This window comes from Pelodiscus sinensis, chromosome 2, assembly GCF_052426305.1.
Source record: "Pelodiscus sinensis isolate ZL-2025 chromosome 2, ASM5242630v1, whole genome shotgun sequence".
NCBI classification, from domain to species: Eukaryota; Metazoa; Chordata; order Testudines; family Trionychidae; genus Pelodiscus; species Pelodiscus sinensis.
In genome coordinates this window covers 233,155,574-233,443,931 of record NC_143053.1, presented here as the reverse complement: position 1 = coordinate 233,443,931, position 288,358 = coordinate 233,155,574, and the positions used below count along the sequence as shown (strand labels likewise).

The following is a 288,358-nucleotide window of genomic DNA, read 5'->3' as shown; positions in this document are numbered from 1 at the left end:
CCACCTTTCAGTGTTGCAGTCCACTTCTCATACTATTTCCCTAGTGGCTACTGCAGCCAGTGGTCTGGCCACCTCCACTTGGCCTCAGTACCTGCTTTGCCCTTGCCTCAAGGCTTCAGCCTACAAATGCTAGCAGCCTGCAGGAGCTCCTTCTAGCTTTCCTGGTCCATGCTAGAAGCACTGCTCGGTCTAGGGTGCTAGCTTCTTTCTGCCTGTCAAGCAACTAGTTCTCTCACCTTGAGCTCCAGAAAGTAACTGACCCTGCTCTGCCATTAGCTCTTCTTATATCTGCCTGCCAGACCCTGATTGGATGTTCCTCTTAGCCCCTCACTAAGGCTGTGTCTAGACTACATGCCTCTGTCGTCAGAGGCATGTAGATTAGACACATAGGCAAAGTCAAATGAAGCCGCGATTTAAATGATCGCGGCTTCATTTAAATTTACATGGCTGCCGCGCTGAGCCGACAAACAGCTGATCAGCTGTTTGTCCGCTCATCGCGCTAGTCTGGACGCTCCCCTGCCGACATCAAAGCCCTTTGTCGGCAGCCCCGTTATTCCTCGTGGGATGAGGTTTACCGGGGCTGCCGACAAAGGGCTTTGATGTCGGCAGGGGAGCATCCAGACTAGCGTGCTGAGCAGACAAACAGCTGATCAGCTGTTTGTCGGCTCAGCGCGGCAGCCATGTAAATTTAAATGAAGCTGCGATCATTTAAATCGTGGCTTCATTTGACTTTGCCAAACAAACAAATCTACATGGTTCTGTCGACGGAGCCATGTAGTTTAGATGTACCCTAACTGGCTGTTTCCTGTGCATCCTCCAAAGGGTTCTACTAACCCCATAGAGTCCAGTTTCGGGTGAATGCCTCACAGGCACTAATAAATAAAATAAAATAAAACATTTAGGTTGTTTTTTCTTTGCTTTCTTTATTTCTTTATACCTTAATCTTTCTTTCTTCCTCTCCTCCTCCTCTGCTCTTTCTTTCTCCTTTATTTAAAATCCCTTTTACTGTGTTTTCTTTGCACAATTGTTGCAAGTACAGGGCCAGTACAGAATTTTGGTATTCTAGGAAGTCCACAAGACTATTCAGAAAAGAAGTATAACACTCATAAAAAGTACAGCCCTTTAAAACAATCTTTACTGAGAATCAGACTTAGTCAGCCACTGAAGATCCACATCTGGAGGATATCCTTTGTCCACAGATTGCCTCCTCCCAGCTAGAAAGGACACGCCAGGAATCCACACAAGGGAAGGGGTTTGAGTGATGGGGAGGCAACCTGGAGGAATGGGTGTTCAAGTCCAGAGGAATATTCATTGTCCCCCATCCAATGCCATGGAGCTCAGAGACAGAAGTGGGTGTCTCTGGAGCAGTGTTTCTTAAACTTTTTGAGACCAAGGAACACCAAACAATATTTTTTTATGAGGATCACCAAGGATTTTTTGTTGAGGAAAAAAAAAGTCGGGAGGGAGGGAGTTGGGGGGGGGGAAGTTATTGAACAAAAAAAAAAGGTCACCTGCCCCTTTAAGGGTGGCCATTTGGAATTCTGTTGTTCTCCATCGCACACCTCTGACTGCCTAGCAGCACACTGGTATTCTGCGGAACACAGTTTAAGAAACGCTGCTCTGGAGCATCTACTAATTGTGAGTGCCCTGGCCACATTGTCAGGGAGGTGATAGGGTGAGCCAGCAGAGACAGTGCAACAGCACAGCGATGGCTGGCTATGATACCTTGGGATCCACAAGGTTTATGGACTGGACACACATCTGGTTCCACATTGAAGAGGGTAACCCCCCACTCCAAAATGGAACAATCAGGGAGAAAACCTCACAAAGAGATCCTTGCACAGATTCTCTCTCTGTGTCCTTTCCCACAAGTTTTCAAGTGGCAAGAGTCAGCTGGGACAAGCACTACTTTTAGCTCAATGATTTTAACAGACCGTTTTAGTCTGCTTTTCATGCAAATGTATTTACTTGTATATAGGTAAATATATCTGCAGAGTGCCAGCACAATATATCTGCACAGCATTACCAGGATGCTCATAACTGTTTTTTTCAGTCTTAGCCTATGAATTTAGTCCTGGCCTTTACTGGCTTTATTTGATAAATGGCCTCTTCCATAAATATTGCTTTCATAACATCAAGAATCTGGGACTTAACCCATCACATTGACTTCTTCATTCAGAAGAGGGCTATTTTACACTTACCAATAGCAAAAACAATGATTTTGTTGGTGGGGGTTAATTAAATTTTTCTCATATTTATGTTGTTGCCAATGTAGTGTGATCTTAAGGTAACTTCTAGAGTCAGTAAATTTTATGAAGGGTTCTCTAAGATAGTGTCAGGTTCATCCAGACCTTAGAATAGGCACAGTTTTGTGTAGTAGAAATCAAAATAAATATTTCTCTTCTTACTCATGATAATATAAATCCAGAATAAGTCTCTTGTAATAACTTAATTTCACAATAAAGTTACTCTGGAATTATGGTAACAAAATGAGGACAGATTCAGAGTCCACAGTCCTTGATTTTCTATCTCCAAGTGTGTTATTTTACATATTCATGTCTATATTAACCTCTGACTCTGTACTGTTGTTTTCGCTTTTAGCAAGTGCATTTGTATCTGTGTATATTTCTATACTCAATGCCAGAAGGTTCCAACATGGGAATGGTAGCTGGGACAAAATTCAAATATATCTTTTCAAATGTTTGAAAAGATCATCTCCTCATCTGTAAAATGGCAATATAACACTTCCCTCCCTTCTCTACCTCCATGATAAACTCATTAAAATGTGTGAGGTGCTCACACTCTATGACAACGGGGGCCAAATAAGTACCTTAGGTGAATAGATTGTGTATTTTTTATTTAGCTTTCCAGATCCTTCTGAGTTGGCGTTCAGTAGTAGGATGAATTCCATATCTGGTTTCACAAATATATTATTTGTTTTGTATATATTGTTAGCATCAGATTCCTCCTGTGTTATTTCCATTAGCTTTCTAGCTTTTTAGTAATCACTAAATTAATCAGAGCTGGTAGTGTGTCTACTTTTGTGTTTATTCAGCAGACAGCACCGTGGGATCCCAGTCCTGACTGCTGCTGCTGGATACAACAACAATATAAATAACAATATTAACTAATAATTAACAGGGATCCAATCCTGCCAAGAGTTACTGCTGTGGGAATATGTAACGCTATCACACACAGCACTTTTGAATGTATTTCCACATATAATCCTGTTTAGAACAGTTGGACTTCCTGAAGGAGTAAAAATGTACGGATAGGTCACTATATGCTACATCAAGCCATCAGTTTTTTACAACACTTTTTAGTGGTATGCGTCTATATACAGTAAAACTCCAATAGTCCGGCATCCAATAGTCTGGCATCAAAATGGCAAGAGCCTAGTGAGTGAGCTTCAGCAAAAAATGAGTCACAAGGTAACAGTGGCAGCCGCTGAACTGAGCAAAAAGGGTAAAAAAGGCTTAAAAAAACTAAAACATTACAGTATACTGTATACAGTATGTACAATAAAAAGGGTTAAGAACACTTTATATACAGTATATAATGTATACATAACCAGTTTATAGTATTTCCTGATAGTCCGGCATATCTGATAATCCGGCACCACCTAGGTCCCATAGGTTCCGGATTATCGGAAGTCTACTGTATTTGGTTTTCTGTCAAGTTGTACTGGCCAGCATAGCGATTTTTCTATAATGTCCCTGACCCCAAGAAGGAAGAGGAAATGCAGCCCTTCTTATAATAGGAGCAGCAAGACTTGCAGACAGGACCATCCCTAGGGGGGCTGTGGGTTTGGGACAGATCCCCACTCTGCCTTAAGCCCCACCCTGCCTCTTCCCACCACTGTTCTGCTCCCATTTCACCCCTTCTCCCAAGCTCCCACCCCTGCTCCAACCTTGCCCCATCAGGGGAGGAGTTTGGGAGAAGGGTTGGAACCATCCCTCACACTCACCTGCAGCAAGAAGCAGATCGATGAAGCTGGAAGCTGGAACATGGTAGCAGGTTGGGGCCGGGTTGCTTCACTTACCCCTGCCACTGCTGATTACAGGGGTGGGCCTAACTCCTGCTGCACATGCCAGAGCCCCCACTGGTCCCCCAAACCATGTTGCTCAGGTGAGGGAGTTCCAGATTGCTCAGCTCTGCTTGCTCCCAGCTGGGATGCTCTGATTCCTGCTACTGGGTGAATGCGAGGGCAATGCCGAGTCCCCAGTCCTGAGAAATGCAGTTGTGAGCCAGGGGAGCTCCACTTTCTGATGCTGTGCAGGGATAGGCCCAACCTCTGCTGCTGCCCCCATGTCCCCTGTAAGTCCCATGGGCTGCCCTGGGCCTCATGGACCCCTCCTCCCAGCAAAGTGAGGGGACCAGGGCAGTTGCCCTGAACTATCTTTTGGAGAAGCGACGAGGAGTCCTGTGGCACCTTATAGACTAACTGAAGTGTAGTGTGAAGATGCTCCTACACTTCAGTTAGTCTATAAGGTGCCACAGGACTCCTCGTCGCTTTTGCAGATTCAGACTAACACGGCTACCCCTCTGATACTATCTTTTGGAGAGTTTGCAGAGCAAGAGTGTGGGCATGTCAGACCCTTATTTTCCCTGCCAAGGCTCCCTCTAAGCTATGTAGTAACATGGCCCCACAGCTGCTTAATGAGGAAGAGAGAAGCATCACTCCCCTAGTCAGGCAGCTCCTTGCACGGCAGTCCTGAGTCCCTGACCAGGGCTCATTAAGCAGATGAGGGGCCATGCTACTGTGCAGCATTGAGGCAATTTTGGTGATAAGCAATTGGAGAAACTAAATTTATACAATATTACTGTATATAAAAGTGTACTGTATATAAAAGTGTACTTGTGATTTAGAACATTTTGAAATAAAGATGATAACACTATCTGAGGAAATACAGGTACTCAAGGCCCTACCAAATTCATGGTAATGAAAAATACATCATGGACCATGAAATCTGACTTTCCCCATGACATCTATTCTTCTGTATACTTTTATCCTATGAAGATAAGGGAAAACAGCCTCATGTGTTTTTATGAAAGGTTCTGAATGAGAGACGTTGAACAAAGCCTATATCTTCCTTTATTATGTTTTAGACTTTTAGGCTACATCTAAATGACAAAGATTTTTTGAAAGAGGCTATGCAAATTCTTCTTCTGATTGCATTTTCAAAGAGGATCTTTCAAAAATGAAAGTAGTCTGGACTCATTAAAAAAAAAAAAAAAAAAAAACCTTTTTTCGAAAAAAACGCTCTTCCTAAAAAAAGGTTTACACGTTTTTTTTCAAAAAAGAGCTTTTTTTCCCGAAAAAAAACACGTTAGGTCTACTTTCATTTTCGAAAGATCCTCTTTCAAAAATGTGATTGGAAGAAGATATGCAAATACCCATGGACTCTGCATCGCCTCTTTCGAAATTTTTTTTGTAGTTTAGATGTACCCTTAGATGTGTACTTTCACTTTTATTTCCTTTTAACCTTTTATAAATTTACTAGCCAATTAGCCTGTAATAAGACAGGATTTTCAGGTCTCTCCTCCATGTCGGTCTTCTCTCCTGAGCCTCCGGTCTCTCTCTCCCCTCCTCCTACTGCCTCCCACTCTGTCTCTCTCTCTCAGCTCTCCTCTGCCTCCTGCCTCTCTCTCTGTCTATCTCTTTATCTTCTCCTCCCCCTCCTGCCTCTCACTCGCTGGACCATGCTGCGTGGGGAGCGCAGAGCCCAAATGGTCTCCTGAGCCACTTGCTCCCACGCGGCAGCTTGGCTAAGCAGCGCAGAAGTCAGCCGAGCGCCACAGCGGGAGGTGAAGGGGGGCAGGGTGGTGATGTTCACAGCCAGAGGGGGGGCCTGGAGCTGCTGTCATGCCGCATGTCACCGCCTCACCCCCCTTCACCTCCCGCCGTGGTGCTCGGCTGACTTCTGCGCCGCTCAGCCAGGCCGCCGTGGGAGAGCAAGCGGCCGTTTGGGCTCCGCACTCCCCATGCAGCACGGGCCGCCCAGAGGGAACAGCCAGCATTTCAGGCAACAGCGCCGCCCAGAGGGAACAGCCAGCATTTCAGCGTTACAGACTCTCAGACTTTGGGCTAATATATATATATGATTCTTCTTACTAGGAATCACATAATCTGTCCTAGAGTTAATATATTTGGTTGTTTTTAACTATAAAGAAACTCAATGTTCCAATGAAAGGGTATATTTGCCCCCAATTAATATGCTAGTGAGTTTTGTGTCTTTAGAGAAGCAGACTAACTTTTTTATTTCTCTGAACTGTCCAGGAGAAGGATGGGCATGACAGAGCATGTGATTTTGGGAAAATTTAAGACTGGGAATGTGTTGGGGTCACTAGTAACTAAGGCTAGTGGAAACCAGAATATGATGGGTATGTTGCTAGCAGGTTGCTGGAGTCATCATCTGCTGGGCCAAGGCTGAAGCTATACAGATACACACCCAAGGTGCGACCTACATGGTGGTAGGCTGGCTGTGAGCATCCCAGCCTGGGGTCTACAGCACCAACACATTTTAAGGCACCCATGTCTACAGGGCAAGTGGTGACGCAACACCTCACTGATCTGAATTTCCTTGAATCCCATCACAGGGGCCTATCAGCTACAAAAGAACTACGGAAGAATGGGTGTATGTGCCCTCCAGTCCACATGGAGCTGGCTCCAGAAGTGCCCTGATCACAGGAAGAAGAAAGAAATGCTGCAGGCACCATTTAGTGTGCAGTAGGACTAAGTTGGGCAAGGGAGATGTTCTTCTTGGGACCTCAATTATCTGATATCATCAGCTCCCAGTTTCCCTGAACATTTTAAACTTTGGTAAATGACTTTACCACCTGGACTATGACTGGAGAGAACTAGCTGGGGGTTATTAGGAGCCTGTTTTAGAGGGAAGGGTACTCCTTGCCCACTCACCCTTTCAATTACTCCATCAGACAATATTTCTCAATTCCCCACATACACTTTTCTAGCTATTCTGAGCCAAGTTTTCAAATTCAGTGGGAGTTAGTGATGCATAGGTTAGCCTGATTTGGGGCTTTTGAAAATCCCATTAGATAGCCATCTGCATCTTAGTCGCCTAAATAGCTTTAAAAATATGACCCACTGATGTCCACTGGTGGCATCTGAAACTCTGGCTTTACCAATAAACTGATTGGCTAACTCCCACTTAGGGTGATGACAGATCACCAGCAGAAAGTGCGAGGCATTTGAGTGAATGTTGTCTTGAGGCAGGTATGAGATCTGGAGGAGGAAGCTGGAAGGAGATACAAAAACACTGGAACTGACATCTATTAAACAGAGGGACAGTTGAGAGCAAATTACAAAGCTAAAAGCAAAATGTGCTAGTCATCACTATGACCACTCAACTCTTTCTAACTACCCTTCATCTGTTTTTATCTTCTTAGAATGGAAACTCTCCACAGCAAGGACTGTACTTTCCCATAAGTCTGGATAGTACCTATTATGTTGTAGCACTTCTGGATTATTTCAGAGCGGCATTGTTCTTGTTATTGTAGAGTACTATTGTATGGATGTGACCACTGTATACCATATTTTTAGTGCAAGTTTTAGCACATGTGGCAATCCACATAATTATACCTCATTGTAAAATGTGGCAATTGTGAGACCTGATTCTGATTTGGCTATACTTTCTCCCTTTTTATCTCCATACCATATTCTGTTTTTCCTCTTTTGTGTGTCTGTCGGCAGAGGCATGTAGATTAGGCTACCAGGCATAGTAAAATGAAGCGGCAATTTAAATAATCACCGCTTCATTTAAATTTACATGGCTGCCGTGCTGAGCCGACAAACAGCTAATCAACTGTCGGCTCAGCACGATAGTCTGGACGCACGGGTGGCGACATCAAAAGTATGTAGTCTAGACTTACCCTAATCTTTCCATTCTTATTTTCTCTTTGCTTGCTATTCTGGGCCAGGTTTTCAAATGCAGTGGGAGTTAGTGATGCTTAGAAGGCCTGCTTAGGTGCTTTTGAAAATCCCTTTTCAAAATTCATCTAATATGTTAGAAAATCTGGTCGTCTGGTCAACTTTTTACATTTTCCCAGCCTCTCCAATTCTTTTCCTTGAACTTGCCTGTTTATTTCTGTTGCTCTTCCTCCTTTTGTTTTCTCCCAACCTCATATCGCTATTCCCCTCTCTCATGCCACAGTTTCCCTTCGCTTTCCATCTTTCTTCCTTATCTCTCTTTCACCTGCAGCCTCTCTTCTCCCCATAATTTGTCCTCTCCTGGATTAAGATTCCTGAGAATTTTCCACTATCAGATTACATGGACTCCTGGGCCCCAGTATTCAACTATGGCCACACTGGTTTTAAGAGGCTAAGTGATCAAGATGACAACTCCTCATGATTCTTGGGCTCCCTGGTGGCTGATCCAGCTCTTCCACATCAGCTAGAGCACATCAGCATGCTCAGATACTCCACCAGCATGGTATAAAATGATAGAATCCTAGAATGCCAGAACTGGAAGAGACATCAAGAGTTTGTCAAATCCAGGCCCCTGCACTCACAGCAGGACCAAGCACCATCTAGATCAAGGCTGGGCAATATGGTCCACCGGCTGGATGTGGTCTGCAGGACTTCAGGGAGCCTCAGAAAAGCAGCTGTGGGGCCCTGTTTGTCTTTGAACAGCTATGAACACAGGGGAGGGGAGAAGAGGCTTTGCATGTTACCCTAGCTCCTAGCACAATCCCATTGGCTAGTCTCTGCCCAATGGGAGCTGCCTATTTGAAGAACAGTTAATGTGTGAAGTACCCTTCCCTCTTCCCCCAGGCTTGCAGCTATTCCCAGATGTGCATGACCCATGTAGTCTGTGCTGGGGCATGGAAGGCAGGGAACCTACCTGAGAAACCTGCTGGGTTGCTGGCTGGGAGTTGCCCAGGTAAGTCTCCTAGGAAGCCTGTCTCTGGCACCCCAGCCTCTCTCTCTCCTCAAGCCTCTGCATCCCACCACCCCACACCTATACCCCACATAACCCAAATCCTCTGTCCCTTCTCTTGCACCCATCTCCCCTCCCAGATCCTGCCCCAGGTCACAACCTTCTCCTGGCCTAGGTCACAATCCAGTGCTTAACCACCCTGTCAGAAAGTTTTTCCTAATGTCCTACCTAAATCTTCCTTGCTTCAGTTTAAGCATGTTTCTTCTTGTTCTGTCATCAGAGGTTAAGGAGAATAGTTTTTCTCCCTCCTCTTTGTACCCCTTTAGGTACTTGAAAGCTGTTATGTCCCCCCTCAATATTCTCTTTTCTAAACTAAACAAGCCCAATTATTTCAGTCTTCCCTCATAGGTCATGCGTTCTGGGCCTTTAATCATTCTTGTTGCTCTTCCCTGCACCTTCTCCAATATTTTCAAACCTCTCTCAAAATGTGGTGCCCAGAACTGGACAAAATATTCCAACTAAGGCCTGATCAGTGCAGAGTAGAGAGGAAGAATTACTTCTCATTTCTTGCTCACAACACTTCTGTTAATGCATCCCAGAAATCATGTTTGCTTTTTTTGCACCAGCGTCACACTGTTCATTCCGGCTATGTCTTTTTTCAGAAGAAGCTTTTTTTGGAAGAGATCTTGTGAAAAAAACTTCTGAAAGAGAGTGTCCACACTGCAAAAGTGCATACAAAAAAAGCAATCTGCTTTTTTGAAAGAGAGCATCCAGACTGAATGGATGCTCTCTCGCATGTAAGCTGTGATTGCTATGGACGGAATGACCACTAGGGCACCTGTGCTTTTTCCTCATCTTCCGAAAGAACTCCCTCTTCCCCATCCACACACGCCTTTGTGCAAAAGAGCTCTTTTGCAAAAAGGTTTCTTCCTCATAGAATGAGGATTACTAATGCCAGAAAAACCCCTTTGTTCTTTCGATTTTTTTGCAGAAGAATGCAATTGCAGTGTGGACGTTCCTCAAGTTTTGTCAGGAAAACTACTGTTTTTCTGACAAAGCTCTGTAGTGTAGACATACCCTCATATTAAGCCTGTGATCCAGTATGACCTCTAGATCCCTTTCTACAGTATTCCTTCGTAGACAGTCACTTCCCATTTTGTATGTGTGAAACTCATTGTTCCTCCCTAAATGGAGTACTGTGAATCTGTCCTTAATGAACTTCACCCTATTTACCTCAGACCATTTCTCTAGTTTGTCCAGATCATTTTGAATTATGACCCTATCCTCCAAAGCACTTGCAACCCCTCTCATATAAAGAATGTTCCTCTTGTGTTCATGGATCAAAGCACTGCGGCAGCTTTCACAGTAGATCAAAGGATGGGGTTTTGTGGGTGCTCCACATAGTATTTTGGAGTGGGCTCTTCTGTTCCCCCAGTGTCCTACCATCTTCCTATTATATCGGACTGTGCACAAGGATCAAGTCTTGGCCTAGATATTTTTATTTGTGCAATGTTTAAATCTGCATTTATATAGTCATTTCAGTAAATATGCAATTAGATGATATTGCCATATGCCATACTGTTAGTCCATTCATGGCTGAAATATTTTAAATGGGGTCAATAACATTTTTTTTGAAAATATGACTTCCACAATAAACTCCATCTGCTCCAAAGAAGCTGCTTTATTCTACTGAGTGAATTAGCAGTGGTTTAGAAAGTGCCTAAGTAAGTAGTCGCCTGACAGATCATAATGGCTCCTTTTATCACTCTATGCCAACTCATACACTCCTTCAGAACAATTTGTCTTACTGTTCTTTTGTTTAGTTTTTAAAAACAGCCATGATGAAAGGAAACATAGAAAACACTGTTTATGGGGTAATGGCACCACAACAAAACACAAGCAATTTTCAGAAAAATAAAGTTCCTATTGTAAATGTTGCCAGAATCTTCTGTTAGCCTATGTTGCCATTTTCAGTGTAGCCCCAATTTATCAAACTCCAGTTAACCAAAAACCTTGATTAATTTAAGATCATGTTTCTCCACCCTCCTCCCAACAGTTCCACGGATGAAACACCCCTCTTCTTTGTTGCTGCAGCACTGAACTACACAGCATTGGCAATCACCACCTTTCCTCTCCTGCTGAGCCTTGGGAAAGCAGTTTAGTTCCCTTCTTTGTAATCATGACAACCTCAGTGATGCCAACCTCTGCCTTTACAGACACTGCAGGTGGAGTAAGAGTTTTTAAGATGTTTATTAACTCCCCTCAGCCCTGCCTCTTGCATTCACACTCCACAAGCATTCACACAACCAATGTCTGCAGGCATGGCTGTTCACAAAAAAACAAATTTAAAAAACACATGCACTGGAAAGGCTTTTGCCTTCATCCGACTAGGGAACAGGAGCAATTCAATGTGACCCATCACAACTATCCAGCACCACCTGGAGAGTGAGAAAAATGTTTTTGATCCATCACCAGAATTAAAATGTTCACAAAAATTCCTTGCTTAATGTTTGTAAAGCTGCGTCATCCCAGCTTTCTTGGTAGACTATGGACAGATGCATTTGTTGATGGCTTAGAATAGCAGAATCAAGGACAATAGAAAAAAGAAAGGGACAAGTAGATGGTTTTACGCACAGGAGCGATGTGCTCTTAAGGATCTAATACATTGGGAAAGTAAGCACCCACATTCTGAACAAGCTGGAGCTTTTGCACTGCTTTCACATTCACTGTGAAAATTCCAGTGATCAAATCTGGAGCAGATGAATGCATGGGTTATTGGGATTAGATCCCTTTCCAGAAGTAGGGAACAGTGTTTCCTCCTGTTAGCAAGCAGGAGATAGAATAAAACTTTTTTCATCGCTTCCAGTACCTAATCATATAGAATTAATGATGTCCTGGAAAGAAACTGGATCTTACTGGTGTTTTTGATGAAGAAGGGGGAATGGCTATTTTTTCAAACCATTTCAGGCAACATCATTTCAGTCTTGCTTGGGTACAGTTTGAGCCCAGGTATTCTCCATTGAAGATTTGGTCTCAAGTAGGCCCTGAAACATCTTTTGGTGGGACAAGTTCCATCTGAGTGAAATGAGAGTGTTGTCAGCCACTTTGTTGGCAGCAAAATTCAATGCCCCTCCAAACATTTTTTCTAGGGTCTCTCAAATCACTGTTTAAGATTTAGTCTTGCTGTACCATCATGTGGCCCCCACTTTCACATACTTAGCTTCCAAAGGTAGTTTAGAGAAAAAGGCAGCTCAGTTTAACCACAAATTAAACTGAAATTCACAACATGTAGGGAATCTTGTCTAAGGGTATGTCTTACACTGCAGCATTTTTCCAGAATAAAGGACTTTATTCCAGAAAATCAATACTTGCAATTGCATTATTTCAACAAAAAGTCAAAATAACTGAGGGCTTTTTCCAACAGCGGTAAAGCTCATTCTATGAGGAATAATGCTTTTTCTGAAAAAGCTTTTTCGGAAGAAGGTGTGTGTGGATGCAAAAGAGGGCGTTTTGTCAAAAAAAAAGAGGCTTCCAGAAAATAACACAGGTGCCCTGCTGGCCACTCTGTCCATATTAATCACAACTCTATAGTTTCTGTTTCCTGGAAGCTCTTAAAGCTGGTCCTAGGAGCTGCACCTCACCATGCAACTGACTCTGCCACACTTCTGTGCACCCATGGCCCATCCTCAAGCCCCCCCAAGAGTTCTCTGACCATTCCAGAGAGCATGCAGAGGGCTCTCAGGAGCCTGCCAGGGGCAGTAAAAGACATGCATTGTCCTGATCTGGGGTGGAGATCCTGGCCCTCCTGGAGGTATAGGGCAAGGAGGAGACCCTTCAGGATCTCTGCGCCAGACGGTGCAATGTGGACATATACGGCCAGATGGCCGAGGCCCTGGCCACAGGGGACCACCACCCCAGGAGTCTGGAGCAAGTGAGGAGCAAGGTAAAAGAGCTCCAGCAAGGCTATGCCAGGGCCAGGGAGCACAGCTCTCACTCCAGAGCAGAACGCCACTCCTGCCCATATTTTAATGAGCTCCACTGCATCCTGGGGAGCGGTGCAACCTCTTCCCCACCCCTGGTGATGGACTTGGGGCTGGAGACACCCGTCATCTCCTGCCCAGGGGTCCCAGCTTATAAGCAGGAGGAAGAGATGGCAAGCATGGTGACCATCACCCTGGAGCCAGTACCCCAGGATGTCTCCCAGCATCCTCCAAGTCCAAGGCGGGATCATCAGGTGAGTTCTTAGTTTTTAATCACACACAGGGTAGGGGTGGCAGGCACTGAAGGGCTGTGGTGTGATCGTCACTCGGCCTTCTCAGCCTGGTCCTCATGCTGCAGTCCATGCACATGGATGCATGTGCTGTGCCAGTCTGAGCCTCGCAGCCCCAAAGCACCCACAGGCTCCTGCTCACAGGCTCTGGGGAGGTCACACACTTCTGACCCCCAGAGGGGACACCCTCCCACCACCACCCACTGCTGAAAGAAGCCTGGGCACAAGGGCACACAGACACCTTCACACAGACTGAGGAGTGCTGCACATGGCACATGGGCATGACTGCACACTTAGGGCACCCCCTGCTCCCGGGGATAGCACTGCCAGGAACAGGTGTGTGTGCAGCCCCAAAGGAAGCCCAGGCTGCTCGAGTCCCCTCTCCCACTCATGGGATCCCAGTTTAGCCAGACACTTCCCTTGCCTGCTTGTCAGTGGGACATCACCTTCCTCTGACCCAAGAACCGTTGCTTTCAGCTCACTGATGAGGGCAAGGCATAAGGGACAGTGTCTCCAGTTATGACTGAGTACCTCTCTTCATTCTCCCCAGCCTTACCAGCTGGGACTGAGAGACGATCACCAACAGCCGAGCCAGCCGCCTGACCTCGGGGGAGCTGCAGGTGCCAGAGGGAGTATGTGTCTGTCCTCTGGGACATGCAGCAGACCCTGACCCAGAAGGTCCGGGATAATGTCCAACAGTGGGCCCAAATATGGTGCACCAAGCTGGTGCAGCAGGGCTGTAAGATCTGTGCCACCATCCAGAAGATGGTGACCCCCCTGCCATGCCTGCCCCTACTTCAGTCCCTTCCCCCCCACCACCTATACCTCTGTTCTCCTTGAACCCCTCCCCCCCCCACCTCTGAGGTTGCCATTGTTCCTGGACTCAAGGTGGAACTTCCAACCACACCATGCGCAACTGTCAGCCCCAGCTCTGAGCCCCTTTTCTCTCCCCCATCCAGGTTCTCAGCTCCCCTCATTACTTTTATTCTAAAAAATGAAAAAAACCACAAAGTGTACAGGGAAGTGGGGGGAAGGGGAAAGAAAGGGGTTGATGTGAGAAAGGCAGAAAGGGGCAAGGCAGAGGCTCCTAGTGGAAAGGCCCCGGGGAGAGTTACTAGGGTGCTTCAGAAAAACTCTCCCTCAGGGCCTCCCGGATGTGCATCGCCAGATGGCAGCTGTGCATGGCTGCTGGAAGGCCTGCGCCACCCTGCTGTCCTCTGCCTCCCACCCCAGAAGGAAGGCCTCCCCCTTGCTCTTCACAATGTTGTGGGTAACACAACAGGCCAAAACCACCTGGGGGTTGTTGTGCTCCCCCACCTCAAGGCGGGACAGGAGGCACCTGAACCTCATCTTCAAGTGACCACTGGCACCTTCAGCTTGGATGTGGGCCCTGCCCAGGTGGGCATTGAAACGTTCCCTGCTCGGTTCCACATGTCCGGTGTAGGGCTTCATCAGCCATGGCATGAGGGGGTAGGCCACGTCCCCCATGATGCACAGTGGCATCTGCACATCCCTGACACTGAAGTCACACTGCAGGAAGAATGTGCCAGCATACACCTTCTGGTAGAGGCTGCAGTTTCTAGAACTCTGCGGTGGTTGAACAAGGCCTGCAGGAGAATTGGGAAAAAAAGGAAAAGCCTTTCCTGTTAATGTACTGGGCTGTTCTAGGGCCTGGATGGGGATGTGGGTTCCATTTATGCTCCACCGCCTCCACAGTTGGGGAAGCCCAGGGCAGCAAACCCTGCCACAATGAGGTCCAGGTCTCCCAGGCAGATGGCCTGCACATCAGGATAGAGTTTATGGCCCTCACCACCTGCAGAAGGAGACAAACACTCAAAGCATAGAGTCAGAGAGGGTGCCTGATCCCTTGGGAGGTCCCTGCACCACCCTCCCTCCCCCCTCACAAACACCCCAAGAGACACCCCCTATGAGGCCACTCCCCCCTGCAGGGCTGTGTGATGGCAGGACTGCAGAACCCCCCGGGGATTGGGCTTCCACCCCCTGTACTGCAACCCCCCCCTTTCCCTAAGGTCCCCCTTTCCAGGACTCCCCCTCCTCTGCAGGGACTGCAGCCCAAGAGTGCCTTACCTCCATGAGGAAGGCCCCAATAGTGGACTTCCCCACGCCAAACTGGTTGCCCACAGACCAGTAACTATCTGGGGTGGCAAGCTTCCAGACAGTGATGGTGACCCACTTCTCCAGGCAGATGGTGGATCATATCTGGGTGTCCTGTTGACAGAGGCAGGGGCAATCCAGGCACACAGCTCCGTGAAGGTGGCCTTCCTCACGCAGAAGTTATGGAGCCACTGCTGGTCATCCCACCTCTCCATCACCAGCCAGTCCCACCAGTTGGAACTGGTGTCCAGCCTTTAGAACCTTCTCTCCATGTTGGAGTGTGGTTGCAAGGGCCTTGCTCCCACACACTGGAAGAAGGTCTCAATGATGAGCTCAGAGTTGAGCTCCTGCAGGACCATGAAGGCAGCATGGAAAAACTGCTGTAGAAACTGCAGCTTGGCAGTGTGAGGCCATTGCATGCCCACAGGCAGCTCCAGCTCCATGGCAAGGAGTGTTCTGTGGTGTCCAAAAACTAGGTAACCAGAACATACACCGCAAATGCTTTGCTGTCCCTTGGAGAGGTAGGCAAGTAAGCAGAAAACACTGAGAAATGACTGTCCAGGGGCATCCCTTTAAGCACGCATCTCAGCTAGCCTTAGGCAAGAGCACCCAGAAGCAACTGCTGACCTAATGCCCTGGCTGAACTGGATCTGGGTGGCCTAAAATGCAAGATATCATCCAGTTAGTGTGGACACTGTCATTTGAAATCACAAATGACTATTTCGTTGCACTTTGTATGGGGACACTTTCAAAATAAGCTTTTCCGGAAGATCTCGTCTGGGAAAGCTTATTCTGAAAGAAGCTTGCAGTCTAGGCATAGCCTAAGATTCCAATCTGAATTCCATCGCTATGATTCTCTAGCAGGTTAGACAATAATCTAACACTTTGCCAATGGAACACAAAGGGGAATCCTCAGGAAACTTGTTATACTGGCTTTATCTTTGCTTTGCACTGTTCTAGCACAAAGCAGCCAGAATCAACTGAAGGATGGGGTGGGCCTAGAGTTTGGCTATGTCTACACAGCAGCGTTATTTCAGAATAAGCTATTCGAGAAGAGATATTCCAGAATAGTTTATTTTGAAATAGCGCATTAACACACAAAATGCACTTCTGAATATAAGTTATAATGAGGAATGATGGAGAAAACAATCTCTCTTTTTCATTAGAATTAAAAAATAAACTTTGATGCTTTGCTCATTATTTTTATAATTAGGCATAAAACAGTCTCTTTTTATCCATAATTTAACAGCTCACCATGTTTATTTCCATAGAAGTCATTTTTTTCCTGCTAACTGTAGATAAGAAGTCAGTCATGTGACTTAAAGCTCTTTTTAAAAACATTAGTCATGGTAAGATGTAGTTGGAATCTTTTAAACTTCTGAGTATTCAGTTACTACATGATTGAGGTGCAAAATCGAAAATTCATGAGAAATATCAAAACCTTTTGTCAAAATGATGAAACCAAAATAGTGTGAAACTGTATTATCGTAGCCACAGTGAGATGAGAAATAGCAGCACTTCCAAAAATGCAAGTTTTTAAAAGGTTTAGCCAACAGTAGTCAATGCACATTACTTTTTATTAAGGCAAAATTATCTACAACAGTTTGGGAACTTAGCCTGAGATTATCTTCGAAGGGGAAAAAAAAAAAAGAGACATTATGCATTATTACTTTTGGTGTTTTAAATACATTTGACCACAGGCCATTGAAGCAGATGATAAGTTTTTTTTTTAACCATGTGCATGATTTTCCATGCATAGCAGCTAATGACTAGAAAACTATAAAAAGCAGAGTGGTCCAATAATAAAAGAAGCTATTTGTGTACTTTCCTACAGCAATGGCAAATGAACTTTTATTCCCCCCTTTACATTCGTATTGTAGAAGACTATTTTTATCTGCTTGATGGTGCTATGCAAGCAACCTTTATGTGAGACGCCATGCTAATGACTACAATATAGAGCTGGAGGGACTGCCCTCTGGAAGGGCCAGATGAGTTCAGTATCTCATCTACTCTAGTTCTCCTAATCCTCTTCACTTTCTAATCATTCTGAATTACATCCATTTTAGGTGAACTTGAGTGCACTGGTGACTAAAAACAGGGAAGCTAACCTCATTTCTTTGAATATTTTTGCCACAACTTGCAGCAGATTTTTTTTTTTTTTAAAGGTGGGCAAATGCTTTCTTGGGCCCAGGTGAATGGCAAGCAGAGATGAGATTGGGAGTTTTGAGTTTTGACATTTTTGTCATTAAAACATTGATATATTTTTCCTGGAAGTGTACTGAGAACCTTAGAAAGACATGTCTCTCCTTTCTAAGCTCCTAGAAGGGAAAAAAAGTAGTAAATCCATCAGAATAAAAATACAGAAGACTGTCCAGGACCCATTTCTTTTGTGATGCTCTGACTTTTCGTCTCCAGTAACCTCTCTGTATCTAGATTAGCCTCTCTGACTCTGCATTTTGAGTAGCATTTGTAAATCCTTTTGACTACTACCACATGCTACTTATCCATGCGAAAACTTATGTTACTGCCAAGTAGGACCCTCATCAGATTGGAATTGACTATAAGGCTCTGTAGTGAGCAGGGTTGGCTGCTCACTGACCCCAAGGAAGAAGGACCCCACTCTGAGCCTGAGTGGGCTGAGATGGAGCCTGCCCCTTTAAGTCCACAGAGGCCTAGGGGAGGGGCAAGCAGTATAAAAGCTGAACCTAGAAGCTCAGTAGGGGCCCAGCCACTGGAGGAAGCAGAGGCCTACCCTGAACTTTCACACCAGGAGGACCTGGCCAAGGGCAATGACTGGCCCAGGCATTGAGGAGATCCTTTTTTCCCTACCCCCCGAAACGTGGGCTATACAGAGTCTGCCTGGGAGCTGTAACCTATCAAGTTACTTGCCTATCATGCTAATATGGTTGTGTTAATTTAGATTAATTAAGTAATAGTTAAGAGCTGTAATGCAAGAAATGCAGTAAAGACTGGTCTATACAATGTACCCTGACTGCCCAGTGCCTCAGACTGACCCCAAGGAAGAAGGACCCCACTGGGGGGTGGCATAACTCCCTGGCCAGAGGGCTACACTCGGGAGAGTGGGAAGCAGGCATTGTAAAGTTGCTCTTAGCATTCCACCAGGTCCTTTGTGTTAGCTTGACTGATATCTGGGTTCAGGTATAATACACTAGGCCTTATGTCTGCCCATTGCAGTTTGTGAAGGCCCACTAATACTAGCACAGCAGCACTCAACTCCTTGGGGGAGGAAGAGATTTTGCCATTGACCCACCTGGGTTAAGGTCCATGCCCTTTCTTAGCTGGGGCCAGGACATATTTGTATATAAGGGTATGTCTACACTAGCTCCCTAGTTCGAATTAGGGAGGCTAATGTAGGCATTCAAAATTGCAAATGAAGCCCGGGATTTAAATATCCCAGGATTTATTTGCATCTTCCCATCCGGGCACCATTTTTAAATCCCCCTAGTTCGAACTCACTGCCCGCGGCTACACGTGGAAGTCAAATGTTAATTCAAGTTAACATTTGACTTCCACGTGTAGCTGCGGGCAGTGAGTTCGGACTAGGGGGATTTAAAAATGGTGCCCGGACGGGAAGATGCAAATAAATCCTGGGATATTTAAATCCCGGGCTTCGTTTGCAATTTTGAATGCCTACATTAGCCTCCCTAATTCGAACTAGGGGGCTAGTGTAGACATACCCTAAGAGTCTAGCAAGAGACCCTAAGAGTCTAGCAAGAGTCCCAAATTAGTGATCCTGCTGCATGTACCTGTCTGTGTGCATATGATGCTTGCCTTCCCCCACACAAATAACCACAAGCCTGTTGGGGCCATGCACTGACTGGGCTGTGTGGCAATCCAGATCCCATTAGGCATAGGAGCAGCATGGGTGCAGTACAGCTCAGCTCAGCCCAAGGTCTCTCTGGTGAATAGGGTTCCCCAGCAGTGCAATGATTCCTGCTCTAGCATATAACAAAATGGTTCAGCCTAGAAATGCACTTTCCAATGAGTGCCATGTCTGCATTGCAGCCAATTAGAGGGCAGGGTTGCACTTGAATGAAAGAACATACATAAGCTTGCTGTCCAGGTCAAGTAATATGCAGTTATATTTTATCCATGTTGTAACAGACCATTTGCAAGATCAGCAGAAGCTGAGGTTAGGAGATTTGCCTGGTTGAGTCATGGTCTCACCCAAATATCGGTCATAGCTTATTTACGGTTTCCTGGGACTGAAAAGGGGAACTTAGGTCTGGGAATTTTCATTACACAGTAGGATAGAAAAATTACCCTCAGACTCAGCAGATACATCATTATATAAAAGTCCCAAAATAATTGGTTCAGGCTGAGTTAAGTAATCAGGACACAGAATGTGACAGAAGACCACAAAGGCCCATGGCAACAAATTGATGTATATGATAATAAATTGAGAGCAATGATACATTGACCAGTAGGAAAAGAACACTTCAACATCAGAAACATCCCCTACTGAATGTGCAAACACGTTATCATCAGCGTCACATAGTATAAGAGTGGGACCTCAGCCAAGGGGCAATAATATGAGAAGATGTAGTCCTTAGAAGGTCCAGAATGATGGCCCCTGGTGATGGGGAAGGTGAAGATGATATGAAAGATGATGGACTAACACCTAAGATTGTTCTAGAAGGAATGATGTAAGTATATGGTATGGAAATATGGATGTACATTCCTTGTCTTATGAAACTGGAGTATTTGTGACTGTACTAAGTGTATTAATAAGCTGTAAATATACAAGAGTTTCTATAGTGTGAGTGTTGCAACCGTGCACATTCCAGTCATAAAATTATTGACTACTGGGCCTGATCCTGGAACAAAGAACCTGTCAACCCTAAAGGTGGGTAATTAGAATTTAAACATCATCTTAGATCAGGATACAGAGCCAGGTACAGACTGAGGGAGAGTCCAGAAGTTGCCCAGGGGAAGCAGAGGATAGTCTGGTGGACCTGATAAACCTGTGATGTGTGTCAGCATATTTTGAAGTGGATTCCCTGCTGACACCAGTGGCCACCAAGGCTGCCAATGCTAGGGCCCTGGGCCGGGACGCAGTGGAGTAGGGAGGGCCTGCGTCCCCTTCCCCCCCCCCCCCCCCCCGCCACCCGCTATACTGGCTGGCAGTCTCCCCCTCCCCACTTATGCTGAGAACTGTTTGCCTGCTCCGCCCTGAACCAGGGCCTGAGCTTAAAAACTGTTGGTGGGAACTATTTGCTTTTCTGCTCTGACCTGAACCAGGGTTGGGGTGTGTTGCTGTTTAGGTTAGTGTGGGCATTGTGGCCTGACCCGCCCTCAGGAGCCCAAGACTGAACGAGAACACTTACAGACTCTAAGACTGGGTAGGCAAGAGGCTGCCAGTGGGCCAGATCCGGCCTGCCAGGCCACTAGATCTGGACCACAGCTGTCTCGACGGGACCCTTAGGAAGAGAGCAGCTCATGCTTTAAACTGCAGATGCTCTCTGCTCTGGACTGCTGGAGAGAGAGGAGGGAGACTTCGCACATTGCTCTCGTCCCCCAGCAAAATCTTTCAGCAACCATTGGTCAGTTTCCAGTCAATATGAGCTGAGAAATTTTCCTGGGGGCAGAGGCAGTGTCTGAAGCCTTCTCCCTCCCTCCTACTCTGTAAGCTGAGCACTTGGGCAGCCACCTAGGAGAGATTCAACTGCTGCCCAACTAATTAACAAAGTGCCTACAGCCAGCAACGTGTGTTTCTACTGGTGGTGTACATCTGCACATGCCTCAATGCACATTACAAATTTATATCATACATGGATGGAAAAAACAGAGGGAACAGTATTAGGGGCCCACAAAGATGAAGGCATCTGGAGATGAAAACCTACTGCAAAGATTATGTCATCAGTATGGCTTCAGCTTGCTTGACCATGGAAGAAGAACAGCTAACAGATATGGGGTCCATCTATTGGCACCTAATTTGGATACAAACAGGATAACCTAGGGCATGTCTACACTGCCACCCTAGTTCGAACTAGGGTGGCTAATGTAGGCAATCGAAGTTGCAAATGAAGCCCAGGATTTAAATATCCTGGGCTTCATTTGCATCTTGCCAGGCGCCGCCATTTTTAAATCCCCGTTAGTGCGGACTCCGTGCCCGCAGCTACACGTGGCATGGAGTAGGTAGTTCGAATTAGGCTTTCTAATTCGAACTACCGTTACACCTCATTCCACAATCTGTTTCATACATACATAATGGGAAGTGAGTGTCTAGCAGGAGTATTGCAGAAAGAGATCTAGGGATCATAATGGACCATAAGTAGAACGAGAGTCAGTGTGACACTGTTTCAAAAAAAGTGTTGTGAGCAAGACACAAGGGCTGTGTCTAGACTGGCATGATTTTGCGCAAATACTTTTAATGGAAATGTTTTTCTGTTAAAAGTATTTGCACAAGAGAGTGTCTATACTGGCATGTGCCTTTCCGCAAAAGATTTGCTTTTGTGCAAAAGCATCCATGCCAGTGTAGATGCTCTCTTGTGCAAGAAAGCTCTGATGGCCATTTTAGGCATCAGGCTTTCTTGCATAAGAAATTAACTTGGCAGTCTACACTGGCCCTCTTGCACAAGAATACTTGCGCAAGAGGGCTAATCTCTGAGTGGGAGCGTCGGAATATTTGCGCAAGAACCACTCATTTTGTACAGTACAAAGTCAGTGTTCTTGCGCAAATACTCGTGGCCAGTGTAGACAGGCGGCAAGATTTTGCACAAAAGCGGCCACTTCTGCAAAATCTTGCCAGTCTAGACCCACCCAAGAAGTCATTCTTCTGCTCTACTCTGCACTGATTAACCATCAGTAGGAGTATTGTGGTGCCCAGAACTGGACACATTTCAAGAAAGGTGTGAAAAAATTGGAGCAGGTGCAGAGAAGAGCAACAAGAATGATTAACAGCCTAGAAAACATGACCTATGAGGGAAGACTGAAAGAACTGGGCTTGTTTAGTTTAGAAAAGAGAAGACCGAGAGGGGACATTATAGCAGTTTTCAAGTATCTAAAAGGGTGTTACAACTTGGGAGGGAGAAAACTTGTTCTCTTTGGCCTCTGAGGATGGGACAAGAAGCAATGGGCTTAAATTGCAGCAAGGGAGGTTTAGGTTGGACATTAGGAAAAACTTCCTGCCTGTCAGGGTGGTTAAACACTGGAATAAATTGCCTAAAGAGGTTGTGGAATCTCCATCACTGGACATGTTAACAGCAGGTTGGATAGATATCTATCAGGGATGGTCTCGATGGTGATTGGTTCTGCCATGAGGGCAGGGGACTGGACTTGATCTCTCGAGGTCCCTTCCAGTTCTAGTATCTATGATTCACTTGGACTGAAATTGAGATGGACATAAGACAGACTTGTTGAAAGTCTCTGGGTAAGGGCAAAAGGGGTAATAAGAAAGGTGATGTCATGATGGGAGAGGGTTTATTACAGACCACTTAATCAGGAAGAGGAAGTGGATGAGGCTTTTTTTAAACTGCTAACAATAACATCATCAAAAGCAGTGATGTGGGATTTAAATCTCCCAGACATCTGTTGAGAAAATAACACAGCAAGTCTCCTCACCTACAGACAATTCCCTAACCTGAAACAAATTCTTTCTAACAACCACACATCACACCCTAGACATACTCACCCAGGAACTTACCCCTGCAATAAACTCTGTTGCCAACTCTGTCCACACATTTATACAAGCAACATCATCACAGGACCAAATCATATAAGCCATCACATCAGAGGCTCATAACTGCACACCCACCAATGTGAATATGCCATCAAGAGCCAGCAATACCCCTCTGCCATATATGCTGGCCAAATTGGACAGTCGCTGCCACAAAGGATTAATGGACACAAATCAGATATTTGAAACAGTCACACACAGAAACCTGTTGGGGAACATTTTAACTTGCCCAGATACTCACTAATGGATCTAAAAGTGACCATTCTCTTAGGGTATGTCTACACAGCAGCGTTATTTTAGAACACCCAAATAGCATCAAAAGCTAAGTATCAGACACTTACACCCCACTCTATTAGCCTCATTTAGCATGAACACTTTTATTGACGGTTTTTTCCTCCTCCTATCTCCTTTTTTTTCCTGCTTTATATTTGACCCTCTTCGCCTCTTGCTCCATATTTGTCATTTGAAGAAGTGGGTTATGCCCACTACAGCTCATGATACTATCTATATTTTTGTTAGTCTCTAAGGGTATGTTTACACATCAAAGTTAATTCGAAATAACAGCCGTTATTTCAAATTAACTTTACTAGCATCTACACAGCCAAACCTCTATTTCAAAACAAATTTGAAGTAGTGGAGAACTTATTTTGAATTTGGTAAAATTCGTTCTACGAGGAATAATGCCAAATTCAAAATATCTAATTCAAAATAAGTGCTGTGTAGACACTTATTTCAAAATAGAGGGCCTCCAGCCTTCCCAGCACTGATGGCCACTCCAGCATCAAACAAGAACATTCCTTTCCCTCCCCGGAGCCCTTAAAGAAGTTGACTCAGGCCACAGTGCCTGTGCCAGCTCCAAGCCTGCTGGCCCAGAGCCAGCAATCACTACACCTGACACAGTGGCCCCAAAACAAGAGCCAGCAAGCCACTCTGCCACTCCCCAGGAGCAGTCTGCCAGCTCCCAGGAGCCTTCCAGGGCCCAGAGAAGGCAGGCACTTTCCTAGTCCAGGATGGAGATCAGGGAGGACCTTAGGTTGGGGAAGGGGGGAGGAGATGCCCCTCAACATCCATGATCTCCACACTAGATGGAGGAATGCACCCATTTATGGCAGGATAGCTGCCAGCCTGGCCACCAAAGGTCACATGAGAACCCAGGAGCAGGTTCACATGAAAATCAAGTTGGTCTGGCAAGACCCCCAACCCTGAGTCCTGAGCTTCCCCTCTCCCTTCTTCCCCCTTCCTCCACCCTCTTTCCTCCACTCTCCCACCTCCTTTCTCCAGCAGGGCTGGTGGTTTGTCCTGTTCCACTCCTCTGAATCACCTTATCACTTGGTTGTTTGCTCTTCTCCACTCCATGCTACTCCTCAACTCACTCTCCCCTTGTGCACTCCCCTAGAGAAGGTTTTTAAATAGGCCTTGTGGCAGTCTGATTCAGCTCACCTGGCCCTTAATTAATTTGCAGCCACCCTGTCTCAGCTCCCCTTTCCCCTTTTAGTAAGCCTTTTAACCTTCCCTGTCTCATTCACAAGAAAGTTGGTGGTAATTAGATAACTAAAATAGTGAATGCAGTGAAAATGGGGTGGGTTCAGAAGCTAAAATAGGGAAAGAATGAGCTAAAATTCTGTAAATAAGTTAGATGTCTTCAAGTTACCAGGGCCTGATGAAATATATCTTAGACTTCTCAAGGAGCTGACTAAGGAGATATTTGAGTCCTTAGGGATTATCTTTGAAAAGTCACAAAAACAGGAGAGATTCCAGAAAACTGGAAAGAGGCAAATATAGTGCCCATCTATAAACAAGAAAGTAAGGATAACCCAAGAAATTACTGACCAGTCAGGTTTACATCTGTACCCAGAAACATAATGAAGCAAATAATTAAGAAATCCATTTTGCAAACATCTGGAAGATAATAAGGTCATATAACATAGTCAGATGGATTTATCAAGAACAAATTGTGTCAAACCAACCTAATAGCGTTTCCTTGAGAGGATAACAAGCTTTGTGGATGGGGGAAATGGCAGATGTGATATATCTCAAAAAAGATGTGAACAAATCAAAAAAAGTCCAGAGAAGAGCAACAATAAAAGATTGCTTCCTTCAGGACATTTCAAAAATTAAGGTAAAATGGATTCAAGGGTAAGATGCAAGACGTCAATGTTCACACATACAGAGATGGACACCATACAAGAAGTTTCTTCCACATCTGCAGCTATCCCAGAGGAAGTCATGTTTGTGAGCAAGGAGAGTGCTTTCTCCCACTCACCAGCTGCACAGATCTACAGAGCAGGGCTGGAGTACTGGAAAAGCAATCTTTTCCATCAGACTTAATGGAATAGTTTTTGCACCAACTTTCATCCCATCTCCAAACACAAGATTAACACCACAATCCTTCTGGGATGGTGCAGCTCTCCACCTTTCCCTACATGGGCAGTGGAACAAATGCCACCATCTATCTAGCCTAAGTCAATGTTAACCAAGCAAGAAAAAAATAGACACTTATAATAGATTTTCTTTACTTTAGTTCATTGGATTTGGTGGGCAAGGGATGGTTTGTTACACAAATAACTTTTAAAGGAGACATTAACCTTTCAGAGTCTTTAATAACTATATGTAATTTAAGGATGGTGCATTCTTTCTCGCTATATTGATTCTGCTTCGTTTCTCTTCAGACTTCAGTTCCAGAATCCTTTTCTATGCTGATAGAAGAAACTCCTATGTTTCCATGGTATACATGTTAATTATTGTACATGTGCATGTTAATTATTGTATGGCACAAGGGAATTTAGGTAAGGTTACTAAATGTCACAACACTTATGTAAACAGTCTCTTCCCTTTTCATATCACACAGGAGAAAATCTATTTGTCATACCAAAAAAGGAATTATTATAAGGTCAGTGTTACGTTTTGTTTTAAAATTCAATGGAGAGTAAATAATTAACTACAAAAAGGCTGTGATGTTCCTTGTTTAGTCACATAAAACATATATCTGAATGGGGTGATTTATAATCATGGTCTTTTCAAAATGATTGTAATTTATAATGCTTGTATAATACAGAAGCAGTATTGGCTGCTCATTTACCATTGCCATGTTAGCACATCAGGGAATCCTATCATGTGTATAAGACACCAGGATGCTAAAATGGCAGAGAAATATTAAATGTTTAATTAAAGTTAGATGCCATAGCACTATGAAAAATCTAATGGAGAGTTTGCTAATAGGAAGCCTGGATGATATTCTGCTGTTGCTATCTTTTTATTTGCTGTGTTTGGTTAGGGGTTGTTTGAGCGGGGCAGCAAAGAGCTTTTAAAAAAAATCTCAGAAGTGGCATAAGGCAAAAACACAAGTAAAGATAAGAGCATATGACATAAGAATGGCCATCTAGCCAATTCCAGGTGCCCCAGAGAGAATGAACAGAGCAGTTAATTATCATGTAATCCATTCCCTATTGTTCATTCCAAGCTCCTGGCAAACAGAGGCCAGGGATACCATTGGATACCATCCCTATCCATCCTGACAAATACCCCTTGATGTATGTATCCTCCCTGATTTTGTCTACCTCTTTTTGAACCCTTTTATAGCCTTGGACCTCACAAAATCCTCTGGCAAAGAGTTCCACACTTCCTTATCTACTTTCTCTATACCAGTTATGATTTGATAGACCTAAATCATATCCTTCCAATCTGAAAAGTCCTAGTCCTAGTCTCCTCATACAGAAATGATTCCATGCCCATCATCATTTTTGTTGCCCTTTTCTGAACCTTCTGCACACACTATTCAAGATTAACGAGGAGTCCTGTGGCACCTTAAAGACTTCATCATCTTCGTTTTTACCCACAAAAGCTTATGCCCAAATAAATCTGTTAGGGTATGTCTACACTACCACCCTAGTTCAAACTAGGGTGGTAATGTAGGCAACCGGAGTTGCAAATGAAGCCCAGGATTTGAATTTCCCGGGCTTCATTTGCATAAAGCCGGGCGCCGTCATTTTTAAATGTCCGCTAGTGCGGACTCCGTGCCGCGTGGTTACACGCGGCACGGACTAGGTAGTTCGGACTAGGCTTCCTAGTCCGAACTACTGTTACTCCTTGTGAAACGAAACCTAGTCCGAACTACCTAGTCCATGCCGCATGTAGCCGCACAGCACGGAGTCTGCACTAGCGGACATTTAAAAATGGCAACTCCGGTTGCCTACATTACCACCCTAGTTTGAACTAGGGTGGTAGTGTAGACATACCCTTAGTCTTTAAGGTGCCACAGGATTCATTGTTGTTTTTTTACAAATACCGTCTAATATGGCTACCTTTCTGAGATTATTCAACATGTGTGCACACTGTGTATTTATATAGAGGCAATATGATATTTTTTGTCTTATTGTGTATACTTTTCTTTTGATTCCCAACATTTTGTTCACTTTTTTGACTGCCGCTGCACATTGAATGGATGTTTTTAGGGAATGACTCCGAGATCTGTTTCTTGAATGATAACAGCTATTTAGACTCTGACATTTTATATGTACAGTAGGGATTATGTTTTCCATTATACATTACTTTTCATTTATCAACATTAAATTTCATCTGCCATTTTGTTGCCTAGTTTCTCAGTTTTGTGATATCCCTTTCTAGCTCTTCACAGTCTGCCTGGGACTTATCCATCTTGAGTAATTTTGCATTATCTGCAAATTTTGCCACCTCACTGTTTATCCCCTTTTCCAGATCAGTACAGATCTCTGTGGAACACCACTATTTACCACTTCCCATTCTGAAAACTGACCATTTATACCTAACCTTTGTTTTCTATCTTTTAACCAGTTACCAATCCATGAGAAGACCTTCCCTCTTTTCCCGTGGCAGCTAACTTTGCTCAGGAGCCTTTGGTGAGGGAATTCTGAAAACAAAAGCTTTCTGAAAATCTAAGTACACTATATCCACTCGATACCCTTGTCCATATGCTTGTAAAGCCCCTAAAAGAATTTTAATAGATTGGTGGGGCATGATTTCACTTTACAAAAACCATGTTGACTCTTCCACAAAAAATTATGTTCATCTATATGTCTAACAATATTGTTCTTCAATAGTTTCAACCATTTTGCCTAGTACTGAAGTACAGAAATCATCTCTGTAGTCCTTTTTTAAAAAATTGGGATCACATTCATTATCTTCAGTACAGATAACTGATTTAAACAATCAGTTACACACTACAATTAGTAGTTCTGCAGCATTACATTTGAGTTCCTTCAGAACTCTTGGGTGAATACCATCTGGCACTGGCTGCTTATTATTGTTTATCAATTTGTTCCAAAACTTTCTCTAATGACACCCAGTAAGAGACATTTTCTCAGATTTGTTACATTAAAAAGAATGGCTTAGGTTTGGGAATCTCCCTCACAACCTCAGCCATGAATACCAATGCAAATAACTTATTTTAGTTTCTCCAGAATGGACTAATTGTCCTTTGGTACTCCTCTAACGCTAACATCTTGATCATCCAGTGACTCCGCTCGTTATCTAAAGGCTTTCTGCTTCCAATGTAGTTTAAACAAATTATTTTGTTATTACTTTTTGACTGTTTGGCTAGCTATTCTTAAAATTAGTTTTTAACCTTCCAGTTTATGCTCCTTTCTGTTTTCCTCATTATGATTTAATTTCCACTTTCTAAAACAACGCCTTTTTGCCTCTCATTGCTTCTTTTACTTCATTGTTTAGCCACGGTGGCACATTTTTTGTTTTCTTTTCATGTTTTTTAATTTGGGGTATACATTTAAGCTGACCTCTATTATGGTGTTTTATAAAGTCTCCATGTAGCTTGGAGGGATTTCATTTTTGGAACTGTATCTTTTAATTTCTGTTTAACTAACCTCATTTTTGTGTAGCTCCCCTTTGTGAAATTAAATGCTGCAGGGTTTTGCTGCTGTCATGTTTTTCCTGCCACAGAGATGTTAATTTTTATTATGCTCACTATTACCACATGGTCCAGCTATATTCACCTCTTGGACCAGATCCTATGCTCCCCTTAGGACTAAATCAAGAATTGCCTCTGCTCTTGTGGATTCCAGGACCAGCTGCTCTAAGAAGCAGTCAGTTAAGATGTCAAGAAATTTTATCTTTGTATCCCACCCTGAGGTGATATGTACCCAATCCATATGGGGATAGATGAAATCCCCCATTATTACAGAGTTTTTTATTTCAGTAGTGTCTCTAATCTCCCTTTGCATTTCACGGTCATTATCACCATCCTGGTCAGGTGATCCACAATGCTATATTCAATGGGAAATAACTCAGAATCCTAAAAATTATGTTCTCCTCTTTCATTATTCTCATCTTTGCAACATAGAAAGCGAATAAAAAAATCAGGGTAATCCTCAACCAGACTGGAAAACACGAGCATTTTCTAATTTCACCCACAGTGTGAGCTCCAACCACTCATGACAACAAAATGAATTGTTACTTTCTGGCATGCTTTGTCCACACTTCAATTGTCATCATTGTACTTCATATATAATATTCAGCGAAGGTGAATAGGGCAATTCCCACTTCTGAGGGCTATGGCTTCAACCTATCTGTATACTCACACTTACTGCCTACTTTTACATTATCATTACAATTATGCATAGATCTCCTGTAGACCTTTTTTAATTACCAGGTAACTTGAGGAAGTTATTACCTAATTTCTGTGGACACCAACCCAGGGTCACACTTATACTGATTTATTCAATGCAGCTATTGGATGAAGCAAGAAGGGAATGGAACTCTTTCACACAGGCACACACACATTCATACACTCAGACACGCATGTACTTACACATGCTACGAGTTGTGCAGAGAGAGCAGAAGAAGCCAAGCATGGTGGGCCCAGTGTGTCTGCCTGCAGTCACCAATCTGTGCCAGTAAGCTGATCGTACAGCCTATGGTCTGCATGCTCTCTTCTCTTCACTGCTCTGGATGATCTCTATCACGTACACTCAGTTCTTTGTTTATGTCCATCACCAAGAGGCCTGTCTAGATTTCATACTCTTCATGCATATTCATTTCTTCTTCTCATCTTTACTGCATCTCCATTTCTTGCCTTTTTCATGTACAAGTGAAGATTAGATCAGACCCAACCTAGCCCCTGGTTTCAGGCCTGTAGCCTTATGGCTGCTCTCAACAGAGGCACGGACATTACTCTATTCACACTCTCTCTCCACACACACACACACACACACACACACACACACACACACACACACACTCCCTTGTCACAGTATAGAATGTGACAGAGCTTAAAGATTGTAATTACAAAGCTTGAAAGACATTGCAGAACTTGAAACATTACATGAAAGTTATAGAAAATTACATGGTTTATAGTAACAGAATGACTGAACAGTACATGACTTAGAACAACTGAGAGTTACATGTCTTACACTAGCAGACAGTTACATAGAACAACTGAGATTCACATAGCAGAGAGTTACATATCAAGTCATGTGACTTATAATAACTGAAAGTTACAAGACTTACAATAGAAAAAGTTACATATCTTACATTATACTGGATTGGGTAGAGGATTTACACAAAGGCTATGTCTAGACTGCAAGCCTCTTTTGAAAGAGACTTTTTTGAAAGTACCTTTTGAAAAAGCGTCTTTCGAAAAAGAGCGTCTAGACTGCAAGCAGTACTTTCGAAAAAGCAAGCCACTTTTTTGAAAGAAAGCAGTGAGTGAGTCTGGATGCTCTCTTTCTAAAAAGCCCTGTTGGCATTCAAGAACGCCTTTTTTCGAAAGAGCACTTTCAAAAAAAGGCGTTCTTCCTCGTGCAATGAGGTTTACCTCCGTCGAAAGAAAAGCCGCATTCTTTCGATTTAATTTCGAAAGAACGCGGCTGCAGTCTAGACGCAGGTGACGTTTTTTCGAAAAAAGGCTACTTTTTTTCGAAAAAACCCCTGAGTCTGGACACAGCCAAAGGTAGTTAGCATTTGTTCCAGACTACAAACATTTGTGTTGACTAAGTAAATGCTCTCCTTAACATCACTACAAATCTAGAGCAGCACTATTGAGATGAAGTTATGCTGAATTAGGAATAGACTCTGGCCCATAAAACCCAAAAGGGCTGAAAAATGCATCAGACATTTTTTTTACTACCCTAATACTAATTAAACTGTTTCTGAAAACATTCAAATGATTTTACTAAACTATGCACATTGTAAAGAAATAGTGAGAGATGTTATCAATACTTCACAAAATGTGGGATTGTGTACATTGATCAAAGAATCACAGAATCATAGAATAATAGAACTCGAAGGGTACGGTACACAGCACCATTATTTTGGAATAACTGACGTTATTTTGAAATAATAAAGTGTGCATCTACACACAAGCAGTTATTTTGACATAATGTTGAAATAATGTTCAGCTGGAGGACTTACTTCGACTCCTGTACAAGGATTAAGGCAAGTCAGAGGAAGAATGCTCTATTTTGAAATAAGTGTTGTGTAATCACACCCAAATTCAAAATAAGCTATTGCTACTTAAGCTGCGCAATTAGAATCACTTAAGTTGTGTAACTTATTTCGAGTTTAGCTCTGTGTGTAAACATACCCGAAGGGAGCTCTAGAGGTCATCAAGTCCAGTCCTCTGTCCTCACGGCATGACCAAACACCATCTAGATAATCCCTGATAGCTATCTAGACAATCTGCTTTTAAATATCTCCAATAATGGAGACTCCATAACCTCCCAAGGCAATTTATTCCAGTGTTAACTCTTCCAGTGATCATGTTTTTCTATTGACACTCATTCAAACCTTAGTACAGCCAAACCCTTCATTGCATGCTTAAATCCATCCCTTTTCAAGAGTCCCCTTAAATATATGTTTCAATTTAAGCACATGCTTTAATGTTTCCCTGCACAGGAATGTTTTTGTTAATCAGGCCCTTGGAAAACCTATCAGAAGCTCTTGGTAAAGGCACATAAAGGGCAGGAATATTAATATTCCATACTATGTGGGATCAATCCTGCATCACTGCGGCCAACAGGAGTTGACTAGAGTGGGAGCTGGATGAGACTCTAAAAAAGGATATTTTATTTGCCACTCAACCTGGTAGATAGGGTTTCAAGCCCTTCCGACCAAAACTCTGGTAGGTTTCTTACAATATGCCTGGAAACTGGAACATACACAAATTACTAATGCTTTTTGTATGTTAATGTATTTTTGTATAATTATATCCTTCCAGGCATCTGCCTAAGAAAACAGCTGTCAATTTCATTTCTTTGTCAGGAAAGATGAGTCCAAGCCAAGTCCCTAGATCTGAAGAATCTCAGAGTTCAAAAGAGTTTGGATCCAGATTTCAATTCTGGAGCTTGAGACCCTCTCTCATTAACAAGCCCAGATTTCATTCTGAAAAAATACACTATTAGGGTATGTTTACACATCAAAGTTAATTTGAAATAACAGCTGTTATTTCGAATTAACTTTACTAGCGTCTACACGGCCAAACCACTATTTCGAAATAAATTCGAAATAGTGGAGCACTTATTTCAAATTTGGTAAACGTCATTCTACGAGGAATAATGCCAAATTCGAAATAGCTAATTCGAAATAAGTGCTGTGTAGACACTTATTTTGAAATAGGGGGCCTCCAGCCTTCCCAGGGTGCCCTGGTGGCCACTCCAGCCTCATACAAGAACATTCCTTTCCCTCCTCTCCCTCCCCAGGGCCCTTAAAGGAGTATACTGTGGCCACAATGCCTGTGCCAGCTCCAAGCCTGCCGGCCCAGAGCCAGCAGTCACTGCCCCTGATCCAGTGGCCCCAAAACATGAGCCAGCAAGCCACTGGCAGACAGCCCTCCACCATTCCCCAGGAGCAGTCTGCCAGTTCCCAGGAGCCTGCCAGGGCCCAGAGAAGGCAGGCAGGGTGGAGATCAGAGTGAACCTTACTCAGGTTTGGGGGGGATGCCCCCAATATCCATGATCTCTGCACTAGACAGAGGAATGCAGCCATCTATGGCAGCCTGGCCACCAAGGCCACATGCGAACCCAGGAGCAGGTTTGCATGAAAATCAAGTTGGTCCAGCAAGACCCTGAGCCCTGAGCTTCCCCTCTCCCTTGTTCCCCTTGCTACCCACTTCCACCTTCCTCCTCCCAGGTTTCCCCCTCCCCTCTCCCACCTCCTTTCTCCAGTCTCACCAGTTTTATCCCCCCCCCCCCCAGTTTTGTTAAATAAAGAGTTTGTGTTCATGAAAATACGTTTATCTTATTTGATGTCAGGAAGGGGGGGTTGGGAGGGTAAGTGGAATGATGAGAGGAAGGAATGAGGCACAAGCCCGCAGTGGGGCAGATCAGGGAGGTTCTTAGTGCTCCTCAGGGTGGAAGCTCTCTCGCAGGTTGTCCTGGATACTGACAGTCCCCCGATGGCCCTTCTGGATGGCAGCCTTCAGAAAGTGCAGCCAGGCTCGCAGCAACGCGTTCACGAGAAGCACCAGGGTGCCCAGGGGTCGCTCCGGCTCCATGTTGCAGAGTGCTGTGGTGTCCCGAGTGAAGGCAACCAGAGCACACAGAGACACAAATGCTTTGCTGTCCCTCACTGAGGTAGGCAAGCAAGCAGGGAAAGCTGAGAACTGGCTGTCCGGGGTGGGGAACCCTTTAAGCTCAAGACTCAGGCAGCATCCACACAAATAAACTTCCGACCTGATGCCCTGTTGGATCTGGTTCCGGCTGGCCTTCAATGCAATTCAGTGTCCACTCAGTGTGGACGTGCTATTTCGAAATAGCAAAATGCTATTAATAGCTAATAAGCTATTTTGAAATAACACTGTAGTGCAGACATACCCATACAGAATAACCAAAAAGAGGGCTTTGTTTTTAATCATGATTTAATGGTGGCTCCTTGAGTACTCAGTATTGAGGACCAGCATTATTAGAGGGCCCTCACTTTGTCATATTAATGAGTAGCTCTGCCTAAGGATGTTAAGTATCGACAATTGACTAATTGAATAGTCGATCAATTTTGCATCGACTATTTGAGTAGTCGATAGGGCCCTTCTGCCTTTGAAGTGTAGCAACAGCCCTGGAGATCAGCTGTTGAAAGCGCCGCTTGGAGCCCAGGGTCAGCTGGGGACTCGCCTGCTGATTCCTGGCTCCACACGGAGCTTTGAAACACCATGAGGAGCCTGATGCCTGGCTTTCTATGGTGTTTCAAAGCAGCAGTGCTGCATGGAGCTGGAGTGGGCAGGGGAGTTCCCAACTAATCCTGGGGTCCATGTGGTGCTGCTGCTTTTAAATGTCGCGTGCAATCTGGGGACACCCCCGCTGGTCCTGGGCTGCACACGGCATTTCAAAATGGCAGCACCGCGTAGAGCCCAGAGTCTGGCCCCAGGCTTCAAGTGGCACTGCTGCTTTGAAGTACTCACTTTTCTTCCCCCACCTCCATTGCTGCCTCTATCTGATAGAGGCAGTGAGGAAGGGGAGAGGAGCAACTAGTTGACTATCCTGTCGATTATCCCATAAGCATTTGCTTATTGGATAGTCGACTAGTTGACTAGTCCTTCACATCCCTAGCTGTGTCACCCCTGTCCTCTAATTTGGAATGCCTTCTACAATGCCATAGACTGCTCACAAACAGCATCTAGGTCACTCCCCGTTAGTGTGTTCTGCCACTACTCAGCAACATCTTGGCTCTTCCCACTCTTAAAAATTACCAAAGGGTGATTGCAACCCATTCCCAGTATTGGATCTTCCCCTACAAATGTAGGTCCTCTACTGCCCAGCCCTCTCCTGGAGAATGCCAGTACGGTAAGTTCATTAGTCTTTTAAGACAGTAGTGGGCAATAAGCCCCTTGAGACGGATGCATTTTGAGTGTCGTGGTTCATGCTGCTTTCCACAGCTCCCATTGGCCAGGAACAGCAATCCTCAGCAATGGGAGCTGCTAATGGCCATACTTATGGACATGCAGGTAAAAAAAGTATCTGGTGACCTACTAAGGGCTAACCTTGGCAAATCGTGTGCGGCCCACATGCCAGTTATAGCCTACCCCTGCTTTAGGGAGGTAACATGCACACTGCTTGTTACCAAAGATGGAGTTGCCCAGACACTTCAGCTTGATCACACTAGTTTAGATAAAACAATAAAGGGAGCTTATTAGCCACAAAGAGAAAATTTTGAAGTGAGTCCAAGTAATGAGACATAAAAGTCACAGAAGGTTATGAGAGAAATAAAAATAAAATGCTTACTGGTGCCTACATTAACACACTACATTAGATTCAAATCAGCGTTTTCTCACCACATGCTTTCAGCTATCTTACTAACCACATTTGTAACAACCGACCCTTCCCTCAGAGTCCAAGAGCTGCTTCCTTTCTCTCTTCAGGTGCAGTGAATGCAACGGGCAGTGAGAGAAAAGAGTGTCTTGCAGTGTCTGCTTCTTTTTTTTTATAGGTCTGTGCCCGCTTTGAGAAGCATTTCCAGTTGAGAGCAAGGAGACAAGTCGTTTATATGAAAGGAAACAGTTAAAATGTAGAATTTTTTGCCCCTGGCCCCTTTCCTGCCAAAGAATGGCCATTTGATAAGTAATGCTCCATCAGTCTTATTTAAACATAAGCTGAGAGGTCAGCTTATCCTTTGTCTCTTTGGAAATGGTTTGGCCAAGCCCAGACTTACGTGGAAAACATACTTTTGGTCATGATTTCAACTTCTGTTTGTAACTTCACAATGCTGCTAAGTGCATTTTGTAATGATGTCAACAAATTGTGTGTTTTGAAATGACTCCTCACAAGTTATAGTTTGTACAAACATTACTACAGTAGTATGAAGAGTGTTAACATAGGGGGTCTGCTCTATCATAGGGTATGTCTACACTATCCTCCTATTTCGAAATAGGAGGGTAATGTAGGCATACCGCAATTGCAAATGAAGCCTGGGATTTGAATTTCCCGGGCTTCATTTGCATAAGCAGGGCGCCGCCATTTTTAAATCCCCGCTCGTTCGAACCCCGTGCCGCGTGGTTACACGCGGCACGAACTAGGTAGTTCGAACTAGGCTTCCTAGTTCGAACTACCATTACTCCTCATTCCATGGAGTAACGGTAGTTCGAACTAGGAAGCCTAGTTCGAACTACCTAGTTCGTGCCGCGTGTAGCTGCGCGGCACGGGGTTCGAACGAGCGGGGATTTAAAAATGGCAGCGCCCCGCTTATGCAAATGAAGCCCAGGAAATTCAAATCACAGACTTCATTTGCAATTGCGGTATGCCTACATTACCCCGCTAGTTCGAACTAGCGGGGTAGTGTAGACATACCCATAGAGACTATCATCAAATCTCATTGCTGACCTATATGGCTCTGAGTGAATTAAGAAGGGGAAACAAGATTGGTAGGATTCGAGAGGGACTGAAATGAAGAGTTTGGTTGCAAAACAGTTATTTCTTTCATGACCTGAATCTTGGGCTGTGCAAACTTTGGTCTGATCTACATACAGAACTTGGACCACTTTAATTTAAATTGATTTTTAAACTGGTTTAGTTAAATAGGTGCAAAATGTATGAACATTCTGATTTCAGAGTAAGAGTGGCATAATCTTATTTTAGTTTATTTTTACAACATTGATTCTTTATGAATATAGCATTATGTTGGAATGTACTGCCCTTTTAGGGCCAGTCTGGAGCTTACAGCCAAAACTGCCAAGGTGCAATAAAGGAACATCCTGTCCTGCACTTGAGAAAAGGAAGTTATGTGGGAGAGAGGAGGCTAGAAGCCATATGTGCTACTATAGGCTTTATCTTATGAGCCTGACCTATTCCCAGAGACTGATTTTCTGGCTATAAATTTAGTTACTTTGACTCAAATCTCTGAGGTAAGGGCCTGAGGGGTTAAATGGCTTTGCCCCTTATTGCCTAAGAGAATGACAGAAAAACCTTCCTGCAACCTAGAACAACAAGAGAACTAGGAACTCTGCTGGCTAGGATTAGTTTGGAGGCCCTTTAAAGGGGGGCATTTTTTCCATTAATTTGGTTTGGGCCTCTCCATTTCTTGGACCCTGTACAAGTATGAACAAAATAAGTCTGTTTTAATCCACAAGCAGAATGTCTATACAGCTTTTTTTTGCACAAGGCTCACTAAATTGGCTTAAAAATGCATTTAACTTAAAACCATTGCAACTTTCTTATTGACATCAAGTCTTAATTTATAAACACTGCTCTGCATTACAAGAAAATGTATGGTGCACATGAACCAAGCAAAATATTTTATATATTACTTGGGAATTGTATGTAATTTATTGATGGCATTTCTGCATAGCCTTGAATGTGATACTTTGAGGATCTCTCTATAGCGCTGTACAGTGTTAATTCTTCAAAAAGAAATTGCCTAAGAGATCAGACCTCTTTCCTTGGTTATTTTTAAAAGGAAATATTTCTGGTTCTCTGTTTTTTTGCTGCTAAGTTACTGTTTTACCAGCACCGTGCCAGCCTGCTTCTTGCTTTCCAAGATCCTGGTTTTACTGAAAAGTTCCTCTAATTTCTAATCAACTTCTTATTTTCTCAGTGTTTTTATACAGAGTAAGAGCTGCTCCATCACTTCACTCCTTTGGATATTAATGAAGTGTCAAAAACACCATGTTGGAAGGCTGGATTACTCAGGGCATTGATACTTATATATATAGCATTTCACAATGTGGTTACATTTCAAATTCTGTCTGGATCGGAAATGGAGAACTGTTACCATTAGATGACTACATCATGGCCTATATGAAATCATGTCGTGGTCTTAGTCTAATTCCCAATAGAATTGGGATTCCACATCACATGAAACAACACCCAACTGACTGCAGTAACTGACACTTTTTATGACAATCTCAGTATTCACAAAGAAGTGAATGAACATGAAGAATAAACTAAGCCTTCATCACCACCCTCTCTATTCACGTAAAGGAACTGACACATAATCAGTATAGTGTTCGGAAGCCTGCACTATTGCTGTCTATATTGCCCGTGTTCCATATGTAAAGAAAATATTTAGTTCTTACTTAGCATCAGGTTGGTACCTTTCACAAACTCTAAAATGATGTGAAAAAATTGGAGACTTTGTTACATTAGTATTCAACCACTCAGTATAGATTTAAATAGACAAGTACAAACTACAGTCTGATATAAAGCCTCTTTCTGATTGCCAGTTGCGTTAATAACTATTACACTAACTGCCCATTATGCCTATTCATATATTTATCTTTCCATATATTGGGGAGTTAGTGTAATAGTTGTTAATCATTCTAGGTGTATAGTATAAGAAGAGCTAGTAGCAACACCTATCTTTAAGGTTGCCTGACACTCCTTTATAAGAACCTATTTTCATTTGCTTATATAACTTGTGAATCTTTAGAGTTTGAGCTGTACTCTCCCATGCCGGATGTCTGCATCTGCCTGAATGTGTCTGGCAAGTTTCAGTTAAAACGGTGTAATCATGTCCAAGAACAAAGTTAGTGAAAAATGTTACTTTTCCTATGTTTAAAAAAATGTCAGTCATTCATAATCTATATAGTTGTTTAACTATTGGGGACCTGGAAGCAAGAAGCAGCCTGGGATTATGGTGGCATAGCAGTAATTTAGCAGCAAACTGAAAGGCAGAAGCACTTTCTTAAAAAAAAACAAAAACAACAGGGCTACTTCTAGACTGGCATGATTTTCCGGAAATACTTTTAACGGACGCCCGCATCTTCTGCAACTCCGGACTCTTTCGCAGGCTGGAGGCGGGCACCTACTTCCCCAGGCGGGACTTGACTGTCGGGGATGTGCCGATGCCCATCTGCATCATCGGGGACGCGGCCTACCCCCTGATGCCCTGGCTAATGCGGCCCTACACGGGGCGGCCGGACCAGAACCGGGCCCGGTTCAATGACCGCCTCAACTGGGCCCAAAATCAGGTGGAGCTCACCTTCAGACGCTTAAAAGCCCGCTTCCATTGTTTGCTCACCCGTCTCGAGATGGGTGAGCGGAATGCAACGGAGGTACTGGCCGCATGATACGTGCTCCATAACATTGTGGAGCGGAGTAGGGAGGCCTTCCTCCCTGCATGGATGGCAGCCAAGGCACAGACGTTGGAACAGCCCCACACAGCTGCCATCCGCCAGGCCCACCAGGATGGGGTGCGCATCAGAGAGGCCCTGACGGACATGTTCGCACAAACCTCATAGTAGGGTTGCCTGGTTCTCCCCATACGACTCCCTCCCATCCCCTCTTTCCCCCCCCTTTCCTTACCTTCCCCCCAATTGTAAAGCATCGGTTCCAAGCACATCGGCCGTCATCGTGAATGTTTGTCGGGTGTGTCGGACATTGTTAGGGTTTTTCTTTTTAGTTTAGACTAGGGTTTAGGCCACCATCGCCTGTCCGAGCTGTCCTGAAAAACAGGAAGAGGATTCATGGTTCGTGCAGAAGGCTCAAGTCAGCGTACCCAATTCCAGTCATCTTCGAGGGATCTCCTGGCTGTTCCTCTCCCAAGGCCCGGAAGGACCAAAGGATTGAGGTTGCCAGCTTTGCCGTCGTCTTCCATCGAGGGATCTCCTGGCTGTTCCTCTCCCGAGGCCCGGAAGGACCCAAGGATTGAGGTTGCCAGCAACACTACAATCGTCCCCTGTGTCTAGACTATGTTACATATTCTTTTGTGTGCGTCTTTTAACCTTTCTTGCTTGTTTGTTATCTATGTTAATATATTCGTGGTTTAAATTTTACTTAAAAGTGTAGTATTTATTTATGCGCCACAAACCAGGGACAACCGGTGATAGATACAGAATTTGGTGTCCACATTTTATAATCCTCTTAAATTTAGTTGGCTAATTGGCATCTCAAATCATTTATTACAGTTACCTCAAGTAACACAATAACCAACACAGTTTTGTTTTCAACTGAAAATTTGTCAATTTTTATTTACAAGGGGGAGGGGGAGGAGGAGGAGACCTTCAACTGGGACGGGGAGGGGGAGGAGACCTTTAACTGGGACGGGGAGGGAGAGGAGCTACTCCTGGGAACTCACTGCCGGTGGAGACTGTGAGACTTTGGGCTAATCACTGGTGTTTGACAGGGAGCAAGGTGAATCCCCACACAGTGCCTGGGAGCACATCTGACAGAGGTGGTCTGGGCTCTCAGATCCCCATTGCGTGGGATATCTCCTAGACGGAACCAGAAGAGTGACTGGGGAGGGTGTCCCATCCTTGCAGAAAAACTCAGGCGGCCCTAAGGGCGGCCCGAGCACTTCCCCCCCCTTCTCCCTCCCACTATCCCTCACACACGTAGCCCAGGGACATGTGTGGCTGCAGTGGGGACTTACCTCGGGGAGCCAGCCAAGGCAGTGGGAGCAGGCGAGGGGCTCGATGGGGGGCCACATTCACAGGGCTGTGACGCTGCGGTTTACCCAAGAGCAGCTGGCTGTGCCTCACAGCCAGGCATGGGACAGTGTGCCGTTCTCCGTGCTGCACCCTTGGCGGAGGTGCGGGCTCTGGGTTGAGTCCCTTGGGCCCTGGCCGGTTCCAGCCAGCATCCACCCTCCCCCTTGGTCCCACCAAAATGTGTGTGAGCAGCTCAGTCCCAGGCGTGCCCTGCAGCTGCCTGCCACGGCCACGTGCCGCTCGGTCACCAGGCTGCACGTGGTTGCACGTGCTGCTTGCTGCCTAATGCTACACAGCCCATGCAGCTCACGTGGCCTGAGTGACATGCTCTCCCCCTCCCCCCCTCCGGGCATCTGGCTGCCCCCACCCCCCCACCCTTGTGAGTGCAAAGTGCAAGACTCACCAGTGGATCCTTCCCCAGCCTCGGAGGGGCTGCTGGAGGGGGCCTGCTGGGTGGCAATGCTGGCCTCCTCCTCCGACACACTGCTGTCTCCTTCCCCCGCCTCGGTGGTCTGGGTGACGGGGGGGGGGGCGCATGCAGGTGTCTACGGGCACGTCTGGGACTTGAGGGGCTGGCTGGCCAAGGATGGCATGCAGCCGGTTGTAGTGGGTGCAGGTGTCTGGTCCTGCCCGCCTGCCCTCGCTGGCCCGCACATAACCCAGGCACAGCTCCTTGACCTTAGCCCAGACCTGTTCAAGGTTCCGTGCTGGATGTCCGTGCTGGGCTAGCGCCTGGGCCATGAGGCCATAGATGTTGGTGTTGCGGCGTCGGGAACTAGTGTCATGGAGGCCCTCCTCCTCCTGCCAGAGGTCCAGGAGGGTCTCCAGCTCCCTGGGGGACCCACACATTTCTGTCATTTCCGGCCCCGTCATTTCCGGCCCCTGGGGGCCTCCTGCGCTGGGGGTGCAAGTGGCTCAGCACCCGGAGCTGCCATGGCTGGCTCAGATGGATGGTGGGCAGGGCAGGGGCGCCGTGGCAGACCTCAGGTCGGAGGTCTGAGGCACGCTCCTGCCATGTGCGCTCAGCAGCCTGCGACTGCCTTAAGAGCTCGGGTTACCAGGAAGTCCAGGGCTCCTACGGGGTCTCCTGGCGTCCAAACCGCTTTTTTAGCCTGCTTTTGCGCAAAAGCGTTTGCTAGCTGTCTACACTGGCCCTTTTGAGCAACAGTTTTTTGCAAAAGGACTTTTGCCCGAACGGGAGCGGCAAAGCTTTTCTGGATAAGCGGCTGATTTCACACAGTAGATCGTCAGTGCTTTTGCGGAAAATCAAGCGGCCAGTGTAGACAGCTGGCAAGTTTTTCTGGAAAAGCAGCTGATATTCCAGAAAAACTGGCCAGTCTAGACACAGCCCAGAAGACAGAGGTCTTATTCCTTAGACAATATCTCTTGATGTTTTGCAGCAAGAATGCAAAATTCGGCAGAGTGTGGCCTTAGTATTGGGGTATAACTTTTGCCATTCTTGTGAAAATCTGGCTAAATAATAGTTCTTTGAAAGATCACATGTTCTTACATGGTAGAGGATTGTTAAACTTGTCAGTGGAATTCTCCAGCAACATGTGTGTACTAAACATGCTCTATTAGAATACAACTGCTGCACGGACAACCACTATCCACTCTGCTATCCACAGAGTGACAGAGCATGCTCCATTCCATGGTTGCAGGGGATGAGCAGGACTTTCTCTGAAATTTATCCTCATAACATTCAGGGCCCACTGTAGTGCAGGGCACAAGAACTGAGATCAGCGAGTCGATTCCCTTCTGGCATGTCAGCAGTGTGGAAAAGAAGGAGGATGCAGCCTTATTGGAATGCAGTAGGGTAATGTAACATGGAGAGGACATGGAGAGGTTACCCTACTGTAACCTACTGTAACCCTTCAGAGCTGGGGCATCGGAAACCTTTTCTGTCATGCCTGGAAAAATATCAGGGAGAAGGACAAAGGCAGGATCCAGGGAGACAGATAGATGGGGCAGGAATCAGAGAAGGAGGATGATAGAAATATAGGAGCCCAGAGCATGAGAAGATAGGGGCCAGGAAAAGTAAGTGTCAGATATATGATTGAGGGTAATTATAGAGCGGAAACCAGAGAGACAGAGCAGAAGAGTTTAATACCAGAATGCTTTTCCCTATAGAACTGAGATATTTGCATCTCAATATCCCTCTACTATCAGCAACTGGTTTTAACACAAACTTCCCTTTAGTGGCTGGTCCCTATAAAGGATAAATTTTGGTTATTACTTCTATCTGTTACTTCATTAGCTGCAATAGCTTTGTGTGTCTAAGGCAAGGGTGGGCAATAATTTTTTGCAGGGGGCCACTTTGGAAATTTCTGAAGTGGCCCTGGGCTGCACAGGAAAGGGCGGGACATCAAACAGAAGGGGCAGGGCATCAAGCAAGAGGGGTGGGGCCAAGATATTTCTGGGTTCCCCACCCCCGACAATGATGGGTCTGAGGGTGAGAGATTGTCTTTGCCCCCCCACACACACACACATTTCCCCTAAGTGTCCATACCCCTGGCATGGGAGGAGACTTCCCGTGCTTCCCTGTCCCTAGGCCAAATAGGGCCTAGGGGTAGGAGAGCACGTGAAGCCTTCTCCACTCTCCCCCGCCCTGTGAACAGCGCACGGTGCTTCAAAGCGCCATGTGCTCCTGGCAGGGTAGGAGGAGGCTTCATGTGCTCCCCTGCCCTCACGCCAAGTAGGGCCTGAGGGCAGGGGGAGCGTGCAAAGCCTTCTCCGCTCTGCTCCCCCCCCTGCGAGCAGTGCACGGCACTTCAAAGCACCATGCACTCCTGGAAGGATGGGAGGGGGATAGGGGAGCAGCAGGGCCTCCCCAGGCCAGATCCACCCATTTGGAGGGCTGGATCCAGCCCACAGAGACCCTTTTGCCCACCCCTGGTCTAAGGGCATGTCTCTACTCTAATAAAAATCCCTCCACAGCAAGTCTCAGAGCCCAGGTCAGTTGACTCAGGCTCATGGGTCTCATGCTGTGGGCCTAAAAATTGCAATGTAGATGTTCAGATTCTATCTGGAATCTGGGCTCTGAGACCCTCCACCTTTGAGAAGTCCCAGATCCTGGGCTCCAAGCTCTGAGGGCTGCCTGGGGGGAGGTCGGACAGGGCAGTGCACTTTGGGTGGTACTAAGAGCTGGCTTCCCCCAGTTCCTGAAATTTTGCTAGCACAGAGCTGGTCCTCCCCATTGCCCAGGGGCCTAGCAAATCTGTAAGCACCCCTGGCCGCACCTGTAGCCATAGGTCTTTTATCACTAAAACAGGGGTGGGAAATCTAAAGCATTGGGGAGCACATGGAACTGGAGCACACAAAATCTATTACCCTGGGCTCCCTGCAAAGGCTCTGGTGTGTGAAGAGAATATGGGAAGAGTCTTTCTCCTTTTCAGTCAGCAGCCACATCAGTGGGGGGTTTGTTTTGGGGTTTTTTTGGGCTTCTCACTTGTGTGCAGCCCCCAATTGATTATTCTGTGCGTCAACAGCCCCTGACCATAAAATGTTCCCTACCCCAACCCTAAACAGCCCAAACTCTGCTCGTGGCTCAGGGAGGTCAGTAAGGTTCCATCTGGTGGAATTTCTTTCTTTCTTTCTTTCTTTCTTTCTTTCTTTCTTTCTTTCTTTCTTTCTTTCTTTCTTTCTTTCTTTCTTTCTTTCTTTCTTTCTTTCTTTCTTTAAAAAAATGCAGGAAACAGCAAAAACCACCATCTATATTAGAAGACTATTAAGGTTGCAAAGCCAAACACTTATAAATAAGGAAATGGGCCAGAATTACAGTGGCCAGTGCTGTGATCATTCCTAACTGAAAATGAAGTCAACAAGGACTGTATTTTTTTGGGGGGGGGGATACTATAAAAAGCCTTAAGTACTGTGATGCTAATTATTCTGGCAAGTCAGTTACTAGGTGTATGTCTCCTTTCCATTGTACATCCAGCTCTGAGGGAAATATATCTGTGGACTTAGTGTTTGAAAGCTTATGCTTGTGCATCCACACAGTAAACCTGGGGTTACAATTGCTGAACTGTGTCTCACAATCACACTGGCAAGTCTGTATTGTACTATGCAGACTTGAAAGTAAGACTTTCTCCTTCTGGAAACACCTATTATTTTCAGAGTCCCTAGCACTTTTGCTAGCTATACCCACTCTAGACCTTTGTTCAGGGTTTATTGTGGACTGTTCTACATCTGGTAGGGTTTTGGTTTAATATCTATAATCACCATTTAAAAAAAAGAATCATTTAGATAATTCTTTATTGGCCTATGACTTTAATGAAAAATCCACTAGAGAAAAAAGTACTTATCTTAAACATAGCTGCCGACTTCCAATATCTCATTTCTCTTTCACAATAATCCTGGTATTCAAGTAGGTATTGTATTTATCTTTTTATTGAGTTGAATTTCACTTCACTTTTCTTTATGGTCTTATCACATCGTTTACAAACACTTTATCTTTGTAACTGAAAATAAATGAAATTCTAGGCTTTCGATGAAATGCCAGGATGAAATGGATGGTCCAAAAATCTATATTTAGATGACTGACTCCTGTTTGTAGAAGACATGATAAATGTTTCATGCATATAAACTGAAGGATGATGGATTTAATGATCATACCCTAACTGGGGAATGCTATTTTGGAATAATTAAATGTTCCATCATTTGCAAGTCTAAATAGTCCATTGTTAGCTGGTGTTTCTGTCTGTCAACAACCCCTTCCACTTTCTGAGGGAAATTTATCATTAAAACAATTGATGTAACAGGAACATACCAGTATTGTGTATAGTTAATAACACATTTCATGGACACCTTATTTAGAGCCATCATTTAGAAAAATTTAATTTATGTACGGTTCTGGAGCACAAAGAAAATATAAGACAGCCACGTTCATTAAAGTGCTAGTAGTAGCTATCTCATTTTAGCTATTAAACTAGCATAGTGTTTGTCAATCCTACTGAAGTCCTTTTCAAAATGAAAAATATCTTGATTTTAATCAAGCAGCTATGTGTACCATATTAAACATTTATAATTAAAACAATAATGAATAACACAAGAAAATGTAAGATGTATGTTTTCATTGAATTATTAGAATTTTCTGGGTCCAGTGTAATGTTTTGAAAATTGAATACTGTCTAATGACTCATTCCTACAATTAGACTCAACAAGAGGATAATCCTTTCACTTTCATAAATCCAGTTGCTCAGCTGTGGCCTGACTTTTTTGCAGTGATTAAATTAAGTATTAGAACACTGGGGAAGTTCCAGAATACTAGAAGAAAGCTGATGTTGTGTCAATTTTTAAAAAGAGTAAATGAGATGACCTGGGTAATTATAGGCCTGTCATTCTGACATCGATCCCAGACAAGAAAACAGAGCAGCTAAAACAGAACTTAATTAATAAAGAATTAAAGGAGGGTAGTGTAATTAATGAAAATTAACATGGGTTATGGAAAATAGATTCTGTCAAACTAACCCGATACCTTTTCATGAGAATGCAAGTTTGGTTGATAAATGTAATAGTTTTCATATAATACATAATACTGTGGGAGGCATTTGACTTGGTACTGCACAACATTTTGATTAAAAAACTAGAATGATATCAAATTAACAAAACACACATGAAAGGATTAAAAACTGGCTAACTAATGGATCTCAAAATATAATTGTAATCAGGGAATTATCATAAAAACTGTATTTCCAATGGTGAGTCCAGCAGGGATCGGTTCTTGTCCCTATGCCATTTAACACTTTTATCAAAGACTGGGAAGAAAACATGCAATCATCTGTGATAAAGTTTGCATGTGACACAAAAACTGAGGGATGGTCAACAAAGAAGGGAGAGGCCACTGATTCAGAGGGATCTGGATCACTTAGTAAACTGTGTGCAAGCAAATAATAGGTGTTTTATTATGGCTAAATGTAATCTATATATGTATGAACAAAGACTGTATGCCATACTTACAGGGTGGGAGACTCTAATCTAGTGACTCTGAAAAAGTTTGGAAGCTATGGTGAGTAATCAGCTGAATGTGAGCTGCAAATGTAACACTATGGCAAAAAAAGCTAATGTGATCCTGGGATGCATAAATTGCAGAATCCCAGCTAGGACTAGAAAGGTCTGTACAAATACGTCTGTATTTGGCATGGGTCTGACCGCTATTGGAATAATGTGTCCAGTTCTGATGTCTACAGTTCAAGAAGGAGGTTGATAAATTGGAGAGGGTTCAGGGAAGAGTTATGGGAATGATTAAAGGATTAGAAAACATGACTTACAGTGAACTGTGACATTACCCAGGGTACAGTTTGGACTGTTGAACAGCTGGGCTGCCTTTAACACTACTTCGCTATGAGACAAACCACTCCTTCAAGTTCACACATAGCCTCTAACATGCAACATCACTCCCAGCTGAATTATCGGAGTGCTTCTAGCAGCTATTCCTGAATTATATCGCAGAGTGACACATCAAATTCTCAGTCCCAGGCTTATTCCCAGAAATATGCATCTTGTCCTACCCAACATTCTTCTAGAAAATGCAGGCTCATAGACAGTCCAACAATTCATTAACAGTAAGTAATATGCACAACCCCCTTATCTCAAATGGATGTTCCCAAGCACAGTGGCATAGATAAAACAATACAACAAATTTACTAAGAACAGAAAGATTTTAAGTGATTATAAGTAACGAGGCACGAAAGTCAGAATTGGTTACAAAGAAATAAAAGATAAAATGCATCTAATACCTAATTTAGCAAGCTAAGTGAATTTCAAGCAAAACAGTTTTTTCACCATATGTTTTATACAGATTGAACCTCTGGGATCTGGCACTCTCTGGTCCAGCAACATTGAACCATAGATGTTGCTGAACTAGAGATACCAAGCATCAGAGTTTGTGGTGGTTGAGAGCAGAGCCAGCCGGTGGGCCCGAGGAGGGAGAGGAGCCTGTGGGGCACCAGATGCTGCAGCCATCAGGGCAGAAAAGCCTACAGGACCCCACACAGCCCACAGCTGGCAGGGAGACAAGGCTAGAAGGGCTTCCAGAGCTTGTGAGACCGTGAGGCTACAAGGCTGCTGGAGTTCATGGGGCAACAAAGCTAGTAGGGCTACTGGAGCTCACAGGGCTGCGGAGCCACAGATCTGTCACAGCCAGGTGTCTGAGGCAGCAGTGCCTGGTGTCTGGGGAGAAGAACCATAGAGTGGCTGGTGCATCCCCTCCCAGGCCTCCTCTGGTCCAGCAAACTCCCTTGTCCAGGTGACGGACCAGGGAGGTCCAATCTGTGGCAATCTGGCTGGGTCTTTCAACCAGGATCTCTCTTCTAGTTGAATGATACTTGTTTTGTCTTTCAAGTGTGATTGATAAATGAATAAAGGTGAGGGGAGAGAGATAATTTTGGCTCTGTTTTTCATTTTTATAGCTCTTCCTTCACTTTGAGCATCATTTCCAGATGGAGTTAAGGCAACAGCCAGGCTGTTCACATGGGAACTCATACTGTTCCATCAACAAGATGTAAAATTTCACTCACACCTTCCTTCTTGCCAAACAATGGCAGCTTGACCAGGTGATGGATTGACACCTGGATTGGATTGATACCTGGCTGAGGCATCAGTTTTCTCTGAGAAAATGGCTTGTGTCTGCTTTTCCAAAAGTGCAGCATGTCTCAGTAGTCATATAATAGAATCTTATATATATACATATAATATTGCTACACACATTTTACCTGGACAATAATGATCAGCAAATTATGAGTTTTCAAATGACACCTCCTGTGGCATATTTTGTACAAAATGTATCATAGTGTTGTAAAAAGGATGAACATAGGGGTACCGACTATTACAGTGATAAACTCAAAGAGATCAATTTATTTAGCCTAACAAAGAAAATGTTAAAGGGTGATTTGATTACGGTCTGCAAGTATCTGTGTGGGGAATAAATATTTAAGAATGGGTTCTTCAGTCTAACAGAAAATGATATAACATGATCCAATGCCTGGAAGCTGAAGATAGACAAATTCAGACTGCAAATAAAGTATACATTTTTGACAGCAAGAGCGACTAATCATTGTAACAACTCACAAAGGGTCTGGGTAGATGCTCCATCATATCCAATTTTTAGATCAAGATTGGATTTTTCTTAAATATCTTCTATAAGAATTATTTGAGGAAAGTTCTATGGCCTGCTTTATACAATCACAGTGGTTCCTTTCTGGCTTTGGAATCCAAGAATCTATGAAGAAAGAAATCTAAGTAAGATCTACAGACTGAATCTGACCTCTTAATAATAATCATAGTTTCATATAAGATATGGCCAACTGCACACAGGACTCCAGATAGGAAGTACAGGAGCAGCTAACAGGGAGTTTGGAGAGGAAGTTCTCCAGGTAAAGGAGGAGTAAATACAGGACCCTTGTGGTAAGTGGCTGTCTGTCTGTAGTCTGTATTTGTGTGTGTGGGGGGGGGGGGCTACTTGCTGTGTGCTGAGCTTGTGTTTGTTTGTTTGTTTGTTTGTTTGTTTGAAGGAGCTTCTAAAAGGTTTGGAATCTAGAAAGCCTCTGTTAATTGGCTGAGCCTCAGTCAGAGGGAGGGGCTACCAGGGCTTTATAAGCTGTGAGTCAGCGACCAGGGAGCTTGTGAACAGGAGCAGCTAACAGGGAGTTTGGAGAGGGAGTTTAGAGGGGGAGGTTAGAGGGCACTAGTGACTTCTGACCTTCTTTAAACAGAACTTTTATAATAATCTATATTCCAGACATTTAATAAGAAGCCCAGTTTATACTTAAACTTATTCATAGGAAAAATGGAGACAGAAGCCCAGCAGCAGAGTGGGGATATCCTGTTTATTGCATCGAGTATAACGTGTATGATTACCTGCCCTGTGGGTGAATGGTGTATGTGTGCACCCATTGCAAGAACCCTCAGAGACCGAGTTCAGGCTTTGGAGGCCAGGCTGGCTGAACTGGAGGAACTAAGGGAGGTAGAGAGCTATGTTGATGGGACTTTCCGGGACACTGTAGTACTGTTCCACCCACCTCCAGTCTGAGAGCCCCAGTGTTCTTAAAGAGGATGAAAGTCTCAAGAGAACAGAGCATTCAGTGGGAACAGAGGGAAACCATTCCGTATTTGGGACCCTTCTTCCAGAGGATGTTGCGGTATCCTCTCGCACTGAGGATACCTCTGAGGGGGAGGGAACGCCAGTTGTTAGGAAGAGGCAGGTGTTAGTAGTGGGTGATTTGATCATTAGAAACATAGGGTGTGTCTAGACTGCAGGCTTCTTTCGAAAGAGCCTCTTTCGAAAGCATCTTTCGAAAGAGGCTCTTTCGAAAGAGCGCGTCTAGACTACAATGCGCGGATCGAAAGATCGATCCGCTATTTCGAAAAAGAGCGTCCAGACTGCCGGACGCTCTTTCGAAATTGAAAGCCACCCGGAACTGCTTCTGCCAGGGCATGGGGGCAGCATTTCCTTCCGGGTGCTGCCTGCCTGCCCTTTGCAGAGACGCGTGGTGAGAGGGACACTCCTGAACACCCGTTGCTCTGCTCCTGCAGCTGCCTTTGCTGTCCCTTGAGGAATTTGGCAAGGCATCGCAGTGCTGCTTTGGAGTGCTCAGCTTCCTGGGACACCCCAGCAGCTTTTTTCTTGTGAGGTTTTTCTGCTTGCAGACCCTTATTTGTGGCATGGAGCCAGAGCTGCCCCTGGGCAGGCGAGGGCCCCACACCACCATACTGCAGCTGTTGCTGCATCTTCGTGAGACAATCATGAGGCTCCTTCCCGAGCTGGACCCAGACCAGAGGGACGAGGGGTTCCCCCGTCCGGCAGCCACACTGCCCTTGCCTCCGACCTTTTTCGTTGACAGGCGTGTTTGGAGGTTTGACACCAGCTCTGACTGGTGGGACCGGCTCGTGATGGAGATCTGGGATGACCAAGACTGGCTACGGAACTTCCGCATGAGAAAGACCACTTTCCAGGAGCTGTGTACCTGGCTCGCCCCTGCTCTGCAACGGCAAGACACCCACCTGCGGCCCGCCATCCCCCTGGAAAAGAGGGTCGCCATTGCCCTCTGGAAGCTGGCAACCCCCGACAGCTACCGCTCCGTGGGACACCAATTTGGAGTGGGGAGATCTACTGTCGGGGCCGTCTTGATGGAGGTAAGTCATTGTCTGGGGACAGTCACAGTTTGGGGTGGGGGGAAGGGAGACTGTCAGGAAGGGCCAAGTGGAGTGGGAGTGGGAGTGGGAGGGAGCTCCTCCACTCACCCTGAATTGGGGGGGGGGGGTTCTGAGGAGGGGATTCCCGGGCTGTTTGTTTGAGAGGGAAGGTGGGCGGTGGGTTCTCCTCCTAAGACATAAGGCACCCCTTCTAACACTTTGTTGTCTGTCTCGTTCTGCAGGTGGTGAGGGCCATCAATTCGGAGCTGCTCAACAGGCTCATCTGTCTACTGGATCTGGACAGCGTCATGGCCGGCTTTGCTGCCCTCGGCTTCCCCAATTGCGGAGGAGTGCTCGATGGGACACACATTGCCATCCGTGCACCGCCCCATCGAGCAGCCCAATTCATAAACAGAAAGGGCTACTTTTCTATGGTCTTCCAGGCCCTGGTCGACCATCGTGGACAGTTTTCGGACATTTGTGTTGGGTGGTCAGGGCGGGCACACGATGCCCGCATCTTCAGGAACTCGTACCTGTACCGGAGGCTTCAGGCAGGAACTTTTTTCCCCCATCGCCAGTTTGTGGTTGGGGATGTGCACATGCTGGTGTGCATAGTGGCTGATGCCGCCTATCCCCTGATGCCGTGGCTGATGAAGCCCTACACCGGCCAGCTGGATGCGAGCAAGAAGCAGTTTAATGCTCGCCTTAACCGGGCTCGCAACCAGGTCGAATGTGCGTTTGGCCGTTTAAAGGGCAGATTCCGGTGCTTGCTCACATGCCTCGACATGGGGGAGACCAACATCCCCGAGGTGGTGGCCACGTGTTGCGTCCTCCATAACCTCGTGGAGAGGAAAGGGGAGGCCTTCCTACCAGGGTGGGGGAGAGCTGCTGATGCCCAGGAGAGGCTCTTTGCCCAGCCCCGGACAGCTGCCATCCGCCAGGCTCACAGTCTGCAGTTGGCATCCGGGAGGCCCTCCGGGACCAATTCTCCAGTGGAGGCCACTGAGTGCACTGAGGGGCTTCTGCCTGGGGACTGGGCCCTGGCCCCCAATAGAAGCTTCACTGCACAACCCATCTCCTGACCCAGTTTGGACACATCACTTACACCAGGGTGTGTTTCAAAATAAAATGTTCTCTTTACTTATTTATAATTTTGTACATATAATCAAACAATGTGGCAAAATAACAAAAATTTTCTTCATTTTTGTTGTTGCCAAACTATATACAATAAACAAACAGTGCCTTTAACCCTTTGTTTGTGCTTTAACTGGGGTGATGGGGGTGATTGAAACCTGGAGGGGGGAAGGGGATCAGGTTGAACGGGGCTTGGCAGATTTCCCTTTCCTGGCTGGGCCTCGTGTTTGGGGTGCTCCCCGGTTACGGGATCGGGTGATGCACCTGTCGGTTGGCTGGCTGCTGGGGGGCTCTTGGGACGTGGAAGCCTGGGGGAGAGGAGGGCCAGGGGGAGAGAGGGGCTGGGGAGCTGGGGGGGCTGGGGGAGAGGGAGGTCCAAGGGGGGAAAGGGCTGCTGTTGTGGAAGGGGGGTTTGGTGGGGTGGGGTCATGGGGTGCTGGAGGAGCAGGACCAGGCACAGCAGCAGGCAAGCCGCTGACCTCCCTCAGGGTGGCGTACAGCACCGTGCGCTGCAGGACCAGCTCATTCATGAGCCGATCACGCCACCGCTCCTCTGCCTCCGCCCTCTGTAGCAGGATGGCGTTCTGCTCCTGCACAGCCTCGACGTGCTGCCGGAGGATGTCGGCGTAGACACGCCTGTGTCTGCGGCTCCCATGTCTCCGAGGTGGAGATGGAGATGGAGATGGAGGTGGGGCTGGGGTGCTGCGGCCCTCTTCCACGGCTGGTCCGGCTGTGGAGGAAAAGAAGAAGACACAATCAGTCCTATAAACTGGACTCTGTAGCACTTACAATACTAACAGGATGGTTTATTAGGGGATGAGCTTTCCAGGGCCAGACCCACTTCCTCAGATCAGAGTAACACGGCTACATTTCTATCACAATCAGTCATGTGTGCAACAGCTGTCCAAAAGGGCATGCCCTCTCCCTTGAGACAGGGGAAGCAGACATTCTGAAGGTCACACTGTGTGTGTGTGTGTGTGTGTGTGTGTGTGTGTGTGTGACCTGGGCATCAGCATGAGCATGACAGGTTTCCCTTGTGCATCACCCACTGTGCACCCACCCACCTACCTCCCCCCCCCCCCCCCGGGTGTGACACAAACTCACTGTACTCACCTGCTGCTTCCTCTCCCGCGCCAGATGACGCCTGGGAGGCCTCAGAGGTCTGGGTGACTGGCTCCAGGGTGAGGGTCGCCGTCTCCTCGGTGTCCTCCTCCTCTGGGCCCATGTCCCCGTCTCCAGACTGCTGTAGCTCCCACTCTGGAGCGTCCACCACGGGGTCTGCCAGTCCGGACTGCACGAACCGCCGTGGTGTGCGTGCTTCTGCACTGCCACCCAGGATCTGGTCCAGCTCGGGGTAGTAGGGGCAGTAGTGGGGGGCTGCCCCAGAACGGGAGCTCTCCTCCCTGGCTTTGGCGTAGCCCTGCCGCAGCTCTTTTACCTTTGAGCGCACCTGGTCCTGGGTGCGGGGGTAGTGGCCCTTCTGGGCCAGGGCTTCAGCCATGCGGCCATAAATTTCGGCATTTCGCCGCCGGCTTTTGAGGGCCTGTAAGGCCTCCTCCTCTCCCCACAGCTCCAGCAGGCTCTTTATCTCTGCGCCGGACCAGGATGGTGCCCGGCGCTTGGAGCCCTTGGCTGGGTCCCCAGAAGGCTCGGAGGAAGGGCCAGGACGCTCTTGGGGCTGTGACATGCTGCAGCAAGGTCGCCGTGTGCTCTGGATCCTTGTCTGCAACAAGTGGCTGTGAGGGTGCGCCTGTCCCTTTAAGGAATGGCTGCAGCCAGGAACCACAGACGTGCAACCCATGGCCCAGATTGTCCACCAGGGCTTGTTCCTGGAGGCCAATAATTTCGAAAGAAAGGGCTCCCCCCCGTCCAGACTCACGTTCTTTCGACGGATCTCCCTCGAAAAAGGCGTTCTTCCTCGTGAAACGAGGTTTACCGCCGTCGAAAGAAAAGCCGCGTTCTTTCGATTTAATTTCGAAAGAACGCGGCTTGAGTCTGGACGCAGGGGAAGTTCTTTCGAAAAAAGGCTACTTTTTTCGAAAGAACCCCTGAGTGTGGACACAGCCATAGATAGTTGGGTTGGTTATGTCCGGGAGAACCGTATGGTCACTTGCCTGCCTGGTGCGAAGGTTGCGGATCTCTCGAGGCATCTAGATAGACTTATGTGTAGCGCTGGGGAGGAGCTGGTGGTCACGGTACATGTAGGTACGAATGACATAGGGAAGGGTAGGAGAGATGTCCTGGAGGCCAAATTTAGGTTGCTAGGAAAGAGACTGAAATCCAGGACCTCTATGGTGGCATACTTGGAAATGTTTCCAGTTCCACGCGCAGGGCCAGGTAGGCAGGCAGAGCTTCAGAGTCTCAATGCATGGATGAGACGATGGTGTAGGGAAGAAGGGTTTCAATTTATTAGGAACTGGGGACACTTTTGGGAGAGGGGGAGCCTATAAAGGAAGAATGGGCTCCACCTAAACCAGGGTGGAACCAGACTGCTAGCACTAAACATTAAAAAGGCCATAGAGCAGTTTTTAAACTGAGAGATGGGGGAAAGCCGATTTGGTGTGGAGATGCACATAAATCGGATGGAGACTTCTCTTAGAGGAGAATCCATTGATAGAGATTGTCTAAGCTGTAGTCAGAAAGGGTATGTCTACACTACCCCGCTAGTTCGAACTAGCGGGGTAATGTAGGCATACCGCACTTGCAAATGAAGCCCGGGATTTGAATTTCCAGGGCTTCATTTTCATAAGCGGGACGCCGCCATTTTTAAAACCCCGCTCGTTCGAACCCCGTGCAGCGCGGCTACACGGGGCACGAACTAGGTAGTTCGAACTAGGCTTCCTAGTTCGAACTACCGTTACTCCTCATTTCACGAGGAGTAACGGTAGTTCGAACTAGGAAGCCTAGTTCGAACTACCTAGTTTGTGCCCCGTGTAGCCGCGCTGCACAGGGTTCGAACAAGCGGGGTTTTAAAAATGGAGGCGCCCCACTTATGCAAATGAAGCCCGGGAAATTCAAATCCCGGGCTTCATTTGCAAGTGCGGTATGCCTACATTACCCTCCTAGTTCGAACTAGGAGGGTAGTGTAGACATACCCAAAGAGAGGAGGAGAGAGGACAAACCATGGACCAGAGCAGACAAACAACCGCATATAAAGGAATCCAGGGAAGGGCAGACAAATTAGCAGTGGTAAATTTTTAAAATGCTTCTACACAAATGCTAGGAGTCTGACTAATAAGATGGGTGAACTAGAGTACCTCGTATTAAAGGAGGAGATTGACATAATAGGCAACATTGAAATCTGGTGGAACTGTCCCAGATTGAAGTGTCATTAGAGGAGGTTTTGGAACAAATAGAAAAACTTAATGTTAACAAATCTCCGGGACCGGATGGCATTCATCCAAAGGTTCTAAAAGAACTCAAATGGGAAACTGCTGAGCTATTATCTGTGGTTTGTAACCTATCCTTTAAATCGGCTTCCGTACCTAATGACTGGAAGATAGCCAACATGACACCAATATTTAAAAAGGGCTCTAGAGGCGATCCTGGCAATTACAGACCGGCAAGTCTAACTTCAGTACCGGGCAAATTAGTTGAAACAATAGTAAAGAATCAAATTGTGAGGCACGTAAAAGAACATAATTTGTTGGACAAAAGTCTACATGGTTTCTGTAAAGGGAAATCCTGTCTTACTAATCTATTAGAGTTCTTTGAAGGGGTTAACAAACATGCAGACAAGGGGGATCCAGTAGATATAGTATACTTAGATTTTCAGAAAGCCTTTGACAAGGTCCCTCACCAAAGGCTCTTGTGTAAATTACATTGCCATGGGATAAGAGGGAAGGTCCTTTCATGGATTGAGAACTGGTTAAAAGACAGGAAACAAAGGGTAGGAATAAATGGTAAATTTTCAGAATGGAGAGAGGTAACTAGTGGTGGTGTCTCCCAAGGTTTAGTCCTGGGACCAATCCTTTTCAACTTATTCATAAATGATCTGAAGAAAGGGGTAAGCAGTGAGGTGGTAAAGTTTGCGGATGATACCAAACTGTTTAGGATAGTCAAGACAGAAGCAGACTGTGAGGGACTCCAAAAAGATCTCACCAAACTGAGTGATTGGGCATCAAAATGGCAAATGAAATTTAATGTGGATAAGTGTAAAGAAATGCACATTGGTGAAACAGTGAACCAACAGAACACCACTGGCCATCACCTACAGTCCCCAGCTAAAACCTCTCCAACGCATCATTAGTGATCTTCAACCCATCCTGGACAATGATCCCTCGCTTTCACAGGCCTTGGGAGGTAGGCCGGTCCTTGCCCACAGACAACCCGCCAACCTGAAGCATATTCTCACCAGCAACTACACACCGCACCATAATAACTCGAACTCAGGAACCAATCCTTGCAACAAACCTCGGTGCCAACTCTGCCCACATATATACACCAGCAACACCATCACAGGACCTAACCAGATCAGCCATACTGTCACTGGTACATTCTCCTGCACATCCACCAACTTAATATATGCCATCATGTGCCAACAATGCCCCACTGCTATATACATCGGCCAAACAGGACAGTCCCTACGTAAAAGAATCAATGGACACAAATCTGATATTAGGAATGGCAACATACAAAAACCTGTAGGGGAACACTTCAATCTTCCTGGACACACAATTGCAGATCTAAAAGTAGCCATCCTGCAGCAAAAAAACTTCAGGACCAGACTTCAAAGAGAAACTGCTGAGCTACAGTTCATCTTTAAGTTTGACACAATCAACTCTGGATTAAACAAAGACTGTGAATGGCTTGCTAACTACAAAAGCAGCTTCTGCTCTCTTGGAATTCACACCTCCAGATCAGCTGCTAGAAGTGGGCCTCATCCTCCTTGATTGGATCCACCTCATCATCTCCAGCCTGATCCTGGCCTGCATATTTATTCCTGCCTCTGGAAATTTCCACTACATGCATCTGACGAAGTGGGTCTTTGCCCACGAAAGCTTATGCTCCTACACTTCAGTTAGTCTATAAGGTGCCACAGGACTCCTCGTCGCTCTTACAGAATATGATATTATTAAATATCAGCTCCTTTTATATTTCTTGTTACTTGATATTACATAGTATAGATCTCAAAATGCTTTATAGAGCAGGTCAATACGCTTTACTCCATTTTACAGAAAGAGTAACTGAGATACAGAGATGCGATAGAACTTACCCAAGGTCAATTAGCAACCAGTGACATAGCTGCTTGACTATGTCCCCATCCAGTGCACTCATTACTAATTTAAACTGCCCCATGGACCATTTGCACTGCTTTGTTGGATATATAGAATCATTTACATACTCATAGGAAATAGTTTGATACACACTTTGCACCAGCCAATTAGTTATCCACAAAGTGAATCTCAACCTTCTAAAATTATTCATATTACTTGTGAATCCCACTAGTAAAATTAAATGGAAATCCAACAGTGTTCCATTGTGAAGGCTTCAGAAACAGAAGTGTCAGATTTGCAATAATTTGATCCGGTCAGTGGACAGGTTGTACTGAAAATATTCGCATAAATATAAAGCTGGATTGATGATCCAAATCTTGACAAACATGTTGTGGTATACTTGTTTAACATCCCAAACCCTTAAAAAAATGGAGAGAGCCTTTTAGGGCTTTTTCCCATGAGAGTTTCTTTCGTGTCAGGGATTTCTGGATCATTTTCTTAATCCTTGGGGTAGACAAGAAAGTCTCTGCAGATTCTTAAGAAGAGGAAGTGAGGAGTTTATCAGGCTCTAAGAAAATGCAGAGCATAAAAAAGTACTGCCAGGACTATTAAAACAACTGATGATCCAATGAGCCTTTTTGTAGTTTGGTTTTTAATTATCTTTTTCTTATTCCCAAAATATTTTGAAACACAGAGTTATTCTTGAAATCCCTATTTAATGCATGGCCAGAATTTATCAGCACTGTGTTATGCAGTTCACGGTGAAAGTGTTTTGATTTGTCCACAAATGTCCACAATATGAACATAGATCATTTGGGTTAGAGTAATTAGACATGTACAACATTATGTCTTCAATGCAGGAAGCACATCATTTCCTGTATTACCTGCTTTGCCATGAATCTGTATTCACTACCAACAGACTACACATAAGACGATGGTTAGGGATATATATTAATTGCCTTATGCATATGAGTAGAAGCACATGAGAGTCAAATGCACACCATTTGGCCCATATTCTAATTACACACAAAAGTGAAATGTTGGCCCCATTTAAATCTGTAAAAGTTTTGCCACAGACTTTAGTTTCACTCTAGATGAAATTCACTACACCTAGATAGGTGGAATGTAGAGGGGCTACAGAGGAGAAATCACCCACACTGAACCAGTGAGTGAGACCACTTTGCAGCACCATGCCAACTGCCCGTAGCTAAGGCCCTCATGCCAATATCCAGGGGTTTGGACCCAAGAGATCTATGTATATATGTGTCAAGCTGATTGAACCTGGGACCTCAGTGGCTAAAGCCACTACGATTCTCAATCCCTGGGTGACAGGAGAGGAATCACATGAGGATTACCTGTTGTGTTCCCTCCCTCTGGGGCATTTGGTATTGGTCGCTGTGGGCAGACTGCATACTGGGCTAGATGGACCTTTGGTCTGACCCAGTACAGCCGTTCTTATGTTCTTATGTTTTTCAGCCATGAACCTCTACTGCATAAGCTAAGAGGCTCTTAGCTAAGGCTTAGAGCAGACTTCACTCTCACTTCTTCATGCCTCTGGGTTACATGATTCCCTCGGTTGTGCCTCATAAGACCTCTCAACAGCTCATCCCAGATGAGCTCCCACTTGTAAAGCCAACAGACCCAGATTGTCTGCAGGTGGGATTCAAAGTGGCATGTCAGGGACTAAAGCCATGCCCTTCTACTGGATGAGCTTAAAGCCAACTGACTCTAAGCTAAGGCTATAGAGCAGACTTCACTCTCTCAGGGTATGTCTACACTACAAAGTTAGTTCGAACTAACTTTCATAGGCGCTACACGAGCGCTCCATTAGTTCGAATTTAATTCAAACTAACGGAGCGCTTAGTTCGAACTAGGTAATCCTCATTCCACGAGGATTAAGCCTAGTTCGAACTAGCTAGTTCAAATTAAGGGGTTTGTAGCCCCTTAATTCGAACTAGGGGGAGGCTAGCCCTCCCCAGGTTTCCCTGGTGGTCACTCTGGCCAACACCAGGGAAACTCTACTGCCCCCCTCCCGGCCCCGGACCCCTTAAAGGGGCACGGGCTGGCTATTGTGCCCGTGCCAGGTGCAAGCCTGCCAGCACCCAGCCAGCAGACCCTGCACCTGGCACGGATCGAGCCAGCCACCCGATGCCTCCCAGCCCTCCCCCTCTTCCTGGGACCAGGCTGGCGGCTCCCGGGAGCTTGCCCAGGACCGCAAGAGGCGGGCACCCGCCTGGGCTAGTGCGGACATCGTGGACCTCGTCCATGATCTCCGCACTAGGCACAGGAAAGTGGCCGGCTTGGGCAGGAGAGCTTCCAGCCTGGCCACCCAGGAGCAGGTGTGCAAGAGAATCAAGGGGGTCCACTGAGACCCCCGACCCTGAGCTTACAATGGCCGTCCTGGGTCAGACCAAAGATCCATCTAGCCCAGTAGCCCGTCTGCAGACAGTGGCCAACCCTAGGGACCCTGGAGGGGATGGACCGAAGACAGTGACCAAGCCATTTGTCTCGTGCCATCCCTCTCCAGCCTTCCACAAACCTTGGGCAGGGACACCACTCCTACCCCCTGGCTAATACCACTCCATGGACCCAACCTCCATGACTTGATCTCACTTCCCTTTAAACTCTGTTCCAGTTCTAGCCTTCACAGCCTCCTGCAGCAAGGAGTTCCACAGGTTGACTCTTTGCTTTGTGAAGAAGAACTTTCTGTTACTAGTTTGAAGCCTGCTACCCATTCCTTTCCTTTGGTGTCCTCTAGTCCTTCTTTATGGGAACTAATGAAGAACTTTTCTGTATGCACCCTCTCCACCCAACTCCTGCTTTTAGAGACCTCTATCCTGTCCCCCCTCCGTCTCCTCTTTTCTAAGCTGAAAAGTCCCAGTCTCTTTAGCCACTCTTCATATGGGACTTGTTCCCAACCCCTGATCATTTTAGTTGCCCTCCCCTCTCCCAGCCTTTCTCTTCCCCTCTCCCACTTCCTTTTTCCAGTCTCCCCCAGTTTTGTTCAATAAAGACAGATTCCATTTTGGAAGACACGTTATCTTTATTTTGTACATCAAGAGGAGGGGCTAGGGAAGGGTAAGTGGAAGGAGGTGAGGGAGGAATGGGGCACGAGCCCCCAATGGGGAGGACTGGGCTGGCTCTGCGGGCTTCTGGGGTGGAAGCTCTCCTGCAGCCCCTCAATTGCCCCCTCTCCCCAGATAGCAGCCTGCGGCAAGTGCAGCCGGGCTGATGGCCGAGTGCTGTGATGTGCCCAGTGTGGGTAGTCCGGGCACTCCAAGCCAGAACTGGTTTGCAAGCGGGGCACCCCTGAGAACTGTCTGTCCGGGGTGGGGGTCGGGACCCTTTAAGCGCAGCCCTCGGCTAGCCTGACACAGCATCTCCACGCTCTAAGTCCTCCTCTGATGCCCTGCCGGCACTACTTCCGGCCATCCTTAACCCTGCTTCAGGGTCCACTTAATGTGGACGCGCTAGTTCGAATTAGCAAAGTGCTAATTTGAACTAGTTTTTAGTTCTAGATGCATTAGTTCGAATTAGCTTAGTTCGAATTAACTAATTTGAACTAAGTTAGTTCGAATTAGCGCTGTAGTGTAGACATACCCTCAGTGTCTTTAGGTTACACGTGGATCCTGTGGCCTTTCCCCTCACCTGCTCACAGCCCACCCCATTTATGATACGGAGACACCTCAGACATTTCTCTTTGTACAGTCTCTATATGGAGCAAGCAATGTTGTACTGACTCTCCTCACCAAAGTCAATTTCCTCTTTTGAGAGAGTATATATTATAGACCCAAGAGCAGAAAAGAATGAGATCAAATCCTTATTATTTATTGTTTGCAGCACAGTTACAGCCAACATATACCCTGCGCTATCCACCCACATGAGATGATTCAGTCACTGCCCTGAAAGGCTACTGCTATAGGGGGCTTAATCGTGGAAACACTTAATCATATGAGCAATTTTTTAGTTCCCTCAGTCACATGAGTAAAGTGACTCAAATGTTCAAGTGTCTGCAGAATCAGGTGTTAGCTGGCTAATTTCTTATAGATATCATAGAAGAGGAGCTGATAAAGGTGTTTTAAAAAATAATATATCTAGAAAAATAGCAAATGAAAAATGATCATGCACCACAATATTTATCAAAATTATATTCAGGATATAAAAATAAATAAATAAAACATATCAAGACATTCTTTCAATTTAATTCATTGCTAAGATGTCAAATGTAACAATTTATTACAGAAAATTTAGCTAATTTGAAAGAATTAATTTAAAATAATTTCTTTGCCTAAATAGTCTGTTTATGTCTTCCTTCTAATGGAACATAAGAAGAACTGATTTGAAGAAGATGTTTTTAATTGATTCCAAAGGGAATACCTACCATGGAATATGCTGACTATGTTTATATAATTCTAGACTCACATCATTCAGCAACTATTTCTTTATGACAAGATGATGCAGTGCTGAAAAACGTAATAAAAATTATCTTAATAGCACTGATAATTAACATCAATCCTTTTTTAATTATCAACAACCCTCCATGGCTGTCAGGTTAGGCCAGGATTTTCAAAGGGTCTTCAGGGAATTAGGTATCGTAGCATCAAGTATTGAGGGCCTTCAATCCTGGTCCACAAGATTATGTGGAACTAGCAAATTCCAACCTGACAGCTGTTGTCAGAATAGGAGCTGACTCAAACAAAAGAGCGCAATTCTGAGAGCTGATTAACAGAATGCTAAAAGGCCCTCATTGGTCCACAGTCCCTATTTAAATCCTGCACAGGACAGGAAATTGTCTATGCGACTGTAATTTACATTGCTCTGGACTGTGTGCCTTATGTTTCTCGCTGCTGTGGCTTCCCTGTTTCAATATAAGTGTCTACACAGCACTTATTTTGAAATAGCTATTTTGAATTTGGCGTTATTCCTCGAATGAGGTTTACCAAATTTGAAATAAGTGCTCTGCTATTTCGATTTTATTTCAAAATAGCAGTTTGGCTGTGTAGATGCTAGGAATGTTATTTAGAAATAAGGGCTGTTATTTCAAAATAAGTTTGCTGTGCAGACATACCCTCAGCTTGCCCTCAAGGCTGTCTTGGACTGTAACCCAGCCTGGCCTGCAACTCCTGCTCTGACCACTCATGTCCCAGTAGTGACACCAAGGCTACGTCTAGACTGGCATGATTTTCCAGAAATGCTTTTAACTGAAAAGTTTTCCGTTAAAAGCATTTGGGGAAAAGAGTGTCTAGATTGGCATGGACGCTTTTCCGCAAAAGCACTTTTTGTGGAAAAGCGTCCGTGCCAATCTAGACGTGCTTTTCCGCGAAAAAGCCCCGATCACCATTTTCGCAATCGGGGCTTTTTGGCGGAAAACAAATCTCAGCTGTCTATACTGCCCCTTTTGCGCAAAAGTTACAGTAGAAAGTCAGTGCTTTTGCGGAAATTCAAGCAGCCAGTGTAGACAGCTGGCAAGTTTTTCCGGAAAAGTGGCTGATTTTCCGGAAAAACTGGCCAGTCTAGACACAGCCCAAGGGTCATTGAAAGGCGATGGGTGTTGGGCTTCTAACCCCTAAGCTCCTTTGAAAATCTCATTTGAGGATTGACTGTTGTTACATTCTCAGTTTTTGGATAACATGTAGTTGTCAGCACAATAAGAGCCAATTTACTCTTTCAGTTCCTGAACCTGCTTATTTTGCTTTTCATTCCTTCTCTATTTTCACATGGGTGACCAATCATGGTACAATGCAGTGATATGATCCTGTAATTCCTGGCTTCTCTTTGTGTGAAGAGCCCCATTAACTCCAATAAGAACATTAATGTAAGTAAGCATTGCTCTGAATTGGGCCCTTTCAGTAAGAGTTTGAAGGATCAGGCCTTGTATTTGTAGTTTGATTAGGGGCTCATTATAGGAAACGGGAATCAAGATTTTGGGTTATAATTCTGATTTAGCTACAGACTCAGTGTGTGTTCTTGGCAAGTCATTTAACCTCCTCATCCCTTAGTTTGCACAGCTATAAAATGAATATAATAATGTTTACCTATATCACACATATCTGGTAGAGGTTAATTAAAGAATGGACCATACTGTATCCTCATGTTCATCTTCTTTTGGGTAGTGGAAATTATGGAAAGCTTGTGCTGCATATACCTTATGAGTATTAATAAAAAATGTTCTTGTACATTTCTGGCCATGCTACGCCAGGATTCCACATAATGCTACATAAGGCCCCCTATGGTCAAGAACTCCCACAATTTATGGCAACTTTGAGGTAGCAGATGGGAGATGTATAGTTACACTCTGCAGTCTACACCAAATAGACTTGGAGCACCAACACACCTTCCTCTTAATCAGCTGAATGCAAGAACTCACCGGGGAAAGATAGTTACATGGTGTGGAGTGAGTAATGAAAGTTAATGGAACTGTTGTATGGCCAATGGCAGTGGAGGAGCCATTCTAGCCTGGGACAGAAGAGGAATGCTGATCCAGAGAGTGGCTAGGAAAGAGTTGAGTGGGAGGGAGAAGGAAATTGTTAGTAGGCTATAAGTAAATTTGGCAAAGTTGGGGCAGGGGGCAGGATATTGGAACACAATGGAGAGAACTGTGGTGGCTGTAGCAAGATAGGAGGTTGTCTAGAAGGAGTCGGGTAGGTTGTGGCCGGGAAATTGGGGAAAATAGGGAATGTTGAGGAGGTTGTGGCCAGTTGAGCTGATGTGTTTAGATTTTGTAATTGTAAATGGGATCCCTACCCTCTTTTTGCACCCTCTGAGGTCTCCAGAAAACTTCCAAAGGCTCAAATATTGAGGAGGGGGTGGATAGAGTTTAGCCTGAAGGGTAATCAGTTATGCACCCCTAAATATTAGTCATGTTAACATATGTGCCTCTTGGCCCAGCCAAAGAATGAAAAAAGGGTACAGTAAACATCTCGGAGTATCTCTCCACAGCAGCAAGTCAGCCTTTACTCAAAATAGCTCAGTAATTATGATCATATGATGCTGAGACGTCCATAGCAAAATGAGTTTGATAGTTCTAGCTAATTAAAGGAACATTGTTTCTTCTGGTAACCTTGAATTAACTCTGCTAGCTATGTTAAATGACTGCCCAGCCATTGTTACTCATGTGAGTAGGGTTTTTTTCCATAGGGCAAATCACATGAAAAGGAGCTGCTCTCATGACATTAGGTTTGCAATAACTTACCCTTCATTTACAGACATGCATCAGACAGCTGCCAGTCTGTTCACACAGTCTCTCTGCTCCATTCTTTCAGTAGGCTGCAAGGCACATCTTTGCTGGAGAAGTTGGGTTTGAGGCAAGGCATAGGCACATGACTGGCCATGGCTTCCAGAGTTGCAGGATGGTTACACTCCAAACCTTTGCTTAAAATAAAGGTTGTTTCTAGTCCATGTGTTTGGAAAGCAGCAGCCACTAGTCAAAGAGAAAGTTATCTTGCCCTACACTCACCAGTAAAGCAAATTCCCCTCCCTGCTTCCCTGTGATCTCAAATGCTGCCTTCTCACTGCCTTGGAGAAGGAAGGTCCTGAAGACATGGGAGATGGGGGAGAACAGAGAGAGAAAGAGCAGGGAGAAAGATACCCACTACATCAATATGCCTATTGGTAGGGTGATAGCCATAGGAACCCCTCTGTGTTGAGTGGGGGTGTAAGCAGGACCCTGATTGCCTTAACTTGTCCCTAGAAAAAGCAAATATTATTAAGGATGAAATATAGGGAAAGTGAATTTGCTTTATTTTCACACTGCATTATTACCTTAATATTGAATCTTATACGATTGCTGTGTATTTTCATATAATAATTCACTTTATTTTAAAATATTTGTCAGAGGTACTCAGACAGGCAGGTTTTACATTTTATAAATCTAGATAAATAAGTATATATATTGGCAATGCATTGCTGGTGACAATATTGACATAATTCTCATATGGTTACACATCATATGACTCCACAGTCTGAATCTTGATGCATAGAGCTGGTGCACCGAGGGCATGGGAGGTCAGTGTCTATTATGTTTAATAATACAGCTGATTTGCTCTCTCAAGGACCTTAATATTGGTCATTCTGTTCCTGTTAGCAAATGCACTGTAGATATTCAGTTTGATTGACAGATGGATGTTATGTTGGTTAAGAACTTTTGTTTGAAGTCAGCCAAAGGCCTGGATGGTTTCACTAATTTTGGAGGAGATTTCCTTATCGAGAGAGATGTCATTTGAGATAGTGCAGCCCAAATACTTGAACATTTTTCATCTTTGTGTCTTATAGACTCATAGACTTTAAGGTTAGAAGGGACCATTATGATCATCTAGTCTGACCCCCTTCACAATCTGGATGAAGATGGCTGGCACAGGGGCATTGGAATGTGGTGCTGATTGAAACAGGATCTCTTTCTTCTCTAGACTGATGGGGAAGCCAAAGAACTGGGATGCTTCAGAAAATCTATCAGTGCTGACCTAAAGGTGGTTTTGTCTATGAGCCAGAAAGGCACGGTCATTTGCAAGAAGTACCTCAGCAAGGAGCCACTCCTGTGTCATGGTCTTAGTACTGAGGCTACTTCTATACTGCACCCTTTTTCTGCAAAAGCTTATGCAAATGAAGCATGGAGTAGACTACCACTGTGCTTCATTTGCATAATTAATTAGGGGCCATTTTTGCTCAAGAGGCTTTTGTGCAAAAAGGAGCTGTGTCACTGACAACTTTCATGTGGTCATGAAAGAGACAGATGATTTGTATGCACTTTCTTGAGCAGCCCAATATATGCAGAATAGCCCTCAGACTCTCTCTGTAGATCATATCAAAAGCTTTGATAAAATCAATGAAAACTGCATACAGGTCCATGTTATGCTCTAAACATTTTTCCTGGGCTTGCCTTGTGCTATGATCTAAAACAGGGGTGGGCAAATATCAGTCTGCACGTCAGATCTGGTGACCCAGGATTAGCCTGGTGGGATTCTGCTATTATATTTACTTGCACCTCTGCAAGTACGAGCGATTGACGCTCCCGGTAGCCACGGATCACCGTTTCTGACCAATGGGAGCTGCAGGAAGTGGTGTCCCAGTCTGTGCCACTTCCTGCCACTCCTGTTATCTGGGAATGGTGATCTGTGGCCAATGGGAGCTACAAACACCTTTACTTGTGGTGGCACAGGTAAATATAACAGAGGTGGCCAACCTAGGGCTAATTCTGGAGAACCACCACTGTTTTATTGCCCAATACTGGTCTAAAACCACCCTGCACTTCTGGCAGATTCTCCCCAGATATGCTTGCAATGAGTGTTCAGTAGTACACGAGCTAGTATTTTGCCTACTGTACAGAGGAGAGCAATGCCTCTGCAGTTTCCACAGTCAGCTTTGCTGTCTTTGTTTCTGAATAGTGAAATAGCAATAGCTTAGTTGAAATCTTGTGGCATTTCTTCCTCACAAATGTTTTGCAGGATGTAATGAAACACTTGGATAGCCTTTTGGCCTTCTCCTTCATACAATTCTGCTGGGACATCATCCTTTCCAGATGCTTTGCCAGAGTTCAGTTATTTGATGGCTTTTACAACTTACACACCTGATTGAGGGAGATCCTCTTTGATGGATTTCTCAAGTAATGGTCAAGGACATGTCAATCAACTGTGAATGGTCTATTGAATAGACTACTGAAGTGCTTGGCCCATCTTTGTTGGACTTCTTGCTTGCCTTTGATGAAAGTTGTGCTGTCTAATGACTTCATGGGGGTTGTGCCAAATTTAGATGGTCCATAGAATACTTTGAGAGAGCTAATGAACATCTTTATGTTGTTTGTATCTGTGTAATGCTGGATGTCTGTAGCTTTCCTCTGCCACCATTCATCCTGCATTCTCCTTTGCTCAGACAGGGCCCTGCTGTGTAAATACTTTAACCTATCCTTCTTCGACTCGGCAGTGAGTTTATTCTGCCATTCCACAAATGCTTTCTGCTTGTCACTTAGGAGTTTGGAGATGTCTTCATTCTCATTAAACCAGGCTGATGTAACCTTTTCTGTGACCCCAGCACTGATTTATCTGGGTCAATAATCACATGTTTAAATAACTTCCATTTTTCTGATGGGTTGCAGAAAAGGGACTACATGCAGGTGTCTCATTGGTGTGTGCACCGTGAGTGCATCCATATTGTTTTCCCTAAAGATGCTGCTGCTGCTGAGCCTCTCTAGTATCTGTGTCCTGTACATTTAACTTAGAGCAGGGGTCCATTGCTGTTCATCTTTACCACTCCATGTCATTCTATCATACCTCTCCAACCACTGCTGTCTCAACACACTCTAGGGCTACATCTACACTGGCATGATTTTCCGGAAATGCTTTTAACGGAAAATTTTTCCGTTAAAAGCATTTTTGGAAAAGAGCATCTAGATTGGCACCGACGCTTTTCCACAACAGCACTTTTTGCGGAAAAACGTCCATGCCAATGTAGACGCGCTTTTGCGCAAAAAAGCCCCGATCGCCATTTTAGCTATTGGGGCTTTTTTGCACAAAACAGTACTGTGCTGTCTACACTGGCCCTCTTGAGCAAATGATTTGCGCAAGAGGGCTTTTGCCCGAACGGGAGCAGCACAGTATTTCTGCAAGAACACTGACGATCTTACATGAGATCGTCAGTGTTCTTGCGGAAATTCATGCGGCCAGTGTAGACAGCTGGCAAGTTTTTCCGCAAAAGCAGATGATTTTGCGGAAAAACTTGCCAGTCTAGATACAGCCTAGCATTATAGACTCCCAGGAGGATATGTTTGTCATATGCAGGGGTTGATCTGATGATGGATTCGAGGTCAGAGTAGACCTGCTCCTTGCTTTCCTCTGTGCTGATCAGTGTAAGTGAACAGGCATTGATTATGGTGCAATGCTGTAGAGGATTCAAGGTAAATCAAAGTTTCATGAGCCATTCATGAATGGCAATGGACACTAGGTCAAGGTTATTTCAGTTGGAGTAACATTCTTATGGCAAATCCAGCTCCATGAATCCTGACTTCATCCTCTGCTTTTCTTTTCCAAAGGAAGGTGTAATTGCCTTTTAGCTCACTGAGGGAACCTTTTCCAACCAGTCTAGTCTCATTCAGTGCTGCAATATCAATAGTATAGTAGGCAAGTTCTCTGGAGACAAGAGTTATTCTTCCCTCAGGTTTTTGTGTATCACCTCCATCCATAAGGGTGCAGACATTCCATGCTCCCAGAGCGAGTCTTTTCTTCCTTATTGTTTTTCAACCACTGTTGCATGATCTGCCAGCCACAGTAGTCTACCAAGAGATTGTGAACAATGTTTAGGGCACTTTTTCTAGACTCTTTCCTTAAATAGGCTGAGCAGTGCTATGCTAAAAATGGCTGCTCAGTCACCTAGGATGCTGCCTAACTTCTCCATTGCCCAGGCATGGAGCTGGATGGCCATTAAACCCAAGGCCACCTATGTACAGGTTTATAGCTATGAGTGCGAGTGGTCATCTCCACCTGTTGCTTTGCCATGCCCCCATCACTACAGGACTTGAATTAATCATATGATGATGATGATATTTGATATAATGTTAATGGGATGAGAATTGCGAGAACCTGTGTGGGAAATGTTTAAGTTGGAAAGTCGTTGCACCTGGGCAGTCCCACTTTTTCGGCTGTGGAAACCAGATTCCAGTAGCACAAAGAATCATTACTGTTAGGAACTTCCTTAGCCACAGTGGGTGACAAGGACATCTTATCATGCCCCACAGCATATTGTTGAACTGCCTTTCTGCTGTGAAATCACAAATTGTTTTCCTTTGCCCAGTTCACCAAAACAGTCTTTACATGCTGGAGAGAGACAGTGTCCCTATCTCACCAAAAACAAAAGACCCATCAGCTGACCTCACAAAGCAGTTTGCTGGGATGGAGCTGCTGTCACATGCAAACAGGTACTTGGGGCCCCAGGTGAGAGCTAGGTGGGATGGGGACCAAAGCAGATGAACTACTCCCTGAGGAGCTTGACATGTTCTTCCAACAGAGGTACTACCTCTCCCTATTTCCCCATCCACCCCCAATAAATAAATACAGAGAAAGTAAATAAGTACAGTGTTGGAGTGGAAGAACATTCAGAAATCCCAAAGCCTCTTCTGTGCAGACAGCAAAGAAATGTATAATGTAAAATGCTAGCACTTAGAGAAGAGCTTTGAGTTTATTCTTCTTAGATCAGCCAGCAGAGTAATATTCAAGCTCTTTTTTTTTTTTTTTTTTTTTTTTTTGGTGCCCACCTCATTCTGGTTTACAAAGAACAAAAAGCCTGATTTTTGGAGGTGCTGGCTGAGCACCTAATGCAGTAGGTGAGGTCAACAGGAATTACTGAAACTGTTCAACACCTCTAAAAATTAGAACCAGAGATGTCCATATGCTGAAATGCAAGGAGTAGTAAATGCTGCACATACCGTGTTCACTGAGGGCATTGTTCTTTGATATTTTTACAGAAATCTAGATTCACTTTGATAAAAAAAACTTTGTTGCTTTGAAATATCTCTGTGTGCAATAATAATTACATATGTGTTCCTTCTGTTTATGAAAATGTTAGAATCAAGTTTTCAGTAGGCCTACAAAAATGTTTCTCCAAAATGTGAAAATATGTGTTTTCCTATAAAAAGTCCCTGAATTTGCACAAATGTATAGGGTAATATAACCTCAATTGTGCACACCAATTTTGGGACATATTGTGTGAGGTTCCTGTAAATTTTGCACATAATTTAAGAGACTATGTAGATACTTGCCACTTTATGGCCTTTTAAAATCAATTCTTCTCCAGGGTCACCAGGTGTATGTATCTGCAGGCTCTCAGTGCAGATTGCAACGTATGCTACAGTGGTATAAACCTCTTACTCTGGGCCCTTTTGACCAAGACTTTTGGGCGGAGTACTAGTGTTTGGAGATTTATTTTTTTCAGTTCTTTGAGACAATCTGTATGAAATTCCCAAACAACAAACTCAGATTACAAAGAATGTGAAAATACAAGATTAAAAAGAGAAAAAACAGACTAAAATAAAATGTAAATATTTATAACATCTCTAGTCTCTTTCTCTATAGAAATGAAATCCAGATAAATACAATCCACGCAGTTACATGGAAGAGGGACTCTGACATTCTTCTAGCATGCCCATGTAACCACCATCAGGTAGATTTGAACCTGGGACCTCAGTGTAGGAGCCTCTACAGATTGAGCTATAAAGCCAACTGGCTCATAGCACAGGCTGTGGTGCTCCCTTGTTCTTATTGCTTACTGTACATGGTCTAAGTACCACGACATGGGACAGTGAACTGCACGAGGTATGTGGGTTACATCTATCTTGTCCTTTCCTCTCTGAACAGCACATCAGAGACCAAGCCTCTGGTACCAGATGTCTCATGTCACCCCTCCCATTCCCTTAGGATCCCCAAATGTATCTTTTGGGTTAATTTAATCTGTCCCTCCTGTTAACACTTCCACAAAAGTATTTACACAAGATACATTAGCTAAGACTATGATCGTATCTTATAAAATGTCCATTACCTGTGTCCCCAATTCACTTGGCATTGTATTCACTGCCTTGGATGGAACACTGGGGACCCTCTTTTTTCCTTTCTCAAGTTGTATAAATGTCTCCAGCTTCTATGGTGGCACTTATTTCCATCTGCTTTTTGTTGTAGCATAAGCACCCGTCATTTTGCACCTTAATTAACCTCAAAATGCTGATTACCTGGGAGCTAAGGATAGATTTGAAAGGTTCAGAAGAGCAATGTGGAGAAAAAAACACTGTTTTTAAATAGGCTAATGATTGAAGCCCTCATATGGACAGTGTTTCTTTAAGAATTATTTGTTGTCTGTGTTAGGAGTATCATGTTGTTTGAACAGTATGCTTAATTGTCAGGGCTATCTCCAAAATGAAATGAAACTGAAGAATGTGGCGGAGTACTTTAGGAAAGAGAAATCCTGCCAGAGCTGGATGGAAGTGGTTGGAATATCTGAAATCATGAGCAGCTGCTCTTTGATAGCTAACGTTATGCTATAGCGTACTGATCTTTTCTTCCTCCAAAGTACAGCATTAATAAATTGTTCTGAAAGACATCAACGTTTTTTTTAAATGGTCTATCTAAAATATTTCTTTATGCAAAATGGCTGTTTAACAAGATTGCCTCCTTGAACTTTTTACAGGATTGGGACAGTGACTTTCATTTACTAATGGAAATTTTATGGTATATTAGCAGGGGAGACTGGGTAAAATTCTGGGAGGAATTATGTGGTATATTAGCAGGGCTACCCAGAAGAAGATATTGTAGAAGCCCTTCTGAATGTCTGAAGTGTCAGATTACACTTAGAAGTTTAGTTTGCCAAAGAGTTAATTTCATATCATTGTGGCCTTCACTGAGAAAGGGCTTTTGTAGTGACCATGTTCAGATTACTTGGAATTAGGAAAAGCTATGGATTCAAAAGGAATCATCTCTCATTATTCATGATGTGAACACCAAGGGAATAGTCTGTAATTAGGTTTTACAGCTGCTAGTGATTATTTAAGTGAGATAAGGAAGAAAGATGAATGAGAAGTAATAAATGGGTAGGAAAGCCTGTTGGTTGGGTTACATATACATAGCATTGATTATACTGTAGTTGGGTGAGCTTTGGAACTGATCAGGAATTGGCTATTTCCTCAGTTCACCATGCATGGAAAGCATTCACTTGACATCTTAGGAAGTGTCTCATGTGTTCCATCTGTAGAATTCCTGTGTAATTTTATGTTATATGAATATTTAAACATGCCCTTGGGGGCATGGAGTAAAGCTGTTCTCAATTGCTTCACAAGGATTAAGAGAGAAGACAAGGACAAATTCTCTGGACAAAAGAAGAAAATGGCTGAGAATGTGGTTCAGGGCAGGGTTTAAAGGAACAGAGAAAGGGTGTGAGTATCAAAACGAGAGGTGGAGGAATGATTTATTCTTTGAGGAAATGTTTTCTTTTAACAATTCATAAATCTTCATTGTGAGGTTTTATACTATGACAGGCAAAACTAGTGTGACTGGAGTTGGCCAAATCTACCAGTTTTCATTTTGAATATTCTTACATTTGTTGCAGGGTGAAACATCTTCACTTCTCCCAGCAAATGTAGAATTTTTTTGCCATTAACAGAAAAACTAAAGGTAAACTTGTGAATTGCCATGAATTTCCCCTTAGTGAAATTCCCATATTTACAGACAAATGCTTTTTAGCAATGAAAAATTAGAGTAGCAAAAATTCTCTCCTGAGTCCCAAAACTTCAAAACAATTGTTTTAATTTCTTTCTAAGTGTCCACAATAATATTGTTCACAATCCTGAATGTAAGCATAGGAATATGTGACAGCTTATGAAACAGTACAATCAGCGTAACCCAGGGTCACCATGCTTTGGTCACATATGACACTCCATCATCCAAGTCAATAGTAAAAATATTAGTGAAACCACCCATTACAGATTCTTGCAGGATACATCTAGTGGAGTCTTGCAAGAGTCTATCCTGAGTCTGGTACTGGTACTAGTCAATATTTTCTTTAATAACTTGGATCCTGATGTGGAAAATATGTGTGTCAAATTTTTGGCTGACAGCAAGCTGGGAGGGGTTTCTAGCACCTTGGAGGACAGGTTTAGAATTCAAAATGATCTTGGAAAATGGGGGAATTAGTTTGAAATCAACAATAAGAAACTCAGAAAGGCAAGTGCAAAATACTAAGCTTTAGGTAGGAAAAATCAAATGCACAAATACAAAATGGGGGATAAATGACAAAGTAGTAGTACTGCTGAAAAGGATCTGCAGATTATAGTCGATCACAAATTGGATTGAACCAACAGGTGATATAGTTGCATGAAAGACTAATATCACTGAGGGGCTGCTGTATGTCAGACAGAGGAGGTGATTGTCCCACTCAGTGTGGGTGAGGTCTCAGCTGTAGTACTGTGGCCAGATTTGAGGCACCATGCTTTAGGAAAGACGTGGACCTATTTGGGGAGTTCTAAGGACAGCAGCAAAAATGATCAAAGAAAACTTGAATTATAAAGAAATATTAAAATAACTAGGCATGTTCAGTCTTGAAAAAAGAAGACTGAGTGGAGACCTGATAAGTGTGCAAGGGCTGCTGTAAAGATATTGCTGATCAACTGACAAGAAGTAACGGGTTTATTCTTCAGATAAGGAGATTTAGATTAGATATTAGGAAAAACCTTCTAACTGTAAGGATAATTGAGCACGGAGATAGACTTCCAAGGGAGGCTGTGGAAAACCCATCAGTGAAGGTTAAGAACAGGTTGGACAAGCACCTGATAATGATAATCCTGCCTCATAAGAATGGCTATACTGGGTAAGATCAAAGGTCCATCTGGCCCAGTATCCTGTCTTCCAACAGTGGCCAATGCCAGATGCCCTAGAGGGAGTGAACAGAACAGGTAATCATCAAGTGATCCCTCTCCTGCCATCCATTTCCAGCCTCTGACAAACCATTCCTACCCATCCTGGCTAATAAGTATTGATGAACCTAACCTCCATAAATCTATATAGTTCTTTTTTGAACCCTGCTAAAGTCCTGGTCTTCATAACATCAGAGCAGAGGAGGATGGACTAAACTTCTTGAGATCCTTTCCAGTCCTATATTTCCATGATTCTGTATATTTCTATACTTGGTAAAGACATTGGTCCACATTTTGCACCCAGATATACCTATGAATTTGTACTGAAATCAGTGGGCTAAACCCAATCTTGAGAAAAGCTTCATTGCATTATATTAATTGGAATAGCTCATGTTTACCCCAGGGTTGAATTTGATATAATGTTGGTATATTATAAATGGACTACAGATATGGCCCAATGCATGGTTTCAATATATCACCATCCAGGATCACGCATCATGGTATCAGTACAATGAAAACTACTTCATAGAAACAAAGAATTTTTGGACGGCCTGTTAGCAAATAAAAGTTACCCGCTGAACATTTTTAAAGCTTATTGCAAAGTACTCCAGAAGTGAAACAGCTAAACAACTATTCCTACCTCCAAATCTTTGATTGTCTATCCTGGAGGCACATCATCAGCATCCAAGGGCATAATACCAGGCAGACTGTACCCTCCTTCATTAATATGACAGGTAGGGAGATGCATAGTCAGATTACAATTATACTTAAGTAAATGCAAAAGAACAGAATAGAACCTCAAGAAGCGTATTGCCCGTTTTTCTAGTAAAAAAATTCCCAAATGTCATGCAAAATAATTTGTGGTGTTTAATCTTCTGAGAGACATAAAGAAGATGTCTTCTACTTTATACATTTTAAGAGAAAAGTCTTTTGTTCATCACATTGGACAGAACTTTTATCTTTAAACTGTCAAATTGATAAAGGAATCAGCATACATTTAAATTCCTAGCATAGAAAGATGTTAACTGATGTATGCAAAAGAAAAATAAGAGCGCATGAGAATTTTTTTATACCATTTTTGTATCAGGAAGAAAGTGAATGTGAAAAAGTAGACTTGTTTTCTTAAGATAATGTTAATGACTGATGTGAAAGGTTAAGTGGCAAGTGAATCCAATGAATATCAGGCTTTTTTTTTTAATATAGAAAAGACATTTTTTTTAAAGTGTGAGATATGAAATTTTTTTCTTAGGCTTATATTGATGGACTGTGAAGGTCAAAGAGAGATTGATCCACACAGGCCAGAAAAAGTTTAGAGTAATTTAATTAGTTGTCTAAATCTGAAATATCTTCTAATCCGCTTAAATACTTGTTGCTGGAAGGAGACCGTGTTTGCTTCTATATTTGCTATATGAACCTATATTTATATAACCTAGAAATATTCTCATATTTGTAATAAGCATAATAATACATTTAAAATAAAATGATTCCTATTATGTGTGTGTGTGCGTAGGTAGGTATCTAAAAGGGTTAATTTAATTCCTTATCACATAAACTAGCCTTATCCAGTCCAGCAAGGAGGAGACATTGTGATATGATGTCACACCAAGTTGCATTTTAATGTAATGTAACCCACTGGGCTGGACTGAACCAGGGTGATCCATAAGAACAAAAGACATCACCTGGGATATTTAAAGAGAGATTTTTTTCCCCTTGACAAACTGCTCTGATGTTTCAGGACAAAAATGCTTTCTATGAAACTAAAAACTCTGTCACTCATCAAAGATTCTGGTCATATGCTCACTCAGCAGATCTTTTGAGGGATTATCAGGAAGTCAGGAGACACACAAATGCTGAGGCAGCTCTAAATAACTGTGAAGGCAAACTAGGCATCATGGGTGCTCTGGGATGCTGGAGAGCTATAGAAAGCATCCTGGTCAATGGACTGTCTGATGCTTTGATTTAATTATTCTCAGAACATTGCAAGAGAGCAGGATCTTCTTACCAATATTAGGACTCCCCTCGAGGTTGCAATGTCATAGAGAAATGTGTGAGGCCATTTCCACCCTCTGATACAAGCATAGTCAGCAACAAGTGAAATGAAATACATGGGAGCCATCTACATGGGCATAAGAACAGACATCCAAGGTCAGAACAAAGATCCATCTTGTCTAGTATCCTATCTTCTGACAAGGCCTATGTCAGGTGCCTCAGAGGGAATGAACAGACTAGGTAATCAAGTGATCCATCCTTGTTGCCTATTCACAGCTTCTGAAAAACAGAGGCTAGTGACACCATCCCTGTTCTCCTAGTTAACAGCCATTGATGGATCTATCCTCCAAGAATTTATCTAGTTCTTTTTTTAACCTTGTTATAATCTTGGCCTTCACAACATCCTCAGGCAAAGAGTTCCACAGGTTGACTGCATTGTGTGATGAAAGGCTTCCTTCTGTTTATTTTAAACTTTGGTCTATTAATTTCATTTGGTAACTGCTGTTCTTATGTTATAAGGAGTAAATAATATGTCTTCATTTACTTTTTCCACACCAGTCATGATATTATAGACTTCTATCATATCCTCCCAGAGACACAGTTAGCACATGATGGTCAGTGTCCTGGATGGTCTCAAGAGTTCTGTTGCTTCAGAGCCTGAAGGTAAAGTAGGGATGGGTAAACTAGATTGGGAAGGAGGGGACCAACTCCGAAATTTTTGCTCATTTCTGAGAGCAAATGAAGCTTTTCCGTAATGTCAGCTTTTTCAATATATCCCTTTATTTCATTATAGTTCTGCAGTTCTGGTTTGTACTCAAAGCTAGAAATAAGTGTTGAAATATCATGAGAAAGGTCATTCCTGTAGTTCTTCTGGCAACCATCAGTGTCACAAGAAGGCTCAAAACTCACAATAACGGACTATTTTCTAACTCATGAGGCTTGGACACTATTTAGATAAAGAACTGAAACTTTGTGTCCTTCTCTGCGTACATCTGCACTCGGCAGTAAATGTTGCATTCTGATTGTCATGTAAGGATCTCATAGGGTCCTTTTAACATTATTGTTTGCACTGTTACAAGCAGCACAGCAGTGAATATAGAAGAAGCTGCAGTTTTAGCAGAAGGCAGCTGGCAGAACAGAAACTATTAAGAAAGTTCTCTTGCTCCATGCAAATTACTGTTTTTTCTGCAAATAGCATAAACATTTTTTATTTTGCCACACACTGTACAAGGTTCACACTGTACTCATGTTTGTAAGTAGTCTAATTCGTCAGGTTCTTATTCAGATATTACTTAAGCACCATGATATGGGCCCAATTCAACAAAGCACCTAAATTAATGCTAAACTTTAAGCATATACATGAGTCACACGGATGTCAAAATATGGGCTTAAGCATCAACACTTTGCTGAATAGGAATGGGGTTACTCGCATGTCTAGAGCTTTACCTCAGGAATGGATAAATACAGGGCTTTGCCTGCTGATATTTGTTGTTATTTTATAAAGTCAAAATGTACAGATATTTGAAATCTTCATTTAGGCCATATTCCAATCAGGTACAAACGCTCTCAAGAATAAGTGGTGTGGTGTACTTAGTGTCTTGGAATATATATATAATATCTACCTTGTTTCACTAGGGCCTTCTTAGAATTGTTGAATTTCCAAGAGAGTATTGTCCACACAGCATGCTCATAATGTTAAATATGCCAACGTGATAACTATTGCCTACTTTGAATGTTTCCCTCAGTAGTGGGCTTTTCTAAGCTGCTAATAATATGGCTTATCAGAAGGGGTGAGAGAGAGGGTCCTATGAGTTCTAGAAGTCAATACTAAGTATGGCTATAAGAACACACTCAGTGAAAAGTCATGCACAACATTTTTTTATGCTGGCTTAAAAAAGTTTACACAGCTGTGAGTGATAAAATATAGGAGCCATGGCAACCCACTCTCCAGTATTCTGATAATGCATCAGAAATGAGGCTATTAGAATTATTAATTCACATTAGTGGCTATTAAAATTACTACCTGCAGATTCACAGCCTGAAGTTCTTTTCTCTTTCTAAGAGCAGGTTCAATCGCAGAAAGGACCTTGCTGCTAAATAGGTGCACTGTATTGTGCACAAGACATTATGGGAAGCCCAAGAGATAATAAAGCTCACATTGAGCTTTATGTAACTACTTTGTAATGCAAGGGAAGCAGATGTATTACATTATTCTTTTAATGATGGCAAAGAACCAATACAGCTCTACTGGCAGTAACAATAACTGGACTCTTACTGGTTCCCTGGAAGCTAGTAGTAGAAATTGAACTTACTGCAGGCTATTTCATTAAAAACAAAGTGACATACAAAATATTCTACCTTAGTGGGTAATAAACAAAGGCAACAGAAATCAGTGGAAAAATTGAGCCAGACCTATAGAAGGGTTTTGCAGAGATTCTGTGGTGAGACTTTGGGGGTCCTGTTGTTACTTGGCTACCTCTCTTCCATCCCCCATTAAGCTAACTCAAAATGCAATCACCTGCTGTTTTAAGTAAAAGAAGAAACACTATTACACAAAGGCCACAGTGGGAAATAATCAGGGGAAACAGCAACCTGGCAGCAAAAGAATATTTTATTTATGGAAATGAGCAGAAAAGTAACACACAAGCTCAAACAAGCCAAATAGGTACAAGCAAAAATAACAAACACGAGGCTGAACCATTACCAGCATTCAGCAGCCCACATCAGAATATACCTCCTTTTCATGGCTGTGCACCAAAACGGTTTCAGAGTTGGGAACCCCCTGCCTTTCAGAGTTGCCTTCCATTTCATGGAGAATTTTGAAATATTTGCTTTTGGTTCCAAGTTGAGATGAAACCAAATTTCAAAATACCTACATCCTTTGCAGAACAACAATGATCTAGAGTCAATAGCGGTGGTGGTCAAGGAAGTCTCGTGTGAACATAGGTGCTCTTTAGGAAGAAGTAGGTTTGGGGGAAGGATTTGAAAGAGTGGAGGAAAGATATTGATTGCCGTCTCTGCTTGGAACGGTAAACAAAGACTGAGTGAAACACAGGAATTAGGATGGATTGCAAAATTATTTATATTGCCCAGCTCAATAATCTAAAATTGTGTAATTGCAATTAGTGTACTGTGACACACTTAGATACATCTGATTCAGGGGGTATTAGCTAATAGATCACAGAATATACTGCACAGAACACTGAACGGAAGGGGAGTAGACAGAGGCTAAATGGGCAAAATAAGCAGATGAACAGCTCTTGATTTTATTATTTTTTGACCTTGAACTTAAAATGGCAGTCCAGTGCAGTTATAGAACTTGGGAAGAACATTCTGTTAAGAAAATCCTCTAATGGTTAAAGAGGCTAATGAGTCATTTCCTTCAGTGATTCTGTTATATGCCCTGAAACTCATCCCCACCCCCAGAGTGGTTATGGTTTTGGTCTGGGATCTTCCACAGCAGATTGGACTTTCCCCTGTGAAAGGTCCTTATATGTTTTGAGGAAAAAGTTTCAGTGACATTTTCTTTTTATTACTGTTTTAACATTGTCAGTTTGCTGTTTTTTTCCAGCTTGGGCCTTAAATAAGTGCAGAAGCGTTGTCCCCGTACATTGTCCAGTCATATGAATGATTACAGTTGCTATTGCTCATTCAGCTTTTTAGCAATTTTTACACTAAAATCTAAATGAGGAATTATTTCAATTTCTTCTTAAAGATGGGAAAGAAAGAGAAGTGTGGTACCAGAGACAGCCTTAGAGCTTTATTTGGAATGCTTCAAGGACACTTTATTTCTTATGGATCTCAAAAGCCTGAACTAATTAGTACTTATTAGAAAACAAATTAGAAATGCATTTTATTTCTCCTTATAGTAAAAACAGGATCTACAGTACAAGGGTAGGATGTCAGTAGATCTGGGCTAATGATTTGCAATGAATAATTTATCTGATGAATTTTGCCTTTTTATCCTCTTTATAAATTGTCCATGAACAGATAATGACTTTCTTGAATTTATTCATTAGTCAAAATGACTTGCCAGATAATCCTTGTTCAGTAGCTCATTTGAGAGCAATCCATTATGTATATTTGATCATTAAAATTCAAAAAATTGGTTGTTTGGAATGGTCACACTGGTAACATGGTACTTTTCTCTAACTGAACAAGTATGCTCAGAGTGACTGATAAGCTTCACTGGGCCTTGGGCAAGGCTGGGGAGCATCTTCAAGCCCCCAGAAGAGGAGAAGCCTTGGGAGGAAGGGAAAGGACTGGGAGCTAGCTTCTCCCAGCCAGATCTTCAGCACCACCCAGTGTGCTCCAACCAGGGCTCCGGCAGTGATTTAAAGGGCCCAGGGCTGTTGCCACTATTGCTGCTGTTATAGTGGCAGCCAGGAACCCCCGGCCTTTTTAAATTGCTGGGTTCTGGGGAAGCTACTCCCCTTGCTTCTCCTCCCTTTTGGTGAACCTGAGTATGCTACCGCATAAATTCAGTTTCTTGGAATGAGGAATATAGCAAGCAACTATTCTGCAGCAGCCCCTAAAAATTAATTATTTCTGGGTAAAGTTCACCCCCACACCTACATTTAGTACCACATAATTCCTTTGGAATATAGGTTTTATCTGCCACAAGCAGCATCCCATTACAAATCTGGGCCCGGGGGAGCTTCAGCTCCCTCCATTCTTCCTACATAGTGCAGGAGGTCCCCAGATGGGGAGGCACCCCCAACCAGCCCCTTTCACCTGCCTGACTCCTACTGCATAGTGTGACAGCCTGCTGGAGAGCTTTGGGAGCTGGGCTGGGAGCGTGCTACCCTCTCCTGCAGCAGAGTGTCCCAGCCAGCCAGCTCCTTCACCAGGGTGGACCGACTTACTTCCACCTCACTGGGTCTATCAGAAACCAGAAAGTGGAAATGCCAATGGAAAAATTAAAAAGAAACAAAAATAATTAAACTTTCCGAACTCACAAAAACATCAGCTTTGGTTTGAGTTGTAAGGGAATGTGCAAGTTATCTAGATTGATTTCTTCATCCTCAACAGGAGCCTGTAAAATAGGGATAATACTGATCTATAGTACTTAATCACAGGGATTAATTAATTAAACCCTTTTGAGTTTCTCTGAGGAAATGTCATATGCTATATAGGTACAAAGTGTTGTGTTCTCTCTCTCTATGTGTATCTATATCTATATTTCTATCTGTGTCTATGTCTATGTACACATACAGATACATATACAGAATCTATTTATCTATATAAATCTATACCTATAGCTATATAGCTATATAAAGATACTGGGTCAATTCTCTCCTTCATATGTAAGCAACAGACCCTATAAAATCATGTGCAAGTAAGAAGTGGAAGATAGACCCAATTATGTATGGATGCAAACTGACCGCTCAATTAGATTCACAACTGGGCATGCAGATTCTCTTATTAGCAGTATGTGCTATTTGCACATACATTTGCACACTTAAATACGCATAACAAAACGTTCACAGTGTCATCCTTGAAAATTTAGACCAGTGTATCTCAAGTGCACATTCCCTAAAGCCTGATGGGTGAGATCTCCAGCTCTCATGTAAACATTCAGTGTAGCTTTCACCTCACTACATGGTACTTTCAAAAGAAGGTATCCTGTGTATGCACTAAGAAATGGTCAAAGCAAGTTATGCAGTGAAATGCTACATTCACACTTCATTTGTGAGAAGAGTAATATCCCCCATTAAAATGCTTTAGTTTCCTGCTTGTAGATTCCAGTCAAACAGAACTCTTCTTACTCCAGTGTGAGGAGGATAGGGGATCTGTAATCTTCTTTAAAATATTTCTTGGCCAGAAAATTTCTCTCATTTATTTGATGCATTATCCCAACTATGTTCTAAAATATCATGCTGGCCTATGTACCTTATTTATGCAAATTGCAAGCATATAGGAATCCTATTGACTTCTTGTTTGTCTCTGTTGGTTTCTTTTACTGGTAGGAAAGCCACAACCTGCCTACCACCTCTTTTAGCAGCAGTTCACTAATCTGTAGATAGTATATATACCCTTTTCTCTCTTTCAGAATGTTTTCCCTATTATGTTCCACATTCAGAGCTATATTTCAAAGTGTCATTTTAATCCTTTTTATCTTTGTGATAGCCTAGAATATTGCTTGTTACTTGGTTATTCCAGTCACATTTCACTGTACTTCATTGAAATCTCAATAGAGAAAGAATGCTTTAGGCAAAATGAACTCTGAACTTTTGTGTCATCAAAATCCTTAATGTGAGTATATTGGATGCAGCCTGCGTGTCTTAACCTAAAATCATTAGAAACACATTTACATTATAAAGTTTGGATTAGTTCACAAATGAATTGGTTTTTTAAGAAAGTTCATTCATAAGTATAAAATCATGTGACCCTGGTCATTCAATATATTTAATGATTAAGTGAATTTTAAAATATGTACCTGAGTTCCAAAAAAAAGCACTAGAGTTACAATGACAACAAAACAGACCATATTGCTTTTTACTATCCATAAGCAATTATGTGACCTGGCTTTAAACGGTTAGGCTACACCTACACTGCATGATTATTTTGGAATTAACTATTCCAGAAGAAATATTCAGAAATAGCTTATTTTGAAATAGTGCGTCTACACTACAGGGAAGTCTGGAAATTAGTCGGAGGCAAGCTCCCCTAATGTGGATGCACTACCTCGATTTTAGAACCCCAGAAAGCACTAGGGAGTAATTACTTGGAATAGCCTGGGGCTGGAGTTATTTCAAAATAGAAGTATTGGAGTGTCCACACTACTGCTATTCTGAAATAGCTATTTTGGAAGAGGCGTTAGTCCTCATTTAATGAGGTTTAACACCAAAATAAGCTGCTGATTATTTCAAAATTATTTCTAAATAACGGGCTAGCTGTATAGACGCTCGCATAGTGATTTCAGAATAACAGACATTATTCCAAAATAACGCTGCTGTGTAGATGTATCCTTAGGCAGCAATGGCATTGTCTTAGTTAGACACATTTTGAATGTCTATCAGTCATGATAACACCATAGGTGGTAATGTGAATACTCTTTTTTAAATACCATTATTATGCCGAAGAAGGAGTGTCTATTGTAAGACTGTGTTTAAATTAAAAACAGATATTAAAATAAGTTAAATATTTCCTTTTCTGTTCCTTTTAATGCTACATCAATCAGTAATCATCAGAAAACTAGTAGTTTTCTGAAGCAGTCACTTCAGTAACTTTGCTAATACTTTTCACATGCATCCCAGTCTTTATATTATTAAATCACTATCTTTTGTAGAGGTTTTTCTTTTCTCTGCTTCAGCTTTTGTATTAGATATCAAGCTGTTGCTCCCTTATGCTATAGACTAATTTCTCACAGCATAATACTCAATTTCTCTTAAAATTCCTAAAGTGCAGTTATGCCATGGCTTAGTCACTTTTGGTTCTTTTTAAAATCACTGCTTATTAATGTTAATCATGCTAAAGAGTTGGGTTTTCTTATTAAGCATGAGCTGAACCTTTTAATCTTAGTCATTTTTCTCCCTTTCAAATTTTCAGAAAATCACTAGGATTAAAATCTCATGAAGTTTTCCTTTACAGTTATATCAGCCATACAAATATTTCCTTCTGCCAAGAAAGAGCACACTTACAAAACTGTGGCTGATAATATTTTACAGAAAATAAGAGGACCGTGTTATAAACCTCCACTTCTTTCATCTCTCCTTAATATTAAATTGACTTATTCAGCGTATAGACCCTTGAGTTTGAGTCCACATTAAATATAAATGGCTTTTAAGGTTTTGCAAACCCTGAGAGGTTGTGAATTCAGGTTCCACTTCAGGCTACCTAAAGGTCATCCTACAGGAGTAGTAAACAAAACTACTCCTTGGCAGTGAATTATTTGAGGGGAGTACAGGTCAGACAAATGAACTGTCCACGTCCTGCACTCCACTTGCACTCCTCAGGACAAGCAGTCTCCCGAGCAGTATCTACCGAACTGTGACTGGAGAGTACAGGTGCAGCTTCTTTTCTTGTTCAAATTTCTTCTACAGTTACTACAGTTTTCGAAAGGGATAGGCAATAAGTGATCCACAGGCTGGATGTGGTTCACAGGGGTAGCTGTTGGCAGACCACCAGACATTTCATTTACCTGAGCATCCACAGGTAAAGCTACTCGCAGCTCCTATTGGCTGAAGTTCACCATTCCTGGCCAATGGGAGCTGTGTGCAGTGGTGGCCCAGACCACACTGTTCGCAGCCTCCACTGCCTGGGGATGGTGAACCGCCGTATATGTATGTGGCCTGTGGGCCACTTATTGCCCGCCCCTGTTTTTTGTGGTTCAGGAAGAGCATCAGTTTATGACCTCCAAATTTGACCCATGTCTCTCCTAAGATATTAAAACTAATGTTGGTTGGGACATAAGTGCTTCCTTGCTGTGGGAATTCAACATACCATCGCCCATCAAATAAATGGTAATTAGGCTTCAGTTCAATAAACCATTTCAACTTGGTCAATTATCACCCTGTCTCTAATCTTCCCTTTCTAAGAACACTACAAGATAATCTGGATCCTTCATATTCCCTTGAATCTTTGCAGAACTTATGAGTGGGAGAAGGACAAAGACTGTTCTAGGCATATTGATTGCTGATCTCTCCCTTGCAATGGACAAAGATCAGATGTCTACTGACTTTCTCACATGAGTCAGCAGCCTTTGACAACTGTGATAAGCCACATAGTTCTTGCACGAGTGATTTTGTTCCTTCCTCTCCAAACTTCAAAGTCTGTTCCCATTGCCCTCAAAAGCTAAACTCATTTTGATTTCAATGGAAATAGGGTTTGGTCCTAAGAGATTAGAGAATGTGGTTTTGATGAATTGCTTATCAGCCCACAGGTAGTTCTCAGGCATGTTCTGCCTGTCTGAATTCATTTGCACCTTTTGTATGTCATGATGAGGAAAAATAATACAGGAATTTTGGAGGTAGTTCTATGAAGATGCACAAGGCACCCTATTCTATGCCTCTTTGCCATCAAACCCAGATGGTGCAGCATCTTTGCTTTCCTTGTGCCTGGCGGAGAGCAATACTTAGATAACGGCAAGTTGGCAGAAGTTTAGTTTGGACAAGATGGAGGCAGAGTTAGTTTGTTAAGGGAAAGTGCAGTGATTTTCCTTCCCATCCTTCTTTCATTTATGAAATTTTCAGATTGGAGTGCTGCTGAATCCTCAAAAACATCTGGAAATATAGGTGGCACTTGGGACCCAAAGCACCATTTACTGTTGGAGCCGGATCATATCACTATGTTCATGCCTTTGTGATTTCTAGACATCCTTACTGTGATATGTACGGTATAGATCCATATTCAAAGACCACCTGGAAATTACAGTGAGTGAACAATGCAGCTGCTCATCTCATTGGTAGCGTTAGCCACACAGAGTATATAAAATCTCTACTCTGAAAACCACTCTGGCTCCCTGTTTGTTTGCTGCTGCAATTCAAAGTGTTGACTTTGATCTATAAATCATTATGGTCAATAGTCATGATACTCTTGCTTGATACAAAATGCAGCCAGACCTTATTGTGTCATCCTTTTTCTTGTTGAATAAGAAGTAGTGGAAGTATTGGAGCTACTTGTGGAGTAAGGTACTACTCAAAATGTCAGCATGGCAGAATCTGAGCTTTACAATTCTATGCCAAGAAGAGAATACATGCACCTGCTGCTCTACCTGATCAAATGAAACCCATTTATCTGAATGTCCTTTTATGTTCTTGAAAAGTTTTTGATAAGTGGGGCTCAAATATAATTCAAATTCTTTGGAAAGAAAAAGATTTCACTTTTTCCATATAGGCTAAAGGTACAAATAAATTCATGAAACTGCATGTGACTCATGGAGAAGGGGAAGTTTTTATTCCATTACTTTTCTTAATTAGATTTTTCTGAGCATCTGAAATCAACTGAGACTTTTGATCAACTGAACATTCAGCATCACTTCCAAAAGCATTCATAACACCACAGACCTGAATATTTCTCTGACAGATATATTTTTAAATCTAGAAACAGTCCCTCGCTAAGATATTTTCATCAAAAATGTAAAACCTTATAAAAAATTCAAATGTTTTGGTTCAGTGGAGGCCCTCAGCTGGAATAATGTCATCACTTCTATACTGTGTGGTGTTATTTCTAGTTGAGGTGTTTTTTGTTTTCTCCCTGCTGCAGTGATAATGATTTCAAAGAGACTAACTCTTCTCACAGAAGGAACTAGAGCACTTTTGATTCTGATGTGTCAACACCTTGCCACATTATGATATTTCAGGTTTCTTGTTTTGAGTAAATGTAATTCCTTATCATTGCAGCTTCACAAAACAGAAATCCATTTTGAACAAAAAGCATAAATAATATATTTCTATTTTTATGTTTTCTTGGATATGATTGCAACTTATGAGAAAACCCACTATAATTATGGATGCAAATGATTTCACAGTTACTGCAACAGATTTTGTTTATATATGTTAAACCATGTTGGGGAAGAATCTGCTTTGATGTGGAAAACTTGTTAATATCTTTGCAAAATAGCAATTGGAATACAGGCTGTGGCAACTATGATGGTGACCAAAACATACATCAGGATGTGATTTCAAATATATATTTTTTTGTAAAAAATTTAAACATTGGTGTATCTTGGATAGAAAGCAGTGCAATATGGTGAGCCACAGGGATACTGCTGGGGTTTTTTCAATCAAATGTTTTAAAAAATATCTCTACCCTATTACTAATAATATTGTATATTATTAACACTGAAAGAAATTTACAAGCAGATGGCAAGATTGAGCCTAACATGCAAAGATCTCAATTAGTACCAGAGCAGAGCCAAACTGTTCCAGCACCCTTGGTCCCAGTAGGTAGCACAGTTACTGAGGCACCCCAGTAGAAAGTGTAGCTTAGCCAGATGGGATGCAAGCAAGGTGAAGACCCTGGGTTGTTATTGTATGAAAAAGGTTAAGGGAGACTCTTGTGCCATGCTCCACACAGAAAGACCATTCAAACTCCAGCTCTCAGCTTACTTTTCACCATTTTAGCTTGTGGGTGTACTTGTGCATTTCACTTATCTTTGGCAATGTAAATTACTGCAGGGTGCTCCATTTCAATTCATTTTCACCTTCTAAGTCTCAGCCTTGTAAACAAAACCCTAAAATGTTGGACTTCCACTAAATTAGTAGTTGAGCTAAACTAAATTAATTTGATACAATATACATTAAGCTAACACTTGAAAAGACTGAATTTTTCTTTAGGGTAGAGGAAAGGGACATACATAGTAAGGGAACACAGTTCTCTAGGAAAATAAACCCATTTTCATAAATAATTCTCAGACACACCATATAATTTCCTGCCAAAGGTTTGTTTCTTCCCAGTGTCTATAACATTTTATTCAGTACAAGTTGATAATGATTGACAGTACTCTAATTTTCGGGGCAGTGGGTCAGTGGGTTAATATCTTGGCTAAAGAACCCGAGAAAGTTCACTCAGCAGCAAAGCAACACTCTATTAGAAAGCAGTACCAGATGACAATAATAGTACGTTTGACTTCTACAATAATCCTCCTTTTAGCTGAAGAGAATAATTATTCGTGAAAATCCTTAGCCTCTTTTACACAGCTGCTACAGCACCTATACCAGGTGATTTTTACATGTTCACAGTATGCTCTCAATGAATAGACACTCTAAAATTTCAGACTGTATTTTTAACTTTGGAATCACTATCCATAGATTTCATTTTATTTATAAATTCTTCATATAGGAATGTAGTGCTTAGGAGAAGTGATGGACTAAGATCCCTGTATGAGTGACCATAGTCTGCCACACACTGTGGCAATCACCCAACAGCCTACCTTAACACGTGGAGAAGGAGACTAGTGAAGCTCTAGTTTACAAAGAGCCCCTCTCACAGTGCTCCTGATTAGAGGAAACATCCAGCCCCACCAATTGGATGGGATACTACTGAAACTGGAAAGAGGCAAAGCAACTAAATGAATCCCTAGCCGGTTGTTACTGAAGATCCACCTACTTGCCACTTTTGAGCCTGTCCTCTTTCTCTCAGGCCTGTCTCTGTTCTTGGTTCCTGTTCTCCTGTTTTCTTCCATGTTGCTGTTCCTGTGTTCTCCCCTTCATACTGACTCCAGCTTCAACCAATGGTTTGACACCTGAATCTAAGCATTAGGCATGACTAACCATGACTATTCCCTGCATCTTGGCTACGGAAGATGTTTGTTTCTCTAAAAAAGTAGGGACAACCGTAAAAAAAAACCAGGGCAAACTCACCAATATTACCTCTCCTACATGCCTCAACATCCCATCCGCACTCCCCCATTCTCCAGGCCACCACTATAACAGGTAAGAGTCTAGCTCTTTCTCTAATGCCTAGTCACTGTCTGGCCTCTCTTCTGAGACTGCTAACAACTGTACCGTTTGTAACAGATGTTTTTGGATGTGGATTCCTATGTATTGGTAACTGGACTGCCAGGCTGCCACAGACCCGGCTAAAGAGTTTGTGGGGCCCAAAGCAGCATACTAACTGCGTCTGCACTGTGCAGCCAGGCAACTACTAGTCAGGGCTGCAAGCAGCCAGGCAGCACAGGGCCCTGAAGGTGTGGGGCCCAATGCAACCGTCTTGCTCATCTTGCTCTAAGGCCAGACCTGGGCTGCCAAATGTCATTCACATATTTAGTAGCCATGTCATTCCTGCCCATATCCCAGCTGCCTTCTCCTGAATTCTTCGGTGTTGCAGGCAGACACCGAAGTTGCAGTTGCAGTTGCTCCTCCTGGCCATCAGTCATTGCTGTGACACCTGGCTAAATTCTCTTGTTTTCAACAGGTACTGAATCAGACTCAAAGTCTAATGTGTATTTAGTTATGTCAGTGGTGAGCAACCTGTGGCCTGACGGCCACATGCAGCCCATCTGGGTTCTACGTGTGGCCGACAAAACATTTTGTTTATTGTTGACCACACACATTTGTTGCCAAATGTCACTAGTTGCTGTCCATGTCGGGTTTTTTTCCCCCATATTGGTATTACTAAAATGAAAAGCACGTAAAGTAAGGGCTCCCTCTGCTCCCAGTCAAACTACCGCTACTGTTCAATCAGCACACCCCGCAAGATCTATTAGCACACTGCAGCTAGAAAAACTACCCTACCCCAAGAGACCATCTTGATTACAACAAGCGGCCCACTGACATGAAGGAGGGCCACTCATGCAGCCCACTCACTAGCCTAGGTCACCCATTGCTGACTTGTGTGCTTTGCTGATTGGGAAGTAAGAATTTTTTACCTATATGTTTCATGCAGACAGATTATCACAAAGACCTGGAAGTGTTAGATCTTTTACCTACTCATAGAGTGCATTTTGGTCTGCCTTAATGCTAAAACTTTCTGCAACTCCAAAATTAGAGCACTCCAGCAAGCTGCTCAGTGTTTTTCCAAAGAGTTGAATACCCGCAATTCCTATTAAACTCCCAGTGGCAATTGAGAGTACTCAGCACCTTCTAAGAATGCTCAGTATCTTGCAGAATTGAGTTCCAACTGAAGTGATATTTTTCAGCACTCTTTGGTGTGTGAGACTTTGTCAGCTGTGCTTCTGCCTGCATCCCCGCTTCCTCAGCCTGGGCTTTTTCCCACAAATGTACCTTCTGCTTAACTTAAAAAACACCTTTCCTTCCTCTCAGTGTAAATTGAGAGTTTTCAGAATTCACCACAGAGAGCTGTGATACTGACTTTCTGCACATAGGGCTTTTCTGATCAGGATAATTAGTGTGAAATAGCCATTCTACACTAACTTCCCATGTGCAAAGACCCTTTTAGTATAGAATGTGTGTTCATATGAGGAGCTAGTCCACTATAGCTATATATCAATAGCTATTCTGCACTTATTGCTCAGTTCTTCTCCCAACATAGAACAGTGCCGATGACAGGCTTTGCCATCTTTTTCCATCTATATACAATACACATTGCTTTGTTTTTTAATCAGTGAGTTCTTTCTGATGGCAGATTTTGACCCAAAGTTTCAGGGGAAAATAACTGCATGTTTTAAGGCATGCACGATGAGCATGCCAAGAAGGAAATCTCACAATCAACATGTAAGTGGCAGGAACTCGTAGAGCAACCCTTGATTTGTATGGAATAAACAAATGCATGACTATTAATAATTAGAGTTTCAAATTTATTCTAAAGTGTTATGGTGTGCATGACACTGTAGCTGCAGATATGAAAAAGGAGGCAATATTATGTATATGAATCCTAGCTGTTGACAAAGAAATCACAGTTCTTTAAGGCCAAGAGAGAATATGAGAAGAAAGAGCCAGCATCCCAGAGTACATTTTGAGGAGCACTGAAAATTGATTCTTTTTCACAGCAAACAAGATGTTCTTTGGCAAATGATATGCAGCCTTTGTCAAGGCTGTCCAGATGGCCTCTGTGAATAAAATACTGCATGCAGCAGTGACATACTTGTTGGACAGATAACTTAAGAGATTTGGAAGGAGCTTTCTGAAGATCTACTTCATTAAAGGAATAATGTATCTAGTTAAGTGGTTAACAGAAGCCAAGCTGCTGGTGACAACTATACAAAAGAGAAGCTTTAGCTGCTATGGCAACCAGGACACCTTTGAGTCTCCTGATAAAATCCATACTAAAGGACACTAAGTCATCATGAAGTCCAGTGCAAATCAGATTCAAATCACATAAAAATGCATGGGTGATCATAAAATTAACACCACAATATCTTACAAGAAGTAAGAGTCAGGAGATTGTGACAAATCTTAAAGAATCTGTAAGATGACTATTGCTAAGAAAGCTTTTTTGTTTTTGTTTTTAGCAACACCTTTTTCCAAGAGTTTGACACAAAATATTATTTGTTCCTGCTCCCATTGAAGTGGAAGTTTTGCCATAGTCTCTACTGCAGGGTCCAATATTTGTAAAACAGGGGTGATGAAAACAGGAGGAAGGAAATGGAGGCCACAATTTTTCAAAATAGGGTATTCCAATAACGTATGTCTGTACTACAGAACTAATTCGAACTAACTTAATTCGAATTAGTTAATTTGAAATAAGCTAATTCGAATTAGTGCAACTAGACCTAAAAACTAATTCGAATTAGCGTTTTGCTAATTCGAAATAGAATGTCCACATTGAGTGGACCCTGAACTGAAGTTAAGGCTGGCTGGAACCAGTGCTGGCAGGGCATCAGGAGCTGCTGCCTCAGGCTAGCCGAGGGCTGTGCTTAAAGGGACCCGACCCCCACCCCGGACAGACAGTTCTCAGGGTTCCCCGCTTGCTTGTCTAACTCGATGAGGGACAGCAAAGCAGTCCTGTCTTGGAGTGCCCTGAGTGCCCACACTCGGCATATCACAGCACTCGGCCATCAGCCCGGCTGCACTTGCCGCAGACTGCCATCTGGGGGGGTCAATCGGGGAGCTGTCAGGATCCAGGAGGCCCTGCAGGAGAGCTTCCACCCCGAGGAGCCCACAGAGCCGCCCCAGTCCTTCCCATCAGGTGCTCATGCCCCATTCCTCCCTCACCTCCTTCCACTTACCTCTCCCTAGCCCCTCTTCCTGATGTAAAAAATAAAGGACACGTGTGTTCAAAAATAGAAACTCTCTTTATTTAACAAAACTGGGGGGGGGGTGGATTAACCTCTGGGGAGACTGGGAAAAGGAGGTGAGAGGGGAAGAGAGAGGGTGAAAGAGGGGAGGAGGAAACCTGGGAGAAGGGAGCTGGAAGGGGGAAGCCAGGGGAAGAAGGAGGAGGGGAAGTATAAAAATATGGTACGCCATATCTTCAGTACTGCGTACAGATGTGGTCTCCTCACCTCAAAAAAGATATTTTGGCCTTGGAAAGGGTTCAGAAAAGGGCAACTAAAATGATTAGGGGTATGGAACAGGTCCCATATGAAGAGAGGCTAAAAGAGACTGGGACTTTTCAGCTTAGAAAAGAGAAGACTGAGGGGGAATATGATAGAGGTGTATAAGTGATGTGGAGAGGGTGAATAAAGAAAAGTTCTTCATTAGTTCCCATAATAGAAGGACTAGAGGACACCAAATGAAATGAATGGGCAGCAGGTTTAAAACTAATAAGCAGAAGTTCTTCTTCACACAGCACACAGTCAACCTCTGGAACTCCTTGCCACAGGAGGCTGTGAAGGCTAGAAATATAACAGAGTTTAAAAACAGATTAGATAAATTCATGGCAGTTGGGTCTATGAAGTGCTATTAGTCAGGGGGTAGGAATGGTGTCCCTGGCCTCTGTTTGTGGAAGGCTGGAGATAGATGCCACGAGACAAATCACTTGGTCATTGTCTTCGGTCCATCCCCTCCGGGGTACCTGGTGCTGGCTGCTGTCGGCAGACAGGCTACTGGGCTAGATGGACCTTTGGTCTGACCCAGTATGGCCATTCTTATATTCTTATGTTCTAAGCTCAGGGCTCGGGGTCGGGGGTCTCACTGAACCAACTTGATTTTCATGCAAACCTGCTCCTGGGTTCGCATGTGGCCTTTGGTAGCCAGGGTAGCAGCTATCCTTTCATAGACAGCCACTTTCCTGTGCCTAGTGCAGAGATTGTGGATGTTGGAGGCCTCCCCCCAAACCTTGATGAGGTCCATGATCTCCACACTAGACCAGGCAGGCGCTCGCCTCTTGCAGCCCCGGGCAGGCTCCTTTGAGCCGCCAGCCTGGTCCTGGGAAGAGGCGGAGGGCTGGGTGGCAATGGGTGGCTGGCTCATGCTGTGCCAGGTGCAGGGTCTGCTGGCTGGGTGCTGGCAGGCTTGCAACTGGCACAAGGACTGTAGCCAGACCGTGGCCCTTTAAGGGCTCCAGGGCCGGGAGGGGAGCAGAAGAGTTTCCCTGGTTGTGCCCAGAGTGGCCACCAGGGCAAGCTGGGAAGGGCTAGCCTCCCACTAGTTCGAATTAAGTGGCTACACAGCCCTTAATTCGAACTACTTAATTCGAACTAGGCGTTACTCCTCATAGAATGAGGTTTACCTAGTTCGAATTAAGCGCTCTGCTAGTTCGATTTAAATTCAAACTAGCGGTTTGTATGTGTAGCCCCTATGAAAGTTAATTCGAACTAATAGCTGTTAGTTCAAATTAACTTTGTAGTGTAGACATACCATATATATTAATGCACGTCTGCCTGGTCTTTTATTTTGTAAAGTCATGTATGAGGGGTGTTTATCATTCCAAACTTCTTCTTCCCTATCCTGCGTTCTTGACCTTCCCGCCAGATTCACCACAAATGGATTTCAAACAAACCTGTTCCCATCCATACCATAAAGCTAAGAAGTTCTCTTTTCAAACTCATTTTTTTCTTGGGAAAAAAAAGACAGCATAAATTATGGAAATATAAAAAATGTCAAAGCATCCTTCTGTGAAGGGTGACATGTTATTGCAATGGTTCTACAGATAGAGCAATAAGGGGAAAATACTATAAGAAAATGTCAATGATGGTCCAAAAGTGAACCTATTAGATCAAATACTAATTACTGTTCTCTACTTCAAAGCCCCAATCTGAAACAGAATTTACTAATGCAGAATCTAAGTTGCTCCTCAGAGCCTTATTTCACACCCTTAAGGTACAAAAACTGCAGGAGACTTGGATAAACTGAATAAATTTAACTTCTTTGAATCTCATGGCCATCAACATATGTAATCTTCTGATTAAAGATCCACAGGTTAGTTGCTACTTCGATTGCTTTATCTCTTAATTAACCCTATTAAGTGCTGAAACCATCTCACTGGAGGTAATCTGTAGCCTCAGGGTTAATCCTTCTGAATACCTTTCTTGAATTTCTGGTCAATCCACTGCAGTCTACAAGTGGGTCCTCCATTTGTTTTATAACATCAAAGTATGCTACCACAAACATATTCTCGTTAATAAATAACCCAAACAAACATATAGCTAAAAAGCCATTTAACATCAGCTGTAATAAGTGACAGAGAAAATTATGATAGAGAACATCTATTGAAGAGGATGAAAGATGCCTGAGAAAGGAAAGCTGATCTGTAATAAATGCAGTACAACTGCTTGTTTACAGTGATTGCTGTGTTCAAGTTGAAGGGGAGTTACATGAAAAACATGCAGCATCATGATGACAGCCTCCATTTTCCTAATAACATCACATCCTTTCTAGCATCGTTATGTAAAATATGTATAGTAATATATAATTATAATACTATATTATTTATATAATGTATATAGACAGATAAATTAGATGGGTAGCACATTAATTTTCTAACCAAACCAGAAAAGACAGGAAATACAAAAATAAGTCTAACGCTGTTCTTTACTCATGTTTGTTTTTTATTATTATATATCTTCAGTTTAGTGAAGCCTTACATATTAAATGCTCTAGCTATTTTTTATGTTGCACATTTATCTTTCATTGAAATATACACGAGTACATAATTTTCTAACCAAATAGGGGAGGGGAAGAAGTCGATAAAACAGGTTAATTATCTAAAGCCTCTTTCTGTTCCACTGCAGTCAATGAGAGTTTTGCCATTGCCTTCGAGGGGAATACGATCAGATACTTAGCCTCAGACAGGCAAATTTTGTACATGTTATTTTTCTTATCACTGGTGATAGCTACTTCCAAACTGTTTTGGTCCAATAGTAATTATTAATTATTAATCATTAAATACTAAATGTCACTTATAATGCCATAAATTCACATTATGTTTTACATATCTCCTGTTTAGTCTAATACAAACAAGAACAACTAAGTCAAGTCAGAAAACAGAAAAATAATTTAGGAAAGGAAGTTGTGGACAGATGTCTGGACAGAAGACAGAAGTTGGGGGAATGTAGGAAGAATTTCAAGAGAGATTTCTGATACGAGTGATGGGCACAATGTAAGAACCTGTACTGAGGGAGTTGGCAAATGTCATTGTGGAGCCTTTGGCTATTATCTTTGAAAAGTCGTGGAGATCGGGAGAAATCCCGGATGACTGGAAAAAGGCAAATGTAGTGCCCATCTTCAAAAAAGGGAAGAAGGATGAACTATAGGCCGGTCAGTCTTACCTCGGTTCCTGGAAAAATCATGGAAGGGATCCTTAAAGAATCCTTATTGAGGCACTTGGATGAGAGGAAAGTGATTAGGAATAGTCAGCATGGATTCACAAAGGGCAAGTTGTGCCTGACCAATCTGATTAGCTTCTATGATGAGGTAACTGGCTCGGTGGACATGGGGAAGTCAGTGGATGTTATATATCTTGACTTTAGCAAGGCTTTTGATACGGTCTCCCACAATATTCTTGCCAGCAAGTTAAGGGATTGTGGATTGGATAAATGGACGGTAAGATGGATAGAAAGATGGCTAGAAGGCCGGGCCCAGAGGGTAGTGATTGTCAGTCTCCGTAATACACGAGGTTCGAAGGGATGCCGGAAAGGATGAGACCACAACTGGGGGTTTCAAAAAGCACAAACTGATTTTATTTTGATGGCGCCAGACAATCATCAGAACAAAAATTAAACAGATTGCCAGACAACACAAAACAATTCCCTGAGGCTTTTCTAAATCACAATAATTCCCAATAACTGCCCAGGGGTTAGGAACAGTTGAATTAACACTGGTATTATCCATAGGGCTGATTATTTACACAACTTTATACAAGGAAACAGTAAAAAACCTAAACCACAACTATTTATAAACTAACTTAGTAACTTTTTAGCCACTGTCACTTGGCAAGCAATAAGGACAACTAAAAAATCAATTAGGATAGGGATGATGGTGGGGGGCGGGGGGGTGTTATACCAGTTCTGGAGACAGCAGGAACACAAGTACCGGTCACACGCTCATAAACTGTCTCCACTCGGGTCGACCAACTCGGAGTATGCTCAGTAAGACTCAAGAGCGGGGGGTGCAAGGTGTCTGGGTGATCAGGCCAGGCGTTCACTCAATGCGAATCCCCAGTGAGAGAGGGGCTGCCTGCCTGTTTTATTGCCTGTGAACTTATCACCCCATAGGTTGGTTTTTGCTGCAGTGGGTGGAGTAGCAGGCCTGAGCACCAGTCAGCCCACTGGCTGATCTGTTACTGCAATGGGTGGAGTGAGCAGGGGAAGATTATTAATTTACATGCCCTTATATGGAAAACACTCCACCTCACAGACAGAGCCCCCTATACCAGCCTCAGAGGTATTACAGGCTATGGCTCCCTGCGACGGGCAGCCATTTCTGATGTTCTGCCTCGGACAGTGATCAATGGCTCGATGTCAGGATAGCGGTCGGTTTCTAGCGGAGTGCCCCAAGGTTCGGTTCTAGGACTGGTTTTGTTCAATATCTTTATTAATGATCTGGATGAGGGGATGGATTGCACCCTCAGCAAGTTTGCAGATGACACTAAGCTGGGGGGAGAGGTAGATACGCTTAAGGGCAGAGATAGGGTACAGAATGACTTAGACAAATTGGAGGATTGGGCCACAAGAAATCTGATGAGGTTCAACAAGGACAAGTGTAGAGTCCTGCACTTGGGATGGAAGAATCCCAAGCATAGTTACAAGCTGGGACCAACCAGTTAAGTAGTAGTTCTGCAGAAAAGGACCTGGGGGTTACAGTGGATGAGAAGCTAGATATGAGTCAACAGTGTGCCCTTGTAGCCAAGAAGGCTAATGGCATATTAGGTTGCATTAAGAGGAGCATTGCCAGCAGATCCAGAGATGTCATCATTCCCCTTGATTCGGCTTTGGTGAGGCCGCATCTGGAGTATTGTGTCCAGTTCTGGGCCCCCCACTACAAAAAGGATGGGGACGCATTGGAGAGGGTCCAGCGGAGGGCAACCAAAATGATTAGGGGGCTGGAGCATATGACTTATGAGGAGACGCTGAGGGACTTGGGTCTGTTTAGTCTGCAGAAGCAAAGAGTGAGGGGGGATTTGATAGCAGTCTTCAACTTCCTGAAGGAAGGTTCCAAAGAGGATGGGGAGAGGCTGTTCTCAGTAGTGACAGATGGCAGAACAAGGAGCAATGGTCTCAAGCTGTGGTGGGAGAGGTCCAGGTTGGATATTAGGAAAAACTATTTCACTAGGAGGGTGGTGAAGCACTGGAAAGCACTGGAATGGGTTACCTAGGGAAGTAGTGGAGTCTCCATCCCTAGAGGTGTTTAAGTTTTGGCTTGACAAAGCCCTGGCCGGGTTGATTTAGTTGGAATTGGTCCTGCCTAGAGCAGGGGGCTGGACTTGATGACCTTCTGAGGTCTCTTCCAGTTCTATGATTCTATGATTCTATGAACCTGAATAGAACAGAAAAGCCTGGATAAGAGAAAGTGTGGTTGTGTACTGGAGGAGAAGAAAGTATTTTTCAGAACTATGTGTTTATATATTAAAGGGGGAAGTACGATAAGAGGCATGAGAACAGCATTAGATGTGAAAAACTGAGTGGATGGGTACAAAATGTAAGAGTTAAAAAGTATGGGGGTATGTCTACACTACCCCGCTAGTTCGAACTAGTGGGGGTAATGTAGTCATCCGCACTTGCAAATGAAGCCTGGGATTTGAATTTCCCGGGCTTCATTTGCAAGTGCAGATGACTACATTACCCCCGCTAGTTCGAATTAGCGGGGTAGTGTAGACATACCCTGGGAGAGGAGAGATGTAGAGGAAGGCAAGGTTATGTATAATCTTTAAGATGATGGGCTTCAATTCAATGCAGCAAAAGACAAGAAGCCAAAAGGAGGTTTCAAGGAGCTGTTGATGGAACTAACAAGAGAGGAAAATAACACAATAGCTTCATTTTGGACAAACTTTATGGGGGCTAAATGAGAGACAGGAACACCAGAGAGGAGTAGGTTATAAAGAATATAGTAGGACAAAGTAGATATGATGCCACTACTAGATAGTTGTTTGTTATATAGATTTGTTTCTAACACTTAATAAAAATAAATGGAATTATTTTAATATAAATTAACAGTGCACGCTGCCACTGTCATGAGCAAATCTCTTGGATGATTGTTGTTTTCAAAATAATACCATATAAATATATCTAAAGTCATGATAAATTTGTATTACATTTTTCTGAGTTATATAACACCATAAAAGGAGTCAGCTTCAAAGTTGTTCTGCACTGCTGCTGTTCAAATGGCAAAATGATGTTTACACTTGGAAGTTTACGTTATATATTATGTGATTTAGCCCAGGGAAAATATTTTTATGGTTGAATTATAAACTTCACAAGAAGTGGTTTAAAATGGAAATGCTGGCAATCATCAACACAGCATTATTAACTCTAAATCAAATTACCAAGTATCATAGAATCATAGAATCCTGGGGCTGGAAGAGACCTCAGGAGGTCACTGAATCCAACCCCCTGCCCAAAGCAGGACCAACCCCAACTAAATCAACCCAGCCAGGGCTTTCTCAAGCTGGGACTTAAAAACCTCTAGGGATGGAGATTCCACCACCTCCTTACGTAACCCATTCCAGTACTTCACCTCCCTCCTAGTGAAACAGTTTTTCCTAAAATCTAACCTAGACCTCCCACACTGTAATTTGAGATCATTTCTCCTTGTTCTGCCATCTGTCACCACTGAGAACAGCCTCTCTCCATCCTCTTTGGAACCTCTCTTCAGGAAGTTGAAGGCTGCTATCAAATCCCCCCTCACTCTTCTCTTCTGCAGACTAAATAAGTTTCTGCTGAACTGCTACTTAGCCAGTCAGTCCCCAGCCTGTAACAATGCTTGGGATTCTTCTGTCCCAAGTGCAAGAGTCTGCACTTGTCCTTGTTGAACCTCATCAGATTTCTTTTGACCCAATCTTCCAATTTGTCTAGGCCACTCTGGACTCTATCTCTGCCCTCCAACATATCTACCTCTCCCCCTTGCTTAGTATCATCCGCAAACTTGCTGAGGATGCAGTCTATTCCCTCATCCAGGTAATTCATAAAAATGTTGAACAAAACTGGCCCTAGAACCGATCTTTGGGGCATTTCACTTGAAACCAACCTCCAACCAGACATTGAGCCATTGATCACTATCCGTCAGGCTTGACAATTTAGCCAGCTTTCTATCCTCCCTACAGTCCATTTATCCAATCCATACTTCCTTACCTTGCTGGCAAGAGATATGCCTGAACCAATAACCCCCGATCTGGACACCTCGTGAATGTTGACATGGATTAGATTTAGATCCTGACTTTCTTGCTGTAGTCCATTCCTGCTATAGACTCACATTATTATTGTGAAGATGTAAGGAGAAGCACATATATAAGCATTTGCAGGATCAGGAATTAGTTGAACTAAAATTGGAAGCAAAGGTTGTGGATCTCTCAAGGCATCTACATAAACTTATGTGTAGTACTTGGGAGGAGCCAGTGGTCTTGGTATATGTAGGTACCAATGACACAGGGAAGGGTAGGAGAGAGGTTCTGGAGGCCAAATTTAGGCTGCTAGAAAAGAGATTGAAATCCAGGACCTCTATGATAGCATTCTCTGAAATGGGTTGGACAGGCAGGCAAAACTTAAGAGTATCAATGCATGGATGAGATGATGTTATAGAGAGGAGGGGTTTAGGTTTATTAGGAACTGAAGAAACTTTTGGGAAAGGAGGGGCTTATATAGGAAGGATGGGCTCCATCTAAACCAAAATGGAACCAGATTTCTGGCACTTAACATTAAAAAAGATTGTAGAGCAGTTTTTAAACTAAGGGCTGGGGGAAAGCCGATGGATGCAAAGGAGCACATGGATCGGACAGAGGCATTTCTTAGAAAGGGTCTATTAATAGAGATTCTCTGTGTTCTAGCAAAGAGGAGAGGGTGGAAGATGATAAAGTATGGGTAAGAGCAGATGAAAAACAATCAAATGAAAAAGAGTCTAACGTATCAGGAAATGGCAGACAGATATATAGCGACAAATTTTTTAAGTGCTTATACACAAACGCTAGAAGTCTAAAATAATAAGATGGATGAACAAGAGTGCTTTGTATTAAAGGAGAATATTGATATAATAGGCATCACAGAAACTTGGTGGAATGAGGACAATCAATGGGACAAAGTCATACCAAGGTACAAAATATATTGGAAGGACAGAACAGGTCATGCTGGTGGGAGAGTGGCACTATCTGAGAAAGAAAATGTAGAATCAAATGAAGTAAAAATCTTAAATGAACCAAAATGTTCCACAGAATCTCTATAGGTAACAATTCCATGCTCTAATAATAATATAGCAGGAGGTATATATTATCTGACCAGGATAGTGATAGTGATTATGAAATGCTAAGAGTGATTAGAGAGGCTATCAAAATAAAAAACTCAATAATAGTAGGGGATTTCAACTATCCCCATATTGACTAGGTACACATAACATCAGGACAGGATGCAGAGATCAAATTTCTTGATATCTTAAATGACTGCTTCTTGAAGCAGCTGGTTCTGGAACCCACCAGGGGAAAGGCAATTCTTGATTTAGTCCTAAGTGGAGCCCAGAGTCAGGTTCCAGGGGATCACTTGGAAATAGTGACCATAGTGTAACAAAATATAGCATTCCTGTGGTGGGAAAACACCTCAGCAGCCCAACACTGTGGCATTTAATTTCAAAAAGGGGGACTACACAAAAAAAGGAGGCTAGTTAAACAGAAATTAAAAGGTATAGTGACAAAAGTAAAATTCCTGCAAGATGCGTGGAAACGTTTCAAGGACACCATAATAAAGGCCCAACTTAAATGTATACCCCAAATTAAAAAACACAGTGAGAGAACCAAAAAAGTGCCACCAAGGTTTAACAACCAGGTAAAAGAAGCAGTGAGAATAAAAAGGCATCTTTTAAAAAGTGGAAGTTAAATCCTTGTGAGGAAAATAGAAAAGAACATAACCTCAGTCAAATTAAGTATAAAAATATAATAAGAAAAGGCAAAAAGGAATTTGAAGAAAAGCCAGCCAAAAACTCAAAAAATAATAGCAAAATGTTTTAAAGTACACCAGAAGCAGGAAGCCTGCTAAACAACCTGTGGGCCTCTGGATGATGGAGATGCCAAAGGAGCACTCAAAGATAAGGTAAGTGCAGAAAAACTAAATGAATTATTTGCTTCGGTCTTCACAGATGAGGATGTTAGGGAGATTCGCAAACCTGAGCCATTCTTTTTAGGTGAGGAATTGTCCCAGATTGAGGTGTCATTAGTGGAGGTTTTAGAACAAACTGATAAATTTAACAGTAACAAGTCACCGGGACCAGATGGCATTCACCCAAGAGCTCTGAAAGAACTCAAATGTGAAATTACGGAATTATTAACTGTGGTTTGAAACCTATCCTTTAAATCAGATTTTGTACCTAATGACTGGAAGATAGCTAACGTGATACCAATATTTAAAAAGGATTCTAGAGGTGATCCTGGGAATTACAGACTGGTATGTCTAACATCAGTACTGGGCAAATTAGTTGAAATGGTTGTAAAGAATAAAATTGTCAGGCACATAGATGAACATAATTTGTTGGGGAAAAGTCAATATGGTTTCTGTAAAGGGAAATCATGCCATACTAATCTACTAGAGTTCTTTGAAGGGTCAACAAACATGTGAACAAGGGGGATCCAGTAGATATAGTGTACTTCAGTGGTCACCAACCAGTAGATCGGGACCTAGTGGTAGATCTTCGAGCCTCTGACAGGTTTGGCCTGGTTTGGCTGGGAGGGTATCATGCCTGGTTTGGCTGGGAGGGTATCAAGTACCAGCACTTCAGCTGCTTCTCCCCCCACTGCTGTGCTGGGCCTGCCTTCTGCCTAGGAGCTGCCCCGGGAGCCTCCTTCTTGCTCTGCAGGGTGAGGAGGTAGAAAAGGGGGACCATTAATGTCAGAGTTTCCCCCTTCTCCTACATCTGTACCCCATCTTCACAGAGTGAGCAGGCAGAGCCTTTGAGAAGGGGCCTCAAAGAAGGGGTGGGGAAGGAGGTGGGACAAGGGACTGAGATAGACCCTGGATTGACTTAAATTCAAATAGTGATCTCATGCTTAAAAAGGTTGGAGACCACTGGTACTTAGATTTCCAGAAAGCCTTTGATAAGGTCCCTCACCAAAGGCTCTTAAGTAAAGTAAGTTGACCTGGGATAAGAGGGAAGGTCCTCTCATGGATTGATAACTGGTTAAAAGACATGAAACAAAGGGTAGGAATGAATGGTCAGTTTTCGGAATGGAGAGAGATAATTAGTCGTTTTCCCCAAGGGTCCATATTGGAACCAATCCTATTCAACCTACAGGCAGTCCCTGGTTACATGGATCCGACTTACATCGGATCCCTACTTACAAACAGGGTGAGGCAACCCTGTACTAGCTGCTTCCCCCCAGCAGACTAGGGAGATGCGGAGCTAACGCTCCCCCCAGCAGACCAAGGAGACGCAGAGTGGCTTTTCTCAGCAGACACCTCAGCTTGAGAATAAAGGACTGAGGAAGTGAGGTGTGGGAGAATAAGACTGAGCTCTAGAGAAATGTTTGGCTAGAGTTTCCCCTACAATATATACCAGTTCCGACTTACATACAAATTCAACTTAAGAACAAACCTACAGTCCCTATCTTGTATGTAACCCGGGGACTGCCTGTATTTATAAATGAGCTGGAGAAAGGGGTAAACAGTGAGCTGACAAAATTTGCAGATGATACTAAATTGTTCAAGATAGTTAAGACCAAAGCAGACCATGAAGAGCTTCAAAAAGATCTCACAAAACTAAATGATTGGGCAACAAAATGGCAAATGAAATTTAATGTCAATAAATATAAAGTAATACACACTTGAGAAAATAATCCCAACTATACATACAGTATGATAGGGAGTAATTTAGCAATAACTACTAAAGAGAGAGCTCTTGGAATCATTGTGGATAGTTCTCTGAAAACATCCACTCAGTGTGCAGCGGCAGTAAAAAAAGCAAACAAAATGTTAGGAATCATTAAAAAGGGGATAGAGAATAGGACAGAGAACATCTTATTGCCTCTATATAAAACCATTGTACGCCCACATCTTGAATACTGTGTACAGATGTGGTTGCCTCATCTCAAAAAAGATATATTGGCATTGCTAAAGGTTCAGAGAAGGGCAACAAAAATTATTAGGGGTTTGGAATGGGTCCCATATAAAGAGAGAGTAAAAAGACTTGGACTTTACAACTTAAAAAAGTGGAGTCTAAGGGGGGATATGGTGGAGGTCTATAAAATCACGACTGGTATGGAAAAAGTGAATAAGGAAAAGTTATTTACTTGTTCCCATAACATAAGAACTAGGGATCACCAAATGAAATTAATAGGTAGCAGGTTTAAAACAAACAAAGGAAGTTTTTCTTCACAAAGCAATGGTCGGCCTGTCGAACTTCCTGCCAAAGGAGGTTGTGAAGACTAGGACTTTAACAGGGTTCAAGAAAGAACTACATAAATTCATGGAAGTTATGTCCATCAATGGCTGTTAGTCAGGAAGGGTAGAAATAGTGTCCCTAGCCTCTGTCAGAGGCTGGGAATGGGAGACTGGAGAGGGATAGAGGTTAATCCATCCTTCTCTGTTGTGATGTTGTGAAGACCAGGACTTTAAGGCTATGTCTACACTGGCATGATCTTGCACAAGAACTCTTTTGTGGAAGTGTTCTTGTGCAAAAACTCCTCCAGAAGAGAGCATCTACACTGGCATGTGTGTTTGCACAAGAGATGTGCTTTTGCGCAAGAACATCCATGCCAGCGTAGATGCTCTCTTGTGTAAGAAAGCTCCAAAAGCCATTTTAACCATACGGTTTTCTTGTCTACACTGGCCTCTTGCGCAAGAACAGTTGCGCAAGAGGGCTTATTCCTGAGCGGGAGCATCAGAGTTCTTGTGCAAGAAGCACTGATTTAATAAATTAGAACGTCAGTGTACTTGCGCAAGGACTCCCGGCCAGCATAGACAGGCAGCAAGTTTTTGTGCAAAAGCAACTGCTTTTGCGCAAGATCACATCAATGTAGACACAGCCTAACAGGGTTCAAAAAAGAACTAGATACATTCATGGAGATTAGGTCCCTCAATACTTATTAGCCAGGATGTGTAGGAATGGTGTCCCTCACTTCTGTCAGAGCATGGAAATGGATGACAGGAGAGGGATTGCTTGACGATTACCTGTTCTGTTCACTCCCTCTGGGGCATCTGGCATTGGCCACTCTCAGATGACAGGATACTGGCCTAGATGGACCTTTGGTCAGACCCAATATGGCTGTTCTTATGTTCTTGGAAATATGAATTACAGAATATAGGCTTCTGAATATTTCATATGATGCCAGCTTATTTATATGATTAAAACTTAATCATATATAAGCCATGGACTGAATGGTTTCACATATTAGTCATCTGAACACTGCTCTCAAATGGATGGAAGTCAATATATGTGGGTATCTGCAAGTGAAAGGAAGAAAGACAGATCAACAACATAGAGGTAGATGAACATTGAAGGATGCATCAGTGTCTAACACTGTATTATATGCACTCAGAATACTATTGCAGAACTCTTACGCCCACTATTTAACTCAAGAGTCTTGGTTCAGTTCTGAAGATAAATAGGAATCCTGCTTTACAGGCCACATAGCAAGAACAGAGGTCAATTCTACCTCATAGCTAAATTGTTTCTACAGTCCTAGTGCTCACATTTCTCCATGTGGGAGAAGAATTAATTGATCTTTTAGACCTTAGAATGATGGAATAAATCCTGGGATTTGGATTAGTGGGTACAAGGCAGGTAAGATGGTGAAAGCAACCTTAATGACTGGGATTTGCAATTTATTACATGAAAATCACCTCCACCTATTTGGTGAATATATTTTGCTCTGTACTTACACATTTTATTTTTAGTTCAGGGAATTGTTATTTTTAGCATGCACAAGTTGATAAATACTGATAGTATAATACATCTGTAATAACACAAAATAAAAAAGAGAACTTGAAATTGATTTGAAAACAAAAACAAACAAAAAAAGATGGGTTTTTGTTTGTCATAGCACAATTGAGAATGGATTTATTCTCTGTTCAGCTTCATAAAGACTACATGATACGAAAGCACAAATCCTAAAGGAAGGGAGCTAAGATTTTCAGAGAAGCATAATTTTTTAATATATTTATTCTCTGAGTGTCTGCTCAATAAGTGAAAATAAAATTAAAATCAGCTTCTGCAGATGTTTTAAATATAAAATATATAAAAAATTCAATATCTTAAATATGTAATTTACTAACTTAAAAATAGACTCACTTCGAAAAAGAGTCTCTCCCACAGCACCAGTCCAACAGTTACTTTAAGGATAGCACCAACTCATTGGCTGTAATATCTGCATCTGAGTTTCAGTATTCAGAGTGATGTTGTTAATCTACCTCCCATGCTACTGGAATGTCACTAAGAGAAGAAAAACACAGTAATGTAATGTGCTATCCATTAAATATACAGCACAATCTATCAAGTAAATGCATAAGTACTATATATGATGGGCCCAGACAGTAACTGAACAAGGGGAATTGAGGTTAGGCTAAGACTAAATCCAGATCTGTCTGAAGTGCCTGAAGGCCTGATCTTGAGCCAGGAACCAAAGTATGTCGGCAGATAGCGTTGTAGATAAGGACTGAGGAGGTTGGAGCATACAGACAAGACATTGTGGTCAGTACATGGAAGAATTTGAATCAAGGAACAAAATGGGAATGTGTGATAACATAGTGGAGTGCACATTGTGAGACAGATTGGGGGGGGGTCTAAATCTGAAGACTGGGAATCAATTGACCTGAAATCAGGGTTTGAACAGGGCTGGAAAATCTGCTCAGAAAGGCAAAAAGAGGGATATCAACTGAGAGTGAGTCCAGGGCTTAGGCCCAAGTGTGGAGACAAAGGAACAGAGAAGACTGAGCCTGCATATGGTTTCTGAACACAGATGTAACATTTGTAACTACTCAGTGTGTACCTGCAGACTCACACAGCTATGTTGAAATATATTTCAACTGTATCTTTAGAGTGGGCAGGGATTTATTCTCTAGTTGCTGTAAGAATATGACCCTGGCTCCCAACAAGGCCAAACTTGCATTCATAGTGTCTTTTAAAGAAACACCTTGTGGAATGAGATCACTGACAAGCTTTTTGAAAACAGAGTCTGGCTCTGCACTACATTAAAAACAAACAGTTTTCAAATTCTATTGGGGAAGGAACACATGCTCAACATATATCCTCAGCCATAGGTCATTTTCCCAGTGCAGACCCAGAGTTTTTACAGCATTTCCATTGACTAAAAAGGGGTCTGAATGTTCTCTGCATTAAGGAATCAGCAAATTTCAGACAGGTGATTACTTGATGGGAAGTGGGGCAACCTACAAGGCAGGGCAATAAGGTGGAGATGGGATAGCCCTTGTACCTGGACAGCAGAAGACAGTGAAAGAAAATAAAAAGATCTATTGCCAGAAGTGGTGCCGGATTCCTGATTATCTTTCCTTGAAGTTTGTTAGTGTCTGCTTGTTCCCTGGTGTTGGGGAGAAGGGGTTTGCTTGTATACTTGATAACTGTGGTACTTCCCAACCCTCTTAATATGTGATGAGGCAAGGAGATCGTGAGGTTGGGTTGCACTAGGAACAATAGGAGAAGAAGGAGTGGAGAGGAATTGATAGTCTGGATGGGGAAGGAAAAAAAAGGAGACAGGGAGAGAGAACCAGAAAGGTGGGTAGAGAGACATGGAGTGCTGGAGACAGCCAGGGACCTGAGGAGATGAGAAGTCACGCGGGAGGTTGGGTGAAGGGGGACTAGGGGTGCAGAGTGAAGCTGTGAGAGAGGAAGAGAAACAGGCTCTGAGATGGAGATGGGAGGAGTGGGAGGGGAAAGGGAACTGAAGCTGGGGAGGAGTGGGACAGGAAGGGGCGCAGAAACTGAGGGAAAGAGAAGAATGGGAACAGACACTTGGGTGATAAGGGAGCAGTGGTGGAGAAGGATCAATTTAAATTGGGGATGCAAATAATTGTTTAATTAGTTAACTGGTTAAATGACTAAAATTGTACTGTTGAACTGGTTAACTGCCTGCCCACCCTGGGTCACTCTGGAAGAGCTAAGGTGGGGAGGGTCCTGCTGGCCTGCCCAGGCCCAGTTGGAATTGCTGGGGTTGGTGTACAGCTGGGGTGCCCATCTGCTTGCTGTGCATGACTAGCATGCACTGTCTTGGGCTGCCAGACCCACTCCCAGGGAGCTGGCTGCTACCTCATGTTGTGGGCTCTGTTGTATAAGCTTCTATAGAGTCTGCCGTATGGGGCAGCATCTGGCTCCACAGGAGTAGAGCAAGCAGCCGAGATCTAGCGCATGCCGGAAGGGTAGAGTTTAACCATAACAGAAACTGATAAGCTGATTTAAACAGTTAAACTCTTAGAGTATGTCTACACTGCCATCCTAGTTCGAACTAGGGTGGCTAATGTAGTCATTTGAACTTGCAAATGAAGCCCGGGATTAAAATATCCTGGGCTTTATTTGCACATTCCTAGGCGCCGCCATTTTTAAATGCCCGTAGTTCGAACTCCCTGCCTGCGGCTACACGCGGCACGGGCTAGGTAGTTCGAAAAGCTCCTAATTCGAACTACCGTTACTCCTCCTGTAATGAGGAGTAACAGTAGTTCGAATTAGGAGCTTTAATTCGAACTACCTAGCCTGTGCCACGTGTAGCTGCGGGCAGGGAGTTCGAACTACGGGGCATTTAAATATGGCGGGGCCTGGGAACATACTTCGAACTAGGGTGGCTAGTGTAGACATGCCCTTACATCCCTAGTTTAAGTAGAAGTTCCTCCTTTGTTAGAGAGGGAGACAGATGGCTGCATCTGGAAGGCCATGGTCAATGGCAGTAGTCAAGCCTCTCATGAAGAGGCATTGAATGGGCATCGCCAGGGAACCTGAAAAAGCAAACATACTGTTGTGGCAAACCATTTTTGAGACAGGTGACTGGAGCAGAGAAACTGGGATAGCTAATGATGGATGTACCCTCAAGAATGACATGATGGAGAAACATGAGGCCAGACCGCTGAGCCAAGATTTGTTTGAGACTCCAGACTCCAGCCAGGAGAACCCAAAAAATCAAACAAAGGCCTTGATGGAGATGGTATACAAGAATATGCAAGGGGGCTTTGATATTGACCCAATCACCTGTGCTTGGTTAGCTAGAGCCTTTTGGTTCAAGCCTGCACAGAAACATTTTGCATTTGTTGTTGTTTTTAAAAGCTGCATGTGGAGGCGGACTCTGGACACACAGTGTAAAATGTTTTAAAATCCTGTTATGAAAAAGTATAAAGATGCCTTACGGGTATTTCTTATTGAACATTTTTCAGCAGTTGAGTGATGGCTGCTTCAGAGAATTTGGAGGTTTTCAACACCAAGAGCACTGAAAGGTCAAGTGGATTGGACCCAATCTGGTTTTGTGCACACCCAAAACCAGCTGCTCAACAAAATGCCAAAAGAGAGGGACACACTTATTCTATACCAGTGGTCCCCAACCTTTTGGGGCTGCCGGGCGCCCGGGGGCAGAGTGACCCATGAGTCGCGCACCCGGGGGCAGGGCCGCCCATGCGCCGCGCACCCAGGGGCAGGGCCAGCCCCGATCACTTGGTGGGCGCAATAAATGCGCCAGTGGGCGCCATGGCACCCATGGACACCACGTTGGGGACCACTGTTCTATACGTCTGGACTATATAAAGATGAGGGAGAAATTTGGTATGAACCTGTATGAATTCATTAACGTAAAACCCATGATGTGTGCAATTATGCAAGCTGCTGTGTACGGAATCACCACTGTGTGAGACAGAAACAAAGTAAGGATTGCCAAGGCCATACCAAAGAATCCGCTGTGTTAACTGGTCTTTAAATGTTGTGAACTATAAAATTAAAATCTTCGGAGGGGTAGCCGACTTAGTCTGTAACAGGAAAAATTTAAAAAACAACAAATGGTCTATTAGCATCTTAAAGACTAACAAAATATGCAGACAGTATCATGAGCTTTCGTGGGCGCAACTACTAGACCCGTGGTCCTCAACGCGATGCCTGCGGGCACCATGGCGCCCGCCGGGGCATTTGTGTGCACCCGCCTTGTCTGAATTAGGCATACCTAATGTAGGGGCGGACTGGCCTGGTGGGACAGAGCCACCGGGCTCTGCACTCCTGCAACAGAGCCAGTAGGGGCATTGCTGGCACTTACGGCCCCACCAGAAGACCCCCACCAGGCCGAGGGACTCCGACGAGGAGGCCGGCAAGCTGACCCCAGCCGGGGAAGGTACTAGGCCTGGGGAAGAGAAAGTAGGAATGGCTGCGAGAGGCATGAGCATGCGCCGTCAACCCGTGTAAAACCAGGGCTGCACCGGAGGTGAAGTCATGTGCTGTGCACCGGAGGGGGCGGTGCCACGTTGGTGTGGTGTTGCGGTACCGTTTTTTAAACCCACGTCCAGCTGTGGATTGGAGAAGGAGGAGGAAGGAGATGTGCCGAATGGAGCATGGGGGAGCAGAGCCTGGCTAGAAGCGGGACGGTGGTGAGCGTACCTGGCGGGGCAGTCGTGTTGTGATGGGCCAGGGCTGTGAACACCGAGCGGCCCAGCTCCAGGTCTGGCATATGGTCTGGAGCCTGGGCTGCAGGGACTTCTGGGGCCTGATCGCAGCAGACTCCAGCCTTGCAAACTGGAAGGCAGAAGGGAAGGGGGGGGAAAAATAGATGGAAAGGGTGAGAGAGGAAGGGGCTTGCGCTGTGGGGAGGGGGGCAGGACAGGAGAAGAAAGGGGAAGGCACCAAGGGACAGGGTGGAGGAGACACAAATGCCGGAGATGGAGAGGGGGGCAAGTGGAGACAATGAGGAAAAGGGCAAGAGGGAAGGTGTCAGTGGGAGGGGGGACAGGGTGATGCTGGGAGAGGAGAGGGTAAGGATATTGGGGCTAAAGGAGGTGCTGGTAGAAGGCTTGAAAGAAGGGGTGGGCATGAGGAAGGCGGGGATGGAGCAAGTCATGTGTGAGGGCACAGAGACATGGGGGGAACGGAAGCAGAGGGTGGTGAGGGGGTGGGCATCAGGGAAAAAGAGGGCAAAGGCAGTGAGGGAAGGGGGAGGCACCAGGAGGGTGCAGGGGTAAGGGAAAGTGCAGGTGCCAAGGGATTCTGGGGGTGAAGCAGAAGGGCAGACACCTGCAGGGAAGGGACTAGCACCAGAGGAGAGAGGCAGGGCAGGTGTGTAGAGGGAGGTGCTAGGAGCGGGAGTAGCTCACATGATCAGAGTGGGGTACTGGAGGAGTGGGCACAGGGGGGAGAGAAGGGCTGGTGGAGGGGGGCAGGTCTCAGGAAGGCCGAGGGCAATGAGAAGGGCAGGAGTCAGGACAGCAGAGGAGGGTGAGAGGTTGGGGGCAGCAGGCACCAGGGGAGCTGATGGAGCAAAGGGAGGAGACGTGGTGGGGATGGGGAGTGTGAGATTTAAGGGTGCCATGATTTTTTTTGGGGGGAGGGTGCTTTTTTTGCTCAACAACATTTTGACATCCCCCCTTTTTATTAATGCAGAATTTTGTTTAAAAATGAATTACAATATAATTAACATAAAAATTATCCAACTATATTATGTTTCTATCAAATTTACCCAATTCACTTTTAATATGAAAACAGAAAATTCACATGGTAAGGTGAAAGAGTAATTGCTGAATAATTTAATTAATACCTTTTACATGTAAAATTACCTTTTTAATCTTATAGACTCATATATTACATATGATGTTTTCGTATTATTTAATCTACAAATACAAAATAAGCCTTGAAAAATTTTTGGCGCCCGCCATACTCTTCTGAAAACATGAATGTGTTATTGGCCACAGAAAGGTTAGGGACCACTGTACTAGACTATTTATAAAATTAGAGAAATTACTAGTTCTTTGTATGTGGAGAGCATGTTAAATATCATCACATTGGGACATATGCTGCAGTGCCTCTGTTTATCCCAGTGTAAGCAGGGGAATGGTCCCGCTATTGTGGGGAATTTTCCTGGCTTCTGTACTACCCCGCTGAAATGGACCAGCAAAATGATCTGAGTCCCTGCTCCCACTTCTTTTACCCAAAGGCCTCCCTGACCCTGAGGGCTCCCCTTCCACTCTCAGTAGCAGTCCTCAAAATCCCAACAAGTCTGGGCCCAGGTTTTCTGGGGCTTAATTCCCTACCTTGTAGTTACTTTGGGGAGTGGCTAGGGTGTCCTCACTCCAGGGTACTCTCTTCACACTGGATGCTTTTTTGACCCACTGATCATTACATACAGTTCAAACTGAATACAATTTATTAAACAGCAACTGATTAAAAAGAAAAGAATAAGGAAAAAATAAAAAAGGTTAAAAGAGAACACAGCCCAGCTCTGTAGCATGGGACATTACAAACAGCAGTTTGCAGAGTGTAAGGACAGTTCACAATCTGTTCCTTATAAGTCCCAGGGCTCTCTCTCAGGCCCTTGCTGTGCTGCAGGGGGGCTGCAGGTTGGATACACTTGCTCTGGCAGTGACCACACGGCCTCAGGCTCTAGGTGACAGGACCCCTCTCCCAGTTGGAGTTACAATCCCTCTCCAAGTCTGGCCTTCATGGCCTCTTGGCTGGTGGTGTCTCCCTGCCCAGAGCATGTTTTCTCCCCTTTGCTGGTCCCAGCTGCTCACTACACCCAGCTCCAGGCTATGCTGCTTTGCCAGCCTCCAGCTCCTTGTGTTGCTTCTCTGACTCCTTTGGCTCTGGTCACTGCAGGTCTGCTCCTCAGCACAGCTTGCACTCCTTGGGCTGTGTGTGTCTGGCTCTGTCGCTGCAGGTCTGCCTGTCAGCACAGCCTGGACCCCTTGCTGCTACTCTTAGCTCTCTCCCCCTTCGACTCAGAGCCAGAAAATCCCAGCTCGCACAGAGGACGGGACCTGGCCTCCTAATTCCCACATTGGCCTATCCAACCTGTCAGTCAGACTGACCTGGAGTGTTGGCCTCTTCCCATTGTCCCTGGAGTCTGTCAGTCTCAGGGCCCTGATTTCTCATGGACCTTTAGGTACTGGGAGCTGGCCAACCAAAAAATCCCACTGAGTTTTAGTAAGGGGCTAACTGTTCCCTTACACCAGGAACATTTAGTGCTATGAGCAGAGATGGTGGACACAGAGACAGAGGCCAAGGGCCTAAATTGTGTTTTAGATGAAAGCATCAAACCAAAGAATAAATGTTTAATGTAAAATGTTGAAAGTCTTCTTAGTTCATCAAATTACAAAATCTTGCTAAGAAAAAATACGAGAAGTTAGAGTGTGTTTTGGGAACAAAATAGGGCATGTTGTAAAATAAAATAATAATATGTGTTTTTTAAAAATAGTTGAAAATAATGGTGTAAAGCCTGTGTTTATGGGATTGTCAAAAGGGAAATAGTATACTTGCAAATACATTACAGTTTGTCAACATAAGAGGTAAATAAGTGACCTGTTCCTTTACCAAGGACTTCCAACTCCACCAACTATCCCTAGTGTTTCTGCATTAGGGATATAGGTTGTTGGGGCATCTGGACCACTGCAAAGCAGCCCCAGAGCCCTTCTTAAATCATACCATCTTCTGCTTCAGCTGTACCTTTTCATTCTCTTCCCCCCTCCTGACCCTCAGCATTAGACTTAATCATAACACCTCTGATTTCAATAGTATGTCAGGTCTCTCATCTGCTGGTTCATATTATTTAATGCTATATAGTATCCAGGGTTACAATTTACATAGAAGTGTTTTATAAAAACAAAACAAAACAAAAATATTCTCTAGTGCTTAGACAAAATAATGCTAAACAAAATTGTAATTATTCTGTGCAGACATTGCTACAAAGTATAGTTCAGTTTGTTTTTGTTAATATTTCTCATATGCCATAGGATGGGAGAAATAACACCTCAGAAAGTGGGAAAATGTTTTCTGAATGGCAAATGCTTGCCCATGCTAAAGGATAACAACTAACACAGAATGACTGACTATAAAACTGTTTCACTAAAGCAGTTATCAGTATTATCCCCTAACGAAAGCTTTCTTACCACCATGACTGTGGCTTTTTAAAAGAAGTGTGTTTGTCCTCTGATTAGATGGGGGGTTCTTTATCGCTTGTTTAAAAAAAAAAAAAAAGGCAGCTAACTTTTTTCCATATGCTGATTTTTCTTGTGGGTTTTTTTGTATAAATCCAAACTTTAAAAAGCAATCTTGTATATTTTTGTTATTTTATTTTTATTAAAACACATATGTAAACTCCCTTTAGTTACCAGTTTTCCTATTCTTGCACAGTTGCTGTTTTGGTATTTTAAAAAAACTCTTTTTAAAAGGATAAGCTATATCTTAAGGTTCACTAAACTTCTAAAAAATATCCTTAAAGGGGTATTGTTTTGTAACAGCTCAGTCAATACTGTTTTTTCATGTTAAACTTTTAAACAAACAAACACACTAGTGCTACGTCTACACTGGCATGATTTTCCGGAAATGCTTTTAACGGAAAAGTTTTCCGTTAAAAGCATTTGCGGAAAAAAGCATCTAGATTGGCATGGACGCTTTTCCGCAAAAACACTTTTTGCGGAAAAGCGTCCGTGCCAATCTAGACGCGCTTTTGCACAAAAAAGCCCCGATCGCCATTTTAGCCATTGGGACTTTTTTGCGCAAAACAGTACTGTGCTGTCTACACTGGCCCTCTTGCACAAATGATTTGCACAAGAGGGCTTTTGCTCGAACGGGAGCAGCATAGTATTTCCGCAAGAACACTCACGATCTTACATGAGATCATCAGTATTCTTGCGGAAATTCAAGCAGCCAGTGTAGACAGCTGGCAAGTTTTTCCGCAAAAGCAGATGATTTTGCGGAAAAACTTACCAGTCTAGACACAGCCACAGGCTACATCTAGACTGCAGGCTTCTTTGGAAAAAGTTTTCTGGAAGAGATCTTCTGAAAAAACTTCATCTAAAAGAGAGCGTCTACACAGCAAAAGTGCTTTGAAAAAGTGATCTTCTTTTTCGAAAGATAGCGTCCACACTGAATGGATCCTGTCTTACATTTAAGCTGTGATTACTATGGACAGAGTGGCCATCAGGGCAGCTATGCTTTTTTCCTCTTTCCTCTTCTTTTGAAAGAACTCCCTCTTCCCCATCCACACACCTTTTTCTGAAAGAGCTCTTTCGGCAAAAGGCGTCTTCCTTGTAGAAAGAGGTTTACCAACATTGGAAAAACCCCTCTGTTCTTTCAATTTTTTTTTTCAAAAGAACACAATTGCAGTGTGGATGTAAGTGAAGTTCTTTTGGAAAAATGGCTGTTTTTCCGAAAAAACTCTGTAGTGTAGACATAGCTACACAAACTAACATAATGCTTCAAATAGGCCTCTCTGACTACAGGATAGCCTTTAAAAATGTCATGTTATTTACATCTCAATCAATGCTGTATTTTCATGTTAAATGTAAAAAGCTTTTATTTAATATAATGAAACATTGCAGCTACGTCTAGACTGGCATGATTTTCCGCAAATGCTTTTAATGGAGAAGTTTTCCGTTAAAAGCATTTGGGGAAAAGAGTGTCTAGATTGGCACGGACGCTTTGCCGCAAAAGCACTTTTTGTGGAAAAGCGTCCGTGCCATCTAGACGCGCTTTTCCACAAAAAAGCCCCGATCACCATTTTCGCGATTGGGGCTTTTTTGCGGAAAACAAATCTGAGCTGTCTACACTGGCCCTTTTGCGCAAAAGTATTGCGCAAAAGGACTTTTGCCCGAACGGGAGCAGCATAGTATTTCTGCAAGAAGCACTGATTTCTTACAGAAGGAAGTCAGTGTTCTTGCGGAAATCCAGTGTAGACAGCTTTTGCGGAAAAACTTGCCATTCTAGACATAGCCTGCATGTTTAGCAAGATAGGGAGGAAAGTTGGGGCAGAGTGGAAGGTTGAGGGTCCTTCAGGTAGATTATCTCTGAGATGCATGTGTCACAAAACAGTGGGTTCTGTCTTTTACAAACAGTAAGGCTATGTTTAAATTACATCAGCTGATCCGGCACAGCGTGGTGGCCATTTTTATTTTAATGAAGCGGGGATTATTTAAATTCCCACTTCTTTGACTATTCCGAATAAACTATTTTACATGGCTCCGTTGACAGAGCCACGTAGTCTAGATGTAGCCTAAATGGAATAAAATACTTATCACTTTCATAAAATGTCTTTCAATGTAATCTCATCATTTGTTTAAACTGTAACAGTCTTTAAAAAGCTAGAAAAGAAGTCTTTGTAAAAAAAAAATAAGCAAACTGAAGGGATGACCCCTAGAGCATTGCTAAGGCAGACTAAAGTGTATTGATCACTGGCTGGCCTAGTTAGTCTTATCTGTTTTTAAAATGGAGAAAAAGCCACAATTCCAGACTGTGATGTATTTTAATAAAATCTATGGAGCCAAAACAAACAAGGAGTTTGTACCCATGTCTCAGCACATTGGCTGCAAACATTAAAAACAAAAGTTATTCTAATAATGCAACAAAAAAATTATGCTAAAATCTAAAAGTCCCAAGAAATTATATATTTCATACATCTTTCACATGAATTTGTTAAAATGTAGGGAGGAAAATAAACTTCTCTCTAAGTCACTGGATTACAAGATAAGGAGAATATAAACTAGATGTTACTAAGGCTTTGTGGTTTTAACTATGGGGTGTTTCTTCATGTTCATTTTTTAAAAACTGAAACACAGCTATAAAAGTGTTATATGGAGGCATGTGTCTTCATATAGGTTTGTCTTTTAAAGTGTTTATAAAATATAGCTTAAATTTCCAGTAAATGAAATCTTGATATAGCTTTCAGTTATATTTGTTAAAAAGTGTGGAAAGAAGCAGCCTTCTTATCTCTGATACAGTAGATCAGAGATATTGTTTTGTTAACAGTGGCATTGCTGCAAACACATGCTGCTTCAAATTGGTCATTTTTAGTTAGGACAATGTTATTCTAAAACATAGGAGAAAAACATTTTTTATCACTATAAATTGTTTTTAGAAACAAGTTGCCTGTGATTTTACTCATGGGATGTTTCTGCAGGCTAATTTTTTATTTAAACAAATTGCAAAAGTGCTAAATGAATTAATGTATTTCAGATAGGTTTGTCTTTTAAAGTGTTCATGCCTTTACAAAACTTAATATAACTTTCACTTGTATTTATTAAAAGGTGAGGGGGAAAAACAAATGTCTGTCTGATCCATTAGTTTACAAATTAAGGGGAATGTAAATTGGCTGATGCTGTGAACCTATGTTTTTAATTCTGGGGTACTTATGAATGCTCTTTTATTTTAAATTGAAACATACCTGTGACAGTGTTAAATTGAGGGATGAGACTTCAGATATGTTTGTCTTCTAAAATGTTTATAACATATCCCTTAAATTTCCAGTAAATTAAAGTTTGTTGTAGCTTTCACTTATATGTGTTATAAAGTGAAGAAGCAGCCTTCTTATTTTTGATCCACTGGCTCAAACATGCTGGGCTCATCTACATTGGCCCCTTTTCCGGAAGGGGCATGTTAATTTCAGAGATTGTAATAGGGAAATCCGCGGGGGATTTAAATATCCCCCGCGGCATTTAAATAAAAATGTCCGCCGCTTTTTTCCGGCTTTTAGAAAAGCCGGAAAAGAGCGTCTACACTGGCCCCGATCCTCCAGAAAAAGCGCCCTTTTCTGGAGGATCTTATTCCTACTTCCTGTCACTAAACACAAAATTTTCCTCTCTTTCTAGATCTTAAAAATCAATCCTTACTAAACCTAACAAAAAATATTACTTTTACAAAACTTCTTTAAGGACTTTCTTTCATACTTTTTCTGTAAATTTGTCTCAAAAGCTTCCCCCTCTCAAAGCATACAAATAATAATAAACTTTTCCTTCAAAATGGCTGACAGCTAAACCTAACCAAAAATCATTCATAGCCAACCTGTGATCTTTTGGTCTTTTTCTCTATACTTGTATCAAATAACAAACAGAGCACAATATCCCAGCCAAATATAAAAAATTAATCATTTTATTTTCTTTCAAAATGCCTGATGGTGCCAAATCTCAACACAAAAGGAAATGGACATGGAGAATAGGACATAAGCCCTGAAAGGGGTATGGAAACCTGTCAAAAAGTATATAATGATGAATGCTATCCATGTATATACTACTGAGAGGGAGAGAGAAGAATGGGAGGGGATAGGGAGCAGGAGCAGAGGTGGAAAGGAAGGTTTATGAGGGGAGGAGGAGCAGGAGCTGAGGAGGAAAAGGGAGGTAGAGGTGAAAGTCGGGGGAAGCAGGATTTGGGGTGTAGAGGGAAGCAGCAAGCAGAGAAAGGGGGCAGGAGCTGAAATGATGAGGAGCAGTGGTGAAGGAGAAGGGGTGCAACAGCTGGGATGGAGAGAGAAGCAGTGGGACAGGAAGGGGAGCAGAAGCTGGGATTGACAGGGAAGGAATAGGGAGAAGAGCTGGGGAGAAAAGGGCAGCAGTGAGGGGAAAGGAAAAAGGAGCTGGAGCCAAAGGGAGGTGGGGGGTGGGAGTGGACCAGGAGCTGGTGAGCATTGGGAAGGGAAGCAGGAACTGAGGTGGAGATGGAAGCAGAGAGAGAGGAGGGTACCAGGAGCTGAGGTGGAGAGGGAGAGGAAGGAGGGAAAGGGGAACAGGAGCTGGAGTGAAAATGAGGGGAACAGGAGCAGAGGTGCAGAAGAGAGCAGTGAGAAGGGAAAGATGCCAGGAGCTCAGGTGCGGAGGAGAGAAGTGGAACGGAAGGGGAACGGGAGCTGGTGCGGAGAAAGGAGCGGTGGGAGGGAAGAGCAAGAGGAGGGGGAATGGGAACAGAAGATGGGAAGGGGCGGGGAGAGGTAGTAGGGCGGGGAGAGAAGCAGTGGCAGGGGGAGGGAAGCTGGCGGGAGAGGGAGCAGGGAGAGGTGATGGATAGCAGGAGAGGGGAACCCGGACGGAAGTACAGTGAGCAGCACGGGGCGGGAAGGAAAGCCCCGGGAGAAGCGGGGCATAAGAGATAAAGCGGTTTGCGCCTGGAGAGGGAATCACCCCTCCCCCCCATCTGAGGTGCGGCGGAAAGGGACCCTCTGTGGCCTCGGCCCGGCGCTTGCAGCCCCTCACACTCAGGCACTGAGCGGATCCTGGCGCCTCTCAGGGTCTGTTCTTGCCTCACTCGCGAGACCCGAGCCGCGGCCGAGAGCGTCGAACAACTCGCCAAGTGCAGGGACCTCGTGCGGCTCCGGATCCGGCCAGCCCCCCAGGGAGCCTGATACCCCGGCCAGCCCCACAGGGAGCCTGATACCCCGGCCTGCCCCCCTGGGAGCCTGATACCCGGGCCTGCCGCTCCCGCCCGGCCTGCCCCCCTGGGAGCCTGATACCCCGGCCAGCCCCCCAGGGAGCCTGATACCCCGGCCAGCCCCACAGGGAGCCTGATACCCCGGCCTGCCCCCCTGGGAGCCTGATACCCGGGCCTGCCGCTCCCGCCCTGCCAGCCCCCCTGGGAACCTGACACCCCGGCCAGCCCCCCATGGAGCCTGATACCCCGGCCTACCGCTCCCGCCCGGCCTGCCCCCCTGGGAGCCTGATACCCCGGCCTGCCGCTTCCGCCCGGCCAGCCCTCCTGGGAGCCTGATACCCCGGCCTACCGCTCCCGCCCGGCCTGCCCCCCTGGGAGCCTGATACCCCGGCCTACCGCTTCCGCCCGGCCAGCCCTCCTGGGAGCCTGATACCCCGGCCTGCCGCTCCCGCCCGGCCAGCCCCCCTGGGAGCCTGATGCCCCAAGTGCTCTCCGTGTAACTGCGCCTTTAGTCGCGCAGTGACACACAGTGGGGCGTGTGTATGGACAGACGGGGCTGTGGGACTAGGGGTGGGATGGGCACTGGCCACATAGTAGCAGACAGCGGGGATGCCAGACTGTGGATAGCGAGCACAACTGGACACTCAGGGCGCTCAGGGCGAGAGAGGGGAGACCTACTGCGGGGTACACGGCGGTGCTGGAGCCCGAGCGCCCTGTGCGGTGCATGGCCAGGGGTGGGCAGCGCTGAGCGCACTGCACAAAGCAGGATGGGGGCAGCGATGGTGGATGCGCTGGAAGGTGCAGGACGGACGGTGGCAGTGAACAGCAGGGATGGTGGGCACGCCACATAACGCAGGCCGGGGTCGGTGCTGGTGAATGCACGGGGTGGTGTGTGGTGGGGGGCGGATGGTGGTGACCCAGCGCAGCGGGGCGGGAGTCAGAAAGGCTGGGTACACTGGGCTGCACAAAGCGGGCAGCGAGCCCTGGAGAGTGACCATAAGGGACAATGAGCCCGGTGGGAAGAGGAGCCTGGCTGTGGAGAGGCTAGAGCCAAGGAGGCGGCGGGAAAGGGAGAGGAGGGACGGCGGCTCACGGACACGCTGGGCGCTGAGCCATGCCGGGGGGTGAGCACAGGGCGCGCCGCGTCGTGGATGGGAGGTGACGGGACGAGGTGATGGGCAGTGCCCAGCGGGCACTATGCAAGCGGCAGGGGCTGCGCTGGAATCTGTTGCTTAATGACCGCGCCGTGGCCTCCGGCTCTGTCCCGGTGCAGCTGGATACCGCACGCTTTGTCAGCTCCACTTGGCTTTACCTGGCGCCCAGACCTGCTGTCTTCAAAGGGAAAGGGGCGGGCCTCTCCCCCCCCCCCCCCGCCGCCTCTCGCCGTGGCTTCCAGCCCCCTCTGAAGTTCAGACCCCAGCGTGTCCTGTTTGTTTGTTGGTCCTTCCTTTCTGCCGATGTCTTGGGGGGCTGAGGAGGAGGAGGAGGAAGAGGGCGGGGAGGGGGAGGGGACTGGGGCTGTGGAGACGGCGGCTCCTCTTCCTCTCTTATTGCCACTGAGTTGCGCTTCTCCTCAGGCTGCAGGGAGGAGCCGCCCGGCGCGAGAAGCAGCCCGGCGCTTCACACTTCCCTGCGATCCCAGTCCTCCGCCTGGATGCCAGTCAGAGCCGCTAACCCGCCAGGCAGCAACGTCCCATTTGCAGGTGCCCGGCCGTAGCCAGCCGTGGTGCCCTGCACTCTCCCCCTACACAGCAGGTCAGTCTTAGGCACGAACACTGGCGGCTGCTGGGGGCCCCGTACAAAGGGGACAGCGCGGGGGCAAACTTGTTTGTGTGGCTGAGTTGCAGGCGAGCTGCTCTGGAGAAGAGAGGGAGGCAGTTTGCAAAACTCCGGTCTCTCCCCGCTCATCGTCTCTCTCTCCTCTCTGCAGATCCCCCTCCTCCCGGACCCCTCCCGAGGAGAAATCTTCCGGGAGCTCCAGAAGCCTCCAGGATTTGTTGCTGTTGTTGTCAGTTGGCTTTCTAGACTCTTTGGAAATGGCAGGGGCAGCGACGCCTGGGAAAGGAGCGACTGTGGGAAAAGGGAGAGGAAACCAGAGCTAAATGACAGGATGCAGGCGACTTGAGACACATACACAAAAAGAAGCGTCTCTGCCACCCGGGACTCAGCTGCTGCTGCGGACCGAGCCTTCTGCTCCCCTCTCCTGCCGGAGGATTTAAGAGCTGAGAGGAGTTGTGTGCTGTGAGGAGTGAGGAGTTTTTTCCCCTCTCTCTCCTTCTACAATCAGAAAGGAAGATGGATTGGGGACTTCTTTTGCAATATGCAGCCCTCACCTTCACCCTAGCCAGGGCTTTAAGGAGCGGTAAGTGACAGTGAAGACAACCGATTTCAAGTTATTAACTAATTCAGAGAATATTTCCAGAGTTAGGGCCCAGTGGTGAGTTCTAATAAACAATGAGATCTGTTTTGCGCTGGAAGGAAGATCAACCTGATATTAGAATAAGAGGAACTTTTCAGTACAAATGATTTGCACCCTCCTGTCACATAATCATCACACGCCCTTTAAACTTTATTTTCAGCCCCTTTTGGTTGTTATCTAAAGCGGGACTGCTCGCTTTCACAAGTTTAGAGCAGCCAATTATCTTAATAATGTTTCCTCCCATAGGCAATTAAATAAGACTTAAAATCTGCAAGATAACAAGCACCTTAAAGGAAGGCTTTTGTGCCGGGGATGGGGGGAGTTCAGACTATCATCTTTTATAGTTGTAGATGCCTAGCAGGTAGTCTTGTCAAATAAGACCTAACCTATTTATTGCAATAGTCTGGAGTTCTCATGGAACTTGAATAGTGTCTATAGAAGAATGTGATAGGCTTGCAAGGGTTTAGGATTCAAGTGTAATAGAGAAATCTCATAACAATGACTTTAATATCTAGTTTACTTTCAGGCAACACTTGAAAACATAGCTAATTAAAAAGAAGGCGCTCTTCTTGAACAATGCCTTGGCACACTATTTCCCTGAATTGTGTACTTTTTAAGATGGACTAATTGTAGTATTGTTTGACATTTAACTAAGAGATATGAGCAAACTCCTGCAAATTTTCCTTTCCCAGCAAATCCTGAGCAATTATTATTAACTAATTATCAAATATTTACTTTTGCCTGACTAGGCTTTCAATCAAAGTAATTAAAAAAAGAGAGCATCCTCCACTTGCAGTGGTATATTGTTTTAATATACAAGTGGTGTCTTGGAGTGGAGAATGTAAATCACATTTTATGATGGAAATTAATCTCTTTGCAATAAATTTTGAGGAGGATGTCTAATTTAATAAGCAATGGATTCCTTCTTCAGTGATCTGACACAGAAGCAAACACATCCAAAAAAGAAAACATGTGCCAGTCTTAAGCAGTGAATCTTTAGTGAGATCCAGCCTGGTCTAACCCTTGTAAGCTGTAGGTAAGAAGGTGGGGAGTAACATTAACCTCCTCTTTCTGTCTGAAGCCATTATTTATAAATGTGAAATGACTGCTCCATATTTCTGCATCACTTTGGAGCTGTGGCAGAAGTGGTAAAATAACAGATATTAAACTGAAGCTTATAGGACTAAATGAAAAGGAGTGTGTTATAGGGGTGATATTGCAACATTACTGGTAATCGTCTTCCTTTAAAAACAGAGCAGAAATAGGGAGGGCTGTTGTTGAAGAAATTGTCTGAGAAGCAGGGCTGCCTGTGTAGGTATAGACATAATAGCCCTCCTGGAGTCACCAAGGCCATTAACCTCCTCTGTGACTTACCAGACCTGCTAATGCCAATGTCCACCTCCTTCCAATGCTAGTGTCTGCTAAATTAATTCATTAACCTTATTTAGAACTAATGGTCCAAAGTCATCAGAAACTGCTCTTCTTAATTAAGTGTTGAAGAGATTGTACAGAGCCAGGGAGTCTAGCAGCCCGCATTATCTTATTATACAGTCACTTTCCCAGAAGTCACAGATTAAAGAGTACTGGTGGTAGTGAGTCCAGCCTCAATGTCTTCTGAAGTGACTCTGTCAAGTGACTAGAAGCAGCACTGTTTTATTTCACTCACTGAACAGACGCCAGATTCTGCCATGTTGTTTGCACAGAGCTGTAGTGGACTTAATAAGACAGGATCACTTCCCAAGTCTGCTACACACTGGAAATAATGCTAGGTTCCTTTGGAACCACAGAAAGGCAGTTCACAGTGATCACTAGCTGCATATTTTGAGCTTTTTGGTTTGCAACACCTTTTGTTATTGGCAAAAATAAACAATTTGTTTTAGAATGTAAAAATGGAAACAAATAAAACAAGCTAGCACCAACCCAATCAACATGGTTAGAAATATCTTGTCTTTGAACAAACAATATCATATATGTCATCTCCTTCCTTTCTAATTTATGGCAAATGATTTCTATAATGCTTGTAGCTTTATGCATTTTTTATATGCACTTCATCTTTCATTTCCATTTGACCTGGTTTTCCTGTAATAAAATTCTGTACATTTATAAATTCATGCTGAGAGCTAAGAATGCCATTTTCCTTCCACAGGGAATCTATGAGATACAGTATTACAAGCTGTATATACCATTATTGAGAAATATTGATATATAGATTTATATTAGTACACATATGCTTTCCTTCTGTAGTTTATTCTCATATTTTATTACTGAAAAATTACATATCAGTATGTGGGGGAAAGTTTATTTAGTGAAAGATCTATAGTAAGAAATCCACAATAATAAAAAATGACAATGCAAACCGACACTGAATAATAAAACAAAAGACCTTGCAAGCTGGATTACTTAACTCTCTGTTCTATTAATATACCTTAAAGTGGGTAATCCTAATATTTTGTTTGCTAAAGGAGCAAGATGCAGTCACCATATTTCATATTTGCACTTCATGATTCTGGTAACTTTGCCAACTATTTTGCAATTAGAAATAAACCTAGGTGTTGGAGAGATTTGGAGGGGGGGATAAAAGGGAGCTGTTTCTGATCCATTTCTTTGATCTGTCCTCCAAGCATGAACAAACTTCCTTAAAGGAGTAATACTGAATCATTTCTGCTTCACTAAACACACTTTGTTCTCTGTTAGCCTGGATCTAAGGAGCATAGATAACTTCAAATTGTTTAGATTTATGGACTGATAAAACAAAAGGTTTTGCTGTAAGCAAGCTGGGTTCTGTGAAGACAACTCCCCAATGGCCAATGACATAGACCAGGCTTATCATCAGAATAGCTGTGCAGGGGGTCAGACAGCATCTTTTTAGTCACTTTCCACTTAAAACTTGTTCCTTAATACGATTACACTTCTCTGGGATAAATCTAAATGAAATTCCTTGGAGCCAGTGTTATCAATTGTGAAGCTTCAGTGTTTGAATGCTGTGCGGGTTTTATTTGTGAAGGTAATTTGTGAAGTTTTGAAACTTGGCCTCTCAAAATTGAGCCATCATTTGCACAGATTAACCTTTGAAGCAGCAACTCATGTACATCTGAATTTTTATCTGTAAGTAATTGATTTAAACATGTAAATGCAAGTAAAAGTTTGCTAAATAAAAATGTAGAAAACACAACATTTAAATCACATTGACTCACTCAGATGTACTCGAATATGTGTGATTGGAGAGAAAACTAAACAGGAAATTTTTCTTTTCATTGCAGATAAATGTGGTGATACTATAAAGATTGAAAATCCTGGATACCTTACTTCTCCTGGCTATCCTAATTCCTATCATCCAAGCCAAAAATGTGAATGGCTGATTCAGGCTCCTGAACCATACCAGAGAATTATGATCAACTTCAACCCTCACTTTGATTTGGAGGACAGAGACTGCAAGTAAGTGAGACTGTCAGTAAAGGGCACCAGAGCACCATCTAGTGGATAAAATTTTTCATATAGTTTTGATGTCTACATGAGAAAAATAGATGTGTCCAAGATAGTGGGTAAAATGAGTCCATCAGGGATTTGAATACAGACCAGATAATATGTTAGGGAGTGACAACGATGCTAAAGTTAGGTTTTGTGCTTCCTGGACCTCAAAAAAACATCAAGATTATCTTTGATTTAATCTTGTAATCCTCTTGTCTGCTTTTCCTGGATACAGAGGCACAGTAACTGTTTTTTTCCTGTTAAAACTCTTTCCTCAGTGTTTGCAGTCATTTAGTGGTGGAGATATGTATGTGAGCCAGTGGATGGAGTTTTGGTTTATACTTTTCTGAAACAATCAACTGAAAATTCTTTGAGGACCATATATAGTAAAAGTCGATTAGTAGTAGCATTTTTAGGAGAGGTATGCTATAATTTTCTGTTTAAAATTACATTTGAATTATTTCTATGTGATGAGAGAAGCCATAGCTTAGTGTGGCTTTATAGTACATTTTATGTCAATGTGACCAGGATGAGGGATTGTACCACAATATGAAACACATTAGCTACATGTTTTTTATTAAAAAAATAAGTACAGGAAAATAGTTCTTTTCTTCATGTTAGTTAACTGTTCCAAACAAGCTGGTCAGAGTTATACATTTTCTCAAAACACTGTCATGTCTTAACAATATAGTCTAGAAGAGACTAAGCATTTACTCTCATCCATTGGGAAAGTGCAGTGCATTTCAGTCAGGTAACTGAAATTTCTCTCTCTGGATTTTTTCCTACTGGTTTTTTATCAGATTGCTTCCCCCACTTCATTCCTTATTCCTTATACAAAAATTGGATCCAAGAGCGAAGGCAGGGCAGAGTCAATGCTGTCTACATTTCTCCCTCTTGCTTACCCACTCTCCATTCTGTAGGCAAGAGTAGCCCAAGCTACTTTCCACCTTCTCCCATCTTCATGAATGAAAAGCAGGTAGCTTGCACATGGTGATCCATGGTCTGATTGTGCCCCATTTCATTAGTCAGTCCAAAAATTTGAGCCACTTCTTTCATGAAGAACACCTTTTAATTATTATTTATACAGTTCCAAAAATGTGCATGTCCTTTTACGGATTTTTAAAAAAATGACAGTTCTCACTCAGGCTACGTCTAGACTGCAAAGTTTTTGCGCAAAAAACACCTATAGAAAAAGGCACTGGTGCCCTGGTGGCCATTCTGTGAATAGCTATCAGTGCTTTCTTTCGAGAGAGCATCCATGCAGTCTGGACGCTCTCTTGCGCAAAAGCACATCACTTTTTTGATGTGCTTGTTCAGTCTGGATGTTCTCCTGTGCAATAAGTTTTTGCAGAAGATCTCTTCCACAAAAAGCTCCTTGCTCAAGACATGTGTAGTGCAGATGTAGCCTCACAGATGCTATTCCTGCAAGTTTTTGAGTGCCCTAAGAAAATGAATTTGAAATTAATAAGAGTTGAACAGAACTTTCAGGACATCCACAGGATCAGGTCCTGAATTTAGCAATATCTGAGGAGAGGTGGCGACCTGCAATGGAGAGAAGAAGGTTATGATTAATGAAAAAGTCAGTGGTTGCTTATATTGAAGTGCTTAACTTTTGTCTTGCACATCTTCTTGGTTCCAATTTTTGAAATAACAAATTGAGTTAGCTACTTCATGAATATTAATTTTGCTTAGACTTAATATATTTAGTAACCAAGTGCAGTAGTTTGGTTTACAGTTCATCAATTTTCAGTGTTTTGCATAATCCAGTATAGGCCAATGTTTCATCTAATGTGTGGGCAATAACAAAAGAAGGATCCTTATTTGTAAAACTAAACTGTTTGTTTATTAAAGCAACATGAATGTGGTTATTACTGCAGGCATCACTCTTCAGGAGTTTTTAATCAGTTATATATGTGCAGTTGTCTACTTGGCTATATTTTGTTCTGTTTCCCTTCGGTATACAGGCTTGTTGCTAATCTATAGAGGTGTTTACATCAGGATATCATTTTTTTCTCCAGTTTAGGTAAATATCTGAGAAGGAAATAGAACATTTTGTAAGGTAAAACCCTTTATGTTCCTTGACAGCAGAGCCATCTCATCCATTGGACAGTTTGGGGTGGCCGCCCCGATCCCTGCACTTTGGGGCCCCCCACGATGGCCACCTCAACTGTCATATGGACAGGATGGTCCCTCAAATTAGTTGTGGGGTACAGGGCATCCTGGTGGATTACGTGGAAGGAGGGGGAGGGGAGCTAGGCATGCCTTGGCTCCCCTGTGGTGGGAGCTGGAGCTACTCAGTAGCCTGCTCCACTCTACCGCCTTCACCCAGCCCACTGTGCTCTGCTTCACTGCAGTGATGCAGAGCTGGGGGGAGGAAGTCAGGGGGGAGGTCAGGGGGAGGGTGCTCCACTTCCTGTTGCTGTGGTGAGTACACAGTGGGCTGGGAGAGGGTGGCAGAGTAGAGCAAGCTGACGGGTAGCTCTGGTTCCCACCACTGTGGGGACTCCTGTTGCACCCCTCAGCAGGCCCCAATAATCTGGGTCATGCATGGAGGGGGCTTGGTGGAAAGAGTGCCATCGGGGTGGGAACCAGAGCTTTGTTTAGACAACAAAGAAACACTGTTATATAGAGTTGCACTAAATCTGAGAGTTGGTCTTTGACGAACAAGGGTCTCAGGCAATGAAAAACTGAGTTCTCCAGTCCCATCACTCCCTGATCCCTTCTTCTCCACTCTTAGTAATTCACCCTCAGTCATTTCTTTCTCTCAAAGAACCTCCATACTTTTGATAGCTGTCTGTAACTAGGACTGTTCTCAGGTTAGCAGAAACTCTGTAGGCGGAGGGTTTGAATTGGACTCATGGGAGTGACTATGAGGGTTCAGGTGTTATTTGGTGAACTTTTAAATTCAGAACTTTAGGAGACCTACTATTTACTATATAGTTATAATTTTTCTTATATTTAAGGCTATCCCATTTAACTTGAGACTGGGTACATCTGTATGTTAGCTAACTAACATGAACATGATTTCAGCAATAGGAAGCTATCAAGAAACAGTTTGGTTTGATATGTCATTGTCTGTTGAAGAAATTCATATTCCTTTTATCAGATCTTTGGTAAAGCAATAAACAAACATAATAAAATATGTGAACTACTTATTTGTAAGTAAGTACATTTTGATTCCCTAATATAATTTTCAATTTATTTGCCAGCTGTGTGTGTAATATAGAAATGTGGCATTTCAAGCTAGCCTGTAATTTTCTTAAAGATGCAACTCTGAAAATTAATAAATAGCTAATATGATGTGCAGACAGAAAATCAAAGATCAGGGAATAAAATTTCTAGGAAGGGAAAAAAGGGCGCTGTTGAAAAAAATCTGCCTGGATACAATTATACTGGACTGACTGGAAGAGCAGATGGTGTCTTGGATTAAATCCTGAACTCCTTATGTCAATAGGAGGTTTAATTTGTTTGTTTCTCCCTGAGTGAGGTCTGAATAAGAACTTCTAGAGTTGGTCCCTAAAGAATAATGATGAGAACCTGGAAATCTGACTAAATCTGTGTAGAGAAACAATAAAACTTTTAGATGTATGTTCAGTTATTCTTTATCTACAATAGGAGATTTAATGTACATTACTGTAAATCAAGATTAAAACCATTAAAGACAATGCATGTAAAACTATTGTCAATGAAAGGAGAATTAGGATCAATAATTGTAAATATTAGCTATATTGGTGAGCATCTATATGTTCTTAAGATTTTGGAAGTTCGACATTACAGCCTGGCATGGTATAAATCTATCTAATAATTATGGTTTTCTTTAACTGAAGAATATTTCCCAGATTTGTTGTCTTGTGATATTTACGTAATTATTGTGATTATAAGGGATGCTAGCATGTAGCTGATTATAAAATTAAACAATAAACCTGGGTTTATTGGTTAATATTATGAACTAAATTCACACACACCCTTGCTGCCTCTGATACAGAGGCAGCAGAGAAGAAGAACAGCATGATCCCCCATGCCTCCCACAGAGTCAACAGCACTGGGGCGGGGGGAAGCAGGAACTGATAGAGAGACAGCAACATGGAGGTTAAGGGGGGCAGGCTAGAGCTGATACATGTGAGGAGACGGCTTTTGGCTCTCAGCGCATACTGGCTCCATGGACCTGCCTGCCCTCCACTTGCCTCCTTTGGGGAAGTCAGCTTAAAATTCGGTTTCTCCGGACACCAGCTCTCTGACGTGCTGTCTGTTCCCCCTGTCTCCCCGGGGTTGGGCTGCCGCAAAGCAGCCTCTGTCCACAGCCTCAGAGGCTGCTCTGTGGAAGGCAAAGCAGCCTCTGTTGGTAAGGAACTTGGATCCTCTGTAGATAAGGGCTGCTGCCGCAGATCAGCCTCTGTCCGTGGCCAGTCCAGGCCGCTGTGGATAGAGGCTGCTTCGCGGCAGCCACCCCCACCCCTCACACATCAGCAGCCTCTGTCCATGGGGAGATCGGACACAGAGGCAGACAGGGGCTGCTGCCACCCCACACTGCTGCCTCTGTATGAGAGGCGGCAGCACAGGGTGGCTGGCAGCCAGTCTGTGCAAGGGGCTGGTTTTTAAACTGGCTCCCCTCATGGACTGGCTCTTGCCTGCCACCCTGCACTGCTGCCTCTGATACAGAGGCATCAGTGTGGGGTGTCAGATGGCTCCCCAGGAGAGAGGCTAGAGTGCACTGGCTACCATCCATGGCCCCAGAGATTATCGACTAGTGTATAACCAATAAAATTTTATGCAGTTACACAACTATTCAATTACACTATATCTAACATCCCTACTTTTAAGCCGGCTCCCTGTGAGTACCATCTTGGCTCCTATGGAGCCACCTGTCCCTCTGCCCCACTGTCTTCTTCTTCACACAGCGCATAGTCTATCTGTGGAACTCTTTGCCTGAGGAGGTTGTGAAGGCTAGGACTATAACAGGGTTTAAAAGAGAACTAGATAAATTCATGGAGGTTAAGTCAATAAATGGCTATTAGCCAGTATGGGTAGGAATGGTGTCCCTAGCCTCTGTTTGTCAGAGGGTGGAGATGGATGGCGGAGAGAGATCACTTGATTATTACCTGTTCGATTCACTCCCTCTGGGACACCTGGCGTTGGCCACTCTTGGCAGACAGGATAATGGGCAGGATGGACCTTTGATCTGACCCAATATGGCCGTTCTTATGTCTTTGTATCTCCAGAGGCAGCAATGCAGTGGGGATGGAGTGGGGGGGGGGGGTCAGGAGGGAGCTGACTCTGAGGGGAGACAACTTAAAAGCCAGACCCCACAAGGCAGCAGCACAGTGGTAGCTGGTACACGAAGGAAGTGGCTTTCAAGCTGGCTCTCCACGCATATTGGCTCTGCAGAACTACCTGCTCCCCCACACACACACTGCTAGTTTTGTATCAAAGGCAAGGGGATGGGCAGACAGGAGCCAGTTCCCGATGAGCACTTGCTCCCGCCTACCCCACCCCCCACATGTAAATGTGTAACCACTAAATTTTCCAGTGGTTATACATTTACACAAATACACAATAATTAACATTTGTAGTGAATATACTTTATCTGAGCAATTTGTATTGTTTTAAATTTAAAGTAAGCAGAACTAAAATTCAGGTTTCTCCAGACAAATACCAAAAAGGGCTCAGTTTTCATCATATTGGGGAATAAGGATACAATAGTAAATTAAGTAAATGTGCTTTCATATAAGATAGGCAGCTTTAATGAAAAATATCCTAAAGGCAGAATTACCAAACAAGCGTTCTGGAAATATACTGTCTGAATAGGATATTAAAAATCATGTCTGGAAGCCTAAAAATATAAAACGTACCTAAAACAGTATAGGCGTATGTTCTCCTCACAAATGTACATAATGATACCTTTTAACATGAGATACATGCCTGTTTCAAGAAAGAATGAAATCCAGATTCTGGTGGAGGTTTCAAAAGCATAGGAGCTTGTGTTTATTGATTATTTTGCCCTCGCTCTCTCAAACAAGCAATGATAATAGCCATAATTTGTGAAGACAGGAACATGGTTAGAAGTAAAAGGAGGGGTTGAAACATATGATTAAATATTACCCAAAATGCTGAAATGTTTGTTGCATGTTATAAATCTTTTTCAGCGCTTAGCTCAGAATGTACAAGTCTTGTGTTGCTGAATATCCTACTGTGTAAATGTAGCCATCTTGAATCTTGTAAAACTTTATATCTGGAAATAAACAAGGATGTCACTGATACAGTACTTTAAATTTATGGAACTTTTCCGGTTTCCCAGCAATGCAAACTATCAGCATGATAATTTATAATGGTTTGTGACAAATGCTGCTGAGCAAAGAGGTGTGTGGTTACATTCAGATCAGATATCATCATCTAGGGAGCAATAAAGATTTCACAGACACGAGGTTAAAAACATTAAGAAAATGAATAAAAAGCTTCAGCAGACAAGGGCTTGAGGAAAGTGGAGGGATGAATAGAAAAATTTGAATAGTGGCTTCCTTACTGACAAATTATTAACTTTGTTGTCAGACTTAACTATATGGTTTACAATACTTAGATACACCACTGCAGTACAGTTGTTTTACTCGCATAATTTAGATATGCAGAAAGTATCATAATCCTTGTTTGACAATTATTGAGTGTATTGTTGCCAGATCAGTTCAAATGGAAAATTTGTTCATTTTGGAAACATTCAAATTGTAGGAGAGATTTGATTGTTAATTATTCTTTAAATTGGGTTTATAAAGGATTAGTTACACTGCTGAGATTAGAAATTATATAGAAATTGCAATTAAAGATTGATAGCTAAAAATTTGTTTGCCTAGATCAATACATCTCCTCAAAGTCCTTGAGCTGGAGAAGAAACATTTTTGATGTACAAGGTAAATGTTGGCCTCACTGCAGTGACATTAATGGGGCCAGGATTTCATCCATCCTTTCCATTACTAAATAATGTCAGTGCAATTTGATTGTAAACTTGCAGGTATAACAACCCATAGTTAGTAAAATAAAAATGATGCTTGATGTAAGGCACCATGGGGACACTGCTTTGGTAGCACCATCAGTTTCTGCAGAATTTAAGCTTTCAGTTACATTTGTCTTAACTCAGATCCTTATTCCCCAGTCTGTTTTACTATCATCCCAGTGAGTGCATAGTTTCGTTAAACCTACTAGATCCAGCCACAATGTGTAAGGAGAACCGTGGGTGGCATAGAACTGCTGTAGTGACTCCAGCATCACACACACCCCAGCTGTCTGTGTGGTCAGGGAGGCTGGATCTAGTAGGAAGAGGATACTGCCAGAGTATCTCATCATTGCCTGACTATGAGAAAGGATCCTGCATTCACTGGCAATAATAGAAATTTCAGAAGTCTTCAGAGCGCTTAAAGTTGTGCCAAGCTCCCCAGACTCAAAGTTGTACAATGCCCTTCCCTGGTGCAGCATAAGATCTGGGCCTAGGTACATGAGGCCTGATCCTGCATGCACTGACATCAATGGAAGTTTTCTCTTAGATTTCCTTCACAGCAGAATTAAGTCATTGTTCTCTAAGGGTACATCTAGACTTACTTTCACTTTCAAAAGAAGATATGCAAATTACCGTTGAATTTGCATATGTTATTCTGATTTTTTTTAAAAAGCTTTTTCAAAATAGCAAACAAGCAGTTTAGACGTGGTTCATTCGAAAAAAAGCCCTTTTTTCAAAAGAACCTATAAACCTCAATTTTTGAGAAAGAAGGTTCTTTCGAAAAAAGAGGTTTTTTTTTCCTCAAAAGAACCACGTCTAAACTGCTGGCTTTTTTGAAAAAAAAAATCCTTAAAAAAGCGATCGGAAGAAAATATGCAAATTACTGCCAAATTTGCATATCTTCTTTCAAAAGTGAAAGTAAGTGTAGATGTACTGTATGATTGTGAAGGAAGTTGGAACATATACTTGTGTAGCTAGCTGATCTATAAGCAGTGTCTATATTAGCTATTTCAGTCATGTTTGACAATGGGTATCAAACAAAGTTCCCCATGTACTCTTTTAACTGGTTTTGAGCTTGGGTGTCTTGTTGATTTAAATAGGGTCAAGTGAATGCAACTCAGTTATAGCAAATTAAAATTGATTAGAAGGGCACTCAAAGGAACAACTGCATTCAGCACTGGATGATAGTGGGGATGGAGTAGCCATCTTTCATCATTATCAGACACAGAGGAAAATCCTAATGTAGACAGAGACACTGGCTATGTCTACACTCGTGGCTTCTTGCGTGAGTAATATGCAAATGAGGCTAAACGTGGAATATTGCCAAGCCTCATTTGCATACCTAATGAGCCACCTTTTTTTTTTTTTCAAAAGAGGCTCTTGCGCAAGAAGGAGCGTCTACACTGCCCCTTCTTGTGCAAGAAAAACCCTCTTGCGCAATGCCGTTCTTCCTGAAAAGTAATAGGTGTAATGGCATTGCGCAAGAGGGTTTTTCTTGTGCAAGAAGGGACAGTGTAGATGCTCCTTCTTGCGCAAGAGCCTCTTCTGAAAAAAATGGTGGCTCATTAGGTATGCAAATGAGGCTCGGCGATATTCCATGCTTAGCCTCATTTGCATATTACTAGTGCAAGAAGCCGCGAGTGTAGATATAGCCAACTGAGTCTGTAGACAAAGAGATGGGAACAGCAGTTTTAAGAGCTTGCTTCTACTTTAATTTACAATAATGGATGCTTTACCAATGATTTCCGTGGCAGAAAAGTTCAGGCTCTAAACAAGTGCAGACAGCTCTCAAACATTCCAGTAGGTATTAACCCAGAAGCCTAATAATGACACGTAAATAATGTCCACTATTATGTATTTATTTTGATTTAGGCAGAACAAAAAGTACCCATGTGCAGGCTTAGAGCACCCTTCCAACTATTTAAAATACATAAATGAAATATGTTTTCTGTTTAATTGTCTGTTATTTTATAAGAAATATCTGGCTGTTTGGGATTGTCATGAGAGAGCCTCAATGGGACTCGAGAAAAAAATATTCAAAAGGAGTATATTTTAGAAGTTTCCTGGAAGACTGTCAGTTTAGTGTATTTTCAGACAGGGTAGACTTAGCTTTCTGGAGTCAGTCCTGGAGCCCCCTGCAGACAGTGTGCACGGTGTGCTGTGGGCATTCTGAAGGAAGCACTGCTTCATTGTAACTAGAGACAGAATGGCCCCTTGGTTGGCTTCAAGTTTGCCTGAGAGCACCCCTCAGGCTGTTCTAAATTACCCTGGGAGATCCCAGCTTGCTCCAGGATCAGGGAAGCACAAATGTCATCTTTGCAGTGGACTGAGGACCAGACCTTTTATTCCTAATGTGGTGAGGTCCTGGCTCAGGCCCCTCGCCCTGGGACACCACCTTTGTCCACAAATCAGCTGGAGACTCTTTCTGGTGTAGTTACCACTGCCTTTTATTGTCATTTCCCACCACCTCCTATTTACAGAGTTTTGGATTAGATAGAGCAAACTCAGCCAGCCACGCCGTCTATCTGAGGCATACATACACTCACTCACTCACTCACTCACTCAGCCAGCCAGCCAGCCCGCCCGCCCATCACTTCTCTCTCTTCTGATATGTCTGCCTTATATAGCCCTCTGGCTAATGAGGCCCACAGCTGCTTTCATTAGCCCTTCAGTCCTGGGCTTGCTCAGCTGTCTTCAGTTGGCCTTTTCAGCCAGGCTGTAGTGGCAGAGCTCTGGCATACCAGCAGTCTGTCACACTACGTAATGTTTCTTTATTTCATTAGACACTCTGGATGTAGGAACTATATAAAAGTATGTGCTCTAGTTTTGCAGCCAAATACCATATATGAGTTCCTAAAGATAGTTCCATGTAATTTTAATGAGATTCACATGATTGGAAATACTATATGCTATTGCATTACATACAATAATAATAATATTGTTACAGGCAGATGTTTATATTAATGTGTTGTGTATAATTAAGTAAACTGTGGGGAAAATGCATGTTGAACTACAATAACATGATACTTTTCAACCAATAACATTATTAAAGGGGTGTAATATGGAATTGTTAGAACCTGATCCTGTGACCTTTACAGGTGTGTCTACATTGCACACATAGCTCAAAATAAGCTATGCAATTTGGGATACACAAATTGCATAGCTTATTTTGAGTCAATTTTGAAATAGCTTATTTCAAATTTTGGTGCTATCTACCTATAGTATCTCAAAATAGCGTTGCAGTGTATATATTGCCTATGGGTGCATCTACACAGCACCCTTTCCTTGAAATATGCTACGCAATTTGTGCTATACTAACTGTGTAGCTTATTTCAAAATAGTTTATTTTGAGATTTGGCTCTGTCTACACAGCACCAAATTTCAAAATAAATTGCTATTCTGACAAGTTCCTTAACCCTCATGGAACAACGGTTACAGGGGTGCTGGAATAGCATGCCTGTTATTTCAAAATACATTTCAAAATAACAGGCAAATTTAAAGACATGGAATTGCTATTGTAGGATACTTCCAAGTATCCCAAAATATCCCCGCTCTCCAGACGTGGCTTACATGTATATAGCTCTCAGTGATATCAAGGTCTGTTATAAAAAGGCAGAGCACAAAGTCAGGTCTTTTATAAACTGAAAGACATAGTATTAGAATCAGTCATATGAAGTTGTCTGCATTCTTTAATTTGTCTTCTCTTCTGCCCCCTCAATGGTGTTATAATTAAAACAAAACCCCATGTGTTAATGGAAATTAGTTTGCTTAATTATAACTTGTTGCAAGCTACAACATTTGATCATGACTGTTGATAATTACAATATGCAGGCCTTTATATAGTGTATGTAAAACCAAATTAAATTATGTTTCTTCTGTAGTGTTCCCAAATAATTAAATTATTTGTTTGTAAGCAGATGATGCATGTACACAGAGAGAGAGTGATAATGTACACGTACATACATATTATATGTATGTGTGCTTGTATATATAGGTACATATGTTTATGTATTTTATATAGATATGTTAGCTTTTGCATGCATTCCAAAAGTAAGTGTACTAATTAAATCTCTAATACCATCTTAAGGCTGATAATTAGGTATAAAGAAAACAAGAGACAGGATTAGTGTTCAGATCATGCTCCAAATGCTTCTTAATTGAGTGTTTGTAATCAATCCTGATTGCAAGAGGCAGTGGTTTGGCAGAATAAAGAAAGAAAAAGGCTTATCCCTACTATTTTCCCATTAGTTGACTTGGACATAGTATTTTGGTCAGGATCCAATGGCATCATATCAAAGAAGGTAACTTTGTCAGCTGCAGATATGCTTGTACAACACACACACAACACTTCCTCATGTTCATTTCATAAATGAAAAATAATATTCTTTAGAACTAGCTCAAAACAAGGTAGATTTTTTTCCCATTCAGAATCTTAAAAAGTGTTTTAAAGTGGAGCTTGGAAGAGACTTTGTTTTTCTGACTTCCCTCCTCTATCACTGACTGCTGAAAATGCATCTAGATTCATCTTCAGCTTTCACTTGTTGAACATGGCTCGCTTCTCGTTGAGCCACAGTTCTCCATCAAAAAGCCACATAGTTTGGTATAATGATTATTTCTTTGTCTTAAGTAACCAATTCTTCAAGCCAGTTGAAGATTTACTTTTTGTACTATGGGAAACAAGCACCTGGTTAGTTCCATATCATGGTTTGATGATCTTCCTGAATGTGATTTGAAAGTTTTATAAGTCACCTGGCAACTTTTGTGGAGTACAGGACATTTGCTTCTGTATAATAGCTCCAAAATATAAGAGTTAAAAACCCAAGGCTTCAACTGTTTAAACAACAAGCAAACTCATTCAAAGGACAGGATTTGGTGGTGATGGGGCACTTCAATTATCCAGACATATGTTGGAAAATTAACACAGCAGGTCACAGATTATACAATAAGTTTTTGGACTGCGTTGGAGACAATTTTTTATTTCAGAAGGTTGAGATAGCTACGGGGGTTCTTGATTTTATTTTAATAAATAGGGAGGAACTGGTTGAAAATTTGAAAGTGAAAGGCAGCTTGGGTGAAAGTGACTATGAAATCATAAGAGTTCATGATTCTAAGAAATGGTAGAAGGGAGAACAGCAAAATAGAGACAATGAATTTCAGGAAGGCAGATTTTAGTAAAGTCAGAGAACTGGAAAGTAATGCCCATGGGAAGCTAGACTAAAAGGAAAAATAACTGAAGAGAGTTGGCAGTTTTTTAAAGGGATATTATTAAGACCCAAAAGTGACCTATTCCGCTACATAGGAAAAATAGAAAGTATGGCAGGAGGGCACCTGGGATCAACTGAAAGCTCTAATATGATCTCAAAATCAAAAAGGAGTCATATAAAAAGTGAAAACTAGATCACATTGCAAAGGATGAATATAAGCAAACAATGCTTATATATTTAGGGTCAAGATTAAAAAGGCAAAGGCACAAAATGAGCTAAGTCTAGCTAGAGGTATAAAGGATAGCAAGAAGATGTTCCACAAGTATATTAGGAGCAAGAGGAAAACCAAGGACAGTGTAGGCCCATTTCAGTGAAGAAGAAAAAACAACAAGAAACTTGGAAATGGCAGAGGTGTTTAATGACTTTGTTTCTGTTTTAATCAGGAAGATGGATGGTGAAGGGTGAATGCTAATGGAAATGGGGTAGGTTTCAAAGTTACAATAAAAGAGCAAGTTAAAAATGACTTAGAAAAGTTAAATGTCTGCAAGTCATCAGGGCCTGATGAAATGCACCCTAGAATACTCAAGGAGCTGGGAGAGGAGGTATCTGATACGTTAGCTGTCACCTTTGAACAATCATGGAAGTCGGGAGAGATTCCATAAGACCGGGAAAGGGCAAATATTAGTGCCCATCTATAAAAAGAGAAATAAGAACAACCCAGGAAACTACAGACCAATCACTTTAACTTCTGTTCCAGGGAAGATAATGGAGCAAGTAATTAAGGACTCCATCTCTAAACAACTGGAAGAAAATAAGATGATAGGTAACAATCAGCATGGATTTGTAAAGAACAAATCATGTCAAACCATTCTGATAGCTTTCTTTGATAGGGCATCAAGCCTTGTGGATAAGAGAAGCAGTAGGCGTGGTATACCTAGACTTTAGTAAGGCATATGACGTGATCTCGTATTACCTTCTAATCTAGGGGTTCCCAAACTTTTTGACATGGGGACCAGTAAATCTATTCACGAGCTTTTGGAGGACCAGTAATATTCATTTGCATATTTGCACATTCATTAAGCAAATGATGAATATTCAAATAAGTTGTTTCTGGTCCTCCCAAAGCCTCCAGTGCCAGCGTCAGCAAAGCTTTTTATAAAGTCACCCACAATGTTCTTGCCAGCAAGTTAAGGGAATATGGATTGGATAAATGGACTGTAAGATAGCTAGATCAGGGTTTCCCAAACTTTTTACTTTAGTTGGAACCCGGTTTTTTTAGTACTGTTTTTTTGCAGTCCAAAAATACAAACACATATAAAAAAAAGAATGAATAAATTTTCAGTTTTCACCCAGCTGCATCCTCCACCCAGCCAGGGCCAGGGCTTGGGGGACCCGGCGCTGCATGGGCACTCCAGGAGGCGGGAGCAGGAGCAGATTGGGGGTAGGGTAGCTGTCAAGGAGGGAGGGTGCAAGGAAGGGTAGGGTTGCCAGGTGTCTGATTGTGTACCAGACAATCTGGTATTTGAGAGTTTCGTCTGAGAAACAAATTGAGAAATAAAAGTTTCCCATAGTTCTGGAAACGCCGTTCTAATCACTAAACAAGGGAAATGCAACATAGATGGGGCTGCTATAAGATGGGTGCATAACTGGCTTGATAACCATTCTCAGAGAATAGTTATTACTGGTTCATGATCATGCTGTAAGGGCATATTAAGTGGGATTCTGCAGGGGTCTGTTTTGGGACCAGTTCTGTTCAATATCTTCATTAGTGATTTAGATGATGGCATAGAGAGTACGATTATTAAGTTTGTAGATGATACCACTCTGGGAGGGGTTGCAAGTGCTTTGGAGGATAGGGTCACAATTCAAAATGATCTGGACAAACTAGAGAAATGGTCTGAGGTAAACAGCATGATGTTTAATAAGGACAAATGGAAAGTACTCCACTTAGGAAAGAGCAATCCATTTTACACATTCAGAATGGGAAGCAACTATCTAGGAAGGATTACTGCTGAAAGGGATTTAGAGGTCATAGTGGACGACAAGTTAAACATGAGTCAGCAGTGTAACACTGTTGCAAAAAAAGCAAACATGATTCTGGGATGCATTAATGGGAGTATTGTGAGCAAGACACAAGAAGTCATTCTTCTGCTCTACTCTGTGCTAATTAGGCCTCAGTTGGAGTATTTTATCCAGTTCTGGGCACCACATTTCAAGAAAGATGTGGAGGAATTGAAGAAGGTCCAGAGAAGAACACTAAAAAAAATTAAAGATCTAGAAAACATGTCCTATGAGGGAAGTCTGAAAAAATTGGGCTTATTTAGTTTAGAAAAGAGAAGACAGAGGGGACATGATTGCAGATTTGAAGCATCTAAAAGGGTGTTACGAGGAGGAGGGAGAAAAATTGTTCTTCTGGGCTTCTGAGGATAGGACAAGAAGCAATTTAGGTTGGACATTAAGAATAACTTCCTAAGTGTCAGGGTGCTTAAATACTGTAATAAATTGCCTAGGCAGGTTGTGGAGTCTCCCTCAGTAGAGATATTTAAGAGCATGTAAGACAGACACCTGTCAGGGATGATCTAGACAGTGCTTGGCCCTGCCATGAGTGCAGGTGACTAGACTCAATGACCTCTCAAGATCCCTTCCAGTTCTATTATTTTAACTTACAAAGATAATACCATGTATTGAGTGATATCATGTATAACAGTTCATTTAAACAGAAAGCGACTTCCTTTTTTTACAGCAGATTTGTATATTAAATGGCAGATCTTGTCATAACAATACAAAAATGAAGGGTTTAGACTTTTCTTTTTAAAAAAACAGGTCAGTCAACAGAATAATTAACTTTTGTTTATATCAGTGTGCTTGTAAGTACTAGACTTAAGTGTTTCCCAAATCTTTTGAAATCTGAGATCCACTTAAGAAAGTAATCACATCCATTCCACCATCTTGTTATTAAAAATAGCACCCATCCCATCATCTGTTGGTAAAGGTCTACAAATCTTAATTTATAGATTTTCTGTACTTGGCTAGTACTTCAGTTTCTTCCCCCTCCTCCTTTTCCCTCATCTCCCCACATATACTTTAGAAAATGTTTGGGTCTCCCTTCTTACATGGTCTAATGAGTATTGGAAATAGTTAAAAATGTTGAAATTTGAAGTGTTTTCATTTTTTCTCAGCCCTCATAAAAATGATGGGTCAATTCACACGTGTAAGCTATTGTTTAGGGCTCTCTGCAAATTCACAGAAACATTCTGCATCAGTTGCATTTGCTTCATATTTTGAATATTTTCATAGCTAGAGACTTACTAGTTTTTTAAATGAAAGCTGAAACTCTGGAAAACAATTGTGAGGTCTAACTCAATCTTCACATTTTGGGAAGCACTATTTTGGGGAATCACATTTATTCGTCTTACCAATGTAAGAAAAGGATGGTATGATTGGCCCATCAGCAACTGCCTATAGCAAAAATCCTCAATGACTGGAGATGGGACACTGAATGGGGAGATCTCTCAGTTACTATAGGCCAACCCTTTCCGGACAAAGAGCCAACATCCAGCTGGATCCAGTGAAAAAGCTGGGGCAAAAAAATGGTAGAGAAAAAAAACTACTGGCCCTTTAAGAAGGCTTTTTGGCCTCAGCAGATTCCCATCCACAGGCGCCATTTTGGATCTGCCATTTTGGTGAGCACAGGGGAGCCAGGAGGTGGGGTGGCTTTGTGAGCTGCACTGATGAGAGGGAATAGCTGCATGTGGCTCATGAGCTGCATGTTGGCCACGCCTGCTATAGAGAATTCTTTACCAGGTATGTGTTTGGTGGATCTCAGCCGCATGCTCATAGTATAACTATATTTAGGATTAGGAAGGAATTTTCCCCCAGGTCACGTCAGATAGGCAGAGACCTTGGGAATTTTCCACCTTCCTCTGCAGCATGGGCCATGAGGCACTAGCAGGTTTAAATTAGTGTAAATGGTTAATTCTCTATAACTTGGAAGTCTTTATACCATGATTTCAGGACCTAAGTAACTCAGGGTATGTCTACACTTGCAGCCTAATTTAAACTAGGGCTGCAAATGTAGGCATTCGGAATTGCAAATCAAGCCTGGGATTTAAATATCCCGCACTTGATTTGCATCTTCCATGGCCGTGCGCCATTTTTGAAATTAACAAGCCCGAAGTAACTGCCCGCATCTACACGTGGCAGTGAAATGGGCGTTTGAAATAAAGCCCTAGTTCAAACTACCTGTTAAACCTTATTGCAGGAGGAATAACAGGTAGTTCGAACTAGGGCTTTATTTCGAACGCCCGTTTCATTGCCGCATGTAGACGCGGGCAGTTACTTCGGGCTTGTAAATTTCAAAAAATGGCACTTGGCCTGGAAGATGCAAATCAAGTACAGGATATTTAAATCCCGGGCTTGATTTGCAATTCTGAATGCCTACATTTGCAACCCTAGTTCGAATTAGTCTGCAAGTGTAGACATACCCTCAGAAGTTAGGGATCTATTAAAGGAGTGGAGGGTGAGGTTCTGGAGCCTGAAATGTGCAGGTGGCCAGACTAGATCAAGATGATCCCTTCTGAACTTTAAAGTCTCTGAGTCTATGTAAGTAGCCCCAATTAGGCATGTGAAACTCTGTTTAATCAGTTAACCAGTTAAATACGTTTCAGTTTCAGTTTAACATTAAGTTTAACCAGCCAAGTTTAACCAGTTAACTGATTAAATGGGATCCTGGGTTAGAGACTGGTCCAGTCCAGTTGGAGTAGTCCCGAGCTCAGGGCTCTGCAGCTCCCAGCCCTGCGCAGGAGGTGGGTTGTGGGCTCTGCCACCCCGCCTCCCTCTTGTCCCCTTGCAGCAATGGGGCTGCTGGGGCTGCTGCCTGCCTCCCTCCCAACTCCACTCAGTAGGGGAAGGGCTGTTGGCTCTTCCTGCCCCGCACAGCAGGGAGCCTGTTGGGGCTGCTGCCCACCTCTAGGGTTGCCAGGTGTCCGGTTTTCTCCCAGACAGTCCTGTAATTGCATCTTCTGTCCGGTAAAAAAAAACCAGAAAATACCGGATATGTAAAATGTCCTGTATTTTCTGTTTTTCTTGGACAGAAGGCCAGAGGGGACATTTTTCCCCTGCCGCATGGGGCAGGGGGGAGTGGGGAATTTAAAGGTGCCATGTTCGGGATTTTTTGTGAAGGTATCTGGCAACCCTACCCACCTTTCTCCTGGCCCCGAACAGTAGGAAGGCTACCAGCTCCCTTCTAACCTCATGAGGTTGGAGAGGGGGGCGCAATGGGGCTGGAGCAATCCTCGACCTTCAATGGGCTGCTTCTGGGAGCCAGTTAACCATTGCCCACTAAGCATCACCTGGTAAGGGTGATGCTTACCCGCTAACCAGTTAACCCTAATCCCAGCGAAGTCAATTAAAATATGGGACTACTTTTGTGGGTAAAGTTAGCTGGTCTTCTGTTTCTAAAGCATGTATAAATGTATGGTACTATACAACGTAATTAATAATTTCATTTGAAGCAATGGAAATCAGATGCTTTCAGAAAAATTACAATATACTATTTTCAGGTGCTTACATGCTAATAAATAGATTTCATCCTTTTCAACATAGTAGTTCGTAAGTCAACATAAATAACATCACTTATTCTCAAGAATCATAATCTAACAATATGGGTTGTAAGGCACAGTGCCATGTGTGCTGAAGAGAGTGAAGGTTAGTCTCAATGTGGTGGCAATCTGTGCCAATCTGTCATTGAGCCAGTCAACTTCTACAGACAATTCTTTGATACACTCCTCTGTAACTGGATAACCCGATCAGCAAGCTTTAGCTTGATTACCATACAGAAGCTGTGAGGCTTCTTATTTCCATAGTAAATACTACGTTTTGCAAGAGGCAAAATGGGAGGCTTACATATCTCATTTTGAAAACACTGTCTAGAAGAAATGCTAGACAATCACTTATTTGAGTAGCTTTAGTTAAGTCTGAGAAAATTTGCAAAGGTATCTTTGAAATAAAATCTCTGTCTTCCCCCCGCCCCCTTCAAAGCCATCTCTATAATCTGCTTTGAAGACACAGACATAAAATGTATTAACATGACAGACATATGTTCTGATTGCTTAGTATTTTTTGACATTCCCACAAAACTCCTAGGACTTTGTGTCACAATTGTATAAACTTTTATCTTTTTGTGTATTAATATCTGGATTCTAATCCAAAATTTCTTTACATATATTTACAACAAAATTTAAGCTCTTCTTCTTCTATTCCAACGGACAACCATAATAGATGCACATTTTAATTTCCCAGTGTATAATCTAACATTACATTTCCACAGTGAAGTTTTATATTGTGCTTAGAAGAACAAAACCTCTCTCCGTGTTGTGTTTGTCAGTCTCTGTGTATGTGTATGTGTGTGTATATATCTATATCTATATCTAATGCCACATACAGCCCCTGATGTACACAGATGGAGCTTCACTGATTTTAATGGTTTCCATATTGTTTTATTTCTCATCATTACCCTGGATGATGTTCTTCAAATAATTCAATGTCTTCTTTATCTCACTTCCCCCATTTTATTTGTAAGTCCTTTATTATCCTTACACAGCTTACATAGTTTATCTATTATGTACTAAAGTAGCTTCTCAATCTTCCTATTGAAGGGCTTCATCATCCATAAAAACAGTGCACCTCCCTCAATCTTTTCCAAGTGAAACTACCGTAATTTATGTATTTCTAGTTCTGAGTTAGAAATTCACAGTGGGAAGAACTGTACTCTGGGTCAGGCACAGGACTGGGAGACAGAACAGCTTTGTTGTGTTCCCAGCACTGCCACTGACCTGAGGCAATTCCCTCAGCCTATCTGTGCCTCAGTTTATGCATGGATGATAATACTTCCCTGACTTACAAGAGTGCTGGGGGGATTCATTCTTGGAAAAACTCTTTGAGAGCACGGGAGAGATATAGTATCATTAATAACATTATTTGTCATTATGTTGTACTTGTTCATCTTTTAGCTGTTACACTTTGTTTATAACCATATACTGTTCTGCATAAATGCATGTGCCAGTATATTGTTTTTTTTAAGTGTTATCTAAACAAAAAATAAAGAACAGAAATCATATCCACAAGAGACATATTACTCATGATGAGAAGAATCTATAACAGACACAGCACTAACTCAAAACTGAACGACAAATGAAAACAATTTCAAATACGTGCATATTGTCAGCGTGAAACCTCTCCATTCTCTACTACACAGAATGTCCCCCAAGGAGTAGTGAACCTAACAGCAGCAACACTAATGGCTGTATTCTCATGTGTGGAGGGGGAAAGGCATACTTTACATCTGTCTTGGGCAGCTTTAAATTTTTCACTCTTTACTCACTTTTTAAAAGCAATTTCTAGATGGGAGCGTAAGGTCCTCATAATGCCTACTTTTCTCCTAGGGTGAAATCTGGGCCTCACTGAATTCAAACTCCAACCCACTCCAAACATTTCAATGGGGCTAGGGATGTCAACTTTCTAATAGCACAAAACTGAACACTCCTGTCCTAGCTCCTGCCCTATGTATTCCCCAAAGCCTCACACCTGCTCTGTGCCTTCTCCGAGGCCCTGCCCCTTGCTCACTCCATTTCCCCTTCCTCCATCACTCATTCTCCCTCACCTTTATTCAGTCAGGGTATGTCTACACTTGCACCCTCTTTCAGGAGAGGGATGCAAATGAAGACATTCGAAATTGCAAATGAAGCTGGAATTTAAATATCCCATGCTTCATTTGCATATTCACATTATGGCACTATTTCAAAATAGTGCTATTTCGAAATAACAGATGCTGTTAAGATGTGGTTATTTCGAGAGAAAACCCTTCTCTCAAAATAACCCTTAGTCCTCATACAATGAGGTTTACCAGTTATTACCCATGAGAAGGTTTTCCTCTCAAAATAACTGCATCTTAACAGCATCTGTTATTTCAAAATAGCGCCATAATGTGAATATGCAAATGAAGTGCAGGATATTTAAATCGCAGCTTCATTTGCAATTTTGAATGTCTTCATTTGCATCCCTCTCTCAAAAGAAGGTGCAAGTGTAGACATACCCATACTCTTTTTCACTGAGTTGAGGCACAGGAATAATGGCACAGGAGAGGGTTCTTGACTGGGAGGTGGGACCAAGGGGTGGGACCAGTGCTCAGGGAGGGAACAAGGAGAGGAGGGACATTTCAGCCACTTCCTGGGAGCTGGGTAGGGTGCCTGCCAGCCCCGTACCAACCAGATTTTTAATGGCCCAATCAGGTATGCTGATGTAAGCAATACTGATTTAATGTAGCTCCATTAACTTCATTGGAGCTATGCAGCTTTATACCAGCATAGGTTCTGACCCTATAACTCTAAACTTAGTGGAAATATTGTAATGAGAGCTATAGTAATCTGAATGTTATTCTTTAAAAATCAATTCAAACACAGTTCCCTTCTTTTCCCCATTTTTATTTATTTATTTTCATTTTATTCTCCACTGACTCAGTGGAGGCCTGAGAGAGGGTGTCATTTATATGTTCATATATTTTTATGTGTGTTGGTGTTGGTACTGAAAAACATAATCTAGTGGTATTCATTCGCGAACAGTAACATTGTTCATAAGACTGATTGGAAAATTTTTCATGGAATGGTTTAGTTGAAATTGTAACATTTTGTGTCAGTTTGGATGGAATATTTGCTGGGAAAAGGTTGAAATTTTTGTTTTGAGTATCATTTTGATTCTATTAAAATATTGATTTCAATGCTATATTATAATTATATATAGCATTTAATACTATTTTAACATTTTAATCTACTATATATTTTAGAGAGCTTGTATGTCTCTGTATGTCTGTATGTCCATCCATTCATCTGTGAGTCTGTTTGTTAAAGAACTCCTCCTAAATAGTAAGAGCTAGGTATGTAGCTTCCTCTTATCATAACTTAAAGCATGGTCAGGATTTGGTTGTGCCAGGAGAATGGGAGGTGCATAGAATGCCTCAGGGAGCAGCTCCCAGCCACTGAACAGCCCCCACTGTCCCAGACCAGCCCTGAGCCACCGTGACACATGGCCCCTGTCCCTGGGGAGCAGCTGCCAACTAGGCCATGTGTCCTCTCCTCTCCTCAGCCCAAGCCAGCTCTGGGGAGAAGCCAGCAGTCGGGCCACATGGTCCCTGCTGGCCCAGACTGGCCTCAGGCCACTGTGAGGCACAGACCCAGCTGCCCCTGGGGAGCAGCCACCCTCCACTCCCATTTTCCCTACCCCAGCCCTGTCCTGTCCTGGGGAGAAGCTGTCAGGCAGCCATTATGGACTGGGCCAGCCCTGGGGAGAAGCTGCCTGGTGGGCCACATGGCCCCCACTGTCCCAGGTTGGTCTTGGACCTTGGCAACATCAGGTAGGTCTTCTAGTACAGTGTAAATAGCAAAATCAATTGGATGGAAGTCAAAACTAAATGTTTTAACACAATCAAAGACATTATTGAAATGAAATGAAATCTTTCAATACTCATCAAAAGAAAATATTTCAATGCTCCTGTATCAGTTTTTGGGGGGGAGGGGCAGATTTTTTGTTTCCCAGGAAATTTCTGAACTTTTTCTTTTCATTCCGGTTTGGAGCAAACATTTTAAAGAGATTTCAGATTGTCCCACAAAATAGAAATTTCAGTTCCCAGACAGCTTCACTTGTGCCTTAAAATGAAAATATTTAAATTTCTCATGTTTGATAGTAAAAATCAACCTTGGTTTCCTTCTATTTTTCTACTTAAAATACATGGATATACTGTTGGTTTAATTATTTATTTCTGGTGATGCCCTCTATGGTAGGTGTTTTCCAAACACTCAAGAGAATTGTTTCTGCTCCAAGGAATTCTCAGTTTATGAAGAAATAGAGAAGCAGACAGTCTGACAGAGATCAGGAGAAGGAAAGCACAATGGGTATATAGTAAGGCCATGATTCTGCTGACACACAGATGAATTGCTTTACTCATATGAGTTGGTGCAATGGCAGTTTTAGTGTGTTTGCTCTGAGCAAGCTGGAATGGATTATGGAATTTTCCTCAAGCAAACCATTGAGGATGTGGGATCCTAAATTCCCATTGTTGTCTAATTGGTGGAGAGGGACAAATCATTTTTCTTGCATCGATAATTTGGGAGTTATGAATCAGCCTGTTGTTTTTACTTAAGTAGTGTACAGAGAAGAATTCTGTAAAATGAGGCTTCTGCCTATTTCTCAGGCAGTTGTAAATTTTTCCCCTGCAGCCTCTCTTATGTGAGTTCTTGGAAAATTCCAAAGATATACAGTCATAACTATGCACAGAATACTAGAGAGTCTGATTTTTTACATTAGTTTTGTCAGTGACTCCAGTGATGCACTACTCGGTGGTTGAGGGCTAAAGATCCTCAGCTGGTAACTGAAAAAACAGAAAGACACAGTAAAAATATGTTCATGAAACTTTCACATCTGAACCATTGTGAATTTGTTGTTGTGGCATATCTACAGGGACTACTTTTTCCAGCTGTTAATAGGCATTGTTATCTGTTGGTTATTCAGGCTTCAGTGGTATGTGTGCAAAACCATTACAAACTCCCTCAAGAAGGTTTTAAAGCATAAGTGGGGGGGGGAGGGATATGAGACATTTATTTCCTGAATAATGCCCATGTCTCAGGGATAATTAGGAATTATCTGTCAAGAAAGCTCCTGAACTGACTACAGTAAGAAAACACATTTAATTTTTTGCTTTTTGAGGCTGTCTCTTTCTTTCCCTCTTCTCCTCTCATTCTCCTTCTGTTTTTGAAAGGACTTTGTTATACGAACCATTATGTGCAAGTCAAACACAGATGAAAGTAACTTTCAGTGGCTGAGCAGCACCCCTCCCTTCACCTCCTTCTCTCCCGGTCCCTAGATTGCAACAGACATCTGCCTTTGTAAACACCATGTCAGAGTCCAGCAGAGACGTTTTATGTTCATTGTTTCTCCAAAATAAATAAAGGAGGCACAGATTATATAAACTGGATGTTGACATCCCATGGCTAATAACTGAGCCATGTTTGTAATTGCTAATAAGTAAGCTGTGTTTCAGCATGGGAACACTACTAGCTACAATGTTGATCTGGCCTGAATAAAGTGACACAGATGGTAACATTATTGCATGTTTCTTTGGAGCTGAAGTTGAAATTTCACTGGGGGGAGGGGGAACACAATTTCACAAGTACATGTATGTTTGTTTCCAATTATTTCTTTAATGCTGGTAATATTGGCATGCTTGATCCATGATAAATGTCAATGCTACCTCAAGAATTCACTGTTAAGAGGTTTCTATAAAATAGGTAGGCATTTATATTTCACCTAATAAAGGAAAGCAAGCACCTGGGAGCTATTTAAGCAGTTGGTTTTTTTTCTTCCTTTAGCAGGGATAATTGTCCCATTTTGATCATATGCAATAACCAAAATCCAAGTAGCCAATAGGGATGTGAAAAACTAGTTGACTAGTCACTTCCCCCACCCCCTTGCTGCCTCTATCAGAAAGAGGCAGCAAGGGGGGAAACACAGGGGGTACTTCAAAGCACCAATGCTGCATGGAGTCTGGGGCCAGCTAGGGTGTCCCCAGGATGCACATGGCATTTCAAACCGGAAGCGTCGTGTGGAGCCCAGGATCAGCTGGTACACCCCCACTGACCTTGGGCTCCACTCGGCACTGCCACTTTGAAATGCTGTAGGGAGCCTGACGCCGGGCTCCCCATGGCATTTCAAAGTGGTAGCACTTCACAGAGCCCAGGGTCAGCAGGGGAATTCCCAGCTGACCCTGGGCTCCACGCGGCACTTTTGCCTTTGAAATGTAGCAACAGCCCTAAGCCCTAAAGCTGTTGCTACACTTCAAAGGTGGAGGTGCCCTATCGTCTAATTGAATAGTCGATGCTAAATGCATTAACTCGATATTTACTCAATATTTAACATCCCTAGTAGCCAATTTTAATAAATCAGAATGTAAACATTACTGTCTGTGGTTGCTATCTTAGGCCTGGATCCTGAAGTCCTTCCACAGCAGCCAAAACTCCCACACTTGCGTCCTAAGAGAGTAGCTAGTGTTTATATTGTCATTTGCCAGCACACAAACAACAGGCAATCAGCACACAAGCAGACACACTATGTGTTCAGATTCTTGTCAGTGTCCGTAGACTGTGTGCTCGTGTATTAATGCCCAGAGTCCTTTATGTCCACCTGCACAGCTACTTTAGTACTTGGGTGAGCCAAGGTGGATGGAAATGCATACACCTTTTGTCTTTCTTCATCAGTGTGGCTGGACAGGGATTTTTTGCAAAGTGTTTGTAAATGTGGAAGAATATCAAGGAGAAAGGAAGCAACGATCAGCTATACTCACCACAGAGTTGCCAGATTTTTTCATTCCAGAGTATCAAAAGTTCTTCTCAAATACAAGCTTTGAGCACATGGTTATAAATTTAACATTCATATGTCCTATTCTTTGTGGGGGAGAAAACAGACTTATTTATAAGCTTCAGACGGGTAGCCGAGTTAGTCTGTAACAGGAAAAACTTAAAAAAAAACAACAAATGGTCTAGTAGCACCTTAAAGACTAAATAGTTACAACAGGCTGATAAGAACAATTAGCACCTCCATTATTTGGTTGGTAAGTTAAGTCATAGGATGTGGAAGGTAGTGTGTGAGCCAGCCAATGTCTTTGTTAAATACCATTTGCATCAGAATTAAACTTGTAAATAAAGTGAAATTCCAATCCTTCTCTGTGTATTTGGCTTATGGAATTTGCCTGAAACAAAATGGTGACTTGGAGATCCATTAATGAGTGCCAGGTAGATTAAAGTGTTCTCCAACAGGTTTCTCTGTGTTGCCTTTTCAGATATCTGATTTGTGTCCATTAATTCTTTCCCATAGAGACTGTCCAGTTTATGCCAATATACATGGCAGTGGGGCATTGTTGGAATTTGATGGCATCAATCACATTAGTGGATGTGCAGTTACATGAGCCTCTGATTTGGTGGCTGACGTGGTTGGGTCCAATGATGAAGTTGCTGGTATAGATGTGTGGGCAGAGTTGGTACTGGGGCTGATTGCAGGTTTGGGTTCCTGGATGATTATGATGGAGATGTGTTGTGTGGTTACTGGAAAGAATTTGTTTGAGGTTAGGGGATTGTCTGTAAGTGAGGAGTGGCCTTTCCCCCAAGGCCTCTGAGAGTGAGGGGTCATTTTCCAGGATAGGGTGTACATTGTGGATAATGCATTGGAGGGGTTCAAGTTGTGGACTGTAGGGGTATGTCTAAACTACATGCCTCTGTCGGCAGAGGCATGTAGATTTGTTTGTTCAGCAAAGGCAAATGATTTAAATGATCGCGGCTTCATTTACATTTACATTCCACGAGGAATAACGGGGCTGCCGACAAAAGGCTTTGATGTCGACAGGGGGAATGTCCAGACTAGCGCGAGAGCCGACAAACAGCTGATCAGCTGTTTGTCGGCTCACCACGGCAGCCATGTAAATGTAAATGAAGCCGCGATCATTTAAATCGCGGCTTCATTTGCCTTTGCTGATCTGTCTAATCTACATGCCTCTGCCGACAGAGGCATGTAGTCTAGACACAGCCTAGGTGATGACACGTGAAATTCTGTTGTATTCTCTTTTTGGCCTGTCTTGAAGTAGTTTATGGCTGGGTACTTTTTTGGCTCTATTGATCTGTTTTTTCCACTTCTCCAGGTGGGTATTTCAGTTTTATGAATGTTCTATATAGATCCTATAGGTGTTTGTCTGTGTCTGTGGGACTGGAGCAAATAAGGTTGTATCTTAGGGCTGGCTGTATACAATAGATTAAGAAATGTGTTTGGAATGGAAGCTAGAGGCATGAAGGTAAGTGTAGTGGTTGGTAGATTTCCAGTATAGGGTGGTGAAAAACCTACATTCTTGATATCCTCCTCAGTCTTTACTCAGGCCAAATTCCCATAAATTTCAGTAAGCATAGGTAAGAATGAAGTCCTGATTGAGGAAAGTGCTTAAGCAGAAATTTAAGTCCCATTGAATTAAATGGGACATCTCAAGTCCTTAAAGTTAGGTATGTGCACATTGCTGAGTCAAGGTCTCAAACATACTTTAATGTAGAGACTAAGTTCCTTTAATCAAGATGGAGCATTACATGTAAGGGCCTTGTGATCTTCACAGTATACACTTCTGAACTGAAAATAGGGTTGCCAGGTGTCCGGTTTTGAACCAGACAGTCCATTATTTGAGTTTTCTATTCAGGAAACAAATTGAGAAAATATAAATGTCCGGTGTTTTCTAAATAAGATGTAATGTAGATTGTGATGTAGTGTCTGGTATTTTTGTTCAAACCATCTGGCAAATGAAGATGAGATGCTGTAAAATGTTTTTTCACAGGACTATGTAACGCCAATAAGTGGAACTGAACCTGTGCCCTCGAGCTTAGTGCACAAGCCTCTATAGCCTGAGCGAAAAAGCAGCGGCCTCTCAACTAAGGCCATAGAGCAAACTTATTTTTCTCTCTGTAAATGATTGAAGTGCCACTACATGAGACAGTAACCACACCCAATTGGTGTGTGGGTTACAATTACACAAGAGCTTAAATTTAGGTACTTGCTTAAAAGCTTTTCAGAACTAGGGTATAAAAGATTATTTGTCTTAGCTCTACTTATTGGGCCCAAATCCTGAATTTCTTTCTTTGGGGCTCCTGGAAGTTGCTAGTCTCTCCAGTATGCTGTGATTGCTACAAGTTAAGCACCAACACAGAGCATTTATTAGTAATAATACCAGCACTGCCTTTTGCTTAGATTTTAACAAAGCTAAAGATGCAAGCCTAGCCCGAAGTCATCTCTTTTTTTACTGGAATAAGATTATATATATATATATATACACACACACACACAGAGGGATTGACAAATTATGGAAAACCCTACTTGCCAGACAAAAAAGGGACTCGCCACCCTCCCCCACAAAAAAGTAGATTACATAGATTGTCGAGCCCTGTGTGTGTGTGTGTATATATATATATATATATATATATATAAAGAAACAGATGCCAGAATGGTCTTTTGATCAGAGAAAAACAGCACTGCCTTTAAGGGAATCTTTCCTGTTTATCACTTTACTGCTTTGAAAAATACTAGCCTGTTGTAGTGCTAGAGTTCTTAAATGTACAAGAAATGGGGCAAAACAGGATGAGGCTGAAGGAAACTATATCACAGGAACTCAGAAAGACAGGAAGTAACAAAAAATAGAAATTCTTGATTAAAAGTAGAATTGTACAAGTTTGGGCAAGAGGATAATGACTTTAAAATGTCAGACTTTGTGCCTGCTCATAATGATAAAGCTGTTAAACCCTATGTACTGTACTTAATTTTGTTTCTCATAGCAAGTCATTTAGTGTCCACGTCAATCATGTCTGCTAAAACCCTATAGTATTTCAAACTCCAGATTAAAAGCAGGGCTAGTTAGAGTAGTGTCAGTGAAAGCTGCTACAGAGCAGTTTAAAATGTACGGGATTCTGTTATCACCTATGAAAATCACCTTACTTAGCATTCGAGGATGAAATCAGTCCAAAATGAAATATTTTTAACACAATTGGATAAAGAAAAAAATCAATTTGGTCTTCAGTTTTACACGTACAAAAACAGTGAAGCGTTTAGATTTTCTTTTGCACATACAACTGAAAAATAATTTTGTTTTCAAAAACTGTGGTAAGAAATTACCTCTTAAAACTATCAAATCACTTGTGTTATTTAAGAAAACTAATTGGAACAGAAATGGCCACAACCAAGTCATTTAATTTAAAAGTCTGCTGTGAGGCAAGAGCTTAATCCAATGCACTTAAATTCAATGGAAAGGCTCCCACTGGCTTCAGTGGGAGTTGAATCCAGTCCTAACTTCTTCATAAGAAAGTAGGGTTGCCAAGTGTCCGGTTTTCTACCAGACAATCTGGTTTTTGGACCCTCTGTCCGGTAAAAAAAAATCCAGAAAATACCGGACATGTGCAATGTCCGGTATTTCCTGGTTTTCCGGCTGGGTGCCGGACGGAAGCCTGGCGGGGATGGGGGGAGTGACTGGGAGGCGGGGCGCAATTGGCGATGGGAGCCCTGATTGCGTGTGAGGAGATGGGGCAGCCGGGTCCATGCTCCTGTGCGTTGGTCAAGCATGTGGTGGAGCTGCAGCCGGACTGACTTGCACGGGACGGGAGCACCCTAGGATCTGCACAGCCCGGGTCAGTCCTGCTCCCCGCCGGCTGATTCACTCCCCTGTCCCCTCCGCCAGCTCTGCGTCCCACTGGCCGGTTCCTGCTCCGGATCTTCCCCGGCCAGTCCCTCCCCTCTCCCCTCCTCCCACTGCCAGCTCTGAATCCCTCTGGCCGGTTCCTGCTCCAGATCTTCCCCAGCCAGCCCCGCTGCACCCCCCACCAACCCTGCTTCTGGCAGCCAGTTCTCCTCTCCTCCTCCTCCTCCTTCTAAGCTCCCCCGGCCAGCTCCAACCCCGCCGACCGCCCCCCCTCAATATCCCATGGCTAACCCCATTCCGCCCGAGCCCCCCCCCCCCTCCCAACCAGCCCTGCTTCCTGTCAGCCCCCTGCCCCTTCTCCCCCGGCCAGCCCTGTGGCCCCTCCCCCATTAGGTCTGTTTCCCAGCCCCCCCTTCCCGTCCAGCACTGCTCCCCTCCCAGCTTGTCCTTCTTTCCCCATGAAGCGTGTCCAATATTTTTTTTTAATGACTACCTGATAACCCTAGCAGTGATCCTATCCCTGTGATTACCACAGAGATTTAAACTGAGAAGCAACTTTCCTCCTCCCCCCCCTCAAGGTCCAACACCAATACCCCCAAGCCCCCGATCCCATGCTTACCTGGATCTGCAAGGCTGCTGGCACAAAATGGTCTTGGAGTCTTTTTTTCTTTTTTCTCAACAACTTTGGTCTCCCCCCACCCTTTTTTTTCCTTCCACAGAATTTTTTCTCTGTGTGTTTTTTTTTGTGGGGGTGGGGGAGTGGAGGTGTTGGGTATTTTTGTTTCAACCATCTGGCAACCCTATAAGAAAGTTAAGCTCATGAAGAAAAATTAAGAGCCCATTCTTTTAGGGCACAGTCCATGGGACTTCTATATTAACTTTTATAGGAGCAGGAATAGTCATCAAAGATATAAGGCCACATTTCTACTAGTTTAACTCAATTTACTTCTGTGGAGTTACATTGACAAATAATTTGGCCCAGAGCAGGTGCCTGATTTTTGAATATTCATTGGTTAACATCCCTAGTTTTGCTTTCTGTGTGTATTAATCAGTGCTACAGTGCTTCTACTGAACCCATATTATAGGGGTTAATTGTGTTCATGTTTCCAGACTTTTAGTAGTAACATGTTTTATAATTATAGGCACATGCCAACAGAGGAGCTAGAGAATAAATTGTCATTACCAGATGGTTCAGTGTTTCAGGAAAAAAATGTTAGTGGAGATTTTTGCAGCAGCTTCCTTGACTTCTACCCAGCAGGTGATATTTATGGACTGTTTACAAGTTGTTCACATATGGCATTCTAAAGAGGTTTGTAACTTTTATACTCTGCTATCCAGTTTATTTATTTTACGAAAATCCCACTCCAAAGGTCAGCCATGTGCCGTCTATCTTAGCAACTTCAGGCTTGGGGGAAAATACAAATTTAATCCTAGTGTGGAACAGCTAAACACGTTTGCTTTGAAGCACTGTAGAAAGGTTTTCATGTCCTTTTCTCATGTCCCTTAGATCCTGTATACCTTGGCTTTAGGCATCATTTAAATGGGAATGCTGCTTAGCCCCTCTTCATCATTCAAATTATACATTTATGTCTTTTGCATGAAAATACATTTTGGACTCTGTTCAATTCCTGTGAGAGGAGGCAAGAATCATCCAAGTGAGCAAGGATTACGTATATCAGAGGCTATATGTCTAGACTACATGGCTCTGTCGACAGAGCCATGTAAACTAGTTTACCCGGCATAGGCAAAGAAGCAGGGATTTAAATAATCCCCACTTCATTAAAATAAACATGTCCACCACGCTGTGCCGACAATCAGCTGATCCGGCACAGCACGGTAGTCTATACATGGATCGGTTGGCTGGGGAAGCCTTTGCCGACCAATCCCTTAACCCAAAGTGAGTAAAAAAGATGGAGGTGTCAAGGTACATCTGTTCTTCAAAATCTTAAGGAGAAATCTTCTTGCCACCTGATTATGAGAGAGTGGGGGGCTCATCTGACAGTCTGAGCTAGGTGTTGGGGCTTCCCCGTCTGAACTCTCTGCCCCAGCCAATTCTGGGATAGATTGTACACAGATGTTCTTAGTTCAAGACACCTTGTTCTAAGGGCAAAACACAGACCAACTCCTTGCCTTTCTCTATACTTGGTACCACACAAAGGCATATATTTTAAGAAGGATGGATGAATTTTCTGACCATGTTTTACCCACAGATCCTGAATAGCCGTCACCTAGAGTGTCTCAAGCCAAATAATATTGATTGTGATAGATCACAGGTGTCTGGAAAGATTGGGTGTGTGGTGAATTACCATAAGCAATTTATATATTCAAGAAATCATGTGTAATTCAAATTTCCACTGAAATCTATTGAGCTAATATTATATATCCAATAAAATAGATTACATGGGATGAATACATGAAGGCCTTCTAACCTGCTGTCTGGAGTTTTGTGGAGTGTGGGATATGAGGCTTTATAGTGAACTTTCATGAAAGCTGATAATTTCACCTCCACTAGAGTAAGCATTTTTTGTACCCAAGAGGACAAAACAGCTAGGGTATGTCTACACTACCACCCTAGTTCGAATTAGGGTGGTTAATGTAGACAACCGGAGTTGCAAATGAAGCCCGGGATTTGAATTTCCCAGGCTTCATTTGCATGTTGCCGGGCGCCACCATTTTTAAATGTCCGCTAGTTCAGACTCCGTGCCCCGCGGCTACACGCGGCACGAACTACTGTTACTCCTCGTTCTACTCCACGATCTACCTAGTTCGTGCCGCGTGTAGCCGCGGGGCACGGAGTCCGAACTAGCGGACATTTAAAAATGGCGGCGCCCGGCAACATGCAAATGAAGCCCGGGAAATTCAAATCCCGGGCTTCATTTGCAACTCCGGTTGCCTACATTAACCACCCTAGTTCGAACTAGGGTGGTAGTGTAGACATACCCCGAGAGACTATGTCCAACACGATGAACTCCACTCTAAAGTACATGTTATTTCAAACACATGCACTAGCATTATTAGTAAAATAACAAACCCCTTGTTTTTAAGTCAAAATCAGTACATAGTTATTCAACAGAAAATCTTGTTATTTCAGCCAGTAAAGTTTGGAGCACTGATCATCTTAGAACAGAATCCTGGAGTACAGATCCCCTTTATGCATGGGCTTCTAGAACCAAGGTGGGCAATAAGCAGCCCTTAGGCCAGATGCTGTTTACCAGAGTTAGCCCCAGCAGGATGCCAAATGCTTTATATACCTGTGCTTCTGCACATACGGCCACTTGCAACTCCCATTGCCCTCAGTTTGCAGTTCCCAGCCACTGGGAGCTGCGGGAGGTGGCCCAGGCCAGGTCACCACTTCCCACAGCTCCCACATCTGAGAGCAGCGAACCTCGGCCAACAGGAGCTGCAAGCAGCCATGTTTGTGGATGCACAGGTAAATAAAGTATCTAGCGACTCATAAGGGGCTAACCCTAATTAACTAAGTCTGGCCTGTGAGTAGGGTTGCCAGGTGTCCTGTATTGACCCTGACAGTCCAGTATTTTTGCCTCCTGTCCAGTAAAAAAATTCAGAAAATACCAGACACCTAAAATGTCTGGTATTTTCTGATTTTTTTTCCCCTGCCAGGAGGCAAAAATATTGGACACCTAACAACCCTACAGCAACTGGGCCCCCAGCTCCCCCCTTGGCCCAAGGCTTCCCCTCTCGGGCCCCTGGACACCCCCCCACCCCTCCACTTATCTGGTTCCTCAGGGAAGCGGCCTTCTGGCTTCGAACAATAAAACAAGATGGCCACCAGCAAAAAGCCTAAAGACTTTTCTTATGGGGCCATTCTGTTTTAATGCTGTTTTATTGGGGGAGGGGGCATTTGCTTAACTCTTGGGTCCTTTTTTTTTGCTCAACAATTTTGGTCTCCCCTTTTTTTTCTCAACAGAATTTTCCCCCCTTTTTGGGGGGGGGGAAAGGGTCAGTATTTTTGGTTAAACCATCTGACAAACCTACCTGTGAGCCACTTATTGCCCACTCCAGTTGTAGTACATACTTTTTAGAAGCTGGATATGTGGTTGCATGTAGAGAATATACAGTTACGGATGTCAGGTCTTCATGTCCTATGATTTTATATAGATTTTATATAAATAATTCACTTTGTATATGCAAACTCCACATTTTTCACTGGAGAAAGACTGAAATTGCATGTCAACCACATCATGTAAGAAGCAGATATTAAAATATCTAGTTTTATAATTCTTCTAACTCAGTTTTTCATTTTAAACATTTAAATTAATAGAGCTATGCCAATATACAGCATCTAAGGATCTGACTCTAGGGATCAGAGTTTTGCACACACTAGATATGAGTTCTGATTACAGATTGTAGGTTACTGTTTTGCCTCAGATTTTTAAATCAACAACAATTAAACTGTGAAAATAATTTTCCCCATGTGTAATTTGCTTCACACACAGAAATAGAATCCAAGGACCATTTTTTTCTGATTTATATCCTGTGCAAACCTATTAAAAGTCAATGGAGCTTTGTAAGAGTGTAACTCAGAACAAAATTTGATGCCACACAGCCAGAATTTTGAAATGGATTGGCAAGATTTGGTAGGTTACATGTTCAGTAAAGTAATTCCTATATATAATGTTGCCATGCTTCTTCACAAAGAATACCCATTAAAATCATTTGGAGTTTTGCGTGCAAATTCAGTGGCAGGCCTGGGCCCATTGGGTCAAGGCTTCACTATTCATTTCCTACACAGACAAAGTTCAGTGGGTACAGCTGGGGGAGTACTGCATGTCCCAGAGCTGGGGCAAGTCTAGGTTCATCTATCCATTGTGCTCCCCAGCCAGAATGAGGAATGCAGCCAACTGTGCACTTTCCTCGTTCCCTGATGAAGGGGAACAGACAGCAATGTTCCCGTATAAATCGGGGAGAAGAAAGCTTCAGTCCCTCCCTCCCTCTCCACCTTCCCTAAAGGGCACCTGGGTGTGGGAGTCTCAGAGCTGGGGCAGTCCTGGATGGTGCACCCTCCTCCGCTTTTCACGTGGTTTGTGATTTTGTCTCTTTTCTGTACAGTTTTCTGAGAAGCAATCCCAGTCCAGGCACATTCCATTTTCCTGGCACAACCAAACCCTTACCTTGCTTTAAGATACGATAAGAGGAAGCTGTATACCAAATGTGGTGGTTCCAGCTCTTACCATTTAGTTCTTGAATAAACATATAGACAGAGTTTAGCTGATGATTTAGATTTATATAAACATGTAGAACACGACATCTACTCATAAGCTCTAGCTGCCTTTACCATTTATTAAAAATGCAGAACATTGCACAAGCCTCCCTTCCCCCAAATAGTGGAAGAAGTTTAAAAAAACTCTGCCCATATATTTACACCCATACTTTATGTATTCCAAACTTCTGTTCTCTCCTCTCACTGCATAAACTTAGGAAATAACATCCTTATTATGTGAATTAGTGTTTTTGGTGGGCCCTTTGCTTTTGTGGGTTTTGTGCTTTAGAAGATGTTAACAGTGACACTTTTCAGGAAACCCAAGGCTGTGAGTCACCTTCTTGACATTGACATGTAGCATGAGAGACTCTTGCCTATGCCAGTTGGTTTATACTCCTTGACACAACCAGCTTGCGAGCCTCTCAAGCCCTCTCCTCTGAGGCTATGTCTAGACTACGGAGTTTTTCCAGGATACTGGAGATATCCTGGAAAAACTCCACCATGTCCAGGGAACCTGTCTGCTCTTCCAACATTTTTTGCAGAAGAACAAACCCACTCTTTCGGAAGCCATGTCTTCCTCGTTTCATGACGAAGATGGGCTCTTCCGAAAGAGGAGGTTTTTCCATTATTTGGCTCAGTGTAAATAAGCCAAATTTTGGAAAAGCCTCTTTCGAAAAAACAATCAGAAATTGCACATGTGCAATTTGCGTACCTTTTTCAGATAAAAAGCAGCAGTCTGCCCTTTGCCCTGCAGGTTGACAACAGATGCACTCCACAGTCCCCAAATCCCTTCAAAATGTTCTGGTACCCACAGATATCAGAGATCTTCCATTGAAAAAGGAATTGGGTATCTCTGTTTACCAGCTTTACCTTAGCCCACTGCTCCTATATCTCTTATAGCACTTGAGTTCTATTACAGTAAAACAAAAGGAAATGTATTTTAATGCAGAATAGAGATTCAAAGGAACAAGTAAGAGTGATGGAAAGAAATGGCTGCCTACAATACTAAATCATAAAATATGAACTAGGGCCTACTCTTATAAATAGTTATCTAGTTAGTTTCCTGTCTGGTCAAGTAGAGCTTCATGTCAAAGTTCTGTGTTTTTACAGTGCTTGATAGCTCCAGGGAGCCAGTCTTTCATGAAGCACCCCCATCTCATCAAGCAAATAGATCCAGAGTGTCTTTTTTTACCCTCTGATGTAGTGAATCAGTCTTTTTTTCTTTATTCCCACTTGGCAGGATGATCCCCTCACTGTCATATCACTCCTTTTCACTTCCAGTGGTTTTGATGTTTAGAGTTTGTCTTTGATCATTTTCAATGGAGTTTTCTGTGTTGGTGCAAAGGTAGACAATTGAGCCAATACATTGATAATCAGCAAGCCAGGAAGCAACTCCTACTAGCTTGAATGTCAGGACTGAGACAGGATTTGCTTATAAAGAACAGTGAACCCTTTGTCAGGTGGCTTCCATGTGACAATGACTACTTAGACCTAAAGGGCCAAATTAATCCATGGTATAACTTTATTGACTTTGGTTGAGTTACACCAGGGATGCCATTTTTCCAATTAATCAAATTCTGGTATTGCTTATAACAAGGCAGCTACATGGGCAATGAGGCTCCACTAGGATAAGAGAAAAAAAATATGGCCAAATGAATATATTTCCCTTTTCCCATTAATTTGTTAAACATATACCTGGTAAATGACTATTCAGACAATCTTGGACTGAGACCTATATTTCTTATAACAGTATAAATGAAGTGCAAGTCATAACATATTTAGGAAGTAAGTGGTCTCTCTTTTCTCTTGGACAGCATGCCAAGAGATACGTTTGAGGTGTCAGAGTCAAAGGTTAACATGGTATCAGGTATTCTGATAAAAGAGTCTTAGTATGAATTTCTCCTTCGTATTAGAAATATTGTTAGATAGCAATGGAGCTATTGTACTTGTTCAAAGAAAAAGTAATAGAATTAATCTGAAGCAGGCAACATTTAGGTTAAATATTATGAAAAATGTAACTATGAGATCACTTAAGTAAAGAGACGTTGTCGGGGAGATAATCAAGATGAGAAGAGATGCTCTTTTATCAGTAATACTTTCAAAATATTTAAATAAGTCCATCTTTTACATACTGGATTGGCAAGATGATCCACTAGAGGTCCCTGGAAAACCTATTGGGTTTGTGAATCTGAGTATGGTGATGCTGCATACTCTTGGCAGTGACATGTAAGGCCCATAGGGTACGTCTACACTACAACGTTAATTCGAACTACTATAGTTCGAATTAGTTAATTCAAACTAAGCTAATTCGAACTAACGGATCCAGACTAAAAAACTAGTTCGAATTAGGGTTTTGCTAATTCGAACTAGCATGTCCACATTAAGTGGACCCTGAACCAGGCTTAAGGATGGCCGGAAGCAGTGCTGGCAGGGCATCAGAGGAGGACTTAGAGCATGGATATGCTGTCTCAGGCTAGCCGAGGGCTGTGCTTAAAGGGTCCCGACCCCCACCCCGGACAGACAGTTCTCAGGGGTGCCCCGCTTGCAAAGCAGTCCTGGCTTGGAGTGCCCCGAGTACCCACACTGGGCACATCACAACACTTGGCCATCAGCCCGGCTGCACTTGCCGCAGGCTGCCATCTGGGGAGAGGGGGAAATTGGGGGGCTGCAGGAGAGCTTCCACCCCCAGAAGCCCGCAGAGCCAGCCCAGTCCTCCCCATCGGGGGCGCGTACCCCATTCCTCCCTCACCTCTTTCCACTTACCCTTCCCTAGCCCCTCTTCTTGATGTACAAAATAAAGGACAATTGTGTTCAAAAATGGAATCTGTCTTTATTGAACAAAACTGGGGGAGACTGGGAAAAGGAGCTGGGAGAGGGGAAGAGAGAGGCTGGGAGAGGGGAGGGCAACTAAAATGATAAGGGGTTGGGAACAGGTCCCATATGAAGAGAGGCTAAAGAGACTGGGACTTTTCAGCTTAGAAAAGAGGAGACGGAGGGGGGACAGGATAGAGGTCTCTAGAAGCAGGAGTTGGGTGGAGAGGGTGCATACAGAAAAGTTCTTCAGTAGTTCCCATAAAGAAGGACTAGAGGACACCAAAGGAAAGGAATGGGTAGCAGGCTTCAAACTAGTAACAGAAAGTTGTTCTTCACAAAGCAAAGAGTCAACCTGTGGAACTCCTTGCTGCAGGAGGCTGTGAAGGATAGAACTGGAACAGAGTTTAAAGGGAAGTGAGATCAAGTCATGGAGGTTGGGTCCATGGAGTGGTATTAGCCAGGGGGTAGAAGTGGTGTCCCTGCCCAAGGTTTGTGGAAGGCTGGAGAGGGATGGCACGAGACAAATGGCTTGGTCACTGTCTTCGGTCCATCCCCTCCAGGGTCCTTAGGGTTGGCCGCTGTCGGCAGACAGGCTACTGGGCTAGATGGACCTTTGGTCTGACCCAGGATGGCCATTGTAAGCTCAGGGCTCAGTGTCGGGGGTCTCAGTGGACCCCCTTGATTCTCTTGCACACCTGCTCCTGGGTGGCCAGTCTGGCAGCTATCCTGCCCAAGCTGGCCACTTTCCTGTGCCTAGTGCGGAGATCGTGGACGAGGTCCACGATGTCCGCACTAGCCCAGGCGGGTGCCCGCCTCTTGCGGTCCCGGGCAAGCTCCAGGGAGCTGCCAGCCTGGTCCCGGGAAGAGGAGGAGGGCTGGCGGGCATCGGGTGGGTGGCTCGATTCGTGCCAGGTGCAGGGTCTGCTGGCTGGGTGCTGGCAGGCTTGCACCTGGCACGAGCACCGTAGCCAACCCGTGCCCCTTTAAAGGGTCTGGGGCCGGGAGGGGGGCAGAAGAGTTTCCCTGGTGTTGGGCAGAATGGCCACCAGGGAAACCTGGGGAGGGCTAGCCTCCCACTAGTTCGAATTAAGGGGCTACACACCCCTTAATTTGAACTAGCTAGTTTGAACTAGGCTTAATCTTTGTAAAATGAGGTTTTCCTAGTTCGAACTAAGCGCTCCGTTAGTTCAAATTAAATTCGAACTAACGGAGCGCTAGTGTAGCGCCTATGAAAGTTAGTTCGAACTAACATCCGTTAGTTCGAATTAACTTTGTAGTGTAGACATACCCATACATAGCATGTCTCTCAAGCATAGGTATACATACCAGTGGAGATGATGAGGCACTGCTTAGGAGAGTAAAGATGCGTGAACTCTATAAGGGTATGTCTACACTACCACTCTAGTTCAAACTAGGGTGGTAATGTAGTCAACTGGAGTTGCAAATGAAGCCCGGGATTTGAATTTCCTGGGCTTCATTTGCATCTTGCCGGGCGCCGCCATTTTTAAATGTCCGCTAGTTTGGACTCCGTGCCGCGCAGCTACACGCGGCACGGAGTCCGATCTAGCGGACATTTAAAAATGGCGGCGTCCGGCAAGATGCAAATCCCGGGCTTCATTTGCAACTCCGGTCGCCTACATTACCACCCTAGTTCGAACTAGGGTGGTAGTGTAGACATACCCCCAGTGTGTACTACATGGCTCTACACAACCAAGCAGGGCCTCCCTCATCTACACTTTGTTTGTAGCAGTGTAGTTACCCATTGCCTCCCTGCTGCTGGAGCTGTTCTGTGCCAGAATAAAAGTCTTTGGCAGCAGTGAAAAGCCCCACTGAAGAAAGGCTCCACTATAGCCTGCCCCGTGCCAGAGCCTTTTCCTGCTGCAGGTAACTATGTACAACAATGTGGACACAGGCTGATTTTCATTGCATCAGGTAGCTACACATACCCTACATTCTGCTACCAATGATATGCGGTATAGACATACCTTTACAGAGATTCCATATTGTAATAGGTCTGCACGCTTAGGGTACATCTACACTACAGGCTTTTGTCGACAGAGGCTTTGTTGACAGATACTGTCGAAAAAGCTTCTGTCGACAAAGAGCATCTAGACTTCATCCAGTTTTGTCGACAAAGCAAGCCGCTTTGTTGACATGAGAGTGTAGACGCAAAGGACAGTGTAAATGCAATAATGTCTTCTGTCGACAGAACTCTGTCAACAAAAGGCATTATTCCTCGTAGAATGAGGTTTACCGCCGTCGACAAAACTGCCGAGTTCTGTTGACGTTATGTCGACAGAACTTGGCAGTAGTGTAGACACAGGTATAGTTTTGTCGACAAAAGTCCACTTTTGTCGACAAAACCCTGTAGTCTAGACACACCCTTAAAGTGGTACATACTGAAAGAGGTTTTTTTCAGCTTTATCTCAAATTGTTAAATATTTTAAATGTCATTTAAATGCAAATACATAAAACTGTTAATTGCAATCTCCTACACTAACTCAGACCTAATGAAAACATAATGGATAAAATACCTCTCTCGGATAACTTTATTGAGGTCAATATAGTGACATTAATGATACCTCTCACCCAGTGTCTATGATTTTGTGTTTGTTTTCACTAATTTCATGTCACACTTCAGTTTTTTTTATGTCTTGGTCCACTTTTGCACAAGCTCTGTAACCAAATCTTCTTCCATTAAAGTCAATGAGAATTTTGCTGTTGAATTCAATGAGAGAATGAATCCTATTAGTTAGAATCTACTACAGGTTGGACCTGCCTGGTCTGGCACGGTTGGGACAAACAGAATTTGCTGGGTCAGGGGAGGTGTCCCCTGCCATGGGCCCCAAGACTGACCCTGGCCCCCTCTACCCTTTCCCTTGATCTGCTGCTGCCAACCCCAGCTTCGCACTGCCACTCATTTCCCATGCCCTGCTCTGCCACAAGTGGTCAGGCTTCTCCGGCCCCTGACCCCGTACTGCCGCTGGCTGTCAGGGTTCTCTGACTCCGTGCTGCTGTGGGCTGCCACAGGTGGCCAGGCTTTTCTGATCCCAAGCCCCATGGTGTCATGGGCCCCTGGGCTTCTACGGCTGCCAGCCCCATGCTGCCGTGGGCTCCTGGGATTTCCCAGACCCCAGCTCCACACTGCCAGGTGACATGGCTTCCCCAGCCCTACTGGCACAACTGCTGCTCCAGCTCCACTGCTGTTACGGCAGCACGCAGCCCTGGCCCCCTGCTGCAGCTCTGCTGCAGGCCAGCATGCGGCCCTGATCAGGCTGCTGACCTGCCACCTCCCCAGGCAGGCTTCCCCTGACAGCCAGGCTGCCGTGTCTCTTTCCCCACTACCGACTGGCACGCAGTCCTGCTCAGGCTGCCATTGCACAACAGCACTGCTGGGCCAGCACTCATGGGCTGCCCCTACCCCGCTACTACGGCTCTGCTACTGCCGCTGGTCTGCTGGAGCTCTGGCCCCACTACCATCAGCCTTGCCTTTTGCGGGGCTCTCAGCTGCTGGCCCTCCTGCCCTGGGACTCTCTAGTTCAGCAACATCCATGGTCCTGCTGGACCACAGATGTTACTGGACTAGAGAGTTCCGGTTTAGGGAGGTGCAGCCTATAGCTGAAGTTCTTAGTTTTTTGTAAGATTTCATCTTCAGATTGTTCAGACTTTTTACCCCCTTGCACTAGAACAACTAACCACTGTGGAAAGACATATTTCTCCTTCTGAGAACTACTTCTCCATATCATGAAATTCACCATTTATAAGTATAAAAAAGCAAATACACCATAAAATTACTGGATGTTACTTTGGGGATAATTTATGTTAATTTTAAAAACCAGATTGTATTAGGTAAATCTCAGTTCCTGATTTGTGCTGACTAAAATGGGAAATCAGCTCAATAAAGTGTTGCAGAGTTATTGCATTGATAATAGCTGAAAATTTGAACTTGGCAGTTTTATGGATTGGTTTGTGTTTGAAAAGCTGAAGACTTTTAAAAGCTCTGGATAAAGGTTGTTTTCTATGGACACCTATGGCGTAACTATTTATAAAAGCACCCAATCATTTTCCTCACTAAAAGTGCTATTGGCAAAATAAACTGGGTATTTAATCCATACCTTGCTATGTGCTGCACCCTACAGTGGCATACACAGAGAACCAGAAGGAAGAGATCAAAAAGGCCTTAAAAATGTCAGGCAACAGGGCCATGTTTGAATTATTAGGTGAGAGGCTCTCTTGCTTTTAACAATAGCAAGGCGTACCCGATAACTGTTTTCCCTTCTACTTTTTTTGCTGTGTTTTTTTTCTGATGGGTTAGTGCAATTAGTGCAGAAACTGAATTGCTGCTTGTTACAAAAACACTTTGGACAACATATGAGTTACTGGTGAAAGTGTGAGCAAATATATGTAAATCTTAATGTAATATTCCAAGGTATTTGAAGCATGCACAAGCTGCAGGATTTGTGACAGGTTCTTAGCCAGTATTAACTGAAATAAAACTAATTTGACAAAAGCTGGAAACCTGTCTTAGGTGATGCTGGGAAACTTGGAGAGAATATAAAAGGGCTTATCTGAAATTATGTTAAGTGATTCAACTTTAAGGGTGCATCTACACAGCACCCTAAATTTGAAATAAGAGATGCAATTTGCAATACGCAAATTGTGTATCTTATTGCAAAACTATTTAAAATAGCTTATTTTGAAATTTGGTACATCTACACAATGCCAAATTTCAAAATAACACACTATTTTGAACCATCCCTTATCCCTTGTGCAACGAGATTTACCAGGATGGCAAAATAGCGCACCCATTATTTTAAATAATATTTCAAAATAATGGGCAGTTTGTGTAGATGCCAAGTAGCTATTTCAGGATACCTCCTGTATCCCAAATAGCTGTGCAGTATAGCTGTACCCTAAGAATTGTGCATTTCTAATTCACATACAACTACTAAAGGAATTTTATACTACATAACATCAAATATACTTATAACCTTATAATCAGTTATTCATTTGTTGTTTATGCTGCCTGAATTGCTGTTCCATAGATCCTGTCCATGCTTGATGTAACACTTTTCACTAATATGCCAGATCAGTTCTAAACTATTAGGGCCAGATTATGATAGTCTCATTAATGTAACCAACGTAAGGGCTGTATAATCTAGTTTGTAATGTATTTGATGAGAAGATATGTATCTAATACTGTTTTATCTCAAATTTTGAAAGTGCAATGAGTTTTTGTTGGATGAAAGATTAGGGGAGAATGTGAAATGTGTTGGCATTTTATACACTATTTCATTAATGTGTCTGGTTTGCATTTGTGCTGTATATTTGGTTTAAAATGTTATGAAGCACCAACCGTTTAAGATTAAAATGCAAAGAAATGCAACAACAACAAAATTCAACATGTATGCAACAAATCCCAAAATGTAATAATTTGTACAGTGCTTACCAAATACAAATTTGTGAGAGTATATGGGGGTGTATGCACAAAGAACAAAGGATCAGCACCTTGTTGTGGACAGGTTTTTGGTTTATTTATTTTTTTTAATCATAGTTGGCTATTTTCAGGGTCCTATGCCTATAGGATTGTTTTTTCATATTTACCTTATATCACTGTGCTTTTAAATTTTTTAAGTTAGAAATATGGATGAAGTATGCAAAGAAAGAAGCTCATTCTATAGCTAGATTTGTTTACATCTCTAGGGCTAGGTCTACATACACTACAGCTTTTTGGGGGAAAAAGCTACGCAAAATGCACTTTGCATTTTGTGTTGCTTTTTCCGATTTTTTTTTCCAGAAGAGGCTTTTCCAAAATGTGGCCCATCTACACTGCGCCAAATTTTGGAAAATCCCCCGCTTTCAGAAGAGCCCTTCTTACTAATGGAATGAGGAAGACAGGGCTTCCAAAAGAGTGCATTTGCACTTCTACAAAAAAAAAGTGGAAGAGCAAACACGTTTCCTGGATGCAGCAGAGATTTTCTGGGATACCTTTTTCAGAAAAACCCCATAGTGTAGACGTACCCTAAGGTTTAAGGACACTGAGAGACATGATATGTACTAAACCGAAGCAAGCAAATCTCTTTATGTTCTATGTTTAAAAGGAGACAAAAAGAACTCCACATTCAAAATGATATGCAGAAGGGCACTGGTGCTGTGAATGCCTTGGCTTCCTCTGGTGCTGCCCTGAGATGTAAAAGACAGTGATCCTGATTCCCACTTGCCAAGTAAAAGGCAAGTTATTATAATGTGACAGAAGCATGAAAAGGCTAGTGAGAAAAATCATTAACTGCAATGTGTGATATAAACTGAAGAAAGGGAAAAGATCAGTATGGGAGACAAGTCTGAGAATTAACAGCATCATTATTCAAATCACAATGTTTTGACATCTCCATGTTGTGTATGTAATATATACTGTACACAAACTTGGTTAAGGCTCATGTGCAATAAGACATATTTACAATAAACTCATTTTTAAAAAACTGTATGATTCCCATACTGTGTAAATGCCAGATTTCCAAAGGTGAAATGCACCCCCGTGCACAAATCCCTAGTCAGGGATTGAGTAGTAAATTCTTCAGGGGTTATGGAGACCAGTGGCTCTGTGGCACCATAGGGTAAGTCTACACAGCAGGACTAAAGTCGAATTAAGCTGTGCAACTTCAGCTACTTCAATTGCATAGCTGAAGTTGAAATAGCTTAATTCACCTTTTGGTGCTGTCTACACAGCAGGAAGTCAAAGGAAGAACACTCTTCCTGCAACTTCCCTTGCTCCTCGTGAAATGAGGGTTACCATGAGTCGGAGTAAGAAGTCCTCCAGCTCAACATTATTTTGAAATAAAGGCTTATAGCGTAGACGAGCACTATGTTATTTCAGAATAACGTTAGTTAGTTATTCTGAAATAATGCTGCTGTCTAGACCTACCCCCAAAGACTAACCAAAATATATATCCATGAAACCCATGAAAGCCCATGATTTTATATATATTGGTTAGTCTCTAATGTGCCACAAGACAACTTCTTGTTTTTGAAGTTACAGTCTAACAAGGCTACCCCTCTGAAAGATTATTGAGGGTTGTCTCATCTCTGTAGTTCCTATTCCTGTCTGCTTACTAGTCACTCATCATCCCCTATGCGGTTAGACAGACAGATGTGCCCATGTTTCACTCTCAGACCTGGCCTCAGGTGCAGGAAGTGCCTCGCTTCAAAGAAGTCTTTTGAGTGCATACACGTGGTTGGTTCATGGAGCTTGTGAATAAAACGAGTGTGGCTAACCCATTGGGCTATAACTCAGCTCAGCTTTAATAGCCGAACTTAGTCTTAATATTGCTGAGAGTGACAGTAGAGTCCCCTATACTAATTGTCTTGAGGCATTTCATTGTTCATGCGGATGGCAACTCAGACCTACTAGTGTAAGACCTCATACCCACCATGAGTTACACCAGAAAGAATCAGTCCCCAAGCAAAACAAAACCAAACAACCTGAATACTCTTCAATATAACTAGTCTCCATCCATGGGAATTAAGGGATGCACAGTAGCCTCTTTCAAATGCCTAGGGATTTATATACAGAACTCTTATTAACACTAATGGGAATTTAAATCCCTGCACATCTAGATAAGACTATGTCCTCAACCAATTACATGTTATGAGAGGAGATGTGGTAATACTGGTTATTACAATGAGGTTTGATGTCACTGCCAGAATGACACAATACTTGGTGTTGCAAAGAACATTTTAAGTGAGAGTCTCACAGAAAGGGTATAATGTTTCAGACTCCTTTCTTCTCATTATTAATTACCTACATGCAAAGTTAGAATGTTTAAAGGAGAACTAAAAAGACTTGGGAGCTGCTGCCTCAGGCTAGCCGAGGGCTGTGCTTAAAGGGACCTGAACCCCACCCTAGACAGAAAGTTCTCAGGGGTGCCCCGCTTGCAAAGCAGTCCTGGCTTGGAGTGCCCTGAGTGCCCACACTCGGCACATCACAGCACTCAGCCATCAGCCCGGCTGCAATTGCCGCAGGCTGCCATCCGGGGGAGGGGAGTCAATCAAGGGGCTTCAGGAGAGCTTCCACCCCGAGAAGCCCACAGAGCCACCCCAGTCCTCCCCTTTGGGGGCGCGTACCCCATTCCTCCCTCACCTCCTTCCACTTACCCCTCCCTAGTCCCCCTTCCCCGGACTCTCTTTATTGAACAAAACTCGGGGAGACTGGGAAAAGGAGGTGGGAGAGGGGAAGAGAGAGGTTGGGAGAGGGGAGGGCAACTAAAATGATCAGGGGTTTGGAACAGGTCCCATATGAAGAGAGGCTAAAGAGACTGGGACTTTTCAGCTTAGAAAAGAGGAGACTGAGGGGGGATATGATAGAGGTCTATAAAAGCATGAGTGGTGTGGAGAGGGTGCATAAAGAAAAGTTCTTCATTAGTTCCCATAATAGAAGGACTAGAGGACACCAAATGAAATGAATGGGTAGCAGGCTTCAAACTAATAACAGAAAGTTGTTCTTCACAAAGCAAATAGTCAACCTGTGGAACTCCTTGCTGCAGGAGGCTGTGAAGGATAGAACTAGAACAGAGTTTAATGAGAAGTTAGATAAAGTCATGGAGGTTGGGTCCATGGAGTGCTATTAGCCAGGGGGTAGAAATGGTGTCCCTGGCCTCTGTTTGTGGAAGGCTGGAGATGGATGGCACGAGACAAAAATGGCTTGGTCATTGTTTTGGTCCATCCCCTCCAGGATCCCTAGTGTTGGCCACTGTCGGCAGACAGGCTACTGGGCTAGATGGACCTTTGGTCTGATCCAGTACGGACATTCTAAGCTCAGGGCTCAGGGTCGGGGGTCTCAGTGGACCACCTTGATTTTCATGCACACCTGCTTCCGGGTGGCCAGGCTGGCGGCTATCCTGCCCTAGATGGCCACTTTCCTGTGCCTAGTGTGGAGATCATGGATGAGGTCCACGATCTCTGCACTAGACCAGGCGGGCGCCCGCCTCTTGCGGACCCAGGCAGGCTCCCGGGAGCCGCCAGCCTGGTCCCGGGAAGAGGCAGAGGGCTGGGTGGCAGCGGGTGGCTGGCTCGAGCCGTGCCAGGTGCAGGGTCTGCTGGCTGGGTGCTGGCAGGCTTGCACCTGGCACTGGCACCGTAGCCAGCCCGTGCCCCTTTAAGGGGTCCGGGGCCGGGAGGGGGGCAGACGAGTTTCCCTGGTGGTGCCCAGAGTGGCCACCAGGGAAAGCTGGGGAGGGCTAGCCTCCCACTAGTTCGAATTCAGTGGCTACACAGCCCTTAATTCGAACTAGCTAATTCGAACTAGGCGTTAGTCCTCGTAAAATGAGGTTTACCTAGTTCGAATTAAGCGCTCCGCTAGTTCGAATTAAGTTTGAACTAGCGGAGCGCTAGTGTAGCACCTATCAAAGTTAATTCGAACTAACGTCTGTTAGTGCGAATTAACTTTGTAGTGTAGACATACCCTTGATGATTATCCGTTATGTACATTCCGTCTGAAACACCTGCCTTTGGACACTGATAGGCAAAAGGATACTAAGCTGGTCAGACTTTTGATCTGACTCAGCATGGCCACGCTTATGTTGCTGTATCTAAAATATTTATAATTAGTGCTTTCAATTCTAAAAAAAAATGTGTTTATTATTTCACTGTTAGTATCTAGCTCTAATATGATACTTTTCATCAGTAGTGCTCTAACCCACTTTACAAAGGAAGTATTCTTATCCCCAGTTTATATATGAAGAAACTGAGGCATGGAAAAGTAAACTGACTTTTCTAAGGTCACACAGCGGGCCAGTGGCAGAGTTGAGAATACCACCCAGGTTTCCTAAATTCCAGTATAGTGCTCTATCCTCTAGTCAACACTGCCTCCTGTTATTATTATTGTAAATATTTATATACTACAGTATTACGTAGCATACAGCATATTGCCAAGTCAGAACCCCACTGTGCTAAGTGCAGGTCAGAAAAATATAGCACTTGCCCCTCTACCACCACTGCAATCTTCAATTAAAACAAGGCACAGCACAAAACTGCATTTTACATAGGTACTGACTGTTCTTTGTACCTCTCTCCCTGCTAGCACTGGTTTTTATTAATGTGAAGGCAGCATAGAACTCTAACACATGGAAGACTTAAGTGGCATCCGTGCAGAAAGACAGCTCCCCACCTTTCTCTTCCCTGGCCAGCATGGATCATTAGGAGTGCCATGGCTATTGACTCCCAATCTGTGGCTGCACACAAACTCACTCTGAGAGAAGCAGCAGCAGCTAACAGTAGGAAGTCACCACTGCTCTGAGCAGCAGTACTGTTAACAGGAAATGTGATGGAAATAGCATGACTCTCCGCCAGTATAATGCCACAAAGAATGCATGCTCTGATGCCTCTCGTCCAATAAGGCCCCATGTTGCTTGCATTAGAGGGTCTTCCAATGGCTAAAGGAGGAAAGGGGGGAAATCCTGCATAATTACCATCCCCTTCCTTTGCTTTTTTAAAAAAAAAAAATTATTTATTTATTTATTTTACCATTTTCTAGTGGAAACACTTTTCATCTGTTTCATACTATGCAGTAGAGGTGATGCTTTGGGATTAAATATTTCTTAGTGTTTCATTGAGATGTTGCTATGGTTCCAAAATTAAACATATGGCAACCATACAGAGGAAGGGGAAAGATATTTCATGGCATCTGACTTAAAAAGGAGATATATGCAGTGCAATATGCCAGATATGCCAAAATTGAATTACACCAAGACTGTATTTGTTCCAGTGTGTTTTTGCTGTAAATCAGCCAGGATTTTGCCTCAGTTGTATTAGAACTATTAGCCTGTACAAGTTTCTCATTCTTTTACTACATTCATAATTGCACAAATTGGAGAAAGAAAGCAAGAAAGCAAGCAAGCAAGAAAGAAAAGCCCATAGGATGTTATAATACCCAGGAGACTAAATTAGGGTTGAAGCTAATGAAGATGGTATACATTTAATTTGTTAAAGGGGTTTTCTGAATGTGCCTGGGGAGGTGGGCTATTAGCATTTCAGACCTGTAATAAAAAACAGGATCTTGTGTCTTGGAAATTTTTACAATGTCACAAATTGAGGTTATGTTACATTGTAAAATGTTAAAGGGAAATACACAGTAACACCTAGGCTATATGGCATTAAACAGATGAGTTCTTCACATTCAAAAGAGTTGTACATGAAAGGGGAAAAATGTTTCAGCATCAGAAAAGTCAGTTTGTTGTTTCTGAACTAAATAAAACAATGCTTGTCATCTTTCTAGTTATCAAATGGTTTATGCTGAGCAAGAGATCAACATACGTCATTTGAAATGAAAATGTTGAGCTTGGTTACTGTAGCCATTGATTTGGGATATTCTAGACACAGCAGTAAGCCAATACTTGCTCATTTTATACTTGTTTCCCGAAAAAACATTTTCATGATGACTGTCACTGGAAGTGGGGAGGGGAAAGAGGAGGCAGGATTGTTTTTCACAAGCCCTTTGATTAATACACACTATTAAATAACTACATTTAATTTCAACCACTAGATGAGTAATGATCATTTTAGAATTGTAAATCAAAATCTGCCCTGCACTGGAGTGGTACTGATTTTCACCCATCCTACCAAGGACCTCAGGAAGGATTACATCACAGGAGGACTCTGCAGGATACACTATCATGAAAGATTCCCTTTTTGTAGCTGTACAAGTCCAGTGAGCAACATAAGAAGTGAGGGCATTGTCCCACATCCACCCCAGCCTGCTTACACTAATTTGGTCAATTTGCACTCATAAGGTGTAGGAAGGGTAGACTACAGTCCTCTTTGTGCTAAGTACAGCAGAAGTAGGGGACGTACCTCAGCCCTTTCCCCATGTGCACTTTCATGGACAATATGGCCCATGGTATGTAACGACATCTTTCCTATTAAATGTTATTTGTGTCTGCTTCAGTTAGTATGTTGTTATTGTAAGTGCAGAGGAAGAGGGATGCAGTGCTACTTAATGTGATGGGGCTCTGCTCATTGTTTGGTGTCCAAAGATGCTAGTTCAATAGTAATATTCATAATTAATAGCCAGTCTATGAAGGTATAATTTCAGACTAAACCTCTGATCAGTGTTCTCTGTATTTTTTTCTATCCATATGCAGAATAAATATTGATATATGCAACAAGGCATGGGCACCACCAGTAAAAACACATGCTGCCAGCTATGGGCATGGTAGGTGCTCTGGTAATTAGCTGGGTGGCTTTTGAATTTCTCCTGGGTGGCCGCACAAGCACTCAGCTTACAGGGAACATTGCCCCTGATTATAGCTATAATTGAGACAGAATTAATCATATCCATTTTATCCATTTAATTGTAATGATCCAGCCAAATATAGGTATGTTGATGATAATGATTTATTGCTTCTCAAGAACCCATTTATTATATATCAGAGGGGTAGCCGTGTTAGTCTGAATCTGCAAAAGCGACGAGGAGTCCTGTGGCACCTTATAGACTAACCGAAGTGTTGGAGCATAAGCTTTCATGGGCAAAGACCCACTTCGTCAGATGCATGTAGTGGAAATTGCCAGAGGCAGATATAAATATGCAGGCCAGAATCAGGCTAGAGATGACAAGGTGGATCCAATCAGGGAGGATGAGGCCCACTTCTAGTAGCTGATCTGGAGGTGTGAATACCAAGAGAGGAGAAGCTGCTTTTGTAGTTAGCTAGCCATTCACAGTCTTTGTTTAATCCTGAGTTGATTGTGTCAAACTTGAAGAGGAACTGTAGCTCAGCAGTTTCTTTGAAGTTTGGTCCTGAAGTTTTTTTGCTGCAGGATGGCTACCTATAGATCTGCAATTGTGTGTCCAGGGAGATTGAAGTGTTCCTCTACAGGTTTTTGTATGTTGCCATTCCTAATATCTGATTTGTGTCCATTGATTCTTTTACGTAGGGACTTTCCAGTTTGGCCGATGTATATAGCAGAGGGGCATTGTTGGCACATGATGGCGTATATTACATTAGTAGATGTCCAGGAGACCTGTGATGGTGTTGCTGGTGTATATATGTGGGCAGAGTTGGCACCAAGGTTTGTTGCATGGTAGCATCCTGCAGCAAAAAAACTTCAGGACAGGAGAGTCCACATTACCAAAGCACATCGAAAAAGCGGTTAGCTTTTTTGAAAGATAGCGTCCACACTGAATGGGCGCTATCTCACATTTAAGTTGGGATTACTATGGACAGAGTGGCCACCAGGGCACCTGTGATTTTTTTCTCTTCCCTCTTCTTTCTAAAGAACTCCTCTTCCCCATCCACACATGCCTTTTTCCAAAAGAGCTCTTTCGGAAAAAGGCTTCTTCCTCATAGAAAGAGGTTTACCAATGTTGTAAAACCCCCTTTGTTCTTTCAACTTTTTTCAAAAGAACATGATTGCAATGTGGACATAAGTGAAGTTTTTTCAGAAAAATGGCTGGTTTTCAGAAAAAACTCTGTAGTGTAGACATAGCTTTAGGGTGTATCTAGACTACATGGCTCCGTCAACGGAGCCATGTAAATTAGTGTATTTGGCATAGTCAAGGAAGTGGGGATTTAAATAATCCCCGCTTCATTAAAATAAACATGGCCGCCACACTGTGCCGACGATCAGCTGATCTGGTAGTCTAGACACGGATCTGTCGGCTAGGGAAGCCTTTGCCGACCGATCCCTTATGCCTCGTGAAACAAGGTTTACAGGATCGGTCAGTAAAGGCTTCCTCAGTTGACAGATCTGCGTCTAGACTGATGCGCTGTGCCTGATCAGCTGATCATCAGCACAGCGCGGTGGCCATGTTTATTTTAATGAAGCGGGGACTATTTAAATCTCCGCTTCTTTGACTATGCCGAATACACTAATTTACATGGCTCTGTCGATGGAGCCATGTAGTCTAGACACACCCTTAGATTCCACAAAAGCTCTTACATAGCACTGTACATTTCTAGATCCACATGTGTGCATCATGCCAGGGAAAGGATGAGAGAGTGTGTGGCTGAGAGAACAATTACTTCCTTCCCTACCAAAACTTGACACTTATTTGTGAGTAAATTAATGCTGATCATGGATTCTCTACTGCATTGATTACAAGATCAAGGGAATTCCAGGGCAATGTAATTCTGGCTAGTGTCACATTGTCAGGAAACTGGAGAGGGCAAAGCTTAGTTTGGGGGGAGTTCAGAAACACAAGTCTCCAACAGCTTAGATGAATAACCCCCCCTTTTCTCCCCCCCATTGTTTCCATGCAGTAATAAGCTCTTTTTCACTTGCAAAATGACATCTGAGGAATACATCCTTTCTATGGGCATCAAAGGATTTGATCTGGAAAACATTTATGCGGTCTGATCCTGATCCAAATCTCAGAAAAATGACTAGATGTCAGTTCAGGCATCTCCTTTTGTGTGTGTACATCCAAGTTTGTTTTCATAAATGAACACTTAGTAGCACAGTATATGCTTTAGTTTATACTTGTGAAGCTAGGCAGGAATTTTATTTTTCAATTTTATTTTAAAATCGTTTAGGCCAAATCCATTTCTTCTGTCTCCACTGAAATCCATGAATTTACACAGGGGCCTGTTCTATTCATTTTCCTTTCTGTTACCTATTATCACATGCCATTAAAAAAGATTTTATTTTTAATGAGAGGTAGATCATTGGGGTCGGATTTTTTTTTTTTTTTTTTTTTTTTTTTGTTGCTAAGTTGAATTACCCCATGCTCCAGCCCTAACAATACACTGTCACTATGCTCCGGGTCATATGGCTGACCTCAGCTAACAAGCTGTTCCTGCTTTTAGGCTACTGGGAATGTTTATTGGCCACTGTTTCCCTCAGTTCTGAGCACATAGTTATTTCTCAAGGCCCATGTAAAACATAAGGTCACAAAACCAATAAAAACAGTGACATTCTCTAGGATACATGACACAAATAACTAACTTTGGGCTCAGCAGTTTTAAACATCTATGGGATATTTTATCATAATATAAATACATACTCGAGTTATATTTACTTTTCAGATATATGACACAATAAAATGGTACTAAAGTTGCTTAACAGCATAAACTTTTATATATGGGTGCTTTGACATGGTACAACTTTATTCTGAACTCCACTATAAAAACAACATATTGTAATTCTGCATTAAATGAGGCTTACAGCAAATAGTGATCTGCTTTCCATAATTGTTAGGGCTTAGTTTATTTTATAAGAAAGTGACATAGAGGATATTATGGTATTTCCCCATGTATATGTCATGAATGGACTGAAACTTACAGAGTTTGTATTCTCTAGAAGCATATTTGTTTGACTAGTTGCACAGATGTACACAAACCCAAAATAAAAGCTATAAACACACCTTTTTACACTTAGAAGTTTCATTACTGTAAGTTGAAATTACACAAAGCAATATTATAGCAGAGCCGGTAGCAATAACTATAGTTAAGTTTGCACAACAGTTTCCATTCTAACCCCCTGATTTTAGTTACTTTAAAATGTTCATCTTTGAGGCTAATTTTTTCAGCCTTAGCCTCTGCCTAAGGGTGAATTTCTTTGGAAAGTCTTAGCAAAAGTGGTTCTTAAGTATAAGGAGACCGAATAAAAACCTGTACCTCCCATTTTAACAAAAATACAACTACTTGTGACATTTTTTCAAACAATTCTTCAGCCAAGCTTGCTGTGGGTAGAGAGCTGAAATTTGGCATGGAAATAGCCCTCAAGAAGGTAAAGGTGCCTTTCACTGCTCTAGTGAAATACGGTTTTTATTTGACTGAGCTGTGACTCCATGAGAGTTGTTTGGTATGCATATAATATAGTATATTTTGCCTGGTAAGTTTTTAGTTGATGTTGCTGTTATGCTGGTAAAGTGCATGTATCAGAAAGACTGTACATTAGTAACCTAATGGTATAGGGAAAATATGCTGAAAGTGCATGTAGACTAGGGATGTCAAAAAGCGGTTAATTAGGTAACCGTCTAACTGCTGAAAATCTCAGTGTTTGCATGGTTATATGTTGTGGGATCTGCAGTACAGTATAAAGCTTATACTTCAGAGCCCACAGTGTAGCCGGCTCCTTGGGAGTAGACTCAGTAGCCAGTGTGCGCCAGTATAAGCTTTATACGGCAGAGCCGGCAGCGTGAGTGGCAGCTGGCTCTCCGAGAGCCGGTGCACCCTGTAAGTCCACTTTTAAGCCAGTTCCCACCTGCAGCCTTGTTCCCTGGGAGCCGAATGCTGTCCCATGCTATGGTTCCAGTATAGAGCCAGAAGCAGGGGGTGGCAGCTGGCTTCCCAGGAGTGAAGCTAGACGTCTGTATGTAACTGTCACAGTAACCAATACATTCATGCTTATTGGTTAACCAATTAAATGGTTACACTATTATATAACTAATGCGGACTGAGGCAAACATTCCTCAAGACCCCGTCATTCAGTTCTGTTTGCCTGGCTTGGCGCAAAGCAGCTATAGGATTATGTAAGATGCTCAGAGAGTCTCCCTCTACAAAATTTGTGTGATGTGAAGCAATTAAGGAGAGCTGTGTAGCTCCTTAGCTAGAGAGAGGCTGCTTCAGATCTCTGCTGCATGACAATGGGTGTTTCTGTGGTGCTTACTCAAGAATTCTCTATAATGCATTATACACATACTATAACATTATTCAAGCCAGTAAAGCTTCAAAGTCCTCAAAAGTGAAGCTCCACTTGTATAATATTTTAAGATATTCCATTTAAAAAATAGCTTAGGCTATGTCTACACTACAGCACTAATTCGAACTAACTTAATTCGAATTAGTTAATTCGAACTAAGCTAATTCGAATTAGTGCATCTAGACCTAAAAACTAGTTCGAATTAGCATTTTACTAATTCGAACTAGCATGTCCACATTGAGTGGACCCTGAACTGAGGTTAAGGATGGCCGGAAGCAGTGCCGACAGGACATCAGGTTTGGACTTAGAGCTTGGAGCTGCTGTCTCAGGCTAGCAGAGGGCTGTGCTTAAAGGGACCTGACTCCCACCCCGGACAGACAGTTCTCAGGGGTTCCCCGCTTGCAAAGCAGTCCTGGCTTGGAGTGCCCTGAGTGCCCACACTGGGCACATCACAGCACTCGGCCATCAGCCCGGCTGCACTTACCACAGGCTGCCATCCGGAGGGGGGGGGGGTCAATCAAGGGGCTTCAGGAGAGCTTCCACCCCGAGAAGCCCACAGAGCCACCCCAGTCCTCCCCATCGGGGGCTCGTACCTCATTCCTCCCTCACCTCCTTCCACTTACCCCTCCCTAGCCCCCCTTCCTGATGTACAAAATAAAGGACACGTGTGTTCAAAAATAGAAACTCTCTTTATTGAACAAAACTCAGGGAAACTGGGAAAAGGAGGTGGGAGAGGGGAAAAGAGAGGTTGGGAGAGGGGAGAGCAACTAAAATGAACAGGGGTTTGGAACAGGTCCCATATGAAGAGAGGCTAAAGAGACTGGGACTTTTCAGCTTAGAAAAGAGGAGACTGAGGAGGGATATGATAGAGGTCTATAAAAGCATGAGTGGTGTGGAGAGGGTGCATAAATAAAAGTTCTTCATTAGTTCCCATAATAGAAGGACTAGAGGACACCAAATGAAATGAATGGGTAGCAGGCTTCAAACTAGTAACAGAAAGTTGTTCTTCACAAAGCAAAGAGTCAACCTGTGGAACTCCTTGCTGCAGGAGGCTGTGAAGGATAGAACTAGAACAGAGTTTAAAGAGAAGTTAGATAAAGTCATGGAGGTTGGGTCCATGGAGTGCTATTAGCCAGGGGGTAGAAATGGTGTCCCTGGCCTCTGTTTGTGGAAGGCTGGAGATGGATGGCACGAGACAAATGGCTTGGTCATTGTTTCGGTCCATCCCCTCCAGGGTCCCTAGTGTTGGCCACTGTCGGCAGACAGGCTACTGAGGTAGATGGACCTTTGGTCTGATCCAGTACGGACATTCTAAGCTCAGGGCTCAGGGTCGGGGGTCTCAGTGGACCACCTTGATTTTCATGCAAACCTGCTCCCGGGTGGCCAGGCTGGCGGCTATCCTGCCCTAGACGGCCACTTTCCTGTGCCTAGTGCGCAGGTTGTAGATGAGGTCCACGATCTCCGCACTAGACCAGGCGGGCGCCCGCCTCTTGCGGACGCGGGCAGGCTCCTGGGAGCTGCCAGCTTGGTCCCGGGAAGAGGCGGAGGGCTGGATGGCACCGTGTAGCTGGTTCGTGCCATGCCAGGTGCAGGGTCTGCTGGCTGGGTGCTGGCAGGCTTGCACCTGGCACTGGCACCGTAGCCAGCCCGTGCCCCTTTAAGGGGTCCGGGGCCAGGAGGGGGGCAGACGAGTTTCCCTGGTGGTGCCCAGAGTGGTCACCCGGGAAAGCTGAGGAGGGCTAGCCTCCCACTAGTTCAAATTAAGTGGCTACACACCCCTTAATTCGAACTGCTTAATTCGAACTAGGCGTTAGTCCGCGTAGAATGAGGTTTACCTAGTTTGAATTAAGCGCTCCGCTAGTTCGAATTAAGTTCGAACTAGCGGTTTGTATGTGTAGCGCCTATCAAAGTTAATTCAAACTAACGGCTGTTAGTTTGAATTAACTTTGTAGTGTAGACATACCCTTAGAAAATTGCATATGAACTCTAGAACATTTCCATGATTCGAAGTCAAGAAATGTCAAATTTAAAGTTGCATGCACTACATTAATTCACTTTCCTTGTGAGTGTGCATTACAATACACACTTTGGCTACATGCTGTTTCTTGAATAATATAAATACTTCAAAAAATCTGCACTTACGTACACATACTCTCATACTGTGCTACTGTACACATGGCAGTGAAAGAACATTCATGGAAATCATGTATATGAAAAGAACACAGCATATCAGACTTGCATAACATACCCTTTACTAAAGCCCCAATCCCACAGCAGATTCCCCAATGTGTAAGCATCTACCGAGAGGGAAGTGTTATGCAGAAGGTGACCAAAGTGGACAACACAGAGTAAGCATGGATTTTGTTGAACCACACATCCATTCTCTTTACCATAGCTTATAAATTAAAAGATAGGTATAAATAGCCATCACTTTACTGCATTTACCAAGCTTCAATACATGGTTGCCATGGAAGAAAATTGTAATAACTTGTACTCTACAGCTGATCGGTATGATCACAATTTCCTTCCTCCTTTTGGTCTCACTGAATGTGGATGTTGACTGCCCTCAACGGATAAAGATTTTAGATTTTCCAAAGCTTGAAAGTGATTTTATGTTCTGAACTTTCACATTTTCAGTGAAAAATTAACATCTACCTAATACTTTTATGAGCAGAGTTCTGAAGGTTATGTTTAATCCACTACACAGATCCCAATAGGATCATTACAAATTAAACAGCAGTTCAAAACTCCTAAATTGAGTGATATGAGGTTGCAATCATATTAAAAGTCTCCTTTTTATTTTTACAGAAAAAAAAAAGATCACAAGGATTCTGATCTCATTTTAATAGGAACTTGACTCCATATTTTTTAGATTTCAAGGCAGCAATCCTGGTTGTTTCATAATGTATCAATTAAAAGGACTTTTTAAATTAATTCTGCATTATATTTCAACCATACTAATACAATTGCAAATGATTAATTCAGTCAAGCACATCGAAATAAATTATTGATGGAGTTAGTGTTTATATATATATATATATATATATATATATATATATATATATATATATATATATATACCTGTCTTAGCTCCATTACAGAAAATTGCACTAATTAACCTATTTTTAGCAATTGTACTAGTACATGACCTAATATAGCCCGACTCACAGTTATTCTAGGACTTAAAATGTCTCCAGATTTCTGTCACACTTATTGCAAATCAGTGTCTCAGGATTAAGCCCTTTCCCACTGAAGCTGGCAGGAGTCTTTCCACTGATATCAATGAGAGTTAGATCAAGACCCCCAAAAAGGTGCTGTAGTAGTTAAAGTGAAGCAAAAGAAGTCCAGAAATCTGAGTTCTGTTCCTGGTTGTGCCTGGACTTCCTATAAGGCCTTTAGCAAGACATCTTTTTCTACCTCAGTATCTTCATTTGGAAAATGAGAACAACAATTACCCACTTTAGTCCACAGCAGAATTGTGAACTTTGACTCATTAATAATTTGAAATATTTGGATGGAGGCACTTTAGTAATGAAAAGCATTCTGATTGATAGATGTCTCTTGGGAGGTCATAAAGCCAATACTTGGGGATTTTTAAATTTTTTTTTAATTGTCTGAGCTAATTTGTGAATTTTGGTAATTAATATTTTACATTCAGAAGCCTATAGTAATATGAGGTATCTCCTACCAACAATATTTACTTCCCTTCCTCCCATCACCTTTCAGCTTTATCCAATCACAAAGAAATTATAGAACATTTCATCAGTTTCATAAATTTTTGTCTTCCTAGATGTAGCAATAGCTTTAAGACAATCAATAAAAATTAGACTGCATTTCATTTTGTGGACAACAGTGGAAAGTTGGCAAGAAGAGAGATTTTGCAGTGAAATAGGGAGGTTAACAAGTTGTAAATGACGCTAATATCTTCCAGATGGTACATTTTACTTGGGAACTGAGTTTAGAGTAATTAAAAGCATGTGAATTTCCTATAAATACTGAACTTCAGCAGTTTGACACTGGAACGCTCTATCTTCTCTGAAATCTTTGAACTGCTAAGTGTTCCTCCCCCCACCTCCACCTTAAAGTAGAACTCTTCGATTTTGGAATCTTTCTTAGTTAATGGTTTTCTATGCTAGAAAAGTTATGAACCAAAGTTCTTTAGTAAATTCACTTAGAATTAAATGTTTCTTCCTAGAAGCATTTTCCATTTTTATGTTTTGGGATTATTATTGTTTCTATGATTGATCCTACAACCACTGAAATAATGAGAGTTTTACCACTAACTTCATGATCAAGTCTTTTATTTGGTAAAATGTCTTTTGCAGAAAAGATTTCTGAATACAGGAAGTCCTCCACTTATGAATGGGTTGTGTCCAAAAGTTTATTTGTAAGTTAGTTGTTTGGAACTTGGAATGAGTTTTCCCATAGAAACAATAGTTTGGTTCTCAGGCTAGCCCACAAAAAACCTATTTAACCCATACTGTAGCTAAAATACTGTATATTTGTAATGAAAATAGTAGAAGTGGGTGGGGGGGTATTTAACTGGGAATGCTGGCACTTGGCAATAGGTAGGGGAAGAGGTATAGGTGAGATGTAGGTGAGAGGATTATTCTAGGAGGGGTGGGTGAGATTTTGTGGCCTGCACTGTGCAGGGGGTCAGACTAGATGATCAAAATGGTCCCTTCTGACCTTAAAGTCTATGAGTCTATGAGGTAGGTGGAAATTCTGATGGGGACTTTTGGGCATCCCCTGACCACTGCCACTCCTCCCCACAGGCTCTGCACCAGCTCCTGCAACCAGCCACATTCACTGGCTGCAGCCCGCCACTCCCCGCCTCCCCGGTGAGTGTGGACTGCAAGACTCTAGAAGAGCAAGGGGTGGCTGGAGAGAAGTGGCAGTTTTCCCTTCATAGCGCCACTACTCTCCAGCCACTGGCTATGCAACCGCACCCTGCTTCTCTGGAGTCCTCCAGCCAGCAGTTGTGCTGCTTGCCACTGCCTGTGTGGTTTTTTTTTTTTTTTTTGCCTGATCCCCTGAGGCTGCAGGTAAGCTTTTGTTTTATTGTGTAGATACTTGTAAGTTGGATGTTTGTAACTTGGGGAGTGCCTGTATCTTACTGCTTGGTAGCACATGTGTCTGGGAGCAAACCTTGAGGACCTGGTTCACAGAGTTGTGTTGGTGGTAGAAGGTGGGCTGGAGGTAGGCTGCCTTGAGAAACCAAGCTCTGGCCCAAGCTACAGTGACTAAACTGCTATTTTTTGTGCACCGTCGGCACAAGTCTATGGACCCAAGCTGAGAGACTTGCTCCCAGATGCAGTGTAGATATACACTAGTGCAGCCCAATGGCAGCTCCATTGGAAATTAGCAAATGTAGCCCTGGACTCATACTTTCTTACCTATTGTAGAAGACATTATTGAACTCTCTCCTATGATGAAAGGAATAGTTCATCAGATATTCATTTCTGGGTCAAGATTTTCCAACTGTAATTTGATCAAAAGAAGAATCATATTAAATAAATGTTAAAATAAAACCATATTGTTTCCTCACTCATGAAACCCATGCAGCCAGATGAGTATGCTAAGCAGGATTTGGACCGGAGTGAACAAACACTATAAAAAAATCATGGCTACACAAGAAACCCAGAAGTGTCTGAGCAACAGGGGTATGTCTACACTACCCTCCTAGTTCGAACTAGGAGGGTAATGTAGGCATACCGCACTTGCAAATGAAGCCCGGGATTTGAATTTCCCGGGCTTCATTTGCATAAGCGGGGAGCCGCCATTTTTAAAACCCCACTGGTGTACCGGTAGTTCGGAATAGGAAGCCTAGTCCGAACTACCTAGTTCGAGCCCCGGGGTTCGAACCAGCGGGGTTTTAAAAATGGCAGCTCCCCCCTTATGCAAATGAAGCCCGGGAAATTCAAATCCCGGGCTTCATTTGCAAGTGCGGTATGCCTACATTACCCCGCTAGTTCGAACTAGCGGGGTAGTGTAGACATACCCCAAGAGAGGCTGTCAAAGTGATGACTATAAAAGTAAATTGCAAAAAATAAAGTATGTGATTTAAATATCCATCACATTGACAATTGTAAATTAGCTGTATGACTATGTGCTGCCCTTTTATATCGTAGCCCAGGCAGAGGGTGGGAAGGTAGCTGAAAACTCAACCAGAGCTGTTCAGACTTTGGAGGGCCCCTTTTCCCTACAATGTAACTTAGCCTCTGGTGCGTTGTCTGTTTTGGTAGCTACTCCAGTCTGCACTTTGGACTTCAGTGCTTCCTGGAATCTCCATAGCCCAGTATTCTATAGCCCAAGTCTTTTCTTTCCCTGAGTTTCTACCCTTGTCCACCTCCTATGCTGGAATTTGAGAAGGGATCCTTAGGAGACAACCTTGTGGCTGTCTCCATGGTTTCTGCATCAGGGGAATTCTCCCCGACCTGGACTCTGAGGTTTTAGGGCCCCTTATTTTGGGGAACCTGACTTGTTATCAACCAAAACATCCAAAAGTCTTGTAAAGTTGTCTAGCAGCACTATGAGATGGTAAAGAGCAGGGTGGCCTGGGTAAACTCTCCCAGCTATAAAATGAGAGTTACCAGAGACTAGTCAATCCAGACAGAAGGTTCTGATGAAGGAAAGAGTGGCTAAGTCTGACTGCAGGAGCCAGAAAGTGATCTTAGTTTGGATTGTGTTTGGTTTTTTTTAATGGTACTTTTCCTATGGTTCTTAATAAACTCAGTTTATGCTGGTATTCTTGAGTTCTTACATTTCTTAGGTTCTGAGCTTTGGAATTCTGATTACCCTATGTCACAGGTATCACAAATAAATTTACGACAGTAAACTCCACGCTCTTGAGTGTGCTATCAATCAGTCATGGGGCAATACTTATGGGCTGTGTCTACACTGGCAAGTTATTCCAGAAAAATCAGCCGCTTTTCCGGAAAAACTTGCCAGCTGTCTACACTGGCTGCTTGAATTTCCGGAAAAGCACTGACGATCTAATGTAAAATCATCAGTGCTTTTCCAGAAAAACTATGCTGCTCCCATTCGGGCAAAAGTCTTTTTCCGGAAAACTGTTCCGGAAAAGGACCAGTGTAGACAGCACAGTAGTGTTTTCCGCAAAAAAGCCCCGATCACGAAAATGGTGATCGGGGCTTTTTTGCGGAAAAGCGCATCTAGATTGGCCACGGACGCTTTTCCGGAAAAAGTGCTTTTCCAGAAAAGCGTCCTGCCAATCTAGATGCGCTTTTCCGAAAATGCTTTTAATGGAAAACTTTTCCGTTAAAAGCATTTCCGGAAAATCATGCCAGTGTAGACTTAGCCATGACGTAATGAAATTTGCAACTCTTTTTTTAGTTTTCCTCTTACTCTGTCCTTCTGTTGATCTAAAGCATAGCCATGTGGGTAGGAGACAAAAATCTAGGATGTAGGCAAACGTCCCTCTCCAAAGGGGAAATAAGTTCTCAGTTACACAAGTAGTTTGACCCACTAATTATCCAACAAACAGTGGGGAGAAATAAGGAGTTTTGAGGCTAATGAACCTCTCAAAATTCTCTGCGCTTCTCCTCATGGGGAACATCCTTAACAGCCCTCACAGATCTTCTGTAGAATGAATCAGTTAGGTGTACATTCTGCTTGCTTTGTTATCTTTAAAACAATCAGATGATAACATATAAAGTACATACACATTAAGGTAATATAAACAGTCCCCTCTTTCTTACACATGTAAACAATGTTCATTTGGCGACTTAAATCCAACCAAAATTGAATGGTGCCAGTTCTTAACTATATCCCATAGGGTATTACTCTTGGTTTGTAGAGATATTTGAGCCCTTGCTGAACAAAACATTAATGATCAGCCAATAGAAACAAATTATAATAGGTCTCAGAAAATGTGTGTGTGTGTGTGTGTGTGTGTGTGTGTGTGTGTGTGTGTGTGTGTGTGTGTGTGATGTACTAATCTAAATTACCCATGTCTGGTCACTCAACAGTTCAAAGGGTCAAGTGACAGAATTATCAGTTTCAGTAGCGTGTGTGTTTGTGTGCATGAGTCTCTGGGAAGAAGATTTTACAGTAAAAGCAATGAGATCCTGCTGCCTTAATAACGGAAAATCTTCTGACGCTGTGCATAGCTTGGTCCAATAGTTTCAGCAGCAGGCAATGCTTTATAGCAGTCCGACTTTACCTTCAATAGCAAGACATGCTAGGGTGCATTTCAGAGGCCACTAACATATTCAGAAGAGGAAAAACACAGATAAGCAGAGCACTGTAATCTCCTGTTTGAAGCTGAGAATGAAGAATTCTCCAAAAGCCATGTTTCGTAGTTAATTACATTTTTCATTGCTCATTGCTCTTTTTTATAGGTGCTGTCGGACCCTTTTCCTGAATCTGTAATTCACACTCTCACACTTTCCAAAATGTGAATGAGTTTTTTGAAACTCCTATATGAATGCTTGAAAGAATTCTATATTCTCTCATCATTCTGATGGGAATTTTTCCCAGGAATTGTTTTACTGAAACCATAACATTAGAACTGTCTAGTAGCAGTATGTGCAGCCACTGACCGGTGGGGAAGGCAAGTGAGTGGTCTATTGAGCTATTGAGCAACAGAGAACTACATTCAGCCCTTCTAGGCCACAAAGAGCTTTGCTGGCTGCCATGTGAAATCTTTAAGTATGGTGGGTATGGAAATCCCAGAGGAACTCAGAAATTCAAAAACAGGATGTTATGGATATATTTACTGTACCTTGGGCACCTCCAAGCTAATATCCAAATGCTACTCATGTAGGGCAGAGATTTCTTCATTCCACACATGCATTAACACCATGCTTTTTCACTTAAAGCTTCAAGTAGCATTTAGCTCCATATTTATATTTACATGTCTGTGCTGTAAACCCTACAGGACGATAACATTACAAGAAATATTTGCCACACCATTGGCAGCAATGAATTCCCAACTGGGAAATCCAAATTTGCAAACTCAGTATTCTGGGCTATCAGCCAAGACTGTCTGGGTGCGCTGCTGAGGTGACACATTCAGTCTCCTCAGAGGGATGCCAGCTGCAACCCTGGCACAGCATTTTCTCCTGACAAACTTATGGAGCGGAACTAGTACCAACTCCAGAGGGATATGCAAGCTGGTTTCTTAGCTTCTTTGGCAACAACAGCGTTTTCAAGTTGTGACTGTAAAGTCTCCTAATTACAAGGACTGTTGTTTGTGGTACACTTTGCTCTCTGTTTGGTGGTATTTTGCTAAAATGATTGAAGCACTTTAGTTTCCAAATATAAACCACTATAATCCAGAGTAAGCAGAATACTAGACCCAAATATACAGCAGCTCATCTATAAAATGTAGCTTCCACTGTCAAAAAATCTAAATCTATTTGTTAGAATAGATTTGGAGTTACCAAACAGAAGTCCACATACTTGTTGTGTGGGACTGATATCTAAATCTCCATCTCTCTCTTGCCTTCCACTCACAGCTAGGTGTCTCTAATGGTCCTTATTACTTTTCTAAAGTGAAAGAGAGAAAACTGTCACCTAAAAACCCTCTGATTTTCAACAGGTCTATATCTCTCTCATGCTACTTGCATATAAATTGCAAAATCCACAAGAATCCAGACGATTACTATCAAAATTGTGTCAACTACAGATGCATATCAGGCAGACCACAGACACTGACCATTGTAAATTACAGTTCACTTTCTCTCATTCTGAATAGTGGCAGTATTCAGATAAGTTATTGCTATAGAGGAAGATACAAAGAGAGGATTTCATTTGAGTATCTTTTGCTGTGCTTAGTGGGGAATCTGGTACCTCATGTGTAGTATTCGTTCTGGTTGCATAGAAGAGCCCTACATATATTTGGAATACATATATATGTATAAATATGTATATATTTATATACATGGGATGACAAACGGCGGCGAAATCCACTCACCAGTCCTGCACCGCGCACGCGTCAGACCCGCATTGTGCATGTGCATGCCGCCGGTGAACAGGGCGACCAGCTGAAATCTACTTGCCACGGGCAAGTAGATACACTGATTTGTTGAGCCCTGTTTATATATGACCTGCAATGGAAAAAATATATTGTTTGCATGCTTTGTTTGCTTCTTTATGATTTACATAAATGGCAAGAAATGTGTTTTATAGTTTTAATAAATATTCACAGGTGGGGTTCTTGATTTTACTTTGGAAATTCAGATATACAGTAGTTTGAGCTGGAAGGTTCTATGACAAACTAATGAAATGACATCATTAGTGTCCGGAAAGTAAATATTCAGCATCTGAGAAGAGAAAAGCCATGTGATCAGCCTGTTTAAAATGCTATCTCTCTCTTCTTCTTTGTCTTTTTTATTAACCCTGTAACTTTGATGTTTATTGAACATTCTGGAGAAAGGATGTCTTTGTTAAAGGTTCAGTACCCTGACCTGTTCCATTAAGGTGTAAGAACTGATCAAATTAATCCTCTGAGACATCCAATACATTTTCTAGGACAATTAAAGTTGATGTTCATGAACATATTTCTAAAGGCATAATAATGAAATAAAAAATAAAATAAAATCTCACATCTTTCACACATTTTACTATATCATAAAAGGTTTTTTTAAAGGTCACAAGCCCAACTTAAAAAATATTTTCAAGTCACCATTTACACATGAAACATCTGTAAAAAGTATCTTAAAAGGGAACGTTTCCTCTTTGTGTTTCCATCACTTTGAAATGGGATAGTTAAATTAACTGGCTGAGCAATTGCTACTAGTCACATCAGATACATCAAAAGAAATACAGTTATCACAATATTTCACATATGTTAATGCTTACAGTTCCATCAGTGTCAGCTTTATTTTTTTATATATGTATACCAAAGCTGGCATATAATTGTAACTGATGAGGTAATGTCATTTTTAATTTAAAGAGCCTTATGCTGACCACTTTAACTAGTGATATCATCTTTGCTGTTGTCTCATGGGACTTCATGTAAACATAAGTCATGTGCCCTAAATAGTTTGTATCAGGGTTGTTAAAAGTGATTTTGGTCATCATTTTTTTCTTGGGCCTCTTTAAAATTGCCAGATGCAGTTTATATTGCTATTTTTTAGCCATTTTTGGTATATTAATGTATCTCAGGACATTTCAATGCATGTGATAGAAGAATAAAAGGCTAAAGCAAATTAACTGCATCATTTTAATGTCAATTGTAACATATATAATGTTGTAAGAAACAAATGAAGTTGTCTGGCTAACAGCAACTTGATGACTAAAAAGGCAATATGGATGACACACCTATTAATACATCACTGCAGGCAGACAAAAGCTTTCCAATGTCTCAGCCTCTTTATTATTAAAAATGGGCCCAAAACACAATGGGAGTACAGAGTACCATCAAATTTTAGGAAAGGTTGAATCTGGTTCTGACAACTATACCCTGTCTCCACTAGGGACTGACACAAATCTCCAGAATCATCCACCAATGAACCATTGAAATCTTTGACTCATGGCCAAATCCTACATCTCAAGCCTTTCTTGATTATTTTTCTTTCTAATAAGGCTCAAGCTTGCCTGTTAATGAGCCTCCTCAACTCTACTGAAGTCAGCTTTGCAGGATCAGTTCTTTGAAGATGACATCCTAGTTTACAGGACAGGGAAACATCATAGCATCACTACTGTCCCGAGGCAAAGATTTGCTATTAATCATTATTGGCAGATTTTTAACTCCACTGGTAATGCTTAGAGGAATCAAGCAGATATACAAAAGTTAAGGACCTGCTCCAAAGAGTTCAGTGATCATATGCTGTACAAATATGAATGTTATAACACTTCATTTAAACCAACTCAATTTAAATATCTAAACAAGGATATCATGTAAAAAAAGTTTTGTCTGAAGGAAATCGAGTGTTCTAATTAAAGTGTGGATTGTAAGAATTGTTCCATTTCTGCCCAACTACATGAAAAATGACAGGTTTTCTGCCAGTGGTCTGGAATGTAGTGAAGTTTTGAACTAAATCAAATGTTTAGGGATTCATTTATTATTCTGTGGCCATATATTTAGAGGGTAGTGTACAGAAATCAAAGTATTGTTCAGAGAGAGCGCCAGCCAAAGAGACATTTTGAATTCATAACAGAACTTCACAGTTTGAAAAGAATGCTATGCATTATGTATTGATAACACCACCATAGACAAAGGAGCACAATTTAATAATACAGAATTGTGCTCATGAGATTTCCTTTTTTTTTTTTTTTTGTTAATTGGTTACTTAAGCTGACATTGTCTGCAAGCATAATGGACGCCATTCTTCCTAATAGTTCCATGTTGCCAGATGATGTCTACAGACATGATGTAGTCCATTTTAATTATTTCATTTTGCTTACATCTCTCAGCATAATGCAGTTTCCAAGCAGGCTAACATTTTTCTTGATTATCTATGTAGTGTAGCAATGGTTTCTAAATTAATTAAATCTCTTTCTTTCCTGGAAGTTTAAGTTTTTTTCTTCCATTTATCCATCAGGTATGATTACGTTGAAGTGATTGATGGAGATAATGCAAATGGGCGTGTATGGGGAAAGTACTGTGGAAAAATTGCTCCTGCTCCTCTGGTGTCTTCAGGACCATTTCTCCTTATTAAATTTGTTTCTGATTATGAAACTCATGGAGCAGGATTTTCCATTCGCTATGAAGTTTACAAAAGAGGTGAGCAAATGATCTATTATTATGTAGCACACAGTCCATGGTTTTGGTTTTGATTTCCATGGATTTGATTTGGATTTGAAAAAGTTTATCATAGTTCTTGAGAACAAAGGGAAGGCTACGTCTTTTGGAAAGTCAAGAATTTGGTTGTAGATTAATGTTTTATTGCTAGTATCCTCCATGTGCAAGGGCAGGTTGTCAGCTGGTGTAAATAACCATCGCTCCAATGCATGCGCTCCAGCCGAGGATCTACATCTCTGAATGCAATCTGATAGCATTCAGCAGCATGTTTTCTACAATATTGTTTATTTAGATTTTTTAATTGTTGGTTTTCTTTCTTTGTGTTGACTATCATCCTGTCATTTATAATGTTTCCACCTTATCACACTGTAACCTTTGTAGTCCCTTGCTTATTTGGTTAGTGCTTTGCTTTGCATTCCCCAAAGATACCCATGGGCTCAGAATGGACCTGGCTACACATGGCCAGCAGATGATGGAATGATCAGAATGGTGTCACTTTCACTATTTGTTTTTTGGAGGCAGAGGTTCACACTGCTTTCAAGCTCATTCTGGTGGCTGACTATAGAGGCGCTTCAGTAAAGGCCATCAAGCATGGGCAGCTGTATGTGCAGAAGAAAACATCTGGGAGAGAAGCTGCCAGGATTAATAGGCTCAGAAAAAGGCCCTACTCTGATCAGCTCATTTGCTGAATCACTTTCTGTAGGATGGTGAGATCATTTTTTGGCATACACCTTAGCTGTAGTTGGAGGGAGATAGATAAATCACACATTAAGAAGCTAGGAGGCCCCATAGCAAAACTGGGTAATAAAGGCATAGATATACAAAGAGTGTTACTTTATAGGAACCTTTGACAGCATAAGCATTTGGTGCTAGATTTTCAAAGTCCCCAAGCTCAGAATTTCAAGTGCTCAGCACCTTTAAATGAGACCGCATTTTCAAAAAGAGTTCCTATTTATGCACCTGAATCAGGGCCACATTTTAAAATGTGCTTAGCACCCATCAGCCCCTACTGTGACTCCAATGGCCAGATTTTCAAAATAATTCAGACAAAGGTGCCATTTCGGGCAGGTGGGGGAGGGGGAGGTTGCAGCTGTGCGCTCTGGGATGCAGCTTGATTTTCATCCCATTACCTGGATGCTAAGGGAGTGAGGGGAAAGTGTTTGCATTCTTTGCATGCCTGTTACACCTGGTGCGTGAAGGCTGCTCACCATCCAGGTGTGAGAGGAATACATGGAATGCACGCACTTTCCCCTCACTCCCTTAGCATCCGTGGCACGGGATGAAAAGCAAGCTGCATCCCAGAGCACACGGCTGCTGCTGCCACCACACACCCAAAATGGCACCCTTGAATTCAGCATCAGATGAGTTGAGCTCTTCTGAAAACCAGCCACTTATTCAGGTGCCAAAATGGGGGCTTAGTATTTTGAAAATCTGTTCCTTAGATTTTTAGTGCTTGCAATTACTAAACTTTCCTCTTTAAAAGGAATTAAAATGCAAGTACAAGAAAAAGCAAAATGCAAAAATGACCTGTGGAAACAAGCTCTTTTTGAAAATGAACATTTTCAGATGAAGACCTTTTTCATGATAGTCCAGAGATAACACTGTGTGTGAACAAAAATATTGTATTTATTTCCCCATGTGGTCATCAAGGTTACGTCTAGACCACAGGCTTTTATTGACAGAGACTTTGTCGACACATAGTGTTGACAAAACCTCTGTTGACAAAGAGCATCTAGACTACAGCCAGTTCTGTCGACAAAGCAAGCTGCTTTTTTGACAGAGAGTCCAGACATTCTCTTTTGAAAAAGCACAGTGTGGATGCAATAGCTCCTTTTTTCGACATTACTCTGTCGAAAAAAGGTATTATTCCTCACAGAGGTTTACTGCCGTCTGAGGTTTACCACCGTTGACAAAACTGCCATGTTCTGTCAAGTTACTGTCACCAGAACTCGGTGGTAATATAGACACAGGTATAGTTTTGTTGACAAAAGTCCACTTTTGTCGACAAAACCCTCTAGTATAGACACACCCTTAAATCCCACACCGATAAACATTAATTATGTTAAGGTAATATTACAATCAACATCTAACATAAACAAAAAAGTAAGGACACTTAAAATTATGACTCCCAAAGAAGCTTCAAAACTGGCTCCTGCTATCTATACTTAAATTAAGGCACACATCATCCCATCTACAGAGGTGGGAAATGTTACATATGCAAAAAGGTTATGAGTTACTGTTGCTACAGAAACACAGATACTGAATTTCCTGACCTTTGCACATTTAGTATCTCCCAGATAATATTAAATTATTGTTTACATTAAATGCATAGTCTACATACCGAGTAAATGAATAGTCAAATAAAGCAAATGAGTATATCCTATTATGTAGATACCTACTAATATGACAAACTCGGCCTTATTAGTCAGACACCTGCCATAAGACATTCTTCCAAGCTACACAGACATGAAAGGAAATATCAGATGAAAGATCCAGTATAATATAAATGGCATGTGTGATGCCAAGCTTCAGTGCAATACACATAGGGACAGCCATGAACAACACTTTGAAGGCATCCCTTAACTTGTTAAAGCTGTGTTACCCCACCTGGATCACATGGATAGGGCTAATTTTGATTGCTCAATCCTAAACAAAATCTCACTCAACAGCAGTCATAGAGAAGATTTAGAAGTGGAGTCCAAAGCTTTAAATATGACAAATGGGGTGAGCAAGAGAGTGGTGTTGGGAGAGGAGGTGCTGCCTGTAGAGTTGCCAGGTGTACGGTATTGGCCCGGACAGTCCGGTATTTGCAGCCTCTGTCCATTAAAAAACAAAACAAAAACAGAAAATACCGGATATGTAAAATGTCCAGTGTTTTCTGTTTGTCTTGGACATTCTTCCCCTGCTGCGTTTCATGGGGAAAGGGAGAGCGAAGTGTGGGGATTTAAAGGCGCTCGACTCTTTTTTTTTTTTGTGCAGTGGTTTCTTTTGTTATTGCTCAACCAATTTTTTCCCCGCCATGTTCGGTATTTTTTTATCTGGCAACCCTAGCTGCCTGATAACCAGGATCCCAAACTAAGGCCTGGCTGAATAGAAAATTAGATCAGCTTAACTATGTCAATCAGGTATAGCTGTCCCTTGGGTAGGGCGAATTCGGGCAATCACTGGGGACTCTGCATTTTTGGGGAGGGGTTCACAGGTCAGTGCCTCCCTCTCTCTCCTAGAACTTACTACTTGTTGCAGAGCAGTTGTTTTGTGGCATCAGAAGGTTCTAGCAGGAAGAGGAGAAGAGCGAGGGAATAACGCACTAAAGGAGAGGAGCAGAGCAGGAAAAGGTGGCGAAGAGGCAGGGTAAGGACAGGGTAGGGCATTGGGGGAAGAGATGGAGTGGAAATGGGATCTGGGCAGAGCTGGAGAGGAACTTGCCCCCCTCCCCCAACAGATTAGAGACACTGGTTGATTTGGCCCATGCCTCACAGCCCTGCAGTCAGGAGTGTGAAAATCCACACTGCTAAGGATTATTTTTAAGCCAACCTAGTTTCCCATTACACATCACTAGTTTGATGAAGAATTATTCCACCAACCTAAATGATACCTTTCACGGAGGCAGATTAGCTATGCTAATGGAAAAAACCCCTATTGCATGCCTCCACTGAAGGGCTATGCCTACAACTGTGCAGATGCAATATGTCAAGTATAGACAAGCCCTAAGAAGCCAAGTGTAAACTCTGAAATGAAGCAGTGAGTCAGGTGGGATGGAGACCTATGCTAAAAGACATACTCTTCCCAGGGTTGAGCAAATAACTTGGAAGTGGGTAGCAGAGACCTCTGGTTCCCTCTCACTCACTCACTCACTCACTCACACTCTCTCTCTCTCTCTCTCTGGGTATGTCTACACTACCCCGCTAGTTCGGACTAGCGGGGTAATGTAGGCATAACGCACTTGCAAATGAAGCCCGGGCTTCATTTGCAAGTGCGGTATGCCTACATTACCCTCCTAGTTCAAACTAGGAGGGTAGTGTAGACATACCCCTCTCTCTCTCTCTCTCTCTCTCTCTTTCTCTCTCTCTCTCACATGCACAGTCTCCCCAGCTCAGATCTGGCTATTCATTGGATGCTTCTGACAAAGCCTCTTTCCCCCTCCCCACATGTTTCCCCACATGTTTCACTTCATGGAGTTCACTACACCCTCAAAGCTAGTTTAACTTCTGTAGACCTTGTGCAGAGAAAATAAAGAATCAGGACCTACGGAGGGCATATTGGTGAGGGTTCTCATTTGAATGAATTTTGTGCCCCTTGTACCACATTGATTTGAAATTGCTCAGGATAAGCCAGGGACTCAGGTGTGAGGATAAGGACCTGCCTTACACTCCTGCGGGTCAGGATTTGACTGCTTATTTTTCATACAACAATAATGACAATGACTTACATTAGTTATAAAACCTTTTATTTATATTCTCATAAAGCACCTCACAAACAGAGTAAAGGCGTATATCGAAATTACTTCAGTGTGATACATCACCCATCAGGTAAAGAGTAGCAACTGTTTAACTGCAATAGTAGCACTATAGAACAGTGAGCAAAGGGAGTGAAGATGAATACTCCATCCCATGGAAACTATAGGGGAAATTTTAATTACAGGTAAAATATAATTTTTCGGATGAGAATTAGTGATGCCACTAGGGCTTTAATATTAGCATTCTTCCAAAATGTGTATGACACCTTTTAAAGATCACTGGTGTTCAGGTCCTAAAAATTAACATTTGGGCTGTGTCTACATTGGCACCCCTTTCCAGAAAAGGGATGCTAATGAGACCAGTTGGAATTGCAAATGCCGCGGGGGATTTAAATATCCCCCACAGCATTTGCATGAACATGGCTGCCGCTTTTTTCCGTCTCAGGGTTTTGCCGGAGAAAAGCGCCACTCTAGACGGGATCTTGCAGAAAATAAGCCCTTTTCCAGAAGATCCCTTATTCCTACTTTCAATAAGGGATCTTCCGGAAAAGGGCTTAATTTCCGCAAGATCCCGTCTAGACTGGCGCTTTTCTCCGGAAAAACCCCGAGCTGGAAAAAAGCGGCAGCCATGTTCATGCAAATGCCGCGGGGGATATTTAAATCCCCCACGGCATTTGCAATTCCGAAGTGTCTTATTAGCATCCCTTTTCTGGAAAGGGGTGCCAACGTAGACACAGCCTTAATGTTTGTGTCTAATTGAGGACTGAAATAATGGCGCTAACCTTCTAGGTCAACCTATCTCCGAAATGTTGAACTTACTTAGAGGGGTACCAAATCAATATAAAGTACAGTGTTTTGCATCATTTTCAAAAGCACCAGTTCTTATGATGTGATAGATATTAATATGCATATGTATGCAACAGGCCAGATTATTTTCAGTGAACAACTTAGTGGTCTCCAACTTTTTTAAGTACAAGATCAGTTTTTGAATTTAAGTCAGTCCGGGATCGACCTCAAATCGAAATATCCTTGCTCCACCCCTTTGCTGAGGCCCCACCCTCCTCACTCTGTGAATTTGGGATACTGGAGATGGGGACAGAGAGATGTCAGTGCCCCTTGCCTCTGTCTCCCTCACCCTGAACAACAAGCAGAAAGCTCCCAGGGGCATCTCTGAGGTTCTGGGCAGGAGCAGAATGGCAGTGCAGGGAGGGGCAGCTGAAGTGCCTGCCCTTGCTAGTCTTCCAGCCAAACCAATCAGGATCACCTGTCAGAGGCTCCAAGATCTACCGGTAGATCCCGTTATACTGGTTGGTGACTGACTTAGATTAAGGACATTTTCCAGGGTTCCCCTTGCTCACTTTGCTGCCATTCTCTTAGAGCAAGGCTTGGCAAAAGGGCCTCCATGGGCCAGATCCGGCCCTCCAAGAGGGTGAATCTGGCCTGTGGAGGCCCTGCCACTCCCCCGTCCCCAGGTCCTAATTGGCCTGGGGGTGGGGGGAGCGTGCCAAGCCTCCTCCGCTTTGCTTAAAAGCACCACGTGCTCCTGGCAGGATGGGAGAAGCTTTTAGACGGGTGTCCCCTCTGGCGCCGGGCTGCGCTGCCCTGGGAGAGGGTGAGCCAGGGAATGGGGAGGGAAGAGGGTCCTGACCAGACAGATCGCCAGCGCGGGGAAAGGGGCACAGCTGCTGGCGGGCTTTGTGCACAGGGTGGACTGGCCCACAGAGCTCTGTGCAGAAACAGGCGCAAATCCCCGCATCTGGCTACAGAGTGATCCTCTGCCCTGGTTGTCCCAATTCATAAGGAGTGATGCGCAGCTGGTGCTGCTGGTCCTCCACCTTCCCCAACCCCGCACAGGGGCTCCCTGGAAGAGCGAGTCACCCTGAGGCATGGGGCGTTTGTGGGGCACCTTTGAGTCTGGTGAGGGGGGTGATGATGCAAAGCTGGGCAAGACTGATTATGTCCCACCCTGTATGTGTACAGCCTCTTCCCTTCCAGACATTCCCTCTTGGTGGTATCCTAGGTCTGCACAAACCAGATGCAAAAGACCTTAGGTCCTCTAGTGCAAAGTCTTGTCCTCCCCAGGCCATGCTGATCACAGGCTTGATTGAGCCCCCTTTGCTTGCTACACTCCAAGGACCAGGGGAACCACTATACCCAGGGACCTTCCCGTTTTCCGAAGGAATAGTCCCATGTTTCTTGCGGGCTGCTTGGTGGTGGTTCTTATGGGGTTTTTTTTTAACTCTTGGTTGAACAAGGAGTGCATGTGAGACTGCCATGGCACACCTCAGTCCTGTTTGGACATGTCCTCCTTACTGAGTAGGCTGATGTTCACTGAGCTAAATGTTCTTAGCAAACTGCTGCCAGGACACATATTTGGTTCAGTGGCAGCATAAAGAACTAACAAAGTTACCAAGAGATGCACCAGAAAAGCCATTAATCAGAGAATCTTTTAGCCTAGGAGAGAGGCTGATGGGATATAAGTTTCTATGTTGGGAGGGAGGGATAGTAAGTAGCTTATGGCACAGGACAAAGACAGCTGTAGATTTAATAAGATGCAAGAGTCACTATGGGTATGTCTACACTACCCTGCTAGTTCGAATTAGCAGGGTAATGTAGGCATACCGCACTTGTAAATGAAGCCCGGGATTTGAATTTCCCGGGCTTCATTTGTCTAAGCCGGGTGCCGCCATTTTTAAATCCCAGCTGGTTCAAACCCCATGCCGCGCGGCTACATGCGGAATGAACTAGGTAGTTCGAACTAGGAAGCCCGGGAAATTCAAATCCTGGGCTTCATTTGCAAGTGCGGTATGCCTACATTACCCTCCTAGTTCGAACTAGGAGGGTAGTGTAGACATACCCTAAGGCATTAGGGAGACTGGTGATGACAAGGAAGGAATCCATACAGGTCCACTGGTTACCTCTCTGATGGGATTCATTTTGTCAAATCCCTTTAACCCAGTCCCTCTGCTGTTAGTGAGTTCACTCCCTCCCTATGGGAAATTTGGGGGGGGAAGTCACTCCCTCACCTCCAGAACAATCATTGTCTGGGGGTGGGGAACCCGGAAATATCTTGGCTCCACCCCTTCTGCTTGATGCCCTGCCCCTACCAGTGCAGCCCAGGGCCACTTGAAAAATTTCCGAAGTGGCCCCCGGAAAAAAATTATTGCCCACTCCTGTCTTAGGGTATGTCATTGCAGAAGGAGTGCCAGCTAATTCGAGTTAGGGCTTTAAGTCAGACTCCCATTTCACTGCTGCGTGTAGACGCGGGCAGTTACTCCGGGCTAGTGAATTTCTAAAATGGCAACCGACCGGGAACATGCAAATCAAGCGCAGGATATTTAAATCCCGGGATTGATTTGCAACTTCGGTATGCTTCATTTGCCTCCCTAATTCGAAGTAGAGGGAAAGTGTAGACATACCCTTAGGGAATAGGGCATCCTCATATGGATGTAATTGGTGGCTCAGCAACCAAAATCTGCACACTGCTCAGTAGTCATGCAGCACTGATATTAAGTGCAACCAGGGCCATCTACAGGTTTTTGTACTGGCTGGCTGTTGCCTGATCTTTACCTGATTCCGTGACACAACAGCTCCATCTGGGCTGTTACCAGACAGTCACAGTCCCTTATACTCCAGCCTTCCCCTATCCCACTCTCCATTAAATGCAGATGTAGGGAAGTGCCTCTGTTCATGTAACCCATGCTCTCTCCCTATCTAATGATGGCTAGGCCACTTAGGGTATGTCTGCACTAGCCCACTAGTTCGAACTAGGGTGGCTACAGTAGGCATTCGAACTTGCAAATGAAGCCCGAGATTTAAATATCCTGGGCTTCATTTGCATGTTCCCGGGCAGGCGCCATTTTTAAATCCCCTTAGTTCGAACTGACTGCCTGCGCCTACACGCGGCAGTCAGAAGTTAATCCGAAGTAAGTCCTTAGTTCGGATTAACTGTTACACCTCATTGTAGAATACTTCTAATACTCCAGTCATCTGAAGTTGATTGCACCCATGAAAGCCCACGATACCAACCACATGTTTTGTTAGTTTTTAAGGTGCTACTAGTCTATTTGTTGTTTTTTAAGTTTTTCCTGTTACAAACTTAACTCAGTTAACCCTCTGAAGCTTTTAATACATAGGTCCCATGTTTGGTCTTGATTACCAACAACTCATCTAGGAGGATTAGCAGTACACTAATCTGGTGAGAATGTTGTGTAGGCAGTTCCGCTATCAACATACCTGCATAGCTGGAATTCGGTGGGTTTCTAGGAATACAAGGAATGGGGAAATATGACATGCCAGCAAAACGAGTCAGGCAGATGTGCTGACCTGGCCTTTTAAATTCATCCCATTGTCATCCTCTGCTCAACCAACAACAGTTTTTGGAATACCAAATTAAGCCAAGACTGGTACTTTGGAGAAGGTTAATGTGTCAACATTGATATTAGGTGACTTCTAGAAACACTGCCCATAATCACACCGTTTATCATGCCTTCACTAACAGCAACACTTTACTGGTGCACCTGTGTCAACACCACTCAGAATGAGTCAGTCACCCTTGGTACATGTACGAATTACCTTTCACATTTAGTTTGTCAAAGAGGCATAGGTCACATCTGGCAGAGTTACTGAGTCACTGCTCTAGGAATCTGAAACCACTACTCCTTCTACTGAATTCACTCATCCGCTTTTGTAAAACATTCTGTTTCACCAATAAAAGGCTGTCAACCTTAAGATTTAAAGATTTAAGCTTGAAGGGGCTATAATTATTTCTCTGGGGCTCTGTCGAGATTTCTGCAGCTTACCCTTTCATTGTTCCCACATGACTTCGTATTTTTCACAATTTTTTTCTAGAGCTGGCATAAGTTTTCATATTGCACTGCACAAATTGAAAATTGGAGATCACACAATAAATGTGAATTACATTTTAATACCTATCAATAATAGGAACAAGCTGGCTGGATGATTAATATAGCGATTAAAATGAGGTGTTTCATTGAAAAGCCACTTTGCTGTTAGAAAGACAAAATGATCTAATTTGTTTTCTAGTTACCCAGCTTACTTTGTAGAATAGTGCTAAATTAAGCATTTTTCTTTATCACACAGGCCCTGAATGTTCCAGAAATTTCACTTCACCAAGTGGAGTGATAAAATCTCCAGGATTCCCTGAAAAATATCCAAATAGCCTTGAATGCACATACATTGTCTTTGCACCAAAGATGTCAGAGATTATTCTGGAATTTGAAAGCTTTGAACTAGAACCTGATTCAAATCCTCCAGGAGGAGCGTTCTGTCGATATGACCGACTGGAAATCTGGGATGGATTCCCTGAGGGTAAGAGAAAAATGAGCTGCACTATACAGGATTCATTACTCCACAGTGGGCTCCAGAAGGCATGTTGTCTATACAGAGATTTTCATTTGATTTAAACAAAATCGGTTGACTGAAAGGGGGCGAGAAAATACACCTTAATTGTACACAAAACTGCACATGACTAGCACAAAACAATATGCATGATATTTTATAAACTGTCTTTACTATCAAAGAATTGGTTTGCAGCCACATTATGACCTCAAATACAATATTCAACTCCCGTTCATTTCACCAAAGACAGAACTGGACTTTCTGTGCTAAAATAATTTAGACAGTGAAGTCTTATGGTACACTTTGAGCACTAATTCAAGGGATACATGAGTACTATATGATGATATCCTGTAGTCTGCTGCTGCTGTTGTCTTGAGTTTACTGAAGTTTAACATCAGGTTTCCTTTAGGTTGAACACCTCCCCTTAGGGTGCACATATCAGAACTTGGCAGTCCTTAGGAATCGTACAAGCAGTAATGTGCAATCAGCTATTCTTGATGCCTTTTACAAGCTTTATAGCTGCTTATGACGGGCACAAAGAGAAGCATCTTTCAGTTGTCGTTTTTCCTCTGTATTTTATAACAAAGCCAAATACACCAGGATGGAACTTGTCTCACTGTGTTATAGTGTGGTAATGAAAGCTTTTCTGTGGGTGTGATAACCTGCTTTGAAGGATGTTTTCTTTGAGTTTATGAACAGCAATGAGTAGGTGTTTACAAAATGTTAATGCTGTCCAGTAATAACACTTTCATTTTAATGAAAATATTTAACATCTGAAACCCACTTTTGTTGCAAGTTTAAGGATGTATATTTCTCCACACAGATTTTTCATCACAATGGTATTTACACATTTGGGAAGCTGACATTTTCATAAAAGCTTTTGTTCCACAACAGTAAATGAATCTGATTTTTAATGTGTGTTTGTATATTTCCTCTTGTTTGGGGTGGAATAGGTCTGCTATGGTTCTCTTAAAAACTTTCCAGTAACAAGAGAAGAGTCAAACCAGTGGCTGACGGACTATTCGATGTTTAATTCCTCATTTAGGAAAACAGAATTGTAACAATATTATACCAATGTCTGGAAGATTTAATAATAGGTTTGTCTTCATATAGCCCAAATCTTTCCAGTCTAAATTCCTTTAAATCTTTAATTTAAATTGACACGCACAAAGAAGATCCAATCAACCAACTTATGTGGAATATTTTCAGAAAGAAGCACATTATTATCAATGTCAAGGGGTTTTCAAAGTGATTTTCTAGTTGAAGAAAATGATCGAGTCAACTTGAAGAAAAATTAACAAGTATTATTAGCCTTCCCAAATACCCATGGTTCTAAACTATGTTTGTCTCTCTTCTTAAGAAGCAGGGTTCCGTCATCTGATAAATATGTTTATCTATTTATAAATAATTTAGCTGCCCCTACTGTGTAGACAACATTGAATGTCTCCTCACATGCATTCTGTTGGGGGCAGTGATAGTTCTAGGAATGTATTTGAAACATCATTCATAGAAGAATAACTCTTCAACCAGCAGAGTTTATTCTCCTTTCTTATTCTATCACAATACAAGTATAAATGCTGAAGCTATTTTTGCTATTGAAATAATTATGATTTATTTATATTGAAGCACATTTTAGTAACCCCAGTAAGACCCCATTATTCTAGGCTGTGAAGTAACAAAGTAGTCTCTGCCTCCAAAAGTCTAGGTAAACAACAAGCCTCTGCAAACAGATGAGAACAAACACATATAGATTTATATGGTATTTTTAACATAGGCATTATCTGAAAAAGATGTTTGGGAAAACACAGTAATTGCAATAGTACGGACATAACTCCTGCCCTTTAGCAACGTATGCATGGTTTGTTTTGCATGTGAAAGCAAAGAATTTGAAGTGGGTTAACATAAATTTTTATGTAATGTTATTGAACAGTTTCATGGGAAATATTTGTAGCTGTAGCCATAGTTCCAGGTTTAAGAAGGCAGCTGCCTAGGACCTCATGCAGAAGAGGATATCAGAATGGAACTAAGGCAGTTTATGGATCTAGAGCAGGGTGGAAACCGGATTCTCTGTTTTGCAGTAAATTCAGTAATATAATTTTTTGTTAAGTTTGAAAGGGAACAATTTGAAATTTCCCATCAAATGAAATGTCAAAAGAAGTTTTGGTTTGGGTCATGCCAAACATTTCATTTGGATAAAATTCCAGAGTTTCACAACACTTTCAGTGTAGTACAACATAGTATAAAATAGTATGCTATTGTAAAGAACTGAAATATAAAGTTGTTTCAATGGAAAATTAACATGAGCCAAATAATATTTTGACCATGTCATAATGCTCCATTCTGGGTTTTTTTTTTTTTTTTTTCAAAATAAAATGCAATTGAAATGAATATACCTGTGAAATATTTAGCTTTTGATTACTTGGTATTTTCCAGTGGAAAAGCCTTCCATTGGAATTTTTGACCAGCTTTAATGCTTACTCTTGCATAGTTTAGTCTCAGAGGCCTGGTCTACACTAAGACCTGAGTCTGAAATTAGCCCTTCAAGGTTGATTTTATAAGTGATGCATCCACACTACCAAGCCCATTATTCCAGTATAAGGGGCCATGGAATTTGAACCCTGTAGTCCTGCTTTTCATGAGGAATAATGCTATTCCTGAATTTGTAAGTCTGAAATAACATTAGCATGGTCCCTGCTGTGCTGCTAATTTGAATTAATTTGCCTCCAGGAGGTCTCCCACAGCTCTCCAGAATGCTTCCTAGGGCTCTGAGTCTGAGGTAGCGCATCTACATTAATGGAGCCTGCCTCAGACTACCTCTGATTATTCCCTCTAGTGAGGACACAGAACTTCAAATTAGTGAAATCGGGTGCCCAGAAGTCAAACTTGGTAAATCTGAAATAATTGTCTCGTGTAGACATAGCCAAAGTGATCTTTCACAGTCATGGAATTTCAGCTCAGCTGCAATTCTGTTCCCCTCCAGTGACTTGATGCTGGCCGGTGCTGAGCACTCTGACCTTGATGATCCTACAAGGCAATTAAGCACATGCTTATTTGAAAGCATGTGAGCAATCTCACTGACTTCAAAAGGATTTCATTGGGGGAAGTTCATGTGTTTGCATGTAAGGCATGATTGTTAGTGCTTTGTTGGGAACAAGGCCAGAATGCTTAGCATTCTGCAATATAACATTGTTTTTGCAGAACTGTGAATGGTGGGCATCTTTAGATCTCAGGTGGTCCTCTCTTTAACACAGCAGCAGCTGGTGTAAACCATTCTGGAGAGTATCTCGAAACTAAAATTAACCCTTGCAAATGACTGAACAGACACAGAGCCATCTTTTTGGAGGAGGAAGTGACGGAGGGCATTGAGTGGGTTGGTGTGAGCAGGGGAACAAAAAAGCAGTAAGTCAGTATGTGATTTTGTGTTGGTGTCTTAGCCTAGGGCACAAATGTACCTAAGGCATGCCCTAGTTAAGAGCAATCCATTGATGACTTCTAAAAAAAAAAGTTCACTCAAAACCATGAAGAACTGAAGTGATGAATTGCACATATTCATCCTGCAGCTTTCTTTGAAGCTTTATGGATTGTCTTCCAGAGGTTCAAAAGTAATTTAAAGAATTTTACATATGTTTCGAGAACCACAGGCTCAGCATTAAAGCTCTGGTCAATACCACAAGTGCTTGCACTGAATTATAGAACTAAAAACACTTTGCAGTGGGTCACATCAGCACAAAGAAAGATGCCATTAATCTAACTGCCTTTTTGTTGTTGTGGTTGTTTTCCATATTGGTAATGAACTTTTAAGGAATAGTTTGTAACAGCTCATATATGACTACTGGAAGCTCTAGGTTAGGTGTTCATTTTCACATCCCATTAATCATCTTAAACACTAAATTATATGTAAATGTTCAGGCAATAAAAAAACCCTGCTATCCTGTGACATTCTTTAAATGGCATACAGTACACTTTAAAAAGCAGATTTTAATGTTCACTAAGATGGCTAATTAATTTACACGCTGAATTATTATTTGAAGATGGATATCACTGAAACTTTTTTCAAATGGATTTAAGCAAGATATGAATTTGGCTCCTAGAGCTAATGTGAAAGGATACTAAAAGTGCATAAATTATGCAACATTGAGGTGAATCTGATGGATTGAAGGGAAACAGTAGATTTTCAGCTCAATGTGGCTTCACCTCTACAGAGAGGAAAAGGAGGCACAACTAGGGATATACTTCATAATGAGTGTGTTAAATCACCAGGCATGCACTGTAAATACTGAACCCAATGACATATACATACCCAGAACATCCAAGGAATTTATTCTAGCTTTAAAATGGACAGAACCAGTATCTGCATTCTGGGATGGTTCTGCAAAATAATTTTTGCTACCCTTCCAAACCATTAGTCTAAATGTAATGAATTCCTTTCCATTGTTTTCACACCTCTCCCATGCAGAGTAACCAAGAAAGGAAGCAGAAATCTCAGGAACAGATAGAACACAGGCAACCAAGAGGATGAAGTCAGGGAGGGCTTGCACAGATGCCTTTGCTCAGTTGGCAATGTCAGAACTGGCCTCTGATGAATATAGATCAACAAGAAGATTTAACTGGAATAGCTCGGGTTCTTAACTCCACTTATTTTTGTTTTTTGGAAAATAAAATGAAAATGTGTATGCTTCATTTGAATCATTGTGCTCGTGTGGGAGTAGGCACAAGGGGTTTGGTATGCAGGCTGCCCTGGGGAGAGAGGACTACCCCAGCACTCTCTCACCACAGTGACTTGGAGCCTTGTAAGAAGTGCCAGTCCATGCCCGCTGCAGTGGGCACAGCCAGGGGAGGGATTCATGTCCCCTGGCTGTAGGGTTTCCAGGTGTCTGGTATTCACCCGCACAGTCTGGCATTTTTGCCTCCTGTCTGGTAAAAATATTCAGAGAATTCTGGACACCTGAGATGTCCGGTATTCTCTGAATTTTTCACCGGCAAGGAGGTGAAAATGCAGGGCACCTGGCAACCCTACAAACACTCAGCACCCGCCCTCCCTTCCCTCCTGGTCCCCATTACCCTCAGCCTCCCGACCCCAGCCCCCATGCTTACCTGGTTCCGCAAAGCTGCTGGCACAAAATGGCTGTCAGCCAAAAGATCTAGGGTAAGCAATGCTTTTTTTTTTCTCTCTCTCTCAACAACTTTGGTCTCCCCCCCTCTTTTTCTCCCCTTCAACAGAATTTTTTCCCGGTGTTTTTTTTGGGGGGGGAGGGGGTTCAGTATTTTTGTTTCAACCATCTGGCAACCCTGTCTGGCTGGGGAAGATCCATATTTGTCTGATGTCCTGCGCTCCCCCGTCAGAGTGAAGAATAAAGTCAGCTGTGCACTTTTCCCTTGCTCCCTGACAAAGGGGAACAGTCTACAGTGGGAAAAGCAGAGCTTGTCAGCCCCCCTTGCCCTGCCTTAGGAGCACCTTGGGGTGGGAGGATTGGGGCTGGTGCAGTCCCTCTTTCACTTTCCAGGTGATTCGGTCTCTTTTCTGTATGATTTTCTAAGAAGCAGTCCTATTCCAGGCACATCCCATTTTCCTGGCACAACCAGGATCTTGTTTTAAGTTATGATAAGAGGAAGCTGTATACCAAATTTGGTGGCCCTATCTCATATCGTTTAGGAGGACTTCTTGAACTAACTGACAGACAGATACACAGACAAACTCTCTCAAAAGTCTAGTAGATTCCAAGGATGTATCTACACTTCAAACTGGGAATGTGGTTCCCAGTTTGGGAATACATACTCATATGAATTGTGACTGAGCCAGGGCTCCAAAAATTAGATTGTAGCAATGGCAGTGTGAGTGATTGGAGAGGCCAGCCACCAACACATGCCTATGGTCTTGGACAGGTACGTACTTGGGGCTGCTAACCTTTTCTGACATTCATGCCGGCACAGCTACTCTATTTTTAGAGTGTGTCTTTGAGTTAGGAGTCACACCCCAACTCCCAAGTGTAGACATACCCTAAGTGACCAGTTTCTGGTCCAGTTTCTCACATGGAATGCTAACAAAATTACATGAATCCTTATTGCAGGAGGCTACAAACAGATTTCTAGGCCTAATCTCCAACAGGACCAATTTAGGCTATTCTTTTAGCATCAATATTCGAGAATGGAGATGTATTCTTCTGTCTGGATTTTGTATTGAAATGTATGTATTCCTTTGCCACACACTGCATAAGTGAGATTTCCTCCCTTGCTTCTGAATGGGAAGGATTAGTAGGACACTACAAGAAATAGAGACACAGTCTATCTAAATAAGCTAAGATATTGTCTCTTGGATTATCGTTCAAGCTGTTTTCTCCACTGTGCATTATTTGGTGTGGTGACACTTTATACATTATTAAGTAATTTATTCTCATTCAGAAGTCTGCAGTACTTAAATGGAAATAAACCCCTCATAGTATCATAGGTACTTATATAAGAAGAATAAGAACCTCTATTTAATCTAGTTCTGCTAGGATCAATATTGCATTAGTTCAGTAGGTTAAGGCTTACATGTTGTGTAAGAAAATTCAATACCTCTTTGTATCATGTTTTGCAAAGCTTTTGGCTCCTGAATTTACACAGCTAGCAAAGAGAATAGCACTGTGATAACCAGAGGCGATATTCAAAAGAATGAAATGCAGAATTACAAGTATGTTTTAAAAATTATAAGCCAGTGAGTCATGGTGAATCTTATAAATATGAGTCTGCTTTAAACAAAGTTCTCTTCTGTTTGCCATTTCAAAGGGTCCTTCCCTGCAGGAAATGGGGGAGGGGGAGAAACTCTTGAGTGCCAAAGCATGGAGGCCACATATCTCCTATTCTCTTGTAGTCTTCAACAAAGTCAGTGGCTATAATGATCAAAGACCATAGAGGGAAGAAGATAGGTCACAGCTGTTTGCCCATCCAAGCAAAATAAAAAGACAATGAAGGGTCAGGCTGTATCCAGACTGAAGAGATGTTTTTAAAGGATAGTACTGCTAGTGCTCCAGAAGAACAACTTTCTCATATCAAATAATAAGATCATAAGTGGGTTCATGGTTTCTAGGGCAGGAAATAATCCAACATACATCTTCTGCAGCGTGTTCCATTACATCTATACATCCTGAGCAGCCAGGGTGAAAAAGAGAGTTGAGTTGGCTGGTGACTATTATTTTAAATGTGATGCAATTGCCTAGGCAACTGGAAGTTGATGCTATAAAAGATTGTGCAGTTGCGGGAGGTGGGAATCTACATTAGCAGAAAGCTCTACATCATCTAAGCTGCTTCCTTCTGGCAGTACTGGCCTAGTAGAGAAATGTGGCAGGTATTGGAGGTTATTCCAAGTTGCAACTGTTTTATTTGCTGGCAAAAACCAGTAAGTTTCTAGAGAAAGTATGTTAGCTGTTGTTTTCCCTTGCATATTTAATGATTAAGCTTTGTAAATTTGTTAGGTTTTAAACTGAAAACTAACCAGGCTTCAAACAATGTTGATATGGCAGTGTGGTAGTTTAGCTCTGTAAGGGCATGCCTACTCTAGGAAATTATTTCAAAATAACTTATTTTGAAATAATAACTCCTGAAATAACTATTTCAAAATAAGTGTTATTTCTCATGGAAAGCAGGAGTTATTATTTCAAAATAACCAGACCCTAATTTTGAAATAACGGGCTTGATAGTGTGGACACTCTGCTTGTAATTTAGAAATAAGGCTAAGGGTGAAGATGTTGGTTTTATGGCTTACCAGTATTATAGCTAAGTTTTTGCACAACCTCTAGTACTGTATACATTCAGTGTTAGTTAGCAGAGATTTATTGCTGTTTAGCAGTTTAAGGCTTTATCCAAAAGGGATGCACAAGCATAGCAAGGCCTTATATGTTGGCTGTGCAGTCACCAAATTAGTCAGGGGGGGAGGAGGAGCAATGGAAATCATTGCACTGAACAAGCCAAACAGAAAAGTATCAGGATTTGTTCTTTAGCTTTCAGACTGTAGTGAATATCTCTAAGGCTATGTCTACACTTGCAGCCTAATTCGAACTAGGGCTGCAAATGTAGGCATTCGGAATTGCAAATCAAGCCCGAGTTTTAAACATCCTGCGCTTGATTTGCATCTTCCTGGCCGGGGGCCATTTTTTTAAAAAATTTACAAGCCCAAAGTAACTGACCGCGTCTACATGTGGTAGTGAAACGGGTGTTCAAAATAAAGTCCTAGTTTGAGCTACCTGTTATTCCTCCTGCAATGAGGTTTAACAGGTAGTTCGAACTAGGGCTTTATTTCGAACGCCCGTTTCACTGCCGCGGGCAGTTACTTCGGACTTGTAAATTTCAAAAATGGCGCCTGGCCGGGAAGATGCAAATCAAGCGTGGGATATTTAAATCCCAGGCTTGATTTGCAATTCCAAATGCCTACATTTGCAGCCCTAGTTCGAATTAGGCTGCAAGTGTAGACATTACACTTAGGAATTCAAAAGCAAGAGGTAAGGAAAATGTTCAGCCTTTTTTTTCCCCTTACAAGTGTTTGAGTGAAAAGGAGAAAGAATCTGCTAGAAGCTGTTGAAAGCTCAAACAGGAAGGGACAAAGGTCACTCATTGATCACTATGTAACTGAAGAGAAAAAAACATTTTTCTAAATTTACTGAAAAACTAATGACAGGTTGCCTTTAAAACTGGGGCAATAAGTACCTGATTCTCCAGGTGGCTGAATGGACTCAGCTCCCTTTACTTCAGTAGAAATGGAGGTTTTTCAGCATCTTGTAGGCTGAGTGTGCAGACTGGGTCACTTATATAGATGCTTTAATTACCGCAGAAAATATTTCTGTTTCTTTGTGTGTGTAATTTTGTCCATCATTGCCCATGACAGACCACTTTAAAAACTATACTTTTTGAAAATTTAGCCTATATTTAGCTTTCTTTTTTATCTGGAACATTGTATAAGTGAGATTATTATGGAAGGGTGAGCAATTTACAGCTTGTTACTAAGCTATTGGGGAGATAGTAAATTTAAACTGTTGCAGGGACTCCCTGCTTCCTGCTGAGGGATCTCTTTGCTGGGCAATTGTATTGACACTTACTGTTATAGGAGGAAAAGTAGTGAACTATTATGTTTTGTTTCTTTTCAGTTGGCCCCCATATAGGGCGGTATTGTGGACAAAATACACCAGGCCGAGTGCGCTCTTCGACTGGCATCCTTTCAATGGTTTTTTATACCGACAGTGCAATAGCAAAAGAGGGATTCTCAGCAAACTACAGCATCTTACAGAGCAGTTTCTCAGAAGGTCAGTATCTCTCTATCCTGCAGTGCCTTGTAAATATTTTCTTATGTCTTCTTGCACACTGAGTGTCATATGAAACATGAAAGAAGCTTTAAATTGGGATTTTTGGTTTTGGTTTTAAGCTGGTAACCTTTTAATATCAATGTAAGGAAAAGACACTTCCTCATGGTTTTATTTTTAACAAATTCAGGAAGTCAGAAGAATTGTTAAAAATAACTGAGCTGGCAGAAGAAATCTGGGACTGAGGAATAGGGGAAGCATAAAGCATTGCACTGAAACAATGAAATATGAACAAGACCTGCACCCTTGCATTCTTCTTTTGTTACAAGAAAAAGGCTATGTCTATACTGCCACTTTTTATCAGAAAAAGGCACGCAAATTGCACTCCATAATTTGCATACCTTATTCCGATAGTTTTGTTGGAAGAGGCTTTTCCAAAATTTGGCCCATCTACACTGGGCCAAATTTTGGAAAACCTCCTCTTTTGGAAGAGCCCTTCTTTCTTATGGCACGAGGAAGACAGAGCTTCCAAAAGAGTGCATCTTCTCTTCTGCAAAAAATGTCAAAAGAGCAGACGCATTCCCTAGACATGGTGGAGTTTTTCCGGGATACCAGTGGTATCCTGGAAAAACCCCGTAGTCTAGACATCACCAGAGTGGACTTTGATGATTGAGTTTCTGGATGTAAAGGACTGTTTTACCATATATAGTCTTCCTCAAACCATACCATAAGCAATCTTTGGCATTGTTTTAAAATCTGTGACAGATTTCTCTGCCAAAAGTCAGATTTTTTTAATGTTTACCTTTCCAACATAATCTGAAACTTTTAATGGAGACCTTACAATACACCATGGTATTGTAGACTTCCTTGTTTAGGTTTAAACTTAAAACAATGGGACTCTTCAGGTTTTTGGCCTTTTTAAATAAAACACTCTCCTCTTTGTCCCAGGTAATGAAGTCCAAACATTCACCCAGAAAGAATATGTCATAGTAACACTCCCTCAAAGAAGAATCAAGAGTTATCTTACATAAGATGAAATTCTCTCCCCTCTGAATGTGAAATCTAAATAAATGGACCAAAAGGAAACCCCAACCTTCAGGGAAGATATAAAGTACCCTACTCCACCCCTTAGCCTGGAGCTGTGGCTACTACCCTTGTACATGCTGAATGTGGGATATTCTGGCCACTTGATGCATGTTGTTTTAGATTCATTGGTGTCTTACTAAGGTGTAACACATCTCTGTGCCTCTGCTCCATAGCCACTTTCTGTCTATAGAACCACTGTGTTGGAACCTTCTACTAGCATAGGTTAATTTCACCTTTAAAATACAGTTCAATCAAAATGTTAGGGCTTGTTTACATTTAAAATGCTACAGCAGCACCTTCTTAGTGCTTCAGTGAAGGTACCAGTTACACAATGTAGTCTTCTCCTGTCAGCATAAGTACTCCACTCCATTAGAGGTGGTAGTTAGGTTAACAGGAGAATTCTCCCATCACATTAGCTCTGTTGACACTGGGGGTCAGTTCAATTTAACTGAGTTGCTCAGAGAAGTGGATTTTTCATATCTCAGGGAAATGCAGTTATACCAAACTATTGGGGCACTGTTTCAGATTTTAGTGGGGTAAGGGCTGACCTGTGCATGCTGTGATGTGGGGGCGGAGAAGAGGGTGAGAGCATAAGCATGCTCAGTACAAGCCTAGCACCATCCCCATCCACCCTCCCACCTAAACACACACACCATCTCTATCCAGGGGCTATTAAGACACTGGAAAATTCTACTTTTTTGGCAGACAACTTAGCAGTTAGCTGACAGGAGCACTGTATCTAATTCCTATTTAAAAGAAAGACAATGAAATAAATATTAGACCCACTCACCCCAAACATTAACATATTCTGACAACTTATGGCAAGTCACTTAAGGCAGTGGTCTCCAACCTTTGTATACCCAAGATCACTTTTTAAATGACAGACCAAGCCGAGATCTACCGCCCCGCCCCTTCCTTGAAGCTCCACCCTCTCTATTCTCCTCCTCTCCATCACTTGCTATCCCCAATCCTTATACTGCTGCTTTAAAAAAAATTCTTCTGTAGGAAGAGGTTTTTCCAACATTTGGCCTGTCTAGACTGGACCAAATGTCAGAAAAAAAAACTTCTTTTGGAAGCCCCCTTATTCCTTGTGGAAAGAGGAATATAGGGGTGACCAAAAGAGCCTGTTTGCTCTTCCACTAAAAAGCAGAAGAACAAACGCAACCCTGGATGCAGAAGAGTTTTTCTGGGATCTCTCCAGAATCCTGAAAAACTCCTGCAGTCTAGCTAGACCCTTGCTGTGTTGAGACAGGATGTGTAGTCTCTGGGGTGGGAATGAGGGATTTGGGTGTGGAAAGGGGTGAGGTGCAAGCTCTGGGAGGAAATCTGGATGCAGGAGGAGGTGGAGAAGGGGACACTGGCTTGGGGAGGAGACTCCAGGCTGGGCAGTGTTGGGATACTAAGCAAGCCACAGGCTTGCGGATGTGAGGGTGCAGGAATTTAGGTTGGGGTATGTGAGGGGCTGAGGGCAGGGGCTTCCAGTGTATGATAGGCTCAGATCTAGGGTCTGGGGAAGGGGGAATGCAGGAGTGGTTGTGGCCAGATGGGGGCTTGGCCCCAATTGGGGGTTTGTTAGCCAGGCTTTATTTTTAAATAAAATACTATGTCAAACACAAAAAGTTTCTGCATTGTCTTTATTTATGAGAATGGCAGGAAACCTGCCTTGAGTCAGGGGTCACTGACCCCTGGAAAAGTCATTTGGGAGCAGGGGACACAGTACTGGGGAGGGGTGCTAGTGGGTTCTGGGGCAGGGAACAGGGTGCCAGTGGGGCAGGGGAGAGGGGGCAGGGTGCCAGGACAGGTTTCTGCAGCAGGGGAGCAGGGGGACAGGTTTCTGTAGTAGGAGACTGGTGCCAGAAGGAACTGGTTTCTGCAGGGGGGGCAGGGTGCCAGGGGACAAGTTTCTGCAGAGGGGGGGCAGGTTTCTGCAGTGGGGTGGGGGGGCAAGGGAGAGGGAACAGGGGGCCAGGAGGGCGGGGGACAAGTTTGGGGCAGAGGAGAGGGAACAAGGTTGGGGGCAGGGAGTTCCCTACACCAGCCACGGAGGGAAGCCTCCAACCCGCGCTCCCTCCGGACTGACCGCAGTGCAGCCAGGCTGGAGCGAAGAAAAGCGGCTACCCAGCCAGCTGGCCATGGTGCTCAGCCAGGGTGCTACCAAGCTCCACGTGAGCAGGCGCAGAGGAGAAGCTGCTGATCAGCTGGAGCGCAGGGCAGCCTCTTTCAGCTGAAAGCCACAGTCAGCTGGCTGGGGTGTTTCACCCCTCCCGACCTCCTAGCTCCCACCATTCCTTGCAGCTACTCACCTGTGGTGTTGCTCGGTGAGTAGCTGCTCCTCAAATGAGGAAATCCAATAAATGTACTGCGCAGGCGCACAGTTCAGAGAGGGCTCAAGAGCTACTTTTAGAGCCCCTGAGATCTACCGGTAGCTCGCGATCTACTGGTTGGTGACCACGGACTTACGGGATACTGATTAGCCTTAGATTTTAATTTTAATTAAATTTTAATATATATTCTTACTTTGTTACTAACTCTGTGGACAGAGAGAGAGACCCCATCAGGACTCTATCTCAGATCTGGAAGGGGGAGTGGAATCTGGTGGATTAAAGCAAAGGTCAGATACATTTCAGAGCTACATAAGAACATCAGAATGGCAATACTGGGTCAGACCAATGGTCCTTCTAACCTTCTATCCTGTCTTCCAACAGTGGTGAATGCCAGTTACTTCAGAAGGAATAAACAGAGAAGGTGATCCATCCCCTGTTGCCTATTTTGTTTATTTGAAATCTACTGCCTATAAATTTAATTGGGTCATCTTCTTGTGTTATGTTAGTAAAGGAATGAATTACATTTCCTTATTCTATTTTCCGCACCATTCATGATTTTCTAGACTTCAAGCATATCCCCCTATCCTTTGGTAATTTCTTTTCCAAGCTGAAAAGTCCCAGTCTTGTTAATCTCTCCTGATATAGAAGCTGTTCCTTACTCCCCCCCCTCCCCCGCCCCCGCCCCAATCAATTCTGTTGCCCTTTCTGTACCTTTTCCAAATCCAATATATCTTTTTTTAGATGGGGTGACCAGATCTGCAAACAGTATTCAAGATGTGGGCATTCAGTGACTTTATATAGAGGCAATATAGTATTTTGTCTTATTATCTATTCTTTTCCCAATGATTCCCAATATTCTGTTAGCTTTTTAGTTTTTAGATTGCCAGTGAAAACTGAGCAGATATTTCCAGGGAACTATCCTCAAGGATTCCAAGATCTCTTTCTTGAGTGGTAATAGCTATTTTAGACCCATCATTTTGGTATGTATAGTTAGGATTATATTTTTCCATGTGTATTACTTGTACTTATCAACACTGAATTCCATCTGCCCTTGTGTTGGCCAGTCACTCAGATTTGTAAGATCCCTTTGTAACTCTTTGCAGTCAGCTATGGATTAATCACTCTTTGCCCCTTTTTCAAGAATATTTATGAGAAGTTTGGCCCAAATGCAGATACCTGCAGCACAACACTCATTCCTCCTCTTTCCCTCCCTATATTTTAAGTGGAGTACCTGGCAATATTTTCATGATGATCTAACGATCCTTCAATTACCTGAATAACAAGACTTTTGTTATTCTTAATCACTCTGCCTCCCTCTTTTTATAACAAACTCCCTGCCCCAAAGGCAAACCTGTAAGTAGCTCAAACTATTTTGCATTTAAGAACTGCCTCTGGAGTAAGGACATGTGCTTTAAGCAGACCTCAAATATGAAATCCAGGGGTTCAAATTCTGGAGGGGGAACTACTGCCCTGCTACCCCCCTAAATAGTGCCCGTGCAGCCTAACTGCCTAGCATGGAGCAGGCCTATCTGTGTGTATATGTAGTATATATATGCAAGTTTATTTATGGTGAAATAATGAGCCCCTTCAAAGTGTGGACCTGGTGCCACTGGCATCATTGTAAATCTGGTACTGACTCTGGTGGCTCAGAAATTGGGGAGAATGTGATACATCATGGGAGATGTAGTCTGGCCAAGGAGCTCAGCTCATAGAAGAGAATTTAGACATGAGGCACTCCCACTATATTTTCGAGGAAGCACCATGGCAGCATTTTCAAAGTGACATTTTTTGTTTTTCAGCCAAAACCTTTAGCATGTAAATGTTCGGGGTTGGTTTTTTTTAACTGACAAGTTAAAATTTTAAACAGGAAAAATACACATTTGCAAACTGTGCTAGCTGTCACAAGTCAATTTAAAGCATTTTCATTCATCCATTCCTTTCCTTCGCTGTTTCTCTTTTGTGTACAAGCATTTTATTCTAGCCCTGAATTAATTAATGTCTCTTATTACTGCACTCCAGTTTTGCTGTATCACAGTACATAACTGTTGTTTTTTGCAAAGTTATAGATGAAATTCTGGTTTTCCCATGGGCCATTTATCATGATGGCAACATAACAAAACCTCTTCCTGATATAAGATTAAAGGTTCCAGTTACATACAAAATTAAATACTTTAAATAGCATTATAAGAAATAAAAGAAAAATCATATCGGCTACGTCTACACTGGCCCCTTTTCCGGAAGGGGCATGTTAATTTCAGCCATCGTAGTAGGGAAATGCACGGGGGATTTAAATATCCCCCGCGGCATTTAAATAAAAATGTCCGCCGCTTTTTTCCGGCTTTTAGAAAAGCCGGAAAAGAGCGTCTACACTGGCCCCGATCCTCCGGAAAAAGCGCCCTTTTCCGGAGGATCTTATTCCTACTTCAAAAATGGCGCTTTTTCCGGAGGATCGGGGCCAGTGTAGACGCTCTTTTCCGGCTTTTCTAAAAGCCGGAAAAAAGCGGCGGACATTTTTATTTAAATGCCGCGGGGGATATTTAAATCCCCCGCGCATTTCCCTACTACGATGGCTGAAATTAACATGCCCCTTCCGGAAAAGGGGCCAATGTAGATGAGCCCATCTAGTCATATTTCTGTTGCACAGGGTTTTTAGATATTTTAATGTGTGTATCTCATCTATATGTATTGGTTATGAAAGGCCCTCATCCATCTGACCCTCCAATAAGTGAGAGAGGGTATGAAATGCACAGGCAGTAACAATGCAAGCATCCCCACATAACCATGCAAATACACCTCAGCCCGGTCTGGAGTAACCTTCTCCAGCACTGAGAAGATAATTTAGTCCACATGGCCCAGTCAGCCTTTGGCCAGTCTGTAAAGACTAACAACTAGGCAGCCAATTAATGCTAAATTGTCACAAAAATGTTTATGTCTACTGAGATTCAATGGAGACCATCAATTCTTGTAACGTACAACTAGTTATGAAAGAAATGGTCATTCCTTTTACTCATTAAACATTTGGCTGGATTCAAATCTGGTTTGTTTTCTTGATTGTCCGGGATGCAGAAAGAATTGCTGGACTTTGTAGTAATAAATTTTAAAGTATTTTTGTACTTTGATTCTTCTGCATTACAAAGAGTTATATATTACACATTTTTAAATGTCTTTTAGCTTGTATGCTTCAGTTCTGTTTGTAATTATAGGTTAAGCATACATTGTTTTATGTTATAAATCCACCCACAGAAGTGTTTTGTTATCCTAGGAAAGAGAATTTGATTGTCCTGTATTGAAATGGCTACAATGCTGGGCTAAAAATATTTGTAGAGCATTATTATTGCAGAATTGCCATGGCAACTCAAGTGACAAGCATTAAGAATGACACTACAAGCCCAATACTGCCTCAGTTAAAGTTGCTAAAGAATTCAAAGTCACATATTAAAAAAAACTTTTCATATTCAGAACAGGAAAACATGGTCTCATTATCCTGAAACTAAACTGAAAGAGCTGACTATAGTAATTATGTTAATTTATTTTTCTTCAGATTTCCAGTGTATGGAACCACTTGGTATGGAATCAGGAGAAATTCACTCTGACCAAATCACAGTCTCCTCCCAATATAGCACCAACTGGTCTTCAGAAAGGTCCCGTTTAAATTATGCTGAAAATGGATGGACCCCTGGAGAAGATACCGGTAGGGAATGGATACAGGTAAGAAGATAAAGTTATAGAGACAATGTTAATAAAATAGTGGGATGTATTCAAGTTGGCAATGGAAAATGTAAAGAATATACATAATACAGTAAAATATTTCTGCATAATGTAAGAACTCTTGCAAGTGAATGTCTTACATTCCCTATTATACACACACTCACAAAAAAAGACTGACTCCCAAAGGTATAACAGAGAAAAGGTCAAGAAGATTAATTCTTCTGCTTCCTGCGTCTATTATTTTTTCTGTCTTCTGGGCACAAATGACAGAGATTTTGGTTTAGTGGAAAAGTCAATATTTGTTTAACATACACTTAATGTGAAATGGCCCAGTGAACTGAGCATGTGCTACCTTTTTAACTGATAATACTTTGAATCAAGTGGTGTCATGTTTTAATGAACTAGAATTTCACTTCTAAAGAGCTGAATCCAATTTTAGATCATCAGAAATGAAGTGAGTTCACTGTTCCAATCTTGTGCTTAGTATTATTCATCCATATCACAAAACAGAACATTTTGTATATGACTGGTATTCTCGTCACGGAGGAACTGTTGATATAGGTCCTGATCATATGCACCTGAGCACTGTCATTGAGTTCAGTGGAGCTATGCTTGTTTGTAAATATTTGCATGACCAAGTCCATAGTCCTTCCTGAACATGTTAGAATTACTCATATTAATTACTGTAGAATAAAACCAAATTAATTTTAGAAGATTAATACTCATATTTATATACCTACTGTCATGCATATACATAAAAATACAAATTTATCTGCATTATTTAGTAGAGTCTTTTTCACTTCCTGCCTTAATTGTGATCCAGACACTGTTGCTGACAGCAACAGCCAGAAGAAATTTCGCCTATGTCAGATTAAAAATGCTGTACTTAAGACTTGCAGCAGTTTAAATATATGCTGCTCTCTTTTTGCCTCTGTTGTTTTCCATAGGAAATTACTAACTGACATACAAAAACAATGCATCATAAACCATCAACAAGAATGTTCACGTTGATGCTTCCTGTGAGGTTATGTGCAAGAAAGCTTAAAAACATGTTAAGAAGTAATCAGTAAGAGGAAGAAAGAAAGGAAAATTCTTACATTTCTGATTCTTTGAACACAATGGGACTCTTAGGAGTCCTGTTTAGGAGGCCCAGACATATCCTGAATTGATGGGAACTTGCTAATTGTAAGTAATGGATTTAGTAATACTTGAATGTGGCAAGGCAGTTGATTCATATTCCCTTAACTTGCCATAAATAAGAATTAAAACCTCCCAATCTTTACCTAAAAAGTAACAGGCTTGGTATTAATCAGTGCTACTTGAAAGCCATGGAATGTGCGTGGAAAAAGAATGGAATGCATCAGAATCATATTCCATGTGTTTCATCTGTTTATATGACTTTCTTTCTTTCACTTATGCATTTATTGCTGAATAATCCAATTATTCGGAGAATTCAGAGAATTGGCAAAACAGAATGAATGATATCTCAGTGTTGAACCTGAAATACTGCTCTTATAATACTAGCTGGATAAAGGTTCAGATTTTCAAAAATGTACGTATTTATTGATCCACTCAAATTTATAAAACCCCAATGTTTGCATGAACAGTTAGGTGGCTAAGGCCATGTCTGCCTTTAAAGATGTGGAGTTGCGCAATATCTTTTATTCAATCAATTTCTGTTGATGAAAAAGACAAGTTTTCAAGCTTGAAAGTTTGTGTCTCTCACCAATAGAAATTGGTACAATGAAAGATACTGCCTCGTCCACCTGGTCATTTTAAATTCCTGCTGCATGCATGCAAATTAGGTGTATACATGAGATGTGTGTAACAAAAGCCAGTCTTAGGGGTGGGCCATGACTGCATTTCAGCCCGACCTCCCGAATCCTCCCCCCAGGTTGCCCTAGTTACTCCCCAACCCTCTGCCCCCCATCCCGACTTTGCTTTTTTTTTTTTTTTTTGCTTGACAAATTTTTGTCCGGTATTTTTTTTAAACCATCTGGCAGCCCTACAGGTGAGCTGGGTGATTACTTAGGGCCGCTAATTGGTTAGGACTGGCCCTGAGTGTAACTGTACATATGTGAAGGTGTTTGATGATGTAGCCCTAACTATTCATTCCCTGGCTTTGCCATTCGTTTTAAGTGGCAAATGTTACTAATCTCCTTTCCCTTCTTTCCCCTTCTTTCAAAGTTAATATTTTTGCTAAAAGAAAAAATCCAGTTCCGTATCTGGAGAGGGACAACTAGAGGTCACATTATATGATTGTTTTCCTTGAGGTGTTGACATCTCTGAGACCATTCCACTGAAGAAAGTTAGCAAAATGGTGGCTGCTTGTAACGTTTCACTGAACAAAGATCTGCATGAATCCCAGCTGTGGACATATGATCTGTTCTTCAGTGGGAAAACTAGATTCTCCCTGGGTGCTCATAAAATATTTCTCACTAACTCTTAAACTCAGCTGAACATACATTTCACGCCCTCCAGTGCTAAATGAATAGTTTCTTTCATTTTCATTTTTAAATATGTCAAAAGCTCAGAGAAAAGATAAACAGCAAAACCACATCACATGTCATCATAGCTCTTTCTCCACTTCTTGTTACTCTTCCATCATTTTTTTTAAATTTGCTGAAATAACTTGAACCTAAGGGTGACCATATTGTCTCTAGTGGAGTCATCCTGGGCTGAATTTCTTCCAGTGATTTTAAGTGAAGATATAAATATTTTCTATAAATATACAAATAAGAATGGAATTAAGACATAAAAGGAATGCATGCAACAATGTTTATCAAAAATAATCCTTAAATTCATTGTCACATGGCAATAATCCTTAAATTCATTGTCACATGGAATGTTATTGTCTCCTGCTATTAAGTTAAACCTACTTGTTCATTTCACTTACGTTTCACACATTCAGTTTCCATTCTGTGATTAAATAGAATTTTTTAAAATATATATAGAAAACCAACCCTTTCATTTAATCAAGGGCAAAATGTTGTAATGTATGCCAGTGTCCCTTATGAACATATCTTTTCAGGGGAATATAGTATAGTGTTTCCATTTCTGTAATCTAAACAACAAACATGTTAATAGGTATCAATTACTAAACAGTTCCAGCTATTAGAACCAGTAAGAAGGCCAGAGCAAGGCTTCCACATCTGGCTTTAGTGAAATCTGTTCCTGTCTGTGGTATTTAAAATTTAAAGAACTCCTGTTATTGTACAATCGGGAGTCCTAGGGGAATACAATGTTAATGAAATCCATAACATGCAAGGATTTTATGACTGCACTTTCGAAACTTTTCTTTAAAAAGGATGGCTGATTTCTGCCCTAGCACCAGTAAATGGATTTTTACAGAGTACATTTAATGTTCACATTTAGGACCCACAGTTACAGTTACACAGTGTGTAATGTAACACATGCAATTCTTGTATTTAAATGATGTTCCTATCTTGTTTTTTAAGCCCTTGAGCAAAAACTAGGCACTCCTAAACATGACAGGCCTTTACATCTCTGGGTTTCTGTAACAGATCTTAGCCACTTGCTTTCAAGGGGAAACGTAAAAGACTGCTGTGCTACAAAAAGAGCACCAGAGAGGCTATGTTAAACAGAAGTCACCAGAGACCAATGTGTGTGTGTGATTTTGAGATTTGTTACCCATTACGAGAGTCACTGGTGACCTACACTATCAATAATTCTCATGCCAATACAAGTTTTCAAGTCCTCTGTGGCCATTTTTTCGATATGTTTACTGCAGAATCTGCAAGTTACTATCAAAATATTCCTTCCAGTCCCTGTAGCACTATTATTCTTTCCACGCAGCTCGGCTATGTGCCTGAGATGTGCATTTTTTCTTTTTGCACAATCAGGCAATAACTTGGGGGGGGGGGGGGTAGTGTTTCTTATTCCATCCACCCAGCTGGGCTGTGGCATCAGAGCAATTTCTTCTTACTTCCACCTAATTGTACTGTGGCTACTCAGTGGTGCAATTCTTTCCAGAAACATTTAGCAAGCCCTGCACAAGCAGGTTGCTTACAGAAAAGGCACAGCATGTCTATTAGCTACACAAGACTGAGAAGCAGACTTCAAGACATGAAGCAAGTCCCTCCCCAACTAGTCCCCTTTTATCCTCTGACTGTCTGGATTCTTATACCAAACCCATCTCGGTGGTATCTGAGCACCTATTCAGGGTACTCATGAGGCCCAATTGTCCTCAGGAGGACTGGAAGGCATGGTACAAAGTCAGTTTCCGAAGTATTTTGGGGTTTACAAGCCAATAAGAAGCATATAAACCTAAGTCTGAAGTCAGGGGAGAGATAAGAATAGACCTGTTAAATAATACTGAACCCCCACTAATCTCCTTTGGTTGACATATCAGTTACTGTGTATTCACTGCTAATTTTCTTGTCTAGATAAAAACGTATAGCTTGTACACAAAAATATTTAAAATCAGAGTAGTTCAGCATAATGACAGGGACTTCTGAAACAGAGCTTTCATTCCATATTTGTCTTTATTCCTTTAAATTTGCAGTTATCTATATTCCTATAATAGTTATCCCTTTGTAAGTGTGACATAAAAGCATGCAGAAATTATATAAATTGGTACACAGCAGATTTATTCATGTAAGTCAGAACATAATTGCATTTCATCTTGTGGTGCCTTGGGCATTCAGCTGTGTAACTGGCCTTATTTTCTTATCAGGTATTCACTTAAAAATACAGACAGCATTTATATAGGCTGGTGCACAGCACATTAATTTCTTTACAAGGGTTATTCTTACAACAGGCAGTTGTTTAGGTTGGCTTTCCTGAGCAAGCTTATCTAAATGTTTCACATGAATGCTTGGGGAAATACAAACTAGTGGTTCCTATGTTATTTTTTGGTTTGGGTTCTTTTAGAGTTTTCATTACAGTTAAGTACATCATATTACTGCATGTGATAAGATAAAACCTAGAAAACCCCAGCTTTCAAGTTCTCCCAACTTAGAAAGGCTTCCTGAGAGCTGAACTTCACAGGCTTTATTGCTGAGCTTACCCTCCATTAGGGCGTGCACTGACATGAAAGCACAGTAACTGTCAATTCCCCCCACATAAGAATATAAGTTGTATATTCAATCCATGTCATTTTACAGTTCATAATGCCGCTCCAGAACATTATAACCAACAATACTGGCTGTTCGGTTATGTGAGGGAAATAACTGCAGGTGTCTCATGCTCTTAAGATACATTTGCATGAAGATAAAGAATGATGCAGGATTTTTCCATTCTGTATATTATTAGAGTATAGATGGCACAGGGCAGGGACTAGGTTAATTGGCCAGAAGTTATTGGCCAGGAGTTATCTCTGATCTGGAATAAATTATACAATTTGACAAAGGCAAATAGTGAAACCAGATAGGAGAAGTAGAAGAGCTATAGAAAGTATGAGCTTTGGAATGTTTCAAACATTTAGTGAGCCAGTTCAAGCCAAGCAAACCCCCAGACCTTGCTGTTATCCCTGGGAAGTCAATTTGGTGAGGGGACATTCATGGTACTGCATAAAAGCTCTTTGCTGTGTTGCTGTAACAAACCATGATAGGTACAGTCTGTAGCATGGGCATCCAGTAGCCTAGGTGAGGGAAGGCATTGCCTTTCCAGTCTGCCAGTCTGGCCCTGCCAACACTCCACCCCCAGAACGCCTACCCTAGGCGGGCTCCAGGGGCTCTGCCTGCAGAATGCTTCCTTCCTTGTGCTCCAAGACCAGGGAGGCTGGGGCAGCATGCCCTCATCCCTCCCTGTACTCCGGGGCCAGGGAAGCTCAGGCCATGCACCTCCCACCGTCTCCAAGCTCCAGGGTCTAGGAGACTAGGGAGGCCACATGCCCTCTGCCCTCCTCGTGAGGGGGGCATGGCCTGAGCAGAAGGGGCAGGCTAGGGGCAGGGCTGGGGACTTGCCTCCCCCAGCCCTACCTTCCCCAGCTGTCCATGGTTTATAGTATGATAGAAAACCCTTCCTACTTCCCTGTGTCGGTCCTGCAGGCATTAGGGGGCAATCCTATCTCCAGGATACGGAGTACTCCAAGGTTGCACTTGCAGCCATATTGCTATAATACACTACTCTGGTCATACACCCAATATGCAGGGGTCATTGGATCCGCAGTCATGGCTTTAGCAGCTATGTATAAGCGGGGGAATGGTCCCGCTATTGTGGGGAACTTCCCTGGCTTCTATACTACTCCAGTGAAATGGATCAGCGAAAGGATCTGAGTCCCCGCTCCCACTTCTTTTACTCAAAGGCCTCCCTGACCCTGAGGGCTCCCCTTCCACTCTCCTGAGTAGCAGAGTTCTCAAAATCCCAACAAGGCTGGGCCCAGGTTTTCTGGGGCTTAATCCCCATCCTTCTAGTAACTTAGGGCAGGAGACAGGGTGTCCCCACTCGGGGGTGCTCTCTGCACACTGGATGCTTTTTTGACCCAGTGATCATCTCATACAGTTCAAAGCAAATACAATTTATTAAACAGCAACTGATTAAAAAGAAAAGAATAAGGAAAAATGAGAAAGGTTAAATGAGAACACATAGCCCTGCTCTGTAGCCCGGGGACATCACAAAGAGCAGTCTGCAGAGTGTAAGGACAGTTCACAGTCTGTTCCTTATAAGTCCCAGGGCGCTCTCTCAGGCCCTGGCTGTGCTGCAGGGGGGCTGCAGGTTGAACACGCTTGCTCTGGCAGTGACCACACGGCCTCAGGCTCTAGGTGGGAGGACCCTTCTCCCAGTTGGAGTTACAATCCCTCTCCAAGTCTGGCCTGCAGGGTGTCCTGGATGGTGGCATGTCCCTGCCCAGAGCCTCTTTTCCCCCCTTTGCTGGTCCCAGCTGCTCACCACACCCAGCTCCAGACTATGCTGCTTTGCCGGACTCCAGCTCCTCGTGTTGCTTCTCTGACCCCTTTGACACTCTGGTCACTGCAAGTCTGCTGTTCAGCACAGGGTCTGCGCTCCTTGGGCTGTGTGTATGGCTCTGTCACTGCAGGTCTGCCCCTCAGCACAGCTTGCACTCCTTGGGCTGTGTGTGTGGCTCTGACTTTGCAGGTCTGTCTCTCCACACAGTTTGCTTTTCCTGCTGCTCTTTCCTTTTCTCACAGAGACCCAGAAAATCCCAGCTCACACGGAGGATGGGACCTGGCCTTCTAATTCTCTCATTGATCTATCCAACCTGTCAATCAGGCTGTGCTCGAGTGTTGGCCTTTTCCCATTGTCCCTGGGGTCTGTCAGTCTCAGGATCTTGATTTCTCATGGACCTTTCCCCTGTTGGTACTGGGAGCTAGCCCGCCAAAAACTCCCACTGAGTTTAACTAAAGGGCTAATAGTCCCCTTACATATGCGCATGATTCCCTGCCCTGCTCCAGATCCCCTCATGATAGGGTGTTCTTTCTGCTAGGATGGCACCTCCTTCTGGCCATTCTGGGGATTGACTTCCACAGGTCAACATGCCTTCCCTACACACCATCTCTCTGCTGCTCTCACTCCACAGGCTATCGCTGCCTCTTTGTGAGTCAGCTCTCCAGCCAGGTCGCTATATGCATTTCTCCCCTTCAGGGGGTATCAAAGTCTTTCTTCAGCAGTTTGCCCATTTTCTGCACGATTGCCACGTCCTCAGTCATAGGCAGTTTTCCCATTCATTATCCCATGGTATCACATCCCCTGTGGCTGGCAGGGGAATCCAGGCTGCCGTCTACTCCAGGTTCCAGCTCAGAGAGAGTCTAGTCAGCAGCCAAGCTCGGTTTCATTCTCAACCCTGCTATTTTTCCCTGAGCTCTTTCCTTACCATCTGGCACAACCATGCTCTGAGTTTGTCAATCTCAAACTCCATCCTCCCAAGGAGTAACTGTAGGCTTTCCCTCTCTGCAATCTCCGAACACTTCTCCCTTCTCTCAGGGAGTGATTCCACACTTTCCCAGCAGCCCTTATGCTACCAGCTTCTTGGGTTTTTACTAGCCCACCCTCTTCTGCTGGGGTGAGCTTACTTCTAATTAATGGTTTCTTCCCGGTCTAAATTTCCCCAGTTTGCAGCCTAATGTGCAGATTGGGCCCCCCATCTTATTTCAGCCTTCTCAGGTTATGTCTACACTATGGAGTTTTTTCCAGGATACCGCTGGTATCCCAGAAAAACTCCACCACGTCCAGGGAGTGCCTCGGCTCTTCTCAAATTTTTTTCAGAAGAGCAGATGCACTCTTTCAAAAGCCCTGTATTCCTAATTTTATGAGGAATAAGGGCTCTTTCGAAAGAGGAGGTTTTTCTGACATTTGGCCCCGTGTAGACAGGCCAAATGTTGGAAAATCCTCTTCCAAAAAAAGAATTGGAAAAAGGTATGGAAAGTGCGACCTGCAATTTGTGTACCTTTTTCTGAACCCTCCCCCCCCCCACCCAGCAGTCTAGACATAGCCTCAGAGCCAGTGTGGGAACTACACCTCATCATACCCTTCCACAGCTGTGAGAAAAAAAACCTGTGAGCTCCTGTGTGCGCTTCTCTAGTTCTGCCTCCTGCAATCATGCAGTGGAATCCCTCCAGTTCCACTGCAGCCAAAGCCATCTGCAGATGTGAAGGAAGGAGCAGGGTTTGGCTTTAAATGTAACAGAAATAAAACTGATCTACAAGATCAAGCAGCTGTCAGACTGCAGCAGTGGTAAAAGGCAAGAGAGTAGAACAAGAATAGAGGGGAAAAAATATGGGGCTGCAGGTCAGAACATGAAGGTGAGGCGTGTTATAATAAGGATAGCTGTTACTGAGCTAGAGAGCTTTGGGCCTGGAGGGCCTGTCCATGATTCTGAAGTTAACAGACATAGGGTACGTCTACACTACAACGTTAAATCGAACTAAGCTAATTCGAACTAACAGATCTAGACTAAAAAACTAGTTCGAATTAGCGTTTTGCTAATTCGAACTAGCATGTCCACATTAAGTGGACCCTGAACCAGGCTTAAGGATGGCCGGAAGCAGTGCCGGCAGGACATCAGGTTAGGACTTAGAGCGTGGAGATGTTGTCTCAGGCTAGCCGAGGGCTGTGCTTAAAGGGTCCCGACCCCCACCCCGGACAGACAGTTCTCAGGGGTGCCCCGCTTGCAAAGCAGTCCTGGCTTGGAGTGCCCGGACTACCCACACTGGGCACATCACAGCACTCGGCCATCAGCCCGGCTGCACTTGCCGCAGGCTGCCATCTGGGGAGAGGGGGCAATTGGGGGCCAGCCCGTGCCCCTTTAAGGCAGAGTGGCCACCAGGGAAACCTGGGGAGGGCTAGCCTCCCACTAGTTCGAATTAAGGGTCTACACCGCCCTTAATTCGAATTAGTAAATTCGAACTAGGCTTAATCCTCATGGAATGAGGATTACCTAGTTCGAACTAAGAGCTCTGTTAGTTCGAATTAAGTTCGAACTAACGGAGCGCTAGTGTAGCGCCTATGAAAGTTAGTCCGTTAGTTCGAACTAACTTTGTAGTGTAGACATACCCATACTTATTTTACTGCAGAGCAACTTGCTGAAATTATCAGACATTTTTGGCCTATGCTTTCCACACTTGGTTAATGATATGAAAATGAGGATTTTATGATTCCTGTGGGTCTGTCCATATTTTCCCCCAACCATACTCCAGAGTTTCTGTCTCTATGTTGTTATTTACCTCCTATGTTCATGTGTCCCCCTGCATTTTTGCCTTAGTTTAATTCTGCTTTGCTCAATAGGTGACACTTTTACTTAACCAGCAGGCAAGGTGGGAAGACAAAGGATATTCTCTTCACAGTAAATATCCTTCACAAGGCAATTCAACCTCTCTCCCATGTTTTGTTACTTCCTTTCCCCCTAAAGATCAGAGATGGAGAGAAGTATATGTCTGGGGAGGGAGCGGTCCATCTTTTGCTTACCTATACAAGTTTAATTTTTTTTCTGTTTTCAAATTATCATTAAAGTGACATCAGAGTAAACTTCATAACTGCCTCCTAAACAAAGCTTCCAACAGGGCTGCCCCCGGGGACAACCACCACCAGCTTCGTGATGGATGGACCTGGCACCCTGGGAACAAAGGACGGATAAGGGGGGCCAAGAATGCAGGGAGGCTGGAGGGGCTCTTCAAGTGGCCCAGTGGATAAGACATCTGCCAAACATTAAATTGTGGCTTGTCTCATCTACTGTCAGGAACGATCCCGGGCTTTTCTTCAGAGACCGTATACACAGCATTTCTAACAACCAACTGTATCATATAGCCTGTTCTTTTTCATCTTTGCGGTCTCTGGTGTTGAACACATTGGTCCACATTCATTCATAGTATAGCTCAACTGAAGCAACTCCAGTGATGAGCTTGTTGCATGTTTTAACAAACCACACTAAAGCTACAGATTATTTTAATTTTGAATAAAATGGCTAAACTAAGACACCTTAACATTAGGCATTGTCTTTGATTCACTAAGACAACTACCATTATAGTCTGGTTTTGCTCAGACTGACACAACCCTTGTAATATGGAAATAATTTTAAAGTGGTGTTATTCATTTTGCTTGGCCAGAAGAATAGATGTCCCTCGTCTGAGGTGCTCTGTATAACTCTTGCGTTGGCTTGCAAAAACCAAAATACTAGAAGTAGCTAGAGGTTCCTTTTACATTGCTTGAGGGGAGCAGCTTCTTTAGGAATGGGATGGAGAGCATAGAGAAGTGGAGCAGCATCTTCATGGCATCATGCCCTGCTCTTGGAAACCCATCTAGACAAACCTGAAATAATGAGATCAATTCATGGAGGTTAGGTCTATCAATGGCTATTAGCCAGGATGGGCAGGAATGGTGTCCCTAGCTTTTGTTTGTCAGAAGCTGGAATGGGTGACAGCAGTGGGATTGCTTGATGATTACCTGCTCTGTTCACTCCGGGTATGCCTACACTACAAAGTTAATTCGAATTAACAGACGTTAGGTCGAATTAACTTTGATAGGCGCTACACAAGCGCTCCGCTAGTTCGAACTTAATTCGAACTAGCGGAGCGCTTAATTCGAACTAGGTAAACCTCATTCCACGAGGACTAAGCCTAGTTCGAACTTACTAATTCGAATTAAGGGCTGTGTAGACCACTCTGGCCAACACCAGGGAACTCTATTGCCCCCCTCCCGGCCCCGGATGCCTTAAAGGGGCACAGGCTGGCTACGGTGCCCGTACCAGGTGCAAGCCTGCCAGCACCCAGCTAGCAGACCCTGCACCTGTCAGTGATCGAGCCACCCACCCGATGCCCCCCAGCCCTCCCCCTCTTCCCGGGACCAGGCTGGCGGCTCCCGGGAGCTTGCCCAGGACCGCAAGAGGTGGGCGCCCGCCTGGTCTAGTGCGGACATCGTGGACCTCATCCACGACCTCCGCACTAGGCACAGGAAAGTGGCCGTCTAGGGCAGGAGAGCTGCCAGCCTGGCCACCCAGGAGCAGGTGTGCATGAAAATCAAGGGGGTCCACTGAGACCCCCGACCCTGAGCCCTGAGCTTACAATGGCCGTACTGGGTCAGACCAAAGGTCCATCTAGCCCAGTAGCCTGTCTGCCTACAGCGGCCAACCCTAGGGACCCTGGAGGGGATGGACCGAAGACAGTGACCAAGCCATTTGTCTCGTGCCATCCCTCTCCAGCCTTCCACAAACTTTGGGCAGGGACACCACTCCTACCCCCTTGCTAATACCACTCCATGGACCCAACCTCCATCACTTTATCTCACTTCTCTTTAAACTCTGTTCTAGTTCTAGCCTTCACAGCCTCCTGCAGCAAGGAGTTCCACAGGTTGACTCTGCTTTGTGAAGAAGAACTTTCTGTTACTAGTCATTCCTTTCCTTTGGTGTCCTCTAGTCCTTCTATTATGGGAACTAATGAAGAACTTTTCTTTATGCGCCCTCTCCACCCCATTCATGCTTTTATAGACTTTTATCCTATCCCCCCTCAGTCTCCACTTTTCTAAACTGAAAAGTCCCAGTCTCTTTAGCCTCTCTTCCTATGGGACCTGTTCCCAAACCCCTGATCATTTTAGTTGCCCTCCTCTCTCCCACCCTCTCTCTTCCCCTCTCCCACCTCCTTTTCCCAGTCTCCCCGAGTTTTGTTCAATAAAGAGAGATTCTATTTTTGACCACACATTTTCTTTATTTTGTACATCAGGAAGGGGGGCTAGGGAAGGGTAAGTGGAAAGAGGTGAGGGAGGAATGGGGCACAAGCCCCCGATGGGGAGGACTGGGCTGGCTCTGTGGGCTTCTGGGGGTGGAAGCTCTCCTGCAGCCCCCCAATTGTCCCCTCTCCCCACATGGCAGCCTGTGGCAAATGCAGCTGGTCTGATGGCTGAGTGCTGTGATGTGTCCAGTGTGGGTAGTCCGGGCACTCCAAGCCAGGACTGCTTTGCAAGCGGGGCACCCCTGAGAACTGTCTGTCCGGGGTGGGGGTCGGGACCCTTTAAGCACAGCCCTCGGCTAGCCTGAGGCAGCAGCTCCACGCTCTAAGTCCTCATCTGATGCCCTGCCGGCACTGCTTCCGGCCATCCTTAAGCCTGGTTCAGGGTCCACTTAATGTGGACATGCTAGTTCGAATTAGCAAAATGCTAATTCGAACTAGTTTTTTAGTCTGGATGCGTTAGTTCGAATTAGCTTAGTTCGAATTAACTAATTCGAACTAAATTAGTTTGAATTAGCGCTGTAGTGTAGACTTACCCTCCCTTTGGGGCACCTGGCATTGGCCACTGTTGGAAGACAGGCTAATGGGCTAGATCCATGGTCACCAACAGGTCGATCACGATCGACTGGTTGATCGCGGGGCCTTGACCAGTCAATCACGAGGTGTCCTGCCCACCCCGCCCCCCCTCATTTCCCCTCCCACTTCCGAGAAGCCCCACTACTTACCTCAACTGAAAAGGGAAGTAGTGTCGGCTTCCTGGGGATGGACAGATGTCCCGTAGCTTAGCGCCACTTCCGGCAATTCTGGAAGTGGTGTAAGCTGCTCTGCCAGGCGTACTGCGGGAGGGGTCATCGGCTCTGGAGGAGGAGCACAGCGACTTTCCTGTACCGCACAGGAGGCGTGAGTCAGCCCCGGGGCAAGCGCCCGCGGGGCTTCCCTGCACCAGGGAGGGTGTGTGTGTGAGATGGGCCGAGGCACGCACTGGCTTCCGGGGGGGGGGGGAATTCTGGGAGGAGGCAGATGCAGGGGACTCTCTGCCCCCCCATCTCCCCTTGCCCAGTTCCCTCTCCCCCATTCCCTCTCCACAGCCACAGAACTCTGTTCCCACTCCCGTCCCCAGCTACAGAACTGTGTCCCATCCCCATCACCAAACTCTGTCCCCACCCCCCTGTTCCCACCCCCCGAACTCTGTCCCCATTCCCATCCCCAGCTACAGAACTCTGTCCCCACCCCATCCCCACTTCCTGTCCCCATCCCCAGAACTCTGTCCCCGTCCCCACTCCCCTGTCCCCACTCCCCTATCCCCAGCTATAGAACTGTCCCCATTCCCCTCTCCACTCCCCGAACTCTGTCCTCATTCCCCTGTCCCGAGCCACAGAACTCTGTCCCCACCCCATCCCCTGAACTCTGTCCCCGCTCCTCTGTCCCCAGCTATAGAACTCCATCTCCATTCCCGTCCCCACTCCCAAACTCTGTCCCCATTCCCCTGTCCTGAGCCACAGAACTCTGTCCCCACTGGCACCCTGTCCCCTGCCAAAGCACCCACTAGCACCCTTCCCCAGTACTAGCCCTCTCTTCCCACTAACACAGTTAGGGCAACATTAGTGAAGATTGGAGAGGGATAGAGGAGGGTTTTTTATATCTCATTTATGTGACCCCAACTGACTTTTCTTGGGTCAGTGACCCCTGACTCAAGACAGGTTCCCTGCCCTTCTCAGAAATAAAGACAATGCAGAAACTTTTTGTTTGACACAGTATTTTATTTAAAAATGAAGCCTGGCCAACAAACCCCAAATTGGAGCCAAGCCCCCATCTGGCCACTGCATCATAACACTCCTGTGCTCCCCTTTCCCCAGACCCTAGATCTGAGCCTATCATACACTGGAACCCCCTGCCCTGAGCCCCTCACATACCCCAACCCAAATTCCTGAACCCTCACATCCAGAAATCTGTGGCTTGCTTAGTACCCTAACCCTACATCTGACCCCAACACTGCCTGGCCTGGCACCCTCTCCTTGAGCCAGTGCCCCTTATCCATCTTCTCCTGCATCCAGATTTCCTCCTAGAGCTTGCACCTCTCATTCCTTCCCACACCCAAATCCCTCATTCCCACCCCAGACCCTATACATCCTGTCTCAACCCAGCAAGTTTACGGCTAGACTGCAGGAGGAAGAGACTAGAGAGGATGGAGCTTCAAGGAAGGGGCAGGGCAGTAGCTCTTGGCTTGTTCTGTCATTTAAAAAAGTGATCTTGGGTGTGAAAAGGTTGGAGACCACTGAGCTAGATGGACCTTTGGTCTGACCCAGTATGGCCGTTCTTATGTTCATCTACTTGAAATCTCCATGGTTTGAGCTATAAAGATTGTGCTGGGAGAAGAGAAGAACTGGGGAATAGCCACAGCGCATCAGGTTCCCTTCAGCTACTGAAAGATTTCCAAGTGAAATCCTCATGTCAATTATCATAGTTTGAATTACTGTTAACTTTCCTCTTCAATTCCCTTGGCCACATACCCTCCTCTCCTTTAGCCCCAAGAAAGTGCAAATAGCAGTGCATGTTCTTCAGAAATGCTATCAGAAAGTAGGAGGGGCTGAGAAATCACCACTTATGGGCTGGTTACCTATATTACAGGATCTGTGCCAATGTTGTTTGTATTCTGCTGCATTTCCAGGTCTCATGCCTCACGGAAATCCTAAAATCTTCTGGAATCAGCCTCCGTGCCTGCCAGTGTTCCCTCTAAGCTGTGTGGCAGCACAGCTTCACTGGTGATTAATCATCCCCACCCAGTCAGTCATCTCCGTGCACTGAGCCCTGAGCCTCTGACTGGGTGGGGCTGATTAGTCACTTGTGAATCTGTGCTGCCACACAGCTTAGAGGGCTCACTGCTATCGGCTCCACTCCCGTACAGGCTGCACCCTTGTGCTTCGTGGCTGCCTGTTGGCCAGTTTCTGGCCAGAAGCCAGCTAATGGGATTATGCTGGGGGTGGGAGCAGCTCCTAAAGCTCCTTCCCCAGCCTTCAGACTCCCAGTTTTAAAGAAAATGTGTTTCTGAGTGGAGTGTGGGTGGGGTGAGGCAAGCAGATGTAAGCGGGGGAATGGTCCCGCTCTTGTGGGGAACTTTCCTGGCTTCTATACACCCCGGTGAAATGAACCAGCGAAAGGATCTGAGTCCCCGCTCCCACTTCCTTTACCCCATGGCTCCCTGATCCTGAGGGCTCCCCCTCCACTCTCCTGAGTAGCAGAGCCCTTGAAACCCCAACAAGGCTGGGCCCAGGTTTCCTGGGGCTTAATCCCTGACCTTGTAGTCACTAGGGGCAGGAGTTAGGGTGTCCCCACTCCGAGGTGCTCTCTTCACACTGCAGGCCTTCTTGGCCCAGTGATCACTTCATAAGGTTCAAAGCAAATACAATTTATTAAACATCAACTGATTAAAGAGAATAGAATAAGAAACAATGAGAATGGTTAAATGAGAACACACAGCCCTGCTCTGTAGCACAGGGACATCAACACAGCAGTCTGCAGAGTGTAAGGACAGTTCACAGTCTCTTCCTTAGAAGCCCTGGATGTGCTGCAAGGGGCTGCAGGCTGGACACGCTTGCACTGGCAGTGACCACACAGCCTCAGTCTCTAAGTGGCCAGACCCCTCTCCCAGTCCAGAGCCTTTCCCCACACTTTGCAGGTCCCAGTAGCTCACCACATCCAGCTGCAGGCTGTGCTGCTTGGCCAGTTCCAGCTCCTTGTGTTGCTTCTCTGTTCCTTTTGGCTTTCTGAGCACTGCCAGTCTGCTGCTCAACACAGGGTCTGCACTGCTTGGCCTGTCTGTGTCTGGTTCTGTCGCTGCAGGACTTCTTCTTGTACTCCTCTTTCAGCTCTCTGTCTTTGCAGGACCTCTTCGGCACACAGCTTGTTTGTTCAGAGACAGAGCCAGAACAATCCCCACTTACAACCTGTCAGTCAGGCTGAGCTGGAGTGTTGACTGCTTTCCATTGTCTCTGGGGTCTGTCAGTCTCATGAACCCTTCCCCTTCTGAAGCTGGTAAACCAAAAAACTCCCACAGAGTTTTAGTAAGGGGTAACAGTCCCCTTACACAGAGAGCTTGCTTGGGGCTCCCTGCAGTGTCTGCAGGCCGGATCCAGTGGCTTGGCAGGCTGGATCCGGCCCACAGGCCACATTTTGCCCTGGTTTATCCTACAGCATCAATGTTGATGGTAAAGCAGAAAAATAGGGAACAGCTAAGGTTTGTGTGTGTGTGTGTACATTTGTAAAGTAATGTACTTGGATTCAGCATGCCAACATTTATTAGGCAACAGGGTCCTGCTACCTATGCCCAATGATACCTCCAGGATGTGATTACTTGTGATTAGTGTAACTGGCAAAAGAATGTCACAATAGTGATGTATAGGTGAAATTCACTGCTTCTCACTCAAAGCCCAGCTGCTCACATGGGAAGCAATTTGACTGGGAGACTTTGGGGTGCTTACTTTTCTTTTGTGTTAGTTCCTCATTAATTTTGAGGGAAAAAAAGTCCTATAATTATTTTCCTCTGTTAGAAGAAACCGATTCTCGGAGTATTATTATAGAGTTTCCCAGTTCTATAGTCCCTAACACAAACTTGGAAAGGTTACATTCAGACTGTACTAAATACTTGTCTTCATTCCAGATCACAGGATTAAACTCAGATTTAAAATTAAATGTAAATTACAAATAAGCATTCAAAAACGTTAATTAAAAGTAGTAAGTTCTTGAATCATTTATTGCTCAGCAAGGGTTCCTAAGTATCTTAGCTGGAGAAAAGAGCCTTTCACATTTTTTCCTTTTTTCTGACCTACTCATTGTGCATGTCTTAGGTATCCATCTGCAAGTTAATGCAGAGCTGAAGCAAAGGTTTTCATTTTAAAGAAGTAATATTTCACAATTAGATGTGCTTCTAGAAGACGTAAAGCAATCTTTTTCTAAAGCACTAGATATACATCAGCCTTTCTGTTCATTGCTACAGGGGGGTTTCAAATTGCATAAGATGCTGATTACTTAGGCTCTAGAGTCCACAGAAATCCAAGTACTGTTACATGTTCTTCTCTTTGTTTTCAGAGTTTATTGTATCTTGGTGTCTAGGTTTTAAGGAGCTGTAAAGTATGAGAAAAATCAGGAAGAAGACATTTGTCTGATTTTTCTGAATATAATCATATTATTTCCAAAATTTTGAAAAATATATATTTATATGCAGTGAATGCATTTGATAGAATACATGTAGCCTACTTCATCAGAGCATTGCATTCCCTGCACTTTAAAACCAAACTGTATTCAAAGACTCACGCTATAAATATTGCTCAGAGCTAAAGCAGACCATGGCAGTGCTTCTCTCACCTCACTAATAGCATTTTCTTTTTCGCAGTTGATCTTTATACTTTCCATACTGGAGCGATTTGGTATGCTGAATTCTGGAAATGTCTCAAGTTGAAATGCTAGTGTATTAACCTGCTGTACTGAGTCTCTTTTGTTTCTCTTTACCAGAGTGCTGCTTGCCAATTTTTACAACTACAGCAGATTTTACTATTCAAATAGAACCAGATGGAACACCAGTTCAAAGAACATGTCAGAATTAAATATTTCTTTTTTTAATTAGTTGCTTCTGATTTATGCAAAAAAAAATTAACATAAGAGTGGGAGAATGTGCCATGAATCCAGATGCAACACAGCCCACACAAGCATTATCTTTTTGCAGTCAAAAAACAGAGGCCTTTTCTTTTTTCTCGTTGGACTGCATTTTTCTTACACTTTATGGCTTTTTCTTCCTCCAAGCATAGTGCTGACAGTTGCTGAACTCCTTTATACCTTGCAGCCAAACCTTTTCATTCTTTTCCAAAGTTTTCTCCCTATAGAAGCTGGTTAATCTGCCTCTGTGAAAAATCTCTCTGTACTCAGTACTGCAACACCAGTGTCAGTGCCTGAATGCAATAGCCTCCTTTACATTTAAGTTTTACTATTACAAAGCACCAGTGGGGATTTAGGCTTGAAGTGAAGACTAAAGACTATTTCAACTAGTAAAGCAAGTGCAGCTCTTGTTTTGCTGCTCTTATATTTTTGTCCTATGACACAAATGTTTGCCCCATCCTCTATTTCATTCTCAAGGTTAGTATACATTTCTACTAATGCATTTTAAGAGGCTCTGCTCCTGCTGAGGTCAATGAAAAAAGCTCCTGTTCAATCCATTGGTGCATGATAGAGCTCTCTTTAAGGGCCATACTCTCCTTATTCTCTGTACGGGGCTATCATTAGTATAAACGGGAGCTTTCACAAAGAGAATGGATACATTTTACTCAGTTAAAGGCAAAGTGGAAGTCAAGGAGTTGTAATTTTGGAATGGCCATAGATTTCAGGGATAAAGACTATTGGAATTAATTTGATTTGTTAAGTAAATTAGAAGTTTGTTTTGAGTTTCAATGAAAGGCTGTAACCCTTGTGACTTAACAATGAGGAGTCCTGTGGCATATTAAAAACTAGATTTACACCTTTCATGGATAAAACCCACTTCATCAGATGCATTGGAGTGGAAATTACATAGGGGTGCGTGTGTGTGTATATATATGTACTAAGCCAATTTAGTGAGGGTGGATGTCCTCATCAGCTGCTGGGAATGAGCCACATACACAATATCTGAAATGGCCTCATTAACACGTGATAAGCAATTCCCTTCTTTTTATATGCTAAAGATAAGATAGACATACAGATGGAGGGACAGACAGGCAGATAGATAGATCAGATCTGTTAGTCATTGAGGTGACACAGGACTCCTTGTTGTTTTTGCAGATACTGACTAACACAACTCCCCCCCTGAGACTTGTCACCATGTGACTTAAATATCAGTAAATAAATAATTGAATAATAGTTCTATACACAGCAGGGGCCAAAGGGATCAGTCAAATCAATAACTGCTAAAAAAAGATTTTTCTAATGAAAGACAATACTGATTAACCCTTGCATAATTAGAGCAGTTGATAGGCTAATGAAGTATCACAATTGTTAGTATGACTCTGAGAGTCATGCATGTTATCTATGGAAACGACACGATTCTCTAAAAATATTTATTTTGGTATGTAGGGTCGAGTGATGAATTATACAGCTTTTCTAGCCACTAGAGATGGTCACAATAAAAATATTCCTGTTGTTAATCAGACTCAACCCCTTTGTCCTTTATTTTCTCAGGCTGTTGCCCAGGCCTACATTAAGGGTGGTAAAGCTGGTAACAACCAGTTTCTTGCCATGACTGGCTCACTGGAGTGTATTTTATTGAGAAAAGCAGATTTTCATATTGAAAATAAGGCCTTCCTTATTACGACATGATTATGTGTAATTATAGGAAGCAGTAATATTCCTTTCATGGCTTATAAGGTACATACTGTTGTTTAACTAGCAGTTTGCAGAGATTTGCTACACGATTTACCGCACTCTGCTACATATGCTTCTTTGTTTTCCCCCTTAAGTGGTTTGAATAAAATATATGGGCAGAACTTTGCGTATCTACATCTTAGAAATGTGTCTCCTATAGTTCATCAGACAGTAGTGCAGTTATAAAAAGTATTTTTACTGGATGCTAAGAGGCATTGCAGAATAAATGGTGAGGCAATATTTCATACATGGAAATGGTTAGCATTTTTCTATATGCTTTCACAGGGCAGGAATTGCTTAAAGAATTCTGATGCAGTAAGCAAGAACAACTCTTTTCCTTTGATAGGAACATTCCTCTCCAAGAAAAAATGATATATTTGATTTTCTTTATTTCATACAGGCTAAAGGCCCAATCCTGTATACATTTGCTACCAAGTGTAGTGCTTACAAACATAAGTTATCTCATTGTAATATGTAACACCATAGGCAGAGTACATGGGATCAGGTCCTAATGCATCATTTTTGATAAGGGATAAAAGTTTTCATCTGAGTGAAGGCAGGGGAAGACTCAAGAAGAGAACGATTGAGATACTATAAGCAAAACTAAAATCCTGGTATTGGAAGTGACATGTCATGATGTCAGTATTGTGGATTGTATAGGCTAGCTCAGATAACAGCTACTCAGCCACACAAAGTACAACAAACTTCTACACAATAGTTTGCATCTCAGAATATAAATACCAGATGTTTATCACACACTGAGTGAAATATCAAATAATTGTAGTGAATGCATTTGATGTTCAAGCTTAGATGTACAGTCTTTCATCACCACATCCCTCCATAGTTCAAATTAACGTGAAACAGAAGTTCTTCAAACCAATGTACAAAAATACTAGTAGTATAAAACAAAAAGCCAGCTGTCATATAATCTATCACAAATGGAGATGGGCTGATTGAGTTAGAGAAAAATGAGCAATATCTGTACATTAATGTTTGAAAGTCTTTGCAGAAAAGCTAGCATACTGTTATACACAGACCCCACTGGAAAATGTTGTTCTTATAAGCACAACCCCAAGGCTGTGTCTAGACTGGCCAGTTTTTCCAGAAAATCAGCTGCTTTTCCGGAAAAACTTGCCAGCTGTCTACACTGGCCTCTTGAATTTCCGCAAAAGCACTGACTTCCTACTGTAAGAAATTAGTGCTTTTTGCGGAAACACTATGCTGCTCCCGTTCGGGCAAAAGTCCCTTTTGCGCAAAACTTTTCCGTTAAAAGCATTTCCGGAAAATCATGCCAGTCTAGACGTAGCCCACAAGTATAAGAACATCTAATGAAATGATGACACAACTGTCCTTGAAGTAGGAGATGATTCTTCTGGAAATTTTAACTCTGACCATCTGTGTCTGACCAGAGTTATCCTTTTGGTATCTTCAGTTGCCACTGGTTAGTAGGAATTTGGATATGGGTTGAAATTCATCCCTCTCCAGAAGACTATGCAACTTTTAAGCCATGTTCACAGAGGTGAATTTCACCCATAGGGCCCTTTTCTAACCAGGTTTTAAAGTTTCAGCCTTAATAAATATAAGAAAAAAACCACAGTGCTAGATATTTCAAAGTGATTAGTATGAGTATTCAGTGAACAGGAGTTTAAAAGCGCAGGAGGACATCCTATGCCGTTTCCAAGGTTGCTTCCACCTTTTTATATTGCTATCACCTCAGTTAGTATGGATTCATAAATATGGTTTTGAAGGTCTGGTTTGATGGCAATAATTTGCCATAGGGTCAACTGGTCAAACATTTCACTTAGCTTCTGATGATAAGTTTTAGCTTGGCTTCAAATATCTAGTACTCATACTGTCTCTTGACTTCATTCAAAATGAATTACTAACCGTATGTTAAAAAAAACTATTTCAAATCAGTTGGAACTGTACATGCTTAGGACCCTAATCATTTCAAACCTGAAGAGCTGTTGGAAATTTTAAGAGAAGCTGTTCATTTAAATAACTCAGCACTACACTCCCTCAGACTTCCAGATTTTCAAGTGCACTTCAGCCTAGAAGTGAATGCGATATTGGACATGACTCCGTGCAGCACACTTTACAATCAGCAGAGTACAATTTTGAGAGCATTTCAAGTTAAGTTGAGATTGCTCTGTGCAATGATACCCAGACTCCCCCATGAACTTTCAGATTGTAGCAATCTAATATTTGAGGCTCTCCAGTAACTTTAAATCACTTGATTGTTTTATAAGGCAGTGTTGGATTTTTTTTTTAGAGAGAGAGATTTTTTACTATTGCAAATAAAAATCTTTGCCACATTTCATCCATAGAAATTCAGATGCAAGGAATTTTTTTGATTTATCAAGCTAAAATGCAATATTGGTATTACGAGCCTTAAAACCATGTCAGAGACAAGAGTTTTGCACTGAAAGCCAGCACTATACTTTCCACACAGGGCTATTGTTCTTTTCTTACTTACATATTACATGGAAATTGAAACAGCAGCCACCCTGTCCTGAATAACACTTCCTACAGTTATCTGAGAAAGAATGCAAAGCGTATTGACTTAACCATTACGGTGCCTTTGGGTGTCTGACATACATCCAGGAAAAAGAATGATTGTGGGACACTGGAGACAGACATTCTGCATATTGCATACTTTGAAAATGAAGAAAATGCCTGAGAAATGCATGGGACATTAGCACAAAAAGAGTTAATTCAACCTATTAATGGTTGGGCACTAGGATAGTCTGTAGGTGAGCTGAGGGGTTCAATAAGGATTTCTTCAGGAACCAAATATTCAAACAATTTATTCCTTAATAATAGTTGTATTAACGCAATATATGAGACAGCTTTTTTTTTGCTTTTGCAATGACATTTTTAAGTTTTAGTGACATATGTTGACTAAGAATATAATTATACCAATCTCACTCCTACAGAACTAAAGACTCATATAACTGTTATAAATCTGTCTACCTTATGGTTTTATAGTGCTGCCCATCACTGTTGTATCTGGGCACTCTACATACAATCAGTAGAAATAGCGAAGTTCCTAGTCTTTCATTCCTTTTAAGGGAGTAAATTAGCAGGGCTAATATTTTGTGAATAATTATTTTTCTTATATTGAAATGAATTAAATTGTTATAAGAGGCAAAAGCTAGATTCCAGATTTTTTTGAAGGCAGGTTAATAAACTCTATTATAATTGGCACATTTTATTATTTTGTACAAAGGCAGAAAATAAGGAAGGAATAAAAGTTATGATGCTATGATTATCGACCTACTTATTAGAAAGCATCTTGGTTGCCCTCAAACTTTTGTCTGCTGTCTGTTTGTATGAAGGATGGAGTGAGAATGCATCTAACATACAACATAAATATATACTCCATAGAAATGAATGTAGAACAACATTCATTTCCCCAGCAGTCTGGAAAGTGTCAGTATGAGTATATCTACAATTAAAATGCTAGTTGCACAGCTGCAGCGCTTCAGTATAGACCCTTATTGTAGCAATGGGAGTGATTTTGCCTTCTCTGTAGCAAAACCAGTTCCTGAAGTGCAACTGTATTGCCTGCAGCCCCAGTCCTAGCCTGCCCCAGCCCTTCCATGCAGCTGTCTGCATCTTCTGTCTGTGGACATGTGTGCCACTTGAACACAAGAGCACAGCCAAGGACAGCTGACAGTGAGCCTGGTGACTGGTCAGGGCAGGGGTCAGTACAGCTGTGCTAGAGGAGCTGCCAGCATTGGGTGCTGGTTCTTGGGGGTGGCAGCCTCCCATTCTACACCTTTTGCTGCCGTTGTTCTCAGGAAAGCCCTCGGTTCTGTGAATAGTAATTTATATCTACAGATATCCACAGCTTTGGGTATAAATTTGTATCCACACATGGCTCTACTAAGGATTGAACTGCTCTGTGTTTGTCAGAACAGAGATATTTACCAAGGACTTTCACAAATAAGTTATAAAGTACTGTCTTTTTGTTCTGTATGCAATATCTAGCACAAGGGGGTCCTAGATCAGCAGTGAGGCTCCTGGGCATTACAATAATAAATAATAGTTCCTAGAGCATGAAAGTTCATGGGAGTCTCAAGTGCCTCTCCTATACAGAAGAGAACTTTTAGTATATGTCTGTTCTTCTTGACTGAAAAGGTAGATGCTTTCACATACTATCGTAACACAGTTTAGGAATAAAGTGATGCACAGTCACGGAACAGAGCGATACTTCTTTTTTTTATTAACCCTTTGTGCTCCTTTAGAAACAAGGCATTTCTCTACTATTATAACATTATTACACTCTAAACAGATTGTCCACATCTCCTTATGTGTTATTACAGGTAGACCTAGGCCTTCTCCGATTTGTCTCTGGCATTGGGACCCAAGGAGCCATCTCAAAGGAAACTAAGAAAAAGTATTATGTGAAATCATACCGAGTAGATATCAGCTCCAATGGAGAAGACTGGATTACAGTTAAAGAGGGAAATAAAGCTTTGGTAAGTCTTTTCCATATCATCCCACTCTTGTCAAGTAGTAAACTACAATAAGGAGAAAGGATCAAGTGAAAACTTATAAAACAACAAATAGTCTACAGGCAGTCCCCGAGTTACATGGATCCGACTTACGTCGGATCCCTACATACGAACGGGGGTTTTCTCGCCCCGGAGGACGCGGGCGGCGGGACCGCCCAGACGCGCCGCGGTCCCGCTGCCTGCATCCTCTGTGGCGAGAAAAGCCGCTCCGCGTCTCCCTGGTCTGCTTGGGGGGGCCTGGTCTGCTGGGGGGGCTTTGCTCCGCGTCTCCCTGGTGTGCTGGGGAACCCCCCCCCCAGCAGACCAGGGAGACATGGAGCAGCTTTTCTCGCCGTGGAGGACGCGGGTGGCAGGACCGCCCGCGTCCTCTGCGGCGAGAAAAGCCTGGTCTGCTGGGGGGGGGCGCACTAGCTGTGCCCCCCCCAGCAGACCAGGGAGACGCGGGCGACGGGACCACCGAGATGCGCCGCGGTCCCGCCGCCTGTGTCCTCGGTGGCTTTGCTCCGCGTCTCCCTGGTCTGCTGGGGGGGGGCGCAGCTAGTGTGCCCCCCACCCCCAGCAGACCAGGCTTTTCTCGCCGATGCCTGGGGTAGAGCAGCTAGGGCGCTGCAGGGTTGGTCTGCCTCGGGCTTCCTGTAGTCAGCCGCTGGTCAGTTTCAGCAGCGGCTGACTTGGGGACGCCTGGGGTAGAGCAGCTGGGGTGCTGCCGGGTTCGTCCCCACAGCGCCGAGGTGCAGCACTGCGGGGACCTACCCGGCAGTGCCCCAGCTGCTCTGTCCCAGGCGTCTAGATTCAGCCACTGTTGAAACTGATCAGCGGCTGATACCAGGAAGCCCGGGTCAGTTTCAACAGCGGCTGAATCTGGACGCCAGTTCCGACTTACATACAAATTCAACTTAAGAACAAACCTACAGTCCCTATCTTATACGTAACCCGGGGACTGCCTGTAGTAGCACTTTAGGGTATGTCTGCACTAGCCCCCTAGTTCAAACTAGGGAGGCTAATGAAGGCATACAAAGTTGCAAATCAAGCCCGGGATTTAAATCTCCACGCTTGATTTGCATCTTCCCGGCCGATCGCCATTTTTTTAAATTTACAAGTCCGAACTAACTGCCCGCGTCTACACGCAGCAGGGACCCGGTATTTTGAATTAAAGCCCTAGTTCGAACTACCTGTTAAACCTCATTCCTGGCAGAATAACAGGTAGTTCGAATTAGGGCTTTATTTCGAACTATCGGGTCCCTGCTGCGTGTAGACGTGGGCAGTTAGTCCAGACTTGTAAATTTCAGAAATGGCGACCGGCCAGGAAGATGCAAATCAATCACGGGATATTTAAATCCCAGGCTTGATTTGCAACTTTGAATGCCTACATTAGCCTCCTAGTTCGAACTAGGGGGCTAGTGTAGACATACCCTTAGGCTGTGTCTAGACTGCATCCCTTTTCCGTAAAAGGGATGCAAATTAGACACATCACAATTGCAAATGAAGTGGGGATTTAAATCCCCCCCACTTTTTTTAAGAGGAATAAGGGATCTTTCAGAAAAGGCTTTATTTTCCAAAAGATCCCCATCTAGACTGGCGCTTTTTTCCGGCAAAGCTCCGAGCCAGAAAAAAGCGGCAGCCATGTTTATGCAAATTAAGCGGGGGGGATTTAAATCCCCGCTTCATTTGCAATTGCGATGTGTCTAATTTGCATCCCTTTTACAGAAAAGGGATGCAGTCTAGACACAGCCTTAAAGACTAGCAAAACATGTAGATGGTATCACGAGCTCTTTAAGGTGCTACTAGACTATTTGTTGTTTTTTAAGTTTTTCCTGTTACAGACTAACTCAGCTACCCCTCTGAAGCTAATGGTCAAGTGGTCAGGGACCTAGTCTGATGTATGGGAGACACAAATGCAGTTCCCTGCTTTACAACAGACTTCTTGTGTGACCTGAATAAGACACATTAGTCTCTCTGGCCATGTCTACACTACATATAAGATCGAAGCAGCCACAGTTGATCTTCTGGGGTTCAGATTAGTGGGTCTAGTGAAGATATGCTAATTTGAACTGAGAGGGCGCATCTGTTGGTGCCAGTAGTCCTGCTTCCATGAGGACTAAGGAAAGTCGAAGGGAGAGTGTGCAATTAAGGTAGCTGAAGTTGTGTATCTTAATTTGAACTTATCTCCTAGTGTAGACCAGGTCTCTGAGCTCCAGCTCCCCATTGTAAAATAGGGATAATAGTAATTCCCTCCCTCACAGAAGTGCTATGTAAATAAATTCATTAAAAGATTGTGAGGCTCTTAGTTTGTATCTGCACTGTGGTTAAATACCCATGGGTGGCCCATCTAATTGCAGTGTAGATGTTTGGGCTCAGGCTGCAGCCTGAGCTCTTGGACCCTCCCACCTCTCAAGGTCATAGAATCCAGGCTCCAGTCTGAGCCCAAGCATCTACAGCCCCTTGCCCCAAGCTTCATGAGCCCAAGTCAGCTGGCATGGCCATCTGTGGCTATCTTACTGTAGTATAGGCATGCTCTTAGGCATTATGATGATGGGGGTCATATATGTACCTGAGACAGATCACTCAACATACCTCAGCAGCCATATAAAGATTATTATATCACCTTCCCTACTCCATTTGTCTGTGGATTTGCCCCCTCCAATGGCAATAGTTTTTACCACCTGTACAAAAAACCCTCATTATCTGCCAACACAGACATGAAGGTAATTAATTTAAGGGCCACATTCTCCTCTCCCTACTCACATGAGTAGTCACACTGATGTTGAAACTCTCCCACTCAAACTTCCTTCAAATGCCCACCTAGAAGCCAGCATTCCCAACAGTTTGTAATGTGACTGCATGGAAACTGAATTATTCCTTGCTGCCTTCTTTCAAGATAGCTTTTGCGCAGACACTACTGTTGAAGTCATGCCACAGTTATGTAATATAAATATATAAACATATCCAGTTAAGAGAGAGGCACTAAGTGGGAAGTGGCATATGGAGGCCTATGTCTCTCCTCCCCCCGATTTGCTACGTGGCTTGTACTGGGCATGCTCACACAGACTGAGCAAGTTCAGTAACACTGCTGAATCTGGCAACCCTCACTCTGCCCTTCTCCAGTACACACTGGCAGCAGGCACTGGTTGTCCCTGAGTTACGGATTTGATCTTCACATGTCTGTATGTTACAGTCCTATCTCACACTTTCAACCAGAGGAGTCTACTCAGAATATTAATCTATCTAACTTAGGTAGCTCATTCAGTCTTCTAAGAACTTTATTGAACAATAACAAATTAATCCTCACAGCAGCCATTTGATATAGTTCATTTATCCTTGTTCCATAAATGCAGGGAAGCTGAGAAGGTCAGATGCCACAATGATGGGCACTGTATAAGAGCCTAAATAGACAGAGATATTAAATAACTCACCCAAAATCATGGAGAAAATCCACATTGACACTGGTATTAGAACTCAGGGGTTCCTGGATATTAGCTATGTGCTTGAACAAAAGCCTCTTTTACAACTAGCCTCAAAATTCAATCTCCTTGGAAAACGGGGGCTATTGATGCAGTAACAAGCTCATGAAACTATACAGATCTTTTAGGAGGCTTTCATTCTGAAAGGATTATAATTACAGCATAACCTGGAGTTCCATGCCTTGTAATCAGAATCATTGGGCTTAGCCAGACTCACCCAGTAAGAAAAACCAGACCAATTCTTCTTGGAAAGGTTTTGCTGCAAGAATGAATCGGAATTTAGACATCAATTTAGAGGCTCTCCCCAGATAACAAATCCAATACATTAAATTCTGATGGCTGCACACAGCTAACCTGCCAAATCAGTGCAATAATTAAAAATAACAGGAAAATTGGAATTACATGTAGGAAACTGTCAAATTCCTCATCAATGGAGCAGTACTTCAAAGTTTTAGGAATAAGAGATCCTCCGGGCTTTATTCCGGAGGATCGGGCCAGTCTAGACACTTTTTTCCGGCTTTTCCCCAAGCCGGAAAAAAAGCGGCGGCTATGTTTATTTAAATCCCGCAGGGGATATTTAAATCCCCAACGGATTTCCCTATTCTGAAGTTTGAAATTAACATGCCTCTTCCGGAGAAGGGGCCAATGTAGACGTAGCCTATAAGAAAAGAAGGGTTGTTAGGAAGGATTTTGTATAACAGAAGGGATGAGCAATATTAGTCCTTGCAAAACTCAGAGTTCAAGTATGAGCAAAGAAATGCATATTTTATTCTTATTCAGTAAAGGAATTTTTATACTACCTAAAATGCACATAATTCCTCTCTGAATTCAATCCAGATCTTTGCTTCTGAATCATATGTAGACAAAACCCTGGTTCATACTATAGCCTGTTTGTACCAGCTCAGTGAAGCTTAGAAGCCATAAAGCCATCCTAACCAGGCAGCTGAGTATTTTCCAGCATAGCAAAATCCTTGGATGGCACAGACCCAGAGTAGCTGGCCTTTCATCATACAGACTTCTGCTATACAGGCAGTCCCCGAGTTACGCGGATCTGACTTACGTCGGATCCACAGTTACGAATGGGGATTTCTCGCCCCGGAGGACTGGAGCGGCGGGATGCCTGGTCCCGCCGCCCGCCTCCTCTGGGGTGAGAAAAGCTGCTCCCCGTCTCCCTGGTCTGCTGGGGGAGCCAGCAGACCAGGTTGACGGGGAGCAAAGCCGCTGAGGACCCCGCGGGACCCGCGGCACTTCCAGCTGATCTGGAAGCGGCCGCGGGTCCGGCCCCGGGTGCTCCGCCGCTTTGCTCAGCGTCTCCCTGGTCGGTAGACCAGGGAGACACTGAGCAAAGCCGCTGAGGACCCAGCTGGACCCGCGGCGCTTCCAGCTGATCTGGAAGCGGCCGCGGGTCCGGCCCCGGGTCCTCTGCTGCTTTGCTCAGCGTCTCCCTGGTCTGCAGACCAGGGAGACGCTGAGCAAAGCCGCGGAGGACCCGGGCCGGACCGCAGCGCTGATCTGGAAGCGCCGCAGTCCGGCCTGGCTCCTCCGTCGCTTTGCTCCACGTCTCCCTGGTCTGCTGGGGGGGGAACGCTGCTAGTGCCCCCCCAGCAGACCAAGGAGACGTGGAGCAAAGCCGGGGGCCTGTGGTAGAGTAGGTGGGGCACTGCCGGTTGGTCCCGCAGCACCGCTCCTTGGCGCTACTGGACCAACCCGGCAGCACCCCAGCTGCTCTGCCCCAGGCGTCCTGATTCAGCCGCTGCTGATCAGTTTCATCAGTGGCTGAATCAGGATGCCTGGGGCAGAGCAGCTGGGGTGCTGCTGGGTTGGTCCAGTATCGCCAAGGAGCGGCCGCGCTACTGGACCAACCCAGCAGCACCCGAGCTGCTCTGCCCCAGGCGTCCCCAAGTCAGCCGCTGCTGAAACTGACCAGCGGCTGACTACAGGAAGCCCGAGGCAGAGTTGGGTTCTTAAGTTGAATCTGTATGTAAGTGGAACTGGTGTCCAGATTCAGCCGCTGTTGAAACTGATCAGTTTCAGCAGCGGCTGATGCCAGTTCCGACTTATATACAGATTCAACTTAAGAACAAACCTACAGTCCCTATCTTGTACGTAACCCGGGGACTGCCTGTAGTTTAATGACATACTCCTCTATGCAAAAAACTATTTAAACTTTGGATTTCTTGGTATGAGTAAAATGCAGAATTATAAACTACATTGGAAAGAAAACACATTATATAATAAATGGTGTCTTTCCCTTCTTCTCCCTTAAGGTATTTCAAGGGAACGTCAACCCCACTGATGTTGTTTATAGGACTTTTCCCAAGCCAGTGTTAGCACGATTTGTTCGAATCAGACCTGCAAGCTGGGAAAATGGTATATCACTGAGATTTGAAGTTTATGGCTGCAAGATAACAGGTTGGTATCAGGAAGATTTTGATATTTGTTATACTTACTTATAACACTTTTTTTCTGTTTAATGTTCTGTTCTCTAAAAAATGACTATTCTCCAGGTCTATGTCATCCACATTTCCATAGGCAGAGTTCTAAACAGGCATAAAGTAGATGAAATTAGTAAAACATAAAAACTATAGAAACAAAATATCTGGGAACATGCAAAAGTTACTTTGGCATCATCTTTAGAGACTACAGATTTAAGGGGTGAGAAAACCTGGGTACAGTTTTTTTAATTATTTTATTATATCATGTGTTACTCTTGATAGTCCCTCACCTGGCCCTTCTTTCCCCATCCCATAGTCTCCAAGATATTCCAAGCCCAGGGCCTTTATTATTAGATTTGTTAAGGAATTCATTTTTTTTATTTCAAAGCCAGAACAATGTAACCTGGGATGAACAAAAAACCCTTATGTATATGACTCTAGCCTTTCAATGAATTCTGCCCAATGTTAATATGAGTATCTAAGGGTATGTCTACACTATAAAATTAATTCAAACTAACAGCTGTTAGTTCGAATTACCTTTAATAGTGGCTATACCTGCTATATCTCCTGTGCGAACCTGTTGCCTCCCTACTTTCTCACTTCCCACACCTCCACCAAAAATTTAATTCGAAACAGAGCGCTTAATTCGAACTAGGTAAACCTCATTCTACGAGGAGTAAGGCCTAGTTCGAATTAAGGGCTGTGTAGCCATTTAATTCAAACTAGCTGGAGGCTAGCCCTTCCCAAGTTGCCCTGGTGGCCACTCTGGGCCAAACCAGGGAAACTCTTCTGCTCCCCTCCCGGCACCGGAGCCCTTCAAGGGTCACGGTCTGGCTACAGTGCTTGTGCCAGTTGCAAGCCTGCCAGCACCCAGCCAGCAGACCCTGCACCTGGCACAGCATGAGCTAGCCACCTGCTGCCACCCAACCCTCCACCTCTTCCCAGGACCAAACTGGCGGCTCACAGGAGCCTATCCGGGGCTGCAAGAGGCGGGCGCCCGCCTGGTCTAGTGCAGAGATCGTGGACCTCATCGAAGTTTTGGGGGGTGGTCTCCAACGTCCACGATCTCCGCATTAGGCACAGGAATGTGGCCGTCTACAGCCGCATGGCTGCCAGCCTGGCCACCAGAGGCTACATGCAGACCCAGGAGCAGGTCCGCTGCAAAATAAAGGACCTGCGGAAGGCCTACTTCAGGGCCTCCCAGCCAGGGGCTGACCCGGAGGCCTGCCCTCACTATGAGACCCTGGACTGCATCCTAGGGGCTCACGCAGTCCATGCTTCCCGGGTGGTGATCGACCCCGGGGCAAAGGGCCCGTCCCTGACACGGAGAAGGAGGAGGACGCCAAGAGCCAGGAACCTGCAGGGAGCCGACCCAGGACCCCCGAGTCATCCCACAGAGCACATCTGCTGTGTCATCTGAGGCCAGGGAGGGCTCCACATGTGAGTACCATCATGCTCCCCTTATGTGTATGGGGGAGGGAGGTGGAGAACGAGCCCAGGGACCGTGTGCCTGGGCCTTGCCCACCATGGAGCAGCAGCTGGGTATCATGCGGGGCCCTGGCCCGTTCCCCACACGCCGACCTCGCCTTGGAGAGGGAGGCTGGGTTTCACCCACTGTGTCTCCAGAGAGAACTGACCACTGCTCTTGTTTCACCATAGCCGCAGCACCTGGGACTGCAGGGCGCACCACCCCACCTGCAACAGCCACCCACACTTGGGCCAGCAGGTGCACCTGCAAATAGGAGGAGTACCAGCAGTGGTCCCTGCGGCTACTGAAGAAGCAGCTCCACATCCAGGACCACTGGGTCTGGGAGGACCTGCGGCTGTGGCAGCAGAGCTTGGAGGCACTGGAGGAGCAGGGCCGTGCCCTCAGAGGTCACCTCCAGACCCTGGTGGACAGGTTCCTGCCTCCTTCTGCTCCAGCCCCTGAAGCCGCCCCAGCTCTTGCTCCTCCTCCCACCCTTGCTCCCCCTCCCACTTCCTCTGCCCCCCGTCCCTCCTGCCCCACCCTCCATACCCACTCCCCCCCAACATCCCCGCCCCCGCAGTGCTGCGAGACGGGAGAGCCAGCAGGACCCCGAGCCCTGAGCTTTCCCTTCCCTTCCTCCCCTTCCTCCCCCTTCCAGCTCCCTCCTCTCAGGTTTCCCCTCTTCCACCCTCATTCCTCCCTCCCCCCACCGCAGTTATGTAAAATAAAAAGAAATTTTTGTTGGTAAAACAGGTGTCTTTAGGAAGGGGGGCTAGGGAGGGGAAAGGGGAAGGAGGGGAGGGTGGAAGAAGGCCCAGTGGGACATACAGGGAGAGTTCAGTACTCCACCAGGAAGCTCTCCCGCAGGGCTTCCTGGATCTGGACGGCTCCCCGCAGTGCCTCCCGGATGGCGGTGGTGCGGGGCTATGCGTACTGGCCAGCCATGTGGTCAGTCTCAGCCATCCAGGCTGGCAGGAAAGCCTCCTCCTTCCTCTCACATAAATTGTGCAGCACACAACATCCTGCCACCATGGAAAGGATATTGTGCTTGGCGAGGTCGAGGCAGGTGAGGAGGCACGTAAAGCGTGCTTTCAGTGGGCCGAATGGCCCCTCGACCATGATGTGGGCCCTGGTGAGCCTGGCATTGAAGGCTTGCCGGGAGGGGTTGAGGTGTCCTGTGTAGGGCTTCATGAGCCAGGGCTGTAGAGGGTAGGTCACATCCCCCACCAGGCACACAGACATGTCCATGTCCCCGATCCTGATGTGGCGGTTGGGGAAGGAGGTCCTGGTGTGCAGCCTCTGGCACACGGAGGAGTTGTAAAACACCCTGGCATCGTGTGCCTTGCCGGACCAGCCCACATTAATGTCCATGAATTGGCCCCAGTGGTCAGACATGGCCTGCAGGATCACAGAGAAGTAACCCTTGCGGTTAATGTAGAGTGAGGCCTGGTGTTCCGGGGCACAGATGGGGATCTGCGTCCCGTCGATCTCCCCCTCCCCCCCTGCAGTTGGGGAAGCTGAGGGCGCCAAACCCCTGGATGACCGCGTCTGGGACGATGAGGCGGACCACGCTGCGGAGCAGCACCCAGTTGATGGCCTTGACCACCTGCAGAGAGAGCCACAAAACTGCGAATCACTGGGGTGCCCGGGTGGCTGGGAGTGTTCATTCCCTGGCACTGCCCCGTGCCCCACTCCCGGAAGCAACCCCCGCTGCGATCCTGGCCGTTGCGGGCAGCTTGTAGTACGGCCGGACAGACCGAGCCCTCCCATGCGGGGCACTTTCGCCTCCTCCCCCCCGTTTTCCCTTGGGCGGCCCATCTCCACCGACACAAGCAGGCAGAGAGGGAAATGCTTTGCTGTCCCTCGGTGAGGTAGGCAAGCAAGTGAAAAAGCTGAGAACCGGCTGTCCAGGGGGGTCCCTTTAAGTACGAGCCTCAGATAGCCTCAGACAGCAGCCACACAAAGCAACTACTGACCTGATGCCTTGCTGGAACCAGTTTTAGCTGCCCTTAAATGCGACCCAGTATCCAATCAGTGTGGATGCACTATTTCGAATTAGCAAAACACTAATTCGAATTAGTTTTTGGGTCTAGATGAGTTATTTCGAAATAAGTTAGTTTGAATTAGCACTGTAGTGTAGACATACCCTAAATGAGGTGTCTAGATTTGCACCTGAAAGTCAAATATATATGACCTGTATATGTAACCCACATCCTTCTGGGTGTGCTGTACTGTCCCATCTAGTGGCATCAAGACCATTTGCAAAGAGACTAATGAGTCTGTTTGACAGCCTTAGCTACTATCCTACTGGCTTTTACCTCTTCAGGTAGAGGCTCATGCACTAAGCTGCAGAAGTCTCAAGTTCCGTTCCACCCATAGAGGACTGGGGTGTGCCAGTTTTATACAGAAGTGCCTAAGTACATATGTGGGCACTAGGATTTGCATGTTCTCTGTATAATGGCGACCCAAGTTGAAAATTAGGCAGGATGTGAACACAGATTTGCAAACCATTCCAACAGCTAGATGTATAAGGCCAGATTCCCATTTATGAAAGAACATTAGACTGGTTGGAGAGATGTTGTCCTAATGTAGTACAGAATTCTACCCAAATAATTCCATGTAAGCACTTTTGAAATGGTAGCATATGGCCCTCCAAATGCTGTCTTTAAAAAAATATTTTTAAATAAAATGAGCGCAACCAGGAATTTTAAATTGTTGCTTCTTTTTTATATTCTTATAACTCACATTTATCTCAACAAAGTTATAATATAAAAAAATTGACTTTTGGGTTAAGACTTCTCATGACAAGTTTCATTTTGGAGCTAATTTTAATAGTATCATTAAAAACAAGCACTTTACTATAAATGTCAATTGCTCTTTATTGTTTTTCAGTGTTGTTGCGGCCATGTTGATTCCAAGATATTAGAGGGTATGTCTACACTACCCCGCTAGTTCGAACTAGCGGGGTAATGTATGCATACCGCACTTGCTAATGAAGCCCGGGATTTGAATTTCCCGGGCTTCATTAGCATAAGCGGGGAGCCGCCATTTTTAAATCCCCGCTGCTTTGAACCCCGTGTAGCGCGGCTACACGGGGCTCGAACTAGGTAGTTCGGACTAGGGTCCTATTCCGAACTACCGTTACTCCTCGTGAAACGAGGTGTACCGGTAGTTCGGAATAGGCACCCTAGTCCGAACTACCTAGTTCGAGCCCCGTGTAGCCGCGCTACACGGGGTTCGAAGCAGCGGGGATTTAAAAATGGCGGCTCCCCGCTTATGCTAATGAAGCCCGGGAAATTCAAATCCCGGGCTCCATTAGCAAGTGCGGTATGCATACATTACCCTCCTAGTTCGAACTAGGAGGGTAGTGTAGACATACCCAGAGAAACTAGATGGGAGAGGTAATAGCTTTTTCTAGACCAACTTTTGTTGGTGAAAGAGACAAGCTTTCAGACTACCTAGAACTCCTTTTCAGTTCAGAACTTTTATTGGTGAAAAAGACAAACTTTTGAGTTATCTAGAGCTCTTCTTCAGACATGAAGAAACCTAGTATCTAGACCAGTAATAAAACAATATAGAATGTATACAATTAATTATGTCTGCTAAATGTGTTATTGATTAATGAGTGTTGGCAAACTTCAGAATGTTTGGAATTTCTATTTGAATAACCATCCAAAAATTCAGATACCACCTCTCTTCTCCCTGGTTTAGCAATCAGGCTAGAAAACTTATAAGAATAGAGTTGGCAATGAGTTTTCTGATATTTCCTGGTTCCCATCAGGCCAGAAATACTTTTGAGGTATTTTGAGACTTCCACTACTTTCTGAAACCAGGAAATACAAAATTAAGCACTAAATAAGTAAATAAATAAATTAAAGACTCCAAATGAGATTTGAATTTGGGGGAAAGAGTCAAGTTATTTCACACATTCTTTGAACCGGCTGTGGCATGTCCTTCTTTTCTACTTTCGTTTATAGCTGTTTAGGATTTGCAGAGGTTACTGGTTAAACATGGTCTGTTTCTTCTCTAGATTATCCATGCTCTGGGATGCTAGGTATGGTGTCTGGACTCATTACTGACTCTCAGATTACAGCATCTAGTCAAGTTGATCGAAACTGGATACCAGAAAATGCTCGTCTTATAACAAGCCGCTCAGGCTGGGCACTACCACCAACTACCCACTCATATACGAAGGAATGGCTTCAGGTAGACCTCAGTGAAGAGAAAGTAGTGCGGGGCATAATTGTTCAGGGAGGCAAGCACCGAGAAAACAAAGTGTTCATGAAAAAATTCAAGATTGGCTATAGCAACAATGGATCTGATTGGAAAATGATCATGGATGCCAGTAAGAAGAAGATAAAGGTGAGAGAGAAGTCACTACATCATGGATTCCTTTTACAAAGAACGTGCCTAATTCTGATCTTTGAAAATTGGTTGTTTTGAGGTGACCTGAGGTGTAGGCTAAGTAGGAGTGTTTCTTCAGCAACAAAGTTTAAGGGATGTTAATAAATCAGTGCCGTGGCTGTGGTCAGGCTCCAACATACCTGTCCCAAGTTGCTCTTCACAGCTATGGTGCTTTAGCTGTGATCCCTGTTTCTATTCAGTCATGTGCACCAGGCACCCTGCGGGCCTCAGGTCTGCCTCAGAATCCTTTGCAATTCTGTGGTGACAAATGCCAAAAAGAAATGCTGGAGGGTTCTAGTCTTAGCCTTGCTACTAAGATTGTGTAAATTTAGCCATCTCACTTAATTTGTCTGTGCTTCATTTTCCCTAGCTGTAAAATGGGGACAATGCTATTTACATCAAAGGGCTGATCTGAAGATTTCTCAATTATATGTAAGGTGCACTGAGGTGTTCTATTAGATCTGATGCAATGCCCATTGAAATCAATGCAGGGACTCCCAAATGATTTTGATATGATATAGAACCCACCTTCAATGCACTGTACTATTATATTATCACTAGTGCAGATTTGGGAGCCTGTCTGGCAACTAAAGGCAACTATCACACATGACTGAGCAGAAATATCAAAAACTTTACATAGGAGAAAATGAAATAGACAGAGGACCAAGTGGGTTGTTGTATGAATGAATTTGTAGGAGGAAGATAGATCAACAACTAATAGCAGGCCACAAATAGTGCATTTGTCTAGATCTGGGCCTGGATGTACACTCTGGAATGTTTTAAAATATCTAGTCAAAATTAGGGCTGTCAATTGACCTGCTTTAACATCTGCAATTAACGCAGGACAGGATTAACGTGTTAAAAAAACTAACGCGTTAATCGCAGGCGTTAAATGCTGCACTGCCTCTTTGAAGTCCTGCTCTGGCACTTCAAAGGGGCGTCACAACGCAGATCCGGGGATCAGCTGCAGTCCCCAGCTCCTAATGTGCTGCCCCTTTAAAGCGCCAAAACGGCACTTCAAAGGGGTAGCGCAAGCAGAGCCGGAGATCAGCTGGACAGCTGACCCTGGCCTCCGCCTTGCACTGCCCTTTGGAAATGCTGCCACGGTGCTTCCAAGGGGCAATGCTGCATGGAGCCCTGGGTCAGCTGGGAACTCCAGCTGATACCAAGCTCCATGCAGCGCTGCCCCCATTGAAACGCTGCCGCGGCCTTTCAAAAAGGGGTGTTACATGCAATTAATCACACAATTAATCGTTATTAACATTTTTAATCATTTGACAGCCCTAGCTAAAATCTTATCCATTTACTCTTATGTGCTATTTTGGTATCTTGGCCCAGAATGTGCATTTAGAAATTTTTATCTAAAAGGACACGGTCACCTCTAAAATCTGCCTGTATCTCCTACCCCGTGCCTTAAGAGATATCACCATTCACTGTGCAGGGCATACTGCTTTGCTACTGGCATGATCATGGAACTATAGCTATAATAGTAGGATAAAAAGAGGAAGAGCACTAGCAATTGCAACATAAAACTCCATACACCTTAGCTGTTCTGTTAGTCTGGAACTCAGGTGTAATGGATGAGCTCTTCTCTGGTCCCATCAATCCATTAGGCAAACCTGTTTGTCCTAAAAAGAAAACATATATTTTCCAATCTTTTCCAGTCCTGTGGCTAAGTGGACCCATGACTAGCTTTTCTTAGCACATTTTGTAAATATATGCTTCATTCTTTCCTGTTGTAACTCCACAGAAAAATCCTTCTCAGTCCTGAGTCCTGCTTCAGTTGATGATCTTTTTTTCCTCATTTGTTTTGGGAATAAACACAAACTGGGGTCAGCCTTTGAAACTGACTACTCTTTCTTGTTACTAAGAGTTGTGATTTCATCATGAAGTGTGAAGAGGGTGTAAATCAATACTGAGATCTAACTAAAATGATCTTTGCTAAAATGGATGTTGTTTTGACATGTACTTACACACTGTCTCAATGAGAAAAAAACTGCCATATGCTTTCAAATGATAGACCGTATGTTACATGGCCTTCTTTTTTCTAATCCGAGTACTTGCCATCATTGTCAAAAGCTAACAATGTTAACAAAAAAAGAATGCTGCGTAACCCATTTAAGTCCATTAAGAGCTTGCATTGCTATCAGAAATTAACTTCCAAAATTAATGGCTTTTTTAAAACATTGGAATTTATAATTCTCCTAAAAAATTCAAAACATTTTCTTCTTTAGAAAAAGTTTTGCTAAAAGAGAATCTGATAAATCCTAAGATTTGGGAGACTGGTGGATTTAAAATGTTAATGTAGGAATTTATTATTGTAAATGTAAATGGAGCTAGACTGTATGGAATGTTAGCTATGTTGAGTCCTGGCATGAAAGTGGGTAGGAAACATCCCTGTTTCATTAAAGGAAACACATCATTTCTAATCGGGAAAAATATTGCCTTTGAAAAACAGACAATTGCATGCTATACAAGTATGGAAAGTAATGGATCAGCAATATATATTGAGGGCATAAGACACTGTCCAATGTCTACCACCCCTTTCACTCTTTCTCCTTGTCCATGCCTTCATCTCATTTCACTAGACCAGCGTTTCCCAAACTATGGGCCACGAGAAAAAAATACCAGATTGGCGTGGCTACCGGGAGGGGAGCAGAGCAGGGCGGGCTGGAGGGGGCAGGGGTGGGAACCAGCCGCCGGGAAGCACGGTTGGGGAGCAGCAGGGCTGTCCCGCGGAGATCCAGGCAGGCAGGCGTGCAGCCGGCGAAAGCAGAGCTGGGGGCAGCAGGGCTGTCTAGCGGAGATCGGGGAGGGCAGGCGGCAGAACCAGGGCTGGCTGGGAGCCGGGGGGCTGGCCGGGGGAGATCAGGAGGAGGAGGACCAGAGAACCAGCTGCCGGAAGCAGGGCTGGACAGGGGCAGCGGGGCTGGTCAGGGGAGGTCGTTGGGGGAGTGGGGCTGACCTGGGGAGATTGGTGGCTGGACAGGGGCAGCAGGTCTAGACTGGGGAGATCAGGAGGAGAAGTGGGGGGGAGCGGGACTGACCTGGGCACATGCAGACCCTTGCAGACGAGTGAGTCTGGCCGGGGATTCCATTTTGCTCCCCCTCCCGTTCTCCCCCACCCTCCACATACTCTCCCTCGAGTAGTTGTGAACTGCCTGGCAGGTAGACACACTCAGGCAGCATGAGCACATCTACCAGCCAGGCAGTTCACAGCTAAGGACTGATACACGCAATTATAATAAAACTTACCTAATTAGAAAATACCAGGTATTTTCTATGTCTGGTAATTTCTCAATTTCTTTCCCAAACAAAACCCTCAAATACCGGACTGTCCGGTACAAAACCAGACTCCTAGCAACCCTACCCTTCCTTGCATCTTCCCTCCTAGCCAATCCCCAATCTGCTCCTGCTCCCGCCTCCTGGAGTGCTTATGTGGCGCCGAGTCCCCCAAGCCATGGCCCAGGCTGGGTGGAGGATGCAGCCAGGTGAAACACTGAAAATGTATTCATTTTTCATTCTTTTTTTTATATGAGTTTATATTTTTGGGCTGCAAAAAATGGTACTGAAAAAAAATGAGTTCCAACTAAAGTAAAAAGTTTGGGAAACCCTAATCTAGACAGCTTTCTATCCATCTTACAGTTCGTTTATTCAATCCATATTCCCTTAACTTGCTGGCAAGTATATTGTGGGTGACTGTATCAAAAGCTTTGCTGACACTGGCACTGTGGGTTTTGAGGGGACCAGAAACAACTTATTTGAATATTCATTATTTGCTTAATGAATATGCAAATATGCAAATGAATGTTACTGGTCCTCCAAAAGCTCGTGAATGGATTTACTGGTCCCCATGTCAAAAAGTTTGGGAACCCCTACACTAGACTATTCTAATTCTCTTCTCCATTATCTCCTCAATTTCTAGCTCTTCCGGATACATTCATTTCTCTACCTGTCTCAAATGTAAAACAAGCTTGTATCACTTAAATGTGCAAGCAACTTCATTGTCTGTCTACCCATTTTAGGATTCAATTTATCTTTGCCCTGCTTCTATGTAATTCCAATGGACTTGCTCCTGCCTACCTCATGAAGCTTGTTCCTCTTTTTCCATTCTTTTTCCTGACTCCTTCTGCTTATCTACTATTGACCTTTTCTCTCTCTCTCATTCCATACCTTCTGGCCACTGATGCTGCAAGAATCTTCTCCTTTGCATCTCCTGTCATCTGGAACAGTCTTCCTTACTCCAGTTGTCAGGCTGACTATTTTAAAATGTCATTAGGAATCATATCTTTTCTCTTTCCAACATTTATTAGTTTCCCTTTTACTGAGCTATTGTTTAGCTCTGTAATGAAATAAAGCATGTTATGGCAAAGACACAACTTGGCGACAACATTTTGCTGTATGCATCTTCCTCCAATCCTGTAAAGAAGATTAGTGTGTGTTTGAAACGAAGAGTCAAAATTGAATCACAGGACAGGTCTACACTACAAAAGATAATGATTCAATATAATTATGATTCAATATAATTCTAGATGCCTATTAAATTCTAATGCCTAGGTGTCGGTGATGAGTCTTTTATAACACAGTTTTCATTATTATATGTTGCTATTAAGACTATTATTGAAAGAGAAGTCAGCATTCCTTAGATAACATATGCCTGCTTACTTTTACAAATAAAATGGCATGCAATATTCTCTCTCATACTGCAGGTACTCTGACCTTTTGAGCTGTGTTAATATACAAATATAAAAAAAACCTTAATAATTGTAAATTAATTAGATATAAATCTCAGTGTCATCTAAATACCCAATCCTGACAGAAACCTTCTGAGTTCTCTCAGAACACTAGCCAACCTGGTGCTTTTTGAAAGAAATCTCAGGAATCCAGTGACCTGTAGGGAGTGAAGGTAGTCATGTCGCTATTATAAGCAGCTCTTAATACCAGTAATCCCAGCTACTGGTATATTTACCATTATTGGTACTATTTTTTTTTTTTTTTTTTTTTTGTGAATGATACTCAAGACTTAACTATCAACTTTAGAGACAGACTTTGCTCTGGTTGATTTCTAAACGAGCAGAAGCATGTCCTTCAGAATAATAATTTATTACCAGGCCTTGTATATGCATGTATGCATCACCAATGTAACTGTGCCCAGTTCACTCCACAATAAGGCTTGGTCTCCTCCAAAGCCCACTCTCTGAGATGCTAAGATTAATTGTGGATTGGATCATGCACAATTGAATAGGAAAAAGCAGGGTGGTAGCCAAAGTCTCAGTCGAGTATACTTGTACAGTTGCCAAAAAGGGCCGGGAGCCACTGGTTTAATATACAAAACTTAAACAAGTGGCATTTTTAGAATTACATTGGAAAAAACAATCACTAATCAGTGGCCTTTCCCTGCACTGAAATACAACACCAGCTTTTTCAACAAGCTCTTCTTTGTCTGTCTTTGGCTCACTAGCATTAAAGTGCTGTCTGTTGGGTTGTGGTCTCATCTAAATGAGAAGGGTATCTGGTCGATCCTTTTACTAACAATGCCAACATAAAGCTTTATCCTGCATGGCAGAGTTGGAAATTCCCTTAAATGTCCCTGTAATCTCAAGTTTGGATTCCAGTTCAAAGGAGATTTTGATTAGTATTGCAATTCAACCAGTTCTTATAAAATAAACTTTCAGCTATTTTGCACACAATTTGTTGATCTGTTCTTCTGTCCCTCCTGCATTTCAGTGAAATCATTTCATGAGTAATGCTGAAATTCAGGAAATCTGGGTTCCATTTCTAGTAATGCGACAGATCTTCTCTGTGATTCTGGGCATTTAATACTCTGTTCCCTATTTGTAAAATGGAAATAATATTTCCTTTTTCCTACACTTTATCCTTTATATTTGGAATGTAAATTCTTCATGTCAGGAACTGGTGTTTACCAGGTATGTACTGTAGGGCTACGTCTACACTGGCATGATTTTCTGGAAATGCTTTTAATGGAAAAGTTTTCTGTTAAAAGTATTTTCGGAAAAGAGTGTCTAGATTGGCAGGACGCTTTTCCACAAAAGCACTTTTTGCGGAAAAGTGTCCATGGCCAATCTAGACGCGCTTTTCCGCACAAAAGCCCCGATCGCCATTTTCGCGATCGGGGCTTTTGTGCGGAAAAGAAATCTCTGCTGTCTACACTGTCCCTTTTGCGCAAAAGTCTTTCGGAAAAATACTTTTGCCCAAACGGGAGCAGCATAGTTTTTCCGCAAAAGAACTGACAATCTTACATGAGATCATCAGTGCTTTTGCGGAAATTCAAGCGGCCAGTGTAGACAGCTGGCAAGTTTTTCCACAAAATCAAATGATTTTGCGGAAAAAACTTGCCAGTCTAGACATAGCCTAGTTGTATAACACCTAGCACATAGCTAAGAGTCCACAACTCTACTGAGCGATGAGAGTTTTATCACAAATGCATGTTCATCAACCTGCCTTGCCAGCTTACATTCTTGTTGTATCATGCAAGCAAGGTACTAACAAACTTCAACAAGCTTTTATTTAACAAAGGTGAAACCTCTTTACAAAGCTGCTGCTGCACCCCTCTGTAGCTCTCACTCAGCCCTGGCTCATCTCCTCCCTCCCCTTCCTGTTTCCTGTGCTTCCAGACTCCCAGTAGCCAGTGCTCCCAGTTCTAATAATTACAAGCAGCATCTAAAACACTGCATTCCCTCCTCTCTTAAGAAGCTCTCTCAATTATAAAATAAACATTGTTGTTCTAACCACAGCAACAAATATGAAATAAGACACTATACTGTTGGCAGAAATATTATACTGAAAACACTGTAAATACTACATAACATAGTCTCTAGTCCAGACAGGTGGTTGTCTGGGTCTGACAGACAGTCTCTCAAACCCCAGTTCCAGTGCAATGTCTTGTTGTGTTGGTGCTACGGTGAAGTCATACAACGTGGACTGGGTGTTGGCCTCATCTCCTCTTGGTGCATGGGCAGGTGCAAGATAAGAAGCATTTCATACCCACCCATCAGAAAGTCGATAGGTGTGATTTTAAGAGGAAATGTGAATTTATGGTCCCCTTTGCATAAAATTCCAGGTTTTCTTACTCAAACGAAGGAACCACACTCAAACTTTGATTCCTTAGCACCCCGCCATTTGTCTGTGAAAGCCTTATATTTTTCTCGGTTTTGTTCAACTTCTTTTTCTCACATCATCCTTGTCTGGTGCATCAGGTCTTGCCTTTAACAATCCAGCAATGTTCAATTTAGTATTCATCTGTTTTCCATGCAGTAACTCTGTGGGTAATCTTTGCATTGTGGCATGTTGTGTAGCCCTGTATGCTTGCAAAACAATCAGTAGTGAAGGTTATCCACGATCACCCTTCCAGTTTAGCCGTTTCAAACTCTCTTTCAAACTTCTGTTAAACCTTTCTATTTCCACATTGGCGTGAGGGTAATACAGGGATGATCTTCTATGTAAAATGTTCCTCTCTGCTAGAAAAGTTTCAAATTCCAGGAAAGTAAATTGACAACCATTATCTGAAACCAGTTCTTTGGGGTTACCTTCCCTGCTAAAAACTGTAGAGAGGAACTTAATTACTGTAGCAGAAGAGATTTGCGATGTAAATGCTACCTCAGGCCATTTACTGAAATAGTCTAATAAAGTGATGGCATAACGACAGTCAGTTGGAGCAGTATCAAAGGGTCCTACGATGTCAATCGCAACTTTTTCCCATGCAGAATCAGGAAGAGGAACAGGCTGTAATGGTGGGGTACATGTTACTGCTGTCTTATCATGCATTTGGCAGGTGACACAGGATTTTATGAATGCTTCAGTTTGGGAGTCCATCCCTGGCCACCAATACAGATCCCGTAGTCGTTGTTTGGTTCTGACAATTCCTTGATGAGTATCGTGTGCCAGATGTATGAGTTTTGATTGTAATTCTTCTGGCACAAGTAGCCAGTGTGTACCTCATAGCACACAGCCATCAAGCAAAGAAAGTTCATCCCAAACTCTAAAATAAGGCAGCAAAACTGGATCAAGGTTTTTAGGGTTACTGGGCCATCTCTTTGTCAGAAATTCCCATAGCTTTTGTTGAATTGGACAGGCTGAACAAGCAGCTTGGAATTGCTCTCTTGTAACTGCAGTAAGAGTGCTTGTAATGAGCACAACTACTTCATCCTCATCCTCCGGTGGACCACTTGGTGAAGACAAAGGCAGGCGAGAAAGGCAATCAGCTATCACATTTTGGTTTTCATGCTTATATTCCAGTTCATAATTGAAAGAAAGTAGTCTTGCAGACCATCTAGCAATAGGATTCCCTGCTCTTCCCAGTCCTTTTGTGGTTAGCAATGTTGTCAAAGGGTTGTGGTCTGTGCGCAACTTGAATGTGCGGCCCCACAGATAAGTTCTTCATTTTTCAGTAGCCCAGACACAAGCAAGTGCTTCTTTTTCAACTGTAGAATATTTTCTCTCAGCATCACTCAGTGTCCTTGGAGCAAATGCAACAGTTCTCTCCGTGTTGTCCTTATGAAGTTGTGTGAGGACAGCCCCAAGTCCGTAATCAGAAGCATCAGTAGTCACAATTGTGGGCAATGCAGGACTGAATAGTGCAAGTACTGGACTATGTACAATCAAGTCTTTCACAGTTTCCAAACTTGCTTGTGCATCCGTTGTCCACACCAAGGTTGAACGTCTCCATAGTAATTCTCGTAACGGTTCAATGACAGAAGCATAATTGGGAATGAATTTTGCATACCAGGAGGTAAGACCCAAGAAGGAACGTAAGGTTTGCAAGTCTGTTGGAGGAGGAGCATCTGAAATTGCTAGGAAATTGCAGGTTTTAGCCCAGCCACTGAAATTGTGTGCCCCAGAGAGGAGAGTTCTGTTTGTCTAAATTTGCATTTAGACAAATTGAGCTTGAGGCCTGCTGTGCTGATGCAGTTTAGTACAGACTGCAGGTTATTGTCATACTCCTCAGAAGTATTTCCAAACATGATAATATCATCTAGATAGCACTGAACTCCATGTTGATTCTTCAGAATCAATTACATCATTTTTGGAAGGCACTTGGGGCAGATGCAAGACCGTATGGAACACGTTTAAAACTAAATAGTCCCTCGTGTAATAAACGCTGTGAGGTCTCTGCTATCTTCATGCAACATAACTTGGCGGTATGCGCTCTGCAAATCAAGAGTAGAAAACATCTTTGCTCCACAGAATTCTGCAAATATTTCTTCTGCGTGAGGCAGAGGGTGGCTGTCAATCACAATAGCTTTATTTGGCTCCCTTAAGTCCACACAAAGGCGAATGCCTCCATCCTTCTTCTGTGTCACTACTATAGGTGAAACCCATTCTGAGGAGTCAATCTCTTCAATAGTGTCCTTTTGAACAAGTTTTTTAAGTTCCTCTGAAACAGCTTCCCTGACTGAAAATGGTAAGCGCCGTAAGTTCTGTTGTACAGGCATCACATTATGTCGCATTTTAACTTTATGCACAAACCCATAAGCAGCGCCAAGTTTCTCCTCAACATGGTCTTGGGTCCCAGCTGAAACAGATGTCTATTCTGCAAGAGTGCTTTGCTGAGGAAGATCAATTTGTCCATTTACTACCCTGAGGTTTAAAGCAGCCAATAAATGTCTGCCAAGGATAGGAGTGACTTTGTGAACAATGTAGAACTCTGCAGTTACACAGCAATCACCAAAAGTCACTGTTGCTGGCAGGCAGCCACGTACTGGAATTTGGTTTTTCAAATAGCACACCAAGTGAAGTTTGGATTCAGTACCAGGCACATCTTTAAAGTAATGCAAATGGCTGGAATCAGGTAGTATAGATACTGCTGAACCAGTGTCCAACATTAGCTGAATAGGATGTGATTTGCCTGAAGGTGTGGCAGAAACATTTGCAGTGCACCTTATATGTTCTGAGTATGTGCAGTAGTGATTTTGTCTACGCTCAGCACAGTAACATCTGGTATTGTAACTGCATGCACTTGTTGATTGGACTGCCTACTGTGGCATACCTTAGCAAAATGCCCAATCTTTTTGCAGTGATTGCACTGAGCTACTTTTGCAGGACATCTTGCGTAGCTTGCAAGATGTTGTGAGGATCCACTTTTGCAGAAAGTGTAAAATATACGCTGCTCTTCTGCTCCAAGGCAGGGGATTAGCAGAGCACGCTTTCTTACTTCAGAAGTCTCTGTAGCACTGATTGCAAGCAGATAAGTCTCAAACATATGGATCCAGGCAGTAGAAGCAATTGGAGGCTCACCTGGGCTTTGCAGAAAGGGTGCAGGTGGGTTCAGAGGCAGAAGATCCATCCTCATCACCAAAATGTTGTATCATGCAAGCAAGTTACTAACAAACTTCAACAGGCCTTTCTTTAACAAGGGTGAAACCTCTTTATAAAGCTGCTGCTCCTCCCCTCTGTAGCTCTCACTCAGCCCTGGCTCATCTCCACCCTCCTCCTTCCTGTTTCCTGTGCTTCCAGACTCCCAATAGCCAGTGCTCCCAGTTCTAATAATTACAAGCAGCATCTAAAACACCACAATTCTGGTGCATACTCTATGCCACTCTGTCCCTAAGTAGTTTTCTTCTTTTTCAAGACCAGTTTCCCGGGAAGAACTCTCGCAGCTACTGCTCCTGGAGTTTAATTTACACCTTTTTGAAATAACTATAACTTATGAAACTCTGACTGTCACTGGGGGGAAATCAGACTGAAGATTTTTCTTGAATAGTTGGGTTATTATTGTAACTACTTAAAAGGTGACAGGATCTTTTCCTCAGTCATTTCCCTCCCCGCTCCCCATCCCCCGAAGTGCTGAAAATGTCACCCAGTGAAACGCAAGATCAGAGTGTCATTTAAGAACATGTCTCATTAGACACTCAGCTCCTGTTATGACCCTGTTAGATTGGTTGCTCCTGAGTTTATGAAAAATGAAATGTGTCACTTTTTCAGAGAAACTTTAACTACATGTTCCTTCCTCATTTAAGAAATGGATGTCAGGCACTTATTAAATTGGTAGGATTTGGCCTACTTCTCATCCAACTCAAATACTAGAGACCTAAAGAAAAAAGACAATTGTTGAAAGCAATCTTTTTCTTTTTTAACAAGCAGCATTTGTCATGCCTTGCAGACTTTTGAAGGCAACACCAACTATGATACACCAGAGCTACGGACTTTTGAACCTATAACAACCAGATTTGTTCGCGTCTATCCTGAGAGAGCCACACATGGAGGACTGGGACTGAGAATGGAACTACTGGGCTGTGAATTTGAAGGTAATTGCTCTGACAGAGATGAATGCATTGTATTAATTATTTTCATACAGATACACTCTGGCTTGGACTACTGCTGAGCCCAGTTGCTCCCATAGGAAGAGCAAGCGGGACTCTTGCTTCAGTGACTGCCATTAGTGCTGGTTTTTGACCCAGTCAGTGTCCTCACTGAGGACATTTAAATATGTTTGGGGCACTAAATATTCTTTCCACAATTCCTTTTGTGAAGCCTAGTGATGGTCTCGCTGTATAGGGTCTTCTCTTCCTTTAAGTGATCTCAGGATTACTTGTCTATTACACTAAATGGACAGGCAGCATTTTTCAGAGAGACCAAAGATGCTTCCCTTATCCCCCAAAGGGGTTTGCAATCAAAGTAAGCTATATGATATGACACAGGAAGAGTAGGCTTCTAAGAAAGCGGAGATGGATTTACACAATCAGATGCTGAGGACACTTGTTTCTGCAAGGTGAACATCATGTTACCCACTGTGGTAGGTTTGATAGGTTGGATGAGTGGCTGTTATTGGTTTTGTGTTTGTTTTTTTGCTAACCAAGGCCCCAGTTCTGCATCAGGAATTTAGAAGATAGAAGGCTAGTCCAAGCAAAATTGAGGGATAAATCCTTCAAACATGCCCTGCAGTATCACAATGGCTTTATTTCTATGACCAGTTGTTATTGAAAATAGCAATAGTCCAGAATAGATAAAACTTTGAATCAAGTTCCCTTTGCTGACTATGCTGAGCCAGCAAATAGCACCTGGCATAGCTACACACTCCCTTTATAAAATCTAAATCTTAAGGTTAAACAGTGCGTCTGTTGTCTAAGTTTTGTGATTTCCCAGTTATTATCCCTGTTTATTTGGTGTGCATTGGGTCTTAGATACATTTCTGGCACCTTGCACAAATCGCAGCTCTTAATCAAAGAAACAAAAGCTCAGACCTTTAATGGATAGGCAACACCTACCAGAATAGTATCACCCGCCATAAGCAAGTCAGGTGGCCAGCAGGGATTGCTGACATCATTAATGTATCGTATTTACATATATCTTTAAAACAATAATTCTCAGATCTAAAAACTGAGCAATAGCATTGAAAGTGATGCTTTACTGTCACTGTTATCCTGCCTGTATTTAGATGGTTCCTCTCCCACATGCACTCTGGTGGGAGCTCCCCATTTTTAATGTTTATTTGTGCAAACAACAAAATGACACTTAAAACAGTAATCAGAAGAGTGAATTAACATTTATTTTAAAATGTCAAGGATTAATATGTGCTAAGAAAACTTTATTGCAGGGCTACTCAACATGTGGCCTGCAGCCCATTTGTGTGCCTGCAGTGCAGTTTGGGTTTATGCAGGGCGCAACACACGACTCGCGGGTGGGATCCTTTGAACATGACCTCCACTGGGAACAGGCTCCATAATGGCAGTTCAATATAATGATATTCTGTTGATATGCACTTTAGTAGTTAAAATCTCGGACTGTCATTGCTCATTAAAAGTGCTGTCATATGGGTGGAAATCGGGTAAATATTGCATTTTATTAATATCCTCAGAACTGAATTAAATGGGTATTGTGTTGTATAGTCTTGCCTTAATCTTTGTGCAGCCAGTCCCCGAGTTGCAAACGGTCGACTTACAACCATTCGCAGTTACGACCAAAGCTGTCATAAATGGCGGACCCGGAGTTACAAACGTGATCTGCGCTTACGAACAGCATGGTCGCGTGTAACTCAATGGGGTCAAACTTACGAATAAACCAAGTTACGACCAATTGCTTGGTCCGTAACCTGTTTGTAAGTCAGAGAAAAGCTGTATTCATGCCCATCAGTGTCAAATAAGCTATTTGCATGTATATTAGCATGTATATGCAACTTAAGTTGCGGCCCTCACCATGTGCTGTGAGTATCATTGTGGCCCCCGGGGCTTCCAAAGTTGAGTAAGCGCTGCTTTATTGCATAGAATTTAGGAAAGGAGGACTAACTCCAGATCAGCATAATCCTAAACATCAAACTGTGTCATAACTGATGCTGGAGCTAAATGGGAACAAGGGATCCTGAAGATAAATCCTATGATCAAGCTAGGGCAGGATCCTGCTGGAGAGTCCTGCTGGGAACTCATGGAGGAGCACATTTAGCTGCTGCACAGAAAAAGAGCCAAATGCCCCCCAGACTAACACATGCCGCTGGTGATGTGTATGTGCTCGGACAGCAGAGTCCTGGGACTGCCTCTCTAATGAGAAATCATGCATGGCTGTGGTGCATAGGCCTACACGGCAGTGGCCTCTCCTGAATGTGAAGTGAATACTCTGTGGGAAAAGGGCTTCTCCCTCTTCCCCTTTCTTCCCCTTCACACAGGCTTCTGCACATGCCCATGTTCCACTGCACAAAGCAACTTAATATGGCCCAGAGCAAAGCCTCTAGTGAACTATGTGAGTATGCACCAGTCATGCTGCTCCTTTTCAGCACATTCCCTCTCACTGCTGCATCCACCAACACCCTGCTCTGTAGGAAAAGGTTGGCTCTTGTACCAAATACAACATTTCCTCTGGTCCCCTCCCGTGTGTCCTGCCCTCTACTCTGCCAAGGTTTCACCCTTCATTAATAGGAGCATATCACTCATCAAATTGTAAATAATAGAAGGATGTTGCTATGATTAAATCCCTCATTCCCTTCCAGCACTTCAGATCAAACACTCTTAATGAGAGGTGAAAGAGGGAGGCATGAACAGATCATAGCAAGGAAACTCAGGGGGATTTTTTTCACCTACCATAGCACGTGGCACAATATTCTTTGTTCATCAATATCGCACATCTTAGATTATGACAGGTCTCCGGAACACATTTTAATTGAGTAACCCTGGGATTTTGTTTCAGCACCTACATCAGTCCCTACCACTACAGAGGGCAATCCTGTGGATGAGTGTGATGATGACCAGGCAAACTGTCACAGCGGAACAGGTGATGACTACCAACTGACAGGTGCAGAAACCATCCTCATTCCATTGCAGCCTCATTTTAGATTATCTTGATCACCAATTACCAGCTAACTGTCTGTCTTGATTGAATCACTCATGTTAAATGGACATTGGTATGCAGTTTCTATTGTCTGCACTGTCACAACAGAGGCATCTGCAGTTTATATGTGACAATACTTTTGATTGTTTTCTCCACTGTGTAATTTTTGAGGCAAACAATAGTGATTAGCAGGCAGATAGGGCATTTTTGGACCAAGAATTGCATTTAATCAAATGCCCTATTTAACTTTCCCTCAGGAAAAAAAAAATCCCAGACTGACCTTTAGAAGGAGGTTTATTCTGACTTTAAGGGGAGCCCACAATGAGGGTAGAGCATCAAGAGGCCTATTTTCACACTTCTTTTGTACTCTTGTCATCTAGGCAGGATTCCCCGTACAGCTGCTGCCCTTTCCAAGGAGGCCATTGGGTAAATAAACTCACACACAGAGATCCACCTTCTCCACCGCCCTTCCAACACAGTCATACAGAAGGTGACATGCCCCACCAGCATGGAGATTGGTGGGCTAATATAGGAATAGATGGGATGTTTATGTTTCTTTTTTTATCTTGTGCATAGAGCCCTCTTCTCTTGGCAAAAGTTGGCCCTTAGGTATTTTTCTGGGGCTTACATATCCCAGAGGATTATGTGACTGATTTATTGGAATAGGCCCTCAGGTAGCAGAAATGTACATCTGCACTAACAGGACTAATTTTCATACAAACTGATATAAGCTATTTCACTATCATTCCCTTTTATGATTCGCCTACTAAATGTACATTGTGTCCTATATCCTTGGGGTTGAGAGCACTTTGGATAACCGTAAATAGTGGGAGCCCCTGTAAACGAGAAAAGATGTAAAAACCTGCACTTTCAGCATACAGCTCCTTCTGAGCCTTCACTGTATCTCCTGTAAACACTAGTTGTAAACAGAAGGTTTTATTTATAGTTTAAAAAATACAGCTCATCTGAGAAGTGACACTGCACAGTCACAGTCCCTGCTTTTCAAATCACAGAATCCCAGCTGATTTTTATTCTTTTGAAAATAGACAAAGCAGTGAATCTGAAATAAAAAAATACTGTCTGACTGCTAAGTAGTTCAGAAAGCTTTCAGCATCAATAAACCTTTGCAAACACATATCTCCAGAGCTGATTCAAACAAATCTGTGGCCTTCTGTGAAGACATTCCATTGGGACCCCTAGTTGCTAAGCTCACAATTTAGGAGCAGACCGTGAGTGACACAGGTGCCCAGTCTGTGCACTGAGGGAAAGAAGGAATGACCAAAAACAGACTCCTTGTTCAATCCCAGTAATATACAGTCCCTGCTCTCCAGGGAGCAAGGAACTGCAAGCCAATATACCTCTCAGGGCAGAAGGGTATGAAGTCATGGCCCCAACCATCCACACTGGCCAGCAGGGAGCAGTCAGTACCATCCAACACAAAGATGCAGCTTTCTGTCTTCCCTAAAGTGCCAGGCCACTGCAGGGAGGGAACAGAATTAGGTCTCCTGGTTCCCAGTCCAGTGTCCTATTTCCACTGCCCTGTACTGCCTTTTTATATACAACTTTTTCAATAAAGCTTTCAGTAAAAGAGTTCTTGTGCAAGAAGCTGCCAGTGTAGACATAGCCTCAGATTCTAGCTCAAAACCAGCTGAGCTGAGTTTTGAGGTGAACACTTCTCACAATTTAGGTGTAAGACAATGCTGGGGAAGGCTGCTATAGTTGCTGGAAATGTACTTGGTTCCCTAACTGATTTGGGAGGCAGAATAGTATGGATGAGTTAGCACAGAGGTAGGTTTTAGGAAGTTCTTAATCCTAATCCCCAGCTCTACTACTGATTTGCTGTAAATTACTTCATTTCTCTGCTTGATTTTCACCATTCATAAAATGAGGACAATCACAGTGTGTGTTGTGAGCATAAATTAGTGTTTGTAAAGGGTTTCTTAGATATGAAATTCTACATATATGCTGCTTTTATTGTATTTTCTGTAATTCTCTTGCTGGTAAAGGAAACCCAATCTCTCTATATGTATGTGTGTGTGTGATTTATTCATGCATATTCACATATTTATGTGCTTAGCCAGACATACATCTCAGCAATATTTTACATGTATATTTAGAAACTTCCTAATAATCATTGTGCCTTACTGTCCTGTTTCATGTGTTATACCATGTATACTTTATTTTTCAGGTGGTACTACAGTGCTGACTACAGAAAAGCCGACAGTAATAGACAGTACATTACAGCCAGGTAAAAAAATAAATCTTCTCATTAAAAACATAGTAAATTCCTTACCCCATCTCATGCCAAAGACAAAAATAATGAATTGCAGCAGTTCCTGGCTTTCTATTACCTAAAAGTCTCTGAAGTAAAGACGCATCTGGTCTCTGACCTTTGTACAGTAAATATTTAACTCCTTTCATCCACATGTATATGCAGTAGACAACAAGATTTCCTTCTGCAAATGCCTAATGGTAACAATAGTAGTTATAAACTAAACTAACTTAATCACACCACAAATTCCCTTTAAATGCAGCATATGCATGACACAGTGTGTTTGCAAACTCCAAAGGAAAAAACAAACAGACACAAAGCAGATTCACTATTGACATCCTTTGCAATTCTGCAAAGCCAAGACAAAGTTTGCCAGTTTTCTCCACCACAGAGTTGGCAAGCTTACAATATTATTTTCTAGCAAGCACTCTCAAAATGGAGTTATATAAGCTACTACCATAATCTTGCACTAAGAAGAAAGGAACTGTCTCTGGCAGCAAGTCATCTTTCCTTAATCGATACGATAGCTAACAATCTTTCATTTGCCACTCTCCCCTCACTCACTTCATATGCCAGGTTTCAACAGCATTTGAGTTCTGGTCATTTTTAATATCCTGTACAATTTAAAAAAAAACAAACAAACTCCTAAAGTATAAACAGCAATTCTAAATGCTCTGCATTAATAATTGTGGGTTGGGGAGGAGGTCAATGTTCAGTTACTCCCATTTCCTTTAGTAAAGTGCAGCCAGGCACAGTCTCTGATGTAATTTATGAACAGGGTGTGTATGTGTATACACAAGTGTTTCCTCCACAATAAAACACTATCAGGCATTGCTTTAAGCAAAAAAGAATTGTGTTAATAATTAAAATGTTTCTTTAAGGACATTGTTGATCTGATTAAGAAACAAAATTGACTTAGTTTAGAATTAGTTTCTATTCTTAATTTCTGAATTCCCATGCTGCAGCGGTGACAACTTTCCCCTACTTCAGAATGTATGGCTCTTGTCCTAAACATTTGTTAGCATGTATTATTCTGAGAATCACCCTGCTTTTGAGTCCAGATGGGTGCTCAAGACAGAAAACTCTGTCTCTCTGCTCCTGTACCACCTTCACTGGAGGGAACAACCAGCTTGCAAATAGAGCTAGTCAGTAAAAGCTTGACAAAGCAGCTATCCATCAGAAAGCGCTGTTCTGTCAAAATCAAAACACTTAGTGACATCGTGGCAAAGTTGTCACCATTTTGTTTTTGTAGTTAAAAAAATGGGAGGGGTGGAGGATTCCATAACATCCCATTAGGACATGTTCAGAATAAAACATTTTGCTTTTTCCTTTCTAACATTTTTATTGTCTATTATTTATTGTAACAAAACATTCCAACCAAGCCAACGTGATTGTTTTTTTTACTTTGCTTTCACTGAGAATTTTGATTTTTTTTATTTTGTGCCAAATTGGAATGAGAACAAATTTGGAAATCTCAAAATCCTCCATAAAATGGAATTTCCACTCTGCATACAGCTCCACTTGCAAGTGATGCTGACTCTTGTTGGCATGGTTGGAGTGTTCCATAATATGACTGACTACTTTTGACAAGTACAGGGGAGAGTTTCTCGGGATCTCTTTATTGTCTTTCTGTAATTCCCCTAGCACTGCCTTTACCTGCCTTGTGATGAGCCAGCTTTTTTTCCAGCTAAAGACATTGATCTGAGGCACCCTTTTGAGTTTGCCAATGTTATTTCCCTGCATTGTTCAGTCAGAGTCACTTGTGTCTCCAGGCACTGCTTCCTCCCAGGACATAAGGAATAAATTCTGATCCCAAACTCCAGCTCTCCATGTGGCAACACATTGCAAAGCCTGATAGACAAAGGCATCCAAATAAATTAGTGATGGCCCCTGAAAAATATTGATAAATAAAAACAAAAGTTCCAGAATTTTTGCACTGCTTCAGTGCAAGACATCCTTTTAAAGGGCCAGCCAGCTGAGCATACTCGCTAACACTGGGGAATCCTCTAGTGACATGAAGCCAATATATGTGGGTTTGCACCCATTCCTTCTGTCATAAGGATCAGCATAAGGCAGAAAGGGAATGAGTGAGTTTGGGCAGGACAGGATCAGGCAGAGTATAAGATCCCTAGCCAGATCCCCAGCCTCTGTAGCTGCTGGTTGCAGCAGTGTAATTTAAACTAGCCTTGAAGCCAGTCTAATCTATTCCAGGGACCTTTCTTTGGCCTCTACTGACCATTGGGGAAGTGGCATAGAGACACCTCTCTCCACCTTCTCTCCTCACCTCCCCAAGTGTCAATTCATACATATGACTGAGCCCTCAGATTCAATCCTGGTTCTATTTAAATCAATGCATCTTTTGCCATAGACTACTGGCTATGTCTGAGGCTATGTCTACACTACAGAGTTTTTGCAGAAAAACAGCTGGTTTCTTTCCGCAAAAACTCATGGAGCATCCGCACCTTAAGCGTATAAATCGAAAGATCAGAACGGCTTTTGCACAATTGGTAATCCTTATTGTATGAGGAAGAACACTTTTTTGCGCAAGAGCTCTTGTGCAAAAAGGCATGTGTGGATGGAGAAGTGGGGGTTTTGAGCAAGAAGAGGGAAGAGAAAAAAGCACAGGTGCCCTGGTGGCCATTCTGTCCATAGCAATCACTGCTTACTTGTGAGAGAACATCCAGGCAGTCTGGACGCTCTCTTGTGCAAAAGTGCATCACTTTTTCGATGTGTTTTTGCAGTGTGGATACTCTCTTGCGCAAGACGTTTTTGCAGAAGATCACTTCTGAAAAAAGCTTATTGCACAAGAAGGTTGCAGTCTAGGCGTAGCATGAGAGTCTTGAGGAAGTTAGAAAAAAGAGTAATATTAAAAATGTTTTAATGTTTGAACTTTCTTAGGAGAAGATCTAAACTGCTTGTAAAACTTGAAAAGTATGGAGCCACCCACACACCTGCCAGTGACAATCCTTCCTTCACTTGACAAATGCTGTTCCTGCACCTTGTCCATCCAGCTTTTTTTAAACATGCTTTTTTCAGTAGCAAGGAATTGATTGGAAGAGTGGCATGCTCAACTCTTCCCTATTTATACATAAACCAAGCTGTGCATTTGCATTATATGTGCTCAGCAGGTGTAACTCAGGAACATCAATACATCTTGGCTGCGTCTAGACTGGCATGATTTTGCGCAAATACTTTTAATAGAAAAGTTTTTCCGTTAAAAGTATTTGCACAAGAGAGCGTCTATCCTGGCATGTGCCTTTGCGCAAAAGATTTGCTTTTGTGGAAAAGCATCTGTGCCAGTGTAGACGCTCTCTTGTGCAAGAAAGCTCCGACGGCCATTTTAGCCATCGGGCTTTCTTGCGCAAGAATACTTGCTTAAGAGGGCTTATCCCTAAGCGGGAGCGTCAGAGTATTTGCTCAAGAAACACTGATTTTGTACATTACAAAGTCAGTGTTCTTGCGCAAATACTCGCAGCCAGTGTAGATAGATGGCAAGATTTTGTGCAAAAGCAGCCACTTTTGTGCAAAATCATGCCAGTCTGGATGCAGCCCAAATGTTTTGTTTCGTGCAACTCTAAAATCTGGTTTACAGAAGATACTTTAAGGGAAACAATGGGGTTAAAGGCTATGACAATAAATACTTTTAAGATAATGTGTCTGATTCTCTTTAGACTAAAGCAGCTTTACACCACTATAGTACTGTAAAAGAATCTTAAAGTGTGTGAAAATATAATTTACACACAGTTTTAGGCTGCTATACACTGCCAGAATGGTAGAAAGTCCCTTCCTGTAAACGAGAAACAGGTCCATTATGTCAGCATTGGAGTGGTCCAATTCTGTTTATAAATTCCCATTTTAATGTTCAGATACTTCTCATAAACAGTATATATGAAGAGTTTTTCTAGGTCCTGAATGCCAGCCTGATCCTTCTTGCCTCCTGTTTGTGAAACTGTAGAAATATGTCAGGCTGTATCCAAGAAAAGATAAATTGACTTGCAAGAAACTCACCCAGCTCGATTTTCAAATGACTAGCAGTAATGAATACAGCTGTGAGCAAGATGTAGCCTAGAAGTACAGCCATTGGCTGTTTTCTAAAAAGGAGAAATTGATTTAATTCCATACCACATAAACCCACATTTTTGAAGATTGGGGATTTTGCCACATATAATAAATTGGTTTAATTACATACCACATAAACCTTCATTGTTAAAGATTGAGGATTCTGTTGCACATAATCAATTCATTCTAGTACAAACGCCCAGATATGCATTTGCACTAAGGCCACTTTACTTCATGCTGTTGATAAATAGCAAATATAATGATTGCTTAACTGATATTGAGAGGATCACTGTAGTCCAGTGGCATTGAGCCAGTGCCGCAATGTCTGCATTTCCTTTCTCCCACCTGCCAACATAGGGTACCTATGGGAATGTCTGTTGTTTACCTCTAGCTACTAGAACACCTTTGTAGGCCCTTTGACAGCATGATCTAGTGCAACTCTACACTGGGTGCTCCTCAGCCAAGTCTATAGCTAAAATATCAATTTCTCGTGTTATGAGCCTTTTTTAACTCCTAATCTCCTAATGCCCATTCTTTCACTTTCACATTAAGGTGTTTTGTAAACATGCTGATATGTCTTGCCTTTCCCTCACATTACCGCTCTGTTTTTTTCTGAAATAAGTGTTAGCACCAGAAGAATTTTTGAGAAAACAATAAGGACAGCACATTTTTTTAGTATTAACTAATTTTTGCTAGACCTACTGTTATCCGGTAGTGGTGTAAAATCCTGATTAATCAGTTAACCGGTTAAATGTTAGGTTAGTCTCCACTGGTTAACCAGAACCAGTAAGCATCATCAGTTAACCTTTCATCATTCCTGTTATTTTGTTCCCTGTTCCTCGTCTCCTTTCTTAGGTAAACAGTCCCAGTCTTCTCAGTCTCTTTGTATTTGTTTGCACTATGTGATAGCTTCAGATCAATGTGCTGCATCTACCACAGTTTTCCTGTAGTATGGTTTGTATGTTGTGAGGGATGTCACAAGCTTTGGTGTTCATTAAGGTAAAGGTCATTTGAGAGTTTTTCTACTTTTTTTAAAGTCCTAGTTTATGGATGTGATGTCACAACCATGTGATACGACTGTCTCTTGAATCATCTTTTAACTGCAAAAGGACATATTTTGCTAATCTAAAGACTTTTATATCATGACTTTCTTCCTTCAAAACTTCTGTTGACTTTTGAGTGTCTCCTTTTAGGCCCTAATTCCTTTTATCTTTACTCAGGGCCCCACTGTCTGTAGGAATAATTAATGGAGGGGAAGGAAACTCAGTTAGTTTCATTTTGTGGAGTTTCTTTTTCTTTCCTCGGGGCCAAATGGTTTTGCTCCTTCAGACTTTGGACCTTCACAGTCCAAACAAAGCCTGGGGGGGGGGGGGAGCTACCAGAATCAGGAATCTTTCTTGCCTGTCTTCTACAATCCAGCACTGTTATTTCTTCATGGACCCTTTAGGAGCCATTGGTCCAAGGGTTCCCCAACTGAAATTGCCTCCTGTACCTTTCAACGGGGTGGCTCATATAAAAAGGGGGAACTCAGTAATATCTCAGGTATTGCACTGTATTTGCTTTGCCTTTCCGTGAGCGTTAGAGAATGAAAAGGAGCCCAGCTCAGGACCCAAAGTTGATATTGATGGGAGAATGGGATAGAGATGTGAATGACTAGTCAACTATCTGATAAGCAAATGTGCCATGTGGAGCCTGGGGCCAGACCCTGGGCTCCATGTGGTGCTACCACTTTGAAATGCTGGTCCTGGGCTGCATGTGGCATTTCAAAGTGGCAGTGCTGTGTGGAGCCTGGGGGTCTGCCGCTTTGAAACACCACATGCAGCCCAAGGCTAGCAGGGAAGTCCCAAGCTGGCCGTGGGTTCCATGCGGTACTGCCGCTTTGAAACACCACAGAGAACACGAGGTTAGCGGGGGACTGTTTGAGTCCCCCACTGGCCCCATGCTCCCCACAGCACTTTACCCTTTGAAGTGTAGTAATAGCCCTTGGGCTGTTGCTACACTTCAAAGGTGGCGGTGCCCTTATCGACAAATCAAATAGTCGATGCAAATTGCATCGACTATTCGATTAGCCAATTAATCTAAATTTAACATCCCTAGAATGGGGCCCTCTGTTCTTATCTGCAGAAAACTTTCACTGATGTTAACTGAAATTTTTCCTGAACAAGGACTGACTCAAAAGTGAGTAATGACTTCAGGATTTGGCCCTCTGAGAAGTCGTGTTGTTGAGAGTGGGGAATTGTTCAACTGTGAGTTTTCATTGCTTCAGACGAACCTCTCTTCCAAAGAAGACAGAATGTAACAGATTTAGAAACAATTTTTGGAAACCAGAAATGCAAAGAATTCTACCCTATCTTTTGTATAATCTATTCATTCAAATTCCAATTTCCATTGAAAACTATGTTGTATTAAGCCTTCAGGCAGAGTTGAAGGGAACCTGAAAACAAGATATGATCTCATCTTGACCATACTAAACCGCATAATACGAGACTTCCCTTTTTTTACACTGAATTTGTGGGCAATGGGCCACATTTGTCTTTCCATTTTTGAATTGTCCATTTCAATGCTGCCATCTTGTGGGCTAAATTGTTTGAAAGATGCTGACATTGTTTGCTATTAAACCTATGAACTGTTTAATTGCCAAAAAGCTTTTCCTACAGAGTTGTATGCTGTGTTGTTATAGCCAGGTTGGTCCCAAATCTTTTCATTTGTATTTTTAACTTGTTGTTGTTGTTACTCAAATTTTATTGTGCACTATTATACAGATCAAAATGTTTTGGCATGAGCAAGTAGCAAAAATTTCTGACAATTGGAACAGACTCTTCTTTGAGCCACAACTCTTATAACAAAAGTTATTTGATAATGTCTAGAAGAGGAGATGAGTTAATCAGATCACATAAATTCAAAGGCTGTGTCTACACTGGCATGAATTTCCGGAAATGCTTAAAACGGAATACTATTCCGTTTTCAGTTTTTCCAGAAAAGGAGCGTCTACATTGGCAGGCTGCTTTTCCGAAAAAGCCCTTTTTCCGGAAAAGCGTCTGTGGCCAATGTAGACGCGCTTTTCCGGAAAAGAGCCCCGATCGCCATTTTCACTATCGGGGCTTTTTTCCGGAAAAGACTACTGGGCTGTCTACACTGGCCCTTTTCCAGAACAGTGTTCCGGAATAAGGACTTATGCCCGAGCGGGAGCAGAATAGTTTTTCCGGAATAGTGGCTGATTTTGTACAGTAGAGCATCATTGCTTTTCTGGAAATTCAAGGGCCAGTGTAGACAGCTCGCAGCTTATTCCGGAAAAGCGGCTGATTTTCCGGAATAAGTGGCCCAGTGTAGACACAGCCAAAGTGAATAAATTCTTTCTATCTATCTATCTATCTATCTATCTATCTATCTATCTATCTATCTATCTATCTATCTATCTATATCAGAACAGCTAAAAACCTCATACCAGTTCTGTAGCTCTCTTCAGAGGCATAGATAAATCCTTGAATTTTTGATGAATTAACCAAACCAAATCTCCATGCAGTTCACTCATCACTAATTAAGAAATTCTCATTTTGTGGCTTTGGCATATGACTCTCAAGTACATTTTTAATACAAATATCATTATGAATAATAATGTGGGTAGGCAGAGAGTTGGCAGTTACCATGTATATGCTGTTGAAATAAATCATTCTTGCATTTTAATGTAAAGCCATTGGCATAACTATCTGTAGGGCTTAACTGGCCTAAGATATTACTACACTACGAGTTAGGGGTGTGATTCCCATGCTTGTGTATACAGTACAGGAAGCCAGCATAAGTATAAATAGCAATGTAGCCACCAATGTACTTGCCATGCCTCCACCAGTGCCATCGGGGTTTCATTGCTATTTATTCTCATGCTAGCTCACTGAGGAGTACCGAAAAATCAAATTACACCCCTAGCTTGTAATCCCCTCATCAAATCACATCCCTAGCTTCTAATGTAAATGTTGCCTACAAAGCCCTGTGTCGGTGCATGTGGAAGAACCATGCTGCAGCTGGATTCCCAGGTGGAACTGTGCAGCAGGTGCTCCATCACCCTATCCTCCACATTTCATGGAGCCTATGCTGCTTACTGGTCTCTCATCCCAGTCCTTTTGTTGAAGAGACTAGCACCAACACATAGATCAGTGGATTTATTCCCCAGCCACATTGTGGTTGGCTCTTTTAAATGAGCAAGGTTCCTTGCTATAGTCTGACCCATAAAAACAGGAGAAAATAGCTACATAATTATTGGCATTAACTCACTACTTAAGCCAGTGGTCCCCAATGCGGTGCCCGCAGGCGCCATGGCGCCCGCCGGGACATTTATGTATGCCCACCTAGCGCCTCCCCCGGGCATATGTGCAGCCCCCGAGTACCCGGCAAATGCGTGGTGCTGTCCTGGGCACATGGCGCATGCGCGGTCCCTGCCCCGGGCGGCCCAGCAGCCCCGTGCGGTGCCTGCCACCCAAACATCTCAGAAACCCCAGCTATTTCACAGAAATTCTGATCTGTAGGGGCTTCTCATAATATCTAGTAGAAATGGTTACTCCATCAGCTATTCAAGGTAGGTGGTTGTTGTTGCTTAAATAAAAAAATCAAAGTTATATTGATAAATTATATCATTTTTCTTGCTTCATCTTGCCATGTTCCTGCAGGGTTGCCAGCATATGGTTTCAACTGTGGATTTGGCTGGGGATCCCACAAAACTTTGTGCCACTGGGAACACGACAGCCAAGTGGATTTAAAGTGGTCAGTTCTGACTAGCAAAACCGGGCCTATTCAAGACCATTCAGGTAATCCTGAGTTCATGATGAAATCACTTTTCATGGAAAATGGATATTTGTTTAGTGCCAGAGAATCTTCCAGACTGTATGACTTTGTTGTATCAAGCGAAGTAACCTACATTCTAAAACATGTCTTTTCAGGAAGGCTGTGGCCTACTTAACCCAAGCCATGACTTACACTCATGGTCTCCAGAGTATGATACTGCCTCCCAAAAGCAGTGTACCTTTTTTATAGGAAATGAAGACAATAATCACTCCCAATTCCCCCAGATGATAACTTACCTATGGGGCACTAAGATGTCAAGTGACTACAGCAATACTCTCCCATCCAGTCACTCACCTGTAATTGCTATTTGACACCTTATATAATCATGAATGAATACTTAGGCATTCTTGTTAATATTTATGGGTATATATCTACCAGAGGAGCCATATGTAAGATATAATTGTAACTTCCAAGGCTTCTTCAAACATCCACCCACCTCAAATGGTATCCCCCCTCCACACATGTGGTTCCTCCAAGCAATAACACTCAAGGAACTGATTGGCTGGTGCTAAGAAACCGTTTTCCAAGAAGTGTCTCCTTACTTGAGTTTCAGCCTAGCAGGGTAAAGAATACACACATGAGCACCAGAGAAGGGAGGGCATTTCATGACCTGCCCATCTTTAGTTTTAGTGTTCTCTTTTTATATGTGTAGACTAATTAAATGTACTCACAATGAATTCTCCCTTTCCACTTTTGCAGCCCCTTTGCCTAATGAGAATGACAAGGAAATTAGATAAAATTGGACTCCTTAAATTCTGAGACACTTTCAATTGAATCTTGAGACAAGTACTGTAGTTTTAGAAAAAAAACTTAAAATACTTTGACTATAAATGGCACTGTACAAATAAATGGCATCAAATTAACTATACGCAGTTAACTGAAATGAAGGCTGTAATGGTAGAAAAATTGATGCAAAGTAAAGTTAAATGGCTCAGTAAGATCTGACATTGAAAGGAGGTTAAAAGCTACGTTAGCCAGAGACTGACAAAATCTAAAAGGCATGCATAAGTAAAGCTCTAATTAAGACAACGAAGACAGAGTTCCTGACCCAGCACTACAATAATATTCTGGAAATGAGAAATATATGCACTTTGCTACCAAAGATTATGGAGGCTAAACTTGTCTTCAGTCTAGAGCTGAAAAAATGATATTTCTTAAATGAGATTGTGTTATTTCCACAAAATTCTGCTATTACAGAGACTTTTTTATTTCCAGTAGCTAGCCTTGAGAAGTTTCCATGTTGGTGTCCTGAAGGCCATTTCCCTCCCTCCTACTGCATCACAAAAAAAGATTTCCTACATTTCCTTTCTGACTCATAGGTGGTTTCCCCCCTGCCTTGCTTGCCATCTAGTAAGCAGCAGCTACAAAATGGTTATGTAGGCAGATTACTATCGAGCAGTGTAGCTCCACAGAACTACAGTGCTCAACAAAGCTGATCAGTATCTGAAGTCACAAAGTTAGGCAATGTTTATTCTAGAGATCTTTATATATTGTGAGAGAAATGTTTGGCCATTTTGAGTCACATTCTGCTCTCATTTTCACATGTATATATCTGGAGTAACTCCACTGAAGTTATTTTCACTTCAGGAGCCCCCACCCTGAAGCAAATGTTTTAAGACTGCAAGGCCATGACTTCAGCATACACATGTAGTATGTGAGCCTCATCTGAATAAGTCTTTGAACCTCCATATTATATTTTGGACTGACTTGGTTTTCCCAACCTAGTCATTATTTTAACTCTTTAGTCATTTCCCTTCACTACCTCCCTTGCCCTCCCCCCCCAATCTAGGGTTTCCTTATCACCACCCTATAGACATACTTGCACATGTATATGTTGCAGTTTGAACAGAAGGGAGGACTGGGAAGAACATTCAGACACAGAAATCTTTGCCTGGGAAGCTTAACAGCACGTCACTGCAGTGAGAATGACTCACATTATTTTCTTATGGTTCATCCTGGCTCCTGTGCAGAGCTCTTCCAAAGCTCATTCGGTGGTACATCCCCTTTACACTGGGTATCTGACTGAACACTGATGAATCTATCAAAGTAGAAACACCTCTTTGTCACATTAGAAAGACCAGTTCTCTCCCTGCCAGGGGCGGCCCGTGAGCCTAAGCAAACTAGGCAGTTGCCTAGAGCGCCACTGGCCCGGGCACCTGATGATGACATCATGGCCATGCAGGCGGGAGCACCGATCGCACTGCCCGCCTGGGGCACCAGCTGCTGCAGCCAACCTCTGGCCACTCCTGCTCCATGTAATTGTCTTTAGCCCCTGGTTCTCACTCTGCTCTTCCTTCTTCCTGGTTCAGCTTTTATTGTCTCCTCCCTCGCATATTTCCAAGAGTGGAGTGGCACAACTGGTCTGCCCCCATTGGACCAGTTTGGAACTACATTACAACAAATCAACAAAACACTCAGTTGCTACAACCTTAGAATTATTTTCTTTTGTTTAAAAACCAGAACTGTGCTCAGGCACAGATTACCTAATGACAGGTGTTATTAACAGGTGTTAAACCTGTTGTTGTTCCTTTTCTCCCTCCTATATTCAAAATCACTTTGTACTAGTGAGAGTAAAATGCCACTTGCATCTCTTCAATGTTGAGAACTTCATCTGCAATCACAATGCATTGTTACCTGATTTCAGGATGTGTTTTATTGTCCTGCCACCTGAGACATTTGTAGGAATCTATTTTAGAGGTTTAAGGATTATGAATCAGATCCTCGTTTGGTGTAAATGGATATAACATGACTGACATCCATAGAGATTTTCTGATTCACATCAGCTGAAGGTCTGATCTGATAACTGTGTATGTGTATAGACTAATTGTTGTTGGATGGAAATTTAAATTCTTTGTTGGTTGGACATTACAAGAAACATACTGGTAAAATTTTGTTACTGCAACTGAACAAAATTTATACGTTCTCCTCCCTTAATGTCATTAAGACTGGGATTCCTAAAGAAGCATAAGAGTACATCTACACTATACGATAAGGTCAAATTAAAATATGCAACTTCAGCTACATTAATTACGTAGCTGAAGTCAAAGTACCTTAACTTGACTTTTGGCACTGTCCACACTGCAGGAAGTCAAAGGGAGCACATTCTATCTTCACCTTCCCTTATTTTTCATGGAAGCAGGACTACTGGCATCGACTGGAAAACCCTTCTCAGTTCAAATTAGTGTGTCTTCACTAGACCCACTAATTCAAACCCTGGAAGATTGACAGCGGCAGCTTCAATCTTCTCTGTAGTGTAGACATACCGTAAGTGAGTAAGGCACCCAAATCCTAAAACAACTAACTCACTTGCACTCTTTGGAAATCCCAGCCACATTTTTGATATTTTGTAAGACTATCTTACACAAATATATTCAACCAAAATGCATCCCTGCAATCAACCAAGTAATTAGAGAAATCAATTTGTCAAAACATTATTTATTGTGGATTCAGCTTTACATTGAATCATTTCTGCAGTAATGTTTGTATTTCAGTTCCTGATGTCTATCAATAGTTATTCAAAATGATTTTATACTTCTATGTTTGTCCCATCTTAAAAAAAAACCTGCAACATTTTTTAAAAAGTAGCCATTCACACAGTAAATGTATGGCAAGCCAAGACATACTTATTCCTAGCCCTAGCACTATGGATATCTCTTGTTAGTAGGCACACACTGAAATACAAAACACTCGTTGTAATAAGCCATGTTTTAATTTCCTTTTCTGAACAATTGCGAGTGACCTCTGCATGCCTCAGCAGTGAAAATCAACCATGGTGCTATGGTTCAGTTCACTATCAGACTTACTCATCATGGTGAATTACAGAAAGTCATCAGCAGTGATTTACAACTAACAAACATTGCTACTGCATTTTTTAAAATTCCTGACATAATTACTCTGTCTAGCTCAACACTGTGACTCTTGACAGATAAATGTGGAAGAGGACAGAATGATTTGGAATATTGTGGTTTGTTAGACTAACAAAAAATGAAAGTTGGTCACTGTTTCTAATACAGTGTTATTGTGACACAGGCGATGGCAATTTCATTTACTCACAAGCTGACGAAAACCAGAAAGGCAAGGTTGCACGGCTGCTAAGCCCTCTGATTTACTCTCAGAACTCTGCACACTGCATGACTTTCTGGTATCATATGTCTGGGCCCCATGTTGGCACCCTGAAGATCAAATTGAGATACCAAAAGCCAGATGAATATGATCAGGTTCTATGGACACTGAGTGGACATCAAGGGAACTGCTGGAAAGAAGGACGCGTCCTTCTTCACAAGTCTGTGAAACATTATCAGGTAAGATTGGTTGGATTTGTTCTGGGGTAACAAAGCCAAGGTCTGAGAGACTGTGCTGGCTATATTTCATATGAGAGAGTAGAAAATGTCAAGGATCAATTTTTGTAGATAGTATTGTAGCTGCATATGGGATGTTATTGCTGTGACAATAATAATAGTGGCATAGTTCATGGGATTCTAGAAGACAGTGAAACAAGCAATTTGTTGCAGAAGGCAAGATGAACTGCTTTACAATTCATCTGTCACCTTTTGTAAACCTTCAGACTCACTAAGTCTATTGTTCACTTAGAAAAGGTGTGAAATTACATAATGCAATATTGTCATTCAACAAATATTGACTAAAAACAAGCAAAGTGTATGCACGTGTGACATCATGTGAATTTAAGCTTGATGCTTTTTTAAAATACTAATTGAGAATTCCTGAACATGGTTACTGGGCATTTATACTAATGCCAATGTGAAATTATCTGATTTTGTCAGGTTGTTGTCGAGGGAGAAATTGGAAAAGGACATGGAGGAATTGCTGTAGATGACATTGATATTGACAACCGTATAGCACAAGAGAATTGCCAAAGTAAGTATAACTAGCGGGAAACCACAAAAGTCTCATCCAGAACAGTATTCATTCTGCTCTAATGGCTGTTGTTTTGCTAAAAAAAGGGTTATATCATGCAACTGATTTCTTTATTGAATATAGTGAGATTTTTGCACTCTAAACAAGGTTATGATGTAGCCTACTGCCTCAGTCTTTACTTAGGCAAAACTCCCAATAAATTCAAGGATGGCAGGATCAGCAGCAAGATGGTACATGCCTCCATCTTGGATAGACTAATTCTGAAATACCAACATCAAACGATACAATCATACAATCAAACCATACAACCAAAGAAGGGGAGAACAACCATACAATCAAAGAAGACAGAAATTAAAAGGCATTTTAGATCATCATGCTAATATTTTGGGCCCTTTTGTTCTTATTCTTATTGCTGTTCAGAATTCTAGTCGTTTTAGTATGATCAGTGAATTTCATGAACATGCTGTTTACTCCTTCTTCTAACTCATCAGTTCATATATTGTAAAGACTGATTCTCACAGTGATCCCAGTCCAGCCCTACTAATCATCTTCCCTAAAGCTTAATGCATTTTCATTCCAATTTATTTATAGTATTTTAGTCAGTTTTCAAAACACATACTTAATGTTCCTGCCAATGCCAATATGAATTAATATTTATGATAAGATTTTGCAAAGCACTGTACCATATGCTTTATGAAAATCAAGATATATCACATCTGTCTTGGCCCTTTCAATTGCTAAATCTATAAGTCAGCAGTGGTTGTACCCAGTTCCTCTAACTACCTCCTTTTAGAGGTGTGGAATATTGAGTGATGTAAGAACATAGCACATTCAACCTCTTGGTGGGATAAGAGGATAGTTATATCTGGGAGCCTCTGGACAATTCAGACCTTTAATTCCTGATCAGTCTTTAGATAATCCATTCATTAATAATTCCATGGATAGAGCATTCTGAAGTTACTCTGGCTGCAATTCCAGCTGCCCCCATGTTGTTGTCTTAAAGAGCCTTAAGTAATTGCTCTACCCATAGGGGATGGGGCATAGAACCCCAGACCTTGAGCCCCAACATCTGTCATTTGAGCTAACACCATAAACTACAGTAGGCTCTTCTCCTCTGTGTCTATTAGCAGGGGACAAAACTCAGTTAGCATGTTAGACATACATGCGGTAGATTCACTGTGGCTTCATTTCAAGAGGATGGGGCAGGATTTGAGGAGCTATATACTCCCAAACTAGTGTGGAATCCAGTTGTGTGAGACATGCTGCACAGTGTCATGCATTGTTGTTTGGGACAAACCAGCAACTTCCCCCATGTTAGGCAGTACACTAGAACAATAAAGCCAAGCTGTACAGCAGCTCCTATCTCACACTGTAGGCTTAGGGAGGATAAATCCCTAGTTCCCTGAATATACACACAGTTTAGTTATTCAAGTTGGATGCTGGTCAAGTGATTTGGATCTTTGAGTTCAAATCAAGAGCCTGATCCTGAAGCCCTTCTGCACACAAGTAGTCCCTCTGCAGTCAGTGGAACTACTCGTGTGATTAAGTATTACTTCTTTGATTAAGGGTTGAAGAATTGGACACCAAAATTGTAAATACGATGAATGAGATGCTAATTTCTCATACTGATTTCTCTTTCCCAGACATAGAAAACCCCTGCTGATAACTCTAAAACTGTGCCAAGATTGGGCGGAGGGGAGTTTTTAAACCTTTCTTTTTCCTCCGTTAATTTTCAGAACCCATCGTAATGAACAGCTCTGTCAAGCTGACATAATGATACTCTGACACAGAAAAATCTGTAATACCATTATTGCCAGCATGAGAGTCAATCAGTGTTTGTAACCCTAATAATCAATGTCATTTCTCTTTGCTTCATTAGAATCAACTGATGTGGAGAATGAAATAGATGAAGAAGACTCAGAAATTAATCAAACAGGTAAAAATGGTCTTGTTAAAGTGGAATAAATTAAAAGACATATTTTCATGTGAATTTGAATATTATCATCCTATTTCACTAAATTAAATTCTATAATCATATACAGTATTGAATATTTATGATTTATCTGTAGATGCCATTTATATTTTGCATAATATAAAATATACCTAATACATTTAAAGAGGTTTTAAATAAGTATAACTAATAAAAGAACGTAAGATTGTAAAGAACAGTAGCATAAAGTGGTACATCTCTCATTCTAAAGCTCACAATATCACGATATAATGCAAGCCTGGTTAGAATTTTCCTGTGTATAAGCGTTCTCTAATGCAGTAGGAAATAATATAATTTATGTTCATGCCATACACAGGTAATTAGGCTCAAAAACTCTCCTGGTTACTAACTTCTCTCAGTGCACTGAAAATGTAACTTTATGACCAATCTCCCAAAGCAGTACAGTTTTCTTCAGCAGTAATAATGATAGTTCTAAATCTGTTGATCCCTCAACATATTTATTAAAGGTATCATAAGTGCCATATTATCCTGATAATAGATAGCCCCAATATGCTCATATTTTGCAGTCAAAGAGACTAACCTACTTCCACTGAATTCAATAAAAGTGTTACTATTGATTGAAATAATGGAAGCAAGATTAACCCAGAGATCTTTCAGTTTTTATGATAAAGTTAGTAGGTTTTATAGACCCATCATATCTCTGTGATAAATCCAGATAGAGATGGGGAAAGTCGCTGTGCCATTAACTGAATATTTTACTTAAGGAAGCAGAACAAATTCCCCTGCCAAGTGCTTTTTCTCTGGTACCTGTCTCAGAGCCTGATTCTGATCTCTGGAAGCCAAAGTAGTTGAATTTTATAAAGTGACAAAATACTGATGAAAGGGTCCAAGAGAACACTATCTTCTTGACACTGGATACCAGTAACACCCACTGCCTCACTCAAATTTTGAGGGAGAAAAATAAGACTCTCGGAACGTCCACACAGCAGGGCAAAAGTCGAATTAAGCTACAGAACTTCAGCTATGTCAATTGCGTAGCTGAAGTTGAAATGGCTTAATTTGGCTGTTGGCGCTGTCTACGCAGCAGGAAGTCGAAGGAAGAGCACTCTTCTTTCAACTTCCCTTACTCCTTGTGAAATGAGGGTGACAGGAGGTAAAGTAAAAAGTCCTCCAGCTCGCCATTATTTTGAAATAATGGCTTGCAGTGTAGACCCTCTCTTTGTTACTTAGGAATAATGTCAGTTATTCCAAAATAATGCTGCTGTGTAGATGTACCCTCAATGAGCAATAGCAAACTCAGAGATAAAGAGTACAACTTGAAATAGTATCAACCAGGGCCATTTTGTAGATTTTACCTTAAAATTATTGTCCCAAAGAAGTCGAGTTTTCAAACTATTCATTGAGTTTTGTCAAAATCTAGCTATTCTTCCTCCAACCCTCACTTCTATTCACAAAATAACCAGTGCATTCTAAGCCTCATTATTATATTCAGTCCTGGAATTATTTATTCTATTTCAGGGTTTACTCCTCAGAATCCTGAGAATGAAGACCACTACAATGATAATGTCGCCAGGAAGCAAGGCAATGTGCTGAAGACCCTAGATCCCATTCTTATTACTATTATAGCCATGAGTGCATTAGGGGTACTTTTAGGAGCCATCTGCGGAGTGGTCTTATATTGTGCTTGTTGGCACAATGGAATGTCAGACAGAAACTTATCTGCACTGGAGAATTACAATTTTGAACTTGTGGATGGTGTAAAATTAAAAAAAGATAAACTAAACACACAGAATTCTTATTCGGAAGCATGAAAGTAAAAAGTGACTTAAGAAGTTTCAAGAGAATTGGAATGGAAGGACATATCTTGATTGTGCTGGGGAACTGTCTATCTTCTTTTACTGTATAGGCTGAAAAGTGCGTTGACGCTGAGCCAAGCTTTTCTCAGGAGCTTCAATGAGTGTAACTGATAAACATGGACAATAATCTGTGTTAATCTGAATCATGTACAGTCTGCTTTTCCTGTTGGTTTTATTTGGAATAATCAAATGCTGGTGTTGAGACCAAGTATGATTGACTTATAGTTCATTTTGTCTTTCTTTTTTTCCTTCTCTCTTGTTTTTCTTTTATGGGTAGTTTTATTTTTATTGTACAAAATCCAAGATGCTGTCACAAAGTGTATTCAGTGGGGTCCTTTTGGTGGACATGCTGTCTGTAGCTCAGTGCCCCGAAAATATTGGAGTAATGGCAATTTAGTGGACTCCTGCACCCGTATTTTGTGTATAATTGCTCGTGTTGTGCGTAGGCAAAGAAGGGGTAGGGTGTTTTTGAAAAGTACTATAGCATCAGTACTGATATAGTGTGTCAGCTCTGTTTATGAAGCAATACGGTCAAATTTGATTGATGTTTTTCAGTGTTGTACTAAACTTTGTGCTTGTGAATTCCATACAAGAATATGTGCCATCATCAGACACAACTGGCAACCGAGTGTACTGCCTAGAATCTAAACAAAAAGTCCGTGGCACTGGCTAGTGTATGTCCTCTCAAGTGCCTTTTTGTTTGTACTGCTTCTCATTGTGTTAACATTAACTACAGCGCTGTTTCCCTCCAGCTAAAGCCCTTGTCTTTAATCATACTCTGGTGGCTCACTGACTAAAAAGAAAGTATATTTTAGTGTAGAAAGTAGCCTCAGAAAGGCAAGGGCTAATCATATTTGGCAACTTAGCTTGATTGTTCTGCTTTCTGTATTTCAATTTCATGTCTCTTGACCCTTTTGTATAAAGCTGCAATATTCCCTTTTATCATTCTTTCATATAGAATGTATTTTCAAATGTAAGCTCGCTCTTTCTCTCTCTCTCTCTCTCTCTCTCTCTTTTTCTCTGAGTAGATTGCATAAGCATTTGCCATTGTAAAGGAAAGAAAATTGCAGCTTTAAAACTTGCTGGTAATGGCAAAGGATTTTACTAGACTTTGTGTTAAAAAAACATAAGGGAAAAATTTAACTCTCCAAAGTCGAGCTTTGGGTTTCTTGTTAACAGCATAAAGTGACAGTATCCTTTTTCCTTAGTCATGAAATATGTCTTTTACCCAATCCAAGATGCCTATTAATAGACAGTTAAGTTGGGGAAATGATTAAGAATGTCTTAATTGAAAGACCACCCCCAAAACAAGAAACATTCCTCTCCCTAGGTTCTAATCTCCCCTTGAAGTGGGTGTATGTATTTGTGCTAATCAGAGTTATCCATGGATACTGAGGGCAAATAAGATCCCACACTGTACATAGAACATGAGAACTTAGACCAGGTTATATCAAATAGTGTCTAGGATCTTTTGGCTGTTGGCTACAAGTAAGTAAGCAACACTCTTTATAGTGCACACAGCTTTCTGGTAGCCTCATCTGTTTGGAAGTAGTGATAGATACAGCTGGTTGAATAATGTAAAAAAAATATTCACAAAACTGTTCTGCAATTAATAGCAACTTATGCAGCTGGTCCAAGAAGATACAAAGAAATTTGTTATTGAGGGCAAGATTGGCACTGCTCTTCAGTATCCAGGTAGGGGAGTAAGGCAAGCAAATACCATCCTCATAGCCCGTTCATGGCTGGGCTAATCACCATTCCTGATAGAAGTGGGCAAGCTCTTCCTCACAAGCAAGTGTATGAAGAGTGGTGAAGAGGAGTGGCAGTGGGCAGAACTTTGATTTGATATTCCCTTAATGTACCATCCAGTGGAGATATTTCAACACGAAGTGTGGGGAGAAGTGAGTGCCAGTAAAGCACTGCAGTAATTTGCTTCCTCCTTGGAGCAAAGTGGAACCAGGGAAAGAATTGTGAATTTTATGACCTGTATTTCTTTCCCAATGCTGCTTCTACAGGGCAGCTATGCAGTATCTCCATGTCTGTACTAAGTAGGGCCTCAATCTAACCCTGAATAATCTAAGTGATAGATTTAATCAATATTCATCAGATATATGGTTCCAAGTATATTATTCAACCAGTCTTAATGAGATCCCAGAAAGTCTTGCAGAAAATCCATGAGTATCCTGGTAACAGGGCAGTGGGGATGAGAAAATATAAGTATTTTATGATCAGACAAAGTAAAAAAAAAAAAAACCCCTATTAGTTACTCATGCTATGAACTCCTTTAGGAACATACAAAAGGCAGAAAGCCCTCAAAAGGTAGAGACTTAGGGTGTGTCTAGACTACATGCCTCCTTCGACGGAGGCATGTAGATTAGCGAGATCGGAAGAGGGAAATGAAGCCGCGATTAAAATAATCGCGGCTTCATTTAAATTTAAATGGCTGCCCCGATCTGCCGATCAGCTGTTTGTCGGCAGATCGGGGGAGTCTGGACGCGATGCCCCGACAAAGAAGCCTTTCTTCATCGACACAGGTAAGCCTCGTGAAACCAGGTTTACCTGTGTCGATGAAGAAAGGCTTCTTTGTCGGGGCATCGCGTCCAGACTCCCCCGATCTGCCGACAAACAGCTGATCGGCAGATCGGGGCAGCCATTTAAATTTAAATGAAGCCGCGATTATTTTAATCGCGGCTTCATTTCCCTCTTCCGATCCCGCTAATCTACATGCCTCCGTCGAAGGAGGCATGTAGTCTAGACACACCCTTAGGGTGAAATCCTGTCCGTCAAATTACTGGCAAAGCTCCCACAGATTCCAGTGGGGCCAGGATTGTTACCTGTCATGTCCAACTCATATGGTGAAATCTAACCATATTGGTATCAAGGCAGCTAGTTAATTATCCAAAGAAGATGTTTTTCAAAATTGTTCTCACTGTACTTGCATCAAAGTAGTGCAATCTGATTGCATTAGGGTCTGCTCTTCCTTAGATAAGAACACGTACATTCCATTAACTCACATGCGTGTATCTCCTTATAGAAGAAATCCAAATTTGGGGAGCCTGATCCAGTCCACTTATTTCAATGGATCTTGATTCAACTCCTGATCTTGGTCTAATCTGAAT

At 43.0% G+C, this 288,358-nt stretch overlaps 1 protein-coding gene across 3 annotated transcripts; it reads left to right on the top strand.

Moving 5' to 3' along the window:
- The first annotated feature begins 118,923 nt into the window (after positions 1-118,923).
- Positions 118,924-287,641, top strand: NRP1 (neuropilin 1). 3 transcript variants are annotated; one of them, XM_089776768.1, is made up of 18 exons: positions 118,925-119,152; positions 119,328-119,759; positions 123,077-123,251; positions 188,905-189,086; positions 198,664-198,891; positions 208,038-208,193; positions 215,142-215,308; positions 239,157-239,312; positions 245,077-245,221; positions 250,743-251,074; positions 262,236-262,380; positions 265,250-265,354; positions 267,579-267,638; positions 276,383-276,520; positions 280,587-280,858; positions 281,339-281,432; positions 283,312-283,368; positions 284,902-287,641. In XM_089776768.1, the coding sequence occupies exons 2-18, from the start codon at positions 119,693-119,695 to the stop codon at positions 285,192-285,194; spliced, it is 2,772 nt and encodes a 923-aa protein (XP_089632894.1). In that variant the 5' UTR covers positions 118,925-119,152; positions 119,328-119,692; the 3' UTR covers positions 285,195-287,641. The 3 variants fall into 3 exon arrangements, with proteins under 3 accessions (XP_006120799.1, XP_089632894.1, XP_075778789.1); XM_006120737.5 differs by having other exon boundaries at positions 118,924-119,759; positions 265,250-265,333; XM_075922674.2 differs by having other exon boundaries at positions 118,925-119,759.
- The last annotated feature ends 717 nt before the right edge of the window (positions 287,642-288,358 follow it).

Bases quoted from the DNA above. Each gene is read 5' to 3' on its own strand.
- NRP1 (XM_089776768.1), top strand. From the start codon at position 119,693: ATGGATTGGGGACTTCTTTTGCAATATGCAGCCCTCACCTTCACCCTA. The intron at 189,087-198,663 runs GTGAGCAAATGA...TTTATCACACAG, and splicing joins CTATGAAGTTTACAAAAGAG to GCCCTGAATGTTCCAGAAAT. The intron at 251,075-262,235 runs GTGAGAGAGAAG...CATGCCTTGCAG, and splicing joins CCAGTAAGAAGAAGATAAAG to ACTTTTGAAGGCAACACCAA.